This window comes from Populus alba, chromosome 14 (assembly GCF_005239225.2).
Source record: "Populus alba chromosome 14, ASM523922v2, whole genome shotgun sequence".
Taxonomy (NCBI): domain Eukaryota; kingdom Viridiplantae; phylum Streptophyta; class Magnoliopsida; order Malpighiales; family Salicaceae; genus Populus; species Populus alba.
This window is the reverse complement of record NC_133297.1, coordinates 3,219,450-3,474,715: the sequence shown is the minus strand read 5'-3', so window position 1 is coordinate 3,474,715 and position 255,266 is coordinate 3,219,450. Positions and strand designations below refer to the sequence as shown.

At 33.6% G+C, this 255,266-nt stretch overlaps 25 protein-coding genes, 1 long non-coding RNA gene and 1 pseudogene across 43 annotated transcripts; 11 read left to right on the top strand and 16 right to left on the bottom strand.

Annotated features, from left to right (window-relative positions):
* Positions 1-17,236: 17,236 nt before the first annotated feature.
* On the top strand, positions 17,237-24,037 carry LOC118034139 (uncharacterized). Its single transcript, XM_035039347.2, has 17 exons — positions 17,237-17,796; positions 18,474-18,830; positions 18,920-19,057; positions 19,205-19,337; positions 19,453-19,566; positions 19,655-19,728; positions 19,811-19,885; positions 20,049-20,141; positions 20,261-20,321; positions 20,650-20,982; positions 21,546-21,672; positions 21,764-21,863; positions 22,466-22,535; positions 22,629-22,781; positions 22,896-22,991; positions 23,076-23,389; positions 23,504-24,037. The coding sequence occupies exons 1-17, from the start codon at positions 17,713-17,715 to the stop codon at positions 23,753-23,755; spliced, it is 2,574 nt and encodes an 857-aa protein (XP_034895238.1). The 5' UTR covers positions 17,237-17,712; the 3' UTR covers positions 23,756-24,037.
* Positions 24,038-25,427: 1,390 nt separating this feature from the next.
* On the bottom strand, positions 25,428-26,646 carry LOC118034140 (pathogenesis-related thaumatin-like protein 3.5). Its single transcript, XM_035039349.2, has 2 exons — positions 26,478-26,646; positions 25,428-26,178 (listed from the first exon to the last, which is right to left on the bottom strand). Exons 1-2 carry the CDS (start codon positions 26,530-26,532, stop codon positions 25,490-25,492), a joined length of 744 nt encoding a protein of 247 aa, XP_034895240.1. The 5' UTR covers positions 26,533-26,646; the 3' UTR covers positions 25,428-25,489.
* A 5,498-nt stretch (positions 26,647-32,144) lies between these two features.
* On the bottom strand, positions 32,145-34,895 carry LOC118034141 (probable 1-acyl-sn-glycerol-3-phosphate acyltransferase 4). Of its 2 annotated transcripts, none has more exons than XM_035039350.2 (4): positions 34,685-34,895; positions 33,227-33,859; positions 32,952-33,082; positions 32,145-32,666 (listed from the first exon to the last, which is right to left on the bottom strand). In XM_035039350.2, the coding sequence occupies exons 2-4, from the start codon at positions 33,847-33,849 to the stop codon at positions 32,254-32,256; spliced, it is 1,167 nt and encodes a 388-aa protein (XP_034895241.1). In that variant the 5' UTR covers positions 33,850-33,859; positions 34,685-34,895; the 3' UTR covers positions 32,145-32,253. The 2 variants fall into 2 exon arrangements, with proteins under 2 accessions (XP_034895241.1, XP_034895242.1); XM_035039351.2 differs by having other exon boundaries at positions 33,227-33,843.
* A 4,118-nt stretch (positions 34,896-39,013) lies between these two features.
* Positions 39,014-40,519, bottom strand: LOC118034142 (fatty acid elongase 3-like). The gene has a single exon (XM_035039352.2). It carries the CDS (start codon positions 40,101-40,103, stop codon positions 39,192-39,194), a length of 912 nt encoding a protein of 303 aa, XP_034895243.1. The 5' UTR covers positions 40,104-40,519; the 3' UTR covers positions 39,014-39,191.
* Positions 40,520-46,292: 5,773 nt separating this feature from the next.
* LOC118034143 (uncharacterized) lies at positions 46,293-47,947 on the top strand. Its single transcript, XM_035039353.2, has 2 exons — positions 46,293-46,422; positions 46,925-47,947. Exon 2 carries the CDS (start codon positions 46,947-46,949, stop codon positions 47,631-47,633), a length of 687 nt encoding a protein of 228 aa, XP_034895244.1. The 5' UTR covers positions 46,293-46,422; positions 46,925-46,946; the 3' UTR covers positions 47,634-47,947.
* A 7,277-nt stretch (positions 47,948-55,224) lies between these two features.
* Positions 55,225-56,888, top strand: LOC118034144 (probable galacturonosyltransferase-like 1). Its single transcript, XM_035039354.2, has one exon. It carries the CDS (start codon positions 55,397-55,399, stop codon positions 56,483-56,485), a length of 1,089 nt encoding a protein of 362 aa, XP_034895245.1. The 5' UTR covers positions 55,225-55,396; the 3' UTR covers positions 56,486-56,888.
* Positions 56,889-61,830: 4,942 nt separating this feature from the next.
* LOC118034145 (uncharacterized) lies at positions 61,831-68,120 on the bottom strand. Of its 5 annotated transcripts, none has more exons than XM_035039358.2 (6): positions 65,010-68,120; positions 64,868-64,930; positions 64,359-64,515; positions 63,712-63,937; positions 62,763-63,008; positions 61,831-62,623 (listed from the first exon to the last, which is right to left on the bottom strand). In XM_035039358.2, exon 1 carries the CDS (start codon positions 67,941-67,943, stop codon positions 65,097-65,099), a length of 2,847 nt encoding a protein of 948 aa, XP_034895249.1. In that variant the 5' UTR covers positions 67,944-68,120; the 3' UTR covers positions 61,831-62,623; positions 62,763-63,008; positions 63,712-63,937; positions 64,359-64,515; positions 64,868-64,930; positions 65,010-65,096. The 5 variants fall into 5 exon arrangements, with proteins under 5 accessions (XP_034895249.1, XP_034895248.1, XP_073260792.1 ...); XM_035039357.2 differs by having other exon boundaries at positions 61,833-62,623; positions 63,712-63,956; positions 64,359-64,595; XM_073404691.1 differs by having other exon boundaries at positions 61,833-62,623; positions 63,712-63,956; positions 64,359-64,548.
* Positions 68,121-71,914: 3,794 nt separating this feature from the next.
* LOC140954519 (PHD finger-containing protein 6-like) lies at positions 71,915-78,156 on the top strand. Of its 6 annotated transcripts, none has more exons than XR_012167876.1 (7): positions 71,921-72,044; positions 73,531-73,616; positions 73,856-74,331; positions 74,510-74,633; positions 74,980-75,210; positions 75,296-75,420; positions 76,689-78,152. XR_012167876.1 is itself a non-coding variant. In XM_073404388.1 (7 exons), the coding sequence occupies exons 5-7, from the start codon at positions 74,858-74,860 to the stop codon at positions 77,057-77,059; spliced, it is 849 nt and encodes a 282-aa protein (XP_073260489.1). In that variant the 5' UTR covers positions 71,921-72,044; positions 72,857-73,244; positions 73,531-73,616; positions 73,856-74,331; positions 74,510-74,857; the 3' UTR covers positions 77,060-78,156. The 6 variants fall into 6 exon arrangements, 5 of the variants coding, with proteins under 5 accessions (XP_073260490.1, XP_073260489.1, XP_073260491.1 ...); XM_073404388.1 differs by adding an exon at positions 72,857-73,244 and having other exon boundaries at positions 74,510-75,210; positions 76,689-78,156; XM_073404390.1 differs by having other exon boundaries at positions 71,921-73,244.
* A 5,374-nt stretch (positions 78,157-83,530) lies between these two features.
* LOC118034146 (protein DA1) lies at positions 83,531-88,487 on the bottom strand. 3 transcript variants are annotated; one of them, XM_035039360.2, is made up of 13 exons: positions 88,270-88,487; positions 88,001-88,165; positions 87,221-87,372; positions 86,921-87,011; positions 86,463-86,613; positions 86,181-86,301; positions 85,962-86,045; positions 85,523-85,642; positions 85,186-85,398; positions 84,655-84,717; positions 84,428-84,546; positions 84,067-84,125; positions 83,531-83,838 (listed from the first exon to the last, which is right to left on the bottom strand). In XM_035039360.2, exons 3-13 carry the CDS (start codon positions 87,329-87,331, stop codon positions 83,531-83,533), a joined length of 1,440 nt encoding a protein of 479 aa, XP_034895251.1. In that variant the 5' UTR covers positions 87,332-87,372; positions 88,001-88,165; positions 88,270-88,487. The 3 variants fall into 3 exon arrangements, with proteins under 3 accessions (XP_034895251.1, XP_073260813.1, XP_073260812.1); XM_073404712.1 differs by having other exon boundaries at positions 88,001-88,487; XM_073404711.1 differs by lacking the exons at positions 88,001-88,165; positions 88,270-88,487 and adding an exon at positions 87,770-87,977.
* Positions 88,488-91,376: 2,889 nt separating this feature from the next.
* On the bottom strand, positions 91,377-95,093 carry LOC118034147 (type IV inositol polyphosphate 5-phosphatase 11). The gene is made up of 8 exons (XM_035039361.2): positions 94,808-95,093; positions 94,543-94,690; positions 94,248-94,378; positions 93,140-93,216; positions 92,870-92,995; positions 92,005-92,192; positions 91,779-91,916; positions 91,377-91,683 (listed from the first exon to the last, which is right to left on the bottom strand). The coding sequence occupies exons 1-8, from the start codon at positions 94,840-94,842 to the stop codon at positions 91,522-91,524; spliced, it is 1,005 nt and encodes a 334-aa protein (XP_034895252.1). The 5' UTR covers positions 94,843-95,093; the 3' UTR covers positions 91,377-91,521.
* A 4,145-nt stretch (positions 95,094-99,238) lies between these two features.
* LOC118034148 (F-box/FBD/LRR-repeat protein At1g13570) lies at positions 99,239-101,580 on the top strand. 2 transcript variants are annotated; one of them, XM_035039362.2, is made up of 4 exons: positions 99,239-99,428; positions 99,758-100,594; positions 100,823-100,978; positions 101,119-101,580. In XM_035039362.2, exons 2-4 carry the CDS (start codon positions 99,791-99,793, stop codon positions 101,398-101,400), a joined length of 1,242 nt encoding a protein of 413 aa, XP_034895253.1. In that variant the 5' UTR covers positions 99,239-99,428; positions 99,758-99,790; the 3' UTR covers positions 101,401-101,580. The 2 variants fall into 2 exon arrangements, with proteins under 2 accessions (XP_034895253.1, XP_034895254.1); XM_035039363.2 differs by having other exon boundaries at positions 101,129-101,349.
* Positions 101,581-102,743: 1,163 nt separating this feature from the next.
* Positions 102,744-104,542, top strand: LOC118034149 (small ribosomal subunit protein uS9c). The gene is made up of 2 exons (XM_035039364.1): positions 102,744-103,200; positions 104,098-104,542. The coding sequence occupies exons 1-2, from the start codon at positions 102,850-102,852 to the stop codon at positions 104,383-104,385; spliced, it is 639 nt and encodes a 212-aa protein (XP_034895255.1). The 5' UTR covers positions 102,744-102,849; the 3' UTR covers positions 104,386-104,542.
* Positions 104,543-106,528: 1,986 nt separating this feature from the next.
* Positions 106,529-117,630, top strand: LOC118034150 (uncharacterized). Its single transcript, XR_012167976.1, has 2 exons — positions 106,529-112,150; positions 112,233-117,630. It is a non-coding gene; the product is annotated as an uncharacterized lncRNA (long non-coding RNA).
* A 1,567-nt stretch (positions 117,631-119,197) lies between these two features.
* LOC118034151 (uncharacterized) lies at positions 119,198-123,017 on the bottom strand. Of its 2 annotated transcripts, XM_073404668.1 has the most exons (4): positions 121,994-123,017; positions 120,540-121,236; positions 120,301-120,420; positions 119,657-119,794 (listed from the first exon to the last, which is right to left on the bottom strand). In XM_073404668.1, exons 1-3 carry the CDS (start codon positions 122,850-122,852, stop codon positions 120,348-120,350), a joined length of 1,629 nt encoding a protein of 542 aa, XP_073260769.1. In that variant the 5' UTR covers positions 122,853-123,017; the 3' UTR covers positions 119,657-119,794; positions 120,301-120,347. The 2 variants fall into 2 exon arrangements, with proteins under 2 accessions (XP_034895256.1, XP_073260769.1); XM_035039365.2 differs by lacking the exon at positions 120,301-120,420 and having other exon boundaries at positions 119,198-119,794; positions 121,994-123,013.
* An 8,843-nt stretch (positions 123,018-131,860) lies between these two features.
* On the top strand, positions 131,861-141,086 carry LOC118034152 (exocyst complex component SEC3A). Of its 2 annotated transcripts, XM_035039366.2 has the most exons (25): positions 131,870-132,261; positions 132,343-132,413; positions 132,699-132,779; positions 132,899-132,966; positions 133,327-133,429; positions 133,806-133,957; positions 134,656-134,773; positions 135,003-135,107; positions 135,383-135,484; positions 135,570-135,707; positions 136,102-136,230; positions 136,327-136,407; positions 136,513-136,587; positions 136,755-136,928; positions 137,017-137,176; positions 137,288-137,352; positions 137,652-137,822; positions 137,915-137,994; positions 138,490-138,571; positions 138,717-138,814; positions 138,937-139,045; positions 139,188-139,256; positions 139,773-139,838; positions 139,927-140,016; positions 140,737-141,086. In XM_035039366.2, exons 1-25 carry the CDS (start codon positions 132,087-132,089, stop codon positions 140,845-140,847), a joined length of 2,673 nt encoding a protein of 890 aa, XP_034895257.1. In that variant the 5' UTR covers positions 131,870-132,086; the 3' UTR covers positions 140,848-141,086. The 2 variants fall into 2 exon arrangements, 1 of the variants encoding a protein (XP_034895257.1); XR_004684988.2 differs by lacking the exons at positions 139,773-139,838; positions 139,927-140,016; positions 140,737-141,086 and having other exon boundaries at positions 131,861-132,261; positions 138,927-139,045; positions 139,188-139,228.
* Positions 141,087-143,840: 2,754 nt separating this feature from the next.
* Positions 143,841-146,509, bottom strand: LOC118034154 (uncharacterized). The gene is made up of 5 exons (XM_035039367.2): positions 146,023-146,509; positions 145,277-145,354; positions 144,833-144,932; positions 144,596-144,729; positions 143,841-144,505 (listed from the first exon to the last, which is right to left on the bottom strand). The coding sequence occupies exons 1-5, from the start codon at positions 146,380-146,382 to the stop codon at positions 144,281-144,283; spliced, it is 897 nt and encodes a 298-aa protein (XP_034895258.1). The 5' UTR covers positions 146,383-146,509; the 3' UTR covers positions 143,841-144,280.
* A 6,354-nt stretch (positions 146,510-152,863) lies between these two features.
* LOC118034155 (pentatricopeptide repeat-containing protein At2g15690, mitochondrial) lies at positions 152,864-154,656 on the top strand. The gene has a single exon (XM_035039368.2). The coding sequence runs from the start codon at positions 153,072-153,074 to the stop codon at positions 154,359-154,361; it is 1,290 nt and encodes a 429-aa protein (XP_034895259.1). The 5' UTR covers positions 152,864-153,071; the 3' UTR covers positions 154,362-154,656.
* Positions 154,657-156,095: 1,439 nt separating this feature from the next.
* Positions 156,096-158,618, bottom strand: LOC118034156 (uncharacterized). Its single transcript, XM_035039370.2, has 5 exons — positions 158,447-158,618; positions 158,297-158,357; positions 157,825-158,208; positions 156,699-157,039; positions 156,096-156,618 (listed from the first exon to the last, which is right to left on the bottom strand). The coding sequence occupies exons 1-5, from the start codon at positions 158,525-158,527 to the stop codon at positions 156,400-156,402; spliced, it is 1,086 nt and encodes a 361-aa protein (XP_034895261.1). The 5' UTR covers positions 158,528-158,618; the 3' UTR covers positions 156,096-156,399.
* A 5,228-nt stretch (positions 158,619-163,846) lies between these two features.
* On the top strand, positions 163,847-166,068 carry LOC118034157 (allene oxide synthase 1, chloroplastic). Its single transcript, XM_035039372.2, has one exon. The coding sequence runs from the start codon at positions 164,028-164,030 to the stop codon at positions 165,606-165,608; it is 1,581 nt and encodes a 526-aa protein (XP_034895263.1). The 5' UTR covers positions 163,847-164,027; the 3' UTR covers positions 165,609-166,068.
* A 3,792-nt stretch (positions 166,069-169,860) lies between these two features.
* Positions 169,861-173,380, bottom strand: LOC118034158 (wall-associated receptor kinase-like 14). Of its 2 annotated transcripts, none has more exons than XM_035039373.2 (3): positions 172,341-173,380; positions 171,378-171,452; positions 169,861-171,237 (listed from the first exon to the last, which is right to left on the bottom strand). In XM_035039373.2, exons 1-3 carry the CDS (start codon positions 173,050-173,052, stop codon positions 169,964-169,966), a joined length of 2,061 nt encoding a protein of 686 aa, XP_034895264.1. In that variant the 5' UTR covers positions 173,053-173,380; the 3' UTR covers positions 169,861-169,963. The 2 variants fall into 2 exon arrangements, with proteins under 2 accessions (XP_034895264.1, XP_034895265.1); XM_035039374.2 differs by having other exon boundaries at positions 171,378-171,446.
* A 14,093-nt stretch (positions 173,381-187,473) lies between these two features.
* LOC118034160 (protein JINGUBANG) lies at positions 187,474-189,746 on the top strand. Its single transcript, XM_035039376.2, has 2 exons — positions 187,474-187,810; positions 188,000-189,746. The coding sequence occupies exon 2, from the start codon at positions 188,011-188,013 to the stop codon at positions 189,460-189,462; it is 1,452 nt and encodes a 483-aa protein (XP_034895267.1). The 5' UTR covers positions 187,474-187,810; positions 188,000-188,010; the 3' UTR covers positions 189,463-189,746.
* Positions 189,747-189,898: 152 nt separating this feature from the next.
* LOC118034159 (inactive protein kinase SELMODRAFT_444075) lies at positions 189,899-196,417 on the bottom strand. 2 transcript variants are annotated; one of them, XR_004684989.2, is made up of 9 exons: positions 196,103-196,417; positions 195,859-195,992; positions 194,204-194,298; positions 192,406-193,451; positions 192,076-192,236; positions 191,642-191,718; positions 191,216-191,540; positions 190,822-191,081; positions 189,899-190,703 (listed from the first exon to the last, which is right to left on the bottom strand). XR_004684989.2 is itself a non-coding variant. In XM_035039375.2 (8 exons), exons 1-8 carry the CDS (start codon positions 196,302-196,304, stop codon positions 190,932-190,934), a joined length of 2,190 nt encoding a protein of 729 aa, XP_034895266.1. In that variant the 5' UTR covers positions 196,305-196,417; the 3' UTR covers positions 190,765-190,931. The 2 variants fall into 2 exon arrangements, 1 of the variants encoding a protein (XP_034895266.1); XM_035039375.2 differs by lacking the exon at positions 189,899-190,703 and having other exon boundaries at positions 190,765-191,081.
* A 7,207-nt stretch (positions 196,418-203,624) lies between these two features.
* On the bottom strand, positions 203,625-205,748 carry LOC118034161 (strychnine-10-hydroxylase-like; annotated as a pseudogene).
* Positions 205,749-220,514: 14,766 nt separating this feature from the next.
* LOC140954529 (uncharacterized) lies at positions 220,515-225,023 on the bottom strand. Its single transcript, XM_073404426.1, has 8 exons — positions 224,138-225,023; positions 223,668-223,906; positions 223,547-223,586; positions 222,269-222,460; positions 221,057-222,049; positions 220,952-220,995; positions 220,685-220,910; positions 220,515-220,570 (listed from the first exon to the last, which is right to left on the bottom strand). Exons 1-8 carry the CDS (start codon positions 225,021-225,023, stop codon positions 220,515-220,517), a joined length of 2,676 nt encoding a protein of 891 aa, XP_073260527.1.
* Positions 225,024-225,821: 798 nt separating this feature from the next.
* On the bottom strand, positions 225,822-227,775 carry LOC118034163 (strychnine-10-hydroxylase). Its single transcript, XM_035039377.2, has 2 exons — positions 226,751-227,775; positions 225,822-226,590 (listed from the first exon to the last, which is right to left on the bottom strand). The coding sequence occupies exons 1-2, from the start codon at positions 227,693-227,695 to the stop codon at positions 225,967-225,969; spliced, it is 1,569 nt and encodes a 522-aa protein (XP_034895268.1). The 5' UTR covers positions 227,696-227,775; the 3' UTR covers positions 225,822-225,966.
* A 7,307-nt stretch (positions 227,776-235,082) lies between these two features.
* On the bottom strand, positions 235,083-237,321 carry LOC118034164 (cytochrome P450 CYP82D47). The gene is made up of 2 exons (XM_035039378.2): positions 236,324-237,321; positions 235,083-235,828 (listed from the first exon to the last, which is right to left on the bottom strand). The coding sequence occupies exons 1-2, from the start codon at positions 237,281-237,283 to the stop codon at positions 235,199-235,201; spliced, it is 1,590 nt and encodes a 529-aa protein (XP_034895269.1). The 5' UTR covers positions 237,284-237,321; the 3' UTR covers positions 235,083-235,198.
* Positions 237,322-252,302: 14,981 nt separating this feature from the next.
* On the bottom strand, positions 252,303-254,860 carry LOC118034167 (strychnine-10-hydroxylase). The gene is made up of 2 exons (XM_035039382.2): positions 253,796-254,860; positions 252,303-253,113 (listed from the first exon to the last, which is right to left on the bottom strand). Exons 1-2 carry the CDS (start codon positions 254,747-254,749, stop codon positions 252,484-252,486), a joined length of 1,584 nt encoding a protein of 527 aa, XP_034895273.1. The 5' UTR covers positions 254,750-254,860; the 3' UTR covers positions 252,303-252,483.
* Positions 254,861-255,266: the final 406 nt, after the last annotated feature.

The window sequence follows — 255,266 nt, the reverse complement described above, 5'->3', positions numbered from 1 at the left end:
ATTTTACATATGAAAAATGTAAAATATATTTTCTGTGATAAAAAAAAAAAAAGAACACACTTGCATATAAATATTTATTTTATAATTATTATTTATTATTAAAAAAATTATAATATATATTTCAAGTGTGTGCGTGTATATGTGTGTGCGTGTGGCTTTTGATGGATCTAATTTTTTTTTATTTCATCGTCTCTTTAAAATGAATTCGTACTAATTATTGGTTATTATTTTTTCTAGAATATAATTTTTTCTCTTTCCCTTTATTAAAAAAATCCCCAGAATTTTGCTAAAGATTAAAATATTTCATATGCTCCTCCATATATCCCTCCCCCTTGTCCCCCTGCAGGCCTGCACCGTCAACCTCCCTCATTAAACTGCTTCATATGGCGTTTCGGAAATTATTTTCGAGGCATGCCATCATCAACGGTTATAGAGTTCCATCACCCGCAGGCGCAGCAACTCTAGACAATTCATCATCACCCATGAGATACAACAGTACCACAAAATAATGCAACGTACAGAACCAACCTACACAAAATGCTTCTCACCGGAGATTCCGTCGATAAAAGGATTTTTCAGGCGATTCCTTCACCGTAGAGCCATGGACGAGATATCAGAGTTCCTCTCCATTCGGGTTGGAGAGAAGTTAAGAGAAAAGCTCAAAGATATCAGCCCTTTTGGAATTTATGTTGAGAATGCGAAGAATATTCTGAGTCTTCTCTGGTAAACGGAACAATCAAGGCATGTCATCGATGGGGTGGTACTGATAAGGGACAGCGTACATAATGAACTCAGTCGGGAGTTACAGACGACCTAACTAAAGCAGCAGGAAACGAAACGGAACTGCATCTGTATAGAAGGAACTCAACTCCTCGGCTATCGGAGGTCCTAATAGGACTCTAAGATAACAGTTCCATTGGCTTTGAACGATAACAGGTGACCAGGGATTTTAGGATTCTTAAATCAATCAATCAAGGCAGCGATTCCTAGCCCTATAAAAAAGGTTAAGACTTTTATCCCGAAACGATGAGTGTCTTGTAACGAAGAAAACATCAGAAGAATCCATCAAAGAATGAGAAAATTTCACTCCAAGAATCCTTGTTTGTTAACTGAATAAGAATTAAAGAATCCCAGCAAATTGGGGGCTAGGAATCATGTTAGGCAGTCGATTCCATTTGCGTGTGTGCGCAAGAGATTCTTTACAACCTAGTGAGAAGTCTACTTGCACCTTTTTCCCTCGAGCATGGACCATGGTAGATGTTGGCCACCATCAAATTCTTAATTCTACAGGACAACAGGTGGAATCAACATCACATTAATCCATAAATCTATGTTTTCTCGGTTCCCCCTCTTTCCTTGCACTGAAACAGACAGGAGACACCGGCCGGCACCATTACCATAACTTCCCAAACCAAGGGGTCTCCGGTCTCCCTTAGTTGGAATCCGCTATGGCACGGATCCATTTCCTTCATTTGGCACATCAATAATTGGTGAATATGCTTATGATTTTCAATCTTCCAACTTCATTTTCTTGATAATTACTATATCACGTCATAAAGTTTGATAAAATCTTTACTTTACTAATGAATTGCTTCTGCGTGTGTCCACTGATCAGTAGTGTTTGCTTTTGAAACTATGGAGCCTGACCTAGCTGATATAGTGACGGCATTCTGGTGACAAAAACAAGCATTCTTCCTACGAGGCCCACTTAGCCACTAGACATTATTTGAATTACGGAATTCATGAGTTTGGGGAATTAGAATATAAACAGGGAAAAGCTCCGCCAAGCACTTCAGGATCTGCTTGACGAGAAATGCACCAATATTTCTATGCGGTTATAATTGCTTCACATCACATCTTATCTTGATTCATCTAAAGCTCTAAAACTATATCTGAATAAGTTAGTCTGAATTAAATTATTTTAAAAAAATTCAAGACAATATTATTTTAAAATTAAAAAAACAAAAAAGAAATTTTGAATAGTTTAACCCAAAACTATCAGATCATGAATTAACTAAATTTTTAACCATGTAAATTTCTCTATAAACTCTGACTATACCAGGATTTGAGTGGACGCGAGGATGATTCAAATTTAGTAGCCAAGCTTATAACTGTCGGTCCATGTTTGTTTATGATAGTTCTTTGATTTATATATATATATAAACACCGTACGTATGCATTTTAATCACATCCTAAATGATTAAGCAAGATGACTTATGACTATCCATGCTAAAGGTGGGCCGTCTAAAATTAATTACTCCCAAGGAAGAGGAGAGGGCGACACCATAACATTCTGGTCGCTAGAAAAATCAAGCTAATCTCCTAATGCTAAAAGAAAACGAAAAGGAAAAGGAAAAGGGAAAAAGAAAGTCCAAATTTGAAAAACGACATGAGTTCAGATATGAAAATAATCAAATGTAAATTTCCATAGGACATGGAAGTCCATTAATCTCTAGTGCTTCAAAAGTAAAAGAAGGCTTCCTAAAAGTAAAAGCAGGGAAAACATATAAAAGCAAAATAATTAAAGGGGAATTGCTCTTGGCACGGATCTGAACAGTTTTTATACTTAAATGACCAAAATATCCACTACACCCCGGTAAGGAGGATAAAAATCATCCAGCATTGATAGGGTGATTAATTTTGTTTTAATGCTAATAGCTAGTGTTATATAGCATTAGTTACTCTCAACTTTTAACTTTAATTACTTTATTCTTAATTGTAGTTTGGCCACACTCTGTATCATGACTTGATGAGTGGTCATTGAATTGACTTGGATTGGGTAGAATAATCTATAACAAAAATATAAAATTAATCGGTCTCATCTAAGTTTTAACAAAGTAATTTGAGTTATGAATCGAGACCATGTAGATTTAAAAATTGCACACTTGTAATTAATTAATTCAAAGTTTTTTTATAAAATTAACATGGGTATCCGGATTAATTTACACGTACCTTGTTTCGAGCCTTGAAGTTAACGATTATATAAGTTTCTAGTGGCCATAAGGTTTTGGAGACTTGAACTGATAACCTCTATAAAATAAATATTAAATCTGACTAGTTAAGCTAGATTTTTTAGAATTAATTTTAAGTTGATTTTAATATGGTTTAATTGGATTTTTTCTTTTATCTTTCTAAATATTTAAAGACAAAAAAATGAAAAAAATTAAGATAGAAGAGAACAATTGACATCTGACAAATTGATTATTAATGAAAGTTGCACATATATATTCTTGGAGGTGGCTTGACATTTTCCCCAGATAAGAAAAGCAGCCATCCTTGAGAATCCATGCATGTTATTTCATTCAACTAGTGGCGATAAAATGATGCCGGCCTGAGATTTGGGGAATCCTAATCTTGCTGTAGCTTCTTGTACCAGCAATGTTAATTTTCAGATTCAATTAATTCGAAGGACGCTTGCTTAATTTTGCTTGTCATTTACCATTCACTCTCAAGTAGTGTGAGTGAATTTATTTTTTTATTTTTAATCTCCGATATGAATTATTCAAGGAGATATTGAAAAATAAAATGTGAAGGCACTTCTTCATAAGTATGGATGACTTGTCTAGAATGCAATTATAGAGAGACTCGGTTTTGTTTACTCTAAAACTAGCTCAAAAATATTATTTTTTTGAAAAAAAAAGTACCCCTTTAACGGGGAGATATATATATATATATATATATATATATATATATATATATATATATATATATGTGTAATTTCATGGAGTATATAAGTTCTAAATGAGTAGCTTTATTTTTATAAAATAAATTAAATAATTCGTTTAGTTTCAAAGTTTAATCAATTAACCCCTTGATCATTGTTCTTTATGTTAAAAACAAGAGAGGCTAATTTATATTTTACTCTAATTTTATGAGGGAATGAGAGAATCTTTCTATCATTCTTAGAAATGCAAATGGGCACGTAGATGCTATAGGTATACACTTGCTTTCGTATCCATGGTGGTTATTTTGTGGATTAAATTATAAATTAGTCCCTCTAATCTTGAGAAATAAATTAATTAGTCCCCCTTGTTTCATCTATTTTTTCTATTTATAACTTATTTTATTTTTTATGCTTATATATGGAGGCATCTCCACGTGGTCGGTTGAATTTGCAGTTCTAAGAAATGTTCTTGTTACTGTAATAGATTCATATATCAAGCTCATTAAACATTTAGGCTTAATTCTCTTGTGTAAAAAAAATTAAAAAAAAAAATGAAGGTCTCAAGTGGTTTAAGCGTGCACGTAATTTTAATTAGAGGTACTGATGCATTTAACTTCGACGTTTTTCTGATGGCGACGAGGGCTCGCTGGTTCTCATATGCCTGCAGCCTCCCAGGATGGTCTTTTTCTTACGTAACTGTTTAATCACGTGGAAAGCATGTACTCCGAATTGTGGAAGGGAAAATTAATATTACCGTTTTATAGAGATATTTTCTTTTTATACTCCACTAGCTCTCTTTCGATGTCACGAAAATGAGAAAACTACAAGCATGGTCAAGTGGAAATTACAGTGGACCACGCATGTTATTTTTTATTTTCTAGACCAGGCCCCCCTAGGCTTGGATAGCTTGCCTTTTACTTTCTTCTCTTTTATTTATTTATTTATTTATGAATATCCTAAAATTAATTTATCTTGAAATCAAACAATTGAAATAATATTTTTTTCATAAATAATAATAATAATATATTTTAAAAAAGTGATTTCAAGATAAATTATTTTTTGACTTTCATTTAATTGAGAAAAATAATTATCTCATATAATATTGCAGGAACCGATATCATATTTGAATCCATGGTCTCACGCTCCGAGCTAGAAGAAAAGATTTTCCTTGATGATTTGATTTTATGACAAAACGGGTCCTCATGCACACGTAAATAGCCCATGTCAAGAATTGGCGTGGGCTTCAGTGATGGGTTGTTGGGTAACGAGCACGCAAACAAGCTTGGGCCTAGTAAAAAGGCCTGCTGGGTTCTGCCCAGTCATACTCTTTATTTATAAGAAGAACCTTCGAGAAAACGTTGGCCCATGAACTTGGAGGACAAAACAAGCAGGAGTGCCAGAAAGCATCAACGAAAACGAAAACCAGCATGTTCGAGGGCACTTTTTGTAGTGTTTATTTTTTAAATTGTTTTTTATTTAAGATATATTAAAATAATATTTTTTTATTTTTAAAATTTTATTTTGATATAGTAAATCAAAACAATATGGAAATATAAAAACAATAATTTAAAGTATAGAAAAAATAAAATAAGTTATTTTAAAAAATATATATTTTTAAAATACAAAAACAAGTATCAATATACATTAACTTTAGGCAGCGTTTGGGAACGCGATGCAAACCGCGTGCCCTTCAAATTTGATTTTTTTTTTTTTTTGCTAAAATTGAGTGCGGTTTGTAATTTTTGAATCGTTTTGATGTTGATATCAAAAATAATTTTTAAAAAATTAAAAAAAAATATTGACATGTATTTCGATATGAAAAAGTTATTTGAAAAACAATCGTTATTACACTGTCAAACACGCTCTTAATTAGTAGACATGTAGTTGGAAAAAGGCCTACCAAATTAGCCCACATTTTAATTACACGTGAAAAAATAGGACGGTGAAGACTATCTAGTGGGCTAAAAAACACAAAGAAAGCCCATTTACTCGACAAATCTCCTCGAGCCACCTTTCATTTTCCGTTATTAGAACGATGCCTCTTTAAGCAGGATTTTTCAGAGAGAGTTTTGAACAACTTTCCCGGTGCTTCTTTTCGAAGAGAAATGCAAATGATGCTCAGCTCAATTCTCTGGGCCATCATCTCAATTCGAGGAGAAAAGGAATATCATTAAAAGGAAGGCTTCCCATTCCACTTCACTCTGAAAGGATACGCAACGACAAACAATGACCCACCGAACAAGGGTTGTTGTGTATAGTTTTGGTAGCGAACTAGCAATCGATTATATCCTTTAATTTCCCATGATGAGTTGAACAAATCTGCACTTGGCTACCTAAAAAGGTTGCTAAAGGGGCACATCACGTCTCAATCAGCTCACTTGCACAGCCAATGACAACACAAGGGACTGGATGAGCAGTTCTTGTAGGCTAAACAACCACTACATTAAGTTCCTTTGCTTCTTTTTCTTCTTTCTCTTGTCTTGTTGGCAGAAGTTAAATTTAAAATATTTTTTATTTAAAATATTAAAATAATATTTTTTATATACTTTTAAAATAGTTTTGAACATCATCTTAAAATTTTTAAAAAAATTAAGTAAAACAATTTATTTTTCAAAAAAACATTGTGTGAAACCGCATTCCTGAACATTTAGAAAATGTCTGAGAATGTAATATAAATTATTTTTTAAAATGTTTTTTATTCATAAATATTTTAAAATAATATTTTTTTATTTTTAAAAAATAATTTTTATATCCGCATATCAAAATAATTAAAAATAATATTTTTTTAAAATAGAAATAAACATGAATATGTGATCATGTTTAAAAAATATACATAATCACCTCGTGATTGGTGCAACTGCAGGGGCATGGGTAACCTACATCCAAATTGAAATTAGGCCAACCACTCGCCGAACCACTACCCTCTCTCTCTCTCTCTCTCTAGTTGATCTTCGGCCGTGTATTAAACGAAGCACCTGGTAATTGGTATACTCCCTCCTCCAGCCCAGTAGCCCATGGACCCCTTCCTGTAAGAGGACGGATCATGGGAGGAGAAGGGGTAAGAAAAGGAAGTTTTATTATTTTCCGTACAAAATATAATTGAATAATTAGATTAAAGAATTTATTTAGAAAGGCCCCATGAGTGCCTGCTAACTATTCTAATTAGATCGATATAGTAATTGATAATTGATGTCGAGTCAATCAAAAAACTCTATGTAAGGCTGTTTATTGAATCTAATTTGGTTTAGCGAACTAATTTTTTAAAAAATATATATAATTTGAGACTCACTCGTTAAGTTAATTAATTTTTACGATCAGGTCCTCTAATTTTTTTAATCAGCAAAACTAGATTTTTTTTTAAGACAATCCCATTTGAGATCTCATAGTTGACGGGCTTTAGCATGTCTGTGTTTAGTGTTTTTTTAATTGAGATGTTGTTTTTTAAAATATTTGTTGTTTAGAAATATATTATAATAATAATTTTTTATTTTAAAATTTATTTTTAACATTAAAAACTTATAAAATTAATTTAAAACTAAAAAAAAAAAAAATTGTTTTAAGGCATAATCCAACCACAGTACTAAAATCCCTCTTAAAATATTAGAATATTTTCTCTTGTTGTTGCCGTATTTATTTCAGATCTCTTTGAACTGCCGTACCACGAGAAGACAGAGAAGAGCGGATTTAATTAAAAATCTAGGCTTTATGAAATTACTATATTACAGGCTTCTTAATTAACGGCTGTCCGATCATAAACTCACTGAGATTCCCACAAAATTAGCAATTTGCTTGTTTAACTTGAACTGTTAAAAATATATAGCTGTAATCACGTGTTTGTTGGCTGGCTACCACTGGCTTTTTCGAGCCCTAATATTTTAAAAATAGGAAGTGGCTCGAGAAATTTTATATAACACTATATCTAAATGGTGTGGGGGAATCACTGTTCCCCCACACCTAAATCACTGTGGATTACAACAGTAATCCACAGTGCTTTCTCTTTTTTTTTTTTTTACATTTTTTCATTTTTTTTTTCAACTTTCCCTCATTTTTTTTTTCGTTTTTTTTCTTTCTTTTTTTTTTTCGAAATTGCTTTCCTTTTTTTTTTTTCCAACTTTTGCTTTTTTTTTTCTTTTTTTCCATTTAATTTTCTTTTAAAATGTTTTCTTTATTGATTTTACTTTTTAAATATTGAACTGGTTAAAAATTTTGCTTTGTAATTTTTTTTCTTTAAAATATTGTGGATTGCTACGATGTTTTTCCAATTAGTTTTTCTATTTCATTTTTTTATTTTTTTTAAAATTATATTTGTTAAATTTTTTTATATTGAGCTGATTAATAATTTAGTTTTGTAATTTTTTTCTTTAAAACATTGTTGATTGCTACAGTGTTTATCTGCATGGTTTTCTTTGTTTTTGTTTTTGTTTTTGTTTTTGTTTTTGTTTTTGTTTTCTCCAAAATTATCTTTTTTTATTTTATTTTTTTAATATTCAGCTGGTTAAAAATTACAGTTACAATATGTGAGGAAAGCACTGTAACTTTCCTTGCAAATTATTGTGGATTGCTACAATGTTTTTTCTCATGTGGTTTTTTTCTGTTTTGTTATGTTTTTTTTTTCTAAAATTATCTTTGTCAGTTTTATTTTTTAAATATTAAGCTGTTTAATAATTGCAATTACAAATAAATACAAGTTTTTCCTCACAAAACACTATGAATTGATACAATTTTTCCTTACATGGTTTTTTTCCAGTTTCTTTTGTGTTTTTCTTTTTTGTAATATTTTTTTTAAATTATCTTCATCGATTTTTTTTTTTAATATCGAGTTTGTTAGAATTTAACTTTGTAATAAAGCTTAATCATGTGTGGGAAAGCACTGTAGCTTTCTACACAAAACATTGTTGAAAATTACTATTAAAAGTCATTATAAATAATGTTAAATCATGTGGGGAAGCACTGTAGCTTTCACTACAAAACATTGTGAATTGCTACAGTGTTACCAACATGATTTTTTTTCTTTTTTTGTGTTTTCTTTTAATATTTTTTTTTCTAAAATTATCTTTGTTGATTTAATATTTTTTTAATATTGAGCCGATTAAGAATTTAGCTTTATAATTTTTTTCTTTAAAAACTGTGAATTCTTGTAGTGTTTTCCCATATGATTTTTTTATTATTTTTTCCAAAATTATCTTTGTTTATTTTTAAAAAATATTAAGTTGGTTAAGAATTATAATTACAATAAAGTTAAATCATATACAAATTACAAAACATCGTGAATTGCTACAGTGTTTTCTTTTAATATTTTTTTTCTAAAATTATCTTTGTTGATTTAATATTTTTTTAATATTGAGCCGGTTAAGAATTTAGCTTTATAATTTTTTTCTTTAAAAACTGTGAATTATTGTAGTGTTTTCCCATATGATTTTTTTATTATTTTTTCCAAAATTATCTTTGTTTATTTTTTAAAAATATTAAGTTGGTTAAGAATTATAATTACAATAAAGTTAAATCATATAGGGAAAGCGTTATAGTTTTTCTTACAAAACAATAAGGATTGCTATAGTATTTATCTAAATGGTTTTTTATTTTATTTTATTGGGGAAAACACTGTAGTTTTCCTCATAAAACATTATCAATTGCTACAATGTTTTTTCTTATAGGTTTTTTTCCTTCCAAAATTATCTTTGTTGGTTTTTTTTAATATTAAGTTGGTAGAAAATTTAGCTTTGTAATTTTTTTTGCTTTTTATTAACAGAAAAGCTAAATCACGTGGTAAAGCAATGTATCTTTCTTCCCAAAACATTATGGAATTGCTACAAATCATTTTGTTCAGTCTCTAAGTTTTGATCACCAACACAACTTTTTTTCTTGTCATGAAATATTAGCTCCATCATATCTTTAGTTTTTATTACTTATCTAGCACTGGTTCACAATTATAACACTATTAAATATATTTATTTTATAAGCCCGCGGCAGCGCGGGGGCATGCATCTCGTCATTCCTATGGGAAGATAGGATATTATTAAATTATTATTATTATTATTATTTTAATATGTTAATTTTAAAAATAAAATTCTAAAAAATATTATTTAAATATATTTTTAAATAAAAAATATTAAAAAAAAACATATTCATCCGCAACCTTAAACAAGTTTTAATTTATATAGGCTTGGTTTTTTTTAAAAAAGGGAAAGCATGGTAGCTTGTATTTATCATAACAAAATTATTAAATTAATTTTTTTAATAATTTTTATGATTTTAATATATTAATGTTAAAAATAAATAAAAAATAATATATTTTTTAAAAAATTATTTTCTACTTCACATAAACAGAAGATTTTTTAGCCTTGTCCTAGGGTCTGTTTATTTTTACGTTTTAGAAATATTTCTAAAAAAATTTAAAATTTTTTTATTTTTTTATTTACTTCAAATTAATATATTTTTAATATTTTTAAATTATTTTTATTTTTACGTGTTGATATTAAAAATAATTTTTTTAAAAAATATATTATTAACATAAAAAAAATATTTAAAAAATACCTATAATTAGATTGTCCAACAAACTCGTACGTTCTTTTGAAAATCAAGATAAATGAACCAAGGAAACCAATATTTCACTGTGTTCGGTGGCAGAAACCATTAATTAATGTCCACCTATTAATTAATGTTTCATGTCTTTTGTAGGAAAAAACAAGGTTGCAGTGTTCCATGGACCGTGATAAATGATGTCGGCATGATGCATAGGTGAGACTTACAGTAGTATTAATCACTCCTTAGCCCCTGCGAGACGGAGAAAAGGAAAGGCTGGAGTTTCACTCTTTTTAAATTTTGATTTCGAGAGAAAGGTCCTAATCGTGTTTTGTTTGAGCGGGGAGCCCGTGAATATTAATTTTCGTTTTCCATTTTTTGGTTTTGCCTATAACAAGCTAGATCAAAACAGTCAATTTATTAATTGCCACGAGGAAACTTTCCACGTCGATCAGTGGTTAGACAGCATGCATGGGTCGCTTCCGCTTGAATTTTCTTCACATGCCGGTCCCTAGACGTGACCATGCTTGACCCTAGCTAGCCTCCTTGTTTCCCTTAGATAATAGAGAAAACGAAGGGCGGAAGCCGTCCATGCATTAAGGACACCACCTATCCAAGTAGTTAGTCAGGACCTCCATCGAAATAATTCTCACGTGAATGGACCAGCCTCGGCAAGCAATAGTATCATTGTTTTCTTGAAAAATCTCTCACGTAATTTTGATGTTGCTTTTCCTTGGAAGTTTTGGATTGGCGCACAGAGCAGCAACCCATAATGTTCCATGATTTGTTTTTTAATGACATTTATTAAACATTGATTGGATTCCAAAAATATTTTTGTATTATTTTTTATTTGATGAAATTTAAAATCTTATTCCGTTGATCATTAAAGTTGTGATATTGTATTAAAAAGTTATATTACCCAGAAAACCAAATGATTAAAGAGCCTAAATAAATCATAAAGGAATTTTGAATTGATGTCAAACCCTACTGCTCAAATGTACAGAGGCACTGGGGGTGGCGATGATTAGTCGGAAGGTCAAAGTTGTGAAATTAATTATTTCCCTGGCACGAACTAATTAACCTTTACCGTCCCCACTAAAACATAGCATAATCATATTCAAATCAAAGTTATGACCTTAACTTTTTCGAGAAAGCGACCAGGCAGAAGTGGTGCTAGCATGTCAACATGCAACAAACCATATCCAGGCAAAAATCTAAGGGAAAGATAAAACATTGGTCATATATACATATAATGGATATATTTCGGACGCCATCCACCGGTATGTGGCTATTTTTTGAGACCTAAGTTGTAAAAAAAGATATTCAACTCAAGTTCTGAAATGCAAATAATAAAATATGATATAAAAATATCTTTTTTTTCTAATCAATTATTTGTCACTCGACTATTTTTAGTTAAACTAATAATTAATTTGTAAAATTCTGTTCAATTGAAAAAAAAGAGAGATGTAATAATCAATTTAGTGCTTTCAAGTTTGAATTATTTATCAAACTATAAAGACGACGGCAATGGATGCTGATAACACCACTTTACGTTGATATAATAGCACTCCATTAACTCATTTAAACATAGTTTTCATAGATCCCTGTATCTATTGACTTTTCGGGTTATCGTCAACTTCACATCACCATGTTAATATAGATTAATCTTAAAATAACATTTTTTTACATCAAAGTATTTTAAAAAAATTGATTATATCAAGTTTTATAAAAGTTTGACCAGTCATCAGTTATTCAAGTTTAATCAAATTAACATTTAAAACAATTTAAAAACAAACTCAAATTAAATCATATTTTAAATCGATAAGTCGCCGGTTAATTTACTGAAATAGATAGGGTTTAATAGCTATAATTTAAGCAGTGAACATTGAACATATTGTCATACGTGGAGTGGCAATAGCAATGCGTACATCGACAGCTGCCTAATGTGCATTTAGGTGGCATTTACCAACCGAGGGAAGATGGATGTCGTGGCTAGTGGCCTTGCCATTGAAAAGGAAAAAAAATCTGACAGACTTCACATGTCCAAACACATTGAAAACAGTTTACTCTGTAACACATGAATTGCTCGAAATCCGTTTGTCTGAGGTTGTTACATACCGTTGAATTTCTCTTTCAAATTCTGATGTTATAATTGCTGAATTTTTATTTTTCTCGAGCTATGTTTCTCCTATATGGGCTCGTCAAGGCCTCACTTCTCTCGATACATTTTATAATTTCGAGATATTACTTTTATAATTTTCTCGAAAGTTTAATGTTAACCCGTCATTAAATATCAATTAGATATCACTACCAGGGCACCTCCACTTTTTGGAATTTCCGTTTTGGGTTTTAGAATTTTTCCCTGAGATATCATCGCATATGTTGTGATTCGAGAGCAAAAAATAAAAGAAATTAAAGAAAAAGGAAAGGACCGAAAAAAGTGATCATCTCCTAGCTTTCAAAACATTTTTTTGAAATCTAGAAGGATAATGTTAGGGTTTAAATAGTGGAAGCATTGACGAGTCCATAAGATTCTCACATGTTGCTAACTTGGAAAAGTGTTTAGTATTGTTATATAGAATGTTTTTTTTTAAAAATATTTTTTATTTGTTATATTAATATAGCAAAATTATTGAAAAATACTAGAAAAATTAATTTAATATTTTTTCTAAAATAAATATACTTTTTAAAAATTACCTAAAAATAAAAATAAAAGTTATTGAACTCACAAACAGTTAAAAACTATGCTCCATATCCTCTTGTAACTTTGGTATAGTTATTTTGAGCCAACTCTCGACAATAACATTATTTGAGAGTAAGTTTTAACTTGTTTATTATTAAAATTCAATTATTTTTTATTTTAAATTATTTTTTATCATTTTGATGTCAATTTTTTTTTTAAAATATTATTTTAATATATGTTCAAACAAAAACTATTTTAAAAAATAATCATCACCAAACTACAAAAAATTAAAAAAAAAAAATCAATTACTCTCTGGTAACTTTGGTATAGCTGTTTTGAATTATCTTTCAGCTAGAATCCAATCAATTACTCGACTTCTCTTTGTGCTCCTGTGAAACCTGAACTTGGAGTCGTGCTCGTGCTACGTTGAGTGTAGGGACCACCTGGGCTTCTTCTTCCTTTTAATGTATCGAGAGTGTCAAGAACAGTGTTCGTTAGGATAAGTAACAGTTACCCAAATAAAATAAGGCATGATTACATTGTTTTTTTTTTTTTTAGGTTTAACGTGGGTGTTCGGGCCAGCTTGCGCACACTTCGACTAATTCCCACGAGCCCTGAAATTAATGATCCATGTAAGCTTCCAGTGACCATCATATGAGCAACCTAGAGTTCGAACCTGAAACCACATAGAGAGCAAACTTCTTGGTATAATTACATTGATTTTTAAATAGATGGGTTGTAATCTAGCTACTATTGGTGAGCAGGGACGCTTGGAGACAGTGAGAGATGAATAATACTCTTAGATTACCTGTCCCTATTACAATATATCTCGAGACTAAAAAAATGAGACAGCAGGATTAAATGTCAAATTAGAAAGATAATTATTGAAGCTTGTATTGTGGGTTAGCAAAATACCAAACCGAACAGCTCATCTAATCTAATCCAATACAGGACAACCTTCATAGCTTCTGGTCCCTTTCCTCTCCTGGATTTTCTCCAACCTACCCTATTCAAACAGGAACTGCTCCGAACCCACACTCTAATTATCGCAATGAACATGAGCAACGTCTGTATCAAACTCGGGAGCATTTTTTTTAAAAAAAAAAAACTCGGACCAGTCGAGCTGCATGGTACTATCTTTTAGAATGTAAAAAACTAATATCGAAGATTGTCAAAAATATTTTGGTACCATCATTATTAAATGTGATACAATAGGTCAAACTTAAAAGATCACAACAGATAATAAATTAATTGTATGAAAGTTACATGCATAACATGACCTTGTCAATTAATTAAGCTTGGAAAACACAAAATCAAAGCAAAAAAAAAAAAAAAAAAGGTGAAGCTATCAAATTCAATGATACAGTTTATAAAATTCGTTGGATCAAATCATTTTTTTTTATTAGAAAATAAAAAATAAATTCAATATTAAAAAATAAAAATTACCCCACATAAATAAAAAATTGTTTTAAATTGCCCAACTTGTTTTAAATTTTTTTTTTATAAAATAAAAATATTATTTTAATATATATTTTAAAAAAACATTTTTAAAAAATAATTTGTAACGCAATTTCATACCTTCGTCGAATTTATAATTTTACGTGGTGTCGTGGGACCAAATGCCTTCAACTACGGTGCCGTGAAAGTACTGACACCGGAGCCGTTTATGGATGTGGGCCCATCAGCATTTATTTGATTTGCGTACCAAAGCTAACCAGGCTGAACTTTTAACCACAAATTAAAAAAAGAAAGAAAGAAACTCGGTTCATTTAAAAGCACTGTCATGTACGGCATGATTGATTTTAATTTGTAACCTAATTTTTTTTTTTTTTTGATGATTGCAGCTCATGGAGTGTTGTTTGGATTGGTTTTTTAAATATTTTTTTATTTAAAAATATATTAAAATAATATATTTTTTATTTTTTAAAATTAATACATTAAAATATCTAAAAACATATTAATTTAAAATAAGTAAAAAAATAAAAAAAATTTTAATTTTTTTAAAATTACTTTTAAAATACAAGCTTATTAATTTAAAAAATTAACCTAGCTATTCTTGGAGTGAATTGTCTTTTATTGAAGTAAGGGAATCTAAAACAATTATATTTTAATATTTTTTAAAATAATTAAAATAATATTATTTTAAATTAAAAAATAAATTAAATTGGTTCATGTTTTAATTTGATTGATTAAGTTTGATAATATAAACTCTCGTCTAATTTAATATGACACCTAGAAGCAGCTTCTGTTGAATTTTAAATTTCAGCAAATTACCGAATTTATATACTAGGCCAAACACGGTTTAATAATACTAATTTGTTTTGAATTTTTTTGTTCAATTCTGCAATATTGTCAATTAATATAGACCTTGGAATCTTGTGTTTACTTATTCCCTGGACACTTAAAGGAGGGTTGTATTTTTTTTTTTAATTAAAAAATAAATTAAATTGGATCTTGCTCATATTTTAACTAGATTAATTGAATTTTATAGTTTAATATAAAACTCGGCTTATATTAGATTTTGTATTATAGCAAGTTACCAAATTGATATCTCATGCCATAAATTAATAACACTGGTTTGCTTTAAAATATTTTGTTTAATTTTGCAACATTATCAATTAACAAAGACCTTGTAAACTTGTATTTGCTTATTCTTTCGACACTGGAAGGATGGCTGCATTGTCTTGAATTAGAAAATAAATTAAATTGGGTTCCACTCATGCTTTAGCTAGATTAATGGAGTTTGACAATATAAACTCTCATCTGATTTAATATAAAACCTGGCTCGTATTAGATCTCATATCATAGCAAGTTATCAGCCCATACATTGTTATTAATAATAACTTGCTTTGAAATATTTTGTTTAATTTTGCACTATTATCAATTAAAATGACCATGAAAACCTGTATTTACTTATTTTTTTGAAAATGAAAGGAAGATTGTACTGTTTTGAATTGAAAATTAAATTAAATTGAGTTTCACTCATGTTTAAACTGGATTGACTGAGTTTGATAATATAAAATTTCATTTGATTCAAAATTGATAGCAAGTGTACGTTAGATGCTATAAATAGAAAATCTCTAGAATTTACATGCAATCATTAGCGCCAATGTGTTAATTATCGGGGGGTTGAAAACACAATATCTTTTTGAATACGTGGCAGCTTAACTAAAATTTTAAAACGTAAAATCTACTCAAAAATACTCGCCGGACCGCCACTACAATTCACAACGCCAACACGCCGCTTCCTGGATAAACACAAGAATCGACAACATGAGCAGTTAAATTTATTACTAGTACATTTTCATCGCTATTCCCTCCCAGTTGCGGTCATGGGCCGCCGTTGCCTCGTCCACCGAGTAAAAAAAAATTACTCGCACAGTGGCATTTATATATATAAGTGAGATCGCAACAACACCGATGTTTTTATTTGCATTGATATAACCTTTAACTTTTCAAATTGTCTTTTATTTTTGTTATTTAAAAAAATATTTAATTAGTATTTTTATATTTTTTATGGTTTTGATGTGGTAATATTAAAAATAAAAAAATATTATTTTTATATATTTTTAATTAAAAATATTTTTTTTAAAATATGTTATATCACAATACATAACATGCATGAATTTTGCAACTTTTAAAAGCTTATCGCTCCAAAAAATGATAAAAAAATTATCATACCCGAACACCATGTTTGGAATTTTCTAAATTATATTAAAATTTTTAACAATAATAATAAAATAAATCAAAGGCTAGCCTACTATTCACTAACTAAAAAAAATAAAATTATTTACCAATTTCTTTTTTAAAGATGTTAAAAAAATCAAAATCAAAATAACAAGAGTAATATAAAAAATAAAATAAAATAAAATTTATTTTTTTATTAATTGAATTTAAATTAATTATTATAATTGAATTTAATATTATAGATAATTGGTTCTAGTATGATAATGGTTTAATTTTGGTATGAGAGATTGATTTGAAAAATCCAAGATTGAAGTTTGATTCTCAAGTTTTTTTTTTGTTAAAATATTAAAAAACTCAATACATTATTTTATTATAGAAAATTACTTAAAAATGTTGCCAAATACATATTTTTTTTTGTCTTTATTTATATCTTTAGTAAATATATTTTTATTTTTTCTCTACTTATTCTTTCTAACTCGGAACACCAGCCAAACATCACTTTAACCTGATTAGGTAAATATTTTTTTTTTCAGAAATAAAATATTTTTATAATTAAACAAACCACACTTGTTTTTAGGACAAATCTTTAAACCAGATCGATAACAATAATTTAATTAGTAATTAATGAATATAAAAATTGAAAAAACAACGATATTATTTTATCAACTATACCCACTCCTACCTAATCCATTTGATTTTCAAGCATCTCTTTCTCTCTCTACCTTTTCTCCTTTACTTCGTCCCCCCTCTCTCTCTTCACTGTCACAGATTTTCCTCTTCTGTGTATAAAGCTTCAATTTCAAGCCAGTTCAAATGGTCTTCCTCCTCCTCTTGCATTCAACACCACCACATCGTTTTTGAATCAGTCCATAAAAAGGAAAAAAACCAAACACCCTTCTACTCTGCTCCTTGTTTTTTTTTTTTTTTTTTTTTTGTCCCGCGTACTACTATTGACGATTTAAAATCTTAGTACTTAATTATAATCATAATAAAATTTTATTTTCTCTTTGATTCTATCAAAATAAAATACTATCCTTGCTTTTTATCGTCTGGATGGCTGAAATGCGGATTAGCCAGCGGTTTTTCGGGCGGATCGGGAAATCGCCGGCGATTTGATGGAATACACACTGTTTTGTTGTACAGTTTTAGACATTTCATGGAGGGTTTTATAAACAAGTTTAGTTCATGTTCGGTGACTAGAGTTGACACCAAGTTCAGATTCACACTCATTGTTTTCGAGGTATGCTGTTCCTTTTCTTTTTGGTAAATATTAATGCTGTCTTCTTGTTTGCTTTTCTTCTGTGAAATGTAGGATTTAGGGTTTTAGTTCACCGGCTTTGTTTGTTTACCGAGAATTCGAGGGAAAAGAGAGGAAATTTCTGGGTTTTATTACTGAACTGTAACCCTCAAGTGATTGTCAGATGCCAAAGATTTTGTTTTCTAGTTTATAGTTTTTTTTTCCTCCAGTCGCTTTCTTTGTTTCTTTCTTAGTTTTCCCTTTTGTTCGTGGAAAACACTTTTCTGAAACTGTTCACGGTTACCTGATTTTCTGTGGACATAAGCTTCGTTATAGAATTTGGATTACTTAACCTGCACGAATAAGCTGGGTTCGAGGATTTTCAAGTAAAAAGTATTATAATTAGCTGCTTTATTAGTTTGGAGCTAAAGCTTAATTGAGCTCATGGAGTTCAAAGCTTGGGTCTTTATTCTGGTATTTGTTACTCTGAATTTGGAGTCGCAAGATCTGTTGATTTTTTTTTGGCCAATTTTTTTTGCAAATTTGCTCGTTTTAATATTATTACTATATCAGTGTTTGAAATTGGAAGCTTTCTGCTCAAGTTCATACCTGTCAGATTTACTTGTTTGTGCTTGATAAGTAATTTCAATAATATGTACTTGTTATTGACTTTGAAACAGATTGCGTTGATATTGTTATGCTTTCAAGCTATAAATGCTGAAAGTCATGGCCAGCAATTGCAAGGGCAAAGTGCAGAAAGGGGAAGTGAAAATATTGTATCACATTCATGCATTCATGACCAGATAATTGAAGAGAGGAAACGACCTGGTCGCCAGGTGTACTCTGTTACGCCACAGGTTTATGGTCAGTCTGGTAACTCTAAACCCCTTAATGGCAAAGGTAGGGCATTGCTTGGAATCTCAGAATCATCGTTACAGCAAAAAGGTGTAAAGAAACCAATTAGGATATTTTTGAATTATGACGCTGTTGGTCACTCTCCTGATAGAGATTGTCGGAAAGTTGGTGATATTGTGAAGGTGGGTGTCACATCTGATTTAGTAAGCTCAGTTAGGTGCACTACTTTCAGCTGTGGAAGTAATATTGTCTGTTCTTTGTGTCTTATCAGCTTGGGGAGCCTCCAGTGGCTTCTCTTCCTGGCACTCCTTGCAATCCCCATGGCGATCCTCCAATTTATGGTGATTGCTGGTACAATTGCACTGTTGATGATATTTCCAGGGAGGACAAAAGGCATCGTCTTCGCAAGGTTAGCCATTATAAAATTAATTCAAGACGTCTACTCTGTGAAGCATGTTTTGAGATGACTATTAAAACTTCATCAGGCATGAAACTGTAATTTGCATTTCTATCAGCAAAAAAGCTTGATAAAGCTGAAGAACTTATTTTGGTGAAGGCTCTAGGGCAGACAGCTGATTGGTTTAGGGGAGCATTGGCTGTTGAGCCTGTAAAGGGTAACTTGCGGTTGAGTGGATATTCTGCATGTGGGCAAGATGGAGGTGTACAACTTCCACATGGATACGTTGAAGGTATCATCATTTCAGTTGCCCTTTTGCTTAGTGATCTACTCAGATTGCTGTTCTGACTTTTGTGGCACTTGTTAAATTTTGAGGCAACTTTCATATTTGCTTAAATTGTTCACAGAGGGTGTTGCTGATGCGGACTTGGTTCTCTTGGTGACTACAAGACCTACCACTGGCAACACTCTTGCATGGGCAGTAGCATGTGAACGTGATCAATGGGGTCGTGCAATTGCTGGTAATTTCTTAGTTCTGCAATTTTTTGCATTGAGCAATATCTCCCTGTTCACGTGATAAATATTCTGAGCTGTTCATTTCTTTTGCAGGACATGTGAATGTTGCCCCTCGCCATTTGACAGCTGAAGCAGAGACTTTACTTTCTGCTACCCTCATTCATGAGGTGATTTCATAATTAAATCAACAAGATTGGCAACCTGTGGAATGATCTATCTTTACTGATTAACATGTTTAATCTTGTCCAGGTGATGCATGTCCTTGGTTTTGATCCTCATGCCTTTGCCCATTTCAGGGATGACAGAAAGAGAAGGCGCAGTAAGGTAGATAGCAAATATACTGTTGGATCAATTCTTAAAACTTTGCAATGGAACTTATGTTTTCTTCCATAAAAATGTTATTTTGAAAAGATTTCGTGGTATATTTGTGTTCTTTCATGGGAATTTCACATCTGCAGTAAACTCACATTGCATGTTGCCTTTTCAGGTCACTGAACAACTCATGGATGAAAAACTTGGCCGGATGGTAACACGTGTAGTTCTTCCCCGTGTTCTCATGCACTCACGACATCATTATGGGGTAAGTGCTGTGCAGCTTTCCCGTTTTCCAAGGGAATGCTTGCATCGTCAAAATACTCTCCTTTCCGATTATCACAACCCAAAAGCCAACAAAGGTTTGATTAGTTTTCCTTCTAGCAGGCATTCTCTGAAAATTTTACAGGTTTAGAGCTTGAAGATGGGGGAGGACGTGGCACATCAGGTATTCTTTTTATATTCTGTGAATGCTTTTCAATTTCAAGCAGTGTTTACTTTTTATATTTAATTTCGCTATAAATAGATTGTAGACATCTTGTTTGTCTTTGAAGCACTTGCATCAACACCTATCTCTGAAAATCAATCTGCAGTAAATAACAGGATGTTAATTTAGGGAAACAGAAATACTGAATGAATGACATGTGGAAAATGTTAATACCAGTTTGAGCAGCACTAATTTATTGGTACTATCTGACGCGTGCCTTATTCTGGCTAAAAATGTGGTAATTCTTAGCAATTTAGTGATTGTTAGTTATCTGGGAACTTGGCTGCAGGGTCACATTGGGAAAAGAGGCTTATGATGAACGAGATAATGACAGGATCCGTGGATACAAGATCTGTAGTTTCAAAAATGACACTAGCTCTATTGGAGGATAGTGGTTGGTACCGAGCTAACTATAGCATGGCAGATCATCTCGATTGGGGTCGAAATCAAGGAACTGATTTTCTTACTTCCCCTTGCAACCTCTGGAAGGGGGCATATCATTGCAACACTACCCAGTTGTCAGGCTGTACATACAACAGGGAGGCAGAAGGTTATTGCCCAATTGTAAGTTACAGTGGAGATCTCCCCCAGTGGGCTCGCTACTTCCCGCAGGCAAATAAAGGTTTGTTCTTGAGCTTGCTATTTCTAGCACTTTATTTATGCTCTGTGTTCAAATTCTGCTAGTCTATGAATATGCAGTTATAAAATTTCCTGCTCTTATATATGTTGTTGTAAATTGATGTTTTTTGGAGGTCAAATATTTTTAACCCCTGTTTTTTTTTCCTATATAAATTGGAATGGCAGTCTGTCCTTCAAGATTCTCACATCAAACTAAGTCTAGATTTCATGTCGTGTCTGTGATTAATCGTTGAGATCCAGGAGATCATCTCCTTAACCACATTTTTCTCCCATTATTCCATATTTCATCCGAGATCCTCATTTAGTGGCTTCAACTTATGGAGACTTTGCTTTGATTCAAAATCTTGTCAAGATAAAGTTTTTTTCCCTCAATTATTTCTACACGAGTCTTTGGGTGTCATAAGCTGCTTGTAACAGCTGGCCATGCTTCAACATATATGCATTTGAACAAGGCTGTGATTGTTTCAATAAATCAATATCCTTAAGCAAGTTGGATTGGTCCTTAATTTGATAATTTGTTTTACTTTCTTTAATTGGTCATCACAGGCGGGCAGTCCTCACTGGCCGACTACTGTACTTATTTTGTGGCATACTCCGATGGATCCTGTACAGACTCTAACAGTGCAAGAGAGCCAGATAGAATGTTAGGTGAAGTGCGAGGAAGTAGGTCCAGGTGAGATTTTAGATTAGAGCCTCTTCTAGGGTCTAGTTGAAGAGTTTAAGCAACAATATACTGATCATCTGTTTTAAAATAATGCATGTAGGTGTATGACCTCATCATTAGTACGATCTGGGTTTGTCCGGGGCTCAGTGACCCAAGGAAATGGTTGTTATCAGCACAGATGTGTCAATAACTCTCTTGAGGTATGCATCAGAGCTCTGATACAGTTAATATTTTCCTGCATGCCATGCTGTAGTTTAATAGATGCTAGTGTGATCCGTTCAGTTGTCTGTGGAAGCTTCTGAGCTTCGAACTTTACATATAAACTGTAATTTTCTCAACAAATTATGAGTTTTTGAGAGGGTTGAAAAGATGAATTAAAGAAATTTGTGCAATTTTGTAAGCTGTTATCGACTTGTGATGATTTGGAGATTTGCAAGTATTTAACCTCTGTTCTTATGACCTATGAACTTTTAAGTTTTCCTAAATTTTCCAGAAAATAACATTTGTGTCAAGGAATTCAGTCACAGGGTTTAGCAAACTTTCACTATGGAGGTGTGTGAGTCTGTAGGATGTCCATTGAACATACCTATCCATCCAGTTTCCCTCTTTGACATGGAATAAGGCAACAGATTGCACAGCACGAGCTTCTTGCCTCTTACATGGCGCTGTTGTTTACTAAGGGGATGGCCTGAATGAGACTTGAATGTCTAATTTTAGGATTTTGAAAATAATTGGTACTTTTGTGCTGCTACTAAAAAGCACGGTGTGTTTTTCAATGTAATTCTGATGACCCTCTTTTTAGGTTGCTGTGGATGGTATTTGGAAAGCGTGTCCAGAAGCTGGAGGACCAGTTCAATTCCCTGGATTTAACGGTAGTTATTTATTTGTTTTTAAGCTGATTGATCACATTGAATCGTGAAGCCTATTCATCCTTGTATTTTCTGTTGTTTTGTTCTTGCCTGAAGGGGAGTTGATCTGTCCTGCTTACCATGAGCTCTGCAGTACAGGTTCCATTTCTGTACCTGGACAGTGCCCCAGTTCTTGTGATTTTAATGGAGACTGTGTAGATGGAAAGTGTCACTGTTTTGTAGGATTTCATGGTCATGATTGTAGTAAACGTAAGCTCCTATAAAGGTTTCAATATACCAGTTTGAAATCAGTGGATAGGAATCTTGGTTTCATTGACTTCTATTTTTGCATTTCTATAAAGCATTTCTTTCTTTCTTTTGCAGGCTCCTGTCCAGGGAATTGCAATGGCCAGGGCAAGTGCCTTTCAAATGGGATCTGTCAATGTGAAAATGGTTACACTGGCATTGACTGCTCTACTGGTGATGTGATCTTTCTCAGAGAAGCCTGATAATGATCCTTCCAAGTATTATCTTTCTAATTTTGTTCTTTGCTATGATATGCAGCTGTTTGTGATGAACAATGCAGCCTACATGGTGGGGTCTGCGACAACGGAGTTTGTGAATTCCGTTGCTCAGACTATGCTGGCTACACATGTCTAAACAGCTCAACCCTGCTGTCCAGTCTTTCAGTTTGCAAAAATGTACTGGGGAGTGACAGCCAACACTGCGCACCCAGTGAATCAAGCATACTTCAGCAGCTAGAAGAAGTTGTTGTCATGCCCAACTATCACCGATTGTTCCCAGGTGGTGCTCGGAAATTATTTAATATCTTTGGCAGCAGTTACTGTGATGCAGCTGCTAAGCGGCTAGCCTGCTGGGTAAGTCACCCACCTCTTTCATCATCAATCTCCTTCCCATCAATTTATAAAATATATGTCATGCATGATGATGATTTATTGCATGGGCTAAAATTTGTCCACATGAATGACCAGATCTCTATCCAAAAGTGTGACATGGATGGTGACAACAGGCTCCGGGTATGTCATTCAGCATGTCAGTCCTATAATTTAGCTTGTGGAGCATCACTTGACTGCTCGGACCAAACCCTCTTTAGCAGTGAGGGGGAAGGGGAGGGTCAGTGCACGGGCTCTGGTGAGATGAAAGTATCATGGTTTAGTCGTCTGCGGAGTAGTTTGTTTTCAAGTAATACTTCGTCCAGAGGAATGTCTGTAAAATATAGGTAGCTGTGGTTTATTTCCCCATCGATTTTTTCTTAATTTTTCTAGGGCTCAATTGTAGGAAAGGTGGCACGAAGAGCACGTGCCCTGGATGTAGGTTTGGTCTTGCGCTTCACCCTCGTTTAAAGAAATTGGGTGGCATTGGCTTTCGAAAATGAAGCCGCTTGTAGAGAAATTTGGAAATGTGTATGTATAAAGAAAACAACAAAAAAGAAACAAAAAGAAAGGAAGGTAAAAAGCTTTGTTGACCGAGTGATTAGAGGATTGGCCGAAGGCCTTTATAGAAAAGCCTTGTCTACTTTATTTCGTCCCCCAATTTTTTCTTATAATTTTGCAAAGTGCCTCCTAATGTTCAGTCTGATACAGGGTTTTGAAAGTTAACGCGTCAGATGAAAATGGTGGTTATGCCAATCGAACCCATATCTCAAATAATACGTTGCCTGCCTGTAAACTGCTTTCTTGATCTGAACTTGGTGGATTCCTTGTTCGTTTGGCTAGCAAATATGGTTCTGATTTGTGAAACTGCAAGTTTTATGATGCATTCTGTTGACAGTCAGTAGACCCGTCTACCTTCACCATTGAAGCTCCACCAGTATTGTAGAGAATTTTTCCATTTCGGAGGTAAAAAAACTTCAGAAACTCGGTTCTTGCTTCCACAGCCGGAGTCTTAAGGTGGTATTTGTGACTTTGGCTGTGAGGTAGAAATTACTTGTTTTTTTTTTTTTATTGTTCTTGTATAAAAACTACACAGTAGCAAATTCTTCTAAAATGTAATCCAAGTAGGCAGTCTGGTGATTTCTCTTTGTGATTCCAAGAGGTTAAACAAATCTGCAGAAGAAAAACCGTCTGTGCTCTCTTAAGATTGCCCCGATACGCTTGTTCGTAAATCATACTTCATTCGTTTGAAGAGAAAGGAACGTACGGTGGCCCGCCAATACAAGCTCTAACCGTACACAAGCCTCAGACTCGGACATAGACTTCTCAATACTCCTTGTTCAGATGCTATAGCTAATCCTTGTTTAGTTTGTTTTCAGTCTATTTGCACTATCTAGGCACTCTTGCAGCTTGTTCCCTTCTTTCTTTTGCCTTGTAGCAGGGACTGTCTCTTTTTGATTATAAAAAAAAAGGGTTTGGGTGCGTTTATGCTTCTTGTTTAGCTGGGTTTTGGTGACTGGCTATGAAATCATGGGCTAATGGCTTGAACTATAGGCTTTTTAAGTAGAACCGATTAGCCTCCTACAGGCTTTTTAGCAGCTTTCACCATAGTTATTAAACACTAATGAACTCAACTTTCAAATGATCATTTGAGTTGGTTTTCTTTCAAAGTGTTTTGAATATTGACTATGCTAATAACAAATAATTTAATGGGTTAAACAATGATTTATTTGACCTTGTCAAACATCTCGGTCAAGATCTAGTCAGGTAAATTGTAATAAATTTTTTTATTAATTGAATGGTGTTGAGCACTTCCATTCCAACCAGAGAAGCCAGCCTTGAGCCAAAGGAACCTTTAGAACATTTAAGAAAACTATAACACTAACACATAATAATTAATACTATCAACAAATTAATTATAACAACCAATAATACAAGAAAGAAAAATGCCAAATATGGTAATCATATGATAATCTTGAGAAAAATGCTTGCTTGCAAATGTATGAATTCCCACATAGAAATAGATCTATAAATAAGATTGTATTCTTCATAAAATAATCATCTACCAAGAAACATGACAGGAAATTATCCAGAACCACTCGGACAAAATGTGATCAAGTAATCAGACCCCGTGCAAGTACAAGTACTTGAGGCATCATCATAAGCATAACTATATGCTGTCGGGCAAGCATTTTTGAACATCACCGAGTATTGCGTTGGCGAGCAAGTCTGTGGCGTCGCATGATCGGCAGTACAGCAAAACTCGGGGGCGTTAAAGGCTGCGCAAGCACTCTTGCAAGCAACCGTAGAGCCAGAATCCACGACTCGGAGCTCCGCGGGGCAGTTCCCATTAAGATCCGTAACACAACCCGCATATTGACAATCACCGTAGCCACCCAATGCCTTGACGCCTAAGCCAACATTGTAGCCATCCACGAGACTAACATCATAAAAGTCCTTGTCACTAGGGTTTGTCCCAATAGTAAATTCCGCAAGACTGACGGGAGGTGCACCACCACCAATACAGTTTAGAATGCCACCACAGTCACCAGTTACGCACTTTCCACTGCCTGATTCATCAAATACGCACCCAGTTCTGGCCCAAAATCGGCCTGACCAACCGGGTGGAGCCTGGAACTGGATTGAGGCACCAGGTGCCAACGTAAAACCACCATCACCAAGAGTGGCAGCTCCATTCCCAGAGAGAGTTCCTGGCCATAAGGTGTAGCTGCACTGGTTTTGGAGAGTAAACACGGTGGCATTACCTACGTTGCCTGCAAGAAATCAGCCATAGACATGTGGAGATCAGTTCTTGTTAATACGGCAACTTATACACACACACATATATAATCATCTTTTAGTTAATTACAACTTGGAATGGTTAATTTGCTAATTAATTTAGCTGCAATCCAATAACCACAACATCAATCAAGAATCCAAGATTTTTTTTCCACTGACAATCTCTAGACACATGCATATATATGATCTTTCAACATGATTTTTCTTCTTCAAAAAACAAGACTCTAGTCCCAACATGGAGATGTCATGAGATATTTGAGAGCTAATGCTTTACCTGTTACGAAGAGAAGGAGCAGAAGATAACACAAAGAGATTGAGGAAATCGCCATTGGTTTCTGAGAGGAAAGAAGAAGATGGGGATGAAGAGAACAAACAGTTGTGTGTAAATATAGAAAATACTAATGGGAAGGTTAGAGTGGGTGTAGTTGGGATCGTGGAAGTTATTATTGTAGAAGGCTTTGAATTTATATGTGTCCATACCCTTATCTTTCTGAGGTGAAAATTTTAATTCGTGCCAAACTTTTCGTGATTAAATTTCAAGATTTTAGGTTCTTTTCCACATCGATGGCGTGTGCTATTATTTACCCAATCAAAGTACTAATTTAGATTTGATTGCCTTTTCTATTTCGTCCTTTCTTTTCGTGACTTCACATTATGATTTTTTATGGAGAAACTCTTTGTGTGTGTGAACTAGTTGTGTAATGTAATGCTATGAAATACCAATCATTTCACATATATTATACATGCGATAATTGGATGGGAGGAGGCACTAATTATACCATGCATTCCCAATGCTATTTTGAAACTCCCCGTGGATTGATCCGATGATATAATGACCTGAACCTTAATTAAGGTTTTTTTTGGACTGGCTATGTAGTTGACTTAGAAAAGCTTTAATTATGTCTTCACATCTCGGTTACAATTTTTAATTTTATAAAAAAGAGATTGTTTTAGTTTTAGAAATTAATAAAAATATTAAAAAACAACATGATTTAATTATATATATATAAAAAAGAGATGATATCCTTTTTTATTTTTTATTAAGATTGACTTGTTAACTTGTCATCCAATCCTTGAACTAGATTGTATCGCACACTGGATCTCTTAACTAATGCTTCCAATTTAGTAGCTAAATTTCCATAAATAATTTTTTTTCCAGCACTAATTATATATACGTGAAAAAAGGTTTGTTTTCCCACTCAATCGTGCTCTCTAAATTTACGTGATATACATAATAAGATTTTAATTAGATCATGCTCCACGTATTTATAATTACATTTGCAGTAATGCAGTTTGTTGCATGGTTAGTCTTTTTCCCCAGTAAGACCGCCCATTTGTTTTCGAGATCATGGTCTAACGTGGGGTAATGGGTTCTTTTTTGGTAGAACTGATTCTCGATCTGCCGAAGCTCTTAACTAATTAACATCCATGCCGAGCAATTCATGAATAAATAAATAAAATAAAAAAATCCATGTTGAGTCAAGTGATCAACCAGGTGCATGCAATATGGTTTGATGAGAAATTAAATTGTTAGACAACTCTTTGATCAATCTGACAGCAAAATAGTCCCTAAGAAATAATAATTAAAATTATTTCAGAACACAAATTAGATTAATTTAAAGAATTTGCAGAATCAAACACTAATTACAAAGTACTAGGCACAACTCAAATTGTTTTATTTTAATGAATCTATGTTTTGTTATTGGCATGCTAAGTTATAATTTTTTTTCACAAATAAGAACCTGTTTGTTTTTGCGGTGGAAAAAATATTTTAAAAAAAAATTAAATTTTTTTGCTTTAAATTATTATTTTTTGAGTGTTTTTTATATTATTTTGATATATTTATGTTAAAATAAATTTTAAAAAATAAAAAATATATATTATTTTAATATATTTTGAAGTCAAAACATTCTAAAAACCAATTATTATCATAATAGTAAAGAAGACTTCAGATGTACAGTCAAATTGCTTTTTTTTTTTTTTTTTTTATAAAAAGGCAAAAGATATCCATAGTCAACTTGCTTGCCTGCCTTGTATGAATAAAAGTGATTTGCCTGTTCTATGCGTCTAGTTTTTGCAGTTTATGCTAATTTCACGTCATCCACTTCTTATTCAGCCAAAGGATGAGGTAGGGCCTTGCTCCATTAAAACATGATCAAAGCACACGAACAATGAAGCTAGCTGGAGCTACTAATTGACTGGAAAGAAGCAAATGTTCAGTACTGGCAATAAGGGAAGCTTGACTGGTAATTAACGGGTTTCGAAGAGGGGCAGTAGAAAAATGATTCAGAAAATAAGAAACCATTGCTTTGGCTGAAGCTGAAAGAGCATCGAGTCACATGAGAACCTGCTATCGCCCCCTAGACAAAAAGAATCATCTCAGAAATATTTGGCTCGTTTTGAACATCGAAGCATAAAAATTGCTGAAGGTTAACCCTTCACGTGGCAAACATCAGCACTTCTTCCCACTCTCACACGTCCTGAGGCGAAGGCAGTTAACATGCATGTGCTAGCTTCCTCTTCATCCCAGGAACAAGCTCACTAAATCCCCCCCTCCCCGTATTTTATTCAAGCTCTGCTAGATTATTACTTCTTATAAAAATAAAATAAAAATGTGTTTTGATTGAAAAAACAAAAATGAAAACGTAAAATAAAATGTTTCTGGGGATGGTCCCAGCTGAGGATTGAAACACTATCGTCTATACTAGAAATTACTTGACAACTAGTGTATAAACTAACCTCTTTTATTATCTTTGATTCCATGTTTACTCTCAATTTGTTGTTTTCATGTTCTAAATAGGTTTGGAGCTCCAATCTCGTCATTGTAACAGGACCCCATCAATTAGTGACAAGCAAGTACATGCCGGTATCGACCTTCATCATCGCTCAATGTCCACATTCCTTTCACAAGATATGGTCAGCAATAAACCTCTCCATTCTTGTCGGCTAAGAGATCAGAAAGCCTTTCAGTTCACACAACATCAATGTAATGTTTGCTTGCTTGTTTTGACACAAAGACACAACAACACGTAACCTTGTTGTGTCCCATACTAGCTATTTCATCACACGATGGATCTTTGTCCCACCAAAAACGTGTATCCACTGCTTAATCAGGCAAACTATTGCATTTTTAAAATGATTGTGGTATTGATCTATTTACTAGAGAGCTTCAGCTATAAGTCTAAAGCAGGAAAAAAAGACAGCCTATGTATGAACTAATATAATGTGATTAGTTAGAGGGAAGATGGGTCGTCACCTAACAGGTTAGAAATTCTTGTTGAAAGGTCGCGTCGCATCACAGTTTCATATGAAACCTAACACACGGACACAAATTTTATATGGTTGAAATAGTTCCAACCAAATGTTTCGAATTTACCAGATAATGATTTGTCATTCAGGTGAATCTGGTGACTCTGAACCACTTCCCTTCTCTTTTTGCTTACTTCTGTTGACAAGATCAAATGTTGTTGATCTACAAATGACAAAAGGCATATCGACTGCAACTGTTTTTATCATGTACAGCGATGGCATCTAGGACCCATTTTTTTGGAATGTTTTCATGTCTATTCAATATGCAGATGGTAAGGAATTGACAAATTGGGTTAAGGGGTAGAAGATGAGTAGAGAAACGGTAAGCAGAAGATATGGGCAGGTAATGCAGCAGTGAATCGTCATGGTAACACAGGCATCCTAAGCTGGGCCCACTTGCTTCTCTATTGAAGCAAATCCTAGTAACGCCACCTTTTTTTTCCCCATTTTAGTTCAACAATCAATGGATTGAAGTGCACAACAAAACATTCATCTTCTCTAAGCTTCAAACCCTCCAGTGCAAATCAGTTTATTTTTCCTTTTGCTAAACCTCGAACAGATCTCTTTCAGAAGAAACCGCAATTCATCTAAGGCCTTGTTTGTTTCCCGGAAAGTAGTTTCCGGGAAACCATTTTCCAAACTTTCTTGTGTTTGTTTGTCATTAGAAAAGTTGGTCAACGGAAAACACTTTCCGGTCAACGGAAAACACTTTCCAGTCAATTTTAGTCAAAAAAAAAATTGACTTGGTTTTCAGGAAAGTGTTTTCCTTTTAGCTGTGTTTGTTTTCCGGAAAGTAGTTTCCGGGAAAGCACTTTCCAAACTTTCTTGTGTTTGTTTGCCAGTAGGAAAGTTGGTTAATGGAAAACACTTTCCAGTAAAAGGAAAATTTGGCTTGGTTTTCAGGAAAGTGTTTTCCTGAAAAATTTGAGGGGAAAACACTTTCCGGAAGTTGTGAAAAATTTAGAAATGTCATTATTTGCTGATTATATCAAATTTGATCCTCAAAATTTTGATTACTATATATATTTTGTTTTGAATATTTATTTTTCAATTTCATCTCTTAAAATTTTATTTTTATATTAACTTTGGTCCTTATTTTTATAATTGCTATTTGCTTTTTTTCTTATCATTTTTTTATTGAAATTTTTTATTTATCAAATTTGATCCTCATTCTTTTGATTGTTACTTATTTTATTTGAAATAATTTATGAAATGTTGATTATTATTATTTTAATTTCTTCATTTTTTAATTTTTTTTTAATTTTTTAAATTTGATCCCTATTATTTTGATTATTATTTGGAGATAATTTATGAAATTATATATTTTTTTCAATTTCATTATCATTCAACTTTTAATTTGTAAGATTTGTTCCTCATTATTTTAATAAACTTGAAAAAAATAAAATATTAATAAGTTATTTTCCAGCTCATTTTCCATGACATAACCAAACACTGGAAAGTGTTTTCCAGTTCATTTTCCATAACACTACCAAACATCAGAAAATACTTTTCCGGAATTCACTTTCCAGGAATTCACTTTCCCCGGAATTCACTTTCCAAAAGGAATTCACTTTCCCGCAAACAAACTTAGCCTAAGTTTGGAAATGGTGTGCTTGGCAGGACAGTAGGACACGAATTTCACGGCATCAGGAGAAAAAAAAAACAAAAACGCACTCAGAGACAGAGAGAGATTTGATGGGCTGGGCTGGAGAGGTCAGGGCTTTGCTAATTCTTACTGGACCTGGGTGAAAGACAACATACCTAGTATTGGGCTAGACAAGACTTGAATCCACATCTTGCGTGTGAATCTAAGATAGCCCAAATCCAGCCCAACGAATCCGATGTACTGGTGATTCTTTATAGCACAGAAGCTGCAAGCTAGCAACTTCGGAGTAGGATGGTTGTCACCGAGATGAGATCCTATTCTGAGAACTCTAATGTATAGTTTTGAAATTGGTGGGTCGAACTAGAACCCGGCCGACTTGAAGCTGAAATCAGGCTAAGCTAAAGAAAAAACAAAGGAAAAAAAAAACCCGGCATGGCCCGATCAAGACTTAGCCTCAAATCCGTTGATTTTTTTTTTTTTTTTGCTTTTTTTACTAAAACGATGTCGTTTTGATTTAAAAAAAAAATAACCTAGTCGATCCGATCAAAACCCAAACCTTGAACCGGATCAGGTTTTAAAACTATGCTCTAATGCAAAAAGCGAGTATGAGACATGGACAGGGAACGTAACCTGTCTGAGAACTGACACCCAGGAAGTAGAGAGAGAACCTGAGTGTATGAAATCAAGTTACACAGCCCACAAAAGCACTACCGAGCTGACTCTTAGAGAGAACTTGAGCGGATAGAGCTGGTTCTTTACAGCACGGAAGTGCAAGCTAGCATAGAAGAACTTGAGAGCTGACTCTTGGTGGGGACTAGAGCTGACAGCTAACCCAGCCTAATAGCAAAGGTTGTTATGCTCCATCTTAACTTTTTACATCGAATAACACCATGGTTTTCAGGGCATTCAAGTGATGAAGCATTTCTATGCTTCATGTCAAAACATTTTGGCGGTAAACTTGCATTCTTTAAAACCTAGGCAGCAAACAGTTCTGTCATGGTGCTCAAACAATATATCAGAACAGTATACTGAAATAGAACATTTGATCATATTGCTTCTATGTTCACAAGAGACGTTAACTGTAAGTCTGACCATCTTCTATAGCAAAACTATTAATTTCTTGCACTAAGCAATGCTATATCAAATTTGTAATGGGTAATGGCCGGAATTTAAAGTGAGTAGCTGAAGCAAGGTAGGCACATGCTAAACTCGCATATGTTTTGAACCAAACGGATGAAAAAAATGTAAGATAAATGAACAATGCAGTCAATAAAATTACCACAGTGAAATTTACCAAGCATTTCACTGTAGAAAGTTCTTGTTCAGTTCCTTCATTAGGGAAATGGCCTCGAGCTTTGAAGTCTAAAAGCAACTGATCCTTGAGCTGGAACCTATCCATTAACCATGTAGCAGCCTTGGCATCAGAAGCTGGGATATCCTTAACAGGGATACGCTGGACATGAATGTGAACTTCTGAAGGATCTGTCCCAAATACGTTGTCCAGAAAGGTAGGCAATTGGTGCTTATATGCGATACTGACATCATAAACTGCAGCATAAGAAACATGATTAAGTATATAGTAACTTGCAGAAGGAGCCATAAAAAGATAGGAAAAAACTGATTTCTTCTCATCAAGCAATAAAGGTCATGATGTTGGGATGAACTTAATAGAATTCCAGAACTGATGAGGTAATACTTAGCAGCAGTGATGCACTGATAGTGAGACAGGCTGCTTTTTAAAACAGTATGGAATCAAATCAAATATATATATATATATATATATATAGCATATGACCACCGCACTGACAGGAGAAAAATTGATTTGAAAAGAACCTGCATCCAAGGAATTCTGTAGAACTTCCAAGCATACGCCAAAACCCCTTGTTTTAGGAAGTAGAACATTTGCCAGCACAGGAAGTCCAACTTCACTGGCAAACTTTTGGCTCTTCTGGCATTTCTCTTCACTGCCAAATATTAAAAAAGGGATATCCCACCAATTACTCTATGTAAGATATCTGATTTTAGTAGCCAAATATATTTGATAAAAATTAAGCTTAATGTTATGAGTAAATATGCCTGCATAAAGAATACATAGGAGATTAAAGTACCTAAAATCAGTTCCTTCCGGGAAAAGTGCTAGCCACAAGGGATCTCGAGAATCCTTGAAAGTCGAAAGCATTTGACGCATGGCAGGTTCATCAACTTCCCACTTCCTCTCTACTGAAATGAACTCCAAAATATGGAATCCCCACCCAAAGACAGGTAGTTTCATCAAGCTGCTCTTGAGGATATACTTGATGTAACCCAGGCACCCCTTCCGCAATGCTAAGTTCCACAAGTACATCCAATCAACCTCAGTTCTGTGATTAGCAATTATCAAAACACGTTCCTTAGGTGGAACTAAATCTCCAGAAAATACAACTTTGGTCCCATTTATCTTTTCAAATAGAAAGGGCCACAAAGCTAGCCAAAGAGCAAAGAGGAAGGATGTTGCTTTTCTACAATAGTGTATGCTGAAAAATCGCATCAAGACAGCTGCAACAGGTGCAAAATACACTACAAACATAAAAGCAGTAGAAAGATACACCAACAAACATATAAGACCCCTTATCAACCTAAAAGGAGTTAAAGGGTAATGCTTTAGTCTATCATCGGATTTGAGAGGCTTGAAAGTTTCTTCCATCTCCTTTCCAGATTCAATAGCAACCACCTCCTCCAATGCCAGCTGCATTACAATGTGCCTGAAGAATCATTTGAGATATTCCTCAACCTCATTATTTTACAAAGAACAAGCTAAAAATCCAAATGAGAACAAAATATAGAAAAAAAATGCACGAGCACATAATGCCATGCTGCTAATCATTGTCAAACAGCCAACTGGAATTAAAAAATGAACACAAGAACTCCAGTTCACAGGTCAATCCATGGTAAAGTCACAAACAAGATTGCATGCTTTCTTCAATAAAAACCTTCTCGTGTGAATAAACCATGGCTACTGAGGCTCTTGAATGTCAGTGAAACAGAAATTCATGTGCACCCATCCTTTCCCCAAAAAATGGAAGACTTGATGCGATTCAGCCTCACTGTGTGAGGATTTCATAGAAGTAAAGGTTGCTATACAAAACAAATAATGGTTGACTCTAGACATCCTAAGTAGTAATTACCTACAATTCCCACTGTATGACATTCATAAGTTAATCTCGGCCATCAAGCTATAGTCCTTCAATTAAAACTACAGTTAGCATAGACAATTATATTAACAATTCCAGTGTAAGACATTCTATCCAGTCCTGATTTTCATAAACAACACAATTGCCTTTTTGGTTAACCTAAGCAAGCACCTACTCATTCTCTAAACCTCAAAACCGATAGATTCACATTCCTAAGACTAAGACAATATCGTTCATAATTAAATTGGAACCTAAACATCAAAAATCATAAATTCCATCAATTCAAACACGAAGACACCCCATTCTAAGCTTAAATAGTTCGAATCTGAAAGAGCAGCATAAAATTAAGAAAACGATCTGTGAATTGAAGTAAAAATGAATTGAACGATGAGTTACCTGGTCTCTGGTTAGAGAGAGAGGGAGAGTCAAAGAGTTTTAATTCGAAGACTCGGTTATTTTTTATTTTTGTTATTTAGATGGAAGACTGAGTTTTTATCGAGAAGAAGATAACAAGCAGAGCAGTGCACGCGTAACAGAGAGGGCAAAGCCAATAAAATAGGAAGAATTTTGACATCTAGATTCGTAAAGATCGGCCAGAGGATAATCCCACCGCATCGCATCAGTTTATTAAAAAGAGGTGTTCGGTATTTTTTAAGTATTTTTTTATTTTAAAATATATTAAAATAATATTTTATTTTTTAAAAAAATATTTTTAATATTAACTTATTAAAACAATTTAAAAATATAAAATAAAATTTAAACAAAAAAAAATTAAATTTTATATAATCCGAACACAATATTAAATAAAGTTTGTTAGGATATTAATTACAATTTATCTTTATGCAAAAATCTCACTTATAAAAGTTAGATTTTCTTGTTTTTAATGTTTTTTTTCATGTGTTTCATAAACAAACATTAATTTTTACCGAATTCTTTAAACACACTTTAAATAATTATCAATCTTATTATACTCAATTCAATTTAATGCTAGGTCAGATGTCAATTTATTTTTAAAAAAATCTGGTTTTTAAAAAAAAATTAAACTAGGTAGATCTGATTAAAATGAGTAATTTTATAATGTTTAAATTTTAATTAGTAATATTCTATTAATTTTTTAAAAAATAAATAGAATAACTAGAAGATAAAAATTCTAGTAAGATATATTTTTATTATTTTAGATGAGATGTGAATTTAATATATATATTTTTTTATCTCTGTGATTATCTATCTTTTTCTTGAGATAAATTTAAGATGATAACTGATAAAATATAATTAATTATTTTCATAAAATAAAATTAATTATAAATATAGTACCTGGCACCTAGTATTCCAGCTCCAGCAGTTTCGTTTTGGAACATAGAAAAAAAATAAAAATAAACCTATGTGTCGGGGGTTAATTACCAACCAAAGAGCTTGCGTGGTAATTAAATTGTCCAGGCAGATATTTGTGTTTTTGTTGCTAACCAGGTTTCTAGAACGGCAACGAGTCAGCTAAGCGTGCTTTATTTTATGGCTCCGAATTTCAGGTTTGTATAATGGTACGGATGGTCGGCAGCCGCCAGAGATTTCCTGATTCCTTCTCTGATTTGCTTCCAGGATGGGCTTCTTTTGAATTAGCTAATCTCATAGGTTACGAGTGAATAAATAAAATATATTAAAATAATAATTGATAGTGAATAAATAAACAAGGGAGCTTTGGAAGGGTCGAAAATGAAACGAAAGAAGTGTTTTGTAAAGGTAAAGAAAGGAGAAAGATAGGAATAGATAAATGGTGTGGTTTTTACAGCTAAATATGAGTTTACAGCTCAGCAGATTTATTCAGCAGATACGGTGTTAGTAAATTAATACCATATGCTTAAATGAATCTTCAGTTTCTAGATGGGTAAAAATGTTGGGTTCAAGATTTTCTTCCCATTTCATGTTCATATCGGTCTTTCCAAGGTAGTCTTTTCCTCGATCTTTCCAGACGAGAAAAAAAAAATCTAGAAGCCTCGTATTTTCTTGTTTGAATTCTCCAGACATGATGCAAGTTGGGAGTATTTTTGTAATTCAGCACTTAAAAAATTAAAATTAAAAATACAAAAAATATATAAAAAAGTAAAACAATTTAGAGAATTGCATATGATATATTCGACTCATGAGTCATAATATTACTTATAACTCTCGCTAAAAATAAATTGGCACAGTTTACAATAAAAATAAAAAAGAGAAATGAAAAAGATTAACATGGAAATAATAAAAAAAAGATTTTAAAGGCACATCAAAACTCTATTAATGACATCCATGATTTCTTTGGATTCATCTCGTCAAGATATTTCAAACAATACCAGTAGTGTCTTCACTAGAATTTTGATATGTCTTCAAGATTTTTTTTTATTTGTTCTCTCTCCTATCTTGTCAAGAGTTATGAGGAGGGGAGAGACAAAAAAAAACCTTGCAAACTTGTTAAAGCTCTGACAATGACACTAATAGTATTACTAAAAAGATATTGATAAGATAAATTTAAAAACACCATGGAAGGTCATCGGCGGTGATCCAAGTATGTAACACAAGTCATCCGAAGGTAAATGAGTCTCGACATATTTGGATTGTTTGTGTGGCCCACTCTAGTCACTGTTTGTGATTTTTTTTTTCTGTCGTTGTATTTGTCTCATCGATATATTTTCAATGATACCGATGGTGTTGTCGTCAGAATTTTGGTATGTTTCCATATTTTTTTTCCCCTTTCTTTCCTTATGATTTTCTCTCTCTCTCTCTTTTTTTTATTGTAAATTATGCTAGTCTATTTTAGAGTTTGAAAGAGTCTGTAAATAATACTTACAGCTTATAAATTGCAGATATCATATGTGATTTTCTTTATTTTCCTTTATGTTTTTTGTATTGTATTGTTTTATCCAATATTTTTTTTGAAAGTGCTAAAAATCAAATAAAGAAAAAACTCTGCCGGTCGCTTAGTCAGATTAAAGAATGATGTATACCGACGAAGTTTGGAGAAGAATTTTATAGATTTTAGGCCCTTTTCATATCTAATTAATGGGTTTGGAGAGCCGTGAAGAAGTGGTTGGTTGGTAATCTATGGTATGAAAGGGATTTTTTTAATATTTAAGTAAGTAAAAGTACAGGATAAATGTAAACTTTTATAAATGGGGACACGAATGCAAGAGAACTTAATATTTTTTTTAGAATTGACAACTTGTGTGTTTAGGATAAAGGTGTGCTAATGTGTGATTTGCTCTTTTTTTTACGAGATAGAAAAAATATAAAAAAATAAAAAGCATGTAAAACTTATTTTTGATGACGGCTTTTTATATATTAAAGGGATTGTAAATTAAAAAAAAAGAGTCAACACGCCAATCTCTCAAATATCCTAATCTATGGGCAATTATATGAGATATTAACCCGTAATGATGGTGGTTTTTTATTTAAGATAAAAATCTTGCCATGTTAACAGCTTGCCAAGTGTAAGCGTGACAACCACTATCGTGCGAGACATTCATTAGGCTAGGCTTACCCGGATGCTAGATCCGAGTCGAGTTCCCCCACAAGTGCAATGCTACTCTTAAGTCTCCTGGGTAAATTGGGCCTTCGAGAAAGGAATACTATTTGGGCCTCTTCGAATCTCCTTGGGGTTTATGCGTTCCTTATGGGCTCTTCCATTTCCCTATCCGGGCGTGGAAGTCCTGGATGTAGAGGTTGACCATCTTAATGTCGGGCCCAATACCGGGCTCTTGCTTGTGCATAACTTGGGCTCAAAAAAGATGGCAGGCGTGGGCTTGTCATGTACATTGTTCTGTCACATTTCATCTACCGTTTGATTTAAGTTAAAAAGGTCACATAAAATGCGAAAACAATTATGCATTTCGTCCTATTTGGAAATGCATACCAAACAAAGTTTACAAAACTTTTTATTTTCTTGAAATTTATTTTTTAAGTTTTTTTAATAGTTTTGATGTCATAAATTAATTTTAAAAAATAAAAAAATATATTATTTTAATATATTTCTAAAAAAAACATCTTAAAAAAAATTCATTACAACACATCTAAGCTGTCTCTTAGTGTGAAAGCACGATGGGTTTTTTTTTAGTTTTCTAGTCACCATTTGAGAACCAGAAGAATAGCACCTAAGGTGGATTAATTGTGGCTAGTAATTGGTTCATTTTCTACTGTGCCCCCGTAAGGACAAAGCATGACATTGACCACAGCAATTTCTAAAGCAAGATCGAGAGGTTGGACTTCGAACTTGTCTCGGACAGAAGAAGCTTCCCTGCATTTGGAAACGATAAAAGCATCTGGTGGATTGTTCAAGGGATTGAACAAAGAAAGGGACATCACCATTGAATAAAAAATAGCTTCTAAATGGGATCGAGTTAAACAAGTCTTGCTTTTTCCATGGCTGACCAATTGAAATAGCTGACCTTGCTCGAATCACAACTCTCCTCTTTTCTTTGCAACTAAAAAGTAACAACTAGACTAAGGCCAAAGTAGTTTCCGGGAAACCATAAACTTATTAGGAAAGTGGTCAGGTCAATTTCTAGTCAACGGAAAGTTTTTAGCTGTGTTTGTTTTTCCGGAAACAAGAAAAGATCGAATTTCATATTTTGGTCATTTGCTATTTGCTTTTTCCTTATCATTTTTTTATTTTTTTATTGAACGTAACAGGAATACTTTTTCACTTTCCAAAAGGAATTCACTTTCCTGCAAACAAACGGAGCCTAACATGAAAGGCCTCTAACATGAATCCGATCACGTACACTTTAGTACCTAGCACAATTACACTTTTGTCTGAATAATCAGAGAACAAAAACTCAAGAACTGAAACAAGAAAAATCATAATAAAAAATTATTAGAAAAAAAAGAGAGAAGCAAAAAGAAAGCTAAGGGGAGACTCGTTAATCTCAATCCATCAACTACCCTTATTGTCCCGCTTCTCCGAGCCAGAATGCAAATGCCTTGAAGAACCCTTAAGTTCACTCAAGGAACCGCCCTTTCTCTTGTTCGAATACATCTTCAGATAAAACTTCAAAAACAACAACAAAATCACAGCATTTAGCATAGAATTAAACCCCCAAGCTCCAATTCCATTACACCCTCCTTTCAATATATGCAACGAAAGCACCCCAAAATGGCAAACCAAATTGCAACCCAACAACACAACCTGACACCTCACTACAAAAGGGAAACAAGCTCTTGGAAGCCCAATTGCTGTCCAAAACCGGTACCCATAAATGACAGAGTACAACAACGTTGTTAAAAGGATAGCCAAGACTTGAAAAGACTGAGAATATTCAAGCCAGAGAAATGACATGAACAAAAGTATGGATTGATTGAACAAGGTAAAGAAAGTGAGTTTACGGTGTTCCAGGACTGTTAAAAAAGTACGTAATAAATGAAGGAATCGAGAGAGGTAGAAAATGTAGGACCAGAAGAAGACGCGGCCAGAGGGTCGGGTGCCGAGAGGGAAACAGAGGAGCCACTGGAAAGCCGTGGTGGTCTTGGTGCGCCGCCAGAACCAGCGCGTGTCACGAATCTCAGCAGCGGTTGAAAGAAGAATGCCAACAAAAATCACAACCGATGCCATCACCATTGCCAGGCTGTGTATTGCTGGGATTGGGCCAAGTGGGACACGGCGGTTAGTGCGGAGAATTAAGGAGACCACAAGGTGGAGGATGGCGGCAGAAATGATGTAGATGGTGATGGCGGAGAAGAGAAAAGACCACGTGGAACCCCATGATTCGGTCGGGCTCCATCGGAAGTTAACAATCGATGGGTGCTCTGATAGCCAATATTTGGTGCTCTGTATTATAGATAGTCTCATGTTTGATTACAACCCTGGAGAATTGTCAATCTGATGACATGAAAACTTGTGCTGTTAGAAAACCCTGGAAATTGTGAACCTGGTGCTTTTGACGGGAAAGTTATGATTTTTTCAAGCTGAGAATTTTCTTGGTATTGTTGGAGACCGGTCATGAATCGAAATGGAGAAAGAAGAAGACAATTGGGTTGAGTTTTATGTGTTGCTACATTTACTGGCAGCGATGATGTAAGGTGGAGATGAACAACGGTTACAAATATTTGGACCACGGCTACTGAAATGTCGACACCGTCATTCGGCGGCGTATGATACATATAGTGATGACCGAAAAAGAAAAGTTGGAAGATTTCTTAACACAACTTTTCTCAATTATTGGCGTGGTGATCCTGGGTCGTCGAGATTTGTGTTTATGTTATGGATTTTCCTGTTTCTCCAATGTATATTGTTACGGAAAGCAACCTATATATATATATATATGGGAAACCTTCTAGATATTATTGGATAAGTAGTTGGTCAATCCTGTAGAACCTTCAGCAAGTTTAAGATATGTTAGCAAGAAGAAGAAAAGGAATTGTTTGTATGTATTATTTTCTTTTACATAAAGATAGGAGGCATAAATAATTTTCCTGATAGATGTGATGTTTATATAAGGACAAGAAAAACAAATCTCTTGAAAAAATTATTATCATCCATGTTGTGTTTTTAATTCAAATAAAATAAAATTTGTAAAATGCAATTTTTCTTGCATGTTTCATATAAATTCGGTAAACATTATAGTTTTTTCTAACGATAAGGAGTTTTTTTTTTTTTTTTCAATTCGGAGTCAATTGGGATCAAGTTTTTTTCATATAATTTTAAAAGCACATTTCCACAATGATCCGATACATTTAAAAAAAATTAATTGACGATGATAGAATTTTTTTTTATAAAAAAAAACATAAAGCAAACTTCCTTACCTATCGTGCCAATGACTTTTTTTTTTTTTTATCTTGACAAGAGCTGTTTTAGCATCTCTTTTGGCTATCCTGTTGAATATCAAAAAACTGTTGAAGACCAGCCATTTTTGTGGTTATTGCTCATGGAGATACCCTAACAACTATACTAGAAGAAACAGAGGCATGGGTTTGAAAATTAAGAGCATATTCGGTATCGTTTTTCATTTCATGTTTTTATTTTCAAAAACCAAATTCAAAATGGAGACAAAAAACTTATTTCTTTGAGTGTGTTTTTTTCAACCCATTTTAAGCTGTATTTAATTGAATTTGAACTATTTTTTTAAAACATTCACATTTCAAACCTTTACTCCAACGATTATACCTTTAAAATACTATTAAAATTGGTTTATAAAATATATACCGTGATTTTTAAGGCCAAAATACACGTGGGACCCACTCACATTTATGATTAAAAGAATTCAATATGGTTATTTTAATATAAAATATTAACATATTTTAAAAATTAATTAAAGATGAATAAGAAATTATTCTTAATTTTAAATATAAAATAATTTTGTGGATATAGACTTATGAGTTTGGGCTTGAGTTTAGTTAATGAAAATTATTAAAAATTTATTTGATTAATAGTTTATTTTTATTACATGAAGCATCTTGGTACATGAAGCAAACATTAATTATGTGATAGGGATAAAAGTATTCATGAACATGTTTCATGAATTTGAATATTCATTAACTATTTTATGAATTATAAATATTGTGGGATTCAAGAATTTTTTTTTTGTTATTTTCTGTACTTGTAATTGGTTTTCATGAAAAAAAAACTTGTTATTCCATTATGTTTTTCTACTCTAAAGCTTGGGTTTATGTATATGTAGAGAGGTATTGAGATTATTGAGGTCTTAGATTAATCTTTTGTAGAGAGAGATTGTGTATTGTTCAGCAAAATTTGTTGGATCTTATTTAAGAATTCCCCACCAAAGAAAAATTATTGGAATCTTGAAAAACTCATTGAAACATTTACACTAAGCGATGAGCATTAAAGCTTAAAGGACAATAAAAAATCATCAACAATAATAAATTTTTATTAATTTTAAAGTATTTTAATAAATAAATATTTTTATTTGGTTAAGCTTTAGTTTATATAATGATATGTTGTATGATTAATATGCATGGTAAGACCTTGTTCTGATATCAATTACAAGTTTAATATGCATGTTATAATTTAGATTTATAATCTTTTTGTTATGATTTCAATTTACTATATCTTAATTACATTGCATGTTTATAAAATAAAATATACCTTTGAAGTCAGGAAATAATAAAATAATATTTGTAACATAATAAATATAAGTATTTATTGTCTTGTAATCACTCTTGTATGTTTGTTTATAACTAAAACAATTTTTTTCTCTGAAATAACAAGGATTTTTTACTATTAAATTTGTATTTATTTGTCTGTAACCATTGCATTACGAGGAATTAGTCAAACTACAAAAGGATAAAATAGTTTCTAACTAGGCTATAAAAATCACCCGGAGTATTTTTATTTCCTAGAGATCCTTGCACATCATTAATAGTATGTTCTATGACCTTCACTTCAAGACTGCAATGGCTTTTTCTTTAATGGATCTCTTCTGGGATGTTAATCTCTTCTTGAAAAAATACCAGTACAAAATCTCTCGGGGGTGTTGATGGGAGACCCTTTGAAGATCAAGTCAGTACAATGTATTTTTTATGTAACAAAATGCATTAATGAAAATATTAATGAGCTTTTATGAAGATTAGAGAAAAAAAAAGAAAAAAAGATGTAGAATTAAGGAAAAAGAAGCAAAGAATGTGTTTTTGTCTCATAGTATAAGGTTTCAAAGCCCTTCATGTATATTAATACTTCATTTTATATTATCTTACTTAACTTGCTTCATACAATGTAGGAGGGATAGAGATGTAATCTTATAACAGTAAAATAATATTATTCAATTGTCCTTGCCATCACATCTAATTAATATAAGCATTGGCTACTTGTTCATATTTAATAGGATGTGATGGGTATCATAATTACTAACTCAGACCCAGAGTACGAGGGGTTTGGTGTAGAGTGACCCGTCAGTTATGCACCTAATTTTAGGGATGTTGGGCTCAACCCACGCCCAAAGTCGGGGAGAAAATGGAGCATAGACGTATCCAGGTCCACCGTGGAGCTGGGCGTGGACTCGTCCAGGTCCAACATGGGGCGGGGCATAGACACGTCCAGACCCATCGTGGAGTTGGGTGTGGACTCGTTCGGGCCCAACATGGGGCTGGGCGGGGACGCGTCTAAGTCCAACACGGAGTTGGATACGGTAGCATCGGAGCCCAACATGGGGTCGGGCAGGGACGTGTCCAGGTCCAACGTGGAGTTAGACGTGGTCGTGTCGGGGCCCAACATGGAGCTGGGCAGTGACGTCCGTACGCCTAACGTAGAGTTGGGCGTGGGTGTACTCCAACCTAATTGGGGTTGGATACCAGAAAATGACATAACCTCATTTTAAGTTATAAGTTTCGCTCATTATCTTTTAAATAAGGTTGATTCGAGAAACCATGACCCATTAGTTTCTTACAATTTATTTAGTAAATTCATTAAACAATTTATGATTATTTACTTCTTATGAATTGAACATTTATTTTACTTTAAAAGTAATAATATACTTTTTGAGTCGTGATACAACAATGTTAGTAATTAATATTATCATAGGATAACCTCGAGGGATATAGTTTAATTGGTCAAGTTATGTGTTTGTCTAGGTATCATTAATTTGAGTCCTACAAAACTTAAGGCCACTGGAGACTTACATAGTCGTTAACTTCAGGACTTATAAAATTAGTTGAAGTGCATGTAAGCTGGTCTAATATATATATATATATATATATATATATATATATATATATAAGAGATAATTAACCAAGTGATTAAATAATAAGATAAATTGTCATGAAATGATAAATAAAAATATTTAATAATTTATTACATAATATAATGTCCTGAAATATCTCTAACAATCCCAGCTTACATGATTATCATGTTCATATTCAAGTGAATGCGATTGATGCATTAGCATATTTATTATTCTACCAAGAAAAGTAAACATATATTAACATATTGATTGCGATTGAGATTGATACATTAACATAATGTAATTTATATATCTCAATAACCTAAGCTTTCGCATGAATCAACAAGGTGTCTCTCTTGATGTTTATTTGTTCGCCTGGAAAAATTCACTCGATGTTTCCAAGATTAAGCAGTATTTTTTGGTTTTATTTCTCGACAATTAAAAAAAAAAAAAAAAAAAAAAACACAGAGAGCATGAATATATGTATTTTTAGGTAATATAATATCCGTTGAGCACAAAATAGATTCAATGAAATTAATTGTCTTAAATCAATAACAATTCTCAATAATAATATTGTAATGATTATTTTTTAAAAATATTTTTATATAAAAATATATTAATTTTTTAAAAAATTATTTTTAATATAACATATAAAAATAAAAAATATTTATTTAAAAAATCAAGATTTAAAAAAAAAAACTATATTTTTACCGGAATGACAAACACGCTAATTCCTTTTCAATCCTCAAATCTCTGTCAAGATGTCTAATTTTATAAAGAAAAAAAGATGTTGACTCCCTCCAGTTTCACTCTTTTTAAGGGGGCGGTGAGAACAAGAAGAATCAGACAATGCGAGCGCCTACCTTTCAAGAGCACGTGTGCTGAGCCAACCTTTTCCGACACTGAAAAAAAATATTTCATAATTTATTATAATTCAAATTAAAGTGTGTGTTAGTTTCTGAGCTTCAATTTATTTTTTTTTGAAGTTTTTTTTTTTTATGATTTTATAATGTTAAAAATAAATAAAAATATTATTTTAATATTTTTCAATTAAAAAATACTTTTAAAAATATCTTGTATTTTAATACCAAAAAATATATAAAGTTTTTAGAGGTGCAAAGACTTTTATTTTTTGACGTGTTTTAAAAAAAATATATTTCACTTTATAAAAATATCAAATTAGTTTTTTAATGTTTTTTTAATTATTTTGTGTGTTAATACAAAAAAATTAATAAAAATATAAAAAATATTTTAATAAATTTTTAAATAAATAATACTTTTAAAAAAACATCAAAATAACGTAAACATTAAATCCACGACCCAGTCTTAAATTTATCCTTGAATGACGTAGTGAAGAGATTCCTAGGACGAGGATGGCAGTTTGCTAACAGCAGCCAAAAACGACTTTTTGTTTTTTTTTGTTTTTTTAATAAATATCGACTTAAATTATTACTGCCAGGACACGGAAATAAAGGCACCGTATTGAATGACCTCCAAAGTCATCATCTAACGGTCAAAACAAATCATCGACGTCAAAGCGTCTATATCCAACGGTTCATATAAGAAACTCAACATAAACCATTAGATGTTTGCCAAGTGGAGAATAGAAAATTCCTAACACCTCTGGGCTGAAGGGTAGGAACTTAGACGGTGCATTTGGTCCACCCACTCTAGATTATGTCTTTGTTGAGTCCTGCTACAGATTTTATCCTAATATCATTCTTCAACTTCTTATTTATGTAATTATTTTTTCTTTTCGTTAATTATCGTGAGTGGTGGTCACTTATCGTTTGATTATTGTTCTATAATAAAAGAAACATGGACAATAAAAATAAAAATAATCTTTAAAAACATGTTTTATTTATACTCTATATTATTAGATGTATAAAAATTCATTTCAATATTATTTTGATAATAGATTTATTTTTATATCTTATTCTTTATTTTGTTAATAAAATATGTTTTTGTCCCTGCCATATCTCTTTTTTATATTTCAGAATAATAATAAAATACTATTTAAAATATCTATTGAACTGAATTGTAAAATATATGGTTAAAAATGTAGAGAATGAAATTAAAATAAAAAAATCAAATTGTATGAAATTTAATGTGTGTTTAGCATTGCAGTATATTTTATGAATTGTTAATTTAAAAATATATATTTTTAAAAAGGATTTTTAGTTGCTGTTTATTTTTTTTTGTGTTTTAAAAATATTTTTTAAAAAAATTTAAATTTAAATTTTATTATTTTTATTTTAAATTATTTTTTGATATTTTTAAATTGTTTTGATGTATTGATATTACAAATAAATTTTTAAAAATTAAAAAAATAATAACTAACACCGTACACATAGATAAATGCTTAACTCCGGTCATAATAACAAGTCCAATATTTTAGCGTAAAAGAAAAGTAGATAAAAAGAAAAATCAATTGATACGCATAGCCTTCAGCATTCTCCGTCTTGAATCAATTGATACGCATCTCTATTCAAAAAGGTCAGTCTCGGTCTCTGAATCTCTTCTAATCAGATTTTCCCTCTTGCCCTTTTGCTGAATTGTGATTGTATTGATCTTCTAGAATTATGGCATTAGTCTTATAATCTATATGTTGTTTAATTTGACCAGGAATTAATAGTTTAAGATAGAGATCTGATGATCTAGTGTTTGAATTTAGCAGGTTTTTTGTCCTGTCCTGATTATAATACGGGGGCTTGAATTATATTTAACTTTTTGTGTGGTTAATTGAAAATGATGCCATAGTAAAATTAAAATTGCATAAAAATCTGGGCTCCAACACAAAACCCTTTGATCTTTTCTAAATTCTTGGACCTTTTGTCGTGTAAAGATAGAGTCTTTCAACAGTTATGATTTGTTCATATACTTCAGCATCCTGATTTTGCTATGTTAAGGTTTCAAGTCTGGGAAAACTGTGCTGTGTAGGGAATTTGATATTGTTGTTGGTGTTGATTAATGTTTTTATTTTTTATGTGATTTATAGGGATTTTGCTGGGTTTTCAGAGATGGGAAGTCGCTTTGGGGAATCAACAAGTGGGGTTCCTCAAAACCCTTCATCTACTAGCAGCAATGGAAATGGTGATGCTGGTGATTTTGAATGCAATATTTGCTTTGACTTAGCTCAGGATCCGATTGTGACATTATGTGGCCATCTTTTCTGCTGGCCTTGTCTCTACAAATGGCTTCACTTTCACTCGAAGTCCCGAGAATGTCCGGTTTGCAAGGCTCTAGTGGAAGAGGAGAAGTTGGTTCCTTTGTATGGTAGAGGGAAAACATCGACTGACCCAAGATCGAAGTCCATTCCTGGTGTTAACATTCCTAACCGGCCTGCAGGGCAGCGACCTGAAACTGCTCCTCCCCCAGAACCAAATCATTTTGGCCAACATGGATTTGGATTAACGGGAGGATTGGGAGGTTTTGCACCAACGGCAGCTGCTAGGTCTGGGAATTTCACATTTTCTGCTGCTTTTGGTGGTCTAATTCCTTCACTTTTTAACCTTCAAGTGCATGGATTTCCTAATGCTGCCATGTATGGTCCGGCTGCTGGCTTTCCTTATGGATTTCATTCATTTCATGGTGGGCATCCACGTGGATATCATCGGCACCAAGGTCAAGGACAGCAAGATTATTATCTGAAGAGGCTGCTTTTATTCATTGGTTTTTGTGTTTTGCTTGCTCTTATTTGGCAATGAGAGCAAATCTTCTTTCAGAGCTTAAACTGCTAACAGATGCTTATGGCTGGCCATCTTCTGTTAGTGCATTCTGTGTTTCTTTTTTCCTTTTCCCTTTTCTCATATTGAGGAAATTGTCTATAACCAGTGTCTTGTAGCTTCTTTTGTGTGTCACAAGTACATGGAATGCAACTCACATGTTTTTCTTCTTGTACTGCAAGACTTGGGAGTAAAACGATGTTGCTGTCACTGTATTTACCACTTTTTTTTTCCAATAGGGTTTCAGTCCTCTTGTAATATGGTATATTAGCTTATATATGGTACATTCTCTTGCAGCTTGTCTTAACCAGGTCTAAACACATCTGCTTTAAAGTGGTTATAGATCGTTCACCAGGATTTGCTCAACCTATCAGGTGATTTAGATGTAGCCAAAAGGTTCACAGGAGCCACAAAAACGTGGTTGATTTCAAAATGTTGGTCCCCTAATAAGTGATTTAAGTTTTTGTCCCCTTTCCGATTTTTGTTGACTGGTTGAGCCTCATCTGGCTTTGATTTGCCTGTTAGCCTGAGCCTGTTAACCAGTGCCAATTCAATCAACGAGTTTTTCTTGGATTTCACTGATACATGCTAAATTGTCTGTTCTCAGTGCAAGCATTAACTTCTCATCAGGGGTATTCTGAAAATATTTCTTTATTTTGCAGTTAATGAAACATTTATTTTGAGTTCCATTTGTGTATGTTCTTTACATAACTCTGAAAACTTTCTTTTATGCTTGCTTAATAGAAGCATGTTACAAATATAGACAGCTTTGCGGATGACTCACTGAGTTTGGTAGCAACCCTGTTCTTGTTTTGCTTTGCTAGGTCTGAGTTCTAGAATTAGCAATGCTGCTGGATTCTTGCTTGTCAATTTCCTGTGAATTGTGATTTTTAAGTGAATGAGTGTCTTACATGTAATTGATTTTAATCTATAGACAGTGCATACGACTTGTGAGTTTTGAAGGAAGATAAACTAGAGAACTTTTTCAAAGTTGATAGGAAGATACCTTTTTTGGCAATTTTAGTGGATGATTTTGGTTATCAGGCATGGATGTTTTGTCGAGGGAAGTTTAGTGGACTAATTACACTTGAGATGAGCTACTTTATTCAGACAGTGTATGCTTACGTTTGTGTTCTAGGGATATCAGAAAATCTTTAGTGATGCTTAGCATCTTTTTGATGGTTTCCTTGATGTCTTTGGTGGTCTATATGGTGCTATGTAGAATCTTGATGGTGTTTATATGCCAATTTATGAACCATTGTTATGCTTGCCTTCTGTTAATGGTTTTTGGAGCTGAGAAGGTTTTTGGTCCATGATGATAACTTGTGCTCTCTTGATAATATGCAAATTTCATTAGGTTTAACTTTCCATGGTTGCTGGAAACCAAGAACAAGTTTTCACCCTCCGCTAAGAGACCCTTGATGTTAGAGATATGACTCTCCTTCATTGTCTTTGCACTAGCTTTTGTCTTTCCTAAACGGAGGAGGAAGTAGAGCATGTTTCACACTGTATCTGCTGCACCTGTTCTCTAGCCATAACTATTGATTGCTCCATTGATATTTCCAGTTACTTGGATAGTATTGTCACATTAGGACAAGAATTTGCAAAGCAGGACATCCTCGTTTTCATACGAGTCTCTCTTAGCTCGTCGACCACCAAAACATGTCTGCTTCTGCATATGTGCTTGTCACAGCGAGGAAACAAAGCATGGCGGCTGTCCATAACTTCTTCCCAATCTCAGGCTGGTGTGCTATCTGTTTTTATTCCAGATGAATGGACATCAGCCACTGGAGATTATCTATCCCAACTGAATTGTAAGTTAGTGACCCTGCAGTCAGTGGTCCTTGTTTAGAATACTTGAATCAAGAACTGATGCGTGCCTCTGATGATTTTTAAGCTGAGAGTTCGATCATAATTTGCCTCGTCCACCAGTTTACTGATATTGTTGGTTGTGGCCCCCAGACTCTCTTTCCATCCCATCGGTCGCCTGACTGAGATTAGAGGTTACCCTGACATGATATGTAAAGAAACTTCCGGTCATGCCCTCTGCCAAACTTCATAATTCTCCCAGTAATCAGGACCTTGGAGCTCCTGTCTGCAATTAAAAATGAAAGGGAGTGGAATCTCGGAGAATTTTCTACTTGTTGGAATTTATCAATCATCATAATTTTTTTTTTTTCTAGCCTCACAATCCATCCTTCCTTCCCAGCCGAAGGAAAACCATTAACTCAACTTCTATTCTGTGTGATGGCTATTTTTTTTACTAATGCAGCACTACTGATCTGGACAATAACATCATGTAATAGATATAATAGATACAATTGACTTATAATATAGTGTGTGGTTGCTATTTCGTAATAAAAGAGACCGGGATAATAATACAAATATATTCTCGTGTCTTTTTTATTTTTGAAATTATAAAATTTTGGTTTAAAATTTTTTTTTTATTTTTTTATTAAATATTTTTTTTTTTTCATCATTTTTATTTTAGATGTGAAATGTAGTGTTTTTTAAAAAATACTTTTTAATTAAAAATACATTAATTTTTTTTTAATTTTAAATATAATATATTTTTAGTGTTTTCAAATTATTTTGATGTGTTGATATTAAAAATAATTTTTAAAAAATAAAAAATATTATTAACATGTATTTTAATATAAAAAATTATTTAAAAAATAATCATAATTATACGGTAAAACAAGCTCTAATTTACCTTGGTGAAAGTAAAATCTCCTATTTTAATGAGGTCATGCCTATGCATATTTAATCATATCATATTATATATATCGTTATTCTACTTTACAGGGATGGATTTAATGCCAAAATCTTAAATCTCTGCTTGATATGTGGATTCTAGTCGGGGACAAGACAAGGGATCTATTCCCCAGTCGCCACTTGCCTGCAAAACAAGTGTTGTAAATCGATACCAACAGGTGTGTGGCTCAAGTAGTGAAGGGGCAACTCAATCCCGTTCGAGTCCTAGCTTTTTCTATTTCTCTTGTCCTTCTTGTACGGTATTTATGTCACAGGATGTTCAGTGGCCGTGGGATTAGTCGTTGTGCGCGTAAGCTGACCCAGACAACGTATCAAAAAAAAAAAAAAAAAAGTCGAATTACATATTAACCATAATCGAAACATAAATCAAATCAAATCGGATTTAATAACCACTTCGATAAATATTATAATCTATAGCTTTCTTCCGAGTAAGGCTATATCAAACACCTTCTAAAAAGAAAAACAAAAACACGGATCGAATCATTTATTTAAACTTTCAAAATATCTAAGATGCCCTTGCCACGTGGGTATCGAAAAGAAAACGTGAAAAAGGAAGGAAATTCAGAAGCTTCAATGCAGCTGCGTGGGGACTAAAGGTTGGTACGATCCAAACTCAATGGTTCTGTTCAGTTCTGTCAAGCCACTACGACTGTATATATACCATATATTATTTTCATACTACAAATTTACATATACTAGCTTAGTATACCAATTATATATTTGATAGGATTTTTTTAAAATAAAATAGGTTTATAAATCTAATTTTATGTTTAGAGAAGGGCTCTTTTTTTTTTAATCTATATTCTTTGAATTTTTTCATAAGAAAAATAATAAATACAGTCAATTTACGTAAGAAGTACAACCAAAAAACAGTACTACTAATAATTAAGACGGGTTATTGCATGCAGACAAAGGCAGAAAGGATGTGCTCCTCATTTAATTCGACTTTTATTAACTCTTGACCTACACACGTTTTTGGTTGTGGGCCAGGTGTCGGTGCTTCTGCTTTGCCTTTACGTTGCCCATAATTTATACAGTACTCGGGATACATGTCATCAAAAGAGCCTAAATGGTTGTTAGAAAAGTTATTAAACTCGGACTTGATATATGATTTGTTCGGAGATTGAAGTTGTAAATTAACTTGGATTAGTTTAAAATAACATTATTTTTTTAAAAAAATCAAACTAAATCCACCATTAAATCAACTAAATCATTCCAAACCAACTGCTAGCTAGTTTAATTTAAAATCTGAAATCAAGATCGAGAGGTCATTAAAGTATCATTGCCTATGAGAGTTTTCAGTCTTGCCAAAACACTTGTCTCTCGCTATACAAGTCCTGGACGCTGCTGGTGCATGCTGGGGATGGGATTTCTCCTCCATTCCGAATGGTTTATCTGCATCATCTCGACCTCTACAGCCCATGAAAAGTAAAATTAATCGATATTATACAAATTTATAATAGCTTGCTTAGAAAAGAGACATCCACACGGTTCAGCCTTAATTAAGATTTCTATCAATTTCCAAAGTGATTTCTAAGTTGGTAAGCCTTTTTATATATTAAAAAGAATAGCGTTGATGGGAGTTGGTAACACTATCATGAATATGCTTGTAGCCTTTTCCTCTTGTATCTGTAATTAACGAGAATATATATATAAATAATTCAAGCCATCGCCTTAAAGTAAAAGGGAAGTAGAATCAGGAGAACTTAAAATTGGATACGAAGGCTGGTGATGCAAATAATTAGTCGATCTACCTCCATATACATCCTCCTAAAAATGATTGGAGAAGAGAGTTCTCCAGTACACCCCTCTCTTTCGAAAGGCAAATTTGAAAAACAGTCCCTTATTTGTATTTTTTATTGACACCTGCACTAAACCTTTTTTTTTTTTTTTTTATCGACATCAACCCCTAAACTATTACAAGAACAACTAAAACGCAAGGGTTTTTCACTCTGAATTTTATTTATCATCGATTGAAAAGGTAAAATGTAGATTTTATTCTTGAAAAAACTCTCGGAATGTGGATTTTTAGAAGTAAAATGGTATTTTCACTCAGTTAATTTATCATTTGATAATTGTTAAGAGGTTTTATTATCTTTTTATCATGTTTATGTACAATAAAATAATTTTGTTATCTTTAAAAGTAAAAAATCATTTAACTATGGTAAATAGTCTTTTCAGGTATTTGAAATTTTAAAAAATTCTCACACTATTGGTGACTAATTTTTTTACTTTTTTTAAAAAAATAGTTTGGCCCAAGATGGAGCGCAAATAAATAAATTAGTAAATATATAATACATAATTTGATTCAACATCTTTTTATCATGTGAGTGTTTTTTTTTTTACAATTTATTTTTCAAAGTATTTTTCAGATTATTTTTTATTTTAAAAAATCATTAAATTAATATATAAAAGAAAACTCATAAAACAATCATCATAACATTACGAGGAAATTGACCCCTACCAATACAGTACAAAAACCATTTTTAAGTTTGATACAAATGTCACCTAGAATTTGTCCTCGATTTTCCTACGAATCTTTTATGATATTCTAGGAAAACACGTCACTTGTTTATGATATTTTACTGTCAAAATGGATGAGATCCAATAGAAGCAATATCAATCAAAATATTATATAATTCATAGTTTAAAATAAGAAAAAACTTATTCAAGAGATGTCATCAAAAAAGGCCACAGGACTTAAAGTTGGTGAGTTGTTCGTATGTTTTAGCGATAATAAATTTTGATTAAATGTACCACATATTTAATCTATTTTAGATTAGTGTCCGAATTTGCCTTGGTGTTGAGTATAATATGGATGATATCTAATTGAAAATCTTACTAGGGATCTATATATATATATATATATATATATATATATATATATATATAGAATTACAAGGAATTTTTATTTTTATTTTTATTTTTATTTTCACGCTACCATGTATCATCTCCACTGAATATCGACCGAACAAGTACACTTGGAAACAGAATTTTCTAGGCAGCGAGACCCTTGAACAAAGCAACATTCTATCAAACTATATTTGCATTCGAAGACTTGGTTTCAAAGCATATTTTTTTTAGTTTGCTCAAACATAGTTTTCTTAGAATATGATGGTTCAACATATCTGAGAGAGAGCCGATGGAAAGATTGTGAAGAAGCATCGACAAGACAACAACCATTGTAATATGCTCTATAGATATCTTTGTCTGGGCAGATGAATAATAATATTAAATATGTTGACATGTCTGGTGCCTTGTGGACCTAAAATCTAGGTCGAGTTAGGGTTGAGATTAAATTAAATAAGAATTCACATGTTTAAAATTCATGAACTTAACAGCCTGATTGATTCAGTTAAAATTCAAGCTGATTTTTTTTAAATTCTTTTTAAAACAACTTAGTTTTAACTTTTTAATAAAAATATTTAGAAATATTGTTGTTTTAAATTGACATGTGTTAACATGTTTAATCAATAACCCAGTATTTACCCATCCAATATATAAACAAAGCCTTGAGCCGGCTCATGAAAAAAAAATAAAACTATGCTTACATGCTTATACTTATGGACTTGGCATGTTAATTTGTAAATTAAATTATGTGATAATTATATATTCAAACTTGATTGATTTTTTTTTTTTTTTTTATAAAACAACCTACTTTTAACTTTTTAGTAAAAATATTTAGAAACGATATTATTTTGAATTGACATATGTAACCCATTTAATCTATAACCCAATTATTTACCCGTTCAATATGTAAACCAAGCCTTGAGCGTTCATGAAAAAAAAAAAAAAAATTTAATAACTTTATTTACTGGTGGTTTTCGTAAGAAAAAAAAAAGAAAAAGAAGGAGAGAAGCAACAAAAGATAATAAAGAATAGATGAATAACAACACGTCTTTTTTCTTTTAGCATTATTGTTCCTTTTTCCTCACTGGCAGAGCCCAAAGCCGAGAAAAGAAAGGAGATTGAGAGACATCACAGAAGAGCACCATGCATCACTCCCGCGTTAGCCTTTTCTTTACATAAAGAAGAGCATAAACATTTTTATTCAATTTACTACGTAGAAAATGACAATATACTTTTCTTTCAAATGCCACTAAATCTAATGAATTGTTAATACATTAGATTGCACAAGAACAGCTTCAAATTTAGACAGCTAAATTATTAAACCCCGCCTATTTAATAACCCAGTTCATTAAGAATTAAATGAGTTATTACATGTTTGTCTACGCTGTTAATCATGATTAATAATAATGAATTTTGCACTGTCGACTACAGCTTAAAACATGATTTGTAATATAGAGAAACTCGCCTTTAATCTCTTCCATCTAAAATACCCGTTAGTTTTAAATCGAGTTGTTGAAGGCATTCATTTAGGCGGTTTTTTAGAACGTAATTCTGAATACTATTTGATTAAAATTTAATTATTTTTTTATTGTTTTAATACATTGATATTAAAAATAAAACAACCGCCCTGTAATACAGTTTTTAATATGAATAAAGTTAAAATTTGAATAGATATATTTTTGTACCCTACAAGTAACGATTTGGCATAAACAAAAGGGCGTTTTAAATTAAAGAAGTCTAATTACTCTCTTTTTTGGGTAAGATTTCACGGGTCACAAATTTTACCAAACCAAAAGCACCCCTGATTTTTCTGAAAATGTATGCTGTCATTTTCGAACTCAAGAGAAGCAAGCAAATAGTAAATGCTTGAAAGAGATGTAGGACCTCATAAAGGACCCATTGCCGAAAAGTCAAGTTAAAATTCCCCCTCTAGAACCCATGTGAATGCAACCAACTCCCCCCTCCAAAATTCTTGACCAAGCTCCTTTCCCTTTAAGAACAATAATTGAACTCTATAGCCAAAGATACATACACCTCCCCCCATTATCAGCTCAACACCTAGCCAGCTATTTTTAGTTTCCCTCTCCGAACTTGAAAAAATCTGAAATTGGAAACACAGCATGCTCATGCCTAGACTGATCCGCAAGCTCACACTACTCTTTACCTTACTCTTCCTTTTTCTCTCCTCAACCACCAATGCCGCCGCCGCCACCGCCATCACTCAACAATTCAAAGAAGCCCCTCAATTTTACAACTCTCCCGAGTGCCCTTCAATTGATCAGGATGAAATAGACTCCGAAGCAGAACCAGATGGTGATAACACCATCTTCTGCTCCGAGCACGCAGTCCATGTGGCAATGACATTAGACGCAGCCTACATCCGTGGGTCCATGGCTGCAATTCTCTCGGTTTTGCAACACACTTCATGTCCCCAAAACATAGCTTTCCATTTCGTCGCCTCCGCCTCCGCTAACGCTTCACTCTTACGCGCCACCATCTCATCCTCCTTCCCTTACCTCAAATTCAGGGTCTACACTTTCGACGATTCATCAGTGTCGGGACTCATCTCCACATCAATCCGTTCAGCTCTGGATTGCCCTCTGAATTACGCTCGGAGCTACCTAGCCAATATCCTACCTCTCTGCGTCCGACGAGTTGTATACCTTGACTCGGATCTGGTTCTTGTCGATGACATTGCCAAACTGGCGGCTACTCCACTTGGTGAAAAGTCTGTTCTTGCAGCACCCGAATACTGCAATGCAAATTTTACATCGTATTTCACTCCAACTTTCTGGTCCAATCCTTCTTTATCGCTAACATTTGCGGATAGAAGACCTTGTTACTTCAATACTGGTGTTATGGTAATCGATCTTGATCGATGGAGAGAAGGAGATTATACGACAAAGATTGAGGAGTGGATGGAACTACAGAAGAGAATGAGAATTTACGAGTTGGGTTCATTGCCACCATTCCTGCTAGTTTTTGCAGGCGATATAGTGCCAGTTGATCATAAGTGGAATCAACACGGACTTGGTGGGGATAATTTCAGAGGGCTCTGTAGAGATTTGCATCCTGGTCCTGTTAGTCTCTTGCATTGGAGTGGTAAAGGGAAGCCATGGGCTAGACTTGACGCGAACCGGCCATGTCCTTTGGATGCTCTTTGGGCTCCTTATGATCTCTTGCAGACTCCATTCGCCTTGGATTCTTAAAGAGATAATAAAAGACAGCGATTCACTTCCTTGTTTCTTCAGCTATGCTCCCATCGGATTCGAAGATGCCGGTCCCGACAGAGATCTTGGAAGAGTTTTAAGAGACAAAAACCTAAGTCCGTCTCTGAAGATGTCAAGTTTCAAGGATCGAAAGTGGATTAGGTATGTTCTTGTAGATGATTATACAGAGGGATCTATACATTGATCAAGAAAATATATATCTTAATTCTTCCTTGTATTAAATAGAACAACAGTTCCCTTTTAAACTGTGCGGTAATAACAAGATGGATATATACACATCCAGAAATGTAACAAAAGAAGAAGGATTCATGCATATCCATCTCGGATTTGTTGTTAATTGTAATCAAATTGTATAGGGAAAGAGCTGTTTTTGTTGGTTTCATGAATCAATATTTTGTTTAATAAAAGCTAAAATATTCAGTCGATAAATGTTCGCGTAAGTTGCATCTATGTTCTATGCACTCATACTGGGAATTATTTCCTGGACATGCTAGGCTAGCATTGTTTACCAATCATTGATTGAGTTAGTGATTCTTTTCCATTGGGACAAGGCTCTGTTTATTTTGTGATGCGGTGTGATGTGGTTTTTTGTTTTGCCACAATAATATATTTAAAATTAAAAGTATTTGATTAATTAACTTTTTACTGTAGTTTTACATATATTTCACTAAAAATTCTATTTAAAAATATTGATTGAGAAAAATTTTATTTGTATATTTTTTTAAAGCTGTAATTTTGCGTTTTATACTCCATTAAAAATATCAAATTAATATTTTTTATATTTTTAATAATTTTAATATGTTAATATTAAAAATAATATCAAATCAAAATATTTTTAAAAATCAATTTGCACTACAGTAACAAATACTCACCAGATATGCTGGTGGGATTATAGAATTTGATTGAAACGTCTCATCTTTTTCAGCAGTCTCTACCTCTCCCTTTCAAGCACCATTAAGGATTTTATAATGCTAGTTCGGTAGGCTGGAAGCATCATTATTGTTATAAATGAAAGAAATTGTTTTTTTCTTCTGGAAACTTGAAGCTAAAGAAGTTAGTGTTTGGAATTGTCCTATTTTAAAAAAATATTTTTTGTTTTTAAATATATTAAAATAATATTTTTTTAAAACTAGTTTTTAACATGAAAATAATTTCGAAGTATATAAAAAATAATTTAAAATAAATAAATTTACAAAAATGTCTTTTTACCAGAAAAAAAAAAAAAAAAAACTCTTAGCAAGAACTTCCCTTTCAATTTTGCTATTTGATATTCTTTTAGTACGTAGTACTGGTACGTTGTAAGGCTTTTTCCTTCAAGGAGAGGTGACTGCTTAGGCTGTATAGACATGTTGCCTAAGGATACGACTCTTCACCGACGACAAATAAGTTCGAGGCCAGCCATTAAGCAATAGATTTTCAGATAAATAATTGATAGCTACTGATAATTTTGTCCATACTTGGGTAAAATATATCAAGGATTTGCCCTACACGTGTCACTTCACCAGATGGAGGGATGTGTTATTAGAACTTATTAAAAAAATTAATTAATTAATGAATTAATATAGTCCTTAGTTAATTAAGTGGGATAAGTCCTGGATAACGATGTATTTATTGTCTAAATTTTAGTCCATACAAATATCCAATCATTTTTTTAGTTTTACATGTTTGAATTTATTATTGAAGTATGACCAGTCAATTATGATTCACCAACGATCTGCTAAACTTTTCAAACCAGTTGTTACACGTACCGAGTCAAATCTAGACGGCTTTTCCTACACCGGGCATTGTAGATCGAAGAAGCGATGCCGTATTATCTTGAAATTGGATTCCGAGCGGGTTTCATAGCTACCGAATATGGCAACGTCAAATTTGCCAACGAAATAGCCAGTAGAAGCTCTTGCTTCCAAGTGCCTTCCTCGGAAATCACTCTCTCATTTTAAAAATAGTCTCTTGCCAGCTATTTCTCATGATTGCCGAGTAGAAAAACAGTGCACATGCTTCTGTCATAACACAGTCTGGTTGACAAAGATTTTATCCCATCTGAGATGATCTGGAGGGTGTTTGATAGTTTGCGGGAGTAAAATATTTTTTTTATTTAAAAATATATTAAGTTAATTTTTTTATATTCTAAAAATTATTTTGTTATATAAACACATTAAAAAAATTAAATTTTAAAAAAAAACACAATTTTAATCATGTTCTCAAACACTTATTAATGGAATTGGAATAGCGTCATTACCAAATTTAGAATTTTTAAAAACAAAGTGGAAACCAAAGCTAATTAAATAAATTTCAAATTCTTTTTTAGTATTTTATATAGCGAAATGGATTGCATTGTAGATTTTTTTTTTTTTTTGATTTGGGAACAGAGAGATGCAGATAACGGAAACAAAAAAAAAGATATAACTTTTTTATTTTAAAAAGATATAAAATCATTTTAAAAATAAATTTAAAACATTAATTAAACACGATCCTATTCTTATTGGTTAAGGATCGTGGCTTCAATTATAATCATATCGTCAACTGACAACTTTCAAAACGCCACTCTGTAAGAATTTCTTTTCCTCTTTTTTCTTATTTTATTAATATTAAAACAGAATAATAATTTGTCCAAAGGAAAGTGTCGGTGGAGAAATTAGAGACTACGGAAGGTCACAAATAGCTGGATCTTGGCGGCTCTTCGCTTGACTGACGCGTGGAATAAATAAATCGGCGAGCCCTGTGTACGGCATATGATCCCTGACCGGGCAAGTAACAAAGACCATGGATACGTGGACCCTACCTCCGTGGAACCTTTTCGGGCTCCGCTCTTAAATCTCCTGACTGACTTCTCTTGGATTGCTTGTAAACTGTACGACCTGCCTGCCCTTCGATTTTCGATGCTAGTTTTACGTTCAAAGATTTGACATGTCGTGTGTCTTGTCTTGCTCGAGGACAGCCAACTTGGAAAAACAATTTCGATTACAAAAAACCTCACTTGCTGGAATTAGAATCTCAAATTAGATTACAAAAAATAAATTTTCATGATTTTTTTTTTATTTCTGAGTGGACAGTATAGGATTAATCTTTATGGGTGAGAATTAAGCTGAAGATACCTCATCTAGTTAAAAAAAAAAAAGGAAAAAAAAAAAGTGAAGGGATGGTCTTGCAGGATTAGATAGATACACAAAGGGTGTTGAAATTGTTCTGAAAAATCAGAAAAAAGCCCCTCCCTGTTCTTCCTCTATTGTTTTTGCTATCCATCATGCTTTTATATAGCATTAATTAGCTGATCAAAGTGGAATTTAAAGATGGTTGACACAAAACTTATAAAATGTGATCCAGATTTGGTAGAGATTTTGCTCCAAGTTTTTATAGATGTTCCCTATGATGAAGTCCATGATTCTTGATTAGTTTTATAGATATTGTAGACTATTAGAGAGCTTGTTTCTTTTGTATTTTAAAAGTGTATTTAAAAAAATTAAAATTTTTAACTTTTAACTTTTTTTTTAATAATTTTATATTATTTTAATATGATAATATTAAAAATAAATTTAAAAAATAAAAAAAAATATTTTAATATATTTTTAAATATCATTTTTTAAAAAAAATATCTGCAACAACAATAACAGCACCAAACGGGCTCCGAAGTCTACTAATCTTGAGTGGAGACGCACTGAAAAAATCGATACGAAAGTCAGTACACAGCTATCAACTTGTATTAGCAAATGATGCTGTCTTGTTTTTATTTTAAAAGTAGTGTTTAATCAAGAATAATAATAAAAAAAAAAAAAAGAAGAGAGAAATAATTTTTTAGTGGAGTTCCTGTGATCCATGAAATCATGATGTTGACAACGCGTTTTGTAAAGAGCCCTTCGTGCTTGCCAGCGTGACCATTCTCCGAGAAATTTCGCCACCTCCAAAAATAGGATTTTTTCTTCCTATTTCTAATCATTGAAGTAGATAATTGTGATCCTCATAAGTGCTCTGCACACATGCTCAGCTTACAGGGGTCAGACCCTCAGCAAAGTTCAGGGAATAGATGAGATGGATTGACTCTCTCTCTCTCTCTTTAAGTTAGAATATATAAATTATTTTTTGAAATCAGATTTTAAATAAGTTTTAAAACCTGTTTGATTGTCATTATGATTTTTTGTAAGTGTATTTTATTTAGAGATATATTAAAATAATATTTTTTTATATTTTTAAAATTATTTTTGATATCAAAGTATTAAAATAATTTAAAAACACTGAAAAAATATTAATTTAAAATAAAAAATAAAATTTTTTTATCTTTTTTCAAAAACACTTTTAAAACACACAAAAAAAAAACAGGATCTTTAAGTTAAAATATACAAATTATTTTTTGAAATCTTAATAGATTTTAACTAAGTTTTAGAATATGTTGGAGGGTTGTTATTGTTGTTTTTTAAAGTGTTTTTTTTTAATATATATTAAAATAATTTTTTTTATTTTTTAAAAATTATTTTTAATATCAACGCATTAAAATAATCTAAAAATAAAATAAATATTAATTTAAAATAAAATTTAAAATTTTTTCAAAAACACTTTTAAAACACAAAAAAAAAACAGGATCTTTAAGCTACCTTAATTTTTTTTGACGGCTTATATTATATCAATCCTAATTTTTAACTAGATTGTGTTATGTCAATCTTTTATTTTTATAAAACCAGATCTAAGTTAGGTGACAATTAATTAAATTTGGAGTTGACCCGCCAGCCTATTCAAGTTTCATAGCAGTGCTGCATAGAAGCTATTGTGTTTCTTATGGGCATCTTTTGGATTTTAATTGAACTGTGGGTTTTAGACTTTTAATTGTAGCTTTTACAATCTATTTGATCCATGCTTCACTGTTAATTAAATAGACTTTTTTTGCAGCAAAAAAAAATTGATATATATATATATAAGCTTTTTTAATGTGTTTTTTTGACAAAAAAAAATTAATTACATATCAAAAAGCTATATATATCAATAAACTCATAATTATTAAATAATTATAATTAAATAAAAAATCATACAAGCATATAATTAAATAAACTCATAATTATTTATATCAATAATTACACAAAAAAAAGTTGATGCATCTATTTAACTCTCCTTGTTCCGGGTGAGAAGCTTTTTTTTTTCTAACACGAGATAATAAATGTGTAGTTGTTAACGTATTATTATTTGATATAGAGTAAAAAATATAACTGTTAATCAAATGTTAATAAAAATATAAAATCCCATGTTAATTTTTAATTTTTAATATAGTTGAAACAATATAAATAATACATGACAAACCGGGTCCACGTGTGATCAAATCAAGCCTAGTGTCACTCTAGCTTAGGGTGGGAGAGGGGGAGATTCCAAACAAGTACGGGTTGAACAATCCCTGTCAGGCATCACGTTCTACAGGGACTCTTTCAGTTTCAGCACTGCTTTAAACGAGATAGTTATAGCTCGCACCCCATCAAACCAATGTCATGCTTACGCAATAAATTCTACATTATAAATAATACTTTTTCCCAAATAAACAAAGTGAAAAGACGACAGTTTTATACATTTCCAGGGGCTGGAATTAGAATTTTAGAAATGGGGTGTCAAAATGATTATAGTACAATTTTTCTTTTTGGGTGGAAAGTATAAACATTCTCTTCAACATGCTTGCATTCAAGGGTACACTAAAATTTCTCGGAAGTTTATGGCTAATATGAAATCTTCATCATGTTCAGCTGATGCCTGGCCAAAGTGGAGTCAAGTCTAGCTTGAGCCCTTTAACTCTCCTATTCAACGCAAATCCTGTCCACGTCTCAATATTCATCTAGTTCATAGCAAATTATTAATTCACCTGTCGTTGGACACTGATGCATAATCATGGACAAGGTTAATTCACCTGCTTAACAAATCCCATTGGTTCGACCATTTTACCAGGTGGAACTCTCAGATCTGAATTCAATAGAAAGAAGTATGATTCCATGTTGTTTTAGACTCGTCAAACTTCAAACTTCCAGCAGTAAATGTCCACATATATCTCCACCACTTTGAGATGCTGCTGCTTCTTTCGTACTCAAGTAGGGAAAAATATTCACAAGAATTTAATCAGGAAATTCATTAAATGGATCCTGAACCATCATCCTGCCAATGCCAAAAAAGTGCAATTTGTATATTTATACATCTCATGCACAAAAACACGTGCTTATCTACATGTCATTCATAGAAAATATTAGCTTGGCTTGAACAGTTTAGACATAAAAAAGACAGTAAACAAACTTACAGAATGCAAGTCAAACAATTAGAATTGTATCCATAGTTGAATTGCTTGTAAGAATAGAAACAGACATCCATGACAGCCGAGCTAGACATGAGCAGCCCCATTCTGCCTGGTTTTATCTCTTGATGCATGGTTGCATAGTTTCCTTGCATCATCTTGATGCAGCTTTGCAATCCTAATCTGCCTTTCTGCCGAGGCTGCCAGTTTTTGGTTTGGGAGCAATTGATTAGCCTTCTCTTGCAATGGTCCCTGTATAAGGTTTTTTAGATGAGAATCAAATCTTCCCATTAGTGAGAACCAGATCTTCCCAATATGTATTCCAAAAGAGAGGAAAGGATAAAAAAAAAAGGAAATCTTCCTAATTAGTGATTAATTTCGACAGCATTAAATCTGATCTCATCATTTATGTTGATAAAAGCAAGAAAAGTTGATTAAAAATCACGAGAACCTATTTTGTAGCTACTGTCCATTAAATTGCTAATCTACGGGGACCTCTTGCGGGTGTAGGAAGGGGATGCGTCATATTCCATATACGGAAGCATTAAAATTTCATAGAAGCAGCGTCTCCTCTTCAATAAGCAAAGTGTGAATCTCATGGAAGAGTTTTTCTGATAGGCCATAGCATATAGACTAAAAATAAATAAATTAAACACCAAAATGAAACCTTCACTTCCACAACAAAGTTCATCTTACTAATATTCTCTTTGATCTGATATTTTACTTGCACAAGCTTTGTAGTTTGTAACTACCATCAAATACAAGGATGCAATAGCTATAATAGATATCTGTAATGCACCCCACCCAGCCTAATTTTAAGTAGCTTGCGAGCAAAAATTTGATGAAAATATCTTTGCTATAATTACATTTCTATCCTTTTCTTTTCATTTTCTTTAAACTTCATGGTAGTTCTCTTTACAAAACCACTTGGTGTTTCCTTGTTGCAAGGACCTACCTCGTTAATTGCACTTTTAGATCCATCAACTTTAGACAAGAAATAAACTTTCATAGTGTCCATCCCAAATGATTTCTGTCCCGGTTACCAGGCAGATAACAGTGGAGGGCATTTTCAATCTTCAGGTGTTGACCTTGAGGCATGCTCCAAGTTGCAGATCCCACCATGATGAAAATAGTGGGTACGTCATGATACATTGGAGGTGGGTTTCCGGTTCCATGAGAGCCTATAATAAGAGTCACACCCTAAAGATAAATAAGGAAAAAAATCAAGAAACTTGCTAAAGCAGAAGCCCAGTGACATGAAAAAAGAAACAGTTACTTTAAACCATATCCTTCTAATTCAAGTTCAGTCCTACCAGGCTACAAGTTTGATTGCTAGAACCAAAAGATAAGGAATGAATTCTCCTTTGCCATTGTAATCTACATGCATTTATGTGCATCTGCTAACCAACATGCATGCATGCATAACATGAACACAAAGAATTCTATTCTAATACATACATACATAGACATCTTGTATGGTTTGATTCAGCAGTTTATAGGACAAAAAATATGTGTCAAGCCATTTTCCCACTTAATTCACTAGTTATTTGTGTCTTCCTCTCAAAGCGCACAAAACAATGGCAAAGGAATTTTCTCACCGACCTCAACTGAAATGTACAGAAGTTGGACTTCCATCATCATTTAACTGTCATTGCAAAAGAATGCTAGCAGCTACCACTGAGATATTCGCAAGGCGTGACAGATTTTGCCTCCAGCCTGCTGCATAAGACCCTCCCACTGAGCACAATCTTTCCTGCTTCTGCAATAAGCATTGGTCCAACCATTAATTGACCTGATCATGATGGATATATTGCCACATGTAAAATACCATTGTTTATCCTGTGAAAGAAGATATTGTTTTATTACAATATGCAAGTTTTAAGAGTAAACATCAGCATCTTAATGCATGTGTTAAAAGCAAACCGAAAAAATCATAAATATAAATGTGGCTGGGAGCCTGGGGCAATGACACAATTATGGGAAGATACAAATGGTTTCAAAGACTGATGAACTCAATAAAAGGCCCACCCGCAGCTTTCCCTCAATTAATGCCAGCTTTTGGCTAGAAATATGTGAAAATAAAGCCAGAACGCTCCCAAGCAATTACTTACCAAGTTGGTCAGAGCAGGCAACGTTTGGAACTATAAAGCATTATAAAACAGATGGATTACAACCTGCACCATGAGACCACCATCAGTACCCCGGATTTTTTGCAAACAAGAGACAAACTATTGTATTTGCAACACGCATTACCAAAGCCTCCCTTGTAGAAGGTTGAGTTAAAGTTGTTCCCATTAAATGAAACAGTTTCCTCATAGAAAATCTTAGTTTACTCATTCATCAACATGCAGCTTCAGAGATGGTATATGAATCTAGCATTTCTTTGGCGATTGAGAGCTCTGATAACTCCATTTGTTTATGAGAAGTAATGCCAGCGGAGGGACATGCCATATGCATCATGTTGTGAAGCTTGGACATCTTCTTAACATCTCCATGTTGAATACAACCCTCAACTAGCTTGGAGAATGTGGCTATAGTTTGGTCCACATTTGATGCTTTCATCTCATTTAAAAGCTTCATAGCTTCTTCCACATCACCTTGCTTACAAAAACCATTAATCAAGGATGAATAAGTAATAATAGAAGGAGAAATCCCCTCTTTTAACATTTTGCCTCTCAAGTCCAAGGCTTCTCTAGGACTGCCACTTTTACAGTAACCATCGATCAATATATTGTAAGTAACAACATTTGGAATTAATCCCTTCAGGTGAAGTTTATCGAAAAGTCTCTGTGCTCTATCCAGATATCCCGACTTACTAAGGCCATTCAGTAGAGCATTGTATGTAGTTATGTTTGGAACAAGACCCTTATTCACCATCTCATCACGCAAGTTGAAAGCTTCATTCACATAACCAGCAGCTGAAAAGCCATGGATTAAGGTGCAGTATGTGAAGTTATCAGGAGTAAAGCTTCCGTGTGACAGGCCCAAGAAAAATCTCCTTGCATCATTAACCTTCCCAGACTTGCAAAGCCCTGCCATAGCTATATTGTACACCACATTGTTGGGGAGAGAAAATTTAATAGCACTTTCATCAAGGGTATCGGCAATTTTCCAGCAGTCTAGTTTTCTAATATCAGCATTCTGAAAATCTTCCAAACATCTGTGATCTAAAACAAGATCAAAATCCACCATCTTCTGCAAGAGCATATTTGCTTCATCAATCCTACCAAGCCTGTAGAGGCTACTGACAATTTTGCTGCAAATAATTACATTGGGAGCGAACCCCTTCCCAATCATCTCAAAATATGCACTAAAAGCTTTATCCAGTCTACCTTGATCACACCAACCAGCAATAAGGGCTCCATAAGTAACAACATTAGGGGACAATCCCCTAGTGTACATCTCTGCAAGAAGATCTATCAATTTACTTATTTTCTTGGAAGTAAAAAGTCCAACAATAAGGGAATTGTACATTTCAATGGAAGGAAAAATTTCTTCCTTTTCCATTTTCTCTTTAACTTTAAAAGCTTCTTCCACGTTTCCAACTTTACAATACCCATCACTTAGGGTTCTATATGTTATTCCATCAGGTTTACAGCCCAATTCCTTCATTCTTTTAAAAGTCTCCTCTGCGCCATCCATTTCCCCCATCTTACACAACCCATTGATCATTGTATTGAAAGCATATATGCTTTTGTTTATACCTCTAGCTAGAATATCATCCCACAGGGTTAAAGCCCTCGAAAAATCTCCCATCTTGAAAAGTCCGTCTAGTAGAGTACAATAGCCAACCTCATTAGGAGTGACCCCTCTCTGTAGCATCAAATGCCAAAGGCGCAAAGCATCCTTGTAATCACCAACACGACACAAGCCTTTGAGAAGAGTATTATAAGTTACAACAGTTGGTTCAATCCCCTTCCGAAGCATCTGATCGCAAACATTGAAAGCTTTGCTACTGAGACCATCTCTACAATATCCATCCACAAGAGTACAATAACTATAAGAATCTGGCTTTAAATCCCACTTTCTCATACACATCAACAACCTCTCTCCCTCGTGAACTTGACCATTTTTACAATACCCGTTAATCAAAGAATTGCAAACAAATAAATTCATCTTCAATCCTACCTTCAGCATCTCATCCCTAACCCTGATAGCATCACCCATTTTACCAACTTTACAATACCCATCTATCAGCGCACCATAAGCATACTCATCAACAACCACTCCATCCTCTTTCTCCATCTCTCTAAGCACCTTCTCTGCTTCCTCCACCTTACATTGTTTACAATAACCCTTAATCAACAACGTAAACGTAACCTTATTTCTCATAACCCCCTTTTCACGCATAAACCTCAAAACCCCTTTCGCCCCCTCTATATCTCCCAGACTAACATATCCATCAACCAAACTATTGTAACTAACTGCATTCAATTCAAACCCTAACTTCTCCATTTCCTTAACAAATTCCACCGCTCTCTCGACCTTCCCCGCCTTACAATATGCGTTAACCATAATTGCACAAGTAAAAACATCAGGCACTATATCCAACCTTCTCATTTGATCATAAACAAGAACTGCACTATAACTTTCGCCCCTTTTAACTAAATTACTCAACAAACTATTACAAGACCGTAAACTCGGTTTACGACCGTACTTCCCCATATTATCAAACACGTGGAGTGCATTCTTTACCATTCCTTTTTCTGCATATACTTTCAAAATCATGTCAAAAACTAACGGCGAAAACTTAAAGTCTTTGTAAACCCTAACAAGTTCATCAAGAACAAGAAAAGAAGTGTAATTATTCTTGCAAAGAGAAGCCAATTCATTTAAATACGATCTGGTCTCATCGTACATTCGAGCTCGAGATAGAATGTGAACAAGTTTACAGTAAGATTTAACGCTCGGTGTAAAATTAGGTTGTTTTGTGGCTAATTGGAAGAAATTAAGACAAGCTTCAGGATTTAACTTGAGTTTAACAAGGATGGAGTCTACAAGGTTATCGGAGAAATGGAAGTTGAGGTTTTCGAGGGCGTCAAAACGACGTAGGATTAGGAGACGAGAGATGCGTTCGTGGAGTTCGGGTCGGGAGAGGTTGGATTCGTGGCGGGGTTTCCAGTGGATTGATTTGCGGAGAGAGGAGAGGAGGGGGGAAGGGGAGGGGATTGGAGAGTGCCTGAGCATTGAAATTTATGGTTGTTATATTTGGAGATGTATAGAGAGAAAGCATCGTAGTGAATGAATCAGCAATTCTTTGGCCATTTAGGAGTTCAAAAGAGGAGACTGCATTTCTCTGAGGGATGGAACTTGGAAGCTGAGAGTTTGAGTCGAGTGACTGTGTTGTCTCGTTGTCCTGGCTGAGGGGGCAGAACCAGAGCAGTGGGTCAGGAGGGTTTATTTATTTTTTTAAAAAAATAATCAAGATAAATATTATTTTGATTAAAAAAATAAAAATTCATCTTTTTAAAAAATAATAATTAATACAGCATTATTTTGATAAAAAAAAAACTAATTGATAATTAGGTTTTGAACAAATCAATTTTGGATAAATGAGTCAACTCAAAATTTTATATTAATTAGCCTTGTTTTTTTTTTAAAAAAAAAACTACACCCAATCTTAAATTTTAAAATAATGGTATAAATTATAGATTGATTAGATTATGATGTTAATTTACAAATTATCACATTAACTTGTATTGATTATGTTATTAAAATGATTTTTTTTCTTGATATTGTCATTAAAACTCCAAATGAATTAACTGGATTTTGCTGAAAAAAATCAGATTCAACCAAGTTATTTTTTCATAAAATGTTTTCCGATCCATCTAATTGGATTCTATTAGTGAAACCATGTAAAATTATTTTAATTGATATATTTTAAATTATTATTGTTACTAATTTCAACCCTCAATTATATGGTGACATTCCTTTTATTACACTCAATCAAGTTTAGCAGTAATGGAAAACACAAGTCATTAAAAATTCATAAAACTTCTTAGAGTTAGTAAATAAAGATCAAAATATTGTCAATTTGTTTTTTGTCACTAAGGTCATACATGTAATTTTTACTGTATTCTAAAAAGGAAAACGATAACATCTTTGCCTCACAATGTTAATTTGTTTTATTCCAAAAGTATTTTGGTTATATTTGACTGTTTATAAATATATTAAATAAATAAAAATATCTTTAAATAAATCTATAATATTATATCGTATGAAAAAATAAAAATATTCAGGGTTCAAGTATAATATGATATTTTAGAAACGGTTTGTTTTAAAAGTTTTATATGTGTGGCGACCTCATATTCAGACGTGAAAGCATTAAAATAATTTATAAATAGAGGTAGTGATTATTTTTGAATTATTTTTTATTTAAAAATATATTAAAATAACATTTATTTATTATTTTTTTAAAAAAATTATTTTTGATATCAACACATCAAATCAATCCAAAAAAATAAAAAAAAATTTAAAATACTTTTTAAATATAAAAACAAATACACCAAAAAACTTCCAATCTGCTATGCAACATAGAAAATAAATACATAAGCATTAAAATAATGTTTTGCACTCGGTGCGATATAAAAAAATACATTCAGTATATACTAAAAGTTTTTTTTTAAGTATTTTTTATTTAAAATTTATTAAAATAATATTTTTTATTTTTAAGAAAATCTAATATCAACATATAAAAAAAAAATTAAAAACATATAAAAATAATAATTTAAAGTTAACTAAATTTAAAAATTTTCAAAAGCATAATCCAATGCAATCTTAAATATCTTTTTAATATATATTTAGTATTGTGGTAGAAGATATTTTATATTTTAAAATATGTTTTTTTTTTTGCATGGGACAATAAAATTAATGAAAATCACTAAAATATATAATTTTATCATTTTTTTAAATACGCGCTCAAATATAATTAGAAACACAGTAACAAGTACATTTTTAAAATACACACTCATATATAAACACAGTAACAAACAAGTTATTACAGTCATTGTGTTCTTTTCACGAGCTAAAATCACAATGCTCAATCATACTCCAATATTAATAAAATTGTTCCTGGACCAATGTCATTCAACATGGCCAACCCGATAAGTTAATCCAATGATTCATTAACAAGATTCAAGTAAAATTTTATATTAAATTATATAATAGTTAATTTAGTTAAAATTTAATTTGATTTAAAAAAAATTAAAATGAAATCGTTTTATTTTTTCTAACAAATCATAAAACAATATTATTTTAAATTGATATAACTAAATTCATGTTAACCCATGATTTAAATTTAAAACCGAATCATGAACCAGCCAGATTTAATAATATTGTCACGAGCTAAATTGAGAGGGTGTTTGGGAGTGTGGTAACTGTTGCTTTTCAAATAGCTTTTCATGCCGAAAAGTATGCCAATAATGTTTTTTTATTTTTTAAAAATTATTTTTAATATCAGCACATCAAGACGATCTAGAAAGTACAAACCGAACTCAATTTTAGAAAAAAATAATAATTTAAAATTGTGCAAAAAACCGTTTGGACCGCAGTACCAAATGGCCATCAAGAGGTGACTTGCCAATGTCTCACTCGAATTAAGGAGAATCCAATAGCTACTGAAAAGGTTTCAAGCCCTTTAAAGATTTTTGGATAACCGGTGATTATAAAAATAAAAAAAAAATAAAAAGGAAGAAAAAAAAAGTGAAAGCTTTCTAGAATTAGATTAATTTATTAAATCGAAACCAAAAAATGATAAAAAAAATACCAGTTAGTGGTAATGGTAGTTAATTAAAAGATCACTTGGTATTGAGCGCGTAAAAAAAACCGTTAAGTAAGTTGAGTAGTTAATGTTTTTTTTTTTTTTTATATTGTGTTTCGTGTTTTAAATTTTGATTTTTAAAAAATTAAAATAATATTATTAATTTATTTTACATGTAAAAATCTATCTTCCATTAATTTTAACTAAATATATATATTTTTTAAAATCATAACAATTTTTTTTTAAAAAAAAACTGTAACTATAAAAATATACAGTATCAAACACATGCATATAAAAATGTTTTAAAAGTATATTTTATTTTTAAAATATAAAATTAATTTTTTAATGTTTTATTATGACTTTAATATGATAATTTAAAAAATAAAAAATATTTTAATATTTACACCATGATATTTAAAATATTTTATATTAAAACACAATAATATCCACACAATATACCTTTTTTTTTCCTTTCCTAGTATCATCTCTGCAACCCTCCCCGAGTCTAGCATAAAAGGTTCATTGATGGCTTTAAGTATCAGGATTGAAATTAGAGGGAGTAAAAAAATTAGAAAAATTAAAAAGAAAAATTAAAAAATTAAGCTATGAAAAAAATGATTAGAATTTTAAAAAAAATTAACTGGTTTAATTCAGTTTTGATTTTACAAGTTTAAAACCAAAAAAAATAAACCAAACCTAAATTGAAAAAAACCAAGCCAAATTGAAAAAACCGTGCTAAACCAAAAAATCGAGTCAAACCGGTTTGAACTAATTTTTATTCTAAAAAATTAAACCGAAAAAAAATCGATTGGTTTGAACTAATTTCAAGTTATTTTTTTAAAAATTTAATTTAATTATTTTTTTATAATAAATATGAAAATAATTACCCCTCAATGAAACAGAGATAATAACTGAACCCCTGCGAAGGCATATGGTTTTTATATTTGTTGACTGGGACCTAAAAGAAATAATTAATTATTCTATTTGACTGGTATTAACTGCATTTAATTTAATATTATTTTATCCTAAAAAATTATATTTAAAATCTTTTAATACTATTCACTTCTTTTTTAAAATAAAAAATAACACGAATTGAATAAAAAGAATCAAATTATAAATAGATCTAAAAAATCAATTAATCTTAAATTAAAAAAATATTTAATTTATTTCACAAAACTAAAAGTACAAATTTATAATTTACTCCACAACCATCCTTCTTCTATCTTCATTAATAATTTATACTATTCACTGCCTGGCATATCAACTTATTTATCTCCCTTTACCGAAGGAAGACAGCGATCAAGTTTCAAGTTTTCAACACACACTCACACACGCCCTCTCTCCCTCTCTCTCCATCCTTCTCTCGGCTTACTGTTGGTTACTGTGATAGTGGTGGACCTGGTGGTAGTGGCCAGTGGTTCCTTTTATTTCTTTTACTCTCTTTAAACTTCCAAGAAAAAGAAGCCAAAGGGGTCCCAGCACTACCCCAGACCAGCACAACAATGGAGGAAAAGACCCACCTTGACCTGGTAAAAGGATCCTCCATTTTGTCTCTCTTATCGTCTTTTACCCTACCGAAGTCCCACACTTTCATAAAAAATCTTACTTTAAGCCAACCCAAGAAAAAAAATATTAATTTACACTTTGTTTCGATTTTCCATATATTTAAAAGAAGAGAGTAAAGTAACAACATTTTCTTCTTCGCTTTTACCCCTGATGATGATATGATAATGGTAATGGTGGATTCTTGTGGGATTTTTCTTAAGTGTTCATTTCTTGAGTCTCGAGCCATAATCTCTGCAATTTTTATTTTTTTTTGCCCCCCTTTTTTTTTTTTTTTTTTCTATTAGCTTATAAAAAGTTTCTCAAAGAAAGAAAAAAAAACTCGTGAAAAGCTGTTGACCTGTTGCAATTCATTTCGAAAAGTATATCATCTTGAGCTAAGCTTAAGAGTTGCTTGCAAGGAATGAGAGTTGCTATGTATTTTAGCGCGGTAGCTTCTTTTTTATTTATTTACATTTTAAAAAAAACTTCATGTGAGGTGCGATATACAACTCATTACTGCTATTGTTGTTTTCCTTGGAAATTATAATTTCAGATTCCAATACATTTCATTTCTTTGTTTGGTGCACGGATATATTAACAAGTGAGTTTTGGGTTGTACATGATACTCACTTGTTACGATATTCTTTCAAAAAGCCTCAAATGGTGTTGATGTTTTTGAAAATTCCATGGTTTATTTTATATATTTTCTCTACACAATTCATTTGATATGTTTGAAGTTAGGCATGGTTTTTTTCTCACTACTAATTTCAATTTTTTCTTTCTTTTTTTATGAAAGAGTAATCGTCACATAAAACATGCGTTGCATATTAATTAATGAGTATTACCCGACAAGTGACAACTGGTGTGGAGCTTGCTTGCGCTTTTCTGAGGAGGTGGTGAACCAAGAGGGGGGTTTTAGGGGAATTCTCGACCAGGGGAAGGGGCCAATGTATAGAACAATCTATAGTGAAGTTTTGTTATATCAAGTTGACAAAGAATCAATTATTTGGGGCAATTTTGTGCCCGAGGCATGGTCTAACTGGTATAAATAATCATATTTCTCCGTCAAAGAGGAGTTGTAAGTTGATTCCCCTCTTCTCCAAATATCAATCAAGGACAGAGAGAGAAGGGGGGGGGGGAAGAAGCAGAAAGATTTTGGAGCAATCCAATTTGCGGGATCTTTGGTAAAACATGGGATCTCTAACAAGCATTTTGAATATATCTTTAATCTATGGATATCCATGGGATTCAAATCAATAATTTGCCAAATGGTGTATTTGTATCAATGCATCCTGTCTGCTTTGCGATTTGCTAAGAGCTATTGGCCATACTCATGAAGCAAACAAGTTAATTAATTATGATGCTCAAAGTTGATAGCATTGTTTGCTACCTGGGCAAAAAGATTTCATTAATTGCTGCCATTCAATGATATTGGATCACAACTCTCACGTCATCTTTTCCACCTTGCAGGTGAAGCTCTGTGACATATGTGGTGATGGTGGTTTCGGGGAACTTATAGCAACCTGCTCTAAATGTGGAATATCTCAAGAACATCTGTAAGATGACCCCCCCCCCGTGCATGCTCATTTGCCTGTATTTCTCAAAATACACCTAGTTGTTGTGGAACGTTACATTTTATCACCGAGCTGGGAAAATTTACTTGTTTAAATTGGCTAGGCTACAATTTCAATTGTTTGTCCCTTCATTTATTTATTTTGCTTCCAAGTGGTATCTTAAATTTACTATTCTGTTGTATGATGTCATGAGAATTATGTTGACACTTCTTCTTTTCCAGTTATTGCACGAGGGTTTTGTTCAAGGATACCATAGAAGATTGGATATGTGAAACGTGTACACCATGCACAGACATAGCTTCACCGGTTTCACTAGGATGTGACAGGAAGGGAGACTCACAGAATTGCTTTGATGCTTTGCGACATGAATCACATGATGCTCTGATAACTTCCGATGATTTGCGAGGGCCGCATCATTCTAAAAGGCAGCGTGCAGTAACAACTGGAAAAGTGAAGTTTCTTACTGCTGAAGAAGTCATTAGATTATCATCAGGAACCACTAAAAAGGAACCTCCGTCAAGAAGTAACTTCAGATGCAGAACTAGTCATTCTCCTGTCACTTCAAAATTCTCTCCTACCAGGGTGCCTCCGAACCCCCCCAGAACTATCCCTTCATGTCTTATAAAGCCCTATGGACATGGCAGAATGCAAACCAGTTCAACAACTAATAATCAACAGTCTCCGAGAACATCAAAAGGTGACAAGTGTTTTCTTTTCATTTACTTTTTGCACAGAACATTTTGTGTAAATGGCTGAAAAGATAACAACTTGGAAAACTGGAGGCAATCAGCGTGTAAGCTCCTCCTTGTACTTCAAACCATGCTTGGCAGCAATTTGATTTCTTTTTCTTTTTCCTTTTCCTTTCCTATTTACAGGAAAGAACTCTTGCCCCGTTACCGTAGCTATAAATTCTGATGTTGAATAGAGAGACCTGCCGAATATTCTGCCTAAGCTTAGGCTGTATCATCCTCATTTCCCTGCTTTGCATGTGACTTGGAAGTATGCTTCTCATCTCTATTATGTCTTTCTTAATGTGATGTATATCTTGCTTGGAATCTAATTTTGCCACAATTGGCAGACCAATTTCAGTAGCTAAAAGGTTTCTGGGTCCTGCCTTTTCTTTTAGCAGGGGCCTTCTGTTACTTGGTTTGGCTTTGTAGAGTGGTTTAGTTATAACTGTTTTTGTTTATATAACATTTTACTTGGAGTTTTGGATTTGTAGAATGGTGTCTGAGGTCCCTGTTTATATTACTGATATGCATTTTACAGCATTCTCTAAAGCATTCCACGCTCACTTAGAAACTCATTGTATAATTTCTATTGATTTCTCCTCTCTTTTCTCAAGGGGAGGCTTCAAGTTTGATGTTGCCACACAACAAATGTTTTATGGTGGATTCCAGGCTCAGCTGCCATGCAGAGTACATAGGAAAGCTTACGAGTCTTCACGGAAGATTCCATTAATCCTTCAAGTTAAATTACTTCCTCAATGTGATATTTGGGAAGACCTATTCCAAGACAGTTGTCCAGATTTCTGTGATATTGCACTTTATTTTTTCCCTTCTGCTAATATTGAGAGGTACATAGTTTTTGAAATTTAACTCTGTAGATTTGTTTTGGGACATATTATTAGAGCTTACTAAATGTTTCCCATTGATTCGCAGATCAAAAGAGAACCATGCTAGCCTATTCCGGCTTATGGAAACAGAAAATGCAGCGATGAGAAGTTACATTGATGGTGTAGAGTTGTTGATATTCACATCTAAACAGCTGCATGTGGAATCGCAGGGTAATCTTTCTGTCTCTTTTTTCTGTTTTTCTTAGCTATCAGTGAATGAGTATGTTCATGTTAATCTTCTGATCCCTTATCTTTCTTGTTTGAGATCTTAACTAGAGTATCTTTTCTTTGTGAATATCTAGAACACATGAATTGAATTATTGCATCAACCATAACTATATTGTTATTTGTCCTTTTTGTGATCGGACTAGAAGCTCACACCACTAAATGAAGTGCTAAAATCAACCTTTTGTAGTGGTACTGTGAGTAGGGGAAGGGGAAACAGGAGATAAAGGACAAAGCACCAAGTTGAGAAAGGAATTGATTATGTTGTGCGTGTTTAGATTGTGCATCTACCATCTTGGTTATTTTATCTTTTGACTGGGATCCTCATATTTCTTAGAACGTGATTTATCATATTTGCTAAATCTAAGCCAGAGATTTGAAGCCAGTGGTTAGTTGTTTTCCTTCATTAGGTGGTCAGGATATTTTCTTACATAGAATTCGGCATGTGTTAAGCTCATTTACTGAAAAAAATCCTAGATTTTCATTTGAAATTAACAGTTTAGATTTAACAAACATGAGAGAAGCCACATGCTTCATCTTTTGTCTTATCTTTGCATGCCTAGTTTTAAATTTGTTTACTAAAAGGTACTCCAATTCTAGTAATTCAAATTATGAACAGAGATATAACCAATGAACTACTTGTACTATTCATTTCCCTTTACTTTTATGCTCTTAAAAAAATTTACTTGTCAACAACCTAGTGACGTGTGTTGATGGACAGACATAAATTGATGAACTAACAGAACACACTATTTTTAACTTTCACATTGGTCACTCGGAGATAAAGAGGTATTTGGTCTATAATAGATAGCTTTTAAAATATCTGAAATGGTCTATGTTAAAGCCCAAAACATGCATCCCATAGTCCTCTTTCATTAATGGATGCAGTGTTGAGGTATCAAGCAAGAGGAAAAGGGAATTAGAGTCTAGTGGTTTATACCAGTAAATTCCTTTATGACTATGCTTCAAATCTCTGGCTTAGATTTAGGCATTCAGCAAAACATTCATTTCAAATCTATGGCCTGCTAGGAATTGAAAATATAAAAGCAATTTGAGATTGCATGAAAAGCATTAGGCTTTATTCAGATTATTGGAAGGCTCTCGGTGGCCATGCTATCGTTCTGAATGTCCAATAGTCTTTGTTGCTGAACATGCGTGAGATTTGCATAATTTTGTTGATGCCTTCGTTGACATGATTTGAATGTCTTCCACAGATATTATTGCAAGGTCAGGCATGGGAAACTTCTTATGGGGAGTTTTCCGGCATGCAAAACATGATAAAATTATTTGTAACAAATTCCCTTCATTGGCTACTCCTTTGGGAAGTCAACATGATGACCATGCCAACATGGATAGAGATGAGGCTGTTGGCATGGAAATTGACATGGTAGGTGGAACTGTTTTAGGTAGGATTGACGTGGCTGTTTCAAAAGAATCATCCAGTAGGTTCTGTGTGGAGTCTAACAAGGAAACTGTTGATGAAGATGCCTTGAAATCCAATATCTTATATTCTTTCAAGGATTTGGATTCCACTGTCGAACATGAAATTTCTAAACCTGAACAAGCTCACCATTTGGTTGCTTAGAAGATAAGAGGTGATATGGTCTCTCTGGATCCCCTGCAGAGCTGCCTTGGAAAGTTATCTGATGCTATGGATGATGCAGGCGTTCCCCCAGGATTCGCAGAGTTGTTGAAGCTGAAACTCAGCAACATTTTACAGGAGAACGCACTTGAGAGGGTGAATGGAGATGGGAGATAGATAATCTTAAATCTTACCCTATGGAGGTCAAAACAGAATTGCAAAATTCTGATAATCTTGAACAAGATTTCAGTCCTTAATTGCATACCAAATCACCAAGGCAGGGTGAAGTGGTACCCCGGTTTCCATCCCCAGATGACGGAGTCAGGCTGAACGTGGCTGGGGTTTTGAAGGGACATCCAGGTGTTGCTGGTGCTGCTGGAATCATAAGTGATGAATCTGGAAATTGGATTCCAGGTTTCACGCTCAATCTGGGTAAGCGTAGGAGCTTCATGTCATCTGAGTTGTAGGGTATATTTCAGGGCTCAATGTTTGAGGATTTTCAAAGAAAAAATTACAAATTTGATAAAAAAAAATTTCATATTATTGTGCATGAAACAAATTCTTATTTGTGGGGAACTCTTAAAAATAACACTCCTTTTTCCAGGTGTGTGTTTTTGATGAGAAAGATGCAGAAGATGAACATCTATCTTAAGGCCGTTCACCCTGATAATCATGTTAATTTTATTAGAAATATGAACTCCAAACTGTTTGATACGTGAAGAAATAGGGTTGCTAAAAAAATGAATTTAATTTAATTTGATGGAACATCATCCTCAAAAGCTGCTTATCTTTCAAGGGGATAATAACACAATAAATACGTGTATTAATTTTATTTTTTTAAATCAAGTATTAAAATTTATTTTTTTATTAAATGAATGTGTTTTTTTTTTTAAAAAAAAAATTGTAACAATTGAAAAGCTTATATGTATGATATAAAAACATTATTGATGTGTTATTCAAGTGACAATGACCACTTATGACCTAAATACCAAGAGATGATATGACAAATTAGTGATGACATGGTAGTAATGACATGGAAAAATAGTTTTGATGGAATATTTCCCTCCATCTCATTTTTTTTAAGAACATAAAATGTATCTTTATTAATATAAAACATTAAAATTATATTTTAAAATATTTTTATATTTAGTTAATACCGTAAATTTACTTTTTATTATAAATATAATATTTTTCCTTTTTTTCAGTTAATAAATACTTTTATGATAATTTTAACTAAAAGAAATAAAAGTAAACAGTTTTTTTATTTAAGTTTTCATAAATATAAAAAATTAAAATGATTATTATAAATTAGACTCTCATTTTTTTATGGAAAATTGAAATTTCCCTCCAATTATTTTTTATATTCTTAAAAAAGATTTGTCTTGATTTTTGAGTTTATAGTCGTGATGAACACATTAAGCTACGTGATCCCTCGTTATAAATTCTAGTCTTGAAATTACTTTTTATTATTATTATTATTATTATTATTATTATTTTTAGTTTAACGTGAGGTGTCCGGGTCAGCTTGCGCGCACCTTGACTAATCTCACGAGCCTTAAAGTTAACGACCATGTAAGCCTCCAGTGGCCATCATATGAGCAAACTCAGGGCTCGAACCTGAGACCATAGAGAGAGCAAACCTCTTGGTCCCAAACTCTTACCACTGAGCTACCACCTAGATGATTTTATTATTATTATTATTGCGAGCACAAGTCATGTATGTTAATCTTCTTTGTCAATATCTCATTTTAATCAAAAAAGAATTCTCATTTTGAAGTCATGATAGAAAGAGAAGGCATGTCAATCATATGATAACAACACTATACTTACAATTTTTGCGAGGAAAAAAATCACTTGTAGTTAATTTAAATGGAAAAAAAACCTGAAAAACTAACACGAAAAAGAGTTTTAGTTTTTGAGTTGTTATTCGTTAGGTATACTCATGAATGACCGATTAATTCAAATTAATTTTTTTAATAAAAATAATATTGTTTTTTTTTTTTAATGTTGGCACAAAAAGGTTTTGCCAAGTCAACCTTATAACTAAAAACTCAGCATGTTAATTAGATTTAATTAGGTTAATATTTGACTCAATTTAACTAAAAAATCAGTTTATAAGATGAAAGCTACCAAACCAGGTTTAACAAAAATTATTGTTCGCCGAGATCCTGGTTTTCATGTTCAATTAAGCATAAAAAATTGAAGTCCATGGAAACATTTTGGGCTGATTAGAAATATGGTTTAAATTATATTTTTAAAAAAAATTATTTTTTTTGTTAATAATATATTTTTTTTTTATATTTTGAATCGCTTTAATGTGTTGATCTTAAAACTAATTTTTAAAAAATAAAAAAATATTATTTTTATATATTTCGGCATGAAAAACATTTTGAAAAGCAATTATAACCACATTTCTAAGCCGTTCATGTAATTAAACCCCTGTTTAAGAATGCAATCTAAACAAAGGTTCATCAAAATTGAATTATTTTATATTTTCAGATTGTTTTAATGTATTAATATTAAAAAAAATTTAATATATTTTTAAATAAAAAATATTTTAAAAACCTATAATTTTTATGTTCATGTATTAGTGGAAGGAGAGATTCAACAGACCTAGGCTGCAAGCTGGAGCCTGGAGGTAAGCCTCCCTTGTCTCCGAATCTCGACTAAACCTCTCCCAGTCCTCCCGGATTTTAATATGTAAAGTTACTCGTATTTCTTGGAGAGTTGACACCCTTTTCCTCTTGATCTTCTCTAGCATTTTGCTAACAGCACGTTGCAGGGCACCAGAATAGTCGACTGGTTCTCACTAAAAACTGGAAAATTACATTACGACCTGGTCCGACGTTGATCATTTGCAGGCCCAGCCATTCCAGGTAATTTCTTGTAATTTGACAGTTTATCCTCCATCAATAATCCTGGGATGCTCAATAATACTGTATTATGTACCCATGCATGAATAAACAGTCAGTTTATTCGATGATCGGTGACGCTGGGAGTGGAATTAGAAAATTCTAACTGGGTATCATCATCAAAACTATAATAAAGTTAGAAAATAAATATTTTATTTTTTGAGGGACTAAATGCATAACTATTAAGAAAAACTTAAAAAATTAAAAACTACAATTATTTTTTAAAAAAAAAAACTTTAGGGCGCTAAGCTTCCTCGAAACTTGTCTCAAGTCCGCCCCTGGATGACCTACATCGTAGTTATTAAACTCATTATGATATTTTGCATTGATTTGATAATTCGTTGATTTTGAATTTGGTCTAAATTAAGTTTGTTTTTGAATTACTTGAAAAATTAATCTAATGTGATTTGATGAGTCAATTTGTATTATGAATTGTCCAATTAACTATTTTTTATATAATTTTTATTTAAAAAAAACATTATTTTATTATTTAAAAAAAAACCTTATCCAAAATAGCATTATTTCAAACAAAAATTAAAATAATAATAGACTGGGACTGACTCGCCGATCCGAATGCTAGCACCACCAAGGCACCAACTCCTGAACCAAGCCTTGAAATGAGTCATGTAATTATGCCCTACACTCCCCTCCTAAGGACGTCAAATGCAAGCTAGCCGCTAGCTAGAATTGAAAAAACGCGTTTTCAAGACGAAATACAAATTTAAATGCTTGACCAGCCGGGGTGGTCGGGCCGGTGTCCGGACTTGCAAAGACATGTTTCCCGGGCCAGACCGCAGTCTGCCTCGCATGGATTACCATACATTATTACATAATCATGTCAAGCCAAGACAGAATGATCCTCTCATTAAAAAACAACATTAATACGTAGCAATAAAACTTGGTCAAGTCAAGATCAGTGTTGTATATTTTATAGATTCAGACAAAATTATTTTTTGTATCAAGGGCTTGATTTTTGGAAACAAAAGTAAACGAAACTTGTCGATTTCAAAGGATTTTTTAATCCTTGACGCGCTTATTGATAGCCCTAACATGAGTCCATCTATTCCTTATCATTCTCGTATTTCTGAAATTTTGTGTTTCCTCACCTGAACAACGTTAACCATGGCAAACTTCTTTCTCAGTTTGCTCACTCTCAGTTTGCTCACTCTCAGTTTTCTCACTTCATATGCTAATGCTCAACAAAACTACTCGAAGGATTCAGCACTAGACTGCAACGCTAATGATGATGCAGGACCATCCTCTGCATTTCTTTACACCTGCAATGGCCAGGACCAATCTTGCCAGGCCTTTCTGATCTTCAAATCTCAAACTTGTTTTAACTCGGTGCCTTCAATCTCAGCCCTTACGTCGGCAAACCAAGGAGAGCTGGCAAGAATCAACAATGTTACAAGGCTATCAGAGTTCCCTGCCAACAATGAGGTGATTTTTCCTGTAAATTGTTTTTGTTTCGACCAATATTATCAGGCCAACACTACAATTCAGGTCACGACTACTCGTGGAACCTACCATGTCATAGCGAATGAAACTTACGAGGGATTGTCTACTTGTGCTGCGCTTAAGCGTTTGAATATACATGGTGAATATGATTTGTTGCCTGGTGAGGAACTGCAAGTAGCACTTCGATGTGCTTGCCCTACAACGAATCAAATGATAAGAGGAACAGAGTATCTAGTGACTTACCCTCTTAGCTCAGATGATATCATTCCTGATATTGCTGACAGATTCAAAGTAAGCACCAAGGATATACTTGATGCAAATGGTATGGAAGAAAATCCAACTCTTTATCCTGATACAACAATTCTCATACCTCTGCCTACTCAACCTACAAGTTCACAAACAATAATTCACAGCAACCCAGACATTTCTCCTCCATCAGCTTTGAGTCCTAGAAATAGAGGATCAAAGAAAAGATTTTATGAGTCTTCAGGGCTTGCTGCAGCCTGCTCTTTGCTAGTCATCAGTATCATTACAGCTGTCGTTTTTCTCTCTTGCAAAAAGACGAGAGAAAAGGTTTCTGGGAGAGGTAGAGAAAGAAAACAGGTAGTGCCAGAAGACATTCGTGTCGAAATTGCAAGCTATGAGCAAGTTTTGAAAGTCTTCAAATTCGAAGAGGTAAGGAAAGCTACTGAAAATCTCAGTTCAGAAAGTAGAATAAATGGCTGTGTGTATCGTAGAGAGTTTGGTGGGGAGATCTTAGCTGTCAAGAAGATGAGTAGAGATGTAACAAAGGAAGTGAACATTTTGAAGAGGATCAACCACTTCAATTTGATTAAGCTTGAAGGTGTATGCGAAAATCGTGGCTGTTTCTACCTTGTTTTGGAGTATATGGAAAATGGGTCCCTTAGAGAGTGGCTGTCCTGTAAATAGTTCGAAGAAACTGGAAATTGGGCACAGAGAATTCAGATTGCTCTGGATGTTGCTAATGGACTTTACTATCTTGACAGCTTCACCGAACCTGCCTATGTGCACAAGGACATCAAAAGCAGCAATGTTCTGTTAAACGGCAATCTAAGGGCCAAGATTGCAAATTTCAGTCTTGCGAGAGCAGCGACAAACGCTGACAAAACATGTTGTGGGCTCTATAGGTTACATGGCGCCTGAGTACGTACGGGAAGGACAAGTGACTCCCAAGATTGATGTTTATGCTTTTGGAGTTATTTTGCTGGAACTGATCACAGGGAAAGATGCTGTTTTCACACAGGATGGCAGGGAAGCCCTCCTTTCAACGGAAATAGTTTCTATCGTGGAGAATAAAAACCCTGAAGTTGAGTTGGATTTCTTTGTCGATCCTGCTCAAAAAGGAAGTTGTGGGACAAACTTCGCATTATGCTTGGCTAAAGTAAGCGTAGCCTGCTTGATGAAAGAACCAGCAAGGAGACCTAGGATGGAGGAAGTGGTATCAATTCTGTTGAAAATTCAGGCAAATGTGCAGAAATCATAATTATTAAACTTCACTCTGTTGTTGAAGCAGCCCAACTATGGTGTCCGTCACTAGATGAAACTACTTGGAAAGAAGAAACCATTTCAAAGTAAAAGTCATTTGCATGTAGGTTTTCTTATTTCCACCATTGTATCCCCGCCGATTCTTTTTTCACATGTACAAAATGATGGTGATCGCTCCTGCATATAGCTTTTCTCATTTCAGAGTTCCAAAGTGAAGACAGAGATGAGAGAATGAAATTCTATCATAATATTACTATTATATCAAACAAAAAAGAACCTATTCAATGTGTCACTATAGCTTAAGAGGCTTAAAAATCAGCTCTCTTGAAGCTACTCTCTAGAGAATCAATTCCTATGTGCTTCGGCCCTGGGCTCATATAGGAAAAGGCCAAGCTTTAACTATGGATACAAGCGTATAGTGAGAAGTCACTGTTCAAAAACTCAACATGGAAAGCTCTGTGTCATTTAACTAAGGTCAGTTGTCCGTCAAAGGCTATATTTGTTCGAAGCTTGCTCATTGGCTCTCTATCCATTTCCATGCACCTAAGTGCGTGATTCAATATGAGACGTCAGATAGTGCAAGGGCAACTTCAATTATTCAATATGGAAACTTCCCTGTCATTCGTATATGATCAAGTGTCCTTTCGAGGCCATATTTCCTCACTGCTTGCTGACCAGCCCTATATCCATTTCCATACACTGGGGAAGTATCTGATTCAATTTGATGCTTGAAATACTCCCCAAGCTTTCTCTCAAATGGAGATCTTGTACCCTTTTTTGTTGTTCTGGAAGCAGAGGATGATGCAACATTGCTGCCTGAAGTGGATCTGAGCTCCGAATCTAACCACATGTGTGCAAGCACCTGACAAATGCCCTCTTCAACATCTTGACTGAGAGTTTGGATACCTTGCAGAAAAACAGAAAATGTCAGAATCTCAAAAAACAGTCTCAAATACTTTAAAAGAAACAATTGCATAGGTGAAATTATTTAAGGTCATCCATCAATTAACATTTGCTTAAGCAAATTACAAGCAAAATAAACCATCATTTAAAGGTCAAATCTTCAAATCCTGATGCTAGTATATTGAAGATAAAAAAAAAACTGACTCTACAAAGCATGGAGTGTAGAAGCACCTTTCAGCCGCATCCATGCATGCATCATCTCATGAGCTAGGATTGACCCCGTAAGCAACCTGTATTGATCAAGATTGCAAGACATGCATACAACATCTGCTATTAAAATACATAACTAATGCAGAAAAAAACATCTTCCACTAAATATCCATGCAGCATGTCAAAGAAATGAAGAGATGTGCTAGTTTCTTGTTCCTCACTGCATCTTCTTGTTATAAATTGTGGCTGAACTATTTAGTATTTAAATACACGCATACAGACAATGAATATTCGTTTCTATTTCCTATTATCTGCTTGTTCTTTCAGTATTTCCATGGGTCCCTCAGGTGAAAGTGTAGCAGAAAAGTGAATAAAGAAATACCTTGGGAGGCCATACAAAATCAGAATTGCAGTAACCTCACAACGACGTGTTAGTTTGTAAGGCTCTGTTATCATACCCATGGCTCGGTTCCCTGCTCCAAACCTTGGTCGCCTTGATACCTGATGATTCATGGTCATTGCAATATAAATTTCCTAACTGCCAACTAAGGAAACCAAAATGAATCAGTCCATTACAAAATGAAAATGGAAGATTCCAAAATTTCTTACAGTGCTAATGGTTTGTTCCTCAGAAAGGCAAAGTCCTCTAGTCTCTGGTATGTGGTAATGGCCCTGTCCAAGAGTTAGAAATTACAAAACCAACTTAGCAAATTAAATTGCTTGAAAAGAAATTCCACTATTAAAATTCATGGAATAAGTAATTTCTCAATTTTTTACGCATTCAATAATGTTTGACATGATAACCCAGTGAGACGTAGACAGAGGGACAATGATTTTCTTTTTCTTTTTCTTTCTTTAATCTTTTATTTTACATGTAAAACTGCCTTCTCTGAGGTTTGAGCCAACAATACCTTTCAGGATCAGTGGATGGCAACTACCCTGATAGCGTAACAGGTGTTTTTATGACTTGATATATCATAAGATCGTTAATAATGGCTTGATTTGTACATGGACAGAATAAACTTGGAGAGAAGATAACTAAATTAATTGATAATAGCTTCAACGTGTAGTTAGCCAATTATTTCCAAAGAAAAGAGTCAGGTAGGTGATACAAAATCTTTTCAATGCATTTGCCCTTACATTTTTTTCTCCACCCCGGGCTTCATTTAGTGCTTGTCTTTCAACCAAGAGTAGTGGAACATACTGCTCCACTTTCATATTTAAACGTTCATAAAATTCTTGTATATCAAGATAAAGAGGTTGGCACTCCTTGGTATCCATGACTGCTGAGTCCAGGCACTCAAGACAGAGCTTCCGACCATCATTAAGGGAAACATATCCAGTGTCTCTTGGCTGCATGTGATGAGAAGATGCATTATACTCATGAATTACTTTTCAGAAAGCCAGTTCACCAGGATTTTCCTTAGAAAGCTTAAAAAGAAGTTTTTGCAAGTGTGAGGAATTCATCCAGACTAACCTCCATTCGCTCACAGCTGCAGCACCGAGGAGTACCATCATGTTCATGAGAAGGACAGTACTTCTGGATCCAAAAAGGACTTGCCCTATATTCAATAAGACCAGCTGGGTTTGTTGGAATCTGTCAAAGGATATATATACAAAAAAGCAACACCAATTGTATATGAGTGATATTTCTGAAATTCTAAGAGAAGTACATTTACAAATTGCAGTTTTATTAATATAAAACATGATAAGCATATCACATTGATTTTAAATATGGTTAACACCTTTTGGATCTATAGCCTCTACAAATTCTCTCTGTCTCCCTCAACTCGTAAACATAACCTCACCAAGTTTAAAAAATTTATATGCCCAAAACTTGCCCATTCATACAATGGAATGAAACACACAACTTGAAGAAGACAAATAAACAGAAGATTTCTAGGAGAGATACTTACAAAGAGTTTACAGACTTCACATCGTGGATGGTAACACTCTTTGTAGCAAGACTTATGATAAGGGTGATTTCCAGTCATTGAGAACTATATTGAAAGAATGCACATAAAGTTAGCCATTGCATATCACTAAAATAACAATTCAAGAAAACAACCGATGGTGGGGTCTATGGAATCAACAATCTAATATATAAGCAGATCATTCAGAATTTCATTTTGCACCTCATTATCAGAAATTGGTAGGCTGCAAGCATGGCAACGAAAACATTCTGGATGCCAAAATGCATTGAGGCAATTTAGAAATCTTCCCTGGCCAATCTCTGTATTGCAACCAGCGCATATCCTAACCAAGAATTAAGAAACTCTTTACACATGCTAGTTCCCAGAGAAGTAAATAAATAAAAAATGAATAAAATGAATGCACAGAATAAAAAATAACATTGAGGTGTGGAAAATTGACAATGAATCAACGACCAGACTTAATCTGCTTTAGAAATAAGATACCTGAACCCCATTGGAAAGTGAACAGGATAAGGCTGATATGTATTCCCTTGATATGGAATTCCATTTCCATATCGAGGAGGAGATTCAACATTCAAACTTTCTTGTAAAGCTTTGGCAAGTTGTTCATCTTCTTTTACTTGAATCTCATTATCTATCCATTAATTCAAGAAAATAATTAATAAGCTGTGGTGTATTGGATCATAAGATGTAAAGAGAATTAAACAATATGATAAAACAGAGCTGAAAAGGCAATGATGACACTACAAAATAATTGGTTGATATAATTACACTGGATGAAGAAAAAATAAATAAAACCAATTCAGAAAATCAAATAATAAATAAAAGTTATTGGCAAAGGAATCCAGAAGATGAATAAAAAAAGTATAGGAATAGCAGCATGAGTGTAGTGAGAGAACCATTTAGTTCTGCTGATAGCACCAGACTGCAATATTACTCACCAACGACAATGTTTCCATTTTGACTGTCCTCTAAAAGGGATAATGCAATAGCACGATCTATATCTTCATTTTCCTGCCCCAACCATGCTTCCTACATTCAATATCCAAACTGAAAAATGTCAAAGCATAAAGAGCACATCAAGGACTAGACTTAACTACAACAAGGCTACTAACATTCTATAGGTTAATAGTTGATGTAAAAGCCACAGGCTGCTAGCAAAAGAGAAGTATTATTTTATGCATCTCCTGCTGCAATTAGCAACGGTTTAACAAGAAAGAATAATTAAAGTGGGTGAATACCCTTGAAGTAGAAGGCGCATTATAGTTAGCATCCTGTCCACGATTCCCATGATAATGCCCTCTTGAAATATTATGGCGGGACCCTTTAAAAATCTTGCTAAGCCAACCCATATCGTGTATGTTTATTTGCTCATGATCATCAAATTTCTTAACTGGAAAACAAAGCAATCAGTCAATCAAATGAAGCAAAATAAAAGACGCAAAATGCAGTAGGCTCAGCAATCACCACCAGACAGAAAGCATTCACACAATGATACTGGCATGACATGAAACTCGCGGGATTATTCATAAGAGGGAAGGAAGAAAAGCCTCAGCTTGCAAGCAACTTCCAACTTGACATAAAAGCTTCAAACTTGGTTTTCATTTTACATTGCAAGCAGTGCAAAAATTCAATATGAATAGGGCAGTTAAGCATCCCTGCACACTGATTATATGTTTCCAGGAAACTTAATTCCAATACTAGGATAGGCAACTCTATAGCTATATTGCCTTCCTATTCAACAATCAATGCAAAAACATGAATAAGCTATATCAAGCAAAATCACCAACCAGGCATTGTAATGCCCCGGAATGTTTCAGCTACAAAATATGTAGCTGAACATCAAGAATCCCCAACGCCCACCAGCTCAAATCAATATAAGAGAGAAAAGGGGAGATAAAAAGATTGATTCTTCCAGCTCAACATGCCCATAAAATTCATGACACGTAACCTTTTGATTTCAGGTTCTAAAGAGAAAGAAGAAAGAAAGGTAAGGAAAGAACCAAATAGAAGATATTCACCTCTAACAGAAAAAAACAGTTGAGGCAGAAAAAACCCAGATCAGATTAGACCCCAATTTGCTCAAAAGCTACAAAATTTGCAGTCTAAAAAAGAAAAGGCTATTTTCTTGCTGCTAACAACACCTCTCTCTCTCTCCGTCTCTTTTGTGTATAAATGAAAAATATCTACAAGAAAACCAATGAACAGAATTGTTATGTGCAGAAGATTTGGGATTTGGAGAGTGAATTGAAGATAGTGTATAGAGTTAAGAAATATGAGAGACAAATACGCAAGGAATTGAGAACTGCTTGAATTGAACGCAGTTTCAAAGTCAAATTTGTACAGAGAAACAAAACGTGTTGGGTTTATTTATTTAGAATTTTTGTTAATAAGCCCAAAAGAGTCCGATGATTGACGAAGGATCATCGAAACCCGGTTGGGATAATCTAACAAAGACTCAGAATTCACAACAGTGATTTAATTTGCAGAACATATACTTGCATGTAGGGTCCATGCTGCTTCTTCAACACGGAGACTCCAACCAAAAAAATATTTGTCTAGTTGGCGCGCGTTACATGGCTTTACAGTTTTGCGATGGAGCTTGATTTAGCTTTAAAACAAAAATTTCTATAATAATCACATTTCAACTTTTAAAAAAATCTTTAAAACTGATAAGATAAATGATTGTTCCATGAGCATCCATTGCTCTATATTTCATTTATTTAAATTAAAATACAAGTATTAATTTGTAATTATATGCTAAAGCTAATATGTTTTTTTTTTATTGCTATTTATGTACATTATTCTCATTTCAGTAAATCACTTAAATATATCAATTATCAATCAGAATATATAGCTTAATTTAAATGGATAAATTATAAAATGATAATTACTCCTCCAGGAGTACTGGAGGTGTTTCATGTGAGCAGAAGAGGAAAAAAATGGACAGAATCTGATTTTTTTTCTTAAAAAAAGAAGAAGAAGTGTTCTCCTTTTTAGAAAATAAAGATAGTTTTTGAAAGAAAAAGGTAAGAAAAGATATTGAAGTCCATTCTGCTAGTGTTATAGGGGTTTCGGGTTTTGATCGAATTATTTAGATTAAATTTTAAAAAATATATTCAAAACAACGTTGTTTTAGTAAAAAAAAAAAAATCAATGGATTATAACTGGATTTTTTAACCAAGTTTTATTGGTTGTCGAGTCATCCGAATCACACCATGGTTTTTTTTTTATTTGTTCTTTTCAACCCTGTCTTATTTCAGCCCCGAATCGATCCACCATGCTGAAACCAAGTTTTAAAACTGTGATGTCAAAGGTGATCCTACATGGGTTGTGGTTAAGAAATAAAGCATTGTGAATCGAGATCATTGACAAAAATATATGATTTTTTTAGGGATATTTGGATTGCAGTTAAACTATTTTTTTTTTATTTTATTTTAAATTGTTATTGTTATTATTATTACTAAATTGTTTTGGTATATAATATCAAAAATAAATTTTTAAAAAATATTATTTTAATATATTTTTAATTAAAAAATACTTTTAACAGTAATTATTCGCACCTTTAAATATATATCTTTTGAAATTGTTACGCCGGATACAAAATTCGTTGCCACGGCAAAATAACTGGGGACATGAAAATCAAAGCATGATGCATGACTCTAAACCTAGTTTATTCCGAGGAAAGTAAAAGAAAATTGATTTTTACACATGGTTTTTTCCATCAAAAACATCATTTACATTGGACAGGTGTTGATCAAAAACTTTTTTCTTTCTACTTTTTCAAGGATTTTAAGTGTCTTGTAAGGTATTTCTAGTTATTCCCACTTTTTCAATACTTTTCTTTCAATAATTTAATATTGAAATTTTATCTTAATGCGCATAAAAATAATTAAAATGTTAGAGAGTTAAGCCCCTCTGCTTGACAGGAAAAAAAAAAAAAAACCCCACTCATAGTTCTCTAATAATTTTACTTTAATCTTATCATATAAAGTAAATTACCTCTCTAGCCATGCCCGTCTAAATCAATCTTATCAGGTTTAGTATTTGAGTGTTCAAATCATAATTTTAAAATTTAATATGAGTATGAACCCAAGATAAAATCCATGTTACAAATCAGGATTTAATTCAATTTTTATTTTAAATAATCAAAACAACATCATGTGATAAAATATTAAAAAAAAACTATAGGTTAGGGATTGGATTTTGACTGAGTTTTATCTTGAGTTACAAGTCAATTCTAGTCTAGACCATACCACACCGGGTTAATACCTTAACCTATTTTCTTTTCAACCCAACGAATTCAGACCTCAAAATAGCCGGATTCCGGGTACAACCGCCAGGATACCCCTTTATAACCAAAGTTAAAATAAAACAGCGGTGTTCTTCTCGAAACAGAAGGTACGGACGGTCCTTTTTCTTCGAAAACAGTTATAGCACTATAATTTGTCCTTTCAGATTGAAAAATACAAGCAGCCGAAGTTTTAGTCGTGCAAACTTCGTAGCTCTTCTTTTCACATGTTGATGTCTTCATCTATCGGTCAAAACAACGAACGCGTCCATTTTGTTTGCATTTTTTTTCTTTTTCTGGACTATTTGGCAAATGAAAGGATTCCAATTTTTGCCTAAAATACGAGGAATTAAACTATAGAAAAAACGACTTTCATACAATTAACTACATGTTGTGCATTTCTCCATCCATCAGAAGAGGTCAACTGGCCCAGTTTTCGATTTTGGTCAGCCAGGCGATCCAATTTGAAATGTCTCGGTGGCGGTTTAGCCGATGTCGGCAACATGGGTTCAGGTGAACAAATTAGAACGGATATGATTTTTAACTATGTGGATTTGATAAAAGTCTAAACAATATTTTAATGCATCAAACCATTAGTTTGGAGAAAAAAATAATTTTAATTTTAGATTTATTTAATATTAGAGCTTGAAAAACTTTTATTTAATTTAATTTAAGTTTTTTACTATAGATTGCGTAATAAAATAACATTTAGGGCTAAATTTGGTCGGTGGGTGGTTTAAAAGCATGAGCATCATATGAGCAAAGTTATGTTTGATATATCAGTGTAGCAGCTAACAACTAAGCGCTTCATAATTCCATTCTCGAGGATAGCCAAACAATTATGGTTTGATATTTCAATTTGGAGGTTCTACATTTATATTATGAAATGGATGGGCTCAAATAATGAAGAAAGATTAATATTGTTTGAGAACACGATTAAACATGTTTTTAAAAAAATTAATATTTTTATATTTTTAAATTATTTTGATGTGTTATTATTAGAAATAATTTTTAAAAATTATAATTTTAATATATTTCTAAATAAAAAACACTTTAAACCACAACTATTATCATATTACTTATAAACATATACTTAAGATAAAAAAGAAAAGAAAAGAAAAGATCCTGCTTGCATGTTAATTTCTTATCCCTAAATTCATGTTAAGTATACTAAATTTGCGTACGTGGGATGACACGAAAAAACACAAGCTGATATCACAAAGAAAAGAAAAATTGATTTCTATTGACAGGCTATGGCTGTTCATTAACTTTCAGGCAGAGGTGAGCTTTCACCGGCTTGTGATCCGAACTGTGAATGTCATCAACTGCCTCGTAAGAATGCAAACTTGCCCTGATTTCCTCCATGTCTTGAATCTTGAACAAGATTCGATCTGTCCACGATGGGACTCGCACCTGCGAAGACGTTAACATGCAAGAGAACCAAATTTATGCACTGATCATCAACCATCGAGTCAAAGAACACAGCTAAAAAGAGAGAATTCGGTGACCTTGTAACTTGTATCGTAGTTGCTGCTTCCAACATCGTACTTGTACGTTGGTTTAAAGCTCAATGTCCCTTCGCAGTATCCATCAAACACCTGTCCTCTTTCAGCTTCTTGCAGAAGTTGATCTTTGCTGGTGAGAAACTGCGCCATTAATTATCAAAATTTGAGATCTCGTCAGATTATGATTGATAATGCGATGACAGTACTGCCACGTTAAGATTGAACTTACTCTGTGAAGGTTTTTCTGTATAAGATTTCTGACTGGATGTGTTTCTATCCCTTGTATTCTGTAGTTAAGATCTCCCAGCCATACCGTGACTTGAGCAGGCCTGCTGTAAGGATTCCTGTACTTGGAGAAAAGGCTGTGTGATATGTGTCTGCATTGTGAATTCCTCTGTTCCACGTTACGAGCATGAGCTGCATATATTACAAAAATCCAGATTGTATGTAGATCATCGATTGGCATAGTTCATATATCAACAGTAATTAATTACTAGCCATAAATTAATTTCAGGTTAATAAAATTAAAATAAATTAATAAACATTAATTGGTGTTTTTTTAATTAAGTATTATTTTTTAGCATTTAATATCACATGTGTTTTTATTTTTAAGTTTAAATATATGTCATGAAATGATAAATGAGAAAAAATGCAATTAATTACCTGTATCACCTAATAAAATCTAATTAAAAGAACCAGTTATTGGAAGAAAGCAAAAATCAACAATGCGAGGATGCTTTGGCAATCAAATGTTGGATCATAGTGATTTTAACAAGTGAATCTATAACCATCGATTAAAATAATCTCATTATTTCTTATAACTATTTTTTCCCACCTCAACCTAATTTTGACACTGTTTTCACCAAGAAATACTTTATATTTTTTAGGTAAACGGGGTTTTATTAAAACCATATTTGGTTTTAGATTCTTCCTTGAAGTGCAATTTATAATTTGTAAAAATAGAATTGAAATATATGTAGGCATTTTCAAGGGATCACAAAGGAAAAAAAATTGAGCAGAGGGCTCTGCCCATGCGTGTAATGGGATTGACATAAATTGAGATGAGGAACTCATGAATGAAATCGAGCTCGTACCAGAAAGATGGCAGGAGATGAACACCATTCGGATGCCATTGTAGCTCATGCAGATGGCCACAGCTCCTTTCTTTCTCCTAATTAATCCTCCACACCCACCAACAGAATGTTTATCCACCTTCAATTCTGAACCAAGGGCGTCAAGATACAGATTCACAGGAGATATATATATATATATATATATATATATATATATATATATATATAGAGAGAGAGAGAGAGAGAGAGAGAGAGAGGTAATTCCAACCTTGGAAATTAAATTAAACTCACCTTTGATGGAAAGCCCCGAGTTCTGAGGTCCAAAAACATAAAGTTGAAGAGATTGCATGATTGCCTTTCCTAGCAGGCTTCATTTAAAAGTAAAGTTTTTTTCTCAGTGCAAATTTGGGTTAAAATTATTAACGATGATGGTGGAGAAAAATTAAAGATTCATCAAAGTAAAATACTTCCAATAGTTTGAACATCTAATAAACTACTATAGTGGCTTTTCTCATTTACGTAAAACAATGTTTATTAGTTTTTTCTATTTTACTTTAACAATAAGCATACCCTTACACCATATAATACAATATAGATCTGGCATGAGCATATAAATGTCATTATCAATAAATTAACAATCTACCCCCTGCTTATTGAATATCCAGAAATATTAAACTTGATCTAACAAAAGGTTGTAATTATGATTTGGATGGATTAATGTCGATCAATCCAAAACAATATCATTACAAGATTTTAAAAAAAAAATTAAAATAATATTGTTTTTTTTTTAAATTCAATCCAGGTTTCAATCGAGCTGTGAATTTATTTATCAAGTCAACAAGTTCAGCTTCTATTTAATTTAATTTAATTTAAAATTCAGAACAAAACTAAATCTATAAATCACTAACTAAATCTATAAATCACTATTGACTAACCAGGCTTGCCAGGCATTTAGAATTATTAGTTGGGACGTTGATAGGATTTTGGATTTGCAGCCCATTTGACAGGCTTTGATCAAACACCACTGACCCAAGACATGGATGACATGAAACAAATAGTTTTTAAACCCATCCCTATACAATATTGGGCTTGTAATGGGCCACTGTAAACTGAGTGGTTAGATTGAGTTTGTTCATGCAGATGTTGACGACACATGTAAAAAAGAAAATTAAAAGCACGTCCATGGCCAGAAGCTATCACAAAAATTCAGAAAAATCGGAAGCCATAGAAATTTATATGGCTTTTATCATTCTAAAGAACACTTCATATCTATTTTGTGGTCTTGATCCACTCTATCCACGGTGTACGGTTTCCTGCTTCTCGAGGCAAGAGATGCTCAAGAGAACAAAACTAAGGAGCGTTTAGCAGAAAAAAAGGAAAAGCTGGGTGGTTGGCTTACACATGAGTATCCACAAGTGCTGTTTCCAATAACCGTGCGATGTTTTTCGGAGGCACCTCTTGCAAACCTACCACCAGTAGATCAGACTTGGAGTTGCTCCCAACCAGCTCCACCAAGTCTTCATAAACCATCTAAAGCAATACGAATAGATCATGGAGAATTATCAACGAGCATATTAATTACGAAAATTAACTGACAGTGTGTGTGTGTGTGTGTGTGTGAGAGAGAGAGAGAGAGAGAGAGAGAGAGAGAGAGAGCAGCGTAGTCATTTTTTCTCAGGCGTGAGGGATTTTACCTGTCCATTCATGTTCCAGGTCACTACGCAAATGCAAAGGTCTGAGTTTCCAGAGAAGTCGCAGACCTTGTTCACCTTTACGGTCCTTATTCCTTCATGATGAGTATTATGATTCATGGAATCCATTTGCTTCCTCATCGACTTAGATCTAATATATACGGATTATATATATGTATATAAGCGTGAACAAACCGAGGAATGATCGGTACTCCTTTAAGTACTATACGAGGAAGAAAAAACGAAGCCGAGAGAGCTTGATGCATACCTCTTACAAGCAAAAGTTGTGTTCCAATTTCCCATTTCTTTCTTTCTCTTGATCCACCAGACTACAGGGGCAGCTAGCTGTTCCTAAGTTGTAAAGTCCATGCAGTGCCTGGACAGAACGCAGAAATTTTTTGATGGAGCTAGGTAGATGGAGAGAGGGACAATTCGCTAGCTCATTTGACTTTACGTAAAATGAGAACTAGTTACATATATAAGTGGAGAGATTTCGGCCTTTTGGCGGTGAAGTTGGAGAAATTATAAGAAGTCAAGCATCTCATATCTTCGGAAAGTCTCTCTTATTTTATCACAAATTTCTCACAGTGTTAGGTGAGCTAGGCATTATTGACTTTGGAAGCAACTTTTATCTTAAAAAGGACCACATCTTGTTTACCCCTTGCTCCACGTACATCCTCTACAATCATGTAGCTAGCTACTAGCAAATCTAGTGAACGTGATGAACAGGAGAGATTAAAAGATCTTCGAGCAAAGGAACTACTTAATTCTCAAGTGCATGTCAATGAGCAAACACACTTGATAAAATGTCTTAAATCTCGAAAGCTTCCCCATTTATTGCCATATAGGGATCCATTTCTGTGGTTGCTAGCTGGGGAAGGAGCTCGTTCAAGATTTGTCGAAAAAGAGAAGTTGTAGAAGCATATGAACTCCCATGATTTGTCGTGTTTGAGCTCGACTTTAGACGGGAAAACGTGTGGATGGGAGATTGCCAAACATGTCCCAAATACGCACGCCTTCCAAATCTAGCTCCCAAATACGCAAGACAAATTTGTGTTTTGTGTGGTCTATACATCTGACCTCACCTGCATGCACAAATCAACCATTAAATTAAAATCAAAAGGTGAACTCCCAGTCGATAAAAAACCAGTTACGAGATCAATCCTTAACCTATTTTTATTTTAATTGAAGTAAAAAAAAATATGATGAGCGATAATTAACCAAATCCTTCTAAATTTATTGTTAGAGTAAAATGCAGACTGCACTGCACCGAATCGCACAACAGAAATTAACAGGGTCTAAGAATGCACGTGGAGGTTGAGTTCGCCTTGGTGGATTTAATGGTTGTTCGCATGGTTGGGTGTCTCGATCGCAAGCTTGCGATGATGGTGGTGGTGGATGTGATGGTTGTTCGCCTTTGTGACTACGACCATCGATCGAAGCAGATAGGTGGAGAGTGGAGACGGTGTTTGTGGGTTATGGATGCCAAGTTGGATTATCTAAATATCTTGAATTCAAGAGTGAGAGTGAACGATGGTTCGTAGTTGACTCAAGAACCCACAGATTATGTGGCTTGTTTGCTTGAGAATGAAGAACAAAATGAGGACATGGCTAAGTTGGAATTGTTGCTTAAGAATGAAGAACATGCTTGGAGAGTGGGCGAGGATTAATTGTACGTAAACTGGGATTGTTGGTAGAGTAGAAATTAAGACGTGTCTGTTTGGTTTTCAGTTTATCTTGTTTTTTTTTTTTTTTCAAGAAAGAGTAAGCATCACGCGACTGGAAGTGTGTTTTCCAGGACACCTGTCACAATATTAGGTGACGTGTTTTTTATGGAAAATACTATTCAAACTTTCTTATAAGTTGATCATATGTTTTTCAGTCAAAGAAAATACTTATCTCAGTTCTAGAAAACACTTTCTTATGTTTAACTGAAAAAGAAATGAAATAACTAAATTATTTTTAAAATAAAAAATTGTTAAACCGGGGTTTATGGACTTTTGCAATTTTTAATTTTTTAGTAATAATTGAGTTGACTAAGATATAATTTGTTATTTTGATAAATATTAAATATAATTTAAAAATAAAAAATAATTTAGCGTGTGTATTTGACTCTTTTTGACCTGCTAGACTTGCCATCGTATTTAGACAACGCATTAGTGAAATCATATACAGTGTTTGAAAGTGTTATTTTTTAATGTGGTTAGAATCATGCATCTTTGCAACCCCTCTCTTCTAGGTGACCAGTGTGGTGTGCCAGTTTTTAATTTGGTGTTGATGACCTTTTCTCTTTCTTTCTTCTTTTTTCTTTCCTCCTGACTTCTATATTTGGCTTTTTGATTTTTTAAATTAGCTCTTCAATTTGTTTTTTTTTTAAATTTAATATCTATTATTTTGATAATTATTTGTTTTATTTAAAATAAATTGTGAAATAGTAAATTCTTTTTAATTTCATCTTCTTTGACTATTTTATATTTTATATTTAGTCCTTATTGTTTTGATAAACTTAAACAGAAAAAATTAAATTATTAATAATTGATTTTCAATTTACTTTTATGACATGATATCAAATATTAAAAAATATTTTCTAATTTATTTCTCATGACATTATCAAGTATAAAACAATAATTTATTTTCTATAAAATCATTAAAAAAAAACTATTTTTGACTAACAAACAAAATTTTAATGGGTGCATATAGTTGTGTGATTGTACAATAAATATCATTCCTGATTGTGGGTACGAGTTAGGAAAAAGGCTGGATCCACTAGGTACTGAGTTCAATTCATGGGTTAACAAATCAACCTATATTGTTATATATTTTATCAAAATAATATTATTTTATTTTAAAAAAAATTATTAATGTTAATTTGTTTATGTCTAGATTAATGTTTAACTAAGTTAATCAGTTCACAAACCTCGATACTAAGTTAACCAGGTTTGATTGAAGTGATATATTTTTAGTTCAGGTTGAAAATTTATTCGAATCAAGTTCTAGATTTTGTTTTAACCTACCCGGTCAATGTAATGCATGCTTGGATGATTTGATTTCCAGGCAAGAAAATTAGAATAAAAATTGGTTAAGGATGGATGACCAGAGATTCAAAATAGTTTTAAACTTATTAGCCGAATCGAAATCAAAACAGGCAAACAAAGCATCAAACAACCAACTCCAAGTTCTCTTGTTTTCTTTGTAATGTTTAGACATGGAAGCTTACACGCAACTCACATTCACACCCCCCCTTTCGCCTAAAAGTCTTGGGTTTGAATGTGTCTTCTCAAACACCAGAGAGTCATGACATACAAGGAGCCCTTCGTGCTCGGCAAGTCTCTTAGAGTCTGGACCGTGATCCGTGAAGATTGGGCTGGATGGGTTTATTCTAGTTATTTACTCGAGCCCAATGAGCGGCTGGGCATCTTCAGTACGAATTGGGCTTCCATTGTATTAAACGACATACAATATTAAAAGCCCAAAATTAATGAACCGAGCAGACTTTTGTAGTGACCACAAAACGAAAAATGCTTATGGCTTATGGTTAGATTTAGATGTTGTTGCTTTATTTACACTGGGTATTTATCCACTGGGTCGACAAGTTCGGTTTAGGACACCTGGCTTTCACCCAGCCCGACCCGTTTTCATATCCCGACACTGGAATGCTTCTTGTTCGGGAGTTGCTACGAGCACACCATTTGTGCTTATGGGCACAGCCTTTTCTATTTTTCTTTTTTGTACAATTATTACTTGTGAGTTGACCGGGTAAACATGTACGTTAGTGACTTTATTTTATTTTATTTTGTTAAATGCAAGGTATTTGAGTCGTAACTGTATTTGAGAGTATGATTATAATTATAATTTAAAATATTTTTTTGTTTAAAAATACATTAAAATAATATTTTTTTATTTTTTTTTAGACCAACATATTAAAATGATTCGAAAATATAATTTGTCTTTTTTTTTTTAACAAAAAAAATAAAATTTTTGAAAATATGGGTTGACTGACGTTTTCAAACGAGGCCTATGTTCATACACTTTAAAATTAGTTTTTATATAGGGTTAAGTGGGTATTTAGAAATATGATTGTAATTGTTTTTTAAAGTTTTAAAATCAGTTTTTATACAGAGTTAAGGGGTATTTTGAGAGTGTAGTTGTGATTGTTTTTTAAAGTGTTTATTGTTTGAGAATGCATTAAAATAATACTTTTTATTTTTAAAATAATATTTTTTGATATTAACACATCAAAATAATTTGAAAGCAAAATATAATAATTTAAAAAAAAAATAATATTTTACAAAACCATCTTTAAAATATAAAAACAAACAAAATCTTTATTATTAGTCAGATTCAAACTTGAAATTTCGGAGGAAAAAAAACCACAACTTAAATGTCGTTAGACCAACTTTTAAGGTTTTAATAAATTCACTAAAATTTATTTAAAAATAATATTATTTTAGATAAAAAAAAATTATTATATCAAATTGTTATTGACCTGAATGACTTGTCTGGTCATCAATGTTTAAATAAATTAAAAACAAACCCACCTGAAATACTTATAAAATAGCTCTGAATTTGATAACTATTAAAAACAACTTAGGCAGGGTAAGAGAAATTTTACGGGGCATGTAAATAGTATCTCTAGTGTTTTTTTTTGCTTTAGAATATATCTAGCTAGTAATTAATATTATTCGTTACTTCTCAGGTAGGAGATAGAAATTTCGAACGGAATGTCTATATTGCCATAGCCTCTGCCTTTTCACTTTTTTCCAAGTTTAACTTTGTCGAGTGACAACGAAGTATGAGGATTTTCCACGTTAGACGATCACACGAAGAGCTTGGCGCTGTTGCGCCTTTGCTCTCTCTGTCCAGTTCCACTGAAATTGCTGCTGTTCCAGGTAAGTCATCAAAATAACTCTATTCAGTTACTGTGCAGCATAAACCAGTTCCATTTCATACCGTAAAACACACAAATTCTATTCTTTATTGCATAATCAATCATTTTGCCTTCAAGATTTTAAACCCTAAAATACCCAGTTTAGCTCTCGTCTTGCTTTCGTTGGTGAATCAGATTTTATTGAGTTTGGAATTGTCCTTGAGAAAATCTAGCTTAACATTAGTATTGTTGTAAGTTGCTCCTGTTCTTGTGACTGTTGAACTCGTGTTAACTTTCACTGTGTCTTGATACCTGATTGCTGAATTTGCTTGTTTCTTGTTAATATATTAGAAGCAAAGAGAACCACCCAACTTCCCATGTGAAATGGACACAGAGCTGGACCGAATTAGCAGCTTGCCTGGGCATGTTTTAGACCAAATTTTATCAGTTTTGCCGATTAGAGATGCAGTGAGAACTAGTGCTTTATCAAGAAAGTGGAGGTACAAATGGTCTCAAATTCCTCATCTTGTGTTTGATACTCAATGCGCCTCGATAACTTCACAGGATCAAACTATAGTCAAGAATGAGCTTGTCAATATTATCGATAGTGTGCTTTTACTTCACAATGGTCCAATTTACAAGTTCAAACTATCTCACCGTGACCTCCTAGGTGTTAGTGATATTGATCGATGGATTCTTCATTTATCTAGAGGTTCTACCAAGGAATTTGTACTTGAGATATGGAAAGGGCAGCGTTATAAGTTGCCTTCTTGTTTGTTCTCGTTTGAGAACTTGACTCATCTGGAATTATTTAATTGTTTGCTGAAACCTCCTTCGGCTTTCAAAGGATTCCGGAATTTGAAGAGCCTCGACCTTCAGCATGTTACCCTGGCACAGGAGGTGTTTGAGAATCTAATTTCTAGCTGTGCTCTGCTTGAGAGGTTGACGTTGATGAACTTTGATGGTTTTACTCATCTTAAAATCAATGCTCCCAATCTTCAATTTTTTGACATTGGAGGTATTTTCGATGATGTTAGTTTCGAGAATACTTCTCTGTTGACTCTGGTTTCCATTGGATTGTATGCGAATGTCCGGAATGTGTCTCATGGGAGCTCTAGTAAATTCCTCAGGTTTTTTGTCAATCTGCCCCATATTCGAAGGCTTGAGATTCAGAGTTACTTTATTAAGGTAATTTCTCCACCAGTCTTATTTTTAGTACTTCAGTCTCCCTTGAAATCATAAAGAGCATCTAAAGTAATTTAATTGTTGAACGACATCAATTTGTGCCTTTGTTATACCCGTAATATTAAGATTTGAAAAATTAGTTTTTTTTTTTTTTAGGGTCAGTGGAAAAACGCTACCTTATTATAAGATTTCCAGGTTATTCCATCATTTTGTCTCTCTTCTGTCCTCCAGTATTTGGCTCTCAGCAAAGTTCCAAGCAGGTTGCCAAAACCATGCATGGATTTGAACTACATTTCTATACGCATAAATTTCAATGACTTTGAAGAGAATTCCGCTGCCTTGTGCATCTTGAAAAGCTGCCCCAATTTGCAAGAAATAGAGATGTTGGTAAGTGACCTCTTATGTGCCTATGTGAAATTTTATGCTGGTTGCATCGTGTTTTTTTTTTTTTTTTTTAAATTGTCTGATTATATCCGATGCTACTACATGGGGAAACTACAAGTTTCTGATATCTAGCATCCATGTAGGGTCGCCCAGAGGAACAAGCTGATGAGGAACCACAAACTGGTTTCTGGGGAGACGACCAATGGAAGTGCCTATTTGGCCAACTGCGACTAGTGAAAATGGTTGGCATCTCTGGCATCAGATCTGAACTTGATTGCATTAAGTTTCTGCTTTCAAACTCTCCTGTGCTTGAGCAGATGACTGTTAAGCCTGCTTCCATCGAGGGGGGATGGGAGTTGGTAAAAGAATTGCTGCGCTTTCGGCGAGCCTCAATCCAGGCAGAAGTCATTTATCTGGAGCCATAACTATGAACTGTGGGAGTTGGGCAGGCACTGTTACTGAAAAATACTTCCCATCTAAATGTAAATAGAAAATAAACCTTTTCTGTGTCTGCACCTTCCATTTATGTTTTGATTAAAACACTGGCCTGTTACAATTAGCAAGTTGTTATTATCTATTAATCTGAAATCATGTGCTTGAGTGCCTGACTTGGCTTCTGGTTTTTGCTGCCATTTTATGGTTGGTTGTGCGAGCTCTTTAACTGTCTTGCAGTGTTTTCATGTTTAGCAGTCGGGGTGAAATTGTTTTGACAATGTTTTGTGCTAATATTTTCTTTTCAGCTTAATGAGCTTCTCCTCTTGTGCATCAATGGTGGTTTTGGAGATCACGATGTCCAAAGAACATATCTTTTTACTTGTAAATTTAAGCTTACATGGTCTCTTTTGATAGAATTAGCCGTGTGTTGTCTCCTTTTTATGTTGGAAACTCATCCACCTTAATTCTTTCAGAGTGAAATTGAATTCCATGATTGGATTTGACTGAACATTCTTTCATTTGCTTTGGTTGATCTCCATCTACTCTCCAAGCAAAGGCCATCCGTCTCAAATTTTTATTTATTTTTTATATAGGTATATCAATTAAAATTATTAAAAAATAAAAAAATCCATTAATTTAATATTTTTTAATTAAAATATACTCACAAACACTCACTTAAAGGAAGCCAAAGGATGGCTCTTAATAATTAATAATTTAAACAAATTTGGGATGTAAAAAACTTTTACTTGTGCAATCTAGCAGCAACTAAATCCAAATCTACTAGATACAGACTTCACCTTTGGATAATTATAATTTTATTTCTTTTGTCGTGTAGTTTATTTATTTAATTTTTTTTATAGAGAATGAATTTTATTTTATCTTTCACACAAATTATATCAAAATTATTTAGATCAAGATATAATTTCAAATACTTTAGATCACTTAGAATATATATTTTTTTTTTACCTATTGCCTTTTCTCCTATCTCTTTTTAGAAAACACACATATTTAAATCAATTATAAAAATAAAAAATCATATAAAAAATTAATCAATTAAATTCAACATGAGAATGTGATTAAAAAAAGTATTTGATTAAATAAATATACCATATTTAATTATTTTTGTTTTATTAATCATAGAAATTGTTTGTTTAATTGGATAATGACACCTAAGAAAAAAACTCAAATTCAATATAGTTTCATTGATTGTGAAAAATAAATAAATTAGATAATTAAAACATTATTATAATTATTATTTTCTTGAAAAAAATTATTGTTGTTATTGAAAAGAAGTAAAAAGGGTTAAGAAAAAATAATAAATGGGTATTATCGTCAATTCAAGAAACATTATCCCCTTCGCTCAACGTCCATCTTCACCCTCTCAAGAAGCCATCGCTAAAACCTTTCCCTCTGGCTAATGGAAGTTTGAAACCGGGAAAATGGCAATCTCAATCGCCTCTCTCACAACATCACTCTTTTCACTCTCATTTTCCTCTCAAATCTCCCAGAAACCAAACGCGCTCTCATTTTCCCGGTCCAATTCTCTTTCTTTCCCACTCTCCCACCCCTCCAAACAACCCCTTACTCTCCGTGTTTCCGCCACCGTTGCCTCTCCTGAAACCAACACCACCACCACCACCACAGACCTCAAGAAATTAGTGAAATCGAGACTTCCTGGTGGTTTCGCCGCTCAAACTATTCACGGCACTGGCCGCCGTAAATGCGCTATTGCGCGTGTTGTTCTTCAGGAAGGCACTGGCAAGGTTATCATCAATTACCGTGATGCCAAGGTCAATGACAATGCCAATTCTCCATCTCTTTTACATTTTCTCTCAATTTTCTTGCTATATGTTTGTTTTAAAAAATGGGTTTTAATCATTTAATTATTTTATCTCAATTTTATCATCGTATAAGTTAATAAACTTTCTGGGAACTGTGGCTTTTTGGTTGCTGGATTGTTCTTTATATTCTCATTTTATTCTATGCTTCTCTAGTGATTGCAGCCACACTGAAACGGGTTTTCAGGATTTTATGAGTAAATATCCATTTTTGTTACCTGAAAGCTTGTTGCGTGGAAAATTTACATGGTACAGCAAGCTGTTTTATGAGCAATGAGTGTGTTTGATTCTTGTCAATTCTCCAGTACACAAACATTTGAGAGAAATAAAAACTGAATTAAGATTATGATTGTTATAGTTATTGCTCATTGCAACTGTCCTGGTCCTTGTTCCAGTACAGTTTTCATCTTTCTTGAGATACATTGCCGGTGATCTAGTTCCAGTCCCCATGAAGCAGGTTTAGGGAAGTTGCAATACTTTTTTTGGATGGACAAAGTGTTGTCAGCAGTAAAAACCTGCACCTCTCTGACTGCAAATCCAAGGACTTGTGAGTTAAATCAAAGCGGTAGATTTTTTGAATGAGTACATACCTTTCAATGAGCAGAAGTTCATTTTTCATGCGTTCATCCCAATTCTAAGTGATACAATAGATACCAAAGTTCCATGTCCACAAATGAGGATGGCAATTTATATCTGCGTTGCAGCCCTGTTGCACAGCATGTACTTGTTATACCATAATCTGGCCTTTGAATTCTGAATATTGCTGTGATCATGCTAGTCTTTTGCATTCGTTTTTGTTTCCCTGCATGTTATGCATCCTTTGTGATGGGGCTTTCTATCACTGTATAGGAATATCTTCAAGGCAATCCATTGTGGCTTCAATATGTGAAAGTCCCACTGGTAACTTTGGGGTATGAGAGCAGCTATGACGTGTTTGTCAAAGCTCATGGAGGTGGCCTCGCTGGTCAGGCTCAAGCAATCTCCCTTGGTGTTGCCCGCGCCTTGCTAAAGGTGAGTCAGGACCACAGAATCCCTTTGAAGAGGGAAGGGCTTCTAACCAGAGACTCGAGAATAGTTGAGAGGAAGAAGGTTGGCCTCAAGAAAGCTCGCAAGGCCCCGCAATTTTCCAAACGTTAAGGTTGGATATTATTGCTCAAGTCTCCGCTTATCTGCCTTTGTTTGTACATGTTCTTGTAGCTTGGTCTGTTAAAAAAATTCCATGTATTTCAGCATCAGATACAATATGATTTTTGGGTGAGCAGAAGAAATTTATTTTCAGTGATTTTGTTTTTCATTTGGAGGTCTGTTGAACCTTGAATTGTTCATCTTGGGTTAGAAATGCCTGTAGAACTGAGAGGGGTGGATTTTTACCTCCCAGACCCATCCACAGCGGATTTTTTTCATCTTGTTTTTGGTTAGAGATGCTCGTGCTTTTTCATTGAAGGCTGAGTTTGATACGGAAAAAGAATTTGCCAGAATAGTTGTGAATTATACCAGCAGTTGCTTCGTTGAGGAAATCAACTTGCATTACCATGAATTAGTACCAAGCTGATGCTGCATCTGCAGTGGAGAAATATAACTGCTTCAGGCACGATGACAGGAGATAAAATGGGCAAATGAAAATAAACACGATGCTTGCATGCATCAAAAGCTTATAGAGGAAAAGCACACCTGAAAATGGTTGATCACCCGGACGAGAAAAGAGAGTTCACTTTGTGCTCCTGTCCGATGGCAGATGCAAACACCATTTATATCAGAGTTTGAGCTTGTTAGCTTGTTTTTAAACATCTCTTATGACTTGTCAGTGTAAGTGTGCAGCTTAGCTTCAAGATACATCTCTGGTCTTGTCTCTTTATCACCTTTGAATAGATGAGTGGCTAGGGTTAGATTGATATAAAATCAACAGGTAAGATATTTTAATAAATTATTAGAACAGCAAGGAGCCATGAGGATATGGAAGTTCACTGCTACAGTCAACTGTAAAACAGGGTGAGCGATGGAGTTTAGGCATATCGTTGACTTTGACAATGGGGCTTGCTTGTAAGGCCCTCCCGAGATTAGAATAGGCGAGGACCTCGGGTCTCGGTAAATCCAGGCCCATGATGCTCACTTCCTTGCAGTATCCTTCTATGATTCCTAACAGATCGATGTAACCGAGCTGAACCAGAAGAAAGAATCATACCGCTTAAGCTTGGTTCAGTTTTATATTTTTAAAAATAAAACAACTTTAGTTTAATTTATAATCTGTTAACTTGGATTATTTTTTATATGATTTAATTTCATATATCGCTAGTTTATAATATGTTTTTTTTTTATTTATTTATTTATAGTGAGTTTTATAATATTGTTTAGAATAAATTATAGTGTGTTTTAGCTTTTTTGAAAGTTAGTATAATTCATGTGTGATTTTTTTGTATATATATATATAAAACTTCTATAGATTTAATATGTATTTTATACTACTTTTAACACATGTATTCTTGTATGATATTTTTTTTATTCAATAAATTTTGTATGTATTGATTTTTATTACAAATCAATTTTAATAAATAGATTTATTAGACATATGACATATATTACAATGTTAAATATCTTGATTTATACAAAATTCAACTTACCGATTTAATACAGCTACAAGATCTCAAAATAGTGTTTTTCTAATTACTTTACATATAAAATAAACCGACCATCCATAATAAAAAAATCCCTACATTTTTCTAATCCTTTTATTTCTAAGACTAGGAACGCGTAAGTGTGTATAACTTAAGTGATGTTCTGTCTAAGAATACAATTATAATTATTTTTTAAAACATTTTTTATATTAAAAAAAATTAATTTGAAGATCAAATATATTAAAACAATTTAAATTATATAAAAAATAAATTTTAACAAAATAATTGAATTTTTTAAAAACGTTTTTTGTAGGATTTAGAAATGCAGTTGGAGTTATATTTTTTTTTAAAAAATTTATTTTTTATATATTTTTAAAATTTTTTTATGCTATATTAAAAAATAATTTTTATAAAATAATAAAAAAATATTTTAATATTTTTTTTTAAAATAATAAATGGTACTATATTAAAAAAACAAAAAAACTATTAAAAGTTGTCAGTGGACCGCGTAAAACAAAAGCAAGCTGGCGGTCCACCTAACCGTCTCTTATAATATAAGAATAAATCTTGGCCGTATATCTTGTAATTAAGAAATCAATCCTAGCCATTAAATCCAGCTCTTCGATCTATAAATAGAGGCACCCTTTCATACGATTCTTTACCTGGAAGCCATCCTGCGAGGCTTTAATCTAGTTTCTATCTCGGTATTTCCTTCGGCGTCAAGTTCTTGGTATCTTTCTTCTTCGTTTACTTCTTTCGATCTTTTTGCTAATTAAGGTTTCAGCGATCCGTGGATGCCTATGGTTTCAGCGATCTGTGGATGCAGGGTTTCAGCGACGAGGGGAAACTAGGTTTTGTCATACGATCCGTAAATTATGATTTTTCTCTCCTGCTCTACGCAATTAGCGTTTTTCGATTTTCGAAATCTTCTCCTGATATTGAATAGTTTTAGATCGTGTTGCATATGCTTGGATTTTGGATCATCTTCTGTGCCTCTCGTGTTTGATTTACCTTTAAATCTTTACTATGAATTTGGATTAATTACACAAATTCACATGATAGACAGTTGATTTTGTCACTTCCAGGATTGAAATCGTTTGGATATGTTTATTTGGTTGTAATCTTGACGTTTAGAAGATCCTGCCTTGAATTTTGCCTTTCCTTGCGTTGGATTCATCCTCTCAGCAATTTATTGTAGTTCTGCTTTGTGGTATTTGGTGCGGGTCTATATTGGAAGCTTTAAGCTAATGATTGAGGAAACATGGATTCAAAGAATTATTTTCTACATAATTTTTTTTGGGGACACGCGACAGTGCTGGAGGACGAGTTATGTGAGAAACTGTAGTCTGGGTGGTTTGGTTCCGTTACTTCCTCTTCAGTTTGCGCGATTCTGAATTAATTTAACAAGTCTATTTTGCAAAATGCTGTCACACTCTTCTCATTTGTGCGATCATGATGCTTATAGCAGGGCATGGTGACCCCTAACTTTATAATTAATCTTTTTGGAACCTGTGGCAGTGCTGGAGGGCGAGTTATGTGAGAAACTGTAGTCTGGCTGGTTTGGTTCCTTTACCTCCTCTTCAGTTTGCGTGATTCTGAATTAATTTAACAAGTCTTTTTTGCAAAATGGTGTCACACTCTTCTCATTTGTGCGATCATGATGCTTATAGCTGGGCATGGTGACCCCTAACTTTATAATTAATCTTTTTGGAACCTGTGGCAGTGCTGGAGGGCGAGTTATGTGAGAAAATTTTGTCTGGCTGGTTTGGTTCCTTTACTTCCTCTTCAGTTTGCGCGATTCCGAATTAATTTAAGTCTTTTTTGCAAAATGCTGTCACACTCTTCTCATTTGTGCGATCATGATGCTTATAGCTGGGCATGGTGACCCCTAACTTTATAATTAATCTTTTTGGAACCTGTGGCAGTGCTGGAGGGCGAGTTATGTGAGAAACTGTAGTCTGGCTGGTTTGGTTCCTTTACTTCCTCTTCAGTTGGCGCGATTCTGAATTAATTTAACAAGTCTTTTTTGCAAAATGGTGTCACACTCTTCTCATTTGTGCGATCATGATGCTTATAGCTGGGCATGGTGACCCCTAACTTTATAATTAATCTTTTTGGAACCTGTGGCAGTGCTGGAGGGCGAGTTATGTGAGAAACTGTAGTCTGGCTGGTTTGGTTCCTTTACTTCCTCTTCAGTTTTGCGTGATTCTGAATTAATTTTAAGTCTTTTTTGCAAAATGCTGTCACACTGTTCTCATTTGTGCGATCATGATGCTTATAGCTGGGCATGGTGACCCCTAACTTTATAATTAATCTTTTTAGAACCTGTGGCAGTGCTGGAGGGCGAGTTATGTGAGAAAATTTTGTCTGGCTGGTTTGGTTCCTTCCTCTTCAGTTTGCGTGATTCTGAATTAATTTAACAAGTCTTTTTTGCAATATGGTGTCACACTTCTCATTTGTGCGATCATGATGCTTATAGCTGGGCATGGTGACCCCTAACTTTATAATTAATCTTTTTGGAACCTGTGGCAGTGCTGGAGGGCGAGTTATGTGAGAAAATTTTGTCTGGCTGGTTTGGTTCCTTTACTTCCTCTTCAGTTTTGCGCGATTCTGAATTAATTTTAAGTCTTTTTTGCAAAATGCTGTCACACTCTTCTCATTTGTGCGATCATGATGCTTATAGCTGGGCATGGTGACCCCTAACTTTATAATTAATCTTATTAATTTAACAAGTCTTTTCTGCAAAATGGTGTCACACTCTTCTCATTTGTGTGATCATGATGCTTATAGCTGGGCATGGTGACCCCTAACTTTATAATTAATCTTTTTGGAACCTGTGGCAGTGCTGGATGGCGAGTTATGTGAGAAAATTTTGTCTGGCTGGTTTGGTTCCTTTACTTCCTCTTCAGTTTGCATGATTCTGAATTAATTTAACAAGTCTTTTTTGCAAAATTGTGTCACACTTCTCATTTGTGCGATCATGATGCTTATAGCTGGGCATGGTGACCCCTAACTTTATAATTAATCTTTTTGGAACCTGTGGCAGTGCTGGAGGGCGAGTTATGTGAGAAAATTTTGTCTGGCTGGTTTGGTTCCCTTACTTCCTCTTCAGTTTTGCGCGATTCTGAATTAATTTAACAAGTCTTTTTTGCAAAATGGTGTCACACTCTTCTCATTTGTGCGATCATGATGCTTATAGCTGGGCCTGGTGACCCCTAACTTTATAATTAATCTTATTAATTTAACTTTTTGGAACCTGTGGCAGTGCTGGAGGGCGAGTTATGTGAGAAAATTTTGTCTGGCTGGTTTGGTTCCTTTACTTCCTCTTCAGTTTGCGTGATTCTGAATTAATTTAACAAGTCTTTTTTGCAAAATGGTGTCACACTTCTCATTTGTGCGATCATAATGCTTATAGCTGGGCATGGTGACCCCTAATTTTATAATTAATCTTTTTGGAACCTGTGGCAGTGCTGGAGGGCGAGTTATGTGAGAAAATTTTTTCTGGCTGGTTTGGTTCCTTTACTTCCTCTTCAGTTGGCGCGATTCTGAATTAATTTAACAAGTCTTTTTTGCAAAATGCTGTCACACTCTTCTCATTTGTGCGATCATGATGCTTATAGCTGGGCATGGTGACCCCATAACTTTATAATTAATCTTTTTGGAACCTGTGGCAGTGCTGGAGGGCGAGTTATGTGAGAAACTGTAGTCTTGCTGGTTTGGTTCCTTTACTTCCTCTTCAGTTGGCGCGATTCTGAATTAATTTAACAAGTCTTTTTTGCAAAATGCTGTCACACTCTCATTTGTGCGATCATGATGCTTATAGCTGGGCATGGTGACCCCTAACTTTATAATTAATGTTTTTGGAACCTGTGGCAGTGCTGGAGGGCGAGTTATGTGAGAAACTGTAGTCTGGCTGGTTTGGTTCCCTTACTTCCTCTTCAGTTTTGCACGATTCTGAATTAATTTAACAAGTCTTTCTTGCAAAATGGTGTCACACTTCTCATTTGTGCGATCATGATGCTTATAGCTGGGCATGGTGACCCCTAACTTTATAATTAATCTTTTTGGAACCTGTGGCAGTGCTGGAGGGCGAGTTATGTGAGAATTTATCTCTGCTTTTGTATCTTTTAATAAAATTTCTACTTGTTTAAAAGGAGCTAGGCTTTGAGTTTCATTTTTGTGTTCTTTTAGGATGCCATCAAGCATTTAGGCAATGGTTTGAAAGTAAACAAGGAATTATAATTCCAGCTCCAAGCTAAGCTCCACAAAGAGGATCCATTTTTCTTTACTATTGTTTTCATTATCAGTTTTCAACAGTGATGGATCCAGTGCCTTCTCCTTTGTTTTCTCATTTCAATTGTTAAATTTGTGTCCGCTTTTTGTTTGCATTTTCTTCAGGATTTGTTCAGTTTGAAAGGAACATATAACACTAGGATCATCCTTCAATTTAATGCTTTTTGTATGTTTTTGCGTGGCACTGGGACATACTAGAGTGCTTATTTGTAAGCTTTTGGTTTTCAGGTTCATGGAGGCATATATGGTGCTATTGAAACTTCAACTGGTGATTAAATTGATCTTTAATTCCTTTTCCAAGTCTTATATAATTTATACGGGTTAAATAACTAGCTTTTGATATTAATCGTGTCTTCTTCCCCTAATCTATCATCAACTGTTTAGAGGAAATTTGGTGTAGTTTGCTTGTGCTTTTTGCAGTGGCTTGTTACTTTCTACCAACTTCAAATCAACTTCACCGATATTTCTGTTTTTTTATCTCTCTTATTTCCCCATTTCAACTTCTGAGCATTCTTCTGCTTGCTTAATTTTCTTTTATTTTGTGCAGATACATTCTGGCTGATAGTGTTTTCAACAAGATTACATAGAAATTTTCTTAAGATGCCTTTCCATTTTAGATCAAAACAAGTTTTTGTTAAACTTTGCCTTTTCATTCTAGTCAACGAGTTCTTATATTTACTAAAATATAGCTAGAGTCTGACCTTTACTTGCAAACTTTTTTCTAGGATCCCTCCAATTTATCGAGGATGTGGACTACAGTTATATGGGAGTGTTTATTTCATTACTTACCTACCCTTTCCTTTATGTGCTGGTATTTTTGTCTTGCTCCAAGTTGTGTCTTTTCTGGAGAATGAAGTTGATGAAGAGTTTTTTTTTTCTTACGTGAGGCTTTGGAGCTTGCAGTCCTCTTTTAACTTGGTGTAGTGGTTTGTAGGCAAGGATGTTTTCAAGAACAATGTACAAGTATTGTTTTCAGGGTCATGGACTTCATGCGATGAGAGCGCTTAAATGGTGCTTTTGAAACTTCCACTGGAGATTAAATTCATCTTTAATTCCTTTTCCAAGTCTTATATAATTTATACGGATTAAATAGCTAGCTTTCGATATTAATCGTGTCTTCTTCCCCTAATCTATCATCAACTGTTTAGAGGAAATTTGGTGTAGTTTGCTTGTGCTTTTTGCAGTGGCTTGTTGTTACTTTCTACCAACTTCAAATCAACTTCACCGATATTGCTGTTTTTTTATCTCTCTTATTTCCCATTTCTACTCCTGACGATTCTCCTGCTTGCTTAATTTTCTTTTATTTTGTGCAGATACTTTCTGGCTGATAGTTTTTTCAACAAGATTACATAGAAAGTTTCTTAAGATGCCTTTCCATTTTAGATCAAAACGAGTTTTTGTTAAACTTTGCCTTTTCATTCTAGTCAACGAGTTCTTATATTTACTAAATATAACTAGTCTGACCTTTACTTGCACACTTTTTTCTAGGATCCCTCCAATTTATCGAGGATGATGTGGACTACAGTTATATGGGAGTGTTTATTTCATTACTTACCTACCCTTTCCTTTAAGTGCTGGTATTTTTGTCTTGCTCCAAGTTGTGTCTTTTCTGGAGAATGAAGTTGATGTAAGAGTTTTTTTTTTCTTACGTGAGGCTTTGGAGCTTGCAGTCCTCTTTTAACTTGGTGTAGTGGTTTGTAGGCAAGGATGTTTTCAAGAACAATGTACAAGTATTGTTTTCAGGGTCATGGACTTCATGCGATGAGAGCGCTTAAATGGTGCTTTTGAAACTTCCACTGGAGATTAAATTCATCTTTAATTCCTTTTCCAAGTCTTATATAATTTATACGGATTAAATAGCTAGCTTTTGATATTAATCGTGTCTTCTTCCCCTAATCTATCATCAACTGTTTAGAGGAAATTTGGTGTAGTTTGCTTGTTCTTTTTGCAGTGGCTTGTTGTTACTTTCTACCAAATTCAAATCAACTTCACCAATGGTGCTGTTTTTCTCTCTCATATTTCCCCATTTCAACTTCTGATGATTCTCCTGCATGCTTAATTTTCTTTTATTTTGTGCAGATACTTTCTGGCTGATAGTTTTTTCAACAAGATTAGATAGAAAGTTTCTTAAGATGCCTTTCCATTTTAGATCAAAACGAGTTTTTGTTAAACTTTGCCTTTTCATTCTAGTCAACGAGTTCTTATATTTACTAAAATATAACTAGAGTCTGACCTTTACTTGCACACTTTTTTCTAGGATCCCTCCAATTTATCGAGGATGTGGACTACAGTTATCTGGGAGTGTTATTTCATTACTTACCTACCCTTTCCTTTACGTGCTGGTATTTTTGTCTTGCTCCAAGTTGTGTGTCTTTTCTGGAGAATGAAGTGGATAACGTGTTTTTTTTTTCTTACACAAGGCTTTTGAGCTTGCAGTCCTCTTTTAACTTGGTGTAGTGGTTTGCAGGCAAGGATGTTTTCAAGAACAATGTACAAGTATTTTATGACTATATTTACATTTTAATCCTTGATTCTGTGAAATTGTGACTGGTGTCTGTTCTGCTGCTTGCTTGTGTATGTTTTCAGGATCCTTATGTTGAGTTTATGGATATATGCTAATCAGGCTTAAGCTGGGGAGTGCTTGATAACATTTCCTGCTCCTTCCTTTCACCTGCTTATGATATTTAGTCTTAAGTTTCATTTCCAATTTGTGTTAGGACTTCGAACATTGGAGTCTTTCTGCACTTGAGCCTCTGAAATTTGCAGTGAGCTAAGTTTCTGCGTAGCTGTTTTAAACATTTTCATTTGTTTAATGGAGCTACAGTCCCAAGTTTATTCATGCTGCTAGTGTCTGACCTTTAGCAGTACCTTCTCATCTAGGATCTCTCCAAATAAATGAAGGAACATATTTAGACTAGAATCAACCAAGGATTGTTTAATTCGTTACCTAGTTTTGTTTTTTGCCTTTTCTTGTATTTTTTTTTATGTTGCATTGCATTTTGAGTGTTTGGTCTAAGAACCTTATTTTGTGTCATTCCAGGAATATGAAGTTCAAGCAACACTAGTCTTTTATATGTGATGTTTCAGAATTTTGCTCTACTTAAGTCCCCCTTTAACTCTTTATTTTGTCTTATTAAATTTCCTCCTGTTTAATAGAACTAGAGTCCTTGTTTTAATTGTGTGTTTTTGTTGGATCTCATCAACCCTTAGGGCATGGACTAAAATTAAACAAGGAATTGTAACACGGTGCAGTCTGCTCAAGGCAGGTTCTACCAGATCCAAGTCAAAGGTTTACCAATAGGGGACATTTTTCTGTACACTTGTTTTCTTGACTCATTCTTCCTTGAGTAAATCAAAATCTTTTATTCTCGTTAATTTTTATTCTATTTTGTGCAGTTGTTTTCTAGATGATGTTGTATGCCAGGTGTCTTTGTACTTTGTTTCTACATTTTAAACCTCCACTTTTCTTTTGATTCTAAAAAAATAGAGCTAGTGTCTGTTTTAATTGTGTGTTTTTTGTGGGATCTCATCAAGCATTTTTAGGGCATGGATTGGAGGGCGTTTATATTCTTTGTGATCAGATGATTGATGCTTTTGAGAGCTTCTCTTCACTCTCTTCATGTTTGTTGTTCTTCTGTTATTTTTATTATTATTATTACTGCTGCTACTATTACTACTAGTAGTGGTGGTGGTGGTAATTGTAGTAAGTAGTATTTGACTTTATACAATCTCCTATTGAAATGAATTTAAGTTAAAGAGTGAACAGGGTGGCATAATACTATATATGCTATTTACTATATCACTAATTGTGATGCCATCATGTGTTTTTTTTGCATTTAAGTTGTATTTTTTAACTTATGATCTGGTTGTATGTTTTTTCAGGGTGTCATTTAGTAATACATGGACTTTTTCTCTAATTGTGATGCTAGTGTTGGATTGATATATGGTATGTGTTATCTGATGAGGTGGACTGTTTTTTGGTATGTGTTGATGTTTCAGCAACTTGCGTTGTTTCCTTGTGTTTAATAATGTTTTGTCCTCTAGAATTCTTACTTTTATAAAGAGTTAAGAAGCTGAGCTTTGCTTCATTGTGTTTCTCCAGTATCTCTTCAAATGATGAATGGGAGGTTTTTAGTATGCTTGTCTTACTACAGCAGGTCTCCTTTGCCAAGTTCTTGAGGTTTTTCTTTGCTTCTTCCCCATATATCTTCTTGCTAAATATTTCTTGAGCATCCTCTCTTATTTTTCTTTCAGAAGCTTGTGAGTTGTTAAATTGTCTGTTCAAAATTGTTTTTGCATTTTAATCACCTTTTTTTTACTTACAAAACTGTAGTCTAAACTCTGTTTGCATGTTTATAGGATCTCTTTGTTTTTCTTAATTAAATAAATTCCGGCCAAGATATACCAAGGAGTGGTCCTCTTGCTTTTGATTCTTGTTATTCCTATTTGTACCATCGACAACATACCCATTTGTTTCAGCATCAAGGAGGATCTCTTTGACTGTATGTTTCTCAGGGTGTCTTCAAGAATTACAATGTTTTCAAGTGTAATCAAATGATAACAGCTCTCCACAACTGGAAAAGCACCAGATGCGTCTTTAATTTGCTTTACATCTATGCTTACTAATTCTCAAATAGAAGTAAAATCTGTTACTAGGTTTGCGCATTTTTTATGGAAATTTGTTTTCAATTATTTTGTCTTGACATGTTATTCTCTCATATATATTTTCCCCTGTCAGCGATTATTTTTTCTACATTTTATTCTACACATTACAGATGTTTTCAAAGATAATTATTTTCCCAACAACTTGTAAACATGTTGATTCCTTAATTTTGTTGCAATATGAATGAAAATTTTCTGCTTCTACTTCTTACATCAATTCTAAGCTTTTCTGTGTTTTTGGGGGGTCTTAAACTTGCAAGGGAATTTGTTACTTTTGGGTCTTTGTAATGTGTGACTTCTGATTGTTCCTGCTTTTTCTTCTATATGCTCTTGGTTTGGGTTTGTTCCTTAAAAATTGTCAGGCCATCTATTTTGCAGGCAGAGCAAAGCTCAAATTGTTGGGCATTGAGTAATGTCTTTTACTTGTGCTTTTGCTGATACATGATGTACTTCTTTCCTTTCTCAGACTGGGGAGTGTGTAACTCGGTTCTATACACGTCTAGTTTGCTTTGGGTTCATCCTCTTTAACTCTCTCTTTGTACATATGAAGTGATTGGCTGAATTTGTTTTTACCTTTCATCTTTTCAGGGTCCCAAGGCTCATTTATGAGGGAAGTGTTTCTTCAGGGTCTTGGTGATGTGACATCTGGTTAATCATATTTTTTCCTTAAGCTCTTATTTCAGATTCTCTCTCTCGAAGTTGTCTGATCCTCTGCTTTTGCAATTTGATTAGAACAAGCAAAGTTACAAGTGATCCAACTATTGTTTACTAATGATATGGATCTGCAAATTTTTCCCGCATAGCTATCTGTTCTGCCTTCATTGTGCTGTTATAGGTTTTTCCAAATGGCTCCTTTTCAAGTTCTCTGTAACCAGAGTAACAAGGTCAAGTTGGTTTTTGTTGGTGTGCTCTTGTTTTAAGTTTATTTTTATAAAATCCTGAAACTTCTACAGGAATGAGAATGGTGAAGCAATTCCTTGATGCTCAGGATTGCTTTGGGATACTAGATGAGTTTCTGTTCTGGTTGTCATCTTTCCTGCGAATTCGTTATTTTATAGGAGGGTAATTGATGGATCAGCTTCTTTTGGAGATATATGTAAAAGATCAGATGGCAAGTGTTTCTAGAAGGGTTCCTTTGCTTTTAATTGATGTCCTTTGCGTCAACTCTTGTTCTTTTCATCAATATTTCTTGGCTTTGAATCTTTTCTGGGGCTGATGAACTCGGATGAAGCTATACTTGACGCATGTGGTAGGCGTGACCTTCCCCTCAACTCTCCTGACCCGTGTCTCTGTTGCTTATGCTCATTGTGTTTTAGGAACCAGTGGATGGCAATTGATCCATTGGCAGTGACTACATGGCTGTTGGAGTTATTGATGGATGGCTAGTTATTGTTTGGTGAATTTGGTTTGCAGGGATTACCAGCTGTGATTCACTTTGGTATTTTGGCTTTTTGCCTGAGCTTCTGCTATTTGAAGTTATGGCCCAATCATGTTGCCATATCAAATACTGAATTTTGCATCATGGTTTGGGTTAAGATTGCCTTTGGTAATATGTTGGATCTTGTAAAATTGTCATTCACTTCTGAATACCTGTGTAGTGCCCATCTGATGATTTTTGAAGGTGTTTGATATCTCCCGCATTATGTACGTGTGAAAAACGGAGTTATTGTTGTTGGAATTGTCAAGCTGCTTTGCATGGATCGTGGTTTCTGTTTGTTCTTGATACACATCTTCTTGTGTTGGACTGTCCTTGAATTTTGGTTCCGTGGTTTCAGATTGTTGATTTGTCAAGTGTTCTAAGAGGAGCTACAGTTTTGCAAAGTATGCTGCAAATATGACTTTACAGCATAAGGTTTTTGAATGCTCGATTCTATAATCTTTACTGGGGCTCGTTTGATATCCATTGCTTTTATGATGTGCTTAGGCCTTTGGCCTTTTGGAAGAGTTTGCTCTTCTGCATGCTTGTTGTTTCTCTGTGAGTGTTTGTTGGTACTTGTGTGTGGTTGAATGCATGTAACTCCGCCTGTGCTGCATTTCACAGCCGGTCTCAAGCCCGGGTTAAGGAGGAGAGATGCATGGCTATAATATATGGTGATGGGGTTGTATTATGCTGCACATCCAAGTGCTTATCTTTACTTTTGCTTTGTTGATATATCAGATCAGGGCATCTGGTCTGGTCTGCTGCTTTTATGTCCCATTGATTTGGGAATACTAAATGTGGAATAACGAGATGTTAAAATTGATTTGGGTTCACCGAATGAGGAGTCATGTCACCAGTTTGATGGGTGATTTTTTCTTGTAAATGGCCGAGGCATCTTTAAATCTTTTGCTGTGGTTATAGATTGGCCTTTAAATATCAGAGGGTCCTTTTAGTTTTCCTTTGGTCTGGGGGACTAACTAATGGGGGGGGGGGGTATGCTTTGCTGGAAAGAGTTGTTCAGCTTTTTCTATTCTCTGCCCGTTCTTAACTCAGTTACAAAGAATGTGTTAACCCTTTTTAATTTACCCTGCATGTAAATGTATCTGCTTATATATATATATATTCTCTTTCTTTTCGGCGAAGGCTTATCCGTGGTTTTGCCTTAACAATATATTTTTAGCTTCCAGTTGAATTCAGCTCACTGGATGAGAAATCATGAGAGATGGTCAAGGCTCTTTCTGCCAACCAGCAAGTAATGGCTGTGAAAGACCGTGATGCTGGAACTTGAAGGCGATGGCGTGTATTTTTTTCTACGTGTATTAATTAATACTCGATTTACTGTTGTATTTATCTGTGCACTGCACGATTAAATCAATAGAAAGTAAATTTTTCTTATTCTTTTGGAAGATTCTTAGTTTTTATTTGAATATTTGATCTCATGTTCGATTCCTAGACGTTTGTTTTAAGTCCCCTCAAAGAGTGGTTAAATTTGCTTGAAAAGGGTTTGGTGCTGGCATGATTCCCTCTCTAAATAAACACTACTTCGATTTTTATGAGGGAATAATATATCTTTTTTAGTTGGTTTTCAGAATATATAAGAATATTCATGTTCCCAGTTGTAGTTCCCAATGGAATCAAACAAAGTCTGGAAGCGCAATAATATACTACTGTACACAATACAAACTGCAGGTTTTGAACGAAAAGAAAGAGGAAGGGCCCTGATGGTTGAGAGCGGGTTTCAGCTTCTGTCCGAATTGAAATATTGCCCTTTTTAGGCTTCACAATATTAGTTGTTCTTCCGGATTAGAGACCTCTTCCTACTCTTTCTGGGCTATCCCACCCATTATGTGAAGAATTTGTATTTTTTGTAGATCCATTTTCATTTATATGATCAGAGAAAGAAAAAAGATTTTCCAAGTTACCCTCAAGCCTTTCCGGTCAAAAGGCAGTCAATGCAGGAGTTAATCGTAATAGTAAAATCGCGATTGAGACGTGGAAGAAAGATGTTGTGGATGTAGATTAACTACAAGTCTATTATTTGGTTATGACGGCAATTGTAAAACCAACGTAGAATAGTTAAATTCAACTTTATTAAACTTTAAAAGTCGTTTTAAGATTATTAATAATAATCTATGGAGGCAAACATGATATTTAATACAGAATTCGGTCCATTTCTTCTTTGTTATAATCAACAAAGTTGCAAACTTATAGTTATTTTGACCTAACTATTTAATATTTTTGGGTCTATTTTGTTTTGTATTAATCTAAAAACCTTCAAATGGTTAGGTGGAACTTGCTGCCTTTGACAGTAATATCCCGGTCCCGGACACCCAATTCCTTCTATTCAAGTTATATCTTACAAGATTTGACCAGGCAAGTAGGTTAACTCGAAATAGTATAAGTCGGTTAAAAAAACCTGGTTTCTTTTTATTAAAACAATGTAGTTTCACTTTTTTTTAAAAAAAAAAAAATTGTCAAAAATATTGAGTTGATTCCTTGAACTTGGATTTCAACTGAGTTGGATCTTATAACTGCCTAAAGCAATCCATCAACCAAAATTATGCAAAATATAAAAATAATAACAAAACAAATTTGGTATATAAATTATAAATTTAAAATAAATACGATTAATGACATGTGTTCATTTTGAATTTGTAATTTATACATGTATATTTCATATTAACAAAAAATTGATTGAACAAAAGACACTGATAATCCATGAGTAATCATCATGACAGATCTTATTTGTATGTGAAAGTAGAAACAATGCATTAATATATAATAATCTCTTTAAATACCCAACAAAAACATGAACTTAGTTTTAAAATGATTTTTAAAAAGGCTAAAAAGAAAAAACGAAGAGCAACAGTACTATAATGACTTCAAGATTCATCAGCGAAATAATTTCAAACTTGAGTACAAGACATCCATGTAACTAAGCTTGATTACCAAGTACTGGGCATTACTATAATAACTTCAAGATTCATTAGCAAAATAAGATCCATATAAACATCAGCACTCCATCTTTTGTATTCCCACTCCTTTCAATATCTCAAGACTGACCGACATGCAGAGGGATCCAGTCATACCTAAAGCACTGTTAATTGTAGCTGGTAAAACGTATAGTTATGCACACCAGACTGTAAATGCCTCAAGTTACTTCTGGTCTTAATGCCAAGATTAATTAGTTAGGCCTCTTAGCATTTATATGTTCGGTCCCTCACGAAAGACCCGTCGACATTCTTACAGGTAAACTTTCCTTAAATTACCAAATAAACACAATTAAGCAGCTTTCGTACAAATTAAACCAATCCTTCTAGGTCACTGGATTAGCAGCTACCATCACGGTGAACTTCTGATAACAGCACTTGCTATTCATTTGAAGAAAAGAGGATCCCCTTTCACCTGCCACATCTCAAATAATTGCTTGGAATACTTGATGGTCAGTCTCTTGCAATCACGGAAGCCTCCTGGGTCATCTGCAAGCAACTCCATAGTTGATTTCTTCAGCTTCCCTTGGGGATCCCCATTGGTGAGAAACTCAAACAAAGCAGTACCCCTGGAGAAAAGTGTAAGGCATGGCAAAGCCTGTTATTGAGAACAATGGTAACAAGCAACAAGTGGAAAGTTAAAATAGAAAAGCAGAGAAAGATGTTATTTCCAGAGAGAAGTTATAATACCGGTGCAGGAGTCGTAAATAATGATCACAAACCAAGATAGAGCAGTTACTCAAGAGTACAACTAGTGGCAGATTTTATTCTTCTTCTAGGGTTATTGAGAAAAATACTAACTCATCCATTTGTCAAACAGACCACCTGAATTTTAAAACGAACCAGCTGATTATAGCAAGTTGATCAATACAATTACTTATGCATGTGGGGTTCTTACAAGGACTAGCATCATATTCTTTTCCACTCTCTTTCTTGCTCCTGCTAAAGTAACACCCAATTTATGCCTGCACTTCTACATTCAACTCAAATTTCAATCCAAAAACCCCAATTCCTTCTCTCTCTAATTTACAATACTACAAGGCACAGACCAGAACAGAAAAATATAATGGCATACATGCATATCTGTCCAAGCCTTTCCTGTGTCAGTTTGCTTCTATTATTTTACAAAATTAATTGCTTCAGAACATAGAGAAACTCCTGAGAACGAATGTGTAGTTCATCACTGAAAGAAATGCTGCGACACAACAGAGCAGGGTCAAATAATCCTCATTATAGAAAATGATTCTCAAAACCCATCAATCATATAATCCCAGTGGCACATAAAGACAGAACAATGTGCAAAATTTGCCATACCTGGTTGCATCAACCTTGTCAAATCCTTGATTTTGGAAAGTTGACGTGAAGTTCGATGATTTCTGCACAGCAGCCTGCTGTCCAAACAGAGCACAAACAGCCCTTAAACGTAGTTCTTCATCTTTCTCTAGAGTAGCAACCATGTCTGCTTCAGATTTCCACTTTTTATGGATTCTATTTGCTTGTGTTGGTTTTATTGCCATAGAGTCAGTTGGAAAATCAAAATCATCAGAGTCGGAGGAGCTGGAACTCTGCTCACCATCAGAACCATCCAAAACAAGCTCCCTCTGCTGTATTTGGGAATTCTGTCCAACCCTAATTTCCTCCTCATATTGTCTCAAAATTGTTGGAGCTTGCCTTGATTGATTAAAAATATTTCTTCTGTCATCACTTCCAGAAAACATAGTTGTTGCTGCACAATAATTGACAGGAACACTTTCAGGGCCTTGAATCAACACTTGGCATTTTTTTGCCCTGGGCTCTTTGATACCACCACTATCATCCTTAGAATTTGAAGGGGAGGTTCGTTTTCTTTTGAGCAATTTGGTCTCATTGTTGACATCTTCCAGACCTAAATCTGCTTCATGCTGATATCCTTGCTTCGTCAATTTTTTTCCACTCAAAGTTGCACTCGAAGAAGAGTCATCATCACTGTCATTAATCTCTATAACGTCTTGCGATTGACGTGTACATCCACCTGGCAAGAAAAAAATGCAATATCAATATCTGGTTGTCATAAACATAACATTACTAATTGTAATCATGTGATATCATCTTGTAGAAATGCTCTCCAGTTCAAGTGGCAGATGATACCCTTAATACCCCACGCAGCACTAGACCATTCCATAATTTGATGTGCCCCTGATACCCAGTAGGTAGTATCACACATATACTAGTCAGTTTAGTAGTCTGCCTAGTGTAATTGCTTGTGCATTTAAGTTTGTATGAGGTTGTCATGAGTTATTGGTAATCCTGGTAGATATACAGGTTGTTTGATTAGTTCCCTGATGTTAATGTTCTGAGTAGTTTGAAAGATATTTTTTCAGATGAGATTGAGATGGTTTAATCCACTTCACTTATTCTCCGTCTCTTTAAGGTCCACAGTTCTTTTAAAGTTCATTTGCTCACGGGAGTCAGAGATGAACAAGAATTTTCTTGGACTACAAAGGATTTTGCAGCATAGTTTCTTTTGACAAAGAACTTCAGTGGAGACGCACGGAGAAATTTAAATTCAATAGAGTTCTGAAATCACATATGACAGAAACAGTACACTGAATATTACGGACCACGCATTCTCTAAACAAAATATGAGTGAAAAACTAAAGCAAGCATAATCAACTTAACTCATGTATTCTTATAGTTCTCTGACCAAAACATGAGCAAACGAATATAAACAAATATAATCAAATTAACAGATACAGATAACAATAAAAACACAAGGATCATAGCGATACCTGAAGCACCAATGTTTCCGTCTCCATTCTCCGGCAAGTTGCTCCCAGAACCTCCACTTGCCCCTAAAACCATGTTCTCATGATTATCAACATCAATCGTCTCAGCTTTCACATTACCAACCCTGTCACTGCCGTTTCCATTTTCCATCATAGCCCTCTCTCCCAAACCCGAACCCTCGCCGGAAACCGAACCTGGGCCCCCCACATCACCGTTTCTGCTCTCTGGTGAGTGAGACCTAGGATCACCATTTGCCTCAACAGCAATACTATCATTGGAATCACAGCAAACCACCTCAGTTTTCACAGTGACAACATTCTCATTCAGAACAACCTTCTCTTCCACAACCCCCCTAGAAACCCTAACATTATTTACAGGCTCCTCGGGAATCAACGACATCAAATCCTTCTCTAAAAGGAAAACCCTCATCTCCAGCTCCTGGAACTTACTCTTGTACGCATCAACTTCAGTCTCTACCTTCAATTTCGCACACTTCAACTCACAAATTTCCTCTCTGAGCTCTCTTATTATCCTCTTATCCTCTCCACTAATGCTCAATAACTCGTTAAACCCTCCTTTCTCTTTCTTCAACTGCAAACACTCTCTTTTACACTCCTTCAGCTCAATCTCAGCTTTCAATCTCTCCGATCTCTCACTCCGAGCCTTTTCTTCCATCGATTCCTTCTCTTTCTTCAACGACTTCTTCTCAATTTCCATTTCTTCTTTCATGGCCAACAAAAGTCCTTCAATCTCCGCAAAATGCTGAGACATGAAAGCTGATTTTAAAGACCAAACCTTTTCCTTTATACTTTTATCAGAAACACCTTCTTCAACACCTTGTGAATGTGACCCAGAAGCCATATTTAAGAGACAAATATACAAACACACAAAGAGCTGGAGTCTTTGCAAATTTTAAAGAAAACCCAGAACAGAATCAGACGTTTTCATTCATAAAAAAAAAGAGATAATCAACGGTTCAAGGTGTTTCTTTACATGTTTTTACTTTTTAGTGTCAGAAAATGAAGAGTTCTTTTCTTGTGGGTTTTCAGTCTCTTTCGCAACCTGAAGTACGGATTTAGTGCCTGTTTGGTAACCCAATTCTTAAAATTTTAAATTATTATTATTTAATTAAAAATAATTTTTTATATAATTTTAAATCATTTTAATATACTAGTATTAAATATAATTTTTAAAAATTAGAAAAAAATTATTTTAATGAATTTCTATTTAAAAAGTACTTTAAATTACACCCCTTACAACAATTTCAAACAAGCCCTTAGTGTTTGGAATTAGCGTTTCGAAAAATATTTTTAAAGAATTAAAAATAAATTACTTTAAATTTAATATATTTTTAGATCATTTTAATATATTGATATCAAAAATAATTTTTTAAAAATAAAAAATATATTATTGTAAGGTGTTTTGGAAATGAAAAACACTTGAAAAAACAACTCTACCACACTTTCAAACACTTAATATAATACACGGTGATGAATATTTTTTAAAATATATTAAAATTTTATTTTTTATTTTTTAAATTTTATTTTTAATATCAACTCATTAAAATAATATAAAAATAAAAAAAATTTGAATTTAAAATTAAAAAAAAACTTAATTTTTTTAAAAAAATATATGCCACCGTAAAAACAAAGAGTATTTGTCTCTGCTTTTCCTAATTCTCTTGTATTTCATACGAGTTGTATTTTTAGGCTTTTAAGTATAGTAAAAAAAAAAATTAACTTGACTCAGGTTGTAAGGTTTATTTGTTTACGTGGTGTGGTGTGTATTTTATTTCAAGCATTCAACTATTAATTTGAAATTTTTTGATTAATTAATATACATATTATTTTATATGTGTCTATAAAAGTTACTACAGTATCAAATATATATTAAGATAACTAGGTTGACTCTTAAACTTTGATTAAAAAAAAAAAATAACATTATTTTTTTATCAAATGTTTTTTTTATAACTTAACTTGGTTATTTTATCAGCCGATTGGGTCAAGTCAAGTCTTGTAATGGTGCTTTTAAAAAGCTATTCATCTTGTAATTTTGTTGATTTTTTTTAAAGCAAACAATTTTCTACTTTTAAAGTGTTATAAATACAGTCAAAGTGTTGTTCGAAGGCATTGTTTGAGAGTATGATTGAAGCATATATTTTTTCAAATTTTTAGTCTTTATTTTTGAAAAAAAATTAATTAATATTTTTTAGTGTTTTTTTATGTACTGATGTCAAAAATTAAAAACAAATCATGAAAAATATATTATTTTGATGTATTTTTAAATGAAAAACACTTTGAAAAGTAATTTCTATTATATTCATAAACAGGCTCTTAGAGGGAAATCCTAAAATCGTTTATTATTGAGGTTTTGATGGCCTTCTTAGAAAAAAAAATTTGTGTTTGTGTAACTATTTAATCAAATTTAGAGCAATTTATGCTTTGGTGTATTTATTTTTTCTATGGGCATACAAGGACCTCTTCTGCATGTTTTATACATGCAACTCCGTTTTATGTTGCATACCACATAGCTCATAACCAATCTTAAGCCTGGAAAAAGGAGAGGAGTTACTCATGCAAATATGTTGTTTGGATTTGGTCTTTATTTGAGGTACTCAATTGTCAAAATATGTGTTTAAGATAACAATAATGACAAAAAATGATAGACATTAGATATTGTCATTTTATAACTTGGAGTTTGGGGGCATGGTTATAATCTAGTTCCATGATGATTTTTACATCTTTTCTCTTTTTTAATTATTTAGATTTTCAACCTTTAAAACAAGTTCAATATTTTTTATATGTCAAAGATGCTTCAAGATAAGGTTTTTAATGCAAAGAAAATATTGTTTTGACATGATAAATATAATTTTTCTTGTGCCTTGAATAAAATGATAGTATGTTTAAAGTAATATTAATTTAACAATAAATTAGAATTAGGATTGATAGTATTTACTCTTTTTATTTAAAGACTAGTGCATGTAACGTACTAGTTAACTCACTAATGGAGTTGGTAAGCTTACAACTCTCAACTTGACACATCGTATGTTGGGTTATGAGAAGGCCTACAAATGTGTATTAGGTGGCTGAAACATTTTGTGATAAAGAGCTACATCCTTCGAACAAGGAATGCATTAAACAAATCCTCTCAAGAAGGACATTCAAGGCTAGGCTAACACATTTCAAAGAGTTAGATCGATTGGTACATGATACAGTGTAGGATTGCAGTTTCTTTAGCAATATTAACAGTCATTCTTTTGGCTTTGCTCTCACCAATTTCCCATAAAAACCAATCAAATAAGAACTCTAAGCCTTAGTTGCCCTTATCATTATACATTTAGCAACCTCAAATTTCAAGCTTTAATGTTCAACCAACGGTAAGATCTGATTATGAGGCATTCATCTTTCATCACATGTTTATGAAGGGGTCTATGGAAACACTTTATCAGGTCATATGAAAAGCTTAAGGCTTTATAATTTTGATAGAATATTTTGCACATTTAGGCTTCAAAGTTATCCATCTCACATTTGATACAAATGATTACTCAAGCAACCTCAATATTTAGGCCAAACATGTAGCACATAAAAGAAGAACTCACTGTGATTGCTGGAATTAGGTCACTTATATTTGCTTGTGGCCTTGTTGTTTTTGCACAAACTGATCCATAACCTACTAATGTGGATGAAACTTACCATGTTAAACATCAACTTAGATTTCCAAATTGATCTTATATAATTATGGGATGAGGCGAAGTCAAGAAAATCAATGTTATATCATCTGACTTTGGCAGATAACTTGTTGATTTAAAGCTTGGCTTAGGATGAGTCAATTAAATAACATTTTTTTTTTTACCAAAATGACATTGTCTCGAGCTTTTTTTCTTTTAAAAAAGTTAGAGCCTGGTTCAATATTGGTCAATTCAGCTAACCTGTGACTCGAGTATGATATATTAATGATGGTTAGAAAACTATTCTAACAAGTCAAATGTAATCACTTTTTAGAGGATCTCAATTCTATAAGCATGAGATAAATAATCTCATATATATGATAGATATATAATAAGAGTATTTTTCAAGTGCTTGAAATTAAAGCTGAAGCTTTTTATTTAACTAATTGACAAGTTAAACCTAAAAGCATCTAATACATGAGGGAAATGCAAAAATAATTATTGTTGATAATTTTCATATTTTCAAGACAATACTTAACATTCATTATTATTTTTTCTTAAGAGAAAATATTAATTTAACTAAGTTTCCATAATTTCCTTTCAAATTCATTTGTATGTGTAAGATTGACTAGTTACAGATATTGAGATTGACTAGTTACATATTATATGTTATCTTTCATATGTCAAACCTAAATCCTTTATTGAGTTTTAACTGGAAATCATTCATTTTTGCACCTGTAAATCCATGACAAAATTTTACCTCCTTCACCGTCCTAATTTGGACTTAATATGGTAAGGAAGAAAGCAAATTCATGTGATATCTCATCAAAAATATCTAAAAAGGATCCATGGCTTGAAGCCAAACATAGCGTCCGAGCATTATTGGTTCAGTCATCTAGGGTCATGATAGCGTAGGCTTGTCCAATAAAAAAAATATAGGCTGCCCCAAAAGAGAAAAACACAAAACCAGATTTAATAAAACGAATCACACCTAAACCCAACTTACAAGCATTGCTATTAAATCCGACATAGTCTGATTAGATTGGTTAACATGAAAAATCCATAACTCGGAGCCTGTTTTGGACTGGATTTAAAGTATAACTAAATTTGACAATGACCTTATCACATACACCAAAAGATCAAGAATTGCAACCTGGTGAAAATGAGAAGGGAAGCAATGGCAATGACTAATGATCTTTTGAATTTAAAAGAATCAAAATACACCATGTGATCGTTGGAAGAATTGGAATTACAAAAATACACTAAATGAATTGTTTCATTTATTCACCCATACATACCATTTTATTATGTTATTTCCTATTAGTATAATTAGTTAAGTTATCTTTCCACGTGTCTATTAAGGCATAAATTATGTGATGTCTGATATTTCTTAGCTTATATGTAAAAACAATGTTAGAGGGAAAAGGCATGAAAAAATGATGAATTAACCAATTTTGTCATCTTCTCCCTTCTCTTTTCTCATTCCTCTTGCTTTATTCTAATTTATGTTGTTTTATTATGTTCCTTTTCCCTTTCAAATCTATTGATTTATGGCTTAGAAACCGTATTGCATAATCACCCGCAACACTACTCTACTGGATTCCTTCATGGTTGGAGATCATTCCATTAAACTTGCAGTAAGTGGTATAAGAGTAATTGATCTTTAACCTAATACTATGGCTCTTAATACTAGAACATCGAACCTGAAAAAAACTAGAAAGCTCACTGGAAGCTGTCAATAAAGATCAAGCATAAAATTATAAATAATTGATGAAGATGCTGAGGACTTATAATCATATGTTGGAAACTACTAGGACCAACTATGAAGCTAAGATTGATAAACTCAAAGAACTTATTAGTGGATTGGTTTATCAACAAACAACTCTTCGCTAAAATCTACAAATGCCCACAAGGGAGACTAATGTTGCCAGAGATAAATAAGCAGCTCATGTTAGAACTTTAATGGCAATACCTTACTTATCTAGTAAAAGGGGGCAAGTTCACTTAAGACATACAAACCTAGACTTGATTTTCTTAGTTTTGATGGAGTGGAGGTTCATAAGTGGTTATATATGTGTAATCAATATTTTGATCTAGAAGAGATTGAAGAATCAGAGAAACTCAAGTTAATCTTCTATTACTTAGATGGTATGGCCATATATTGGCACCAAAACTACATGAGAAGTTTGGTAGTCGGAAAGTAACATGGAAGGAGTATGTAGAGGTATTATGTGCTAGATTTGATGGACAAAAGGAACTTTTTTAAAAAAAAAACTCATAGAGCTGAGACATTCAGACAACCTATAGACTTATATACAATAATTTGATGTTTTTATGAAATAGGATAGATATCAATAAAAGACAAGCACTTGTTTTTTTTACTAGGGGATTGGAGATTGAACTAAAAGATCCAGTAAGAATGTTTGAGCCTAAATCCTTAAAACAAACATACAATTTATCTAGACTATAAGATAACACCATATCATACAAACATGATTATCCATGGTCTACCAAACACCTCCCTCATATTATAACACCAAACACTCAAACCAAAATTAATTCACCACAAAACCCTTTTAAAATTCCTCTACCCTTTATTCCTAACCCTTAAAGACCTTAACAAGTTGGGCTGCTACCTACACCTATCCCTGGATATACGCAAAAACTCAGTGACAAACCTATCAAACTCTTAATGAGTAAGGAACTAGAAGACAAAAGATATAAAGGTCTTTGTTTTTGGCGTGACAGGAGATTTGTACCAAGGAATATATGTAAAAACAAAAGACTTTACTTACTTTGCATCATTAATGATGAGGAAAGTGATGATGAGGGTATGATAAAATAGACACAGACCCCAAATACTTTAGAGGGTATGGTGGGTTTCATACCTTAAAGGTAACTGATATAATTAATAAACACTTATTATCCATAGTAGTGGACTTATGCAAGACCTATAATTTTATTAATATAATGGTTGCTGAGAGTTTACATTGTAATCTCACCAGCATTAAGCCTCTCACAGTTAAAACTATTAATGGATAAACTATGAGTAATACAACTACGTGCTGGAATTTCAAGTGGAAAATATAAGGGGTGAATTTCATAGCAGATGTATTTGTGGTCGATTTGAATAATAGTGATATGGTATTAAAGGTTCAGTGGTTGGCTTTTCTACAAGACATTATATTCAACTACAAAGAATTATGGATGCCTTTTTATTGGCAGGGTTAAAAGGTGTTGTTGTAAGGTTCAGAAGTTGCTAATTTGCAAACTATTAGGCTAGAGAAACTTAATGGATTGCTGACTAACTCTTCTCAGTTGGTAGAAATTAATTTATGCAGTACAAAGATTGTGGTAGGGAAGGAAAGTTATGTATAACTCATGTCTACTACTCTTATTTCCAGTGTTTTTAAACCTATCCTAGTGGTTAACTCGGCTCTAGGCCCAGGTCACCTGGGTCAACCATATTTTTTTTTTTTATAAATCAAAACGATGTTATTTTGGTAAAAAGAATAAAAAATAATCAACAAGTTGCAACCGAGTTTTTGACTGAGTCAACTAGGTTATCGGGTCAACTCGTCGGGTCAGCTGGGTCCTGGGTCGACCTGCCAAGTCGGGCTGAGTTTTAAAACTATACTTATTTCTAAGATGGAAAAGGATCCTACCTTGGAGGAATTGCTAATGAAACATCAAAATGTATTTAATGAGCCAAAAAGGTTGCCCTTATAGAGAGCCCAAAATCATTTAATGCAACTAAAAAAGGGTTTACAACCTATCAATTTGAGGCCTTATAGGAATTCAGGCTTGTAGAAAGATGTCCTAGAGAAAATGATTTAAAAAATATTGGAAGCGGGAATCATTAGACCTAATAACAACCTTTTTGCATCACCAGTAATTATGGTAAATAAGAAAGACAAATCCTTAAGATTATGTGTGGACTATAGAGCTCTCAATCAACTCATTATTAAGGACAAATTTCCAATTCCTTTGGTAGATGAATTGCTTGAAGAGTTGACGGGGGCTACTGTTTTTTATAAGATAAATTTAAGATCTTGAACCACCATATTAGAATGGGCCCCTAAAATGCATTTAAAATTACATTTTGAACTTATAATGGCCATTGTGAGTTTTTGGTTATACCATTTGGGTTATTTAATTCACCAGCAACATTCCAAAGTCTAATGAACAATATATTCGAGCCATATCCCAGGAGGTTTGTATTGGTGCTCTTTGATAATATTATGATATATTGTAAGTCAATGAAGGAACATCTAAAGCATTTGAAGGTGTTGTTTGCATTTCTAGAGCATTATGGACTGATGGTAAAGGAAAGTAAATGTGTTTTGGTAGCTACCAAATAACATACCTAGGGCATATAATCACTAAAAAAAATATCTAAAGTCCCACAAAAAAATCCAAAAACTAAAGGAATGGCCTTCACCAAATAATTTTAAGTAGCTAAGAGAATTTTAGGGCTCTCAAGCTACTACAAAAGGTTTGTGAAGGGATATAACACTATTTGCAAACCACCAACACAATTACTCAAGAAGGAAGCATTCAATTGGAATGAGGAAGCAATAAAGGTTTTCAAACTCTTAAAAAAATACATGACCTAGCCTCCTATACTGGCACCACCTAACCTCAATAAGCCTTTCATCATAGAGATTGATGCCTCAAGAACTAGTTTCGAGGTTATTCTAATTTAGGAGGGCTGCCATATTATTTTATCAGCAAGTCTTTAAGACCATGACAACAAGTGTTATCTGCTTATAAGAGGGAGGTGATGGTCATACTATATGTAACAGCCAAATGGAAACAATATCATCAAGGAATGCACTTTACAATCAGAACTGATCAAGTCAACTTCAAATACATCCTAAAACATACGATAATTTTTTCCTTTCAACACTTTCAGTTAGCTAAGTTACTAAGATTTGATTTTGATATTAAATATAAGAAGGGAAAAGACAATGCTACAACTGATGCATTGTTTAGGAATTTAAGTGGTGAGGTATTTATTATGGCAATATCTATTATAACCACCAGTATCATAAAGCAAATCAGGGAGTCATGGGCAAATAATTGGTTTATTCAAGCTATTATAAGGGACTTATAACATGACCCTACAACACACCCACATTACAAGTGGATGACAATCACTTCATCAAGAAAGACAAAATTATTATGGGTAATAATGAGGATTTACAAAACAAACTGGTGGCAATGTACCATAACTTGACTGTTAGAGGACATTTCAGAGCTACAGTCACAACAAAGAGGGTAGGTAGTCTTTTTTATTGGAATAAACAATAAAATCATGTGAGATAATATATAAGGGAATGCCTGATTTGCTAAAAGAACAAGTCAGAAAATGTCTTGAGCCCTAGTTTGCTATAACTCTTGCGTATTCTCACTGTAGCTCTTGTTGCAAGTTTAATGGAATAATCTCCAACCAAGAAGGAATCTAGTAAAGTAGTGTTGCAGCTGATTAAGCAATATAGTTTCTAGACCAAAAATCAAGAAATTTATAAGGGAAGAAAAACATAATAGAACATATAGATTAAAATAGAATAAGAGAATGAAAAAGATGACAAAATTAGTTAATTCATTTTTTTTCCATGCCTTTTCCCTCTGGCATTTCTATTACATATAAGCCAAGAGAATACCTGACATTACATGATTTATGCTTCGGTGAATACGTGGAAAGACAACTTAACTAATTCTACTAATTGAAAATAACATAATATAATAGTGTGTGTGGATTAATAAATGAAACGACTCATTTAATATAGCTTTGTAATTCCAATTCTTTTAATGATCATGCCTTGTTTTGATTCTTTCAAATTCAAACAGACACTAGTTATTGTCATTATTTTTGTTCTTATTTTTATCTAGTAGTTGTTTTTGATTTTTTGATATTTATGGTCCTTGTAAAATTATTGAATACATAGATGTAGTGGCATATAAACTTAGAGTTATATGGATTTTGTGGAGGGGTTCCAAATTTAACGGTAAGGAGATTATATTTGTAGTGATGATAGGGTTTAGATATAATGCCAATTTTTTAATATAATGTCAATTTTTTAAGACAATGTCATTTTTACTTTTCTTTCATATAAAATAAAAATAAATAAATTGAACCAAGTTTCCAGGGAAACCCATCTGAGCAGTGATCCGGAACGGTTGTCGAAACTACGGGGGGAAACCATGCCCACAAAAACTTGGTTATGGGACCCATAACAGTAGAGAAAATGGTCCATGAGAGAGAATAAGCAAATCATTAAAAACAAAGTTAATTATTAACCAGAGAAGAGAAACAAAAGAAAAGAAAGGTAGAAAACAACATCCGCAAATTGACGCGCATGCTGATCTCCCTCTCCCTCTCTTTCTAATCAACTAAAAGAAAGAAAAATCAAAGAGGAGGAGAAATGGCGAAATCGAGCGCAGACGACGAGGAGCTCAGGAGAGCCTGCGAAGCAGCAATTGAAGGCACAAAACAGAAGATCGTATTGTCGATCCGTGTCGCCAAGAGCCAAGGGATCTGGGGCAAATCTGGCAAATTAGGCCGTCACATGGCCAAACCTAGGGTTCTCGCTCTCTCCAGTACGCCAAACCCGACCCCCCTTTCTCTCATTTTCACATCATTCATTAATTTCTTTTCAATTGAAAGCATTTTTTTTGCAGCAAAATCTAAGGGTCAGAGGACGAAAGCCTTTCTTCGAGTATTAAAATATTCAAATGGAGGAGTCCTCGAGGTGAATAATGTTTACTTTTATGGAGATATGTCTGTTCTTTTTTTTGTTATTATAGTAAATATTATCTACATGTCTTATCCACAACGAACGAAGCAAAGCTTAGGTTATCAATATGTGGTTTTGAAAAAGAAATAATGGGCTGTAAATGGTTGGGAAGGAAAATAAATTTAATTTGTATATAAAAAAGGAAAGCTATTTTAGATGTTGTATATGATATCTTACTGATTTTGATTCAAAAGGTTATAGATACATGTCTCAAGCTTGTGTTTTGACTTAATTATGCAGCCGGCAAAGTTATACAAACTCAAGCATCTTTCGAAAGTTGAGGTTATAGCTAATGATCCCAGCGGATGCACGTTTACCCTGGTAATGGTTCAGCATTCTTACATGGGGTTGTTGTTTACTGACTTGCTGCATTAAGGAAGGACTTTGGGAGGAAATGGGGAACTTTTTATTTTTTATATTTCTGACTGAACTTCTCACAGGGATTTGATAACCTCAGAAGCCAGAGTGTTGCTCCGCCACAGTGGACTATGCGCAATGTTGATGATAGGTGAGCGGGGTTGGAAACTCCACTTCATTTTCAGCTTCTTTTCTTAGTGCTTGTTTGGTAGTGTGGCTGCACCGCTCTTGAAAGTGCTATTCAAAGTCAGTTTGGGGCTGAAAAAATTAGTGCTTTTTTGGGTGCGTTTGGATGATTGTGATATGAGGATGTCAAAACTATAAAAAAGCATCCCAAAATGGATTAATTAGATGCCTTTTCTGCTGAAAAGCACTTTTACAAAAATACATTACTAAACACACCCTTAATGAAAACAATTCAAGATTTTTTCTGTTTAATACTGATTTTTTATGAATTTATTTTACTAACTGGCTGGTGCTTTCATTTTCTTTCTTATTTTTTTTGTTGAAGGAACCGCCTTTTATTTTGCATCCTAAACATCTGTAAGGATGTACTTGGACGTCTTCCAAAAGTTGTTGGCATAGATGTTGTGGAAATGGCACTTTGGGCTAAGGTGTGAATGATGATTTTCTACCTCTCTCTTTATTTGTTTTAAGAGTGATGATTGGTTTCTTCTCCATCTTTTAAGTATTACAGTGTTCTATCGTAGTTTATGATTAACCTACTCAAAGGGAACTTTTTGATTTTCTTGCCTGTTGAATCAGTTGTGCTGCTAGTTATTTTGCTGTTGCAGCAACTTTCTAGACACTGTGTTCTGAATACAATAATGTATAATCAAATTGGCATGGAAATATTTCACATTTTGGATGTTATTGGTGAGATTGAATTGAAGTGCATGTTGCTCTCAAACTTAGAAATGATTGGTTATCTTAGATCATGATGCATGCCTTTGTTCTCAAACTTACTTTTGATTTAATACTTGAAAAAAGGAAAATACACCCACCGTTCCCAAGCAAATGAATCAGCAAGATGGAGGAGGGCCTGTTGAAGCTACAGTTACAGAAAGTGACTTGAAAGTGTCTGTTGAAAGAGAACTGGTCTCTCAAGCTGAGGAAGAGGACATGGAGGCTCTTCTTGGCACGTAAGTCTTTCCTTTCTTTATTCCAAAGCTTTTCAGTCAGGTAGAGAGTTGACACATATTTTTGACCGAAAAGCACTATACTGTGAAAGGTTTTAGCAAAAGGAGGGAAAGGAACATGAACAACATGTTTTTGGTCTAGATTTTTGAATATTTTTATCGAGTAGCCTTGATTTCTGACTTAAATAGCAAACATCCTTTAACTCACCCATCATTTACTGTCTGCAGTTTCACCCTCCAAAGTTTCAGTAGATGGGGAGTGGATCTATCCCAAGTGTTTCATTGGCTTGAAAATTTTCCATATTTTAATTTAAAAAACTCAAAACTTAATTTACATCAGAAAGTGCTCGTTACCGTGCAATAAATGGCCCACTCTGGTTATGACCTGCATTTATATGACTTCTGTTCGTGTTGATATCAAATGCCATCTCAAATTTTTTTAATGAATATCCTCTTAGATCCCGTAACACAACCAAAATAGTATTCTTGTTCAAGGTTAGCATGTGTAGGTTCTGTGAAAGTCTGTTTGTGCTTTTTTATTTTTAGTTTTTCTTTATGCCAAATATGATTGTTTTTCCTGGTATGAAATAGATCTCCTTTATGGAAATAATGGCAAACAATAGTAACTCTTTTGTGTCACCTTTTGTTTTTTTTTTTTTTTTTAATCTACCTGATGATTTCAAGTATACAATGAAATGCAGTTATGTAATGGGTATTGGTGAAGCAGAGGCATTTTCAGAAAGGTTGAAGCGTGAGCTGCTTGCCCTGGAAGCTGCAAATGTGCATGCCATTTTAGAAAGTGAACCTTTAGTAGAAGAGGTATGTCGACAAAGACTTAATTTTGTGTATGAGTTTATTGTTGTTTCTCTCTTGCAGAGTCTTTTTCCCTTTCACTCTTGGTCTGTATTATACTTAGTGAAATTTTATCCTGGTTAACTTTTTGAAGATTAAGCTTTTTCATTAGTCTGTGATGTGCTTTGCCACAGCCTGTGGAGCTGTGTCATAGTGACAGCTCTTGCTCTTGTAAATTGATTGCTTGTCCTTTCAGGTGTTGCAAGGGCTTGAGGCAGCAACAAATTGTGTTGATGACATGGATGAATGGCTAGGCATCTTCAATGTGAAACTTAGACATATGAGAGAAGACATTGAGTCGGTAAGTGTATGCTTACATGAAAGTCTGCCCAAGTAGGGTTTCTATGGTACCCCCCCTGTTTTTATTATACCATGTCAGTTTTCTAGGAAAATGTGCATGCTATGAGGAGAGATTGTTCAACTTGCATGTTAATGGTTTTGTTACTTTCATATGTCTGCTTCAAAAAATATCTGAAATTACCTAGCAAGACACATGTTTTGGATCTATGCATATATTCAAACGTATGCCCTACATCTTTCTCTGCTGCTGCATGATTATCCATTTTATGAATCCAGATAGAAACCCGCAATAACAAGTTGGAGATGCAGTCTGTAAATAACGTATCACTCATTGAAGAACTCGATAAGCTTCTTGAACGACTGCGTGTCCCTTCTGAAGTATGTTGTTCATCACTTTGATATCACTTTTAGTGGCAATACATTCAAAATTTGCTATCCTCTAATCATGTTCTGTTGGTTGTAGTATGCAGCTTGTCTAACAGGGGGTTCGTTTGATGAGGAACGCATGCTTCAAAACATTGAAGCATGTGAGTGGTTGACTGGTGCTTTACGTGGTCTTCAAGTGCCTAATTTGGATCCAATCTATGCAAATATGTGTGCTGTATGCTCTGAGCCACTTTCTTCTCCCTGATTTTTTCTACCAACAAAATGATTAACTAGGTTGTTTAGAAGATTATGTAAGAGAATTGGCTATGCATCTAGATGCACGAGCTTTTTTTTGCTGATTAGTCATCTGTGTAAAAGTTATCTGAATTACTCACAACACATGCATGGCCATTCTCTCTCCTATTGTTAATGATGTGATGCACTATGCTTTATGATTTCCAAAATGATTCCAAGAACACAAATTGAAGGACCCTTGTCTGGTGGGTAGTAATTTTTGACATTCTTTTGAATTCAGATTTTAGGATGGAGCTAGATAACAGAGTTATTTGTTAATGTGAGCACATTTTGTGTACTGTCTTTTTCTAAAATAGTGGATGATATTATTACAGGTTAAAGAAAAGCGGACAGAACTTGAAAAATTAAAAACTACATTTGTCAGGAGAGCTTCTGAGTTCTTGAGAAACTACTTCGCAAGTTTGGTGGATTTCATGATAAGCGACAAGAGTTATTTTTCACAAGTATTTTTCACCTTTCTGATCTTTTTATACAGATCACAAAGATTATTATTGGGTCTCGGAATTCTAACATTTGCTTGTGTGCTTTGCATGAAACAGCGTGGACAGTTGAAGAGGCCTGATCATGCTGACTTAAGGTACAAATGCAGGACATATGCTCGCCTTCTACAGCATTTAAAGGTTCATGACAAACCTTTTGCAATAAATCTCATAAGCTTACTTGTGTTCTCTCTCTCTCTCTCTCAAAGTTGCTCTTTACTAACATTTCCCTGTTTCTGTCGCCAGAGTCTCGATAAGAATTGCTTGGGTCCTTTGAGGAAAGCATATTGTAGCTCCCTGAACCTGCTTCTTCGCCGGGAGGTCAAGCCACATCTTTTTATTGACTAAACATTTAGTTTTTACTTAATTGTTTATGAATTTATTTGGGTTTAGTGGTGCCATTTTCATTTAGTTTATTCGGGTTTTTTTTTGCTGCATTTATGGTATTTCAAATATACCATTTTAAGAGCTATCTCATTCATATGCAGGCTCGTGAATTTGCTAATGAGCTTCGTGCCAGTACAAAAGCATCAAGAAATCCAACTGTCTGGCTGGAAGCTTCTACAGGCTCGAGTCAAAGTGCACATAATGCAGATACATCTTCAGTTTCTGAAGCTTATGCAAAAATGCTGACAATATTCATCCCACTCCTTGTAGATGAGGTTACAATATCTGCATACATATGTTGGAAATCATTAATGTTGTTGCCTCTTCCATGAATGATTTATTGCTTTGCAATTCAAACTGCAGAGTTCTTTTTTTGCACACTTCATGTGCTTCGAGGTTCCTGCACTTGTTCCCCCAGGAGGTGTGGTTAATGGAAATAAAGGTGGGAATTACAATGATGCTGATGACGATGATGATGATGATTTGGGTATTATGGACATTGATGAGAATGATGGCAAAGCTGGTAACACCTCTTAGATCTGTATTCATCCCACTTCAAATATGTATAGAAGTTTGCCATGAAAGCTCTGTCACTTCTAGAAGTTAAACAGTGATAATTTACTTGATTTTGTAGGTAAAAATTCTGCAGATCTGGCAGCACTAAATGAATCTCTTCAGGATTTGCTTAATGGAATCCAAGTAATGTATACTTTGCATCGTTCCTTATATGTGTGTATGCATTCTTACATGCACCTTACATACATAAAGAGAGATGCCCTTGCATATGCATGTGCACTTTTTTATTTTTTGAATGAATGTATGTATGCCATGTTTAAACTTTTCTTGTTGTTGGTTGGTGCTTCTCAGCATCTTCACCCCTCTTTTTATGGCTATTATATTGCCTACTAGCAGTAGGTATTGCTGAGTGATTCATTGCTTAATTTTAAATACTATTATAACCTCCGAGTGCTGATTTGTGGAGGGTCATGGATTTTTAGGATGATTTTTATGCTGTGGTTGATTGGGCATACAAGATAGATCCTCTGCGCTGCATATCAATGCATGGGATTACAGAGCGCTATCTCTCTGGTCAGAAAGCTGATGCTGCAGGATTTGTGCGTCTCTTGCTTGGTGACCTAGAGTCAAGAATTTCTATGCAATTCAGTCGTGTACGTGCTTAACATTCAACTTAAAACAAGTGATATCCATGCACATTCCAAGCTTCTTTAATAGCTTGTTTACCTTGATATCTATATTGCAGTTTGTTGATGAAGCTTGTCACCAAATTGAAAGAAATGAGCGTAATGTGAGGCAGACAGGGGTTTTATCCTACATCCCAAGGTAATTTGGATCTGATGGATGGGTTTCATGTTCAGGGTGAACTTGCATCTTTTCAGTCTGTCAAATTAAGATACAAGAATATTATATGCCACAAGAACTAATTAATTATAAATGTGTATTCTAACAGATATGGACCATCTAGCTAACATTTGCTGCGAAATGATCAAAGTAGCCAACTTTTATGATACTTATTTCACTTGGTGATTTGCTGTGAACTCTTTAAGTGTGTTATGCTCACTGCTATTGTATTCAGGAACTAATTGCTACTCTTAACTCTTGCCTGTGACTATAATTGACTTACATAATTTACTGAGTTCAAGATGGATGTGCGTGGCTGCTTAGGTTTACGATTAACAGCAGGAGCTGTATTTTAAACTAACAATACTTGGATCTTTGCAATGATTTTGCAGTTTGTTTACATTGCGTGCTATGATATGTAACATTGATTGAACTTTTATTTTTATCATAAAAATGATGTAACCTTGTCTTGCACAGATTTGCAACTCTTGCAACTCGTATGGAGCAGTATATCCAGGGACAATCTAGGGATTTGGTTGATCAGGCATACACAAAATTTGTGAGTAGTCTTTTCTTAAGCGTTTCTTTGTGTTTTCTTTTCTTTTTTAAAAAAGAGAATCAGACAGTGTGGTGTTGTTTCTTATTCCCCCCCTCTTTTAAGTACAAGTTGAAATGAAATTTACAATGTGGATGTTATTTGACAGGTTAGTATTATGTTTGTGACTTTGGAGAAAATTGCACAAACAGATCCAAAATATGCGGATGTCTTCCTTTTGGAAAACTATGCAGCATTTCAAAATAGGTACATCTCTCTCTCTCTCTCTTATTTTGTAGACTTTCCTCTTTTTGTGAAAAATCTTGATTCAGAAAAAAGATTTTTCCCCTTCATCATCAAGCCTGCTCATTAGAAACAGTTGCATGCAGCTTGTATGACCTAGCCAATGTTGTGCCAACTTTAGCCAAATTCTATCACCAGGCAAGCGAAGCTTATGAACAAGCTTGTACACGTCATATCAGCATGATTATTTTCTATGTAAGCAATCGTATTCCTGGTCTCTTTTTGCCAGTCTTTATTCCAGTTTTGTCTTTCTGGTTTCTAATGTTTGCAGAAATTTAAATGATTTTTGCCTTAACTTTTGGATGGTGCTTGTCCTCATCAAGTTTGGTTTCTGCAGCAATTTGAGAAACTTTTCCAGTTTGCTCGCAAGATTGAGGATTTGATGTACACCATAACACCAGAAGAGGTTAGTTTGTGGTGATCAAATGTCATACAGCACACCCCATCATATTAGCTTCCCAGAGTTTGTTATGAACTTCTATGAAAGATATGATATTGCATTATACCTCCTTTTCCTTTCTTTCTTTTCTTTTTGTTGCCATGATTTGCATAAGATGGAAGATACTAATTCAGTCATCAAAACAATGATAAATAGAACAAAAACATGTCTTTTTTACATCTTTTCTCCCTGGCCTTGCTTGCTGGGCAACCTGTGGCTATACTCAAAATGTTGTTTTTGAGTTCTGCAAGCCTCTGCTGGTTATCACAAGAATTGCAGTGTTGCATGCTCAGCTCTTAAGATCTAATTGATTTTGGCAAGAAGTTTGCCAGTTATATGGATACAGCTGATGCTAACATGGTTCCAGCAAAGAACTGCTAGAAGCCATACTACCACATCACTGTCAATGGATTAAGAGTTACGAGTTTCAGCTCAAACTGTTAAAATGCTCAATGTCTTTGCCTTTTATTTTTTTCCTTTTAGATCCCATTCCAGCTTGGATTGTCAAAAATGGATCTCCGAAAGATGTTAAAATCTAGTTTATCTGGGGTAAGTTAACGCATCCACTATAATCTGATTTGTTTCTGGAGTCTGGTCCCGAATCTAGTGTTGTGATAACATTGTTTTTCTGCCACAGGTTGACAAGTCTATCAGTGCAATGTATAAGAGGTTACAGAAGAACTTAACTTCAGAAGAACTATTACCTTCTCTGTGGGATAAGTGCAAGGTAATTCACTTGCTTAATTTGAGGATTTGGTCTTTAATGTTTCTTGAAAGTCATCTAGTGGAGCAAGTAATGGGTGTTTGATCATTGGAAAGTTCTTGATCAACAAAGAATTTGAGTTATGAGCAAAGCATGTAGTAACCTACAAATGGAAACTCAACTTACGTAGTTTGTTCTTGAGAGTTTTTGGGGGTAATGGACGGGAAAGGTGGGTTAAGAACCCCCAACCTTTATTCGATTTTCATTCTTGATGAAGGGAGGGTAAGCACTTTGGAGGATAGAAAACCCACAAATAATAGAAATTGTCATCCATCCATCTTTCCCTTTGGGTGTTGAGGTTTGTTAAGATTCTTAAATGAAACAAATACCCTCAGTTTGAAATTACATAGTAATTACAGCCCCCTCATTAAGAATACTTTTGTAGTTCAGCAATTGATCTTATATTTATTAACTCTCGCATTCCCTTCTCATTTGCTCGCTTTCCCTTGCACATCCAAACAGGGGAATGCAAGTGGTACTATTTCCTTTCCTTGCCCGAAAAAACCTTCCTCATTATGGAACTTGTTGATGCTGGCCAAGGGAATCATATTTTGTTCTTATTGCATACAGTTTGTGCTCGGATTCATCTTCTGATGAAATAATGAATTGTGTTTTGCGTCTCAATCAGTAATCTGCTAATAAAGCCATATAGTTAATAGAACTACTTTCATCTTAATTTGACAGAAAGAGTTCTTGGACAAGTATGAAAGTTTTGCACAACTCGTTGCAAAGATCTATCCCAACGAGAGCATCCCTTCAGTGTCAGAAATGAGAGAGCTTCTGGCTTCCATGTGAACTTTGTAAAGGGTTTTCTGCTGTATAATTCTTATTCTTAAATAGGACTATGTTAACATACTGTAATTATTCTTTTTGGTTCTTGTTTTCTAGTTTTCCCCTTATTCGATTCATTTTCCCAATCTCAGAGTCTCTAGTTGAACTGGGTTGAGTGGAACTTTGTTCCTGGTGCATTATATTAACGGATCCAATTTGTAGACGTGCCTCATTTCTGTCTAGCAAATTTTGATTTCTTGTAATGTCATGTTTCATTCTTGCATTTGATTCGTTTGGTCGTAGTCGAAGCACGGAAATTACAGCCAGTGGGACATTAGATACTCAGCCTATAAGGTTCCCCTTCCAGTTTCCACTTTCCTGTGTATGATGGGAGAGGCAGCCGAGTGGGCTTTGATCAGATGGAATTTGGGCTCAAATGCTTTACAATTGGAGATTATCCGGTTGTGTTTACCGAGACCCGCCCGACATAATTTGATGAGAAGCTAAATAAATAAATCACCTTATCTTAAACTGTTTATTTCAAATATATGCTTGTCTGATTCGATTAATACTCAAATATAAATTGCATATTTTGATTCAAGTCTGACCATTATTTTTTAAAAAACTCGAGTGAAAAAATGGATCCGCATGAAGGAAAAAGGTTTCTCAAATTTATTTGCATGGTGCGAGCTTAAAATAGACGGGAAGGGTAAAAGGGATCTTGTCTTGTCTGAATTGCGGAGAGAGAGGGGGGACATGCTCCTGCTCAGCTTATTTTACATTTTTCATGAACTAAAGGGATAACAGCTTATTTTACATGCACAAGGATTATCTGAATTGGTTTGTTGATCTTATTTTGGAGATACTTTCATCTACATAGTGGAATATGGCAAGATTTACATGCTCAGAATCATCAATGCAGCACTGGTTCGTGAGCTCTTCTTTGCCATATATAGCAAACCACATTAACAGTTGTGGAGGTAGATGTCGTGTGCCCTAAAACCCCAGCCATTTGATTGCTCCTGGAAAACAATGATTGTGAATCAAGTTCCAGACTCCATAGGCATGTTTGCAATATCATGAAACTGTCTCTCAACTCGGTAGTTTTTCACCACAAACAAGTTTTGTTGGCTCATCAATATCTATATTCAGTAAACTGAGTTTGAGGAGTCATGGACGGGGAATTTTTTTTTATGTATTATTAGCTACGAATGCATCATACCTCATATTCTTTTTTCTCACCATCGACATCTCACAGCAAGTAGCCTAGGAATGAGAAGTTGGTTTACAATTGAAAGCCATAGATATTTGGGGGCGTGTGCTTTGTTCCTTCCCATTTGAAGCAATACTTTACTTACTGTGCAGTTTTTCCAAAAAGAGCACGAATATGACGACAAAGAGCTGGTTTATTCGCAGCAAGTGGAAATAAGAAGGCAGAAGACTTGGGCATCGATATTTTCACGAATTTGAATTGCCTTTTCAACATTCTAATACTATTCCACCAGGGACTGGCAAATAGTACTTTGCTTCACCTCTTGAATTATTGCTCAAAATGGAGAAATGGTTTGGGGTTAGCCAAGCCGACGATCATGGAAAATTGCATTTTGGTCTACTCAATTATTGGGTCATTTTTAAAAGTCTAAAAGCCTGATGTCCATTCAAGTTCAACTATCTACTTTTCGTTAGAAAGGAGAAATGCAAGGCATGTGTAAGACCTCGAGAGAGAGCGGCATGGGCACCGAATGAGCTCTAAACTCATTCCCTAGTCTACTATATTCATGCTTGTCTCACAAGTCATCATATTTATGGAGTACAGCTCATTCCCGTCTTTTAAAAGTTGCAACTGATTGAGTTCGGGTCTACGACAAAGTGATTAGCTATGAATCTGGACAAAGAAGAAGCCAGACTTGTGTTTAATGTCCAGTAACTTCTGATGCTGAGAGCTTACGTTACATGGGATGTGACGTTGGGCTTTTTTTAGCTTTTCAGAGAAGATTTTCTCGGGAGGCAATAAAAAATTAATGACTACAGGGAGGGGAAGACTTCTAGGAGGAAAAGAATTCCCAAGGCCCTCTGAAAAAGAAATTCACGATCACAAATGGAGAGAAATTTACAGAAAATTACTAATATGACCATAGAACCACCGTAATAAATTAATAAATCGTAGTTAGTTTAGGGTTTTGTTTTATAGTAGAGTAGTTCAAGGCTCTTAATATCTTTCTTCAATTTCCTAGCCATGAACGAAATGCACCCTTCAAGCGACAGCATCACAGTGATCGGTTTGATGATATTTTTAGTGTCAGAATACAATATAAATTATATTTTAGAATTTCGTGGTTTAAATTTTTTAGTTGAACTGGATTTTTCTTAATATACCAGTTTCAAATACAAAGAAATTTCAAGAGTACTGTTTCATAATATAATATAGACCATTTTCTTGGAATATTTTGCTGGTGATGACGACGATGGTGCTGTTGATGCCCTCTTGGAAGATAAAAAAGAGGATGAAATTGATCTCCTCAAGCAGAAGCAACACGAGACTACAAAATCCTGAACACAGCAGAGATTCGTCATTGCATGGAGCATGATGTCGCTGAACTATCTCCCGTCCTCTCTATATCAGAAGGTGAGGCAAGCATATATATATATATATATATATATCAACTCAAATCAAGTAAAATTAATTTAAAAATGCTTTTAAAATAAAAAAATTTACATTATAATTGTTATTGCTTCATAATAATTTTATATTTAATCTCATTAAAAATATCTTTCTCAATATTATTATAAACCCTAACATTTTTAATAACTAATTATAAAGAAATAAAACTAAAATTAGATAATAAAACAAATAGAAAAGATGAAGAAAACTTTTCTAAAGCTTAAAATATAAGAGGTTAATTGCTTAACTAATTAATAGCTTAAGGCCCGAAAAGAAATTTTGTAGAAGGAAAAGAGTTGGGATTAATAATGAAAAAAAGAATAAAAAACTTAGTTCAATTAGAAGTTAACAAAAAAAAAATCAAATAAAAATATTATATTAATATTTTAAAATAACAAGTTGGTTACAAATAACTACACTTAGCAAATAAAATGTAGAATAGCAGCTACGAGGAAGACGAGCTGCTGCACATCAAACCTGTATTAAAGCCTGCAAAGTTGAATTTCAATATGTTGCAAAAGTTGTACCAAGGAGGAGCTAAGAAATCTCTCCAAGTAATTATTATAGACAAGATTATTAGAGGAGAATAAGAATTATTTAACTAGATAGAAAATATTAATTACATTTATGCATTGGGGGCAAGTGTCCCCTCTTGCCCCTGCATGGCTCCGCCACAACATTTATATCAAAGAATGGGTTAAGAATAAAAAAAATTGCTCTCATCTATGCTTCCTTAATTCTATGCATGCTATGAGGAGGGGCAAAAAACATAGCATCCATCCATCCATCCTGTAGCTACCACCTATCTTCCATGGCACCAGGAGAGAGTCTTGAGAGTAGGAATATACAAGCTGACGAAAACACGACTGCTCCAGCAAAACAGGCAAGATCCAAACTGGTAGCCAATGGTATATTCTTGAATTTCTCCAACATTCCCACTTGAAGTATCATCATAATGGCATGCCCGATTTTAGACTTTGCTTGTGAAACTGATCGCATTTCAACCCATGTTGGGAGGGACTGCAAGAAGAACCAAAAAAATCAATATTTGGAATTTATGAATGAATTATTTTGGATTAATAATTGAAAAAAAAAGAAAAAAAGACTCACCTTCAAAGAGAAGAGGCCAAACAAGTTTGAGTCTGGCAGCGATAACGCTTCATCTTTTGGATTCTTTGATCCCACAAACATGACGTACAGCCCGACTCCAAAAATAAGCATGGCAGTTCCTACCAGAAACGAGTCTGCATTCAAAATAATAATGAGCACGATGTAGTTAGAAAAAAAAGAGAAGAAACAGAAGCATAAGATTGGTTTTAATTCTAAGAAAACAAGAGGGAGATCTACCTATGGCTTCTATAAGTAGATGCACCAAGTGTCCTTGATCTGAAACTCGAGATAGTGTGTTGAAATACTGAAAATATGACTCCAGAATAAGAAAGCAACCCTGCAATATTATGATTCAAAAAAGGTCGTATTAATTAATTAATTATCAGCAATATTGGAATATATGTACAAAGAAAATATCTCTTGTTTATATGAAAGAAAATATCACTCAAAAATAGAGTTAATTAAAACCAATAAATATGTACCATGTCATTCAAAATTGCTCCAACCTTCTACTAATTAATATCCTTTTTACATATTTATTTTAACTTCTAACGAAGATTAAAAAACATAATTAATAAATAAGATTTTAATAAAATAAATAAATACTTTTGTAATATAATTAGACAAATATTATTTTAGGACAATCAAAAATAGAAATAAGATAGAGAAAATGATATTTACCTCCACAAAACACAATGTTGAACCAAGCAAAGACCCCGCAACAGCAAATAACGTGAAGAATCGACAATCAATTACAGCCTGCGCAGTTGCAGTCGATCAATTTAAATTTATCCATTGCTTTATAATCCCAAGTTTTTTCCCCACAAAATGCAAATTCATGTATGCCAAGCAAAGTTACTAAAATAAAGTTTGCATGCAAGCATATATATTGAGGAATAAAATCAATGGCAGAAACTCAAAAATTATATGATATATAATTAATGAATGCATAGAAAAAAGCTGCAGATCCCTGCTATTGTATTTGGTCAAGGGCTATCCTAACGTAACATGAAAGCATGTGTGAATTAATAGAGTGCACTTAAAGTGTAAAATCTTTAAGAGCTGAATTGGTATTATTTATTTAAAAATATATTAAAATAATTAATTTTTATTTTTTAAAAATTTATTTATAATATTAGTAAATTAAAATAATTTGAAAAAAAAATAATTATAAGAAAAATATAAAAGAAACACAAAAACAAACACAAGGGTTGCAGATGGGCCATCATACAACCATGATTTTCTGCAAGATTTTCCCATTAAAGTTTTGAACCTTTCACACCTCCACGCTTCTTGGGTCTTTAACAACTAAATAAATCTTACCAAAAATAAATAAATAAACCAATCAAACCAAAAAGGTTCATGGATTAATTTTTTTAGAAGAAAAAAAAAAGCTACAAATCAATTACTAATAAAAAAGAAATTACCTTCTCAATGAGCTTCTGGACCTGGAATTTCCACTGCTTTGATTTCAAAGCCGGTGGCCTCAACACCTTAAGCAAAGCATTACTAACAGTAGCAAGTAAGGAAGCCAGATCTATTAATCCTCGCTCAACCCTTGGTGGCTCTACGGTGAGCAGGGAGCCCTCTGAAGTAGCCACAGATGCTTTGACAGCTACCGTGGATTTCCTTTTATGATCACCATGATCTCCAGAAACCATCTTCTCCCCGGTCAACCCTGTAGCCTTGCCAGCACATTTTACCGTAGAAAATGGTGAAGAAGTTGCGCTAGGAGGACCAACATGACGCAAAGGCTTCGACGAACGTAGCAGCCTTGTGGTTGACATTGTTCTTTCTACCTGGTTGCTCTTTTTTGGGTTTAATTATGTTTTGGTGGCTTTTGAGGGTTTGGTGGGCTATATATAAGCATCTACGTAGAACGTTGAGAAGAGAAGATTCGAGGCATATTAGCTCTTAGTGTCGCTACATGAAGGTGGGGCTTTTACTTTTTTTTTTCTTTTGAAATAAAGAAATAAAGAGTTTTTTTTACCAATTGGGTCCTCTAACGTTCTCACACCTTTCTCGAGCTCCTTCATTTTCTATCTAGTGTGCATGCTTTATTCAATAGAACGGTAATCTCTCGAGAAGACATTGGTGAGTACAAATAAAAGTATAAAATCTTGAGTAATCAGGGGCCTAATTGATGGATGTTTTAGTTTTAGATAAAATTGAGATTTTTTTCGTCCCCTTTGTTTCCTTGGAGAGGATGGGTTTGATTTGTTGAAGTTTCAACCTCACGTGGTGTTCCTCGTTCTACAACGTGTGGGCTCAAATGAGTTGTGAACCGAACACTTGTCAAACAGCATCTTTTCGGGGACTTTTACCGGGTATAGTCGGGGTCGGTTTTCCATGAAGAAGAATAATTTGTTTGGTTCATCGAACTCTGGCGTGCAGAATGAATAGGATGCTTCCGTCGAGGAATAGCTGTCGGCGCACATGCCAATAGTTGAACGAACAAGAATGTTAGTTTTGCCACCATTTGCCTGGGAAGCTCATATACTTGTCGTGATGGCATCGAACACAACCAAAGCTAGCTGTTCCTTGTTTTTCTTCGCTTAGGATCAAGGATTAAAGCTTAAGGCTCTAGGTGTGTTTGTAATTATGGTAACTTTATGATTTAAAATGTTTTTTGATTTAAAAATATATTAAAATATTTTTTTAATTTTTTAAAAATTATTTTTAACATTATCAAATCAAAACAATCTAAAAACATAAATAAAATTAATTTATTTTTAAAATACGATTACACCATATTTCATCCAGCTACTAGTCAATCAAAATATAACTACTATTACTTATTTTTAAAGAAAGTTAAGAGAATTGGCTCGAGTGAGTGATGTGGACAGATTGCATGTGTATTAAGTTTTTAACATTATGAAAGTGAAAATAAAAAATTAAAAATAGATAACATTTTTTTTTAAGAAATGTCATAGAATTTTATTGATTAAATAGTGGTTTAATATCATGTTATTTTGTGTCTTCAAAAGTCAAGTTAAGAAAAAAAATTCAAGTCTAAAAAAAACACAACAATACTCTACAAAAAAAAAAAAATCTTTTTTTCCCCGCTTAGGATTAAGGAAAAAAAATTTTAAAACTAGAGAAAATCTTCTCTTAATTTCCAAATTTTCATCCACTCCTTTGAAATTCCCAAGTCCTAAGACATTCTCTTAGACACAAAATTTAAATTAAAATACAATAGTCACCATTTTTATTTTTTTAAAAATAAAAAAAAAATGTAAAGGAGAGTTAATCGAACCCTTTTTTTTATATAAATTTTTGTTTCTATGAATCCCATGACCTCTTTATAAGAAGTAATCAAGTTAAAACAATATCTTACAAAAAAGCGAACTATACACACATCTCACAAGCACATCATCTTGGACTAGCAAAAAAATGTGGCTACATGCACAAGCCAATGTCAACATCCGGACCTTTCCCATAGCAGAGTGATGGGATGGATTAATTGACGGTGCCATGGACGAACGTGCAGATCCATATTCACCCTCCATTCTAATTTACGGCTCCAATTTTTTTTCAGTTCTACCTTATCTTACGATTTCTTTTGTTTTTTTCCTAAGAAGGCCTTATGTCATGTTGAAGTACCACAGATCCAAAACACGAATATTGCTCTTCTAGATATTTATTTTTATTCCAGCTAAAAAAATGGTTTTTTCTTTCTACTTTTGTAGTTATCGAACCTGATATAAGATATAAGTTATGAGTTAGCTCAGTCAATTTATAATTAGTGGATCAATTCAAGTTTATCTTTAAAAAAAAAAATTAATAAAAAAATGTAATTTTAACAAAAAAAAAAAAAGGTTGGAAAACTTAAAAAAATGCAGTTTGATCTTTGAAAATTGGAGCAGTCTATCAGCATGTTTGTCTGAATTTGTGGACATGTCTATGTTTTTTTAAAATTAAAAATATATATATGTATTTTTTTTTAATCATTTTGATATGTTGATATTAAAAATAAATTTTTAAAAATAAAAAAAAATTATTTTAATACATTTTCAAGTAAAAAAACACTTTAAAAAATAATTATCATTGTATAACACTACTTATATAGCAAAAAAAAAAACTTTTCAAGGAGAGCTAATTGAACCTTTTTATTTTTATGAATTTTTGTGCTATCTATGACCTCTAAGCCATAATCAAGTTAAAACAATATCTTACAAAATAAAAACTTCTCACAATCATATCATCTTGTTGGCAAACAAGCTTACTAAAAAGATGGTATTTACATAGTGTTTTTTTAAAAAGATTTTTACTTTAAAATATATTAAAATAAATTTTTTTTATTTTTAATATCAGCATAATAAAACCATTAGAAATCACTAAAAAAAAAAAAATATTATTTTAATAATTTTTAAAAATAATTAAAAAAAATCTAAAAATAGAAACATAAATTAAAGTTGTGCCAAACACCACTCCAATGTTAACCTCCGAACCTTTTCCACAGTACAATCATGTGATGGATTAATTGACGGTGCTAGAGACGAATGCACATATCCATATTCACCCTCCACTGTAATTTATAGCCCAATTTTTTTTCCCTAGTTCCGCCTAATGTTTCCAATTTTTTTTTTTTTTTTTTTTTTATTCCTAAGAAGGCCTTATGTATAGATCCTAGATCCATGATGAACAACACAGAAACGGTGTTATAAAAACATCATACCTATTCTAAGCTTCATAACATATATATTATAAAATAAATTATATAAAAATTTCAAAACGTTTCATAATTTTTCAAAATATAATAAAATCAAATAATACTTTAAAACTCATTATCATTAAATAGAACAAAAACAAATAATTCATAATACTTATTACATTAGATAAAATCCAATCATTGAACAAAGAAAAATATAATAATTGAGTGTTTAAGACAACAAATCAAAACTTAAAAGAAAACATCTGGAAACAAGCAAGGCATACATGTTAAAATTAAAGAAGCAGGAACACTCTACAAAGTTCCTTGCTAACTGAAACTAAAAGTCTAGAAATAATATTAACATTTAATATACATTTTAGATATTATTAATTTATAAGTCGTACATATCCTGATATAAATATATATACTAAGCATATTAATATAATGTAATGAAATATATGTTAGAGATCACTTGACAATCAAAGGTGACCAAATGACACCAAAAAATAATCATTATGGAAAGATTAGTTGTCACAGACTGGTGTTTTTCTCACCAGCTAGGTATACAAAATATTATGTGCGCATAGACTAACTACGCTTTGCTAGTGTGGAGTTACTGACAATCCTATATCAATATATAATAGATGTTCGTATAATTATCAAAGCAAATAAATATTATATCGAATAAAATTTAATTCAACAGAATATGAGTGTAAATTCAAGAATAGATAAGTACTCAGATAATAAAACAACATATATAAATATTCAAGAACTAATCAATTGTACTCATCATATAATCAACGTGTGTGTGTATTACATACATATTAAATATTATCTCACTCCTCCAAAAAATAAAAGCAAAAGACAAACAAATGTATAACCAGAAATTATTGAAGATCGTTAAGAGAAACGACAGCATAACCTATAACGAGGATGAAAAACATTAAAAAAAAAACTCAAAAAAATAGTATAAAAGATTAAAACTCTAAATTTAGAGACCAAAATATAATTATAAAGTCAAACTAATTTATAATCAATTTTCTAATAAAAAACAACAAAAGAGGAAGATATTTACTTGTTCCTTGAACCAAAACTTAAGTTCAAAGCGTATTTCCTTGGTATTTTGAGAGAAAGTTACAGCAAAGAAAAGAAAAGAGAGAAAAACAATTTTCTAACAATCTTTTTTTAAAATGTCTAGGTTAGTTGGGTTGAGTTTGAGCTTGGGTCTGATGAGTCTTACACCTTATGTCATGTTAATATATCAAGGATTTGAAGCACAATATTGCTCTTTTATAGTGATTTTTATTCTGGAGCTAAAACATTGATTTTTTCTTTCTTCTCCTTTTTAGTTTCCACTATAAATTCTAATTGTCATAATTGTTAGACTTGATTGTAGGTTTAGGAGTCAATTCAAATTATCTCAAAAGAATATTGTCTCAATTTATTTGTAAAAAATAATAACTAAAACTTAAAACAATATCATTTTAAATATATTTTTAAAAAAAGTTCTTGAAAATGACTTGGTTGAGTATCATTTGAGTTTAACTAAATTTAACTATAATTATGGATTCTTAATTTATGAAATCTTTTTATATATAAGAATTCTTCTTTCATGAAATCTATGAGCTCTAAACGGCAATCAAGTTAAAGCAATATCAAAACAAACACTTCTCACAAGCATATCATCTTGTGTTGGCAAGCAATCTTACTGTCGCCAGTGTGAACATCGGACCTTTCCCATAGAGCAGTCATGGGACAGAGACGAACGCGCATGCCCATATTCACCATCCATTGTCATTTACGGCCCAAAAAAGTGCCATCTCCTATCTTATCTTACCATTTCTTTTGTTTTTTTCCGGTGAAGGCCTGATGTCCAAGGATTCGACGAAACACGATTCTTCTAGATTGATTTTTATTCCAGCTATAAAAATCGGGCTTTCCTCTCTTCTCCTTTTATTTTGCTCGTGGAATTCTAATTACTGTATGTTGATTTTTCAAATTTAAGAATTGACCAGCTAGAGTATGATGATCGTTAAAAAAAAATATGTCCTGTTTTCCAGCTTGGAGATAGGCAAAGACCAGGACTTGAAATGCAGTTTGGGCTTTGGGAATTGGACCAATTTATCAGGCCGGAAAATTTTATCCAAGCCCTTATCCGGTCAAGGTCTACAGGCTCAGAAATAGCTCTGATCCGAACTCCCTTCTTCAAAATAATCAATACCAGAGATTTGTCATTGGACCCATTCTGGGCTAAAAATCTCTGAGAGTTTCTGTCTTCCGATAGTGTGAGAGGATCCTCAAAGCTTAGCTGTGTAACCTTTATGGTGCCTGTGCCTGGCCACAATCCTAAACTCATATCATTAGCGACCTGTGTTAGTTTATCAGGAAAAAAGTGACATTGCATTTTCAAGGAAATGGTTATCAAATATCAAATAATATTAGATGATGATACTGATACAGTGAAATTCCAAAGGCTGGTGACAGCAAAATTCTAACCAGGGAAGGTTGTGGAATTGGATGAGAGGACGGATAGATGATGTTCAACCCTTTAGAGATACAGACAATACCACTATAGAGAGGATGAACAAGGATTTAAACTCTCAAATCTCATTGATACAGAGACATTATAAAGAAATTAGTGTTTAGGATAGCTCACCACTCAATGGAATCTACCAAAGAGATAGTAGTAAAAGAAGCTAACAAGCTTAACTTGATCTTAACTTCAACCAAATCTCTATCTTCTACAATGATGAAGCACACTAATTTTGATTTGAACAATCCCTCCAAGCTAGTAAGGCCAGTAAAATCACAAAACACCAAGACCAGATTATCTACACCTACGTACACACGTTTTATCGTCTAGCTAGAGCTCTAGAGTGGCTAGCATAGTTGTAGGAAACAAGTTTCTGCAACATCTGTCATCCAATGATTTCCTAAAGGAAGTCAGGTTTTGTTTGTTCTAGAGACAAGATTTATGGAAGGAAATCTTATCTTTTTATTGCCTAGCAAAGCTTTTCATGTGCAGCTGAACAGGAGCAAGATTTTCAAAGCTCCATTAAATGCTAGTTGAAGAAGATGGCAGTCTTGCAAGCTGCAAAATATGGCAGCAGGATTTTCAGTTCTGCTGACAGCCTGCACTTGGGAGTAAAATGACCATAACTCTTAATAGAAAGCTCTAAATCATGCACTGTTCCATGCTTTGGAGACTAGACGCGTATAGCTTTCTAGGTATGCATGGCTTGCCTAGAGTTCTCTGCAGAATCGATACAGGGTTGCCTTTAATGACAATCTTGATTTCCGAGTTATGAGCATTTTCAGCTTGCTCAATCCTTGTTTAGCACCTCTTATCTCATCTACATGTTTCCATGTGGATTTTGGATTTGTTAAGAATGCTCTTGCATTAGATACATCTATCAACATGTATACGCGGTTATTTCTAGATGTATACCATGTATTATCTTCCACTCACCCTTTACTCCATCAGTTATGAAAGTTTTCACATCTTTAGACTATAAGAGTCACATCACTGTTACAAATTTCCGTTTTTCTTTTCTTTTTTGCTATCTAATCAGGCCATGGGGTCCCAGGGCCTTTTCAATACCAGTAATCATGTGAGGCTTCAGGAAGATATTTGTGATATGGGGCTGCTCCTTTGTGGATAAGGCCTGAGTATCTTGGAGTTATGGTTTCAAAGCAGAGTTTGTGCCTTGCTCTAAATTAAAACACCTTTCATGGTGGAATTCGCCAATTGAAGCTTAAAAGGAATTTGAAAACCAAGAACCCAAAGAAACATATTATTTAGTTTTCACCATCTCTCATGAAATGGCTAGTTCTCTGAGCTTCTTGTCACAGCCCAGAATTAGACCTGTAACGAAACGTCCTCCCAATCCCTCAAGCTCGTTTCTTGAACTATTGAGTGTTAGCAGTAACAGTTTACAAGTAACAAAGAATAAAGATTTAGCTGTGGTTTCAAGAGCTTATCAACGAGAAATTGCTGGTGTTCAAGGAGAGAATCTGGTGAGGCCAGATTTTGAGCGTTTATGCAAAGAGGGGAAAGTGGAGGCAGCTCTTGAAATCATGGATGAAAAGGAGAGGAATGGAGGTTATGCAGACTTGCTCGATATTGTAAAGTTGATACAAGTTTGTTCTGATTTGAAATTGCTGGAAGCAGGGAAAAAGGTAGATGAGTATGTTATGAGGTCTTCATCAAAGTTCAAGTCCAGTGTTGTTGTGCTGAATAATCTAGTGGAGATGCACTGTAAACTGGGCGACACAAATGGGGCAAGAGAAATATTTGAGCAAATGGGAGTGAGAAATTTGGATTCTTGGAACAAGATGCTGTTCGGTTTAGCAGAGAACAAGGAAGGAGAAAAGGCTCTTGAAATCTTTTCCCAGATGAAAGGAGATGGGATTAGGCCAGATGGTTCTAGCTTTGTTGGTGTTTTAATGGCTTGTGTATGCTTAGGAGCAGAGAAGGAAGGACGGAAACATTTCGAGTCAATGAGCAGGGATTATGGAATCACTCCCGCGATAGAGCATTACGAAGTTATCGTTGATCTTCTTGGAAGAACAGGAAAGATAGCGGAGGCAAAGGAGTTAGTTTCAAATATGCCAATGGATCCAAACTCCAGAATTTGGGAGACCCTACAGAAGTACTCAAAAGCCAGAACACAAGGGCAACTGGGTTATCCAGTATCACCACCTGGATTGAAACTTGGTGATATGAAAAGGGCGAAGGACAACATCAACACAAATCATAGAAGAGTGACCTCAGACAGAAGCAAGGCGTATGAAAAGTTGAGGTCTTTGAGTAAGGAGGTAAGGGATGCTGGATATGTGCCGGACACAAGGTTTGTGCTTCATGATCTTGACCAAGAAGCGAAGGAGAAGGCATTGTTCTACCACAGTGAAAGGCTAGCCATTGCTTACGGGCTTATCAATACACCTCCTGGGACCACTTTAAGGATAATGAAAAACCTAAGGATTTGTGGGGACTGTCATAATTTCATCAAGATCCTCTCCAAAATCGAGGACCGAGAGTTTATCGTGAGAGACAACAAGAGGTTTCATCATTTCAAGGCTGGAAACTGTTCCTGTCGGGATTACTGGTAGACTACCAAATCTTCACAATATTTACTCCATGATTTGGAGATGGCAAACTGGTTTTGCCTTAGCAAAACGAAGCATTATGTTGCTTCACAATGGTCCATTACATGTTATTGACTCAAATAGAGACTCTGCTTGTATTTCAAAAGTCATCAACATGATCATCACATGGGTGACAACAACTTGGCTTTCTTTCTCTTGGCATTGCAGTGCTCTGCAGTAGAGATTGGCCATAAGTTCTGTTCTACTCAAGGCTGTGTTCAAGTTTAAGTTATAAAAGAGAAAAAACTTCTTGTGTTAAGCATAGAATATTTGCATCTCCATCAACTTGTTCTCACCCCCCACAAGTTGATGTGCCCCTGCACGTCTTTTCAATCCCATGGCCTTAACTTGTCTCATGATCTCATCCATTTCGCTATCCTGCTGGTATAACCTGTCTCTAATTCTCGTCCTACTTTACAGCATCAATCATTAGAAGATACACATTACTTTCCTGATTTCTTTGAGACAAATTCAGAGCGCGGTGCTGATTGAATTTGAATTGGAGGCATTACACAAGATAATTTCTTATGCATTTTTTCTTGAGAAGTTCTGGGATCTTGGTCTTTTGGGTTTTTGTCCTTTTGCTTTCTTGTATCAACTTAACTGATTACTCTCTCTTTAACAGAAAAAAGGGTTCTTGGGAATCCAAACCTCTGATTTTATTAAACATGTGTTGGATCAAAGCTTTTTTGGGTCATTGATGTGCTCTGTTTACTCAAATTTTCGTTGAATTTACTCCAAGATTTCAATCTTGGGACATAATTCTATGAGAAAAATCGTTTTAACTGTTAATTTTTTTCTTTAATACATTGATCATGTGAGTGTATGAGAACAGAAAAAAAATACTGATATTTACAATGACAACTGCACTAACCTCTATATCTCTTGAAAGCAGAACTACGAGATGCAAGTACTAAATTTTTTTATAGCAATCAACTTCCTTCGTTGCGAGAGCCATTGGATCATTTTCCAGAATTGGAACTTGAGACAGCAAGCGACGACCTGGTTATAGTGCACAGTGGCGCATTCTAAAGAAGATTCACCATGAAGTAGAATGCTGAATAAAGAAAGGTTAATCATTAAATAGAAGATTTTTCACATAGAATTCTGTCCCGATATTGAAATCCAGCGACAAATTCAGAAACATTTGAGTAAACAGTGCACATCTTGGACCCGAAAACATTTATTTAGTATATTCAACCCGAATCAACACAGAATCAACACAGGTTAATTAATTTAGTTTGGATTAATTTAACCATGTCAAGGTTTAGCTAAATTAATATTTTATAGTTTAAGAAACCCAGTCCAATTTAGATTCTGAGTACCTAATTTTTTCGAGTTAACCCACGACCAAACAAGGTTAACAAGGTTTTAACGGTACGAATATAATACCATAAAAAATAGCCCAGCCCCTAATAATCTGGGTTTCCAGATTCTATTTATATGTGAGAGTGCAGGACTCAACCTTCGAGTTCTTACCCAAGGCACAAATTAAAAGATGAGCTGAAAATGACAAGATGTTAAAAATACAAATTATTTAACAGTAGTAAACAGTAAACACGGTTTCTATTTAACAGGTAGCTGAGATAGACTATTTGATTGCACTCCAGAGTGATTCAAACTATACCATTGATAATCTATTCATGGAGTAATGCTATTAAGGAAAGGAAGGAAACCCAGAATAAGATACACAAGACAGTAGCAAGCAAGATGAATGCTGATTGATTTAATTGTCAATCTAAAAAATTGTACAACAACTCTCGTCTAGAAAAAAAAGAAAAAGAAAAAGAAGAATTTGTTATGTGCTGATCATAAAGTGATGCAATGGAACTTTACAGTACAGTTCTATGAAATACTTTCACTAAAATTTTAGCGGGTGTCCTCACTTTTTGGGGTTTGGAAACGTTTCAAGTGAGCTAAAGAGCTGAATGATAAAGCCTGATCAAGTACAGATGTAGATTCTTTGGAATTGGAACTGTTATGCGATCTTCATTGCAAAACATCAATAGTTCTCTGCTACAGGTCTAGAAGGAAAGAGCCTCAAAAGAAATGTCGTCAACGACCATAGGCAAACCAAACCAAGGACTTGGAAGGTCGCTATCATCGAAACTAAGGCATTGCTTCTTTCCAGTAGCAGGGCAGATTCAGGAACCCCTCTCAAAGTGAACATCAATTTCTCAATAAAATGAGCAGCTTTTGTCAGCTGATATAGCCTATAAACCTGTCAAACCAATTCAAACTATTAAAACCCACAAATTTTGGCTTCAAGAGCGTAGGATTGCAGCAAATGAAGTCATATACCTCAAATATGATGGGGACTAGAGGCCAACAAGATGAACCACGCTTGTCCAGATAAGTCTCAAACAGACGCTGAGCAAGGCAGCCAACTAGGAAGGGAAGCACAGCAACCAACGCTGGCAAGCCAAGAACTGGCCAGGTCACAAACACAGCAAAGAGAGGGGCAATAACCTTGAAGCCCATGACAAAGAAGGCAGATGTCAGGTATCCTCTGAGGCCTGTTATAAGACCCCACCTCTTTGAGCTAAATTGCAGATAAGGCCTCTGAATGCGATCAGTCACAGTCAAGAAGGTTGCAAGACCAAAGTAAAACATGGCCTCGAAAGATAATGATGTCGCAATCTCTGCAAAATAAATGGCATATAAGATGCTTTGTAGATTTCTTTTTCCCATCTTAATCATAATAAATGCACACTCAAGCAGCATAAATAAATCATGATATTATTTTGACAAGATTCAGGTATTCTTTTTTCCCATACAAAGTATCAACAGTAGATCATCATATTGAAATGACCAACCAGGTTTACCCTGAAAGTTGTTGACAAGACAACAATCAATTCAATTGCAAGGCCACATAGCACAATAAACATCTAACCAAAGAAGTGAAATCCATTGCATTTTCCTGTAACACCAGTTTGGCACTCTGATATTGATCCAATAACCTCGGTGACTGTTAAGAAAAATGTTTCCCGGACCTCACAGACTGGCTTGGTTAGGGTCTTCCAAAGTCTTAAAAGCGAACTCGGTTCTTATTGAGCACAAGCACTTCCCACAAACTCACTAATGATAGTTAGTGTACACAAATGTGGGAGCAACTAGGCTCCCCACTCCCCCACCCTAAAAAACATATCACTGAAATCCAAATCAATCATGCTCGAAATTGACAATAGGCACTTACAATTTGCAATGCTATATATATTCCTATTAGACATAATCTGTCATGATAAATTAATGGTGTTCAAATCGAGTTAATTAGCTAAAAACCAAAAGAGCATCGCACACATATGAAGCAAGCAAGAAAATTAAGAGGCGGTTAATTTCCGCATTTCTTTTTTGTGCTCAGTCAAATATTCCAGTTCCACGCCACTTTTTAAGAGCAAATATTGCAAGAACTCAAACTGATAAGTACCTACAAGAACTTCATCCTTGAGGAAAGCCTCAATGGCAGAACCAAGGAAAAACTGAGGCACAATCAAAGACAATACCAACGCAACTGGTCCCAATAACCAGACAAACGAGCCTTTATCTTCGTTAAAAGGTGCTGAGACCAATCTCCCTTCTTCCACAGACTGGTGAGTCAACCCATGAAAAGAAACAGAACCTGATTTACCATTAAATGGCTCCACCCCATTAAAACTACTAGCAGGCACACCCGAACTTTTCCTTCTCGAAATCTTTAAATCCGCATCAGCATTAGAATTAGAACTAGAAGAACCACATATCACAACTCCTCTGTTCAAGCTTGACCAAGAAATCCCTTTAAATATATTCTTACAACCAGGCTTCACACACACTGCAATAAGAAGAAAAAAAAACCATTACTTAGAACATGGAAACTGATTTTAATCATCAACCAACTAGTGTGAGAAAGCGAAACATACATTTTGATGGGTTCTTAAGCAGGATTCTTGGACATCTCAACCCAACATGGCTTGCAGATATCTTAAATTTTGAAACATAAATGACGAGTTAGAAAAAGTCTAGGTATAAGAAGACACAATCCAAGCTTAAATTTGAGCAAATGTACTTACAATTTCGTTTGGCAACAAATGATTAGTTGATAATCTGAGTTTTGGGGCAGTAATTCCGGTGCAAACTGATTGCATTTCCATGTTTTTGTGTTGTTGTCAGGAAGTTAGGTTTTAAGGTTTTACAGGTGCTTAAACCCTAATCCACTAACCTCAATAAAAGTCTGTTCCTTTTAAGGAGATGAACACGTGTGTGTCATTTGTTAATATGTGATTGGATGTTTCTTCTACATCCATTGGGCCCGTCACAACTTGTTCTGGCCCAATATCTAATATTCAGCTAGCCCAAACTAAATGAAACTGAACGAAAATTTATGTAAACTAACTATAGTTGTAAGATCCTAGCTGGATTATTACAGAGTCCGGGTTAATCTATGTATTACTGGGACAATAAAGTTTAATTTTGAAATAATATTATTCTTTTTTTAAAAAATAAAAATAAATGATATTGCAATTGTGTGTACATATTTTTATTTTTATTTTTTTCATTGGAAAAATATATTCTAAAACTCCACTACATAAACATGTTATATTGAATTATATAAAACTGAAACATGAGAAATTTTATAATGTTTAAAATAAATTTTATGAATTACAACTTAAACTCGTAAATTATAGTGTTTTTAGAATGTAGTGCATGATTATTTAATTATTAGAAAATATTAAAAAATTATTTAATATTTTTTAAAACTAAATATATGTATAAAATAGGTGAGTTTAAATAGAGTTAATGATGCTGAATGAATTAATAACATGACACATTAATTTATAATACATGAATTATATTTAATATTATATTTAGAAACGCGATTAAAATTATATTTATTTAAATATAAATTTTTTATGTTTTTATATCATTTTGATATAATAATTTTTTAAAAATATTATTTTAATATATTTCTACATAAACAAATACTTTAAACCATAATTACTATTGTAATCTCAAAATAACATATAAAATCTCACGAGTTACAGTTTTAAAATCTTGAAACGCAGCCGAAGAATCTCCATTTCTTTTTTCTTTTCGAACAAACAAGAGTTTCATTATATAAAAATATCGGCCAAGGCCCATGCTATACCCAGAAGCATTGAGAAGCCAAAATGGCCTCGAGAAACAAGTATGCATACCCGGGCCTGGAAACACTCGAAAACCCCAACCCATCTCAAAGTAAAAACGCATTAAAAAACAAAACAATCATTTTTTGCTATGACAAAATTTTCTATCCTCCAGATTATATAAATATTTATCAATTATTTTCACTCGCCCAAGTAGCACTTCTGCTATTCAATCATAGAATCGATTCCGATAAAGCTCCATGTATTTCATTCAAGTTTAAATATTTTTTTTTTTCATAATAAACGATGTTGTTAGTACACAATTTATCATTTTTTTAAGAATTCTATAAAAAAACTCCACTTAAAAAGTTGATGCGTTGATGGAGTTCCTTACTTCTTTCTTTTCAGAAATCAGGCAATGCTATATATAAAAAATAAAAATAAAAAGGTAAAGTAGACTCAATTAATTTTATAATACAAAATTAAATACAACCATACAAGAAAAAAAAATAATGAAATATTTTATCAAAAGATTTATAATTAAAGGTGTTTGGGAGGGTTACAATGATTATTTTTTAAAATATTTTTTTACTTAAAAATATATTAAAATAATATTTTTAAAATTATTTTAAATATCAATAAATTAAAATAATTTAAGATTATATATAAAAATTTAATTTAATTTTTTTTTTCCTGAATGAACACCTTTAAAACATGGTTACAAACAGCACCCAATTTCTTGATCTATGTGCTGAATCTGAACATCTAGGTCCTTTACATGAAGATGTTTTTGCTTCGATTATCAAAGCAAAATTGATGCGATGATGAGATTCCTTGTTGATTTGTCTCAATAGCGCCTATACTTTACTTTTTTTATAGAAACAAATTCATATTAAATTGTGAATCTAGGGATTAAGAGTTAGCTAAATTTTTAATTTCATGAATCTTATATCTATTCAAAATTTATATAATTATTAATTTTAAAATTTATAAAATTATTTAAAACATACGAAAACTAATTCAAATATTTACATTAATAAAAAAAATATCCTTATTATCTTATCCATTTTTTACATAATTTTTTTTACGAAGCTTAAAATTATTATTCAGGTATTAGGGCTGTCTCGATTAAACATCAAAGGTATTTTTCAAATTACTTATATTATTAAAGATTTTTTTATTTTTTAAAAATGGATCATTCTATTAAATATAATTAATGAAATTGTTGAGTTTCTCGATGCTTCTGAAATGATCTCCTCCATCACAGAAGAAAACTGGATGGGGATTTTTCTTTAATTCTTTAACAAGACATTATAATATAAAATCTCAAATTCTCTAAATGGTATTCATTTAAGTATCTTTCTCTCACATCACGTATCTTCTTGAGAAAAAAAGGTATTTTAGTTTACTGTACAGCTAGCATTAATTTGAATAGTAAATTTGAAGTTTGTCTAAAAAAAAATATGAATAAATGGTCAATAATCTGAATATATATTAAAATTTATAAAATTAATTAAAATATGCAAAAATTAATTTAAATATTCATATTAATAAAAAAAATTATTTACTATCTTGTTCATACCTTACATAAATTCTTTTTACGAAGCTTAAAATTATTATTTAGGTATTAGGATTGTCTCAATTAAACATCAAAGGTATTTTTCAAATTACTTGTATTATTAAAGAATGTTTTTATTTTTTTAAAATGGATCATTCTATTAAATATAATTAATGAAATTGTTGAGTTTCTCGGTGCTTCTAAAATGGTCTCCTCCGTCACAGAAGAAAACTGGATGGGGATTTTTCTTTAATTCTTTAACAAGACATTATAATATAAAATCTCAAATTCTCTAAATGGTATTCATTTAAGTATCTTTCTCTCACATAACGTATCTTCTTGAGAAAAAAAGATATTTTAGTATACTGTACAGCTAGCATTAACTTGAATAGTAAATTTGAAGTTTGTCTAAAAAAAAATCTGAATAAATGGTCAATAATCTGAATATATATTATATATTGCATGGAAACTATTCAAATGGAAGCACCACCTATCGTGTTTCCTTGTTGTTATTTTTTTTTTCCAGTTAATGAATTTTGAATTATAAAATAAAGTGTGTCCCTTTTCAACGCTTGCTGATCCAACCTTGTTTATTATTATTATTGGAATAGTTTTAAGGTGACTACACACGTGCATTTGACCGTTAGAAAACGCGGTAATAGTAACAGTGGTCGGAAGCAGAAAGGACAACGGTTTGACTCTTTCCTGCTTTTGGCATTCAAACAGCTAAAAGTATACGTGGACCTTAACCTTACCATTCTTCGGTAAAATTAGGCATTGAAAATATTCATGAAATTGACCCTCAACCCTCAGCCGCAGCCGCAACCACCGTCATGTCTCATTCATCTCAGCTACTGGCTACTCCATACAAAATTTAACACATGCGCAGCATAAAGCCGGTGACCGTGACACCCTAACAGCGGCGCTTTCTGTTTCTAAGATTTTATACATGTTGCTTAATTAACTTGCAATGGCATATTGCAACTCGACAACACGAGAAATAAGCAAATAAATGTAATTAAGAAGCATATTTTGGCTTTCCTTTGTGACAGTGGACAAGGCGGCCCACAGTCCACCGGATGTGACGACCGGCTCTCTGGAAACTAAATCCCCAACGTGGATGAGAATCGAAGGACGGCCTCTTTTTGGGGCTCGTTGTCTTCACATGGTTTGCAAAATAGATATTTATTGCTTCCAAGAAAACGATGATAAGATGATGGATTGTTGCAACCAGCTAGCCACGATAGTTGCCCAGTAAGCATGGGATGGGGTGGGGTAGCCTGTTGTGTAGTCTAGAATGTATGCCATTGACGAATCACCGATGCCCATCATGGTTAAAATAAGATTAGATCTTCATAAATTACACCACGGTAGATTGGGAAAGGCTCTGCTACTTCAGGAGTGTTAACTACGAGGAACTTACTGATTTACTTATGGCTCAATCTATGATCATTTTACTATTATGTTTGTTTGGATTATTCAAAATTATATATCTTTGTGTTAATAAATAAAATTGGCTCAATTGAAGTTAATAGTTAGCTGTAGATTAATTCACTTCTAGTCACTGCTAAAAAATTAGCAAATATTAATGGAAATACCATGGTCGAAAAATATTTTTTCAGCAATAAATTCATATACTAAATAAATGATGTTGCGTGGTTTGAACTTGTGTGGAATCACTTGCATGAAAATAAAAATATTCTTCAAATGTCATGGATTCAAGTCGCTTGGCGATTTGATGCAATTTAGAAGAGTTTTTAATTAAGTCAAGGAATAAATGAGGCTTTAGATTTTGAGAAAAGGTTGACTAGTCTCGAAATCTAATAAAAAATTCGGGACTCATTGATCACATGATTAGCGTACAAGTAACTTAAAGTTTATATAAAAGAATTCGTTTTTTTTCATTGATTACGTGTGTAGATGATTACGCGTGGATCATATGATATATGCATGTGGTTTTAGTCTCCTTTCATGTGAAAATTGTTTATCCATCTGGATTAATTTTATAAAAACAAAATATTACTGAATGTTTAATTAGAATACATTATCAAATTTGAACAATACAGAGTCGACCATCGCATGGGCAGGGGTGGCGCCTTAAGCTATTTAACGAGTATTTAAGAGCGTGCATGTTACTTTTTGTTTTTAAATGCATTTTAAAAATATATTTTATTTAAAAAAATTAAATTAATATGTTTTTAGTATTTTATTTTTACAGTTTCGATATGTTATTGTTAACAAAATTATTTTAATATATTTTTAAATAAAAAATATTTTTAAAAAACAACTTCAGCATAATATTATAAACACACAATAATCAACGCATCATATTACTTTTAAAAAATTCATAATAATTATTCTATGATTCATATAATTAACAATATGATTTACATGAACATAGACAAGGATTTATAATTACTCATATTCTCTAAAGACAGCTCATCCTGCTAGGTGATCAATTAACATCAAATGTAGAACAAAAATAGTAAAAAAAACTGCAACAAGAAAGATTATCAGATAAAGAAACAAAGTGATGCTATCATTCATCTATTGGATTTATCAAAAGAAAAAAAAAACAATAAATATCGATCCATGGTAAAACACATGCACTGTTCAGACTTAAAAGGCACTTGAGGAAATGACATGTATACACGCATGCTTCCTTTCCTGGAGAATTTTCTTGAGGTGCCATTCAAGAAGGGGAAAAATCCAAGTCGAAAAGTAAACAGATACCGAGTATGAATTACTATTAAAGCATTCTTTTCACGACTCTATCAGAGCACAAATTTTAGACTTGTGGTTGTCGTCAATGGACCTCCCGCACTCATAAAACCCAGCACTGCTATAAATAAAGACTCGGCACTCTACTTGCTCCCCACACCCCATTTTTCTCAACAATACTCCCTGTCTCCCACCATATCCTCTCCAGCTTGCACAACAAAAGCCAGGTAGATTAGCCAAAGCACAAACATGGCTTCATCTTCTCTAGCTTTTCCAACCCTTCAACCCCAATTCCAGTCTCTAAAAAACAAATCTACCTCCAAGCCCTCGACTCGTAGACTGTCCTTCCGTACCATCAGAGCATCAGTATCAGAAAAACCATCAGTTTCGGCTCCAGGTGTTACTGTTCCACCACCTGAAAACACCAAACTCCCGATCCGTAAAATCCCTGGTGATTATGGCCTTCCTCTTGTCGGTCCCTTTAAAGATCGTATGGATTATTTTTATAACCAGGGCAGAGAAAATTTCTTCAAATCCAAAGTTCTGAAATATGGATCAACGGTGTTTAGAGCCAACATGGGACCGGGTCCTTTTATTGCTCCAAATCCACAGGTTGTGGTCTTACTTGACGGCAAGAGCTTTCCGGTTCTATTTGACGTGACAAAAGTTGAAAAGAAAGACCTTTTTACAGGCACTTACATGCCTTCAACAGAACTCACTGGTGGCTATCGAATTCTGTCCTATCTCGATCCATCCGAGCCAATGCACGCCAAATTGAAGAAATTCATGTTCTATCTCCTCAAGTCACGCCGTGATCACGTAATCCCTGAATTCAAAGCCAGTTACACGGAACTCTTTACGAGTCTCGAAAAAGATTTGGCTCTCAAAGGGAAAGCTAATTTCGTTGCTGCTAATGATCAAGCAGCTTTTAACTTCTTGGCTCGGGCTTGGTTTGGTACTGAACCGGCACAGACCAGTCTTGGCCTTGACGGACCTGGTCTAGTTTCAAAATGGGTGCTCTTTAACCTTGGTCCTGTCCTTTCTCTCGGTCTTCCAAAATATCTCGAAGATCTTACAATCCATTCCTTCCGTCTACCACCAGCACTGATTAAAAAAAACTACCAGCGCCTTTACGATTTCTTCTATGCTTCGTCAAGCTTCCTGCTCGATGAAGCAGAGAATTTAGGAATTTCACGAGAGGAGGCATGCCATAATCTTCTCTTCGCCACATGCTTTAACTCGTTTGGTGGAATGAAGATTTTATTTCCAAACATGATGAAATGGCTAGGCCGTGCCGGGGCCAAGCTCCACGCTCAGTTAGCTGAAGAGATCAGATCAGTTGTTCAATCCAACGGTGGGAATGTTACAATGAGGGGTATGGAACAGATGCCGTTGATGAAATCAGCAGTCTATGAAGCACTCCGGATCGAGCCACCAGTCCCTCTACAGTACGGTAAAGCAAAGCGTGATCTGATAATTGAAAGCCATGATGCTGCTTTCGAAGTCAAAGAAGGGGAGCTGTTATTCGGGTTTCAACCATTTGCTACTAAAGACCCGAAAATATTCACTCGGGCTGAAGAGTTTGTTGCTGACAGGTTTATCGGGGAGGGAGAGGAGTTGCTGAAGCATGTGCTGTGGTCTAATGGGCCTGAGACAGAGAAGCCAACGTTGGGAAATAAACAGTGTGCAGGGAAGGATTTTGTCGTGCTCGTGGCTAGGCTGCTTGTCGTGGAATTCTTTTTAAGGTATGATTCTTTTGAGATAGAGGTTGGCAAGTCATCCCTGGGAGCTGCTGTGACGGTCACTTCATTAAAGAGGGCAAGGTCTTAGATAATTAGAGATTTTGGTTTCTTGTTGTGGGAAAAGAGTATAACGTCGGTGGTGGGGATGCCGACGCTGCTTTCAAGGGCCTAGCAGCTTTCTGTAATGCACAATGGCACTGATATCATCATGCTCCAATCCTTTTCTTAGCTAAGTCGATAGAAAAAACAATGATGGTACAGTGCTCCGTTCTGTGAATAATGAAATAAGAAGCATGTTGCTAGAGTCGCACCACTCTTTTTGAGATAATTGGAGGCTTTGCTCTTTCGCAATGGTGACTTTTTGAGATAATGTGGGTGGAGGAGGGAGCGGTCCTGCTTTCTTGTGCCAGTAGCTTTTTGTGCGTTCCATAAGGACATCGATATCATTTGCCGGTTTAATTAATATTATGCATTAAGTCTAAAAGAAAACATGTCAGTTGTCGTTGTATGCACTCACCTCACCTGTGTGGTTTCTGGGTTTTTTTTTTTTTTATAGTGTTTTTACCCCCTTTTTTTATATATAATTTTTACGTGTCAATTTAAAAATATAAAACAAATCTAAAATATATTATTTTATATATTTTTAATTAAAAATTATTATTAAAGCACACCTTAGAACACATTATCAAACACACTCTAAGTGTTAAGGGCACTATTAATTGAATAATCTAGACAAAATACATTTTGTTTTGTTTTTGGTTTGTATATAAATGAAAATTAGCAAATTATTTTTTAAACCTAAAAATAATAAATTTCTCCTTAATTGTTGTATTATTATATTAGTAGTTAGCAATAAACTTCACGGGAGGGATGGCTTCGACTATCTTGAGAGCAAGAATGAATTTAAGGTGCGATTAGAAGTTAGATAGAAAGGTGATCTAAAGTGAAATGAATGTCCTAGAATTAGATGAAATTAAGTGATCCAAGAACTAAAAAAATTGATAAATTTAGATATTTCATCATTTTAAAAATCTATTAAAATAAGTACTTACCATTTTCAAGAAATAAAAAGAAAATATAAAATATAAAAATAAGACAAAAAAAAAAAAAGTAACATCAAAACAATAATCTCTCCAAAAACCATGGAGTTGACATTGAAAAGGTAACTTATGAGTACTGAATTGAAACATTCTGAGACTACAGGAACTACACATTACTTTACCATTCATTAGTAGAAGTATAAAACTTGGAAAACAAAAGCAAGAGAGCGAGAGAGATAAAAATTTCACCTCCCTCCCTCTCATACACAGAATCCCAAAAAAAAAAAAAAAACCCACAATTCGTGAATCAAATTTATTTGAAGTTCATTGTGATTTTGGTTTATATAAAAAAAAACAAGTAAAAAAGAAAAGAAAAGTAGAATATATAAAAAATAAAAAAAGAGAAAAAAGAAAAAAAGGCGCACAACGAAACGACAGTGTTAATTTCACCCGAAACTATTGTTGTATCAATTTAGTCTTTGAATTATTTTGATTTTTATATTGTAGATTTATGTTAAAATTACTTAACAAAAATGTCAGATTCCCTATATAATAATGTATTTCTTAAAAAAAAGAAAAAGATAACAGGGATGGGAAGCCTTAAAAAATGGACGGAAGTCATTGATTAAGAATTTATAAATATTGAAAGTAAAATCGATATAAAAGGATTAAACTGAGACTATCTATATAGTCGGGAGACATGTTTTAATTTGCCCAAAAAGTCAAATCAAAGACCAATTTGATCTCGAGAGGATTCGTTTGAAATTCAAGCCCCCCTTCCTTATTGTTTTCCACTTCTTTCGATGTCCTGAATTGACCTTCCATCCACAGGTCAGTTTTTAAAGTTCAATGCGACCTCTAAAAGCCTCGAAACCGAGTAGATTGAAGCTCAGCGACACGCGGTGTTGAGGAAAATGTCAGAGATGTGAAAACATTTAGAATTTTAGGGTTTGTTGGAAGTTGGAACTTGGAAAATGAAGTGAAAACACACAAAAGATTTTCCAACAAATCGGAGAACACCAACTAGAGCATGGGTTTTTTTTGGTTTCGATCTTTCTTGAACCACACATTTTATTCATAAAAAAACTTATTATTTTGCCTGGCTATAAACTCCATGAGCTAATCTATTTATCAAAAATACAAAAGTTTAAGTTTACACGTTAACCTGTGAATCAACTTACATGATTTATGACCTGACTCGTGAATTAAATTGACTCTTCATGTAACTATGCTATTTGTTTATAATAAAAGCTTTGGACAAATTTATAAACAAGGTATTTTAAAATATTAAAAAATATTATATATATATATATATATATTTGACAAGTAAAGTTTTGAATAATTTTTATTCTAGAGTTTTTTGTGTGTGTGTTAAATGTATGTAATTTTTATGCATCTGCTCCATTCGTAGCCGTCGAGCTGTCCCGGGGAGATTCAGGGAAGTAATTACGCTGCAGATACTATTATAGTATTATGGCTCGGGAGATTGTGGGTGGGACAGTGCTACCGATGGCGAGTAAATAAAATATCTTAACAGTGATTCAGTGGAACATTTTTCTTTTTGTCAAAGGCTGATTCTCCTCTATAAAATGTTTCCCTGTTGGGGAAAATGGATTAAAAAAGGGTCAACGAAAGATCACTGGCCAGCGGCGGGCTGGATGCTGCGGCAGCAGGGTGGATGTTCTGACTAGCCGACGACAGTTACGGCAGTGTTGAATTTTATAATAACCATGATCACAACGTTCTCCACCTCTGGCAAATACTTGCCAGGCTGGAAAATAATTTTCAAAGGACAAGCTGAAGGATTAAGAAAGAATCATGTTTAAGCACGCAAAAGATTCTTGAAATCGAACTTTTTATCGGATCCTGGATGGTCCAATGTCCTCGAAACTGGCCTGTGAAAAAAACAACATTATCTTGTTTGCAATGATGGGTCTGAAGCATGTGCAGAATCTTATTTTATTGCACCCCATTTTTAACGTGCTTTTCATTTTGGTGGAGGACTCTAATGGAAGTCCCACCTTCTTGAATTTCCTTAGAACCTGCATTCGCAAATGATTGTGAGTGTGGTGGCTTATGTGTTATTTTTTTTTGGGTATGGTTATTGTTTTTTAATATATTTTTTTAAAAATATATTAAATTAATTATTTTTTTAATATTTTTAATAAATTAATAAAAAATATATTTTAAATCATAATTATATTCATGCAAAGAATATCTTGGATCAGGTGGGGATTTGTTTAGGTTATAATCACTCAAACTAACTTGGTTTGATAAATTAATCTCGAGTCTAATTCAAGTTAAAATTTTTATTGAATCAAATAAAACATTAATCCAATAATATTCCATAAACTTTATGAACTTTATTCTGAACCTAGCCTCTCAATAACAAGATAAAAAAAAATGGAAAGGCTCCTATTTTAATAAAAATAAAATAAACCGCGTTCCCGTGAATTACTCTAGTAATAAAAAAACCATGTTTTTGTTTTTCCCTAATTAGTCCATAAATTAGGTCTCTATGGATGGGTGTCAAGCCGCTAAGCAAAGTGGAAAAAAATATCATGAATTTCCTTAAAAAAAAAGAGCTTTCTTTTTGCAGAGGCTGCATCATGCATCCTGTGGAAAGGATCCGGGTGGGCTGATTGTTTGGTGATGCAATCCACCACAAAAGTTTAGATCACAGGAAAACTATGATCTGATTGGCAGTTTTATGGACCAGTCATGCCAAGCCCATCTCCCTAAATCATGTCTCCATGCTCCGAATTTTATTTATGGGCCTACAAAGCCCGTGAAGTCTAAATCATGTAGGTTTGTACTAAATGTCCTGTGTCTTGTAACCCAAATTCTTTTATTTTTTTTAAATAACCTTGAGGATAGTACTGCTGTTTGCCATACTTGCCAAACTGGGTCGAACTAACTTGATAACTTACCGAATTAAAATCTATTTTATTTTGAATTAATTTGGAGATTATCTCGGGTGACTCGATTAAATTTAAATGAAGTTGATTGTATGTTGAACAACGAGTAAAGAGACCACCCTGAGTGCCGGTAAGCACCAAGTTTAGATTATCTCTTGTGATTTAACACTGAACAACAGAGAACCAAGCTCGGACTTGGAGAAGCGGAGTTAAACTATCAAGAATGTTGTCTTCCAGGCATTGTAGGAGGGCAACATTAAAAGATGCCACAAAATTTCCAGTTGCCACCATTGTCATATGGATGTGTGCTGTTGGTTTATCCAAAGAAACAATTACCAGCACAATCTTGCAGATTTGGAAAGAAACAGGATGATAAGCAGTGGCAGCTTAAACGAGGAGGATTTTAAGGAACCGGGGCAAAACTAAACTGTTGAACAAAAAAACTAATATACATTGATGGTAGCATAGGAAGAAATGATCTCAAATCACTCAACTATAACGTTATTTAGCAAACTGCTCGATGAAGGAGAGCTTTGTTCACTTAACCATGGATCTTGAACAGACATGGGTGAATTACGATCGGTCCTTTCCGTTGACTTTCTACTGGCCTGTGTCTGCAAAACCAACAAACCTCTTCTCTCTATTTCTGTTTTTTTAACCGTTAAGTTTAGAGGCTTCTCGCTGACACTGGATGAAGAAGAGCACTGGGAAAAATCTAATGAAGTTGTGCAGTTTATTTCCTCTGAAGGTGGCCATCTGGTAAGCGTTATCTGCTCTAATTCTGCTGCAACTTCCATCATTGAAGGTCTGGTGTCTTTATGAAAAGCGAGGCATCTAAATGCCAGTTCTGCCACTCTATGCACTGAAGAAAAGGTCCAAGCATCACTATGTAAATCAAGGAATGGATCTATGATCTCATCCAATAGCCCCCTGCCAATCTTGTCAATAGCGAGAGAAGCCAAATTCACTTCATCTTGAGGCCTCGAGAAGTCCAGCACCTTCTTTGCTGTTATGATCTCAATGAGAACTACACCAAAGCTATAAACGTCGGTTTTGTCCGAAAGATGGAAGTTTTGATGGTACTGAGGATCAAGGTACCCTGGAGTTCCTTGTGGGACCGTAGAGATGTGCGATATGTCAGTCATGCCATGTCTAGAAAGACCAAAATCTGCAACTTTGGACTTGAATTCGAAGTCTAAGAGTATGTTGCTCGACTTGATATCTCTATGGTATATCGGGGGATCAATAGCAGAGTGTAGATGGGCTATTGCTTTAGCAGTTTCGGTAGCAATGGCGAGGCGAACAGGCCAGTCAAGTCCATCACCTCTCACTCTTTGTAAATGCTGGCACAATGTACCATTAGGCATGAATTCGTAGACAAGAATTTGCTCATCGTTTTCTATGGAGCAACCTAAGAGGCGGACTAAATTCGGGTGACTCACAGAAGAAATGAGCTTGATTTCATTAATGACCTGCTCGATGCTGTCCACGTCTCTATGTTTGATCCTCTTAATGGCAACCCATGAATCACCGCTAAGTTTTCCAGCATAAACAGTTCCATAAGCGCCCGTCCCAATTCTTTGTTTCTCAGAGAAACCATTTGTGGCCTTCTCTATTTCTTTATAAGGATAGATGGGAATGCTGATATCTGCAGCTTCAGCGCGGTGGAGTTTTCTGAAGCTTTTGGCTTTTGAAATGGAATTCCTCCTCGTGAGACAGCAAAATAGACCCAGACCGACCCCTACTGCAGCTACAATGCCTGCAAAAGAATTTCAAAATTAAGAAAAATTCTCCCTGCCGAAGATCATTTGCATTCTTCTCATCACGTTGGTGATCAGTGGTGAGTTATTCTTTCTGAATACTCCAGGAAAGTTACAGGTGATAGAAAGAAATGATTACCTCCAAGTAAAACAGCTGGTCTAGCCCCTGCTCCACATTGACCAGACAAGTACTTTGCAGGATTGCAACCTGCAGCTTCAGCATCACAAAAACCACATTACTAAAACCGTGACATGGAGGTTTCCCGGTATTCGAACATATCCCACACACAGTATCACTGTGAAACTAAAAGAATTTCTAGAAGCAATATCTATTTGATGCATTAAGGTTTTTGTCATTGACATTTTGCTCTAGGTTTTGGCAAACCAAACCTCTAGGCATTAGATCTCTGGTCTGTACTTAATCAACACTAGTCCATCAACAGTTAGCTATTTCATGTTTGAACAGAACCTTGATTCATGACACAAGATATGAGATTCAAGCCATCATTTCCTTCTCTGTGTTTAAATTGGAAATTTTCTATGGTTCAAAACACATTAGGACAATTACATTCCTCCAAAAGTGGGCATGTTTTAGAGTTCCTAAAGGGCCCTGAGATGTATCGGATGAAACTACTTGTTTTTGGGAATGCTTATTAAGAATCTTTAGAAAATAATATAAAACTATTTTTTGACATTTAAGTTTTTAAATTAAAATAGATTTTTAATATAATACCAGAATCTTATTAACTAAATAGTTATAAATTCAAATTTTAATACCTTTATTCTAATCAATAAAAATTAAATACATAGTGCAGGTTTATAAAACTATTATTAGAACCTCTTTTAATAATAATTCTTGAGAATTTCATCATATAATTAAAAATCATTTTATTTTATGATTCTCTAAGCGGTCAATGAAGACAAAAATGTTGAAATTATTTAGTTATAATCACAATTATTTTAACTATAATACTTAACCATATGATGTGACTAGCGAACTAATCTTTGACCCTAGGCAGCTATGGACAAAAGTAAATACATAAAGTATATTTTAACTTTTAATTTGGTAACTAGTAACTTCTGGCAACAAAAACTGACCGACCTTTCCGGCAGCCGACCCCGGCAAGATATCCATCACCAATTAGTCCATCTCTGCACTGGCACCGAAATCCTGACCCTGCAGGTGATTCAACTTTAGTACAATTGGCATCCTTAGAGCACCGGCAGTCCCCTTGAAGCCACCACCATAGCTCCATCATCTGAGTCTCTAAGGAAACACCAGAACCAGTGAAAGACTCCGCTGAAATCGATGACAAAAGATACTTGCACTGGCTAATATTGGCCATGTTATAATCAAAGAAACCATTTGCTGTATCCGCCTTAGAAAAACAACTTACGCTGCTGTTATTTGAACAATTAAGTGACTCGAAATGAGTCCGCACGCTTATGGAAGGTATACTGCATGGTGAAAATCCAGAGGTACAGTTGTTTAGAAGAATTGCGTTTGCTGATTTTGGAGCATAGTTTTTGGTAGAAAGACTGTAAAGGGCTTCGACCGGACGGTCACATCTGGGTTCAAGATTGATCTTTATTGTATCTTGGCCTACAATCTGGACCGGGAACTCATTGATAAGCATTTCACCATTTGGGCTACAGTTTAAATGGATGTCACAATTGGCAGAGAATCCAAAAGGGTATGGAAGATGGCTGGTGCCACATGTTCTATTGCAGCTGAACTTGATGGATGCATGGCCTCCGATTAATGAAACAACAAAGATTGCTAAGAAGAGGATAGTATGTTGTTGTAGGATCATATTTCTATTGTGCAGGCCTCAAAAGAAACTAACCAGCTGAAACTGATACAGGAAAAAAAAGGAGAGGTGTTTAAAGATGAAAGACATAAGCAACGACTCCGTGCTCATAATGGATAAGAAAATGGAAATTCTTGAAAGATTGAGATTTTGGGGGAGACTTTTAGAGGTAAAGATCTTGAGGAAGGTTGAGTTAGTGATTCCTCCTTGACAATAGAACTAAGGTTTGATATTGACTGCCATGAACTTAATTTAGAGATGGATGAAACTGTGGAATCTATACAAGAAGAGATGCAATGAGAGAGAGAGAGAGAGAGAGTTTCTTCTTTTCACACCTCTATTTGTCCTTTTCTCTTGTGTGTATATAAACAATATGTATATTCTTCATCTTCGTATCGACTGCTGTTTTGTTAAATTTTTAAGAAATTTCATGGAGCTCCCATTAACTACTATGTTATGTTATATTTTAGTTTTTGAAGTTGATGAACATAAAAGGAAAGCTTGAACAGTCAAATCTTATTTTAGAAAGAGAATCCAAATAATTAAAGAATAAAAAAGAGTTGAGAAAATTATGTAATATACTTTTTAAAGAATGTAATTATGACTACTAAGAAATCAAGATCACCCTCATAAAAAAATCTCAATTTTTCAAAGAAAAAAGTTTCCAAAGCAAGAAACAAATTTATATTTGGATTCTCTTAAATGGGTGATTCTGATTTTTTACTAGTCATAATTACATTCTTTGACAATCATAATAAATTTTTATTCCATGATTTTCTTAAATCTTATTCTCATTTGATTATTTAGATCCTCATATTATTTTTTTTATCTTACACATCATAACTAGAATAAGAATTGACTATCCATATCAAGATTTCTTTTTGTATCATACTAGTAAAAAAACTAGACGATGATGTAGCATATTAGTTAATAAAATCAAACTATAAATTATAAAATCCCAGCAGCCAAGGCTTGAGCATAGTAAAATTTCTACTTTAACCAAATTGTAATTAAGAGTCAATGGAACATGATGACTCAAAGAAGAATTAAAGATCACTTGTCGTTTAACCAAAGGCAACTGGGGGGAATAAAAAACTACTTTATATTAGTAAGATAGAAATCAATATCTGTACGACTATACCTACTTCAAACGTGTATCTTGAATGGAACGCTACCATGGGCCTATTAATAAATTAATTAATTTTAAAAGATATAATTTAATTAGTTATATTTTAAATTTTTTTTAAAAAATTATCAATTTAAATTTTATAAATTTTAGTTTTATTAGAAACTTGCATAATCATTAATTTTAGAATCTATAAAATTAATTAAGTTAGGTACAAACTTACTCAAATATTAATGTTAATAAAAATAAATAAATAAATGAATTTCACATCTTAAACATAATTAGTACTCATATACTCAATAGAGTACAGTGATTCTTAATTATTGCTTCATCAGCCATGAAGGCTAGTTACTGAGGGTGGTCTAAATTTACTCGAAATATAATTATTAAACTTGATTCCCGGTAAAAGGACTATGGGGGTTGATGAATTAATCTGTAAATACATAACTTGAAGTTTGATTTGATTTTGATATTAATTGGATTAAAATCAAGTAATTATCAAATTAATTTGTGATTTAATTTATAGTCAAACTTAATGATTTAATAACTAAAAAATAAAACAAATAAAACAATGTGGCGTTTATATATCCGAATTGATACGATGATCTCATAAATTAACCTCTAGCGAAACGTTTTTCTGAGTCAAATCCCAAACTGAGCATGCCTTGAACAATATAACAAATTTCCCGTGACCATGAGCCCTTGGGTTCCACATGATAAATAATATGGGTAAAAAGTAAGCTATAAATATAATTAAATACCATGCACTCCTGCCATACACGGCACTACATCATCTAAGCAGAGCACATGCAAGCACATTGATCATCCATTTTTTGAAAATATCGTTGTAATTAGACAATTTTCACACCCCACCATTGATTCATAACGTCATATTATTGATTATCTTGACTAGAAACACACGATTGCTTCCAAAATCAAAATTATTCCTTCGCTTGGTCTTGAAAGTTCAACACACAACCTAATCCGACATCTTTTTTCTCCACAGTTGTGTCATCTTTTTATATAATATCGTTTTTTCCAGAGTAAGTTATTCTTTAGTCACTTAGGTTTTGATTGAAGTTACAGCATAGTCTTGCAAGTTTAAAAACCTATAACTTAGTCACTTAGGTTAAAGTCGCGATTTATTATTGTCTTAAAAAAAAAAACAAACATAAAAAAACATATACATGTTTAGTTGAAGGAGTAGATAAAACAATATATATATATATATATATAAAAGACGTCTCTTCTATCTTAAAACAGTAGCTAAATACTATAAACTCCATGGATCCTTAGACATTAAGGGCTAGGGTAGAACTCCATTGAAAACCAAGGGATTGAAGAATAATTCATCTTTTCCTCTACCACGACATTATCACGAGGATCAATTGCTGGCAGGTATAAAATTCCACAAGAGAAGAACATACTATAAAGGGACAAATTTGTTGTGAATCAGCCTTGTTTTCAATGAAATTATTGTTGTTGAATAAGAATTTGTCACTTTCAATTTCCTGGCAAAACGCGAATTCTCTCATTTGTCGCTGTCGGATCGTTGCTTTGTTTCTTGAACCTTATTCAACAAAACCGCATCAGAAGTCATTACTATGTATGTGGCCAAAGCCTGAAATTAGGGATGTAAATTATGTTAGAACCATGACTTAGTAGTTTTTTAAACGTGATTTAACTTAAATAATATTAACCAGTGGAGGTGGCAGTTATTTGTCACGAGCAATAGTATTAATTAATTAATGGATAAAACCATTTGACCAAAGAGAAAACATTGATTAGGGACGTGGATTTCTTACACTACACGGAGCTGTGTTGGATGCTCTATAACGATATGCGAGAAAAAGAGATGAAATAAAAGAAAAAATCTTTCAATCCAGTTTAAAATTAAACTATATAAAAATTACTTTAATATAACTTAATCAATTTGTCAATTCAAAGACAACCAGTCGACTAGTTAAAAAAATATAATAATGAAATTAAAAAAAAATAATATAATTGATGGAAAACAATTCTTGATCTAATTCCTTACCTAACCAAAATTTAAATTAAATCTTATGAAAGTTGTCCTACCATGATCTAGTTAACTTGGCCGGTTAAAAGGCAATCTTAATGACTAGTAAAAACCAAAATCTAAGGATGAAATTTATAATAATAATAAAAAAAATACTCTTGATTTGACTCTTTACCTGGCTTAGGTTTAAAATTAAAACCATGTAGGAGTTGCTTTAAATAATACAATTGACTTGACTGGTGTAGATGTAATTTGGATAACTGTTAAAAAAAATCCAAGTATAAAATTGAGAAAAAAATAATGAGAATAAAAGAGAAAAAATCGGAAAATAAAAAAAAATGGTGCAAGAGTGAGGGAAAAAAAAAAGAGTTCTATTGTTAACATGAATAGTGAAACTCCAAAACGCAAACCAATTTTTTTAGTAGAAAATGATAATGCATGCACAATGCTAAATGGTAAGGAAAAAAAAAGAAAAAAAATTAAAATATAAAAATGATTATTAAATTAATGGGATCTCATTTTAGAATTATAATTAAAAAACTTATATTTTAAAAATATTTTTCATCTTAATTTTTTTCCCTATTGTTTAGCATAATTTTTAATATGCCAAATTGATCTAACGTTTATTTTTTTTTTTGTTAACATGGATATCTGAGTTAGCTTACGTACATCTCAACTAATCTTATGGGTTATGAAATTAACAACCATGTAAATCTTCAGTAACCATCATAGTTATAACTATATGGCTCAAACTTGAAATCATAAAGAAAAAAAAATTTTTTAATCCTAATTTTTATTAATAAACCACCTACTAAATGATTTTAAGTTTTAAGTTTTAGTTCATCTCGTAGATGATTAATTTGCTTCTACCTTTTACGTTACACTACATGAGAAGGCAAAGAATAGTAGTTATCCAAGTAGGATAAGACTGCTTGGACTGATTATTGTGCTTTTTTTGGTGTGTATAACTTGATTTTTTCTTTTGTGTAAAGATAAAAATTTAATTCAATTAAAAATAATAGACTTTATATCTATACAGAATGAAACGGGAATTTTATATTCATTCATTCATTTATTTTGTTTGTTTTGTTTTGTTTATGAGAGAAGAATCCTCATGAGTATTGAAATTGAAGGTCGCATGTATTACATTGGTATGGATTAGTATTGGGCTATAAAGCAAGGTTTGTGGGATAACATTGGACCCGACCCATGTTAGTGATTTTATGCAGAAAACTAGCCCAATCATTTTGCATCAAAAGTTGAGTAAATCATAAATTAATCATTCTACTTTTTTAATATAAATTGAATAATTCTTTTGGTTTAAAAAATTAATTAATTAATCCCTTGAACAACATTAATAATTATTTTTAATAGTGTTTTTGGTGGTCAAAATCGCACTAACCGTAACAAGTAATAAAGTGGATGGATAAAGTATTGTTCGTGAGGATTTGCAGAAATTACCAATAAATATCAAAATTATTAAATCCCTATCTATTTAATGATTTGATTATAAAAGTTTGGAACTAAAAGGATTAAAACAAACAAGCAAATAATTAAATGATGTTGAAATCAAGTTTAATAGATCCTAGGATTTTTTACTTTGCTTTAACTAATTCTATGCTAATTTCTCCATTGAATTTCTCCTATTGAGATTTCTTTATTATTGTTGATGATCAAGTTTTTACTAATTTAATCACTAAACTCTCGTGATGATCAACGTATTATTTTAACAAGCAAACTTCCTATATTTTTGTGAAAATTCTAAACTAGTCAAAATTTATTAGGAACGATAAAATCCTTAAGAATTATACAAGTTCTACAAATATCTCTATCCTATAGATTCTTTTATGGTATTTCAAATAATAACTGAAACAATTATCACTTTTTAATCTCAAACTGAATCCCAAATCATGCAAACTATGATCAAGTGCACTCAAGCATTAAGTTTTGAATGAGATACTCAACAAATACCGAATTAATTCAATCAAAGAAGTATTCACATAGTTATAGTTATACTACATAAAAATCCTAAAATAAATAACTATTCCATAGCTAAATAAAAAAAAATATATAAAAAACTTGATATAATGGACATCACTTAAGAGTATTGAAAGACCAAAGAGCTGAACATCTTGAAGAGGCTATAGTCCTTGGTCTCTTTCTTTTCAATTTTGATTGCTTTTGCTTCAAAATGCTACCTCTTCTTTTTTTAGTATGTTTGGGATATATAAAATAAATCCAATGGCTGCTTTCTAAAGAGATTTTTATAGTTTGGCTTTATCCTTTAAAGGAAAGGAAAGGAAATTACTTTCCTACTTTACCACTCATGGATTCTAACTTTATTTTCTTTTCTGATATTGCGGGCTAATTTTTAAAAGAAAAAACATGTAAATTGACACTTTTTTTATTTCTAGAACAATTATAGAAAATCAAATTTTTTTTCCCAACGAAAATTATTTAGTAATTTTTAAACATTCAAAACTTGAGATATAAAACTAAAAAATTGATATGTAATATCTATTTCAAGTTTGATTTAGACTCAATGTAATTCAACTCATTTGGTTTCAAAAGCAAATGAAAATTAGGTCAGAATTAGTAGGCAAATTTCCGTTTGGTCCTCCAACTTAGATGAAAATTACAATTTGGCTCTAAAAAATATGGAAAAAATCCCGTTAACCCCTAAAAGCTTTTGAAAATTAGTTTAAATAATTGAGGGTGATTATTAAATTTTATTAGTTTTTGGATTAGATTTCGGAAAAAGATTAAAAAAAACTATTTAGTTCAAGTAAACATATAGTTATGATATATCTTAGTTAAGTGTATTAAATAGATCCTAAATGGATTTTTTGACTTCGCTTTAATATGTCTCATTTGTATTCTAATCCTGATATTCTACCATCAGTGGATTTCCTTCGTTTCATTGTGAGTATGTTTGCTTTTGAGTCAGGTGAGTGGATAATTTTCCATATGCATAAACTAATATCAACGTATTATTTGTTAATACAAGTGAATCAAACTGCTTCTTGATATATTTTTGATTATTATCCTAAAAAGCATGATCAATTATTGAATCTGAAAATTCTTGATATGAACAACATATATTTTGAATTAACTTCTGAATTGATAGCTCCTTATTTGATTGATATCAATTCTTTGAGGTATGAATATGTTTGTTAGATTATGATTCCTATGGTATGTTTAAGAATAATGCTAAACAGGGTAGTGTTAGTCTTTGTGCAATCTCATCTGAACCCTAGTTGGTCGGGGAAGTCACCAACCTGTGTGAACTGATCATCCACAGTACGGAGCCTCATGCTCATTGCATTTTGATTTTCTGACGAGCTTTACCATATAATCTTTTTGTTATGGCCTATTTGAGAAACCTTCCAATAAGAACCTAGAGCATAATTGTATATATATATTCTCATTGTGTATTACCTCGTGGTGTATATTGAATGTTATCTACTCACTGAAACTCACCCTCTCATTATTTATCCTTTTCAGGCTTATAGCTAAATAAAAAAAAATTTGTACCTTTCTTTTATGTCAAGTTAAAAACTATGAATATATATGAAATCTTGTATTAAGACAATCGAATTATGTTATAAAGTTAGTACTGAACAACTCTGATTGAGTGAAGGATAAGTTTGTAAAGTTTGGGTTCGCATAGGTATGGAACCTTGCCTTGTCTTGTTCAATTTTGATCCGGGATTCGGGTCGTGACAAAATACCTCTTCTTTTTTGTAGTATGTTTGGGGTATATAAAAAAAATCCATTGGCTGCTTTCTAAAGAGATTTTTATAGTTTGGCTTTATCCTTTAAAGGAAAGGAAAGGAAATTACTTTCCTACTTTGCCACTCATGATTCTAACTTTATTTTTTTTCTTGATATTACGGGCTAATTTTAAAATAAAAAAAATGTAAATTGACACTTTTTCTATTTCTGGAACAATTATAGAAAATCAAATTTTTTTCCCAACAAAACCAATATTGTAATTTTTAAACATTCAAAACTCGAGATATAACTAAAAACTTGATATAATATCTAGCTTGCAGGGATTTCAAGTTTGATTTGGACTCTGTAATTCAACTCATTTTTAGGTTTCAAAACAACAAAATTAGAATTATAGACCCCGTCTCAACTTCTTACAAAGGTAAAGAACACATAAACAAAGTTGTATAACTCCCATTAACCCCCAAAACAATTAGTATTTAATAGTAAGTAGAGAGACATCCTTTAGCAATTATCTATCAATATTGAAAATGATCTGATAGAAAAGTATATATGATTAAATCTAATGCTTCATTAAAAGTAGATTTGTCCCATGAAAAAGAGAGAACATCTTAAAAAAAGAAAAAAAGAAGCAACTTTACTTTGTATGTTTGGTTATAACTTTAATTTAAAGGGATTCCCACAAGTATTAGCCCAAGATTTTAATTTTAGTCTTGGTTTTTCTTAAAGTCACAACATCCTTCATCTTTAAGAAAGTTTTTCTATTTTCTATTTTTCTATTTTAGTATTAATAAATTTTTCTAGATTGTAATAATTTTTGAGAAGTGAAACTACAATAAAAAAAAATTTTAAGCATTCTAAGAATTTTCTCATAATTACTGTGTTTTTAATTCTTAAAATTTTTAACTTGTAATAATCAACGTTATATATGTCAGCGTCTCGAAGCTTTGAATCAAGGAAGTATTTGTTGACTGCCAGCCCAAAGCTAACCTTATGCTATAGAATAGTAAAAGAATAATATAAACTTCAAAAAAAAAAAAAAAACCCGTATTAAAATTAAGAGAAGACAGAGGAATTGGATTCCTGTACAAATTAAGCGACATGTTCTTTGATTTGCCTAACAACTCTGCCTATCAATTCGCAAAAACACCACTGGTCCCTCGCGATTCTATCCACAAAGAACATCAATTCCTCTACTGTAAAACCTGAAATAGCTACTATTTATTTTGATAGCAGGAATCATGGAGCAGCAAAAGCATCATCCACCCACTTGGCAGAGACCTTATTCTCACTTTTCGACGAAAACAACCATCCAAGAAAACCTTGCAGACTACCTCGTACCTTGTTCGCGCGCTTGCGTTGTCGTATCCTCTGCAAAATCTCGTCCTTGTCTCGTGTTTTGGTGGAGTGTACTGGTTTTATATAGACAAAGCTAGTCACGGAGTTGAAGATTTCTGGGTCTTCTTGATCTTTAGTGGCCGTGCTGGCGTTGCTTGTGATTTTTTCAGATTTTGAGAGCGTAGATTGGGTTTTAGACGCCAAAGAAGACATTACTACTTGGTATAGCAAAATAACAAAAAAGAAAGAAAACACTGTTTGCCGGTAGAATTCTGGAAAGAATCTTAGAAAGATGGAAGTGTGTGACAGAGTGGTAGACCATTTGGTGCGGTCTATTTATAGAAGAGACTCTTGCTCGACCCAATCTCTGTCAATAGAATAATACTCTTAGTCCAGGACGCGTTTATTTCTCTAAAACTATATATTTTTTTTATATTTATTTGTAATTAAAAAAGTTAATTAATAAAAAAATATTTTTTGATCAACGAAAAATACTTTCTTGATAAAGAAAAATTTAATTTGATTTTCAGGAAAGTATTTTTTTTTTATTTTAGATAGAAAACACTTTCTAGAAATTGTAAAAAAAATTAAAAATATAATATTATTTGTTAATTATGTTAAATTTGATCCTTAAATTTCTAATTGCTATTTATTTTGTTTGAATTTTTTTTTCTTTTCAAATTCATCCCTTAAAATTTGATTTTTATATTAACTTTAATCCTTATTTTTATGATTGTTATTTACATTTTATCTTATTATTTTTTAATTTGAAATTTTTTATTTATCAAATTTGGTCCCCATTCTTTTGATTGTTACTTATTTTATTTAAAATAATTTATGAAATTATAATAATTATTATTTTAATTTCATCATTTTTTAATTTTTTTATTTGTTAGATTTGATCTTTATTATTTTGATTATTATTTATTTTATTTGAGATAATTTATGAATTATATTTTTTTCAATTTCATTCTCATTCAACCTTTTAATTTTTTAGATTTATTCCTTATTATTGAAAAAAATATATTAATAAGATATTTTCCAGCTTATTTTTTATAACATAACCAAACACTAGAAAATGTTTTCTAACTTACTTTTCATAACACTACTAAACATAAAAAAATAATTTATTTTCTCAAAATTTACTTTCCAAGAAAACCACTTTTAAAAAAAAAACCATTTTTTTTTCAAACAAACAAGGCATAAATTGATACATGACCTAATCAAATCCGATTCAAAATTAGTTGAATCAATTACAAAAAAATATAAAATAAAATAAAACAAAATTACTTGAATAAAAATATTTAATCTAATAATTCAAAAATTAACCTATTAATCCAACAACTAAAGTTTTTTTTTTTTTTTTTTCTAGTTAATTGCTCGAAACCGTCTGATAATTATGCTTAAAATGGACAGGAAATTTTTAATTGGATTGGGCTTGTTTTTTATATTCCTTCCATGTCACGTGAATGGGCTTTGTTGTTTTCCCTTGGTTGACTGCTAATAAATACTGAGATGAGCTTAGAGCTTATACAGTGACAGTATCTCCCTTTGGGCCTCATCCCAATATCAAAAATCTACATGGAATTGGATGCTTCTGTTTTTGGTGTGGAATATATAGTTGTGGTCCCACTCTATACGAACCTCATTCCCACGACAAAGTCTTTGATTATAATCTTCATGTTAAGAAACACAAAGATTCCGAACATATCATGTTTATCTTTTCTAAAAGTGGTTGTCTTGATCATGTTCTATTTGTGATTGATTATCACTTACCAAATCATTACATCATTCCATCTACCATATCATTACATCATTCCATCCTTCTTCTAGATGAAAAAAAAAAGGTTATCTACTACAGCTTTTTAATTTTTGAAAAGGTAAAATGCAAATTTCTTCTTCTTTTTTTGCATATGATAATTAATAGCTCCTATACGAGAATAAAAAAAATTGATTAAAAAAAGGATTGATAAAGAATATGGAAGGACAAATGGCCTTTTTGACAAGAATACTTTAGAAGATATTTGGAAGCATAGTAACTACTTTTTAAAATATTTTTACTCGTAAATAAATTAAAATAATAACTAATAGCTCTCGTAAGACTAAGAAAAATTATTTAAAAAGGGGATTGATAAGATCATGGAAGCATAAATGGCCTATCTTACAAGAACATTTAGAGATAATGTTTTTTTCTTACTTAAAAATACATCAAAATAATATATATTTTTTCATTTTTTTTTTAAAAAAAATATTTTTAACATTTCCTTAATAAAGCTCCTAAAACTGGGTTCTAGCCATTTAGGGGTTGAGATTGGGCCAACCTATTGTTGAAACTTGAAACCCCCCCTCCCTTGTCAAAAGAAAAATGGCAAAAATAGCAACACAACCACGAAGTATTCTAGCCCAGCTGCAATACAGGTTGAAGATTTGGATGAGATAGAAATAAAATCCAAGAATTATGGAGTATCGCAAAGTGAAACTCACCTACCGATCGACCGATTCCTCGATCGATGATCTTGTTCCACGAACCCTGTTCACGACCTCCTCCGAAGACGTGCACATAAATATTACAAGGATCATGCATGACATTCAAGACTCATACGTGCAGTGCACGTGACTAATTTTAATTATATCAATGGAGAGACGTGGTTGGCATCCACCCATTGATCATGTAAATATATGCAATACAATCATTGACGAAGAAAACCTTCTATTTAATTTCTCATCTCAACATGCTTACTATTAGCTCCTTTCCAGCACTCTTCTTGACGATGAACACGGGCTGTTAGATCCGTTTCGAGCACTGACAAAATAAATAGTGATTTAAATCATCATTATGCTATCAAATCTCTTGTTGCCTCGGACACGTGGTAGAGGAGCAGTGGTCTGTTACATGGTCCTCAAACTAGTAATGTGCAGATGTAAGCAGTAAGCTGATGGGGCTGCTTCAATGAAAGAGACAGAGAAATGACCACTCCTCAATCCAAGGACGTGGCTGCTGTACTGTTACACTTGTCATGTCTCAAGGGCCATTGCCTTTGTGCCCATCGAAGATTCTTACTGTTTTTGGGAGCAGCCCTAACTGAATTTTGCCCCTACAGATTCATTGAATTTAAAAAATAATCCATAATTGAAATGGTATTTATTGGTGTCAGTTTTCTATCTGGTCGATTGAATATTCATGTATGGATATAGTAAAGTTGATTTTGTGATAATAATTATATTCAATTTTATTTTTGATATTTTATAAATTATAAGCTCAAATTATCTTTTTTACTTAAAAGGGTTGGATATATAAGATTTCAATATTTGTTTTTGAATATAGATTGGAAACTCAATGGAATCTAATTAAAGATATAGGAATAAATTAAAACTTTAACTCATTGTAAAATTACATTTTAGAAGTACAGACTTGACCATTCTCATTTCTCGCAAGAATTTTACAGGCAGGAAAATCTAGTACTTTCAGCTGGATAATGCGCTTGCAGCTTTGTTAAAGAGGAAGCACATTCAAAAGAAAGAAAGCAAAAGCATCGGATCTTGTCTCTCCTCGATCATCATCTTCCACGTCTTAATTACATCTTTTCAGTTTGATGTTACGATCTTATTTTTGAATGTTATCGTTGTTCCATCAAAAGTAATTTACTAAAAACTATTTTTAATTTTTTTTGGTGTTTGTTTAAATATTAAAAATGTTATTCACAAAATAATATTTTTCGGTTAATAAAAATTTAACTTTATTTTTTTTATTTTTTTTTTATTTTAAACGGAAAATATTTTTTCACTTTTTAAAAATTAAAAAAAATTCATAAATATCTTTTTATTTATTTATTATATTAAAATTAATCCTTAATCTTTTTATTGATATATTTTTATTTATTTTAATTTTGTTCATTAGAATTTGATTTTTATATCATTTTTTGTCCTTAGTTTTTTTCTTTTATTATTTTTTTAATTGAAATTTTTTATTTATTAGATTTGATCTTATTCTTTTGATTGCTATTTATTTTATTTGAGACAATTTATAAATTTATATTTTTTTAAGTTTCACCATCTTTCAACATTTTTATTTGTCAAATTTGATATTTATTATTTTAAGTACTATTTATTTTATTTGAAATAAAATATAAAATTAGATTTTTTTTTTAATTTCATCCCCTTCAACTTTTTTATTTATAAGATTTGATTCTCATTCTTTTAATAAAATTTTTAAAAAATTAAAAAATCAAAAAATTATTTTCTAGTTTATTTTTTATTTGTATGACATAGCCAAATAATAAAAATTATTTTTTAACTTATTTTCTCTTGATATTATCAAATATCAAACAACTTTTCATAAAAATCATTTTTTTCAATATCATGTTCAAAAATAATTTCAACAAAAAAAACCCCTCAAATTATTAGATGAGATTACAGTAATGATTTTATATTATATATTGACAGATGGGGAAGGGGGTAGAGGTGCCAGGACCGTGATTTTGGAAAATAAATATAATGGAAAATTTGCTCCAGCTAGCCTCTATTGCAAAACAAGCCCGCTCCTCTTCAAGATCTAACCCAGCCACTGTTGATTTTAATGACGAAGATTCCTGTTAGCCATGGCTTTCTCTATACTACATTAAAATATTTATTTTCAAGGTGAAGGTTAGAACCCTAACAAATTGGGCAACGATGTAGCTAGGTTAGGGGTGTTTTTGTAATTAGGTAGCCTGTGATCGATGGGCATGCTTGCTTCGAGTGCCGTCTTAAATCAACAACATTATGTGATCAAATATTACTTGTTCTTTAGCATTATATATATATATATATATATATATAGCATGCACAGCAGGGATAAGTATTTTCGGTTTGATTTAATTTTTATTTTAAAAAAATAACTAAATTTTTATTTTTTAATTTAAAATCAAAACTGAAATAAAACTAATTCACACTGATTTATATAGTTAAACCGGAAAAAAAACCCGGTAAAGATGAAACACTGTCAAGATGCCCTATTGCTATCCCAATTGAGAGATCCAGAACTGGTCCTAACCCAAAGACAGTTGGACAAATCATTAGAAAAACAGACAATGTTACTTTGCCTTTAATGAACTGAGAACGAAAGAATTATTGGATTTTGTCCAAACTAAAATGAAGAACACAAAACTCTTGGGCCCCAGATCACCCTGTCGCCGTGATGTATCTGGTGGCAGGAGCAATCCCTATACCTACAAGCTTTTTTTTTTGGATTCGAGGAAATCCCATCCTCTGAAAAGCGTACTTTGTAGGTCCAGATAAACAAGTAAAACCCCGGCTGTCCCAGGCTTTTACAAAAAATGCATGCCCTGACTCGAACTCAAGACCTGCTGTGCAGATCTCAAGCCCTTTGTCACCACGCTACACCCTTTGGGACCTATACCTACAAGCTGCTAAAGAAGAGGTGATTTCATGTTCAATAAAAACAATAAAGCAAACAAAACATATTAATTAGAGAGAGAGAGAGAGAGAGAGAGAGAGAGAGATGGAGGAGATGAGATATGGTACGAGTTGTGGGTTATCTGATTAATTCTCATATCAACGAATTAACCCGATTCTATCCCCAAATGACTTTATAGGTTATGTGATTTTGTCCTAGGAAATTACTAATTGGATTCATGTCTCAAAGCTCGAGCTATAAAAGTTTATTTGATAATGGAATAGTATTTATTTTTTAAAAATTTATTTTTATCTGAAAATATATTAAAATAATATTATTTTATTTTTTAAAATTTAATTTTGATATTAGCATATTAAAATAATTTTAAAACATAAAAAAATTAATGTGAAGTAAAGAAAAAAAATTTTTAATTTAATTTTTTTAAAAAGTATTTTTAAAATATAAAATAATATATATATGAATTAAAAAAAAAAAACATTAACAACATCATTTTAAATAGTAATAAAAAATTCATTGTGATTGACATGACCGGGAGTCTCACTCAAGTTTGGCTACGTAAACTGATTTGCAGGTTAATTCATATGATTATTTAAGTTTTGCCATGTTAACTCACAACCTAATTTAGAAACAAAATGGGCTTGAATCAGGCTTCAAATCAGTGAACCATCGTATTAACCCGCTAAGCTAGATTTGATTAGCAATCTTCTACGTCATACAGAGGATAGCACATCCAGAGTCCTTATTGTAGACCCATTCCTTAATCAATGTCTGCTTTGGAGGTAATTGCCACCTTGGGAGAGCCATTAATGGCAGAAATGAAGCAAATTAAACTGGTCCAACATTTTTATTTTCAAATAAAAATCATCACGCCTCATCATGCTCTGCCTGATATAGCAAACATGAAAACGTTTATAGCAGTCAAATTTTCAAGTCTTCCTATCCAAATAACCTAACAACATGATGAAAAAAGTTATCAAGATGCTGTCCAGAGACCAGAAATAGCAATTAAAGCATCAACCACAGAAAGAAAACAGCCAATCCCAACTAATGGAACTAATATCCTTGTTTATTATTAGTAAAGTATCCCAAATCTCTCTCTACAAGCAATCAAAATGCTGAGCATGAACAGGTGTCACAACCCACGTCCCTAATCTTGTCTACCGTTGCCTTCTCAGCTATTTGTGCATCTATAATACTCCCTGCCTTCTCTCCCGCCTTAGTTTCTTTAATATTGTTAACAAAAATTCTCTCACCACCATTTTTTTTTTAATTTTCCAACCAATTTCCTCATTTCTCCTTTGTTTTTGACCCTCTTTAGATTGAGGAGACATGATGAACCGGGGAGGAATAGGCACTCGAATGGGAGATGGAGAAGAAATAGGCACAAAGTTTGTGGACACAGGAAACAGCATACCGAGATCGAAATTCGGCAACATTATGCATTCTGATCCAAATATTTCAGCAACAGTTGCGGCAATACCCCGTGATGAGGTTTTTGCCTATCGAAATAGCAGTGCTTCCTTTACAAGTCCTGCCAGTTATGATCCTAACAGGATGAGCTGTGAGGGGTCTCCTATGACCATGTCACCATGGAACCAAACCGGTGCTGGCTCCAATTTTCCGTGGTCAATTGAAGAAAATCTTCCTCAAAATGGTCTGATTGGCTCGCTTGTTCGCGAAGAAGGTCATATTTATTCCTTGGCCGCAACCAAGGATCTTCTTTACACAGGTTCTGATAGCAAGAATATTCGTGTGTGGAAGAATTTGAAGGAGTTCTCTGGATTCAAATCGAGCAGCGGTTTGGTGAAAGCCATAATAATTGCAGGCGAGAAGATTTTCACGGGTCACCAGGATGGCAAGATACGAGTCTGGAAGGTTATTCCAAAGAATCCAACCGTGCACAAGAGATCAGGAACCTTGCCTACCCTAAAGGAAGTATTCAAGAGCTCTATCAGACCAAGCGCATATGTCCAAGTTCGGAACCGTTCTGCTCTTTGGATCAAGCATTCTGATGCCATTTCATGTTTAACCCTCAACGAGGACAACACCCTTTTGTATTCTGCTTCCTGGGACCGGACTTTCAAGGTATGGCGAATCTCAGACTCCAAGTGTCTCGAATCAATCAATGCTCACGATGATGCTGTTAATTCAGTAGTAGCGAGTCTAGATGGCTTGGTGTTCACAGGCTCAGCTGATGGGACGGTGAAAGTGTGGAAACGAGAGCAACAAGGCAAAAGGACAAAGCATTCTCCGGTTCAAACATTGTTGAAACAAGAGAGTGCGGTTACAGCTTTGGCTGTGAACACCTCTGGTTCGGTTGTGTACTGTGGATCCAGTGATGGAATGGTGAATTACTGGGAATGCGAGAAGCAGTTAACTCATGGTGGGGTACTCAAGGGCCACAAGCTTGCGGTTTTGTGCCTCGCTTCTGCAGGGAATCTGGTCTTTAGCGGATCAGCTGACAAGACCATATGCGTGTGGAGAAGGGATGACAAGATTCACGCGTGTATGTCTGTGCTAACAGGGCATAATGGACCTGTCAAGTGCCTGGCGGTGGAGGAGGATCATGAGAAATCCAAAGATGGTGATCAGCGGTGGGTGGTGTATAGTGGGAGTCTGGACAAGTCTGTCAAGGTTTGGAGTGTGGCTGAGATGGCACCTGATATGTATCAAATGGCCATGATGCAACAACAGCAGCAATATCAGCGACATATGGGTTCTGATGCAGATTCATTGCCATCTGATGGGAGCAGCTTAGCTAGTGAAAACAGGGCGAACTAATCTCCAGAACCTTGAACTTTAATTGCAAGATGTACTCAAGATTAATCTAATTGTTAAACATTGTGAGTTAGTTAAACAAGGAACGAATTCCATTCTTTCCTTTCCGGGTTTGATTGACAATGGAGGTCTGGGCCGGGGATAGTCATATTGGGGTTTGCGGTTTGCCATCAGAGAGGGAAGAGGAGTTTGACGAGTGTGGATTATTTTTCCAGTAGTATTGTACCTTGTAAGCCTATTGTGGATTAGAATGAATGGATGTCTATTAACAAGTAAATTTTATGATATGAAGTTATTCTTCCTATATGTATTCTCAAATTGAAAATCTGCAGACATTATGCAAGTGGGGATGCTTGCAGGCATCATAATCGTTAAGGATGATCATACACACAGATGTTGGGAATATCACAACAAATAGAAAGAACCAAAAAACACGACAACGATTTTAAAGGACTCTATTACCAAGTTCTTATACAATTAGGATTAGAATTCATATAACATTGCAACAATAATTTACAACTTTGTCTGGTCAAATAAGGGTTGAAGTGGTTCATAATTTGGTAGGTTAACTACCAGGCAAATCGAACTTGCCCTACTATGCATTGTATAAAAGGTTCTAACAACATGATGCTCTAATTAAGCAGGCCACACAATCTGTAATCATCTCGTGAGAGAGAAATCGATACAGCATAAACTTGCTCTGCTACATGACTTTAGTCCTTCCATGATGCCACAGGCCGAAAGTTGTTTGTTGAAGTATATTTCAAGAAGAGAGCCGAAGGGATCATAGATGACAATCTCCTCTGGTTATACTGCCTCAGGTAACAACCATGAAAGACAGCTTATACGGAGTTGGCAAGGCAGACTAGGCATGGTGGATGTACCTGCTTTACATGGTTGGAGAGAGTGGGCCTTCTTCTTCTTTTTTTTTTTTCCATATCGAACCTCCAAATGAGCCATGATTCTTCTATCATGCTTTTAACCATCTGCTCATAATGCATCCTCAAAGATAATTAGACACTTTTTCTCCTTTTCCCAAAGGCAGCCAAGATAGAGATTTTGCCCACTGCAGGTTTTTTGTTTTCTTCGGTACGATACAGTAAATCAATTTGCCTTAACTTGCGTTTGCTATTCAAAAACAACTTTAATAGTGAAACCTGTTGCCCCAAATGTCACACCATACAAGGCGTAAGATCAGCGGTGAAGTTCCCTTTAGAAATGGTTGGAGAAGTTCGGGTAAAATCCTGATCCACAGTCATACCATTAACGGAGCACACTCTACAACCAAAAGTTTGGATCGACGGGGAAAAGAAAACGAATCATGTCACCATTAACATGTTTGAAACTGGGAAAGCAACTCACCTATGGAAGAACTGAACCGTTCTGAACTATACATTTAACAGAAGATCATTTCACCCGGAGCCGATATCATTATTCATATTGGTTGGTGCTAACTACTACAAAATCAATTTTCAATGAGAAAGCTTACGAGAATGACCCCTCCTTCTGTCAGGCTGTGTGCGTGAGCTCAGACCACGCAGACGGCCACTTCTATTACCAACTGAATTCACGTCTAAACTCAGAGGAACGGCCAAGTCACCCCCCTCAAGTATTCCAAGGACCTGGTATTTCGAAAATATAAGAAAAATGTAGTCATCCTTCACTTCAGAGAATGCTATAGGTGCAGTTAAAAGCGAAAGGTACCATATATGTCGTAATTCGTAAATAGATAAGAAATAATGGCAAGGTAGCATACCTTTGACATTGGAGGTCTGGTTTCTGGATCTTGACGGAGGCACAAGGAAGCGGCTAGGCCCATAGCTTGTAGTTGAAAGGCAAATTCAGGGAGTTGCTCTGAGGCCAAACATGGATCCAGTAATTCATAAATACTTTCCATGACATGACTTGGTTCTAATGCAGTGACAGGATGGAGACAGTCGGACAAAAAATTCGGTCCCCTGTAAAATTGCAGCTTGCTGATTCTTTGACCTGTCATTAGCTCTAATAAAACCAATCCAAATGCAAATACGTCAACTGTCTGCGTAATTTTTCCACCACTGGTGTACTCTGGTGCAACATACCTGGATTTAGGTAGGTCATGATAAAATCCTTGCAGTTTAAGCACAAATTCAAAACTCAACAGAATTGAACATATGAAGAAAGCAGGTTATGTAAGAAGTACCCTGAAGTTCCAATGACTCGCTCTTCGCTACCGATAGTACATTCAGCGTGCCACCTAGCAAGCCCAAAATCAGCAACCTAAAACAAAACAGTAAGGTGCATATTCCATCAGTGTTGGCATCCTCATGATAATCAGTCTGTTATGTGACAAGGCATTGAACATAAATGAGATCTAATCTTTCTTTAAAAACAAAATAGATTTGCAATAAGAAAGAGTCTCCATGGAAATTAAGTCCTTGTTTTTTATGCATAACCTGTCCTGGAATAGATAAACAAAAGTCAAGGTTATGGGCATGGATCCTTTTTTTAGCACAAGCAAGGCATGAATCGTACAAATTATATTAAGGAACATTTGAAGAAGATGGAATCGTGATCTTACTAGCTTAAAGAATGAAAGGTCATGCTTCTAAAACAAATAAAGATTAAATTTAGTACCAGAGGTTCAAAATTATGGGTTACGAGGATATTATTAGGCCTCATGTCTCTGTGCACTACACAACCCACTCTGCAGTCTTCATGAAGATATCGTAAACCTCTTGCTGTCCCAATTGCTATTTTCAGCCTTGAGTTCCAATCTAGAGGTGCTCTTTTGTTTCCTGTAATCACAGAAGTTCAATCAAAGAGCTGATTTTTTTTTACTGGGCAAAATTTAGAAGCCAGAAGTATATACATGCCAGCAGAGGATATTAAAAGCACAAAAATTTAGAAAACCATAGAAGGAAGGGCACCATTCTTGATGCAAACAAGGACAAGAACAGGGACTACCGTGCAAATGGAAGTCCAGTGACCCATTGCATATGTACTCATAAACCAATACTCTCTTCTTGCCATCAATGCAAAATCCAATCAACAACACAACGTTCCTGTGTAGCGCACAGCTCAATACCCTCACTTCCCTGCAGAAATCAGCATCTGCTTGAGAGCCACCATACTTTAAGAGCTTCACTGCAACTACCTGTCCATCTCTTAACACTCCTCTATAAACTTTGCTAAAACCACCTTCTGCCAAGAAATTCATATCCGAGAATCCTTCTGTAGCTTCTTCCAGCTCTTCATAAGAGAACTGTCTTGGAGGTTTTCCAAAAGTCGGTGCCTTGTGTTGGCATAAAGAACATAAAGGAGGGGGCATTGAAGAAGTTCTACCTAGAGAAACTGCATGTCTGATACCTGAGCTTACAATCTCTTTTTGATGGCTCGGGATGAGCCTACCAGCCAGAGCATCGTGATCATAATGCACAAACTTATCAAGTAGAGTTCTGGAAGTTGGAGATTTAATTTTGCAAGTATTTCTGCAACTCAGGGTTTTGGAGACATTCCCATCAACAATTTGGTTTTGGGGAATCCAAAATAAACTCTTCTGACCACTGCTTACGGCTGATATTGGGTTTGTTGACAGAGGGACAATTCTTTCCCCATCCGAGTACATTGCTCTAAGTTGGTCATCATAGTTGTTTTGGTCATCTTTTAATGTATAATTTCTTTTATTCAGTCCTTGAAAAAGAGGATTTTGCTCATAAGCAAGAAAAGGAGGCATCTCCGTATCATAGCTCGACGATGACGAGCCTTCTCCGGTTCTCGAGTAGGGAGTACTTGGTTCTTCAGGGCTGCTTACAGGAGTAGAATGCTTCAAACTGTGTCCAAGCAGCGTCCCATCATCTTTTTCTGGAGAAGAAGCAGCAGAATAGTATGGGGTTTGGACTTCATTCGAGCATCCCAAGTTAAGCCTGAGAACTTTTGCCTGAGAACCTTTCATTACAACAATGTTGCATCGAAGTTCCTCAATGCAGTGCTTCAGCTCTTGCTTCAGTTTTCTGTTCTAGCAGAACAACACGATATAAACCAACCTTTAAGTTTCTCAGCATGCTCAGAGGCGAATAACAAAACAACATTAACGTCTTATTTATCATCATCATCATCATCATCATCATCACGGTACACAAAACTAGTAATTTTACATGAGCTGTCAAACCACAAATATTTAGCTGAGCGGAAGTTTACATGGCTGTCGATATATAATGCCAGCAGCATGCCAACAACAGAAAATAACCTCATCAAGCATGTTGTCCCAAGTCCAACAAAGGAGGAAGATTGATGTAACTTGGAGGTTTTAAAAGTTCTTGGTATATAACACTCTTTGCTGTTACCATATGCTAAATTAGAAAACAAAATAACTTGTTCTCGACACATTCATTTTATCAATATACAGTTGGAAATGATTCGAACTCCTACTAGCATAGCATACACGATGTCGTTTTTATCTTTTTAAAAAATCTTGAAACGATTTCATTCTAGATTGGATTTAATAATACTGATTCTATCCCATTAGAAATGGGATTGAAGAATGCCAACAAATTTTAAGTGGGATTAGCCAGGAACCACGAGGATAAAATAGCCTAGCAGTGTCATTTACTAAAACTGCCGATTTTATGAATCATGGCTATAAGTAAAACTACTGACCAAAGGGATCGAAAGAGCAGAGGACAATTAACCACTGACCAACCAATTACGATATTAATAGCTCAGAAATAAGAAAATACTTTTTTTTTTTTTTACGTGTAATTACTTGTCCAGGACAACCCAGTTGGCTCCAGTGCGCCTTGCTTCAGCCGCCACAACACTGCCCGGTGTACTTGACACCACCTTAATCCTCACTCCAACCTTCAATCAATAAAGCAACGTTAGCTTAGCTTAGTTACCTTGTCGAGTTTATGCATAAACTACAATGTAAAGCATGGCACCACTACGAGACCGTGTGGTGAAGCTAGTTGGAAAAAAATTATTGAGGTAGTCAAATAATTTTTTTTTTTTTTTTTTATATTAGATCTCATATATATAATTATATTTTAAATTTTAATTATGTTGTGATCATATCATAATATATTAATCAAACACATATTTTTTTAATCTATTTTTTTAAAAATTACAACTAAGAATCTGTTTGAGAGTATTATAAAAATTATTTTTTCAAGTTTTTTTTATTTGAAAATGTATTATATAAAATAATATTTTTTTTTGTGTTTTAAAATTTATTTTTGACATCAACATTTTAAAATAATTTTAAAAATTAAAAAAATTTAAAAACTTTTAAAAACATGGTTAGATCACAATAACAAACAATATTTAAATAGGTTCAAAGTTGTTCTATCCTCTGATCAAACCCTTGATGTTTTTCTTTATTCATTTAGGCTTTTTTCACCATTTTAACATCGCCGTCACAATCAGTAGCATTTTGTGTCAATGAATCGCTGAATCCAAAATAAAGTTCGCCATGTTTGTCACTAATTCTTTGCTTTAAGTACCTTCAATTCTCACATGGAGTGTAACAAAATGTTCCCCAAAAGTATGATGATGTGGGGCACCATGGCACCATGAAGTATTTATGCACCCAAATGTCCAAATAAAGCACATGAAGGGTCCCTAATTGATCTTCAAAACTAGCAAATTAGAAGCATATGCTATTCCCATCATTAACTCAATTTGTTTTCATTTGACAACGCACCTCATGTCTGTTTGGATCCACACCAAGCTTCTACACGCCACTCAAAATTCCTAGAAACATGATCACAGCATAATTGGCCCCTCTTTTAGGTCACCTTATGCCCCAAATGCTTCTAATACATACATTCCTTTTATTTTATTATTTATAAGAGATCCATTGAATATTGGCTTCATACATTGGCATAATTAGCCTTAACAGCCAAGGAGGCAAAACAAAATTACAAATTTTGACAAGCAAGCAAGAAAGTCTTCAACCGTCTAAGAGAGAAATATACCCAAAAGACAAAAAAAAAAAAATAAAAGGTTAAAAATTTCTAACATTCAACAAGGAATTAATCTTGCTATAAGAATGAGAGTCCGGATCATAGTTACCAGTCATGGTATCACTCGGTACAAGATTCCAGGTTGTAAACTGGTTAAGTTTGATTTATGGATTAATGAGTTAATCTAGATTTATTTTAAAACAATATAATTTTAAATAAAAAATAAAAAAATTAAAAGGATAGCATTTTAAGTAAAAATAAAAAACAATCATTAAAAATACTTAATTGAGTAAATTAAGTCATAGATTAACCTATGAGGTTATCTAATCAAGTCCACTTTCTAAATAAATAAATAAAAAAACAAACTCGATTTTCTTTTATACCGTCTCACATTAAAAGGAGAAAGAAAGAAAGCAAGCAAGGAAATAAGATGGCAAATGGGTAAATTCAAGCTAACCTCAATTTGGTTATGAAACTGAAGCATCATCTGAGAACAATTCTCGGAGATTTCAGAAACACAATCCGGCAACCTCTTACGTTGATCACTCCCACAATCTCCAGCCAACCTCGGAAAGTTCCAAAATCTTTTACCTACGCACATCAAACACAAACATCCACACTTTATCAGACCGAAAAAAGAAATTAAGTTGATAGTAACAAAAGACTAAAGAGAGTGTCAGCATTTGAAAATCTTGAATTACTGGATTTTTCCTTAGTGAAGACAGCAAGCAACGTTATGCCATCGCCAGGATGGACAACGTGAGTGAGAGCCCAAGCTAATGCTGTTTTGGATATCACATTCTCTGCTTTCACTGCGATCACCACTTTGTCTGCCGGCACCGTGTTGGTGGTGCGTTGTTGGTGGTTAACACTCTGTTGCTGTTCAATTTTCGCCGGGAACATCTTGCCGTCAAGTTGAAGATTCCGGGAAAATTCAGAAACCTTTTATCGTGAATTTGACGAGGAAATTTTGGCCCGCTTAGCTTTTATAGGTGACGATCGCGTAAGAAGGAAGTGGTTTCTTAAAGGTCTGAAGTGAAGGGCAGTTTATTCATTAAAACAAAAATAAAAACGAAGGGCAGTTTTGGAATTTAAAAACCATGGTTAGCTGACTGTGGTTAGCAAGTGGTTAAGACCAGTATTTGACTGTTCAGAAAAAGGTAGTTAAGACTTGTGACCAGGATTTTTTTTTCTTTGTAAAACCGAACTTAATGTCTTAATTGAATAAATTAGATAATAAAATAATAGTGTAAATCTCTTAATTATATCTTAATTCAAGTTGTTGGTTCTGTAGTAAAGGTATTTCTTGACTTATTATGTTTGGGTTTTGGAATAAATATCAATCTATTTCTTATTATATCATACTGATCGATATAAAATTTTTTAAAAAATATAAATAAAAAAATAAATCCAAACATAATAAGCCAGAAATACCATTAATCTTCAATAATATATTTGGTATTACAATATAATTAAAAAATATTTTTTTAATTTTAAATCAGTATGATATATTAAGAAATATATTGATATTTATTACAATATCCAAACGTAAATAATATCAATATATTTTTTAATATGTCATACTAAAAAAAATATATATTTTTAATTTTTTAAGAATCATTTCTAAGAAAAAGATTAGTGATATGAATTTATAAACTTTAGCAATGGAACCCATGATTTAAAGTGCCATAAAATTTTTAAATATTTTATAAACCATTAATCTTCAATAATATAATTGATATTCTAACTTAGACACATATCTATTTTAAAATAAATATCTGTACTTTGTAAATATAACAAATCTTATAATTTAATATTTAAATTCATATCAAGATTTTAAATGGATTCAAGTCAACTTATAGCAATATTTAGGTCCAACGGTTGAATTTTATTGTTTTTATCTAATAGAATAAATACCATTAAGACAATATTATCTTAAAAAAAAAAAAAGATTATTGACAAAGTGGTTCAAATGAATCATCAAAGGCGTGGTCGTAGCAAAATTCTTTGTTTTGATAGCAGATTTTTAATTATTCGACGAAATGGTGGCTGATGGATGTCCCTACGAGCATGAGAAAAGCCTGTAATGGACTATTACGTGGACCACCTGATTTTACATGTCAACGGCAGGATTTTTCTTTTTTAAAGCCTTGGATATTAAGATTTGCTAAAAGAGACAAAATTCGAGGCATGCATGGGTGTTTGAAGATGCTAGAAACCTGTCCAACAGAGGCTGAACTCAGGCTGGTTCGGGTTACTTTAAGTTACAGACAAAGGAACAGGGACGCTAGTTTTACTACAAATGCAGTGCCATTGCACATCTTGTCTAATGGAAATTTCCTCTCATGAATGTGTTGTAACCATCGTTGATTTGTAAGGTCTAGCTAGGTACGGGACCAACTTGAAATGTAACCTTCAAAACATAGTTGTCTGGTCCGATTCGGCAACTAACTAGAAAAAAAAAAAAACTCTGAATTATTAAGTTATTATGTCAACTTACAAGTCATCAAATCAACTATTTTTAATTAAATATAGAATATTGTTTCGTGTTAATTAAATATATAATGTTGTTTTGTGTTAAATATAAAAAGATCTCTATACAATTTTAACAATACTTTAAAAGATCATCAAACATGATTTTAATTTGTTAGGGGTTTTTTTTAAAGTTAATTTATAGTTAATTACGATCTTCTTTAGTGGTTTTTTAAAATGCGGTTAAAATCATTTTATTAAGATCTTTTTAATGATGCGGAGTGTGTCAAAAATAGATCCCAATATATCTCCATTGATCCATTTTTTCTTTCCTCATCTCTCTCTTTCTCTCTCGTGCGACATCACCTTATCTTTTTAGCTATTGAAACTTGAATTTTTATCTTTTAATTATTGAATTTTTATAAAATTTTGAGTTAAATTTTTAATAAGATTAATTATTTTAAAAAAGATAAAATATCACTATATAAAATCTATTCTCAGTAGTGGTTGACTACAAAATTGATATTAAAAAACATGGTTATATTTGACCGCTATTATTAATTGTGATTTTATACAAAATTGATATTGTTCAAAGAATGCGAACCTATGTTATTCTTCTAGAATTTTTACCAAACTATTTCATTTTTCAAAAAAAAATTACACTCAATTGTGAGCTGGAGTACATTGACTACTATCATTGAAGTGATGACACTGATTTATGATTATTATTGGATGGCCAAGAGTTTGTGATGAAGACCGACCATGTGGGCCGCCATATTCAATGACATGTCGCAAAAGCACCATGTGATGATAGTTATGATCTTGAATTTCTGGCTGGTCATGCTATTAGATAGAGGACCACTTGAATGTGTGTTTGTTAAGTGAAAGTGTTTTTTAAAACTATTTTTTTTAATTAATTTTTATAAAAATATATATATATTTTTTTAATATTAACATGATAAAAACTCTAAAAATAAAAAAAAAAATATTAATTTAATACTTTTTAAAAATAAATCTCACAAATAGAAGCTACGTACACAGTGAGTCCTAGGTTTCTCCAGGTTCTGGCCATGAATGGCTTCCTTCAAGGCTTGGAATTTCTTGAAAGACAACATCTATGGATTAATTAATGTGGCCGTCTTCGTATATCCATGGAGAGCTTGAAAATTAATTTGGAATTGAAATAGTAATATAAGAGACTTTAGGAAATTTGAGTATTCCTTTTTTATATTTCCTGAAAAGGTCTTATATAATTCTCTTGATTCCTCATTAATGTGTGCTGAAAACTTATATTAAATGGGAAAAGACAATTCTATTGACAAATCCAAAGGTTTTCACAGAAGATAAGTCTTAATATTATCATGTGTTGATGGTCTATATATCAATGAATTGTATCTCAAAGTAATAGTTTAATTTGTTCAATTTATTGTGATTAATTGATCACATTTGCGGTTATTTTTTCATGATTGTGGTTGATATTCCTGAATTTTATTTCCTATAATATCATAGATCTATTTTAATAATTTTACAAAGTGGAATTCAATTGAAAAAACTAATTCAGGGACTAGGTTATATTTACTATAAAATACGATGAATTTTTTTTTATTTAACTTCTTTGTAAAAAAAATAATAAGACACAAGGACAAGAGTAAATTAAAAAAAAAAAACTCAAGGATCAAACTATACATTAAAAAAAATGTGTCAATTTTTAAAAGTGTTAGTTCTACAAACTCATCCATTTTGATAATGACAAAAAGTAAAATGTATATTAAGATTGTTAAAAATATGTTTTTGACAAGACACAATATATAATATAAACTCGGATCATAAACTCGAATTATAAAACCATAAATAAAATATTTTAACTAATTATATATTAACAATTTCAGTTAAGTAGTAAATAATAACCTAGTGTGGGGGTTTAGTAGTTGTTTAATAATATGAAAAATTTTATTTTTTAAAATATTTTTAATTTTGAAATGTATTAAAATAATATATTTTTTATTTTTTAGAATTTATTTGTAATATTTAGTATAGATAAAAAGTTGAAGGCTGGTGGTGACTTTGATCTTTGTAGTTAGTGGCAGAATATAGATTTCAAAGAAAAGAAAATGGCAATTGGTAAATAGAACGCAACATCAAAAGTCAATTATGAATAGTTGCCCAAGTCCTTAACTCGGTAAGATGTAGCTGTTAAGAAACCTTATTTGCTCATTTACACACACAAACACAATATCATCCCTATAGAAAGAGAAAAGAAGCCCACAAAAACCATTAATTCAAGAAAACCTAGCGAGAAACAGAGTTAGTTTATGTACATTCCTTTTCAAGAAACGACAAAGTAGAGTTCTTGTTTCTTGATTTCAGCTACAATCTTGATTTTTGTTATAACTTATTTTTGATCATTTTTTTAATTATTATTATTATTTTATTTATCGAAAAGGATAAAAAATGATGATAAAAAAATTAATAATGATGAAAAACAAGTAAAATAAAGAATAAATTAAAATTGGGTTAAGGGCAACATGATTGAAAGTTTTGGGGTTTAATTAAACTTTGGAATTAATTTAATTAATCCAATCAAGGGCTTAATTGGAGAATTGATAAGTTTTGAGACTTAATTGAGCTTGAAAATTAATCTAATTAATTCAATTAAGTTAATTGGAGAATTGATAAGTTTTGAGACTTAATTAAGCTTGAAAATTAATCTAATTAATCCAATCAAGGACTTAATTAGAGAATTGATAAGTTTTGAGACTTAATTAAGCTTGAAAATTAATTTAATTAATCCAATCATGGGTTTAATTGAAGAATTGATAAGTTTTGAGACTTAATTAAGCTTGAAAATTAATTTCATTAATCCAATCAGGGACTTAATTAAAAAAATAGCAAAGTTTGGGGTTTAATTGGGTCTAAATTGCAAAAATTAAAATCCAAGGACCCGCTTGAAAATGACGCAGAAATGCAAGGACCAATTACATTTTAACCAGGGATTTAATTGCAAAATTATAAGAGTTACACGGACCAAATTCATAGCTCTTGGAACCAGGAAACGGGGTCGTTTTGCAACGACTGTTCACCGCCCCTTTACTTTGCAACGGCTCTGCCTTTAATGGCAGAGACGTTTCGTTCGGTGGCAGCCAACGCGGACGTTTCTTCATTGAAGGCGTCGGTTATAGAGCATTTAGGAGGCCAGCCGTTAGAAGCACCGAAGATGCCGCGGGCTCTATAAAAGCTGAGCAAAGGCGACCTCGCAAAAGAAAACAGGGCAAGACAGAGGGAAGAAACCCAGCAAAAAAAGAGAGAAAGAAAATACACAGAGCAAAAAAAAAAAAACAGAGACCAATATAAGCAGAAAACCCAGAAATCCCATGTTCAGATCATCATCCTCTCAATCGCCCCCTCCCCTGCAAATAATAAAAAAGAAGAACCCAAGCAGTGAGTTGTCACCTTCACCATCGCCGAAACAAAAGTAAAACAGAAGGGGAAGGTCATACAACAGACGAGAGCGAAATCACTGTGCGGCCAGCCTCCTCGCAATCTCCAGAAACAGGTAAGCCGTTCTCATCTTTCTCTTCATTCTTGTTTAAAATTGTGCAACTGAGAACTGTGCAAAGGTAATTTAATTACCTTCGCACAGTTGATGCACGCGTGAATTGGTTTCACGCGTGCATTTTAATTAACTTAGCCGGGCCACTGGCCGGGCTGGCTGGGCCCAGCCCAGCCCTTTTGGGCTGAGCTGGGCCGACCCAAAAAAAGATTAATAAAAAAATTAAAAAAGTGTAGAAAAAAAATTTGCACATCTTAGAATTTTTTTTTATCAATGTGCTGGTGTTAAAAATTTCACATGTTCTAAAAAAAAATGTTTTTTTACTATTCATTGATATATATATATATATATATATATATATATATATATATATATATATATATTAGGCTACGAATTTTTTACCAACACCAGAATTGAAATTATTCGTGGTGGAATTTTTAATTGGAATATTTGCGGTTGGAAATATTTACTAATGCCCAGAGTTTGAATTATTTTGTTGTTGAATTTTTTTAATTGGAATTATTTATGGTGAAATATTTACCGACGCCAAAGTTGGAAATATTCGAGATCAAATATTCATTGACGCCAAAGTTAGGAATATTATGATCAAACCATCATTTTTTAAAAAAGAAAAAGAAAAATACACATGCATTGATTTAAATTTATTTCTTAGGTTTATTCATTGAAGTTAGAGTCAATAATATCATACGTTCTTACACACAAATCAACAAAAATGTTTAGCAAGTTAAGATTAAAACAACAATGCAGCTTGCATCAGGTAGGGTGCGCTAGGGGTGCTAATACCTTTCCTCGCCTCAACCAGTCCCGTACCATAAGATCTCTTTTGATCAGTTAGGGTTCTTAGTGACCATAATACTAGGTAGCGATTCTTTAAACTTGACCTTTTTCCTAAAAGAACAAGAATGCCAAAAAAATCTGTTCTTTTTCCCTAAATCAAGAATTGTTTTTAGTGCCTCTGTGATGTCGGGTGCGACAATTTTGATGACGATAGTCTTAGCATCCATCATGAAAGGAAGTAGGGATCACCATCTTAGGAGGATTCGTACCACTACTACCACTATATCATCAATCTGCAACAAGGGATCTATAGCAAAGTGCATGGTTGAGGATGAGAGAAGAGATTGAGTATGAACACAAAATCAATGGACATATTTTTAGCAACTAACAAACACACTAAGAGTTGAAGAGTTTTGTCAAACTAGTTAGACTCGGTCTAGAGTTGACCAAGTTTTAACCGAGTTTGCTGATTTTCGAGTTTCTAACCCGATTTTACATGGTATATACAAGTTAATTCTTAAAATCATACAATCTTATGAGTTAACTCGTGCGCTTAACAACCTTGATGTATATGGTTGATATTAATACATAATAGTAGAGAGGACTTTAATTTAAACATAAACAAATAAAGGGATGTGTGAAAAACATTAACCCATAAAAACTTTAAATTACATATATAATAAAGGGTTTATTTGAATCAATCCAAATCATATCCAATGAATGGACATGGAGACTGGTTCCTTCTTTAGATGTTGTTATGTTTTCATCCGTCCAAATGCTTGCTTCTTGAATTTATGGAGTACACAATCATTTAATTCCGAGATGTAGCTAGAATCAACACATTAATTAATTAAGATTCAAAGTGATTATTCAAATATTAATTTTTCTAAAGCATCCACTAATGTCGTTCCCAAATCATTCATTGGCTATAGGCTTTTTGATCGTCAATAAATGGATGATGACTCTATTATTGTTTCTAAATGATATAATATATAGTGCGATTGTAATCAGTGACTTTAAACTTGATATTTGATGTGATGGGTCAAGTTGGGGTGTAGTAAATCTAATATATGTATTGGATTGAGTTTTTAAAAATATTAAATAAGATCTCATCAAACTTAAAAGTTTAAACTCAACTTTTTATTACTATGATTTAAAACTTAATTTATTTATTTTTAAATAGTAATTGTTTTAATTATTATTTTTAATATTTTAAAATATTATAATTTTAAAATTAAAATTTAATTTGTATCATAAGATCACGAGTTTGCGGGCTCATTTTTACCATATAACTATAACTCGAATGATTTAATGATAGATTTATGTTATTGATGCGAATATATCCATGAACAAGCACATACAGGAATTACTTGCAATAACGTCAGTGTTCACAGATGGACAATTTAAAGGTATGCTTTAATGTCCATATAGACGAGAAGGAAGTTCCTGTGGACTGAGAAAGAAACTTCGAGGGGCGTTGCTCGGAGGTTGGTTAATCCACCGCTCTCATGCATATCAACTGGTTCACCTGACGCGGTTGCAAAATCAAACCCATGTAGCACTGTAGCCAGTGCTAGATCCATGACATGAAGGGCAAAAGATACTCCAGGGCACATTCTTCTGCCACTTCCAAACGGAAAAAAACTCGAAGTTTTTTCCCATCTAACATCAAAAACCTCCGTGAGTTGTAAGAAATCTTTCCGGATCAAACTCGTCAGGGTTGGACCACACCCTTTCATCACGATGAATCTTCGAAAGATTAACAAGAAGTCTTGTCCCTTTCGGAACATCGTAGCCATCTATGGTGCAATCCTCCATGGCCTCATGTGGTACCGAGAGAGGTGCAGCTGGGTATAAACGCAGCGTTTCCTTGATGACAGCTTTAAGGTAGACCAAATTCTGCACATCCGATTCTTCCACTTGTCTTTCCTTGCCAACTGGGTGTCTAATTCAGCTGCTGCCTCTTTAGCTACATGAGGAATTATTGACTAGTAAAGAGAGTAGCCCATATCAAAGTCACTGCTGTCGTGTCTGAGCTGCCAGAATAAGGGCCTGCAACAGTGATATTCCCGCAAGGGTAGCCTTTAACTCAAGCAAGCATAGACTAATAATTATTTACATTTTTTTAAAAATTCATAATTCATATCAAATTCATTTTTTTTTTTGCAATGAACATAAAACTTGTTAAAATGTTGTCTCTTGGCATGGTTGTACGTAGGAATGCAGAAAGTGTTGTTTAAATTATGCAACTTTTTTTTTTCTTTTCAATGTTAAAATAAAAATTGCGGAGCCTTCTACATTTATTAATCTATAGTTTATTTATAGTCTAATTAATGTTATAGGGAGCTCACTTAATCCTTAAAAGACTAAGCATGGAGGGTAATGATGAATTGAATAGGGTATGAATTATAGCATGGGTTAATTGTTGTGGAGGATTAATTACCAGGGATGTAGCTTTGTTGATGGTATCAGAATCTCCGCCTTGAACTGCTTCTGCATCATTATCGAAAACATCTAGCATCAAATCCATGAAGTCCTCCTTACCCTTAACAATTCCAGCAGCTCTTTTTCGCTTGTGTTCTTGGAGCCAATCTTCAACAGCAAGGTCCAGTTCTTTTGCAGTCTTCTTCATAGCCTTCCCATGCCCCCCAAGATCCAAAAACCTTAAAAATGGTAGCGCATCAGACACCGAAAACACCCCTGTCCAATGAAAAAAATCCTTCAATCCCTTTTTCCATCCTTTCACACTCTCCTCATCCTCAACGTTTGTGATATATCCCACAGTTTGTCCAACAATTGTTCTAAGAACGATGTTTAATGTTAGATCTCCAAACCATCTTTTCATTTCCACCAATACCATATTACCTTTTGATTTTGATGCACCACCTCTATTATCGTCCCATAACTTGTACAACTCTTTCAGAAATGCCCTCACCTCGCTCTCTCGTACATCTTTCAGCTTCTCTAGCCGGTAGTTTGATAGAAGCTCAACCGTGGTTATTTTGCGGACTTTGACTGCCAAATAAGGCCCATATGGGCTAAACCCCATCATTGCACCATCGTAGGTCAAAAGCTCAGAGGCAAGTGTTTTCGGACGACCGGAAAAGGCTTTATCATGGGTGGTGAAACACTCCTTGGCGGTCTCCCAACTGCTTACTACCAAAGCTCGGTACACGCCCATCTTGATTGTGAAGATGGGTCCATATTTTTCAGCCATGTTGCCCAGTACTTTATGGGGAGGTTCCGCCCTCCTAACACAGATGGAGGTGGCCAATCACAGCCATTGCTCCACCAGCTTTTGGTGCTGCTTTCTTCTTGCCTGTGCCTGCTAAAAATTTTCTTGAAATCCAGAAGATTGAACAGATAAAAATAAAAATGAAAAACATGGGATTGGAGGTCATGTTCTTTGTTAGGAATGGAAGATAAAAAAAACTCCACAGCTCGTTCTGGAGATTTGGGATGTAACGCCTTCCTATAATAATATCAGCTTTTTTAAATGTTGAGGAGCTGTTCTCCAAAGCTTGCTGTTGCTTTCACATGCCTCTGTTTTTGATCGAGATTCTCTGCATACCGTAGAAACAAAACAAATAATTTCTATGTATCAATTTTTCTTTTATATCATTTTTATTTTACTTTTACATAAAATGATAAAAATCAAACTAAAATAAATAACATAAAAAATAAATAAATCTTTGTATATTTTTTGGCTAATGACAATTTACTTATGAGATGAAAATATTAAAAAATATTTTATTTTAAAATACAATATCACGTAAATAAAAATTATTCAATACAAAAATAATATCACATGGCATTCAGTAAAAAGATTTGAGTGCCAATTACAATTCTCTATAAATAAAGGGTCTCACCCTAGAAAAAGAAAAAAAATTCGTCTTGGAGATAATTTTTTTTAAGACAAAGTTTTTTAAGTAAAAAAACTCTCAAATCTTCTTCATATATGCTTAAATCTACAAGGAACGAAACTTTATTGAATCAAAGCATAAGTATGTCATAAGAGTTTTTTTGACAGCATGTTATTAAGATAAATCAAAATATTCTTCAAAAGCATTAAATTATCAAAATCTTGGTATACCAATACATGTTTCCAAATCGTGTTCTTGAAAAAACAAATCTTTACGCCTGAGTTAACATAAAAATCAATCATTATATTTCAAATTCAATGAGATTACATCTAGCTATATTTTTAATGAAAAATTAATTAAAAAAAAACATTTTAAACTACATTGTACTTAATTCTTTATAGAAAAAATACATTTGTAACTTAGAAATTATTTATAATTACAATTGCACACACCCCTGAAACTATCGTTATCTTGAACAATTTGTTTATTCGCATGGTGGAAAAAAAGTAACCTAATGACACAATCATGCCATAAAAGTATACCTAACATCATTCAAGTCTAAACATTAAGTCTAATTAACTAAAGTCGTCATCTTGTATTCTCCAAAGTAAACATCAAATCCAAAACTAGTTTGACTGGTTATTGAAAAAAAGGAGAGGCTGCCTGGCCCGGGAGGCAGTGCAGTAAGAGTTGCGTATCTGCTAGGGGGACTGGCCCTGGTGATCAATTCTGACCGGTAGTAGAGGGAAAAAGGAGGAGTAAAAAGAAAGTTAATGTTTAGTTCAACGAGATGTGTATGGACTTATGCCTGATTAAAAAAAGAAAAAAACACCCTGTTTTCCTGTTGATAGAGGCAAAGTCAATTTTACAACACTAGAATTTTCTTTTCCCTCTCTCGGCTAAAAAAAGATCACGCCTTAAAGAAATTAGAAGGGAAGAAAAGAAAGGAAGCGCATGGATTTCTATTTCAAGGTGTCAAAGAAAGAGCGCACAGTTGACAAGGGCACTAAATTCTGTCTTCCCCCCCCCCCTCCTCTCTCTCTCTCTCAATGTGTTACGGAACAAATTGAGGCACGCAAGCCAAGGCAAGAGAACAAAAAATCATAATCTTTGATCCGAGCCAATCCCATGCATTATTATACATATACTAAAAGAAAAAGGATGTTTTCCCATTGAAATAGCATAATTGTAGATTTCGCCAATTATTTTACTGTAGTATTGGCAAAATTATAATTTTTTTTTAATATTTTGATAGAAAACAAGTTTTTCTTACATTTTTCTCTCTCTTTATATTGGTTTTTTTTTATTTTACACGTGGTCTATTTATCACTATTTGTTTCTTATCTTTATTTTTTGTAATATTTTTTTAGTTTTCCTATTTTTCTTTACTTTTTTTTGGAAAAAAATATTATTATTATTATTTTTTTACACCCTGAATTTACACTTTGAATATTTATCACTTTACACTTGGACTATTTATACCATTTTTTTTTATCTTCATTCTTTTTGTGTAATTTTTTTTCTTTACAATATATATATTTTAAAAATATTATATAAAGACTAAGAAAATAATGTTTCTTGTTGTGTTAGCAGTTGCAACATTGTTTTATTTATTATGCTATGTCAAAAATTAACTTAAGAATTTTATGCATGTTTTTATTAACGCATATGATATTTATTATATTTTATTATATGCAGGCATTAAATTTTTTTTGATTCATGGTTATATTTATTACTTGATGTTAAAAAAAATATGTTAATAACACAAAAATAATTAAACATATTATTTTTTTTGTGTTAGAAAAAAATTATTCAACCTGTAGTAAGACAAGTTGAATAGTCGTCGCGTTGAATTTTATTTTTTTGTATTTAATTGACACATATAGTTCTCTCAATATATTTAATTAAATGTATGCATAAACCTTTGATCTATAAATTAAAATTAAAAAAAAAACATTTAAAAAATATTGCATATATTTTGTTTCTAAAAAAATATATATATCCAACCCGTAGTAAACGCGCGGGTTAAATAACCAGTATATACATATAACTCCTGATATTTTGTCACATTTCTGCATATCATTTAGTAATTAATCAACACCATTAAGTAACGGAAATATTGTGAAAGCAAATGAAAACCCGTGTCAGTGGATGGAAAAGTCTCTGTGCCTACGTGAGAGATGTGAGACCGAAATACACATATTAAAATGGTGTTATTAGGATTCGTATCATTTTAATATTACAACTGGACGGTTGTCTGCCGTGAGCTCGTTGCTTTTTTATGCAAAGAGCGTGTTTGACAGTGTGGTAATGGTTATTTTTTAAATAGTTTTTCGTATTGACAATGTCAATGATGTTTTTTTATTTTTTAAAAATTATTTTTGACATCACCACATTAAAACGATCCAAAAAATACAAACCATACTCAATTTTAGAAAAAAAAAAAATTTCAAAATTTTGTAAAACACAGGTAGAAACGCAGCCCCAAACACTACCTTAATGTTGGTGTTTTTCTATGATTTCGCATTATTGGATAAGCTAAATTAACAAGTTTGACTTCTTCTTAGGCTTGCTTGGCTCATTTCTACTTCCATATTGTATGCCCATCTCATCTGTCTTTTTGTCTGTACTTATCATCACATGGTTTTTAAACCGTCTGTGGTAAAAGATAGTATATATATAAGTTCTATATACGTATATATATATTATATATATATAAAAGTATTATTCAATATTATTCGAAAATTTTTGGTTTTAAAAATCTGGGTTCCCCCCTCGAAAATTGGTGTGTGATGGGGTTACATGGAGAAAAAGCCCCCAAGTCAATGATTAGGAGAATCTCAAGGGTGATTAGAGGACATAATTGTGAATCTCTAGTTGATGATTCGAGGTGAATCTGTCTTGCGCATTTTGTTGTCAGTAAGGAATTCATTGATTTTAGCGGAGCTTAAGGAATATAATTAAAAAAATTAAGAAAGACAAAATTTTTGGAAAGAGTAGAATAGATATCGTACAAAAAAACATAATTCATAGTTTTTGTTTTTTACTTAATAATTCTTATTTAATAGGATTTTCTCTCAAAATAGGAATTAACATCATAAATCAGAGCCTTAAAAACTAAATCTTTACAGGATATCAGAATAATCACAATTCTAATTTAAATAGGAGAATAACATATAAAATAAAAATAAAGCTAAAAACTGAAATTAGTTAGGTCAAAATAACACCTTTATGCAATTTCAATGGTTCTAAGTAGAGTCGAAAATTAATGAAGGTTAAGAAGAGAGATAAATAAAAAAGTAGTGGTTGAGGTTAACGTAGTGACGCTAATTGGCTCAGATTCGCTTTTTAGCATTAGCATTCATTGCAGATATTTCACATATAATGGGCGAATAATATTGAACGATTAAAAAGTAGTGAGGAGGGAGGTGAGGGACGTTTAAATTGATTGACAATGGCAGCGATGATTGTGAGCTAGTGTAGTGATAGATCAAATATTCAAAAAATTATAGCTATAGAGTGGTGACCTGTGATATTGTGGATGGTGTATATTAGATGTTCGATTCGATATTTGATGAAGCGGGGTCCCGCGACAGCCATGCATACCTATCATCTTTGTTTGTCTATATTGTGAGTTGAGAATAATGAAATGTGTTGGCGTGGTTGCCTTAACCAACCTTTCTATTTACATAGAGATAGTAGAACACTGCAGTAACTATAATGATTACAACATCCTATATTAGAATCCTATTCTGATAGATACATGAGTAACTGTAATGATTACAATCCTATATTATTAAGTCTTATTCTATAACATATGCCCCCTCAAGCTGAGGGTGGGAGATCAACCGAAGACGTCTGTTCGAAAGTAAGCTGCAATGGAAGCGGTTTTAAGCTAAAGACAATATGTGAGAGCTCGAGTTTGGCAAGACCGCAAGTTGATTCTCGAGAGGGAAAAACGAATACTGGAAATTTTTTCTTTCGTGGCAACATGTCACAAAGGACAAAGTGATAATCCAGACTTCAACATGCGGGGCTTAGTATGACGAGCATGGAAATGATGAGGATTTGCTGCGAGAGATAGGTAGCACCAAAGATTATCACACCAAATGAAGTAGGACGGCGCGCAGAGACATTGAGAGAACCTGCAAAAGCTGTTAACAAGTATGGAAGCAAATGACTTCAGCTGGTACCATCAGCAGAGGCTTTATACTCAGAACCTCAGTAAGGGAGAGCGAGCAACAGTGCGTTTCTTGCCCGGATTTCCAAGAAATCGGCGTCTGACCAAAAAAAGAACACAGATAGCGCCCGTAGACTTGCGATCATCAATACTACCAGAGCCCAATCTGCATATCTATAAAGCATGTAGAGCAAAAGAGGAGCCTCGAGTGATATGGAAACCATAAGATGCCGTACCTTTAAGATAACGTAAAATACGTTTGACAGCGGCTCAATAAAAAACTGTAGGAGCATGCATAACTGACAGACTACTGTTAACAGCAAAACATATATCTGGAACGGCGTGAAGGTAAACATATTGAAGAGCACCCACGATTTGACGAAATCGTGTAGGATTAGAGAATTAATGATCCGATAATAAAATGACTTTCAAAGGGGAGACTGGAGTATCAACTGGTTTGCAGGAAGTCATACCAGCTCGGGTGAGGATGTCAAGAATATATTTATGTTTGACGCAGCATTAAACCATACTGGCAAACTGAACTTAATACCCAGAAAAGTAGTGAACAACAACCTAAGTCACGAAGCTTGAAACTCAAAGCTGGAGTAACTGTTTAAGGTGATGGAGCATAGCAGAGTTGCTACCCGTGAGCAGAATATCATCAACATACACCAGGAGATAAAAGATATTAGTACCATCAGATAAGATAAACAGGGAGGTGTCAACCTTGGAAGCTCGAAAACCGATGGAGAGCAAAAAATCACTTAGACGAGTGTACCATGCTCTCGGTGCCTGTTTCAAAACATACAATGATTTGTGCAATCTGCACACATGAGATGAAAGAGAAGAGTCAACGAAACCTGGAGGCTGTTTCATGTAGACCTCTTCAGTAAGAACACCATTGAGGAAGGCATTATGAATATCAAGATGATGAATCTTCCAATTTCATGAAACCGCAATAGAGAAAACCAATCGGACATTGGCCTGCTTAATAACTGGACTGAAGGTTTCAGAATAATCAATACCTTCTTGCTGGGTAAAACCTCTAGCAACAAGGTGTGCTTTATAGCGCTCAATACTACCATCAACACGATGTTTGATCCGATATACCCATCTACTGCCAACAACGTTCATCGATGGATGAAATGGAACCAAAGACCAAGTGCGATTTTCGCGTAAAGCGGTGATCTCATCACACATAGCATTATTCCAAACTGCATACCGGTCAGCATCAGAGAATGCAAAAGGCTAAGAAGAGGGAGAATACAGTACCCGTGTGGTGGTAGAAGTAGCGCAGCGGAAGCAACCAGATTAGCTGTCTTTTCGGCTTGCCGCGGTCTAAGAGTCATAGGATGTCTGCTGTGTGTTGGTGGAGACGCAGGGGAAGACGGTTGTAGCGAGGAGACCTGTGGCAGCTGATAAGAAGACAAATCAACCATAAGTTGCAGACCAGCGGGAGAGGATGATAAAGAAGCAGCCTCAAGCACAGGACTGTTAGCAGAGGAGGGGCTGAAGGTAGAGACTGAAGCTGCAGGAGTGTTGGCCAGGGAGGGTGAAGCAGATGAGGGATTAGAAAGTGCCCCAAGACCATGAGAAGAGGAGACCAATTGACGATCTGAACCTGCATAATAAGGGTTAGATAAACAAGCATGGGATGATGGCCAAAGGATGGGTGGAGGCTGTGGTCGGGTAGCTGTTTGGAGTGGCAAAGCGGAATGTTGTGGGCTGTTTGGGTGGCTAGTGAAAGTGGGTAGCGATGGGTGGTTTAGCAAATTTGGGAGGGTGACAGTAGCGGGTGGGGTGGGGGTTGTGGTGGAGACCTTTGCAATATGTTTAGAATTATCAAATGGAAACACATGTTCATGGAAGCGGACATGACGGGAAATATAAATACGATGAGATGCAATGTCAAGACATCGATAACCAAGATGCGAGGAACTATATCCAAAAAACACACATGGAGAGGAACAAAAATCCAATTTATGATTATTATATGGACGCAGAAAAGGAAAACAGAGACACCTAAACAATCAAACAGAGAGCAATGGGCAAGAATAGGAGTAGGCATGTGATTTATAAGATAAACAGAGGTTTCAAAAGCATAATTCCAAAATCGAAAAGGTGCTTTACATTGCCCTAAAAGAGTAAGACCTGTTTCCACAATATGGCCTATGACCCGACGCTCTATTGTTCCATTTTGTTCATGAGTGTGGGGACAGATCAGACGATGATGAATACCAATGGTCTGAAAAAATGTTGATAGTTTTCGGTATTCACCGCCCCAATCAGTTTGAACAGATTTTATTTTTAAGGAAAATTGATGTTCGACAAGAGTTTGAAATTGATGAAAAACAGAGTAAACATCAGACTTGGCAACTAGAGGATAATACCATACATATTTAGTATAAGCATCAACGAAGATAACAAAATAACGATAGCCATCTGAAGAAAAAAGAGGAGCAGGACCCCATACATCACTAAAAAATTAATTCAAGTGGAGCAAGAAGTTTTTGTGACCAGTAGGTCCTAAAGACAAACACGATGATTTTCCTAAAGGATAACTTTGACATTGAAAATTAAGACGTTTGTTGTTACAAATAATCCTATTTTTTGAGATTAACAATTGAAAGATATGTGAAAGTAGGATGACCATAGTCGACGATGCCATAAATCAGCAGAGGCAGAAGTGTAGGGAGACCAATAGGCTTGAGGAACTGACGTGACGGAAGACTTGGTCAGGGCATAGAGACCATCTTTACTCTGACCTGAGAGAAGGACTTCATGGGTGTTGAAATCCTTGACATAAAACACACGAGGGTGAAATTCTGACAGTAGGTTGTTGGCCATAACCTCGCTGCTGGAATTGAGGGCAATGGGGAGCTGTATGGCCGAAATTCTGACACAGTTGGCAGCGTGGATTCTGCCCCCTATTACGCTGCCAAGAGCCCTGCCTATTGTCACCGAAGGAGGAGTTTTGGAAGCTGCGGTGATCAGGTCTGGAGCCAGCAAATCGGTTGCCTCTGCTATTGGACTAGTTGGGACGCCAGCCACCGTTGAAGCGGCCCCTACTACGGCCAGAATTGCCAAAAGTCTGGCACTGTGCAACAAGAGCAGAAGATGGAGTGCTGGGTATGGGCAGCAGAGGAGCATGTATGGCAGCAGAAGATTTGTGAAGAAATTCATGTGTGAGGAGATGGCTGTGAAGATCTGCATATGATAAAGGTTCAGCCTTGGTAATAAGACTGATAACTAAGTCTTTAAACTCTCCCCGAAGACCACGAAACACATATAAATTGAAATCTTCAAATGAAACTGGTCGACCAGCAGCGACCAATTCATCAAATAAGGCATTCTCTTTTTGCATAAATTGAGTTACTGATTCATCACCCTGTCGAAGATCCTGAAGAGAGTCGTGAAGTTGCATAATACGAGAGTTGGAGGTGGAAGCGAGAGCTCGCTCAAGAGTGCCCCAAGTTGAACAAGAACTTTGACAGCCAACAACAAGATGCAAAACTTCCATAGATAGGGAGGAAAGAAGAGCACTTTGAATGAGTTGGTCCTGTTGTTTCCAGGTTTGAAAAAACAGATTTACCTGAAGAGAGATACCATCATAGGCAAGAACATGTGTTGATGGACATGTGTTGGAGCCATCAACAAAACCAAAAACTCCTTGGCCTAGGAGATAAGGCAGCATTTGCATACGCCAATATAAATAATTGGTGTTTGTTAATTTGAGGGAGATGACTTGATGAGTGTGAGAAAGGGAGATAATACTTGCGGCAGTAGAGGCATCAAACGTGGGCTGCAAGAGGAGGCGTTCACCAGCCATGGCAGAGGAGAATCCAAGCAGTGACGTAGTAGAGGAAAGCAGAGGAGGCGCTGCAAGAGAAGAGGGCTGCACTGTCGGAGAAGAAGAAAGTTGGACTGTTGGTGATGCAGAATTTGAAGATGTATATGGTGGTTGTTCCATTGAAGAAGGGAGGTTGGGAGGCTATGAGAAGATTAGGTTTAATTTATTTTAGGGTTTTGTGACTCTGATACCAAGTTGAGAATAATGGAATGTGTTGGGTTGTGCCTTAGCCAACCTTCCTATTTATATAGAGGCAGTAGAACATTGCAGTAACTGTAATGATTACAACATCGTATATTAAAATCCTATTCTAATAAATACATGAGTAACTGTAATGATTATAACATCGTATATTAGAATCTTATTCTATAATACTGTGTATATATTGATAACTTCATGACCCTGGTTTTAAAAATATTTTTAAAAAAATTTAATTTTTTTTTTAATTTTAAATTAATATATTTTTAATATTTTTAAATTATTTTAATGATTTATATTAAAAATAATTTTTAAAAATTAAAAAAAAATTATTAACATATATTTTAACATAAAATATTATTTGAAAAGTAATCATAATTACATTGAAAAGAAATCTCAACATCTAGCATTCCTAGAAGAGATGTAGTATCAGTGGATTTGATTTAATAATTATAAAATGTAAATAATTGTTAATTATTTTAAAAAATAAATTAAAACAGGTCTTTTATTCCTGCACTAGACTTTAATACTAATACTTAGAAAGTATCCTTATTAAAAGATATAAGGATACTATAGAATTTAATTAGCATTGGAATTTTCAAACTAAATAAAAAAAGAAAAATTCTCAAATAGCATTAGCCGACGGCGGCAAGATACTATAGTTTATTGGAAAACGTGCTCACAAAATTGATTTGGCAATTAACTTATTATACCTAGGTAGAGTAGATTTGAGAATTAATCAATGAGGCCTACGGTCTGCCTAGCTCTATTTCTTACAGTCTGGAAAAGTCTTTAAGCGTGTTTCTTTAAATAAATAAGTGGGTTTTGAAATTTATGGTGGATTCGATTTTGGATTGGATTCCTTGATTTGACAGGTATTATTGAAAATCTTTACATGGATTTAATTGGAATCTTTTATTGAGCAATGTTGTTCAATAAATGCCGGCAAAAGAATTTGGACTTGCATTTGTTCGAACTTGTGCCTTGCCGAAATTTAGTGATAGATAACTGGGAAGAAAAAACTTATTTTGAATTTTTTAAAGCTTTGATTTTTTTGGTAAATTAATCAAAAAAAAATTAATAAAGCTATTTTAGACATTTCACACTACAACATTTAATAAATTTATCGTCAGAATTTTTCCATCAACATAAAATATATATTCCATCACTAATTAATTTATGTTGCAATGAAAGTTTTACATATATTGCTAATAAATTAGTCTTCCGATCTCTTGTTTGAAAAACAATAGTATTAAGCAGAATATTAATATATATAGTGCACCTATTAGTGGGATTGCTAGAAAAGAACGTGCTCAATATCCGTATATTTATAAAACAACTTTTTATATTTTAGATTTATATCATTGACCCGCACCATGTTGCGGGTCGGGTCAAATTTTATTTGAATATTAAAAAATTATTTAGATATTATTAATGTTTTTTTCTTGTAAAAACAATTTTAAATCATATGAGGGTTGATCCAATATAATCCAATTTAATTTACGAGTCCAAAAATAATCTATACAACTTATAAAAATATAATTTGACTAAAAAAATTAAAGATAATATTTTTTTAATATTACAATAACAACATATTTGATTGACTTGTGAGATCCGTGATCCAGATTATGAAAGTATAATAACCTCATAAAAAACAAATAAAAAAATATGAAACATAATTCTCAATCAAACCAATGTTAAAGGATAAAATTGAAAAAAAAATTGATTAAAAAGGGACTTAAAAAACGAGTTGAGTTAACCAATCAAACTCACGACTTAGATCATAAGACCGAGATAACTCCATGGAAAATAAATCGATAAAAAAAGAAATCAATTAAAAAGAAACATAAAAAAACAACCTAAGTCAATCCACCAAACCTATGACCCGGTTCATTTGACAAAAATAACATCATGGAAAGAAAATAAATAAAAATAGCCTAAATTAACCTATCGAATCCATGACTTTGGTCATGAGTTTGAGATAATCTCTTACAAAGAAAATAAAAAATATATATATAAAACGTAATTCTCCATCACCCTTGTTAGACCAAATGTTGAATGATGAAACTCAATTCCTAGGTTATGAGACTAAAATAACCTAATAAAAAATAAACTAAATTAAATCATGAAACTTTATTTTCAATATTACACAATATTAAATGATAAAATTAAAGGAAAAAATCAATTAAAAAAATGAATAAATTGGGTTAACCTGCGACTCGGGTCATGAGACAGGGACAACCCAATAAAAAAATTTCAATGTGGATGGCTCGGGTCATAAGACTAAGATAACCTATTAGAAAAAAAAATGATCCAATTTAACTGAGGTTAAAATGCCAAAACCAACCATCTTGATAGTGAGACTGAGATATCCTCATAGAAAAAAAATCAAAATAAATTATAAAATTTAATTCTCAACTAACCCAGTGTTGAATAAAAACTACTCAACTAAAAACAAGACACAAAAAACAACCTGAGTCTACTAAGGTTAACTCTTTAAGCATTATTTATGAGTCATGAGGCCAAAATAACATAATAGAAAATAAACAAATTAAATAAATTATAAAAATCTAAATCTCAATCAACCCATTAATGTTAAAGGATGGAATTGAAAAATTAAAGTGAATAAGAAAAAAAAAACTTGAAATAACTAGGTTAACTAAAACCCATAGTCCGTATTATGAGAGTGTGATAACTCAATAAAAAAAATAATCTAATATTAAATAATAAAATTAAAAAAAAACATAGATTGGAAAAAAAAAAAAAAAACAACGCTCTATTCAAATAAATAGTGTTTTGTGAGGAGGGGCATAGTAAAGCCTTTTTCATATCAAAATATTTAGTTTTTAATTAAAATCTTTATTTAATGGATTAAATTTTTTATGTTATTGATATGACATGTAAGACTATTGCATTGCCTATATTCAGAGTGTATTGGTTGACTTCATATAATAATGAATATACTAAATTGCATTTGGTATTCACTCTAACGATAGATTTGGTGTACTATTCATTACAATAGTGCACTAACTCTATGGTCTTGGCAAAAGAAAAGTTCATTGTCTTTGATTCAGTGGTATTTTAATCTTTTCACCTAGAACATTAGTTATTATTGATTTATTTATGGATATTTTTATTGATTCATCTTCTACTGAATGGTTAAGTAATGAAAATGCCCCTAGAATAATAATAAAAAAAACTAACATTGTTGGACAAGAATGTTATTATATTTATCTTCTAAATTGTATAGGGCAATTACACGATTGTCCTTGAGGTGAAAACAAATAGGTCATGCATATAGGGGTATTAGCCTTTTTTTCCTAAGGTTTTTTATAATTACTGAGGTTGGTCAAGGGTGATGATGTAATTTAACATTAAGTTAATATTTTTTAATTCAAAAAATTGTTGAGCATGTGCTATTAATATGCTAGTGTGTGAGAGGCACCACACACTTTGAGCAGCGCTAGCGGCATCTGTCGGAGGTGGAAAATTGTCGCCCATTGTCTCATTTTGTTATTTGTCGTGTCCTCTTCCTTTCTAGCCAATATGTATCATCTAAAGGTGGCTGGTTTATCTCTAGTGGCTCTCTTTTTTTTCCTTTTTTTTCTCTCTCCTGCCTGAAGAGATGCATGTTGGTCCGTATTTTTATGGTTTTTTCAGGTTTAGTCCTTTCAGTTTTGATTGTTTTTTTTTCTTTTGTTAAAGTTTTATTATTTGTCAATTTAATCCTTCAATTCTAATTTGTATATATAATTCTTTTCAATTAGGCCCTTCTACTTTTGAGTTCTTATTTTGTTCTTTTTTCCCTTTGTTAAATTTTTTATGCTTTCAATTTTATCCTTGAAGTCAACTTTATGATTTTTTTTTAATAATAATAAAAATTTCAATTTGGTCATTTTTCTTTTGATTTATTTGATTTTTTCCTTGGCCCTTTTGTCAATTTTTATGGTTTTTAATTGTATCATTCAAATAAAATGTATGGATTTGTTTTTAACAACAGCAACAATAATAATAGCAATAATGCTATTAATAATAATAGTGGTAATAATTGTGGTAATAAATAATAATATTAGTAATTTTATCCTTTAAAATAATTTTATGATTTTTGTTATTTTAATAACAATAACAGTAGTAGTAGTAATAGTAGTTGGAGCAATAATAGTAATAATAATGATAATAAGTAGTAGTCATTGTAAATGTAAAAGTAATAATATAAGTGATAATAACGATTATGATGATGATACTAATAATAATATTGATAATAATATTAATAATTATGATAATAATAGTATTTTATTATGATAATTAATAATGATGATTATTACTTATTCAATCATGTCTATATTTTTTACAAACTTTAATTTTGAAAGTTACCACACACATTAATAAGAAATTAGTTACATGACCTGCGTGATGCCATGGGTCATTTATTTTTTTTGTGTAAAAAATATAAAAAAAAAAAATTAAGATTTAAAAGTGTTAGGTGTTTTTGCAAAGCTATACCCAAGAGTCTTGGGTTTGGTTGGAACACGTGACCTAAGAGTAATATTTATAATATTAATAATAACATTAAACTTGCATGACCCAAATTTAAGTGAGCCTGACTGGAACACTGGACTCAAGAATATTAGATATGGGTCTGGCTATAAAGTTGTGTCATAAAAGTGTGATAATTAAATAGATTAATTAAAAAGAAAAAAACAAAGAAAAAAAACCAATAGGAAGAAAAAAACTAATGAAGTAAAAGAAAAAAAAATCTGAATTAATTGGGTTAACCCTTCAAACCAGGTTAACTCATAAAATCTGGGATTTGCATCATGAAAGTTTGATAATTAAATAGAAAAAAAAAATTAACGAGTTTACCTAGAATTAACTAGGTTAACCCATCAAACCAAGTTAATTCGTTAAGCTCAGGATACGTGTTATGAAAGTCTAACAACTAAATTGAAAAAAATTTAACATTAACAAACTAAACTAAACGAAAAAAATTAATTAAAAAGAAAAAAAATCCGAGTAAATTCATCAAATCAGGTTAACCCATCAAACCCGGGATCCGTATAATGAAAATTTGATAACTAAATAAAAAAAAATAACATTAACAAACTAAATCAAACAAAAAAAATTAAATAAAAAAAAGACAATTCTATAATAATAATAATAATAATAATAATAATAAGTGAAAGGCGTGGGGAAGTTACAGTAATTTTCCCATACCTTGTAGAGTATTACTTAATAGGGTTCGGTAGAAATTTATGGATTTTGGGTGGCTCTTCTATCTAGATTGGGCTAATAATTAGTATAAAAAAATTTATTATGTCATTTTCTAGCAATTATTCTATATATTTAGAGGGACCTTATTTTATGTCTTTTCATAATATAACATGAAATTAAAATGTGTTAATTCAAATTTAGAAAACTTTAATTATTAAATTAATGATGATGGTCCTGTTAATATTAGTAGTGGTTGTTTATTTATGATTACTATTAGTTGCAGCAAACAAATTTGTCAAGTCAGGTTTCAGGTTAATTATTTGTAAATTATAAATTAGTGGTATTACATATTATTTTAGAAATATTATTAATTATATTGTTTTTCTTATCCAAGTTTAGTAAACATTGAGGCTTTATCTGAGTTTTTCTTCCATAAAAATATTTATAAGAGGCAATGATATGAGTGAGCATCAATTGAAACGATTCAGTTTGGACTAAGAAATTTATGTGAATTATTTTTTTTTTCAAAATCTTAAACTGAATCATCCAAATAAAATAATCAAGTTGATTCATCGTTCAATTTAATTTTATATTTTAAAATCAAATAAGTTAAATTTAATTCATGGACCTATTTTCTTAGATGTTTTAATATAATGGACCTCTGTTTATAATAAGTTTTATTTATTTATTTCAGTTTAATTTAGCTCAATTTGGTTTTGTTTTGTTCAGTTTGGTTAGGTTTTTTTATTTTCTAAAATCTAAAATTGATTTATATCAAAAAATAAAATAAAAATCCAATCAGAATTATTCAAAAAACTGTTGAAAATAAGATAAACGAATGCTGGGAAGAATAATAACAGAAGTTTTATTCCATCTGTGTTACTTTATCAGAGTTTACAATGAGAATATATATATACAAATACGTAGCTAGAAAATAGGAGCTGCAAGTGATTGAGTCCAACTCAATCAGTTCATCTACACAATCTCAATTCTAGAGGATAATCTTCAGCAGTGGATCAACATCAGCAACAAGTAGATAGTCTTCAACTGTGAATCAACATTAGCAGCAGATTAACTTTATCTGATGAAGATCAACTTCTTCTTATCTTTTCAACACTCCCCTTCAAGTTGGAGCATGAATATTGAGAATGTTCAACTTGCCTGATAATTTCTTGAAATTGTCTCCCCCTAATGCCTTGGTGAATATATCTGCTAGTTGAAGATAGGAGGGAACGAATTTTGTAACAATTTGACCTGCTTGTATCTTTTCTCTCACAACATGGCAATCAATTTCTATATACTTTGTGCGTTCATAATAGACCGGATTTGCAGCAATATGAAGTGCTGCTTGATTGTCACAGAATAAAGTGATTGGTTTTAAAGGGACCTGTAGATCTTTAAATAAGCATCGAAGCCAGGTGAGTTCACATGTTGCGGCAGCCATAGACCTGTACTCAGCTTCGGCAGATGACCTGGAGACTGTTTTATGTTTTCTTGTCTTCCACGAGATGAGAGAATCTCCAAGAAATACACAGTAACCAGATGTAGATCTTCTTGTCATAGGACAATTTGCCCAATTGGCATCACAGTAAGCTCTTAGTTGCAGAGAGCTGCTGGAAGAGAATAATAAGCCGTTACCTGGGTTGTTCTTTAAGTATCTTATTACACGAAGAGCAGCGTCCCAATGAGGTTTTCTTGGTGCATGCATAAATTGGCTTAAGATGTTGACAGAATACATGATATCTGGTCTAGTAATTGTAAGATAGATTAATCGCCCTACCAATCTTCTATAGTGTGAAGCATCATTCAATATCTCACCTTGATCATTAGTGAGCCTCAGATTTTGTTCCATAGGAAAATCAACGGGTTTAGCTCCAAGAAATCCAACATCATCAATAATTTCCAGTGTGTATTTTCGTTGAGATATAACTATTCCAGCCTTTGATCTTGCCACTTCTAGTCCGAGAAAATACTTCAGCTTACCAAGATCTTTTATGTGGAATTGTTTTTGAAGAAACAACTTGATATCTTGGATAACACTGTCATTGTTCCCAGTAATGATTATATCATCTACGTAGATAAGAACAATGGTTAGAGTAGAACATTTTTCTTGCACAAAGAGAGAATGATCTGAGTGTGATTGAGAGAACCCAACCGTTTTAATGGCGTCTGAGAATTTAGCAAACCAGTTTCTGGGCGCTTGTTTGAGTCCATACAAGGACTTATAAAGCCGGCATACAACCTTCTCCCCTTGTCGGCGAAGTCCTGGTGGTGGAGTCATATAAACTTCCTCATGTAAATCACCATGGAGGAAGGCATTATTAACGTCCATCTGGAAGAGAGGCCAATTACGGACTGCTGCCAAGGCAAGAAGACAGTGAACTGTAGTTAACTTTGCAACTGGTGCAAAAGTTTCATGATAGTCCAAGCCTTCTTGTTGATTGAAGCCCTTGGCTACTAACCGTGCTTTATAACGTTCCACAGTTCCATCAGATTTGTATTTGATTCGGAAAACCCATTTGCTGCCTATGGGACGACAATGTAATGGTAATGAAACCAGAGACCATGTTTTCTGATTTTAAAGTGCAGTGAGCTCAGTTCTCATTGCTTCACACCACCTAGGATCATTGAGTGCCTGCTCATATGTTGTTGGTTCAAGAGTGTTAGTAATGTTGTTAATAAATATCTAATGAGAAGGGGATAAGGACTGGTAGGAAATAAAGCTTGATAATGGATATTGAGTACCTGACCGTGAAGAGGCTGACTTGTTTGTGGATGCAGAGAGTTGTGACATACCAACTTGACCACAATGAAAATCACGGAGCAGAACAGAGGTTTGTCGTGGCCGATCACTGCGACGTAGAATAGGAGTAGGTGTGTTTGGTGTTGGAGAAGGAGAAGATTGTGTGGGAATGGATGATGGTGATGATGGAGAGTCTGAAGAGGGAGGGGAAGATAATGGGGTGGAAGGGGTCTCGGTTGGTGAGGGAAAAAAAATTAATGGTTGTGGAATTGAGTTGTCATTAGGATCAGGAAGGATGGTGGTCAGAGATGGTTTTTGAGAGGAATCGACCGAAGTGTGATTTATGAAAGGAAATGTATTTTCATGAAAAACAACATCGCGACTAGTGAAAAACTGTCGAGTGGTAAGATCATAAACACGATATGCTTTTTGATTAGAAGGGTATCCAACAAAAATACATCGACGAGCTCGTGGTGAAAATTTGGTCAATGGTTGTAAGTTGGTGGCATAACAGAGACAACCAAAAGCACGAAGATGTGTATATATGGGTGGTTTTCCATATAGGAGTTCATATGGTGACTTGTGATTCAAAACTGGGGTGGGAAGACGATTTATGAGATAGGTGGCAGTGAGCAAGCTCTCTCCCCAAAATTTTAATGGTAAATTTGCTTGGAATCTCAAGGCACGACCAACATTGAGTAGGTGTCTGTGTTTTCGCTCTACAACACCATTTTGTTGAGGTGTGTAAGGGCATGAATTTTGGAGTAAAATGCCATGAGTGGAAAAAAAGGGCTTTAAGGAGATAAATTCCAGCCCATTATCACTTCGTATATTTTTAACTTGACAGTTAAATTGAGTGTGGACAAAAGTGATAAATGATTTTAACAGCCCTTGTGTTTCAGATTTGAATTTCATAAGAAAAATCCAAGTAAAACGAGTGTAGTCATCCACGACAGTTAAAAAATAATGTGCACCAGAGTGTGTTTCAGTCTTTTGTGGACCCTAAATATCACAGTGTATAAGCTCAAAAAATTTAGTACTTTGAATAGAACTTATGGGAAAGGATAACCTGGTTTGTTTTGCCAAGGGACAAACTTCACATGAATGTTGCGAATCATAAACAAAAGATGGAATTAATTTTAACAGGAACTGAGAGGGTAATTTTGATGGATGTCCTAATCTGTTATGCCAAACAGCTCCTGATGGAAAAGAGACTTGATATGATTTTGTTGAAGAGGAATGTGATTCTGATTGTGGCATAAGGTAGTATAGTCCCTTACTCTGCTTCCCCAGGCCAATCATCCTCTTCGTAGCTAGGTCCTGCAATATACAGAAAGTGGGAAAAAAATGGACAGAACAATTAAAAGCATATGTGAGTTGGCTGACTGAAAGTAAATTCACATGAAATGAGGGTGCACAAAGAACATCATGGACATGTAGGCTTTTGGTAACATGTGCAGAACCAGCACTTGTAATTTTTGCATAGGAACCATTCGGCAAGGTGACTTGAGAGAACATAGGAACAATGTCTTTATTAATAACTGAAGTGGCTATATGGTTAGTGGCACCACTGTCAATGATCCATTGTAAAGCCTCAGCATTTTGGGTCGTGAAAGATGAGCAAAAAGGAGTGATATTACCTGTATAATTTGCAGATACAGTGGACTTTTCGGCTTGAAAGAAAGCTTTGATTTGTGAAAATTCTTCAGGAGTGAATTGAAGAGGCTGATCAGAGGTTTGAGCCGACTTGATGTTGGTGTGAAATGAGTCAATTCCTGTTTGGTTTGCAGCAGCTTTTTAAGCTCGATTGCGAGGCTGCACATTCTTGCCATGAAGAGCGTGACCGGTGGGAAATCCAATCAAATAAAAACATCTCTCCACTGTATGTGTAGTTCCATCACAGTAGGTGCAGTGAAGTCGTTTCTTTGATCCTTGCATAGTTGATGAGCCAGACATCCAATTTCGAGAGAAATCTCGTCGCTGTGAAGTAGAACCTGATCTTTTTACATTCATGGCATGAACCTGTTCAGTAACTTTGTGCTCAACCAGTCCTCTTTGCTTTTCTTCCTCACACAAGAGTGAATATGCTTTCTTAACAGTTGGTAAAGGTTGCATGAGCATGATTTGCCCTCTAATGGCTGAATAGTTCTCGTTCAATCCCATAAGGAACTGGCCAAGTCTCATCTTTTCTTCAATGTTTGACAGTTGTTTCATTCCACCACATGTGCACTGAATTGTTGGACTGGACATTTTCAATTCATCCCATAACGTTTTTATCTTGGTGTAATATGTGAAGATGGAATCCTGATTTTGCTGCAATTCTACTATGGAACGTTGAACTTGATAATGATGAGAAAAATTACCTTGTGAGAATCGTTCTTGTAGATCCAACCAGATTTCAGAAGGGGTTTCAACATAGAGAACACTATTGGCAAGCTCTTGGTTTAAGGAGTTAAGAATCCAAGAGAGAACCATATCATTGCATCGTTGCCATAACATGTATTTAGGATCAGATTCTCCTGGTATAAGTATGGTTCCATTGATGAATCCCAACTTGTTTTTGGCGCTGAGACTTATTAGCATGGAATGTCTCCACATTGCATAATTGGTTCCATCAAGAACTTTTGGAACAAGAGTCATGCTTGGATGATCTGATGTATGAATGAAAAAGGGATCAGAAGGATCAATGGTTAAAAAGAACATGTTCTGAAGGGTAGTGTTTTGGTTAATACTGGTTGAATCAGTATTGTCCTCCATTGGAGGTTTTGCGGAAGCTTGGTTAATATGTTTAAGATTTCATGTGCTCTGATACCATGAAAATAAGATAAACGAATGCTGGGAAGAATAATAACAGAAGTTTTATTCCATCCGTGTTACTTTATCAGAGTTTACAATGAGAATATATATATACAAATACGTAGCTAGAAAATAGGAGCTGCAAGTGATTGAGTCCAACTCAATCAGTTCATCTACACAATCTCAATTCCAGAGGATAATCTTCAGCAGTGGATCAACATCAGCAACAAGTAGATAGTCTTCAACTGTGAATCAACATTAGCAGCAGATTAACTTTATCTGATGAAGATCAACTTCTTCTCATCTTTTCAACAACTGTTTAATTCGATTAATTTTAAATCAACTTTAATAAATATTCGGAATGATTCGACTAATTTCCTTGCGCCTAAACAACGACAGATCACCACGACAGCACCATAACAATAACAGTATAGCATCGCCAAATAGCTGACAGATCACTGCTCTTTGGGCTGGAGTTTTAGCCTTGTTAATCATGCCAGTATTTAGAATGGGCAATCAGAGCCCATCACGAGGATTAAAAGTGGGTAATCTTTGCCTGCCGCCATTGCTTGGTTTCCTTAACTCGATCGTTTCCAGATTTCATTGGGGAGGTGGGATTTTTAAACTATCCCACTACAAGAAAGGACGAGTAGAAATGTGTCTCCACTGAAATCGAAGCATATCCATATGTAGGGAAAACTCTCTAATCCAATACTTGTGACACACTGCTGAAAGAATCAGACGCAACTAGGAGAAGAATTTCCAAAGCAAAATCACCTGTCAATATCATGGCCTTATTATATTAAGAGACTTATTTTTCTTACAAGAACAGCCAATTAAGGGGTTGGACAGCATATAGAAGTGAGACAGATTTATATATGACAAGCATTCTATTTCTCAAAATCTATTCATAAACAGAAGCAGGCAAGCGTGGTTTGACTAGAACTTGAAGGGGGGTAGCCTGGCTGCAAGTTAGCCCAGCAGTTCCAGTCATATCAATCGGTGCATTTGATGGAGGTGAGATTTCAAAAGCTTGGAGGATACTCGCCAGCACTAAATGACTCATTCGGAGTCCCAAAGTCGCCCCAGGACAAGCTCTTCTACCGGCACCAAATGGGATGAGCTCAAAATGTTGACCCTTGACATCAACAGCCTTGTGCGAACCAAGCAACCTCTCTGGCTTGAACTCTGTTGGGTTGGGCCACACTCGTGGATCCCTTTGGATCTTATGAATGTTCAATAGTAACCGAGTGCCTGCAGGGACATAGTAACCACCTATAGTGCAGTCTGCAGTGAATTCGCGGAATCCTCCAAGTGGACCTGCTGGGTATAACCTGAGTGCTTCTTTGACACAAGCTTGGAGATATGTTAGCTTCTCGATGTCCGATTCATTCACTAGTCTTTCCTTGCCAACATGAACATCCAGTTCTTCTTGAGCATTCTTCAATGCAACGGTATTGTTCAGCAATAACGACAGTGCCCAAGTTATAGTGACAGTTACAGTATCAGTGCCCCCTATAATGAGAGACTGCAATATACATCTCCTATAATCAGATATGTGTGTGTTTGAACTGATAAAAGCATATAACATCATATTAAGTGCAAAATTAGGGAATTGAAATATATATTAGTTACTAAAATACGGGGGAATTTTTCTCTAAATCAAACGTAAGGCATTAAGTGTGTACCAGGGATGTGGCCTTGCGAACTGTATCAGCGTCATAACCAGCCAAGTTGATACCATCAAGAGCATATAGCATCACGTCCATAAAGTCTTGCTCTTTGTTAGCTGATTCACCTGAATCTCTCTTCCTGCGATGCTCCTCTAGCCATTCGTCAAAAATATTGTCCAATTCCTCAGCATTTCTCTTCATGGCTTTCTCATATCCACCCCAATCCAACCACCCCAAAAATGGAACTGCGTCCCTTAATACAAACAACCCCGTCAAGTGAAAGAATTCCCTCATCGCCCTCTGGCATCGGCGCGCCTCATTTTCCTCAGTAACAATACCAGCATCATAGTATCGTTTTCTTGCAATCATCCTGAGCATCACGTTTAAATTCATGTCAGCAGTCCACTGGTTCATGTTAACCAGAATTTGGCTTTCCACATTTTTATCCTTTGAGTACCATAGCTTGTATAGTTCTTTAACTGAGACCTCAACCTCAGAGGCCCTAACATGTTTCAGTAGCTCAAGTCTGCGGTTGGAGAGTAGTTCTGACGCAACTATTTTACGAATTCCCCGCCAGAATTCTCCATATGGAGAGAACCCAAAACTGGCAAAGTTGTAGCCCAAAATTTTTGAAGCTGTGAGTTTGGAGCGAGAACTTACAATTGCATCGTTGGTGGTGAATAGTTCCTTAGCCAACTCCCAGCTACTAACCACCAAAGCTGGGTACATCCCTATCCTAATGGTAAAAATAGGTCCATATTTGTCAGCTAAGGCTCCTAATCTTAAGTGGGGAAGCTCAGCTCCTGCTAACAAGGGAAGGTGACCTATAATAGGCCAGGCACCGCCAGCTTCTGGTGCTAATTTGGTCTTGGAAGATTTGGACCTCCTTAGCAGGTAGCATGAAAAGAGTACTATAGCAGTTAGTATGAGAGTGCTTAGGTATGGGAGAAGGATATCCATAGTGTTTTGTTTAATCAATCTATCAATGGTGGAATATTTCGTGATGAAGCATAAATAGTAATACACACTTCTCTTTTGACTAGCTAGAAGCACACTGAATGAGAAAAAAAAAAATAGAAAAAAAGTATATAGGCAGTGATGGATAATAGGATAATGGTTGTTTTATAAAATAATTTATGTTTGTAATTATATTAAAATAATATATTTTTAAAAAAATTATTTTTAACATTAATATATTTAAATGATTTAAAAACATAAAATAAATAAATAAATAAAAAATTACCTGAACCATATTCCCAAATATTATCATAGTTAATAAATCTGATTGTCTAGGCTTAAAAACAATAGTTATTTTTATAAAATTATTAAAATATCAAGATGATTTTTTTATGCACAATTTTTAAATACCGGTAAGATTTTAATTAAAATAATTTTTTATTGTTAAAAATAACTATATGATCATAACTGTTGGTTGGACTATACATAAATAAATTATTTTTAAAAAATTAATAATATAGTTTTAGCTCTTGTATCACACACATCATGTTTTTTCTTCTTCTTTTTTCCAGTCATTTGTAGGTCACCATGACATGAGGGTTAATTTTCTTAATCTAATAATTTTATTCAGCTTTTAGAATGAACTGAGGATTAGTTGGGTAGTGATCACCCATATCAATATTTATTTTCGAGGAAGAGAAAAACAAAGCAGAAGTTACTGCAAAAAGTTGCCTGAAATCTTATCCAAACACCACTGAGCAATTTATTATACCAGCTGGGGCAGAGGAAGGTGTAACGATTTGACCAAAATTCTCCTTGCTTCTCACCCTCTGCAGATCACGAGACTACAGTATTGTGTTACATCATGTTCTTTAAAAATATTTTTTAATTAAAATAGTTTTTTATTTTTAATATTAATAAATCAAAATTATAGAAAACGTCTAAAGAAATTAATTTAATATTGCTTTAAACGAAAAATTATTCGGAAAGCAGAAACTTTAACGGGGAATTCTCCTTTGCAAAAAGACTCCAGGTCAAAATTCAATTGGTAGATAAGGATGAAAGAATTGGTAAGAGATGGCGGCTGATTTCTTCGTTTAAATATATATTTTTTTGCAGAAATCTCAAAAAAGAAATCCTTAATTTATTAATTGTGCTAGTTTGAAAGAAACACCCATGATTGTGATCTCATTAGACTTTAAAACCACCCCCGGACCTGTTTTAATAAATTTATAATAATAATTAAAAAAAAAAGTAATTGTCAAGGGGGTAATCCTAACCTTTAAGCTGATGTATTGGGCACTAAATTTAACCTTCCAATTGCCTAGATGGTAAATTTTACATTCCAAGCAAAGATGGTAAATTTCTGTTATAATAATTTGCCTCATTTTATGTAATATTATGAAATATTGTTAAAGAATAATATAAATTTTATCTTTTTATAATATATTTTATATTATTTTTTAATATATTTTTTAAATAAAAAAATTATATAGACCCATCCATGTTACTCTATGTTATATTATTAATTAAATTTTAACTACATTTCACACTTACAAGGCCTCTGATTGTCCAAGGGCCTAGTGCTCGGGCTCAAGTAATAGCTGGTGAATTCAGCGACATATTCAAACTGGCCTCTTATCTTAGTGCTCCATCATGGTAGCATCAATTTTCTCAGTTATCAGTTGGTCTTGCCTCATTAAGGCTTTCACTTGATGTGTTTGTTAATGAGTAATATAAATTATTTTTGATATTTAATATAATAATTTAAATTATTAAATTGAATTTATTTTTTGATATAATATAGAGTATCTTGTTTATTAAACATGTCGCACGTGTACGACGCTGCGGCGATTGCCCACCACCAACCCTTCATGATGGTGTTGATGTTTATCTATCTATTGTGGAAAACAAGGTGAGACAAGGAATTCTTTGTCTCTAAGTAGTAAAAAAATGACCGGGAGTCGCCAACTAGTATTCTGGTTACTAGGAACCCTTACTGGTCTTTAGAGATCAGGTACGGAGACTGGTTGCGTAAAGGGAAGGTGTTAGCACCCCAACTACGCCCTACCTAAGGTAGGCTGCATTGTTTTGTCTAATAAAATCTAAGTCATGTTTTGGTTTCTTATTGTTCAGAATATGCATTACGTGTAATGTCATACCCCGGATTATATTGTCCGAAAAAAGAAATTAAATATCCGAAATACGCATTACGTGTAATGTCATGCCCCGGATACTCAGAGATAAACAAAATAAAATTTTTGTTTGTTTTTGAAATTTTGGCCAATGTTCTCTTGACTTTAATAAACTGGTTATTAAAGCCAAATACATGCTAAATATTGATTTTTTGATGTATATAAAACACAACATGATTTTTTAGCTTGGAGACACTTGGTCGTACGCACAAAAAAACAATTTTTTTTTTTTTTTGTATTTTGTATTTTTGAAAGTTTTGACGAAAACCGGGTATTTTAACATCGGATTTTTGTATTTTTTAACAACAAAAATCTGCTTGATATTAATAAGAAATACACGGGAAACTTGTAAAATTACAAACAACTATATTTTTTGAAAAAAATCTCTCTTCTTTTTTTTTTTTTTAATTTTAAAAAAAAAATAAAAAAAAAAAATAATTGGGCCGGATCTGGCCCAACCATCCTGGGCTGGGCCTGACCCGGCCCAAATACTGTGGGCTGGACCCAACCCAGCCGCGTGGGCTGGGCTGATGTTCCAGCCCACCAGCCGAAAGGCTGGTTACTGTGTTCAGCAACACAGTAACCAGCAAATAATAAGGTAGTTACTGTGCCCAGCACAGTAACTACCGAATTATTTTCATTTTTTGCTGCAGAACGTGATTCACGTTCTGCATGCAAAAAATGAAAACAGCAGGGAATATACAAACGAAAGGCAGTGGGGGGAAGACGATTACCTGGAGCGGTAGCGACGCTGGAGGCAGCGGGGGCGGCAGAGGTGGTGGAATAGTCGGCTACTGTCTCCTCTGTTTCCCTTCTCAGTTACTTTCCTCTCAGTTTTTTCCGTTGTTCCCTCTCTCTGTTCTGCTCCTCTTCTTCTTCTCTGGTTCTGCGGTGGCGATGGCAGTGTCGATGATGCAGGATGGCGGTGGCAGCTGCTGTTGCACTTCTTCTCCGGTATTTCTTCCTCTGTCACTTTCTGTTCTCCTTCTTCAGTATCTCATTTTCTCTCCTCTGCCGTTCCCAAAACTCCTTCCCAGCTTGCTCACTTTTTTCCTTTTCTTTCTCTCTTTCGGTTTCTCAGACAAAACCCAACGTTCTCTCTCTTGGTTTCCCTTCAAAACGTTCACAGCTTTCCCCCCACTCTTCTTCCCTTCTTCCCCCTGTAACACTCCTCTCAGGTGGTTCCCAGTTTTCCCTTCTCTCCTTAGTCTTTCTCTCTTTCGGTTTCTTTCAAAAAAACTTCTCGGTTCTCTCTCTCGGTGTTTTCAAAAAATCAATCACAGCTTCTCTCCCTTTTCCTTCCTTTTTCTCTTTCGGTTTCTCCAACAAACGTTCACAGCTTTCCCCTCTTCCCTCTTTTTTTTCATTTGCACTCCCTCCTCTGGTATTTATAGGCAGAGGAGGGAAGGGCCACCTTACCCCTGCCATGGTGCAGGGTAAGGTGAGCCGGAGATCACTCGCAGCTTTCGGCGCCTGACTTTTCATCATGGTGGCGTGTGGCAGGGTCTGTGTAGGCATGGGTCGTGGCCGGCTTTTCTGGTTTTAGGAGAGAGGGAGAGGACCGAAAGGCAGGGGAGCATTTCTTCTTCTTCCCCTGTTCCCTGCGTGTGCAGGGGAAGAAGAAGAACTTATGGTGCCGTTCAAAACAGCACCGTAAACCTCTTTCTTTTTTTTTTTTTTTTTTTTTAACATTACATGAAACGGCGCCGTTTTGCCCAAAACGCGCCGTTTCATTTAAAAGGAAAATGGCGCCAAAATGCATCAATTTCAGTTCAGCCCTTCAATTTGCGCGCCTTTTTCATTGTAGTCCTTGGTTTTGGATTTCTGCGATTAAGTCCTTAATTGGCCACCAGACTTCAATATGTATGCAATTAAGCCCCTGATTTGACCCAATCAACTTTAAAAATATATAATTTGACCCCAGAACTTCAATTTCTTCCAATTAAAACCCAAATTGACTTAAAAATCAAATTTTCTTGCAATCAAACCCTCCAATAATTCAATTAAACCTTCAATAAAATTTAATTGAGTCCATAAACATCTGATTTTGTACTTTTTTCCTCAAATAAAATTTCCTTAATCAATAGGGCTCTTACTAGTCAATGATATACTGCCAAATTTTGACATTTATATCTTTGAACCTCCTCAACCATTTTTTTTTTTTTAATTTTTATTCTTCTCTTTTCTTATGCGGGGACCCAAAAATAGGTTACGACAAAACAGTTATGGATTTAAATTTCATTATCATTATTCTTTTTTTCAAATAAAATTTAATTAATAATGTAAGTTAATGTACAACTCTATAAGTTTCAAGCCCTATTTAAACCTCTATAAGTTTCGAGCCCTATTTAAACTTTTAAACGAGATAATTTTTTAATATAATATCATAACTTTGATAATTAAACAAACACAAGTTTAAATATCATTACCTGTACCTGTATTTATTCTTCCAATTATTAGCACTTTACGAGGTCTCCTTGAGACCGGGGATTAAATATTGAGCATTGAAGGGATTTTCAGTGTAACTTTGAGTTATATTTTCAATAATTTCATAGGCACGTGAGCATTTAGTTGTTTGATAGTCTATAAGAAAAAAAAAAAGAAAAAAATGAAAAAGAAGAGGAAGCTAGTGTTTTATTGATACTGTATAACATAATGAATTACTAAAAGTAAAATAACTTAATCTAAATATAAAAAGACTATATATAGACTAGAATAATAAAAAAAAAAAACAGAAGAAATTATTTTATTCTTAATAACTAATAAATAAAATAACTTCATATTTATTAACATTAGTGATGTGATGGCAGATAGATAGGCAGGATATACCGAGCCCGATACAAGGGATGATCTATCTGGAACAGATGTTGCCAGAAAGGTTATCATTCTTTCACGAGAATCTAGTTTAAAGTTGGAACTTTCCGACATCCTTGTTCAGAGTCTTGTCCCTCAACCACCGAGAGCTAGTGCATCTGCTGAAGAACATATGCAGCAGCTGCCACAATTTGACAGTGAAATGGCAAGGGAGAGACAAGAGGCTGAGGATGTAGGGGATGTCTTAAGATACGTTGGGGTGGTCGATGCAGTGAGTGAAGAAGAGCGTGTTGAGAGTTGCGAAGATATAAAAAAAGATCACTCATTTGCTCAGCTCTCTGGTTCTGGTAACATCTATTCGGTTGTGCTGGTTTTTTGACAGAGACCACCTTACTCTATCCATGCAATAAGCTCTTGGCAACGTCATTTTCATGAGAAGTGTAGGTAACGCGGGGATTAAAAATCTTGTATATATATATTTATATATTATATTAATTTGGTTAAATTTGCCTTTTTTTATTAAAAAAAAATGATAAAACTTATTCTTATATTATCCGAACTGTAATATTTTTAATAAAAGTTGAACATGTGTCAATATGTAATAGGTCAATAATTGATTAATCGATGTCCTTCACTCTAAACTGCTTTAATTTATATGATAAAAAACTGAATTATAGTTTTTTTTTTTTTTTTTTTTTTTTTTAACATAGAGGGACTCGTCTAACTAAATCAATATAGTATAAAGATGTCTACTAATTTTAATTACATAATTGTAGCAGCCATTACCTAAAACCGAATTCAATGACTGATAATTATCTTCAGTGGTGGATTTATCTCGTCAAAAATAAAGGGCATTACCATTTTTTCAATTATCTTACCAAACTCTAAGAATGACTGATAATTATCTTCTGTGGTGGATGTATCTCGTAAGAAACAAAGGGACTTGACTATTTCTTAAATGATTAAGATTAAGATTATATTTTACAACAAACCTTCAAATTCACCACAAGTCAGCTACTAGTAACTAAGCTAATAATAATTAATTAAATTGTAAGGAATTAACTAAAGGGACAAGATATTCCTAATTTGAATCTTAACATTTATATTTCTTAACCCATATATAAAATATGCAATCAATTGTAAATTTTAAGTTGACGAATTCTCTTTTATGATTTAGCTTTTGAAAGTAACTGCTTATTTGTGGATTAATGATATAATAATAATAATAATAAAATACCCTTCGAATTCACTCCACCGTTGAGGATTTCAATAATAATAGTTAGGTACGATAAAAAGGATTTTACAATAAACTTGTCTGTGAATTTGTGTGTTGGAAAGTAATATCGCGATTGATGAAGACTAATCTTCTTTGTCTTTATTCCTTGTGCCCGTAATTAACACACACACATACATATATAAAGGAAGAAAGTGGACGTCAAAGGAAGGCCACTTGAAGATCATACATTGTGATTTGTCTTCGTTGATTGTGACCGATCATTAATTAAGAAATTAAAATGCATGTGCTTTCCACAGCTAGCACTATCCATTTTTTCATATTTTATTATGAATAAGTAAATTTATAAATATCTTTTTTTTTAATTTAATCCTCACATTATTTTTTTATGCGATTACATACTTTCTAAGACAAATTCAAGGACAATTAAGTTAAACTTGTTGACTAAAAATAAAATTAAAAAATAAAAAAACAAATTAGAAAAAACACCATAAATAAAATGATGGTTTCAAAGTTTACATACAAAAACTTGTACATATCTGGTATTTCAATATTTTTCCAATATAAGTTTGGTATAAAAATATATTTTTATTATTTTTTAGTCTCTAATTTGAAGAAGAAGAGAGAGAAGATGCTAGATTCTGGTGATAGAGAAAAAAAAATATGTTGGCATCGAATTAGACCATAAAAAAATGATATTTGTATCAAATGATTCCATTTAATAAGCGAAGTTTCATATTATGTATTTTTTTTCACTTTTAAAATTTATGAAAAAATATATTTGAGCTTGATTAGATTTTTTGTTTCAGATTGATTTTAGATTTTTTAATATTATGGATAGATTTATCACTTCTTAAAATATTTTCTTTGTATTTTAGGATAAAAATAGATTGAAAAATAGTTTTTGAATTAAAAAAATAAAATAATTATGAAACGACAAAGCCTCTTTAATTTTTTTTTTAGGGACTTTAGTAGACTAATTGATATATTATATATGATATTCAATTTATAAGATGGAAATTTGAATTCAGAGTTCAATATTTTACGGCTGTCAATAAGCTATTTGGATTTTTTTCTTTTTTCTCCTAGGGCTGTCAATTATTACGAGTGAAGGAATGATATGGGAGAGAGCAGATACAAGGACGAATGGATGAGTGCTAATGATTTTTATTTATATAGAGAGGTTACATTAATTTGCACGCTAGTATATATATTAAGGATTTAGATGCAGCAGAAGCCAGGGAAGGACGGGACTCTCCATATTTATTGCAGATCATACAAGCCAGGAGAAAGACGAGGAGTGAGAAGGGCTTTTAGAGGTGTGGCTTTGACGTTGGTTATTCCACCGGTTTCAGTCATATCAAACGGTGCATCATCCAGAGTCTCTATGTCGAACCCATGCAGCAAAGTAGCAAGTGCAAGGTTCAGGACTTGAAGGGCAAACGAGATTCCAGGGCACATTCTTCTTCCGCTACCAAATGGAATAAACTCAAAATGTTGGCCTCGAAAATCACAATCCTTGTGAGTAGTCAGAAACCTTTCTGGTTGAAACTCATCAGGGTCCGACCACACTTGTGGATCTCGGTGAATCTTTGAGAGATTTGTGAATAGGCGCGTGCCGGCAGGAATATGGTAGCCACCTACGGTACATTCCTCCATGGATTCATGGGGTCCAGACAGTGGTGCAGCGGGATATAAACGAAAGGTTTCCTTGATAATAGCTTGCAAGTAGACCAAGTTTTTCATGTCAGACTCCTTCACTTGCCTTTCTCTACCAACATGGATGTCTAGTTCATCTTGTGCTTTCTTTAAGACCTCGCGATTGTTTAGTAGTAAAGAGAGAGTCCAAGTTAATGTAACTGATGTAGTGTCTGATGCTGCTAGAATAAGAGTCTGTGAAATATTCAAGAAAATAATTATTTGCAAATTTACATGTCTAAAGTAATGTCCAAGTTAAATTAACTAATTAATTAAGAGTTTTAATGATTACCAATGTATGTAACTCAATTGTGGATTTGTGTAAACAAAGCTAATTTTTTTTTTTTTTTTTTAAAAAAAAAACAAGAAGAAGAAGAAGCCTAAATTCATCAGACATGCATTATAACAAAAACAATAACTACTTTTAATCCGACAGGGCAAACGATTCTAAAAGTTCGTTTCCATAGAGTATTGGTTGGTTATAACCAGCCAAAATTGAGAAGACACTAAAATCAGGCCTTAGCGGAGTTTCATAATAAATTATTATGGCATCATCATCAAAACAAGGTATGAGCTAATGTTTCTTCACACAATCATTATTCATTTTTTTTAATATTAAATTTTTATATATATCTACACACACGCCCGTCCATTAATGTTATACCATAAGTTTGTAGAAAAATAGCATACCAGACATGTAGCCTTAGTGATGGTATCAGCACTGCGATTAGAAAGCTCTTTAGCATCATCCAAGTCGACGGACAGCATCAAATCCATGAAATCATCTTCTCCCTTAGCTGTCTCAGAAGCTTTCTTCTGCTTGTGCTCTTCTAACCATTTTTCAACCGCATGGTCTAGATTTTTTGCTGTCCTTTTCATTGCCTTCTCAGCTCCTCCCAAATCCAACCATCTTAAAAATGGAAGGGCGTCAGACACTACAAACATTCCTGACAATTCTAAAAATGTTCTCATTGAATCCCTCCATTCATCGCTTGGCTTTTCCTCTCCACGGTTTGCATAATCCACATATCGCTTGCTAACAATTATCTTCAATATAACGTTTAAAGTTATGTCACTAAACCATCTCTTCATCTCCACCAAAAGCTTTTGTGAATTGCTTTTGTTCCTGATCCATTGCTGGTATAACGCTCCTACAGCATCCCTTACCTCATCCTCTCGAACATGTCTGAACATCTCCAGTCGATGATTAGAGAGAACCTCAAGAGTGACTATCTTGCGTATCAGACGCCAATAAGTTCCGTAGGGGCTAAAACTAAGAATGCTGTAATTGTAGCCCAAGATATCCATTGCAAGAGTCTTAGGTCGAGTAGCGAAAGCTTTGTCATTGGTCCTTAGACACTCCTTGGCCATCTCCCAGTTACTCACTATCAAAGTTCGATGGACTCCAAGCTTGACGGTGAATATCGGACCATACTTGTCAGCCAAGTTTCCCAAAGTTATATGGGGTGGTTGTGAGCCTGCTAGTAGATGGAGATGGCCAATAAGGGGCCATGCACCGGCAGCTTCCGGCGGTGCTCTCTTCTTGCTTATCTCCTTTCCTGGAATCCGAAACAAATAGTAGATCGAGGGCGTAATAAAGGCAAACAGAATAAGTACAGCAGTTGCTGAGAACTGAAAGGGGAAATCCATGGATTGGTTTGGATCTATGTAGTGATCGATCAAATATTCAAAATTATATATAGTACCTGTGATATTGTGGATGTGTATAAGATGTTCGATTCGATATTTGATAAACGGGTCCCGCTTCAGCCATGCATACCTATCATCTTGTTTGTCTTTACTGCGTATATATCGATAACTTGACATCTAGGATTTCAATAAGAGATGCGGTATCAGTAGATTTGATTTAATAAATTATAAATGTAAATAATTGTTAATTATTTTAAAAAATAAATTAAACAGGTCTATTTATTCCTTCACTAGACTTTAATACTAATACGTAGAAAGTATCCTTATTAAAAGATACAAGGGTAATATAGAATTTAATTAGCGTTGGTATTTTCAAACTAGAATTAGCCTACGGCAGCAAGCGACTATAATTTATTGGAAAACGTGCTCACAAAATTGATTTGGCAATTAACTTATTATACCTAGGTAGAGTAGATTTGAGAATTAACCAATGTGTCCTACGGTCTATTTCTTACAGTCTGGAAAAGTCTTTAAGCGTGTTTCATTAAACAAATAAGTGGGTTTTGAAATTCATGGTGGCTTAGATTTTGGATTGGATTCCTTGATTTGACAGGTATTATTGAAAATCTTTACATGGATTTATTTAGAACCTTTTCTTGAGCAATGTAATGCCGGCAAAAGAATTAGGACTTGCATTTGTTCGAACTTGTGTCTTGCCTAAATGTAGTGAGATATAACTGAGAAGAAAAAACTTATTTTGAATTTTTTAAAGCTTTGATTTTTATTTTTTATTTTTTAGTAAATTAGTCAAATAAAAATTAATAAAGCTATTTTAGACATTTCATACTACAACATTTAACAGTTTTACCGACGGAATAAAAAAATGCTCCGTCAGTGAATCTTTCATCGGTATTTTTTTGTTTTTTGGTAATAAAAAAAATATTATTACTGATGAATTTATTGACGGAACAGACGTATAAAAAAATACCCATTTTATTCCGTTGGCATATCCCTAAAAAAATATCATTGGTAATTTCATCGGTAATTATTTAAAAATATTTTTTAAAAAATCCATTTTATAAAATTATAAAATGATGAAATTAACATAAATCAACACTCTATAATATATACTCAAAATGCTTGGAAAAAAAGAATAAGAATATCAACTCAAAAAAAATTGCAACAAATAAATAAAATGAAAAAATAAATTCAACTAAAGAAATTCATATGAAAAAAATGAAGTTGTAATTGTTAAAAATTTTAAAATCCTATAAATAAATCAACTAAAAATTGATCTCATATAAAAAAAATCTCACAACAACATTTATACAATTGTTAAGAACAAAAACAATTAAAAATAAAATAAAAAACAAATATAGTGAAAAAAATCATGAAAAAAGAAGAAAAAAGAAAAATGTTACCTTAATGTAGTTGCAAGTGAAGCTAAGGAGAGAGAAAAAAATTTCATAAAGCATATTAATTTTTTTAAAAAAACTAAAAGGATAAAAGAGAAGAAGAAGAAAGACATACTCGAGCATGGAAAGAGAAGAGAAGGAGAAGAGAAGAGAAGAGAAGAGACATAAATAGATATTGATGTTTTTTACATATAGTGAAAAAGAAGAAGTAGAAGAAAAATAAGAAATGAGTCTCTCTCTTGTGAAATAAGAGGATTCAGAATTTTTATTGGGGCTCGTTAACGATGGTTTTACCAACGAATAATTAAATATTAATATTTTTAATTATTTTGTGTGTAATATTTAATTTCATAAAAAGTTTTCAGAAAATGCCAACAATCACCAACGATTTTTTAATCCGTCGATGATTCCGTTTGTAATATTTAAATAAAAATCTAAAATTAATTGTTTTTTTTCTAGAAAACCGCCAAATAACACCAAAGACTTTTCAATTCGTCGGTGATTTTGTCTATAAGGAACAACAATTAACAGTGCAATTGGAAAGTGAACAATTCTGAAGCTCTCTGGAAAATACCGACGGAAAATTCCATCGGTGATTCCCTTTATAATTGACATGATGAACAGTGTTCATAGTTTACAAATGAATTTACCAACGGATTTTACCAACAGAATTTATACTGTCGATAATTCTGTTGGTAAAATAACACCTCATTATTTTGTTTTTGCTTTGTTTTAATTTTTTTTCCCACTATAATTCTCTCGGTATATACCGAGAGAATATTTCTGTTGACAAAATCCCTAAAAAATTTACCAACAAAAATATTTTCTCGATATTTTCACTTGTATTTATTAATTTTTTTGGTAGTGTCAGTGGTAAAACAATTAATTTAGTAATGCTAATAGCCTAACCAAGATTTCGAGCAATTGCAAGTTGGTGCCTAAAAGTAAGATTCACTATTTAAAAAAAAAATCAACATGCTTAGTACGAGCATGGAAGATAGGATTTGCTGAGAGATAGGTAGCACCAAGATTATCACACCAAATGGTAGGGGCAGAGACTGAGGGAACCTGCAAATCTGTTAACAAGTATTGAAGCCAAATGACTTCAGCGGTACCATCAGCAAGGGCTTTATACTCAGCCTCAGTAGAGGAGCGAGCAACAGTGCGTTGCTTGCCTGGTTTCCAAGAAATCGGCGTCTGACCAAAAAAGACAAGATAGCCGCCCATAGACTTGCGATCATCAATACTACCATCCCAATCTGCATCTATAAAGCCATGTAGAGCAAAAGAGGAGCCTCGAGTGATATGGAAACCATAAGATGCCGTACCTTTAAGATAGCGTAAAATACGTTTGACAGCGGTCCAATGAGAATCTGTAGGAGCATGCATAAACTGACAAACTCTGTTAACAACAAAGCATATATCTGGACGGGTGAAGGTAAGATATTGAAGAGCACCCACGATTTGACGAAATCGTGTAGGATCAGAGAATGAATGATCCGGTAATAAAATGACTTTCGAAGGGGAGACTAGAGTATCAACTGGTTTGCAGGAAGTCATATCAGCTCGGGTCAGGATGTCAAGAATATATTTATGTTGACGCAGCATTAAATCCATACTGGTAGACTGAACTTCAATACCCAGAAAGTAGTGAACAACACCTAAGTCACGAAGCTTGAACTCAGAACTGAGTAACTGTATAAGGTGATGGAGCATAGCAGAGTTGCTACCCGTGAGCAGAATATCATGAACATACACCAGGAGATAAAAGATATTAGTACCATCAGATAAGATAAACAAGGAGGTGTCAACCTTGGAAGCTCGGAAACCGATGGAGAGCAAAAAATCACTTAGACGAGTGTACCATGCTTTCGGTGGCTGTTTCAAACCATACAATGATTTGTGCAATCTGCACACATGAGATGGAAGAGAAGAGTCAATGAAACCTGGAGGCTATTTCATGTAGACCTCTTCAGTAAGAACACCATTGAGGAAGGCATTATGAATATCAAGCTGATGAATCTTCCAATTTCACGAAACCGCAATAGAGAAAACCAATCGGACAGTGGCCTGCTTAATAACTGGACTGCAGGTTTCAGAATAATCAATTCCTTCCTGCTGGGTAAAACCTCTAGCAACAAGGTGCGCTTTATAGCGCTCAATACTACCATCAACACGGTGTTTGATCCGATATACCCATCTACTGCCAACAACGTTCATCGAAGGATGAAATGGAACCAAAGACCAAGTGCGATTTTTGCGTAAAGCGGCGATCTCATCACACATAGCATTATGCCAAACTGCATACGGGTCAGCATCAGAGAATGCAAAAGGCTTAGAAGAGGGAGAATACAATACCCATGTGGAGGTAGAAGTAGCGGTAGCGGAAGCAACCAGATTAGCTGTCTTCGGCTGCCGCGGTCTAAGAGTCATAGGATGTCTGCTGTGTGCTGGTGGAGACACAGGGGAAGACGGTTGTAGCGAGGAGACCTGTGGTAGCTTATAAGAAGACAAATCAACCATAAGTTGCAGACCAGCGGGAGAGGATGATAAAGAATCAGCCTCAAGCACAGGACTGTCAGCAGAGGAGGGGCTGGAGGTAGAGACTGAAGCTGCAGGAGTGTGGGCCAGGGAGGGATTAGAAATTTCCCCAAGACCATGAGGAGAGGAGACCAATTGACGATCTGAACCTGCATCATAAGGGTTAGATAAACAAGCATAGGATGATGGCCAATGGATGGGTGGAGGCTGTGGTTGGGTGGCTGTTTGGAGTGGCAAAGCGGAGTGTTGTGGGCTGTTTGGGTGGCTAGTGAAAGTGGGTAGCGGTGGGTGGTTTAGCAAATTTGGGAGGGTGACAGTAGCGGGTGGGGTGGGGGTTGTGGTGGAGACCTTTGCAATCTGTTCAGAATTATCAAATGGAAACACATGTTCATGGAAGCGGACATGACAGGAAATATAAATACAGTGAGATGCAATGTCAAGACATCGATAACTAAGATGCGAGGAACTATATAAAAAAAAAACACATGGAGAGGAACGAAAATCCAATTTATGATTATTAGATGGACGCAGAAAAGGAAAACAAAGACACCCAAAGGTACGCAAAAAATGATAATCAGGAGACCGTTGAAATAAACAATCAAACGGAGAGCGATGGGCAAGAATAGGAGTAAGCATGCGATTTATAAGATAAACAGAGGTTTCAAAAGCATAATTCCAGAATAAAAAAGGTGCTTTACATTGCCCTAAAAGAGTAAAACTTGTTTCCACAATATGCTTATGACGATGCTCTACTGTTCCATTTTGTTCATGAGTGTGGGGACAAATCAGACGATGATGAATACCAATGGTCTGAAAAAAATGTGGATAGTTTTCGGTATTCACCGCCCCAATCAGTTTGAAAAAATTTTATTTTTAAGGAAAATTGACGTTCGACAAGAGTCCGAAATTGATGAAAAACAGAGTAAACATCAGACTTGGCAACTAGAGGATAATACCATACATATTTAGTATAAGCATCAACGAAGATAACAAAATAACGATAGCCATATGAAGAAAAAAGAGGAGCAGGGCCCTATACATCACTAAAAATTAATTCAAGTGGAGCAGAAGTTTTGTGACCAGTAGGTCCTAAAGACAAACGCGATGATTTTCGTAAAGGACAACTTTGACATTGAAAATTAAGACGTTTGTTGTTACAAATAATCTTATTTTTCGAGACTAACAATTGAAAGATACGTGAAGTAGGATGACCTAGTCGACGATGCCATAAATTGGCAGAGGCAGAAGTGCAGGGAGACCAATAGGCTTAAGGAACTGACGTGACAGAAGACTTGGTCAGGGCATAGAGACCATCTTTACTCTAACCTGAGAGAAGGACTTCATGGGTGTTGAAATCCTTGACATAAAACACACGAGGGTGAAATTCAAAATAAACATTATTATCAAGACAAAATTTCTGAACAGAGAGCAGAGGTTTTGTGATTGCAGGAACATGAAGAACATTAGATAAGGTGAAAGAACGATGTGGTGTATATATTTTTGTATGACCAAGATGAGATATAGGAAGGCCCTTACCATCACCAATGTGCAAATTATCATTACCAAGGTACGGGCTTTCACTAGCCATGGTAGAGGAGAATTCAGGCGGTGACGTAGTAGAGGAAAGCAGAGGAGGCGCTGTAAGAGAAGAGGGTTGCATTGTCGGAGAAGAAGAAAGCTGGACTGCTGGTGCTGTAGAATTTGAAGATGTATGTGGTGGCTGTTCCATTGAAGAAGGGAGGTTGGGAGGCTGTGAGAAAATTAGGTTTAATTTATTTTAGGGTTTTGTGGCTCTGATACCAAGTTGAGAATAATGGAATGTGTTGGGTTGTGCCTTAGCCAACCTTTCTATTTATATAGAGGCAGTAGAACACTGCAGTAATGTAATGATTACAACATCCTATATTAGAATCCTATTCTGATAGATACATGAGTAACTGTAATGATTACAACATCCTATATTAGAATCCTATTCTATAATAATTATGAAGAAAAGTCTATCAATTCGAGGTTCTTATTCAATCTCACACTTATATATGAATTAAAAAAATATAAATGGTTATATTCGAATAAGAAATATCTTCTCCCTCTAAAGATATCTTTATCTATTAACTATTGTCAGTTGAGTACTCACTCACTACTATTTTTACCTGTTATGTTTTGGTTTCTTTATACTTTTTATTTTTATTTTTCTTTCTTTTGCTTTGTGGGTTTTTTTGTTCCTTATTGTTATCTCGTTTTCGTTTTGGGCATGCATTCCTCTAGGTTATCCCAAGAAAAAAAAAGTATTTAATGTAGAGTATTATACATATGTTTTAATGACTTCTATGCAGTGTAAGTTCCTTACAACTAAGGAGGACAAAGTTTAACTTAATATTCAAGAACTTATAAATCATATATGACGATGATGTTTTAATTAAACTACAGTATGCTTGGAAATAATATATTTTTAATGTTTGGATAATAAATAATTATATGTTCATACCAATATTTAATTTTTCAAAACTTTCTTGTCAATATTTATACGTTCAACAGGGAAGTAACAATATTTTTTTTCGGGGAAGAGAAAAACAAAGCAAAAGTTGCCTGAAATCTTATCCAAACACCACTGACCAAGTTATTATACCAGCACAATGATTTATAATCCAATTAGATTTTACTACTGCGTTTCTACTCTTTGTTTTTCATTTTTGCAATGTTTTTTTTTGCAAAAAATCATGATGTCAGCTACCCACTAAAACACTCAAGTAAACACACGTTGTTATTTCCATTTTCATTCATTATATTGACATAAACACAGCTCTTGTTCAGCAAGGCAGTAACAATATGTGTGCTTCATTGCAGGATATTTCTCAAGCAAATTTTGTTCTTACCTGTTAACACAAATAATTACAAATATACATCCCCTTGAATATATTTAAAGTCCAGACATGCTTTGTGTTCCACTCATCACTTTCATTTCTTTGATGCGCATATTGGTGTTCCTTTCATCCACAATGTTTTTTAGTAATTATATTTGTCACACCTGGACATCGTGGTGACCAATTAAAAAATTATCACTCGATTGGAAAAGAAACAAATATCTGGCATCTTGTTCTTTTAGGGGAAAAGGTCTTGTTCAAGGAGTCGCTACCTAGTATTATGGTCACTAGGAACCCTAACTGGTCAACAGAGATTCTATGATACGGGACTGGTTCTGCAAAAGGAAAGATGCTATCACTCCTTAAGCGTCCTAGCTAAGACAAACTGCATTACTGGTTTTGTCTAAAATTGCTAAGAATTTGTTCTTTTTTTTCCCTTTTTTTATTCTTCTTTTCATGTTCCTGACTCTGGCGTCAGTGAACAATTCCTACGAATATTTCCAACTCTGGCGTTGGTAAATATCGCACAAATTCAAAAAATATGATACTCCTGACTCTGGCGTCAGTAAATATTTTTGCAAAAAATGAATTTGAAGAAGAAATTTTATATGTCCTTTTTTTGTTTATCCTTTATTATTATTTGCCTTTTTAGATGGAAGTAAAAAAAAACATTGCATGACATATTTGCATTTAACAGTAATAGTCCACAAATTGAGCACATCTACAAAAAGTGTAAACACAAAGAAAAAAAATAAAATAAAGTGCGAGGGGCATGCAAATAAATCAACGAAGGCCCCAAATATTTTTGAAATTTTCTATTATCGAAAAGGGGTTTGTTTGGTTAAATATCAAATTAGAATGGGCATAAAAATTATGGCCAAGGCATAAGGTTGTGTTTTGCCAGGCACATCCTTAGCAAACAAAATTTGAGTCGGTTAAGCCTAAAGCCCAAACCCGGCCCACTCTTTTTTTTTTTTTTCCTTTTGGGCTGGATCTAGCCCAGCCATACGTGAAAGGTTCACACATGGATGCAACAGTAACCAGTTAATTATTTTAGCAAGGAAGAAAGGAAACTTACCTAGGCGTGCGGCTGCTGGAGGCGAAGCTGAGTGAGACTGGGCTAAAAATAAAAGGGTTGAGGGGGGAGGCAGTTAAAATAGGGTTCGCCACCCCCTTCTTTTTTATGTTTCTCTCTTTTAGGGTTTCTGGTAATGGCCTCTTCTGGAGTCTCTTCTTTTAGGGTTTTTTCTCTCCCTAGGGTTTCTGGTAATGGCCTCCTCTATGGTCTCTTCTTTTAGGGTTTGTTCTCTCCTTTTTTCTGCATAGACTAGGATCAGTATTTACAGTGCAAAAATCCCATCGCTAGCGAGAAGTAAAGTCTCAATCAAACTCATTCTCTTTTTTGAAGTTTGAATTAGAATCGAATTCGAAAGTAAACAACTATCATTATCTTGAAGGTAAGGATTATCTTGAAGATAAGGATTATTTCGAAGGTAAGGATTATCTCGAAAGTAAGGATTATCTCAAAGATAAGGATAGAATGACAAAAGCACATTATAGTCCCTAATTTTTACGCAAGTTGACAAATCATACTTTTCATCAAAATAAGTCTTTGATCTTTTAATTTTACATTTTAAACCCTGTAAAAATTAAATAAAAAACCAATGGGTCAAAACTGGGTTATAACAATATTCATAGTCATTCTCTTTTATCTACCACTAATATCTCCCTTTAACTTTTCCACACTCAATGCTACAATTATCTTTTGATCCAAGCAGACTAACATGTAACCAATGTGACAAGAATTCTTCAAGCCCACAACCTATTCAATTAAAATAAATTTTTAATTTTAAGGGGTATAGCTCAACTGATTAAGTTTTATATTTGTTCTTTAGATGTTACCAGTTCGAATCTTACAAACCTCAGGATCACTAGAGGCTTACATTATCGTTAACTTCAGGGCCCATGAGATTAATCGAGGTGCGCATAAGCTGATCAGGACACCCACATTAATCTAAAAAAAAAAAAAAAAAAGAAAGTTTATTGCTTTGTTGTTGAGGCTAGCTTGCAAGCCTGTTAATTTGCTCATGCCCGCTTCATCTATTTTGTTATTAAAATATTATGATATGTATGTTGAAGGGCTATTACTTTTGTTTGAATATGAAGGACTTTGCTATGCTCAGAAATCTCTTTTGTTCAATGTTTTGAATCAGCTTTTTCATACATTTAAGATTACTTTCAGTGACTTAATTGACATTTAAGTAGATGATTTTCTTTTTTAATTTGTCCTATTGTTATCTGATTAAAATTGCCATCTTTATTTAATTTCAGAAACCATTTGTTGTTACAGGAAACACTTTTATTATCCGCCATGTTCATATCTTCCTAGGAAAACTATAATTAAAATCCTGTGGTGGGTTAAAAAGCTACTTATCCTTGTAAAACAACAATTTCCTAGGTATTTGAATTACACTACACCAAGCTCTTTTTTTTTTTCTAAATAAATTTATTAATTGTGCTAATTTGAAAGAAACATTCATGATTGTGATCTCATTGGACTTTAAAACCACCCCCGGACCTGTTTTAATAAATTTATAATTATAAAAAAATGAATTGTCAAGGGGGGTAATCGTGACCTTTAAGTTGATGTATTGGGCAATATATTTCATCTTTCAATTGCCTAGACGGTAAATTTTACATTCCAAGCAAAGATGGTAAATTTCTATTATAATAATTTGCCTCATTTTACATACGACCATCAAATAAGATTACAGAATAATACAAATTATAATTTGAGATTTCATTTCTTCAAAATATAATTTATATTATTATTTATTTTATTTTTTTAAATAAAAACCCTTTAAACTTGAAAGTTACATATATCAACACTATAATATGTTATTAATTAGATTTTAATTAGCTTTCACAACTACAAGGTATAAAGAATAGCCTTTGATTATCCGAGGGCCAGGTGATGGGGCTCGAGTAATAGCTGGTGGAATATTCAACGACTGGCCTCTTACCTTGGAGCTCCATCATAATAGCATTGATTTTCTTAGTTATCAGTTGGTCTTAACTCATTTTGCCTTTTTTCTAATTATGCTTTTCTGCAAAGGTAATGCTCTTAGTGCTCGAGTTGTCATGCACTGTAATTGTTCTCTTAAAATACGAGCTTAGTTTTTCCAACATATAAACATATGATTGACCTTTCCTTAATTTCTTGCATCAGGTCTTGTAGATCCTAGAAAGTTGGAAATGTTAAATGTAAGCTTCCATAAATTTCTCACTCGATGTGATTATGAGGTTTCCATGCATTTCATTCTGTAAAAAAAAGAACCTTTGATAATCAAATAGTTACGAGTTCAAATCTTATCACTTTCATTCTAATTAATAAAAATTAAGAATAAGGTAGTGTAGGTTTTGTCGCACGTGTACGGCGTCGCAGCGAAATTATATGTCCCACTTTAAAATCTAAAATGTAAATCTTATATATCTATTTGTCATTTATTGATGGAATGAGAGTCGCCACCTAGTATTTTGGTCACTAGGAACCCTAACTGGTCTCAGAGATCGGGTACAGGGACTGGTTGCGTAAAGAGAAGGTATTAGCACCTCAAATACGCCTTACCTAAGGTAAGCTGCATTGTTTGATTGTCTGATAAAAGCTAAGGTGTTACTGTATTTCTAATTGTTGGTCTATTTATGGTTCAAGGAAAGTCTTCCTCGGTAAGGAGGTCTTTATCTTATTGGGTAAAATCCTAACCGTTCTAACGTCTATATAAAAACTACATTTTTAATATCTGGAATACGTTTTACGTATAAATTTGTAATCTCAAATACTAAAAAAACAAAAAAAGATTTTTTTAGAATTTTTTAAATATTAGCCTACTTCTCGTGGTTAATACATATATTTTTTCAAAATTTCTTTTGTTGTATGAAAATATGATGCGATGATTTTTCTTTATTTTGGAGAGACTAGGCTGTATGCATTAAAACAAAAACATTATATATATATATATATATATATATATATATATATATATTATATATATATATATATATATATTTATATATATATTTTTTTTTTTGATGTCTTGATGAAAAGTGGGTATTTTAATACTGGATTTGTATCTTTACGGTATAAAAATACAAACCAATATTAAGTCATTTTGATAAAAATATGCAGGAAAATCAACAATATTTTTTAGGATTTTTCAGAATTTTGAAAGCAAAACATTTTTTATTTTAAATTTTTTTTTTGATGTTTTTTGACGAAAACCGGGTATTTTAATACTAGATTTGTATCTTTACGGTATAAAAATACAAACCAATATTAGAAAATTTTGATAAAAATATGCAGGAAAATCAACAATATTTTTCAAGGATTTTTCAGAATATGTTTTTAATTTTTTTTTGATATATATCCATATGTATATATATATAAATAATATAAAACAATATAATAAATAATATAAAATATTATGTGAGCTGGGCCGGCCCAACTAACTGGGCCAGATTCAACCCCAAAGGGGATTGGGCCGATCTCGGCCCAACAAAAGATTTCTTTTTAATCTGGGCCAGACCCGGCCCAGAAGACAATATAGGTGGGCCAGAATCAGCCTTGCCCAGCAACATAGTTGACGTGGGGGGAGGGGGAATTATTTTCCCCTCTCCCCTCCTGCATGCAGAACGCTATTCGTTCTGCATGCAAGAACGAATCGACAAAAATGCAAACAATGGAGGGGAAGAAGAACTTACCTGGCGCGAAGGAGGCGGTGGCTTGCTGATCGAACTGCTTCGCTAGTGGTGTTGTGGTGGAGGCCAGTGGCGGTGTCGTGGCTCACGGACGGCGGCTCCAAGCGGCGGTGCTGCTGTTTCAAACGGCGGAGGGTGAGGTTAGTGCTCTTCCCTTATCCTCCGTGTGCCTTCCTCTTTTTTCGTTTTCGGTGGTTTCCCTTTATCCTCCCGGTTTGTTTTCAAGTTTCCTCCCTCTCAATTTGGGTTTGCTAGTGGTTCTTTTTGGTTCGGTTCTTTCTCTCCTTTTTCTGCGTTTTCTCTTCCTCTTTTTTTTTTTTTTTTTTTTTTTTTTTTTTTTCAGTTCGTTCTCTCCATTCCTTCCTTTCTCTCTTCAATTCCTCCCCCTCGTGTGCTGGCGTTCGATCTCCATTTATAGGGGACAAAGGGAGCGGGGCCTCATTATGGGTGCATGGGGAGCGAGGCAGCGCCGGTTGGTTGGCCAGTGGGTGTGACTGGCAAGGCACGACTCCCCTGGTTTCTCATCATCAAAGGGCGTGGGGCTTCGGGTCTTGGCAGAGCACGCGGGGAGAGAGAGAGGCAGGAAGAGTTAAAGAGAAAAAACAAAAGCTTTCCTTCTTCCCCTGCTACACGTCCAAGGGAAGATGAAAGGGGAACAATGTTGTTCAAAACGACACTGTTCTGTCCTTCTTCTTTCTTTCTTTTTTACATGAAACGGCGTCGTTTTGGACAAAACGCGCCGTTTCATTTAAATGTGGCGACAAAATATTTGTTTCCAAATCAGTCCTTAATTTATCCTTTGTTCTATTAAGTCCTCAAATCTAATCTCGATTTTAAGAATAAATTCAATTGCATCCCTGCCAATTTCAATCTCCGCCCCTATAGTTGGCCGCGTTTTTCACTTCAGTGCTTGGCCTCTGATTTATTTATGCAATTGAGCCCTCAATTGATCAATAAACTTCCAATTTCTTCAATTAGGCCCCTGAATCAATCAATTACAGACTCTCTATTTACGCGCCTTTTTCAATTTGGTCCTTGGTTTTGGATTTTCTTAATTAAGTCCCTAATTGGCCATTAAACTTCAATATTTATGCAATTAAGCCCCTGATTTGACCAAATCAACTCTTAAAAATTATAATTTGACCCCAAAACTTTAATTTCTTCCAATTAAAGCCCAAAGTGACTTAAAAATCTATTTTTCTTGTAATCAAACCCTCTATAAATTTAATTAAACCTTAAATAAAATCCAATTAAGTCCATAAACATCTAATTTTGGACTTTTCTCCTCAAAATTCAAATTTTCTTTTCCAACAGGGCTCTCATCATTCAAGAATATACTGTCAAAATTTCAATCTTTGTATTTTTAACCTCAACCAATTTTTCTGACCATTTTCTGAGCGCTTCTGCCTCCTATTATTTTTTCTAATTTTTTTCTGGCTATATATATTTTTATTATTATCATTATTATTAATATTTAATATTTTATTATTATTATTATTATATTTTTATTTTTATTTTTATTTTTATTTTTTTATGGGAACCTAAAAATGGGTTACAACAGGTTTGTGCAAGTTTCAAGTTTAAAGAGCTTTCACTTTAGGGAGTGTGTTAGTAAGTAATATAAATTATTCTTAGAACTTCACAAAATAGCTTAAGCTATTGAATTGAATTTGTTATTTGATATAGTATCATAGTCTTGTTCACCAAATGGTTATGAGTTCGAATCTCATCACTCTCATTCTCTCTTCCAATTAAAATCTAATTAATAATGCAAGATAGTATGCAAATGTGCAAGTTTCAAGCCCTGCTTAAGCTTTTAGATGAGATGGTTCTTTGATATAATATCATGCCCTTGATGACTAAAAGATCACAAGTTTTAATTATTAGCACTTTACAAGGTCTCCTTGAAATAAGTATAAGCAAATTCTAGTAACTTTGTGGACTTACGAATAAGTATGGATTGATGTAGAGGTAGATCCACAATCTTAACCAGAGTTAGAGGGACCATAGAGGAGAATGAATCTTCAGGTGTGTCAGAGAGTAAAGTGTCAGTACCTATAGAATAATCATTTTGAATTAATCGAACATGAGAGGTATTTGAGGCACTAGAAATCTGAGATAATAAACTATCAGAATCCTCATAAAAATGATCTATACGAATAAGATCAGATTTAGTCAAGCTGTTAGTAGTGGATGGAATGGAAAAGAAAAGTATATACTCGAGAAAGACAACATGATATATATATATATATATATATATATATATATATATATAAATATATATATAAAAGAAAGTGGACATTCAAGGAAGGCCACTTGAAGATCATATATTATGATTTGTCTTCGTTGTTTGTGACCAATCATTAAGTAAGAAATTAAAATGCATGTGTTTTCCACGGCTAACAATACGCATCCTCTCATAGGTAGATCCATAAATTTTCTTTTTCTTCAATTTAATCCTTACACTTTTTTATGCGATTGCATCCTTTCTAAGCCAAATTCATGGGCAATTGAGTTGAACTTGTTGACTAAGAATAAAATTAAAAGACAAAAGAATAAAGTAGAAAACACACTATAAATAGGTGATGATTTCAAAGTTCACATAAAAAACAATTCAGTCCTCATACTTTAAAAATTATACATATCTAGTACCTTAATATTTTTTTCAATATAATTTTGGTATAAAAGTATATTTTTATTATTTTTTAGTTCCTAATTTGAAAAGAGAGAGAGAGGACACTAGAATTTGGTGCTAGAGAGAGAAAACTATGTTGGCATCGATTTAGGCCATCAAAAGAGTTGATATTTGTTTTAAATGGTTCCATTTAATGAGGGAAGTTCATATTTGATGTTTTTTTTTACCTTTAAAGTTCATGAAAAAACATATTTGAACTCGAGTAGATTTTTGGTTTCAGAATGATTTTGGTTTTTTCAATACTATGGATAGAGTTGAGAATAATAGAATGTGTTGGGTTGTGTCTTAACCAACCTTCCTATTTATATAGAGGCAGTAGAACACTGCAGTAACTGTAATGATTACAACATCCTATATTAGAATCCTATTCTGATAGATACATGAGTAACTGTAATGATTACAACATCCTATATTAGAATCCTATTCTATAATAGATAGATTTATCATTGTTACTAAAATATTTTCTTTGTGTTTTAGATAAAAAATGGATTGAAAAACAGATTTTTGAGTTTAAAAAAACTTAATTATGAAACGACAAAGCTTCTTTAATTTTTTTTAGGGACTTTAGCTGCCTAAGTGATATATTATATGATATTTTATTTATAAGATGGAAATTTGAATTCAGAGTTCAGTATTTTACGACTGTCAATTAAGCTACGTGGAGTTTTTTCTTTTTTCTTCTAGGGCTGTCAATTATATTTGGTGTGTACGAGTGATGAAATGATATGGGAGAGAGCAGATACAAGGACGAATGGATGAGTAGTAATGATTTTTATTTATATAGAGAGGTTACATTATAATTAATAAGGATAGTGGGCAGTTATTGATAATTAAAGGAAATAACAAAATGGATGCAAATACATAGTGAAACTGATTATTATGATGGCCACGTAGTCAAGCAAAGGCAAATGCATCAGACGGGGTTCTCCATATTTATTGCAGATCATACAAGCCAGGAGAAAGACGAGGAGTGAGAAGGGCTTGTAGAGGTGTGGCTTTGACGTTGGTTATTCCACCGGTTTCGGTCATATCAATCGGTGCATCATCCACAGTCTCTATGTTGAACCCATGCAGCAAAGTAGCAAGTGCAAGGTTCAAGACTTGAAGGGCAAACGAGATTCCAGGGCACATTCTTCTTCCGCTTCCAAATGGAATAAACTCAAAATGTTGGCCTAGAAAATCACAATCCTTATGAGTAGTCAGAAACCTTTCTGGTTGAAACTCATCGGGGTCCGACCACACTTGTGGATCTCGGTGAATCTTTGAGAGATTTGTGGATAGGCGCGTGCCAGCAGGAATATGGTAGCCACCTACGGTACATTCCTCCATGGATTCATGGGGTCCAGACAGTGGTGCAGCGGGATATAAGCGTAAGGTTTCCTTGAAGATAGCTTGTAAGTAGACCAAGTTTTTCATGTCAGACTCCTTCACTTGCCTTTCTCTACCAACATGGATGTCCAGTTCATCTTGTGCTTTCTTTAAGACATCACGATTGTTTAGTAGTAAAGAAAGAGTCCAAGTCAATGTAACTGATGTAGTGTCTGATGCTGTTAGAATAAGAGTCTGTGAAATATTCAAGAAAATAATTATTTGCAAATTAATTTAATTGTTCAAAGTAATGTCCAAGTTCAATTAACTAATTAAAAGTTTTAATGATTACCAATGTATGTAACTCAATTTTGGATTTGTGTAAACAAAGCTAAACTTTAAAAAAAAAAAAAAAAAAAAACAAACAAACAAGAAGAAGCCTAAATTCATCAAACATGCATCATAACAAAAACAATAACTACTTTCAATCGGACAGGAGATTCTAAAAGTTCGTTTCCATAGGGTATTGGTTGGCTATAACCAGTCAAAATTGAGAAGACGCTCAGATTAGAACTAGAAATGGTTGTTTTAATAATTTTTTTTAATTAATTTTGAAATTTAATTATTTTTTCTATTTAGTTTTGAATTTTTATTTCTAGATCAGTACTGCTTATCACTGGATAAAAATTATGCGCCAGCAAGCCCGCAAGTTTTAACGTCTACAATAGGTGTTGAGAAAGCTTGTGGCCTTTAGTTACCATGGCAACCTACGTATATCTTTAGCAAGTTTATCTTTAGCTGAGGATGGCACTCCAGTTTATTTTAACATGGCATCATCATCATCAAAACAAGGTATGAGCTAATGTTTCTTCATACAATCATTATTCATTTTTTTAATATTAAATTTATACAATAAGTTTGTAGAAAAATAGCATACCAGACATGTAGCCTTATTGATGGTATCAGCACTGCGATTAGAAAGCTCTTTAGCATCATCCAAAGCGGACAGCATCAAATCCATGAAATCTTCTTCTCCCTTTGCTGTCCCAGAAGCTTTCTTCTGCTTGTGCTCTTCTAACCATTTTGCAACCGTATGGTCTAGGCTTTTTGCTGTCCTTTTCATTGCCTTCTCAGCTCCTCCCAAATCCAACCATCTTAAAAATGGAAGTGCGTCAGACGCTACAAACATTCCTGACAATTCTAAAAATGCGCTCAGTGAATCCCTCCATTCATCGCTCGGCTTTTCCTCTCCAGGGCTTGCATAGTCCACATATCGCTTGCTGACAATTATCTTCAATATAACGTTTAAAGTTATGTCATTAAACCATCTCTTCATATCCACCAAAAGCTTTTGTGAATTACTTTTGTTCCCGATCCATTGCTGGTATAACGCTCCTACAGCATCCCTTACCTCATCCTCTCGAACACTTTTGAACATCTCCAGTCGATGATTAGAGAGAACCTCAAGAGTGACTATCTTGCGTATCTGGCGCCAATATGTCCCGTAGGGGCTAAATCCAAGCATGCTGTAATTGAAGCCCAAGATGTCCGTTGCAAGAGCTTTAGGTCGAGTAGCGAAAGCTTTGTCATTTGTTGTTAGACACTGCTTCGCCATCTCCCAATTACTCACTATCAAAGTTCGATGGACTCCAAGCTTCACGGTGAATATCGGACCATACTTGTCAGCCAAGTTTCCCAACGTTATATGGGGCGGTTGTGAGCCTGCTAGTAGATGGAGATGCCCAATAAGGGGCCATGCACCGGCAGCTTCCGGCGGTGCGCTCTTCTTGTTCTCCTTTCCTGGAATCCGAAACAAATAGTAGATCGAGGGCGTAATAAAGGCAAACAGAATAAGTATAGCAGTTGCTGAGAACTGAAAGGGGAAATCCATGATTTGGTTTGAGCTATGTAGAGATCGATCAAATATTCAAAATTATATGTAGTACTAATTATGATATTGTGGAGGTGTATAAAATTTTCGATTCGATATGTGATAATCGGGTACCGCGTCAGTGATAAAATACTTATCATCTTCTTTGTCTTTAAATAGAGCGTAGATATCGATAACGTGACATCATCTAAGGATTTCGAGAAGAGGTTCCGAATTAAAAATTACTGACCTAAATTGAAAAAATTAACCTCAATAAAAAATAAATAGAGCTAAACTAGAAAAATCAAGGAAAATCAAATCAAATTAGAATCGATTAGTTTGAATCGATTTTTATTCTAAAATAATCAAATTAAAATTAGTCAGTTTGAACAGGTTTTGGTTTTTTTAAAAAATAATTTTATTATTTTTTTTTATAAAAATCGAACCAAATCGAAAATGATCACCCCTGATAAGTAGGTAGTATATAGGATTATGAAAATAATTGTTTTTAAAAATTATTTTTGTTTAGAAATATATT

Excerpts from the sequence above, each read along its gene's own strand:
- LOC118034139 (XM_035039347.2), top strand. The coding sequence starts at position 17,713 with ATGGAGGGTTTTATAAACAAGTTTAGTTCATGTTCGGTGACTAGAGTT. Across the intron at positions 20,322-20,649 it reads GGGAGGACGTGGCACATCAG|GGTCACATTGGGAAAAGAGG; the intron begins GTATTCTTTTTA and ends ACTTGGCTGCAG. Across the intron at positions 20,983-21,545 it reads CTTCCCGCAGGCAAATAAAG|GCGGGCAGTCCTCACTGGCC; the intron begins GTTTGTTCTTGA and ends TGGTCATCACAG.
- LOC118034140 (XM_035039349.2), bottom strand. The coding sequence starts at position 26,532 with ATGGCGATTTCCTCAATCTCTTTGTGTTATCTTCTGCTCCTTCTCTTC. Across the intron at positions 26,179-26,477 it reads GCTCCTTCTCTTCGTAACAG|GCAACGTAGGTAATGCCACC; the intron begins GTAAAGCATTAG and ends GATTTCTTGCAG.
- LOC118034141 (XM_035039350.2), bottom strand. The coding sequence starts at position 33,849 with ATGCAGCTGGCATTGGAGGAGGTGGTTGCTATTGAATCTGGAAAGGAG. Across the intron at positions 33,083-33,226 it reads CCGGAAGGAACTGATTTTAG|TGAAGAGAAATGCCAGAAGA; the intron begins GTACTTTAATCT and ends AATATTTGGCAG. Across the intron at positions 32,667-32,951 it reads ACAGAATTCCTTGGATGCAG|TTTATGATGTCAGTATCGCA; the intron begins GTTCTTTTCAAA and ends CTTATGCTGCAG.
- LOC118034142 (XM_035039352.2), bottom strand. The coding sequence starts at position 40,103 with ATGAGACTATCTATAATACAGAGCACCAAATATTGGCTATCAGAGCAC.
- LOC118034143 (XM_035039353.2), top strand. The coding sequence starts at position 46,947 with ATGGGAAGTCGCTTTGGGGAATCAACAAGTGGGGTTCCTCAAAACCCT.
- LOC118034144 (XM_035039354.2), top strand. The coding sequence starts at position 55,397 with ATGCTCATGCCTAGACTGATCCGCAAGCTCACACTACTCTTTACCTTA.
- LOC118034145 (XM_035039358.2), bottom strand. The coding sequence starts at position 67,943 with ATGCTCAGGCACTCTCCAATCCCCTCCCCTTCCCCCCTCCTCTCCTCT.
- LOC140954519 (XM_073404389.1), top strand. The coding sequence starts at position 74,858 with ATGGTGTCTGAGGTCCCTGTTTATATTACTGATATGCATTTTACAGCA. Across the intron at positions 75,211-75,295 it reads CCTTCTGCTAATATTGAGAG|ATCAAAAGAGAACCATGCTA; the intron begins GTACATAGTTTT and ends ATTGATTCGCAG. Across the intron at positions 75,421-76,688 it reads GCTGCATGTGGAATCGCAGG|ATATTATTGCAAGGTCAGGC; the intron begins GTAATCTTTCTG and ends TGTCTTCCACAG.
- LOC118034146 (XM_073404711.1), bottom strand. Across the intron at positions 86,302-86,462 it reads CACTTTCCAATGGGGTTCAG|GATATGCGCTGGTTGCAATA; the intron begins GTATCTTATTTC and ends ATTCTTGGTTAG. Across the intron at positions 83,839-84,066 it reads TGCATGGATGCGGCTGAAAG|GTATCCAAACTCTCAGTCAA; the intron begins GTGCTTCTACAC and ends TTTTTCTGCAAG.
- LOC118034147 (XM_035039361.2), bottom strand. The coding sequence starts at position 94,842 with ATGGGAAATTGGAACACAACTTTTGCTTGTAAGAG. Across the intron at positions 94,379-94,542 it reads CCTGGAACATGAATGGACAG|ATGGTTTATGAAGACTTGGT; the intron begins GTAAAATCCCTC and ends GTATTGCTTTAG. Across the intron at positions 91,917-92,004 it reads TACAGAAAAACCTTCACAGA|TTTCTCACCAGCAAAGATCA; the intron begins GTAAGTTCAATC and ends TTAATGGCGCAG.
- LOC118034148 (XM_035039362.2), top strand. The coding sequence starts at position 99,791 with ATGGACACAGAGCTGGACCGAATTAGCAGCTTGCCTGGGCATGTTTTA. Across the intron at positions 100,595-100,822 it reads TTCAGAGTTACTTTATTAAG|TATTTGGCTCTCAGCAAAGT; the intron begins GTAATTTCTCCA and ends TCTGTCCTCCAG. Across the intron at positions 100,979-101,118 it reads TGCAAGAAATAGAGATGTTG|GGTCGCCCAGAGGAACAAGC; the intron begins GTAAGTGACCTC and ends GCATCCATGTAG.
- LOC118034149 (XM_035039364.1), top strand. The coding sequence starts at position 102,850 with ATGGCAATCTCAATCGCCTCTCTCACAACATCACTCTTTTCACTCTCA. Across the intron at positions 103,201-104,097 it reads TCAATTACCGTGATGCCAAG|GAATATCTTCAAGGCAATCC; the intron begins GTCAATGACAAT and ends ATCACTGTATAG.
- LOC118034151 (XM_035039365.2), bottom strand. The coding sequence starts at position 122,852 with ATGGCTTCTGGGTCACATTCACAAGGTGTTGAAGAAGGTGTTTCTGAT. Across the intron at positions 121,237-121,993 it reads CGGAAACATTGGTGCTTCAG|GTGGATGTACACGTCAATCG; the intron begins GTATCGCTATGA and ends TTTTCTTGCCAG. Across the intron at positions 119,795-120,539 it reads GACAAGGTTGATGCAACCAG|GGGTACTGCTTTGTTTGAGT; the intron begins GTATGGCAAATT and ends ACTTTTCTCCAG.
- LOC118034152 (XM_035039366.2), top strand. The coding sequence starts at position 132,087 with ATGGCGAAATCGAGCGCAGACGACGAGGAGCTCAGGAGAGCCTGCGAA. Across the intron at positions 135,708-136,101 it reads TCTATGCAAATATGTGTGCT|GTTAAAGAAAAGCGGACAGA; the intron begins GTATGCTCTGAG and ends ATATTATTACAG. Across the intron at positions 139,839-139,926 it reads TAAAATCTAGTTTATCTGGG|GTTGACAAGTCTATCAGTGC; the intron begins GTAAGTTAACGC and ends TTTCTGCCACAG.
- LOC118034154 (XM_035039367.2), bottom strand. The coding sequence starts at position 146,382 with ATGTCAACCACAAGGCTGCTACGTTCGTCGAAGCCTTTGCGTCATGTT. Across the intron at positions 144,730-144,832 it reads TCTACTTATAGAAGCCATAG|ACTCGTTTCTGGTAGGAACT; the intron begins GTAGATCTCCCT and ends TTTTGAATGCAG. Across the intron at positions 144,506-144,595 it reads TTGGCCTCTTCTCTTTGAAG|TCCCTCCCAACATGGGTTGA; the intron begins GTGAGTCTTTTT and ends TTCTTCTTGCAG.
- LOC118034155 (XM_035039368.2), top strand. The coding sequence starts at position 153,072 with ATGGCTAGTTCTCTGAGCTTCTTGTCACAGCCCAGAATTAGACCTGTA.
- LOC118034156 (XM_035039370.2), bottom strand. The coding sequence starts at position 158,527 with ATGGAAATGCAATCAGTTTGCACCGGAATTACTGCCCCAAAACTCAGA. Across the intron at positions 158,358-158,446 it reads ATTTGTTGCCAAACGAAATT|ATATCTGCAAGCCATGTTGG; the intron begins GTAAGTACATTT and ends TCAAAATTTAAG. Across the intron at positions 156,619-156,698 it reads TAGTCCCCATCATATTTGAG|GTTTATAGGCTATATCAGCT; the intron begins GTATATGACTTC and ends TTGGTTTGACAG.
- LOC118034157 (XM_035039372.2), top strand. The coding sequence starts at position 164,028 with ATGGCTTCATCTTCTCTAGCTTTTCCAACCCTTCAACCCCAATTCCAG.
- LOC118034158 (XM_035039373.2), bottom strand. The coding sequence starts at position 173,052 with ATGATCCTACAACAACATACTATCCTCTTCTTAGCAATCTTTGTTGTT. Across the intron at positions 171,453-172,340 it reads CGGGGTCGGCTGCCGGAAAG|CTGCAGGTTGCAATCCTGCA; the intron begins GTCGGTCAGTTT and ends GTGATGCTGAAG. Across the intron at positions 171,238-171,377 it reads ACCAGCTGTTTTACTTGGAG|GCATTGTAGCTGCAGTAGGG; the intron begins GTAATCATTTCT and ends ATTCTTTTGCAG.
- LOC118034160 (XM_035039376.2), top strand. The coding sequence starts at position 188,011 with ATGATGAACCGGGGAGGAATAGGCACTCGAATGGGAGATGGAGAAGAA.
- LOC118034159 (XM_035039375.2), bottom strand. The coding sequence starts at position 196,304 with ATGTTCCCGGCGAAAATTGAACAGCAACAGAGTGTTAACCACCAACAA. Across the intron at positions 193,452-194,203 it reads AACTGGGTTGTCCTGGACAA|AAAACTGAAGCAAGAGCTGA; the intron begins GTAATTACACGT and ends CTGCTAGAACAG. Across the intron at positions 191,082-191,215 it reads CCAGACCTCCAATGTCAAAG|GTCCTTGGAATACTTGAGGG; the intron begins GTATGCTACCTT and ends TCGAAATACCAG.
- LOC140954529 (XM_073404426.1), bottom strand. The coding sequence starts at position 225,023 with ATGGAGGACAATACTGATTCAACCAGTATTAACCAAAACACTACCCTT. Across the intron at positions 220,996-221,056 it reads AAGATCTACATCTGGTTACT|GTCATCTGCCGAAGCTGAGT; the intron begins GTGTATTTCTTG and ends AACAGTCTCCAG. Across the intron at positions 220,571-220,684 it reads CAATTTCAAGAAATTATCAG|TTGAAGACTATCTACTTGTT; the intron begins GCAAGTTGAACA and ends GTTGATTCACAG.
- LOC118034163 (XM_035039377.2), bottom strand. The coding sequence starts at position 227,695 with ATGGATATCCTTCTCCCATACCTAAGCACTCTCATACTAACTGCTATA. Across the intron at positions 226,591-226,750 it reads TTCGCAAGGCCACATCCCTG|TCTCTCATTATAGGGGGCAC; the intron begins GTACACACTTAA and ends TGTATATTGCAG.
- LOC118034164 (XM_035039378.2), bottom strand. The coding sequence starts at position 237,283 with ATGGATTTCCCCTTTCAGTTCTCAGCAACTGCTGTACTTATTCTGTTT. Across the intron at positions 235,829-236,323 it reads TCACTAAGGCTACATGTCTG|ACTCTTATTCTAGCAGCATC; the intron begins GTATGCTATTTT and ends AATATTTCACAG.
- LOC118034167 (XM_035039382.2), bottom strand. The coding sequence starts at position 254,749 with ATGGATTTCCCCTTTCAGTTCTCAGCAACTGCTATACTTATTCTGTTT. Across the intron at positions 253,114-253,795 it reads TCAATAAGGCTACATGTCTG|ACTCTTATTCTAACAGCATC; the intron begins GTATGCTATTTT and ends AATATTTCACAG.